The sequence below is a fragment of the Meles meles genome, chromosome 17 (genome assembly GCF_922984935.1).
Source record: "Meles meles chromosome 17, mMelMel3.1 paternal haplotype, whole genome shotgun sequence".
Lineage (NCBI taxonomy): Eukaryota > Metazoa > Chordata > Mammalia > Carnivora > Mustelidae > Meles > Meles meles.
Window position 1 is genome coordinate 5,705,259 of NC_060082.1, and position 262,261 is coordinate 5,967,519.

General features: G+C 62.0%; 7 protein-coding genes and 120 non-coding genes across 136 annotated transcripts in view; 67 read left to right on the top strand and 60 right to left on the bottom strand.

The window, feature by feature from the left end:
• Positions 1-4,950: 4,950 nt before the first annotated feature.
• On the bottom strand, positions 4,951-5,022 carry TRNAE-UUC. The gene has a single exon. It is a non-coding gene; the product is annotated as a tRNA-Glu (tRNA).
• Positions 5,023-7,858: 2,836 nt separating this feature from the next.
• Positions 7,859-24,444, top strand: LOC123928259 (nascent polypeptide-associated complex subunit alpha, muscle-specific form-like). The gene is made up of 9 exons (XM_045983339.1): positions 7,859-7,893; positions 18,714-18,885; positions 19,074-19,360; positions 19,685-21,041; positions 21,179-21,315; positions 21,364-21,922; positions 22,089-22,498; positions 23,186-23,357; positions 23,503-24,444. Exons 1-9 carry the CDS (start codon positions 7,859-7,861, stop codon positions 24,442-24,444), a joined length of 4,071 nt encoding a protein of 1,356 aa, XP_045839295.1.
• TRNAN-GUU lies at positions 16,578-16,651 on the bottom strand. The gene has a single exon. It is a non-coding gene; the product is annotated as a tRNA-Asn (tRNA).
• On the bottom strand, positions 19,471-19,542 carry TRNAE-CUC. The gene has a single exon. It is a non-coding gene; the product is annotated as a tRNA-Glu (tRNA).
• Positions 19,853-19,924, bottom strand: TRNAG-UCC. The gene has a single exon. It is a non-coding gene; the product is annotated as a tRNA-Gly (tRNA).
• Positions 20,669-20,740, bottom strand: TRNAD-GUC. The gene has a single exon. It is a non-coding gene; the product is annotated as a tRNA-Asp (tRNA).
• On the top strand, positions 21,254-21,336 carry TRNAL-CAG. The gene has a single exon. It is a non-coding gene; the product is annotated as a tRNA-Leu (tRNA).
• On the top strand, positions 22,886-22,956 carry TRNAG-GCC. Its single transcript has one exon. It is a non-coding gene; the product is annotated as a tRNA-Gly (tRNA).
• Positions 24,445-25,052: 608 nt separating the features above from the next.
• LOC123928260 (nascent polypeptide-associated complex subunit alpha, muscle-specific form-like) lies at positions 25,053-31,550 on the top strand. Its single transcript, XM_045983340.1, has 8 exons — positions 25,053-25,121; positions 25,331-25,491; positions 25,822-25,993; positions 26,182-26,468; positions 26,793-28,136; positions 28,472-29,030; positions 29,197-29,352; positions 30,609-31,550. The coding sequence occupies exons 1-8, from the start codon at positions 25,053-25,055 to the stop codon at positions 31,548-31,550; spliced, it is 3,690 nt and encodes a 1,229-aa protein (XP_045839296.1).
• Positions 26,579-26,650, bottom strand: TRNAE-CUC. The gene has a single exon. It is a non-coding gene; the product is annotated as a tRNA-Glu (tRNA).
• TRNAG-UCC lies at positions 26,961-27,032 on the bottom strand. The gene has a single exon. It is a non-coding gene; the product is annotated as a tRNA-Gly (tRNA).
• On the bottom strand, positions 27,777-27,848 carry TRNAD-GUC. The gene has a single exon. It is a non-coding gene; the product is annotated as a tRNA-Asp (tRNA).
• TRNAL-CAG lies at positions 28,362-28,444 on the top strand. The gene has a single exon. It is a non-coding gene; the product is annotated as a tRNA-Leu (tRNA).
• Positions 29,994-30,064, top strand: TRNAG-GCC. The gene has a single exon. It is a non-coding gene; the product is annotated as a tRNA-Gly (tRNA).
• Positions 31,551-33,687: 2,137 nt separating the features above from the next.
• On the bottom strand, positions 33,688-33,759 carry TRNAE-CUC. Its single transcript has one exon. It is a non-coding gene; the product is annotated as a tRNA-Glu (tRNA).
• A 310-nt stretch (positions 33,760-34,069) lies between these two features.
• TRNAG-UCC lies at positions 34,070-34,141 on the bottom strand. The gene has a single exon. It is a non-coding gene; the product is annotated as a tRNA-Gly (tRNA).
• Positions 34,142-34,885: 744 nt separating this feature from the next.
• Positions 34,886-34,957, bottom strand: TRNAD-GUC. Its single transcript has one exon. It is a non-coding gene; the product is annotated as a tRNA-Asp (tRNA).
• Positions 34,958-35,470: 513 nt separating this feature from the next.
• Positions 35,471-35,553, top strand: TRNAL-CAG. Its single transcript has one exon. It is a non-coding gene; the product is annotated as a tRNA-Leu (tRNA).
• Positions 35,554-37,102: 1,549 nt separating this feature from the next.
• TRNAG-GCC lies at positions 37,103-37,173 on the top strand. The gene has a single exon. It is a non-coding gene; the product is annotated as a tRNA-Gly (tRNA).
• A 3,618-nt stretch (positions 37,174-40,791) lies between these two features.
• Positions 40,792-40,863, bottom strand: TRNAE-CUC. The gene has a single exon. It is a non-coding gene; the product is annotated as a tRNA-Glu (tRNA).
• A 310-nt stretch (positions 40,864-41,173) lies between these two features.
• On the bottom strand, positions 41,174-41,245 carry TRNAG-UCC. The gene has a single exon. It is a non-coding gene; the product is annotated as a tRNA-Gly (tRNA).
• Positions 41,246-41,989: 744 nt separating this feature from the next.
• TRNAD-GUC lies at positions 41,990-42,061 on the bottom strand. The gene has a single exon. It is a non-coding gene; the product is annotated as a tRNA-Asp (tRNA).
• A 513-nt stretch (positions 42,062-42,574) lies between these two features.
• Positions 42,575-42,657, top strand: TRNAL-CAG. The gene has a single exon. It is a non-coding gene; the product is annotated as a tRNA-Leu (tRNA).
• A 1,543-nt stretch (positions 42,658-44,200) lies between these two features.
• Positions 44,201-44,271, top strand: TRNAG-GCC. The gene has a single exon. It is a non-coding gene; the product is annotated as a tRNA-Gly (tRNA).
• A 3,620-nt stretch (positions 44,272-47,891) lies between these two features.
• TRNAE-CUC lies at positions 47,892-47,963 on the bottom strand. Its single transcript has one exon. It is a non-coding gene; the product is annotated as a tRNA-Glu (tRNA).
• A 310-nt stretch (positions 47,964-48,273) lies between these two features.
• On the bottom strand, positions 48,274-48,345 carry TRNAG-UCC. Its single transcript has one exon. It is a non-coding gene; the product is annotated as a tRNA-Gly (tRNA).
• Positions 48,346-49,089: 744 nt separating this feature from the next.
• On the bottom strand, positions 49,090-49,161 carry TRNAD-GUC. Its single transcript has one exon. It is a non-coding gene; the product is annotated as a tRNA-Asp (tRNA).
• A 513-nt stretch (positions 49,162-49,674) lies between these two features.
• On the top strand, positions 49,675-49,757 carry TRNAL-CAG. The gene has a single exon. It is a non-coding gene; the product is annotated as a tRNA-Leu (tRNA).
• Positions 49,758-51,319: 1,562 nt separating this feature from the next.
• Positions 51,320-51,390, top strand: TRNAG-GCC. The gene has a single exon. It is a non-coding gene; the product is annotated as a tRNA-Gly (tRNA).
• A 3,611-nt stretch (positions 51,391-55,001) lies between these two features.
• On the bottom strand, positions 55,002-55,073 carry TRNAE-CUC. Its single transcript has one exon. It is a non-coding gene; the product is annotated as a tRNA-Glu (tRNA).
• Positions 55,074-55,383: 310 nt separating this feature from the next.
• Positions 55,384-55,455, bottom strand: TRNAG-UCC. Its single transcript has one exon. It is a non-coding gene; the product is annotated as a tRNA-Gly (tRNA).
• Positions 55,456-56,199: 744 nt separating this feature from the next.
• Positions 56,200-56,271, bottom strand: TRNAD-GUC. The gene has a single exon. It is a non-coding gene; the product is annotated as a tRNA-Asp (tRNA).
• A 513-nt stretch (positions 56,272-56,784) lies between these two features.
• Positions 56,785-56,867, top strand: TRNAL-CAG. The gene has a single exon. It is a non-coding gene; the product is annotated as a tRNA-Leu (tRNA).
• Positions 56,868-58,404: 1,537 nt separating this feature from the next.
• Positions 58,405-58,475, top strand: TRNAG-GCC. The gene has a single exon. It is a non-coding gene; the product is annotated as a tRNA-Gly (tRNA).
• Positions 58,476-59,930: 1,455 nt separating this feature from the next.
• TRNAG-GCC lies at positions 59,931-60,001 on the bottom strand. Its single transcript has one exon. It is a non-coding gene; the product is annotated as a tRNA-Gly (tRNA).
• A 1,561-nt stretch (positions 60,002-61,562) lies between these two features.
• On the bottom strand, positions 61,563-61,645 carry TRNAL-CAG. Its single transcript has one exon. It is a non-coding gene; the product is annotated as a tRNA-Leu (tRNA).
• A 513-nt stretch (positions 61,646-62,158) lies between these two features.
• Positions 62,159-62,230, top strand: TRNAD-GUC. Its single transcript has one exon. It is a non-coding gene; the product is annotated as a tRNA-Asp (tRNA).
• Positions 62,231-62,974: 744 nt separating this feature from the next.
• TRNAG-UCC lies at positions 62,975-63,046 on the top strand. Its single transcript has one exon. It is a non-coding gene; the product is annotated as a tRNA-Gly (tRNA).
• A 310-nt stretch (positions 63,047-63,356) lies between these two features.
• On the top strand, positions 63,357-63,428 carry TRNAE-CUC. The gene has a single exon. It is a non-coding gene; the product is annotated as a tRNA-Glu (tRNA).
• A 3,611-nt stretch (positions 63,429-67,039) lies between these two features.
• TRNAG-GCC lies at positions 67,040-67,110 on the bottom strand. The gene has a single exon. It is a non-coding gene; the product is annotated as a tRNA-Gly (tRNA).
• Positions 67,111-68,671: 1,561 nt separating this feature from the next.
• TRNAL-CAG lies at positions 68,672-68,754 on the bottom strand. The gene has a single exon. It is a non-coding gene; the product is annotated as a tRNA-Leu (tRNA).
• A 513-nt stretch (positions 68,755-69,267) lies between these two features.
• TRNAD-GUC lies at positions 69,268-69,339 on the top strand. Its single transcript has one exon. It is a non-coding gene; the product is annotated as a tRNA-Asp (tRNA).
• Positions 69,340-70,083: 744 nt separating this feature from the next.
• Positions 70,084-70,155, top strand: TRNAG-UCC. Its single transcript has one exon. It is a non-coding gene; the product is annotated as a tRNA-Gly (tRNA).
• A 310-nt stretch (positions 70,156-70,465) lies between these two features.
• TRNAE-CUC lies at positions 70,466-70,537 on the top strand. The gene has a single exon. It is a non-coding gene; the product is annotated as a tRNA-Glu (tRNA).
• A 3,608-nt stretch (positions 70,538-74,145) lies between these two features.
• On the bottom strand, positions 74,146-74,216 carry TRNAG-GCC. Its single transcript has one exon. It is a non-coding gene; the product is annotated as a tRNA-Gly (tRNA).
• Positions 74,217-75,771: 1,555 nt separating this feature from the next.
• TRNAL-CAG lies at positions 75,772-75,854 on the bottom strand. The gene has a single exon. It is a non-coding gene; the product is annotated as a tRNA-Leu (tRNA).
• Positions 75,855-76,367: 513 nt separating this feature from the next.
• Positions 76,368-76,439, top strand: TRNAD-GUC. The gene has a single exon. It is a non-coding gene; the product is annotated as a tRNA-Asp (tRNA).
• A 744-nt stretch (positions 76,440-77,183) lies between these two features.
• On the top strand, positions 77,184-77,255 carry TRNAG-UCC. The gene has a single exon. It is a non-coding gene; the product is annotated as a tRNA-Gly (tRNA).
• A 310-nt stretch (positions 77,256-77,565) lies between these two features.
• TRNAE-CUC lies at positions 77,566-77,637 on the top strand. Its single transcript has one exon. It is a non-coding gene; the product is annotated as a tRNA-Glu (tRNA).
• A 3,609-nt stretch (positions 77,638-81,246) lies between these two features.
• Positions 81,247-81,317, bottom strand: TRNAG-GCC. The gene has a single exon. It is a non-coding gene; the product is annotated as a tRNA-Gly (tRNA).
• A 1,555-nt stretch (positions 81,318-82,872) lies between these two features.
• Positions 82,873-82,955, bottom strand: TRNAL-CAG. The gene has a single exon. It is a non-coding gene; the product is annotated as a tRNA-Leu (tRNA).
• Positions 82,956-83,468: 513 nt separating this feature from the next.
• On the top strand, positions 83,469-83,540 carry TRNAD-GUC. The gene has a single exon. It is a non-coding gene; the product is annotated as a tRNA-Asp (tRNA).
• Positions 83,541-84,284: 744 nt separating this feature from the next.
• Positions 84,285-84,356, top strand: TRNAG-UCC. Its single transcript has one exon. It is a non-coding gene; the product is annotated as a tRNA-Gly (tRNA).
• Positions 84,357-84,666: 310 nt separating this feature from the next.
• Positions 84,667-84,738, top strand: TRNAE-CUC. The gene has a single exon. It is a non-coding gene; the product is annotated as a tRNA-Glu (tRNA).
• Positions 84,739-86,871: 2,133 nt separating this feature from the next.
• LOC123928262 (collagen alpha-1(I) chain-like) lies at positions 86,872-93,968 on the bottom strand. Its single transcript, XM_045983342.1, has 8 exons — positions 93,877-93,968; positions 92,430-92,601; positions 91,955-92,241; positions 90,287-91,630; positions 89,393-89,951; positions 88,811-89,220; positions 87,958-88,129; positions 86,872-87,813 (listed from the first exon to the last, which is right to left on the bottom strand). Exons 1-8 carry the CDS (start codon positions 93,966-93,968, stop codon positions 86,872-86,874), a joined length of 3,978 nt encoding a protein of 1,325 aa, XP_045839298.1.
• TRNAG-GCC lies at positions 88,359-88,429 on the bottom strand. The gene has a single exon. It is a non-coding gene; the product is annotated as a tRNA-Gly (tRNA).
• Positions 89,979-90,061, bottom strand: TRNAL-CAG. The gene has a single exon. It is a non-coding gene; the product is annotated as a tRNA-Leu (tRNA).
• On the top strand, positions 90,575-90,646 carry TRNAD-GUC. The gene has a single exon. It is a non-coding gene; the product is annotated as a tRNA-Asp (tRNA).
• Positions 91,391-91,462, top strand: TRNAG-UCC. The gene has a single exon. It is a non-coding gene; the product is annotated as a tRNA-Gly (tRNA).
• Positions 91,773-91,844, top strand: TRNAE-CUC. The gene has a single exon. It is a non-coding gene; the product is annotated as a tRNA-Glu (tRNA).
• A 1,484-nt stretch (positions 93,969-95,452) lies between the features above and the next one.
• Positions 95,453-95,523, bottom strand: TRNAG-GCC. Its single transcript has one exon. It is a non-coding gene; the product is annotated as a tRNA-Gly (tRNA).
• A 1,555-nt stretch (positions 95,524-97,078) lies between these two features.
• TRNAL-CAG lies at positions 97,079-97,161 on the bottom strand. Its single transcript has one exon. It is a non-coding gene; the product is annotated as a tRNA-Leu (tRNA).
• A 513-nt stretch (positions 97,162-97,674) lies between these two features.
• TRNAD-GUC lies at positions 97,675-97,746 on the top strand. Its single transcript has one exon. It is a non-coding gene; the product is annotated as a tRNA-Asp (tRNA).
• A 744-nt stretch (positions 97,747-98,490) lies between these two features.
• TRNAG-UCC lies at positions 98,491-98,562 on the top strand. Its single transcript has one exon. It is a non-coding gene; the product is annotated as a tRNA-Gly (tRNA).
• A 310-nt stretch (positions 98,563-98,872) lies between these two features.
• Positions 98,873-98,944, top strand: TRNAE-CUC. Its single transcript has one exon. It is a non-coding gene; the product is annotated as a tRNA-Glu (tRNA).
• Positions 98,945-102,553: 3,609 nt separating this feature from the next.
• TRNAG-GCC lies at positions 102,554-102,624 on the bottom strand. Its single transcript has one exon. It is a non-coding gene; the product is annotated as a tRNA-Gly (tRNA).
• A 1,555-nt stretch (positions 102,625-104,179) lies between these two features.
• On the bottom strand, positions 104,180-104,262 carry TRNAL-CAG. Its single transcript has one exon. It is a non-coding gene; the product is annotated as a tRNA-Leu (tRNA).
• Positions 104,263-104,775: 513 nt separating this feature from the next.
• On the top strand, positions 104,776-104,847 carry TRNAD-GUC. Its single transcript has one exon. It is a non-coding gene; the product is annotated as a tRNA-Asp (tRNA).
• Positions 104,848-105,591: 744 nt separating this feature from the next.
• On the top strand, positions 105,592-105,663 carry TRNAG-UCC. The gene has a single exon. It is a non-coding gene; the product is annotated as a tRNA-Gly (tRNA).
• A 310-nt stretch (positions 105,664-105,973) lies between these two features.
• Positions 105,974-106,045, top strand: TRNAE-CUC. Its single transcript has one exon. It is a non-coding gene; the product is annotated as a tRNA-Glu (tRNA).
• Positions 106,046-108,178: 2,133 nt separating this feature from the next.
• On the bottom strand, positions 108,179-115,269 carry LOC123928263 (trithorax group protein osa-like). The gene is made up of 9 exons (XM_045983343.1): positions 115,178-115,269; positions 113,731-113,902; positions 113,256-113,542; positions 111,575-112,931; positions 111,301-111,437; positions 110,694-111,252; positions 110,118-110,527; positions 109,265-109,436; positions 108,179-109,120 (listed from the first exon to the last, which is right to left on the bottom strand). Exons 1-9 carry the CDS (start codon positions 115,267-115,269, stop codon positions 108,179-108,181), a joined length of 4,128 nt encoding a protein of 1,375 aa, XP_045839299.1.
• TRNAG-GCC lies at positions 109,666-109,736 on the bottom strand. Its single transcript has one exon. It is a non-coding gene; the product is annotated as a tRNA-Gly (tRNA).
• Positions 111,280-111,362, bottom strand: TRNAL-CAG. Its single transcript has one exon. It is a non-coding gene; the product is annotated as a tRNA-Leu (tRNA).
• Positions 111,876-111,947, top strand: TRNAD-GUC. Its single transcript has one exon. It is a non-coding gene; the product is annotated as a tRNA-Asp (tRNA).
• TRNAG-UCC lies at positions 112,692-112,763 on the top strand. The gene has a single exon. It is a non-coding gene; the product is annotated as a tRNA-Gly (tRNA).
• Positions 113,074-113,145, top strand: TRNAE-CUC. Its single transcript has one exon. It is a non-coding gene; the product is annotated as a tRNA-Glu (tRNA).
• A 1,488-nt stretch (positions 115,270-116,757) lies between the features above and the next one.
• On the bottom strand, positions 116,758-116,828 carry TRNAG-GCC. The gene has a single exon. It is a non-coding gene; the product is annotated as a tRNA-Gly (tRNA).
• A 1,537-nt stretch (positions 116,829-118,365) lies between these two features.
• Positions 118,366-118,448, bottom strand: TRNAL-CAG. Its single transcript has one exon. It is a non-coding gene; the product is annotated as a tRNA-Leu (tRNA).
• A 513-nt stretch (positions 118,449-118,961) lies between these two features.
• TRNAD-GUC lies at positions 118,962-119,033 on the top strand. The gene has a single exon. It is a non-coding gene; the product is annotated as a tRNA-Asp (tRNA).
• Positions 119,034-119,777: 744 nt separating this feature from the next.
• On the top strand, positions 119,778-119,849 carry TRNAG-UCC. The gene has a single exon. It is a non-coding gene; the product is annotated as a tRNA-Gly (tRNA).
• Positions 119,850-120,161: 312 nt separating this feature from the next.
• On the top strand, positions 120,162-120,233 carry TRNAE-CUC. The gene has a single exon. It is a non-coding gene; the product is annotated as a tRNA-Glu (tRNA).
• A 3,609-nt stretch (positions 120,234-123,842) lies between these two features.
• Positions 123,843-123,913, bottom strand: TRNAG-GCC. The gene has a single exon. It is a non-coding gene; the product is annotated as a tRNA-Gly (tRNA).
• Positions 123,914-125,453: 1,540 nt separating this feature from the next.
• On the bottom strand, positions 125,454-125,536 carry TRNAL-CAG. The gene has a single exon. It is a non-coding gene; the product is annotated as a tRNA-Leu (tRNA).
• A 513-nt stretch (positions 125,537-126,049) lies between these two features.
• On the top strand, positions 126,050-126,121 carry TRNAD-GUC. The gene has a single exon. It is a non-coding gene; the product is annotated as a tRNA-Asp (tRNA).
• Positions 126,122-126,865: 744 nt separating this feature from the next.
• Positions 126,866-126,937, top strand: TRNAG-UCC. The gene has a single exon. It is a non-coding gene; the product is annotated as a tRNA-Gly (tRNA).
• A 312-nt stretch (positions 126,938-127,249) lies between these two features.
• On the top strand, positions 127,250-127,321 carry TRNAE-CUC. Its single transcript has one exon. It is a non-coding gene; the product is annotated as a tRNA-Glu (tRNA).
• A 3,609-nt stretch (positions 127,322-130,930) lies between these two features.
• Positions 130,931-131,001, bottom strand: TRNAG-GCC. The gene has a single exon. It is a non-coding gene; the product is annotated as a tRNA-Gly (tRNA).
• A 1,536-nt stretch (positions 131,002-132,537) lies between these two features.
• On the bottom strand, positions 132,538-132,620 carry TRNAL-CAG. Its single transcript has one exon. It is a non-coding gene; the product is annotated as a tRNA-Leu (tRNA).
• Positions 132,621-133,133: 513 nt separating this feature from the next.
• TRNAD-GUC lies at positions 133,134-133,205 on the top strand. The gene has a single exon. It is a non-coding gene; the product is annotated as a tRNA-Asp (tRNA).
• A 743-nt stretch (positions 133,206-133,948) lies between these two features.
• TRNAG-UCC lies at positions 133,949-134,020 on the top strand. The gene has a single exon. It is a non-coding gene; the product is annotated as a tRNA-Gly (tRNA).
• Positions 134,021-134,330: 310 nt separating this feature from the next.
• TRNAE-CUC lies at positions 134,331-134,402 on the top strand. The gene has a single exon. It is a non-coding gene; the product is annotated as a tRNA-Glu (tRNA).
• Positions 134,403-138,011: 3,609 nt separating this feature from the next.
• TRNAG-GCC lies at positions 138,012-138,082 on the bottom strand. The gene has a single exon. It is a non-coding gene; the product is annotated as a tRNA-Gly (tRNA).
• A 1,538-nt stretch (positions 138,083-139,620) lies between these two features.
• On the bottom strand, positions 139,621-139,703 carry TRNAL-CAG. Its single transcript has one exon. It is a non-coding gene; the product is annotated as a tRNA-Leu (tRNA).
• Positions 139,704-140,216: 513 nt separating this feature from the next.
• On the top strand, positions 140,217-140,288 carry TRNAD-GUC. Its single transcript has one exon. It is a non-coding gene; the product is annotated as a tRNA-Asp (tRNA).
• A 743-nt stretch (positions 140,289-141,031) lies between these two features.
• Positions 141,032-141,103, top strand: TRNAG-UCC. Its single transcript has one exon. It is a non-coding gene; the product is annotated as a tRNA-Gly (tRNA).
• A 310-nt stretch (positions 141,104-141,413) lies between these two features.
• TRNAE-CUC lies at positions 141,414-141,485 on the top strand. Its single transcript has one exon. It is a non-coding gene; the product is annotated as a tRNA-Glu (tRNA).
• Positions 141,486-145,097: 3,612 nt separating this feature from the next.
• Positions 145,098-145,168, bottom strand: TRNAG-GCC. The gene has a single exon. It is a non-coding gene; the product is annotated as a tRNA-Gly (tRNA).
• A 1,537-nt stretch (positions 145,169-146,705) lies between these two features.
• On the bottom strand, positions 146,706-146,788 carry TRNAL-CAG. The gene has a single exon. It is a non-coding gene; the product is annotated as a tRNA-Leu (tRNA).
• Positions 146,789-147,301: 513 nt separating this feature from the next.
• On the top strand, positions 147,302-147,373 carry TRNAD-GUC. The gene has a single exon. It is a non-coding gene; the product is annotated as a tRNA-Asp (tRNA).
• A 744-nt stretch (positions 147,374-148,117) lies between these two features.
• TRNAG-UCC lies at positions 148,118-148,189 on the top strand. Its single transcript has one exon. It is a non-coding gene; the product is annotated as a tRNA-Gly (tRNA).
• Positions 148,190-148,501: 312 nt separating this feature from the next.
• On the top strand, positions 148,502-148,573 carry TRNAE-CUC. The gene has a single exon. It is a non-coding gene; the product is annotated as a tRNA-Glu (tRNA).
• A 3,610-nt stretch (positions 148,574-152,183) lies between these two features.
• Positions 152,184-152,254, bottom strand: TRNAG-GCC. Its single transcript has one exon. It is a non-coding gene; the product is annotated as a tRNA-Gly (tRNA).
• A 1,536-nt stretch (positions 152,255-153,790) lies between these two features.
• TRNAL-CAG lies at positions 153,791-153,873 on the bottom strand. The gene has a single exon. It is a non-coding gene; the product is annotated as a tRNA-Leu (tRNA).
• A 513-nt stretch (positions 153,874-154,386) lies between these two features.
• Positions 154,387-154,458, top strand: TRNAD-GUC. Its single transcript has one exon. It is a non-coding gene; the product is annotated as a tRNA-Asp (tRNA).
• Positions 154,459-155,201: 743 nt separating this feature from the next.
• Positions 155,202-155,273, top strand: TRNAG-UCC. The gene has a single exon. It is a non-coding gene; the product is annotated as a tRNA-Gly (tRNA).
• Positions 155,274-155,583: 310 nt separating this feature from the next.
• TRNAE-CUC lies at positions 155,584-155,655 on the top strand. The gene has a single exon. It is a non-coding gene; the product is annotated as a tRNA-Glu (tRNA).
• Positions 155,656-159,275: 3,620 nt separating this feature from the next.
• Positions 159,276-159,346, bottom strand: TRNAG-GCC. The gene has a single exon. It is a non-coding gene; the product is annotated as a tRNA-Gly (tRNA).
• Positions 159,347-160,883: 1,537 nt separating this feature from the next.
• On the bottom strand, positions 160,884-160,966 carry TRNAL-CAG. The gene has a single exon. It is a non-coding gene; the product is annotated as a tRNA-Leu (tRNA).
• A 513-nt stretch (positions 160,967-161,479) lies between these two features.
• TRNAD-GUC lies at positions 161,480-161,551 on the top strand. Its single transcript has one exon. It is a non-coding gene; the product is annotated as a tRNA-Asp (tRNA).
• Positions 161,552-165,579: 4,028 nt separating this feature from the next.
• TRNAG-GCC lies at positions 165,580-165,650 on the bottom strand. Its single transcript has one exon. It is a non-coding gene; the product is annotated as a tRNA-Gly (tRNA).
• A 1,560-nt stretch (positions 165,651-167,210) lies between these two features.
• Positions 167,211-167,293, bottom strand: TRNAL-CAG. The gene has a single exon. It is a non-coding gene; the product is annotated as a tRNA-Leu (tRNA).
• A 513-nt stretch (positions 167,294-167,806) lies between these two features.
• Positions 167,807-167,878, top strand: TRNAD-GUC. The gene has a single exon. It is a non-coding gene; the product is annotated as a tRNA-Asp (tRNA).
• Positions 167,879-168,622: 744 nt separating this feature from the next.
• TRNAG-UCC lies at positions 168,623-168,694 on the top strand. The gene has a single exon. It is a non-coding gene; the product is annotated as a tRNA-Gly (tRNA).
• Positions 168,695-169,004: 310 nt separating this feature from the next.
• On the top strand, positions 169,005-169,076 carry TRNAE-CUC. The gene has a single exon. It is a non-coding gene; the product is annotated as a tRNA-Glu (tRNA).
• A 3,622-nt stretch (positions 169,077-172,698) lies between these two features.
• TRNAG-GCC lies at positions 172,699-172,769 on the bottom strand. The gene has a single exon. It is a non-coding gene; the product is annotated as a tRNA-Gly (tRNA).
• A 931-nt stretch (positions 172,770-173,700) lies between these two features.
• Positions 173,701-190,778, bottom strand: LOC123928266 (basic proline-rich protein-like). Its single transcript, XM_045983345.1, has 3 exons — positions 190,585-190,778; positions 174,628-175,971; positions 173,701-174,292 (listed from the first exon to the last, which is right to left on the bottom strand). Exons 1-3 carry the CDS (start codon positions 190,776-190,778, stop codon positions 173,701-173,703), a joined length of 2,130 nt encoding a protein of 709 aa, XP_045839301.1.
• Positions 174,320-174,402, bottom strand: TRNAL-CAG. Its single transcript has one exon. It is a non-coding gene; the product is annotated as a tRNA-Leu (tRNA).
• Positions 174,916-174,987, top strand: TRNAD-GUC. Its single transcript has one exon. It is a non-coding gene; the product is annotated as a tRNA-Asp (tRNA).
• On the top strand, positions 175,732-175,803 carry TRNAG-UCC. The gene has a single exon. It is a non-coding gene; the product is annotated as a tRNA-Gly (tRNA).
• On the top strand, positions 176,114-176,185 carry TRNAE-CUC. Its single transcript has one exon. It is a non-coding gene; the product is annotated as a tRNA-Glu (tRNA).
• On the bottom strand, positions 183,831-183,901 carry TRNAG-GCC. The gene has a single exon. It is a non-coding gene; the product is annotated as a tRNA-Gly (tRNA).
• TRNAL-CAG lies at positions 189,778-189,860 on the bottom strand. Its single transcript has one exon. It is a non-coding gene; the product is annotated as a tRNA-Leu (tRNA).
• TRNAG-UCC lies at positions 190,422-190,493 on the top strand. The gene has a single exon. It is a non-coding gene; the product is annotated as a tRNA-Gly (tRNA).
• A 564-nt stretch (positions 190,779-191,342) lies between the features above and the next one.
• TRNAD-GUC lies at positions 191,343-191,414 on the top strand. The gene has a single exon. It is a non-coding gene; the product is annotated as a tRNA-Asp (tRNA).
• A 7,456-nt stretch (positions 191,415-198,870) lies between these two features.
• TRNAN-GUU lies at positions 198,871-198,944 on the top strand. Its single transcript has one exon. It is a non-coding gene; the product is annotated as a tRNA-Asn (tRNA).
• Positions 198,945-200,376: 1,432 nt separating this feature from the next.
• Positions 200,377-206,865, bottom strand: LOC123928419 (low affinity immunoglobulin gamma Fc region receptor III-like). Of its 4 annotated transcripts, none has more exons than XM_045983572.1 (5): positions 206,739-206,865; positions 206,046-206,066; positions 205,445-205,696; positions 202,524-202,778; positions 200,377-201,767 (listed from the first exon to the last, which is right to left on the bottom strand). In XM_045983572.1, the coding sequence occupies exons 1-5, from the start codon at positions 206,776-206,778 to the stop codon at positions 201,589-201,591; spliced, it is 747 nt and encodes a 248-aa protein (XP_045839528.1). In that variant the 5' UTR covers positions 206,779-206,865; the 3' UTR covers positions 200,377-201,588. The 4 variants fall into 4 exon arrangements, with proteins under 4 accessions (XP_045839528.1, XP_045839530.1, XP_045839529.1 ...); XM_045983574.1 differs by having other exon boundaries at positions 202,524-202,613; positions 205,445-205,699; XM_045983573.1 differs by having other exon boundaries at positions 202,524-202,616; positions 205,445-205,699.
• Positions 206,866-238,714: 31,849 nt separating this feature from the next.
• FCGR2B (Fc gamma receptor IIb) overlaps positions 238,715-262,261 on the top strand; it is a 28,286-nt gene continuing 4,739 nt past the window's right edge. For 2 of the 7 annotated variants that reach the window (XM_045983367.1, XM_045983372.1), the window contains exons 1-5: positions 238,717-239,085; positions 254,481-254,687; positions 258,179-258,199; positions 259,554-259,811; positions 261,642-261,896. In XM_045983367.1, the coding sequence (XP_045839323.1) occupies positions 238,941-239,085; positions 254,481-254,687; positions 258,179-258,199; positions 259,554-259,811; positions 261,642-261,896 (886 nt within the window). In that variant the 5' untranslated portion in view covers positions 238,717-238,940. Of the gene's footprint in view, positions 239,086-254,461; positions 254,688-258,178; positions 258,200-259,553; positions 259,812-261,641; positions 261,897-262,261 lie in introns of those variants that run through there. The other 5 variants (XM_045983371.1, XM_045983368.1, XM_045983370.1 and 2 more) reach the window with 5 other exon arrangements.

Below are 262,261 nucleotides of genomic sequence, written 5' to 3' on the forward strand. Positions count from 1 at the left end.
GACCCCCTACCTCAGGGATATTTTATTTTATTTTATTAATTCATTTATTTTTGTGGGGGCCTCATCAAGGAGGCACGATGCATTATGAACTCAATCTCCAGCCTCTCTCCAGAGGAGGTGGGGGGTGTCAACGGAAATTTCTAATCATAATAGTTTTTCTGGTGACCAGACTCCATCCTGAAGCTGTCCAGGAGCCACCAGGAGTCACCTCATTAGAGGTCACACACACCTGTCCGGGGAGTTCCAAGGGACTTAGGAGCCCTGGGACAGGAACCAGGGCAAAGAAGAAAGGGGAGAACGAAACATCCTCCTAGCCTCTTTTTTTTCTTAGGAAATTACAAAGGTTTTAGGAGCTCTAGGGGGGTCCTGGGATGAAGACCAAAGCCTACATTTCTTGCCATATCTCAGCGTCACATGACCGAGGCAGGATCTCTCAGTCACTTGGCCTGTTTGGGCTGGGCCATTATTTTCCAAGTCCTAACACTGTTTGGCCAGACAGACACTAGCATGTTCTCTCTTTGTCGGGGAAGAGGAGTTGGGGCCCTCAGCAGAGACCAAAACTAAGACTTAGAAAGTTGGAGAACGAGGGAAGGCACACTGAAACGCAAAGGGCAGCAGGACAGTTGTATCGGGAAAGGCTGTCCAAGGAGGAGATCGCACCCCCCCCAACATGAGTTAAAAACGGAAGGTGGCAGTCCTCAGCGCCCCACATGCTCCAGAGTGCGGCTCCCCAGGTAAGTCTGTCCAGGTGCTCGTGAAGAAGTAAGTCTGCTCTTCGTGCTCAGCCCTGCTGGGTCCAGCGCTGAGCTCACCAAGGCCCCGCACCCAGCGCGGTGATCCTGAGTCTGGTGGCAGGACAGATGGGCTGATTCCACAAGCCAGACGTGGAAGTCCGCACAACTTCTGGACTTCGCTTCACCCACCTCAACGCCCTGCTCCGGAGGAAGGCCACTGCTTCCTTCCCTCAGAGCTGAGGCCTGAGTTAAGTATTACAATGGACCCTGCGCTGGGTGAAGGGATTCTTGGCTGGGACCGAGAGAGGGGCGGCCAGAGTGGGCGTCTCAGCATCCCAGCAACCTCTTCTGTAAGCCAGTTTCACTACTTCTCGCTGAAATATATTTTAAAGGTCAGAACGCTGATCATTGACTCGAAGGTGGAAATCAGGCGTGGTGGTGAGCTCCTGGGATTCTCAAGAGAGACAAAGGGCAGAGTCCAACACCCGGTTGCTAGGTTGATGGGCTCCGGAGGGACAGGGAAGCTATGAAGATTGCGGCTGTCCTTTCAGTAATTCCAAAATGCTTTCCCCCTCCCGCCGAGGAATCAATGATCTGTTATTAAACTTCACTCGGAAACATGCACAATATTTCAGATACCTGCTAAATCTAGAAAGGGTCTGTCAATAGAAACACAGTATTAGTCATTACAGAACTTTCTCTCACTTTGTAACCCTAAAGCTAGTTAAAATTAGAGTTCTAGCCGGCCCAGTAATTTTACCATTTTGGCCTTTCCGCCGGTGTTTCAAGTGCCCCGTGGGGCAGTCCAGAGCCATGCAAATACACGTGCTGGGCTTGTGAGATCAGGAATGCCACACTTAATCCCTTTGGACTTCTTGCAAAACAGCAGTGTCTTTCTATGTGGTAACAAACTGCTTGATTTTACTTGTAAGCTGGGAAGTGAGAGGAGTAAGCGAAAGTGATGTAACACACGAGTTAAATGCCGGTGAATTAAATCCTAATCTCGCGTGACAGACGGGAATAAATCAGCACTGTGCTAGTGAGGAAGGGGATGGGGGTTTTGGTCAAAGTCAGTTATCTAGTCATTCTAGTTTGGGTCCAGTGAGGTACAAGGCTTTTTTTAAAAATTTTATTTATTTATTTGAGAGAGAGAGAGGGAACACAAACAGGGGAAGTGGGAGAGGGAGAAGCAGGCTTCCCACTGAGCAAGGAGCCTGATGCTGGATGCTGGGCTTGATCCTAGGACCCTGGGATCATGACCTGAGTTGAAGGCAAACCCTTAATGACTGAGCCACTCAGGCGCCCCAAGCTGCAAGGCTTTGATGGCTCTCGTGCCCTAGCTCCTAGGAGACCACCAGCATCCTTGTCCCCGCTGCCGCAGCGAGAGACCTGTATAGGGGTGGCTCAAGGTGGAATTGCCAGAAACATTGCCGGGTTTCCACCCCTCCCCCGCCCAAGTCCACCTGGCCCCACAGGTGGTCAGAGACAGCCCCTCTTCCCACCCGGGACACAGAGTTTGCTGGGAGGTGTGAGGCTGGGGGGCCCCACGCGGGAATGGGCCAGCAGAGGTGCAGCTGGGCCTTGCAAAAGCAATGGGTCAGCAAAATCCAACCAAGGGCTCTGGAGAGATGTCTGCCCTGCTCAGGGAGGAAAGGGCAGTCGGTGATTGCCACGAACGGCTGTTGACCTCTATACCCCAGGCAAAGCAAAAGAGCAGTCGGCTGGGTCCAGGGCCCCTATGTGGACGCCTGTGTGGGAGGTGTAGCCTGGGTGTTCCCAAGGTCTTAGGCTGCTTGTTCAAACCCCAGAACAGTGAAGATGGGTAACAAAACTGGAACTCCAGTTGGGAAGTTTGAGAAAGAAGCCGGAAGTCACGATAATACAAATGTAGACCCAGAAAGGCAACTTACCACCTGGTACTAGGAGCAGCTCATGGAGTCGTGGAGCCCAGTGGAAGACGAAAACGTGAGCCTCTTGCTCAGAAAGGAGCAAGAAGAGGGTTGCTGGAGGTTGTGAAATATAAAGCTTTTCCCCTTCTCCTGTGGCCTCCCTCCCAACTTGTTGTGATTTTTAAAAATCTGCTATTTAATGTCATTCTATGTAAAGAAAAATTCAAATAATTAGGATGAATTTTGCCGGTTATCATTAGATTGTACGAGGCCCCGTTCTCGTCCTCTGCTTTAGCGTGTGCCGACTTGTAGTCAAGCTTCTCTCCTCCCCAGAGGCCCTTAGACTTCGGCTTGTGTCCAAGATCGAGCCAGCACCAACATGCAGAGCGTGTCCCGCTGACCAGCTTATGCTGCCTATCCCCTGGCCAAAGGCAGACGCGTTTCCTGAGAAACGGCTTTCTCATCGTGTTCCCTGTTCACTCGGCCCCGCTGCCTCAATTTCCCCTTGGAAGTTTTTGCTAAGCTCTGCTTACCCCTCCCTGTGAAGGGAACACCTTTTGCCGTTTAATGTTGAGATATTTGCAGATTTCTGAGACTCGACCTTTCTCTCTATTGCAATGGTCTTTTTGAGAATCTCTCCTTATCTAACGCCAGACTTGTTTTTAGCCCACCGTGCGAATATAAAAGCATTTAACCCAGGCAGAACCACTGAAGTCACATAATCCATATTTCCTAGCTCCTATGGGCACACGAATTTTTGTCCTTACCAGACCAGTGGAAATGTTGCCCAGAATTCACGCAACTGTTCTTAAAACTAAAATAAATACATACATTCTACCTTCGGCTTACCGGTAAGTAGGGGAGCCCTGAAAGGAAAAGGAATTCTGGGTTGTGCTGTCTTTGCCTTTCCTTCTGTGTCATTGTTTCCACCATAAGTGGTGGCTAATACCGGCAATAACGTAAGACAGGATATGACAGGATTTCTGGGTCCTTGGTTTTTCTTAGGGCACCATTGTCTTCTTTCTCTGTTTGAAGGAAATTCTGCTTGGAATGGAAAGCGCGGCCTCTGGGCTGGAGGGTCAGTTTGTTCCGTCGCAGAGCCAAGGGGCTTACTGTAGACCTAGACTCACCTTAAGTCTCTGAACGCCCACTGCGTGGTGGGTCCGTCCGGGATTCTGTGTTCGTCCAAGATAGCAAATGCTACGCACAAACGGGCCACGAGGAGGGTGAACAAGGATATTGCCGACATCTTCTCTGTCCCTACGCAGCCTCCGTTGTTCCTCTGGACTCCAGTTACAGAACACACCATCAAAAATTATTTAAAAATTTTGAGGACATTTTTTAAACATTCCCTCCCCCCCATTACTAATGTATGTTTGAATCAGTCCCAAGATGTGGCGTCAGAAGGTCCTGCCCGCCGGTGCCCACTGCTCTCTCCCTGGTGGTCTAGTGGTTAGGATCTGGTGCTTTTACCCCGACTTGGGTTCGATTCTCAGTCAGGGAAGCATCTTTTCTTTCTGATCATCACCCGCGTCCTACTGTTACTCCGAGCGACTCCATTTTCACCCAGGCTCGGTTCCGCGCATTCTACTCATCATCTGGTTCTGAGGTATATCAGTGTTGAGGGAACAAAGTACCTGTGAAGAATGAGAAATTCCTCTACGCGGACTCAAACTTGCCTCTGCCTCCCTCTATTGGAAATTACGGGGTTTTTTTTTTCCCCCAATGCGAAAATTTCTACATGAAACAAGTGTGAGTTATATCACATGATTCTTGCGTCTATTCAGTAAGGCTGGATTGGCATAGGAAACGGATGGAATGTTTCCCCCATTCACTGAAAGCCTAAGTTACATTCCAGTGATACAGACCGCCCAGGTAATTTGACCAGATCCCCTGCCGTTTGGTCATTTGTAAAAACAAGAATGTAATTTTAGATGGTAATTAGTTCACTTTACCTGTAAGACCAGAATTATCATAAACAGATGAGGACTGACCCTATTAAAATAGCCAATTATATGACCCCAGTCTTTGGCTCTGCAGTGACTTCCTTCTGAGGTTCTCAAAACTGATTTCCGGATCACCTGGGGAAAGCTTGAGAGGCACGCGGACTGCGCCACCACCGTCTTCATGTGGGGATCCTGGGACTTGGCCTTGGTGGGCAAGCCTCAGGAGCCACGCAGGCACTGACTGACCTGGGAGACCGAGTGCGACCCGCCTGGATTGCAGCCAGGCTCCAGCAACAATAGAATGTTGGTGGTGGTGAGAAGGGAAAAGAAAACAAAGAAAAAGGAAAAGAAAAAAAAAAAGGAAAAAAAAGGAAAGCTTGCTTCCCTGACCGGGAATCGAACCCGGGCCGCGGCGGTGAAAGCGCCGAATCCTAACCACTAGACCACCAGGGACAGGTGTGGAACTGGGTTAGGCAGCATCTCCTGGAATACGATCCTCAGAATGATGCTGCACCTGTCAGAGCCTCTGGAAACGGCTGGGGAAGGTCGTGAAGCGGGTGTGTGCTGCTGGAGGCAGTGACTGCCACATGGGTCAGGGGGTGGAAGGGGACTTTGGTGGCAGAAAGGTCGCAACAAAGATGGTCACAAGTCAAGCCAGGGAAGAGAACAATTTTCCTACATTTTCGTCACTGACTCCCTCAGACCACAAGCGTTTCTCGTGTTTCTTTCTTTTTTGCCCCCTTCATTCCTAAAATGTTTGGGCCTCTCCCACTTCTGTAGTTTCCTCGTGGTTGGGGGAGGAAGACATGTCTCTCTTTGGGTCCCTCGCCTCCCACGAAAGGATCTTATTCCTCATCTCCTCCCACTATGGGCCTCCCCGATGCAGAAGGAGGGATATCCCTGGCCAACGGGACAGGCCCGCCTGGAGCTGCCCCCTCTTCCAGGCCCGACTCTGTTATTTGGGGCCTGGTAGGGCCTGCACGGGTGCCTGAAGTTCGGTTAGGGCTCTCTGCCCATCAGTGTTCCCAGCTGAACTAGGCCTCCAAGGTGTGCCGGTGGGGATCAACAGGTGGCCGAAGGAAGGCTGTTTGCAGGGGTCTGACCAGCTCCTGGTAGTGGGAGGTGAGGTGCCCACACATCCGCACTAGCCCCCCCGCCCTGCAGGAAGGAGTTAGAATTGAGAGCAGAGGGTCCGCCCTGAGCCTCCGTGTGCTCAGACACAGAGCTCTGAGGCGTCCCACAATTCTGCGTGCAAACCTGACCTCATGGGTCCTTAAGAAGGTCTTTGTGTCAAGGTAGGTGGGAAGATCTTATTATATTTTACAGTTTATTAGCTTACTTGATAAATTTAAAATATTTAGACATAGGGTGTGTGACCCTCCCTTTGTTCTATTCCCCACGACTGCAAATATTCGGCCCAGCCACTCTCTGAGTTTCCAGGCCGTCGGCTCCTCACCCCACCTGGATCTAAGGTCACACTCTCCCAAACCGAGTTGTCTCTCCATTCCCCCAACCCAGGAGCCCTTCCCCAGGCTGATGAATCCCAGAACCCTTGGAAATAAACTCAGAACCTTTACTACCCATCATACCCATTACGCATCCAGTCCTGTCTGCACTTCTGTCGCTCTCCGTCTAGGAAGGACACCGCCAGGTTCCCTGGGGAGTGTTTTCCCCTCAGCAGCTCAAGCAGCTTCCGTGGGCTTTGAAGGCACTGAGCCGGCGGATGTGCGTTTTTCTCCTCCAAATTGCATTCAGTAGCATGTTTCCAATTAAAAGAAGAAATTAGAAAGCTATTTCCGTGTCCTGTCATTTGAGGAACCCTCAGATTTTCTGCCAGGAGTTCATGAGAGGAGGGAGAAGAAGGGCCCTGCGGGAAAGGGGTATCAGCCTTCTCCAGAGGAGATCCACATCTGCAGCTGCCTCAGAGGGTCTCCTGATTATGGAGTCCCAAGACCCGCTGAGTGAGCTGGCAGGCTGGAGACCCAGGAGAGAGGACGGTTTAGTTCCAGCTGGTGTCGGAAGGCCTGAGAACCAGGGGAACTGCTGGTGCAGCTCACGTCCAAAGGCCAGCAGGTTTGAGACCCTGGAAAAGCGGATGTTTCAGTCCAAGCCTGAAAGCAGGAAAAACCCGATGCCCCAGTTCAAGGGCAGTCAAGCAGGAGGAGGTCTCTCTTACTAGAGGGAGGACAGGCAGCGTTTTTATTCTGTTCAGGTCTCTGTCTGATTGGCTGGGGCTCCCCCCCCCATTAGGGAGGGCAATATGCTTTGTTCAGTCTACTAATTTAAATCTGTGTGTTTTTTAAAGATTTTATTTATCTGACAGAGAGAGACACAGCGAGAGAGGGAACACAAGCAGGAGGAGAGGGAGAGGGAGAAGCAGGCCTCCTGCTGAGCAGGGAGCCCAATGTGGGGCTCAATCCCAGGACCCCAAGGTCATGACCTGAGCTGAGGGCAGATGCTTAAGGACTGAGCCACCCAGGCACTCTACTGACGGAAATGTTAACCCCATCCAAAAACATCCTTGCAGAAGCACCTCCAAATAATGTTTGAGCATATATCTGAGCATCCCTTGGCCCAGTCAAGTTGACCCATAAAATTAACCATCAAAAGGGGACTCCGTGTCTAACCACACAGAAGGGAAAACTGCCTTGGTTAGGCTTCAGTTTAGGATCACCGCTTCTTCAGAGATCTTCCCCGTCTGGGTATGGTGCAAAGTGCTTTCTTGTGGCCACATAACAGGGATGAGTTAGGAAAGAGAAAGTCCCTTCTGGCAGAGAAGCAACAGGGCCAGGGGAGAGGTGAGCAACACACCTCCCCTGGAGGGCTTGAACCACCAATATATTGATTTATGAACAAATCTGCTGACCAGCAGACTTCAGGGACCTTGCTGGGTTGTTTTTTAATCATAATGCATAGAACATAAGTTTACCCGTTTTAATGTGAAAAATTCAGCGTTATTTAGTACATTCTTACGGTTGTGTGACTACCTTCACTATCCAGTTCCAAAATACATTCATCCGTCATCCCGGAGTAAAGCCCACATTCATCCCCCGTGAGCAATTATTTCTCAATACGTGCCCCTCCTGGCTTCGGGGGGCCACCAGCTTGCTTTCTGTTCCCAGGGACATAGCTCTCCTAGATGTTTTGCATGCATGGAATCACACAGTATGTGATTTGCCCCTAGCTGCTTTCACTCAGGCTGTGGCGTGGATGAGTACTCTATTCCTTTTTATGGCTGAATAATATTTCACCGTCTGTATACACCACATGCTCACACGTCCCTCCAGGGATGGACATTCGGGTTGTCTCCACCTTCTGGCTGCTGTGAGTAGTGCAGCTATGAACGTTCTGTGCAAGGACTACTTTTGAGAATCGGGAGTTAATTATTTTGTAGTGAAATCACTGGGTCATTTACGTTTTCACCAGGAATGTTTGGTGGTTCTAATCTCTCCTTCCTGCCAACAATTTTTCTTTTCTTTTTTAAAGATGTTATTTATTTGAGAGAGAGAGTGAGAGAGCACAAGAGGGGGGAGGGTCAGAGGGAGAAGCAGACTCTCGGCTGAGCAGGAAGCTGTCCTGGGACTCCTGGATCATGATCTGACCCGAAGACGGTCGCTTAACCAACTGAGCCTCCCAGGTGCCCAACACTTTTTATTTTCTATTGTTGTTGTTGTTGTTAAAATGATAGCAATCCTAGTGGATATGGATATAACACACACATGTACTAGAATGACTAAAATAATAAGACTCATGATAGCAAACAAAAGAGAGGATTTCCTATATGACTCCATTTACGTAAAACTCTAGGAAATGCCAACTAATCTACAGTGACGATAAACAGATCAGTATTTGCTTGAGAGGCACAGGTCAGTGGGGGCATGACTTAGTGAGGGGCAGAAAGGAGATGTTATCATCGAGGGCTAAAAGGAAACTTCCAGGGGCAATAGATATATTCATTATTTTGATTATAATGATAGCTTCACTAGTGCGTACATATGTCAAAATATCATATTGTATATTTTAAAAATGGGCAGGTTGTTTTATGTTATATAATAAATTGCTGAAAAAGAGACAAGGCGAAAAATTTCGTATATCCCTTTTGGAGGTCACCGAAGTCTCTTCATTTTAAGCTGTGCCATAAATTGAAAATGTAGGGGATTGATTACACCATTCTCTTTTAATTTAGACTTTCTGAGTCTAAATTTCTCACATCTGTGACCAAGTCCTAAGTCATGAGGCATGCAGATTCCCAGATGACAACAGATGACAATTAACTGCTATACAGCAGACACTGAGTTAGTCTCTTCCTAGAATATTCACAATATCTTGCCTGCCTTCTACCCCAGCAGAGCCCTTTCACCATTTCAGAAACCCATGTATTTCTGTTACTGATGTTTTAATTTTAGTAGTCTTGGGTACAAATAGCATAAATAAACTTAGCAAATTAAGCAGAAAAAGAATTAACTGAGAAGTTATTGGTGGGTCATACATTCATGAGAATTAACAACCAGACTCAGATAAAGGGAATAACCAAAGGGGAGCTGGGAGGCCAGAAATAGAGCCAAACTCGTGCCAGAGAAAGAGTGTGGTAAGGAAACCATAGGAACGGTCATTGGCTTTGACTTTCTGGATAAACGAATTCTAAACTGTTCATGATTCTACATATCATTGGCTCTTGAATCAGAATCTAGGGAAGTAACTTAGAGCACACTGAACTAAGGTCACATATTAAATAAAATATTCCTCTACTTCATCTTCTGTAGAGCAAAGAGGGTTCCTGACCTCATTCAGACTCACATTTGTGGCCCAAGAATTGAGGGCCACATGATCAGAAAGCTCGACTGCCACCGGTTTTGACCTGGGGACCAGATTCCCTTGATTTGTTTTCCTTAGTAGGTGATATAATCCCATTATATATTTATTGGTGTTACAGACATTTAAATTTGTTCATTTCAGTGTAAGATAACTTTTATATTATTTAAATATATTTTACTCTGTGATCTATGTTTTCTTTATTGTGTTTTCTAAGTTCAAACATTCAGCATCTCTTTATCTCATCTGTTGTTTATGTATGCAGTTATGATACCATATGGATCTTTAATTCTATTTTTTTTTGACGGTCTGTGTTGACTTCAGACAAAGACTCTTCGCTTGATTGAACCAGAGTCAGGTTCCTCTAAGTCCTCTTCTCAACTCAGCTTTGACCTTGGACTTCAGCCTTTATCTTTGTCAAGGCTGCATGGCCCAGTTTTTAGCAATAACCCTGCAAAGTCCATTTAGAGAAAACCTCCCACTCTTGATATCTGATCACACTGGCCAACCTTGAGCAAGAATTCATTGAGGTCAGTTTAGCCAGAATGCCCCCTTAGCTGATATTTTCTCTTAGTAATTCCATGTGTACTGACACCCACTCTCATCTTTGGCTCTAAGTCCCCACTTGTTGGAATCGAGCCTAGCTCTATCCTGAGGTTCTCTTTCCCTTTGCTGCACTAGCTCCTGAACACAATCTGCTGTTGCTGCTTTGACCATGGTTCAGCTCTGGTTCTTCTTTGACACTTCTCAAGCTGAAGTATGAAGAAATTAACACACTGCCACTTCCCCCCAGAGCTCCTCTCTTCCCCTCCTCACACTTCAAACGAGCTTTAATATGATCGTAATTGTGAGGTGGGAAAGAGGCAGAAGAAAAGTTTTAAAATTTCCTTATGTCTAGAGCCCACTGACAAGTCCTTGAAACAGGCAGCGTGACCTTCCTCTGGGGACTCAACTGTCTCCACCTTAACACTTTGCTAAGGGCAAAAGGCAATCCTAGCCTGACCCCACCCCTACCCCCAACCAGGATCCTGTAAATCTACTTGAACATGTAAAAATTCCTTTGGAAACTTCCTTTATCTCTAAATCCTCCAAGATACTGTGCTGGTAATCATCCCCAAGCATATGGCCCACCGATACACATCTGAAAGGTCTCATGACTAAGGTTTTATTAGACAATAACAAATGACCTTTTCCCAACAACAGCTAGCCCCTCAAGGTCCTGGAAACCTTGTTTCCAATATTCCTTAGAGGCTTATGCCATCCCTGACTCCCTCCCAACCTGCAAGCGTATAATGGACCATTCCTCACAGCCGCGGGGCAGCGGCTCTTTCTGCCTATGGGCCCTGTCCCCGTGCTTTAATAAACCACCATTTTGCACTAAAGACATCTCAATTCTTTCTTGGTCATTGGCTCCAGACCTCACCTCACTGAACCTCACTTATATTCTAAAACATCATCAATTGTATGAGTTTGCTAGGGCTGCCGTAACTGAGTACCACAGGCTTAACTCAACAGAAATGTATCCGTTCACAGACCTAGAGGCCAGAAGTTCAAAACCAAGGTGCTGCAGGGTGACATTCTCCTTGAAACCCATAGGGGAGGATCCTTCTTTGCCTCTTCCTGACTTCCCTGCAACCTCTGGCCTTCCTTGGCTCATAGCAGTAACATTCCAATCCCTGCCTCTGCCTTCACAAGGCCTTCCTCCCTGTGTCTCTATATCCTCTCCTTTTCTTATAAAGACAGTAGTCATTGGATTAGGGTTCACTCTAATAAAATATGACATCATTTTAACTTAATTGCATCTATAAAGATCCTATTTCCAAATAAGATCCCATTCATAGGTACTGGCTATTTGGAATTGAACATAACTTTTTGGGGAATACAATTCAATTCACTATAGTCATAATTGTACATTTTAGATTTTTAATTTTCATTTTCTCTTCTACAGTATTTAAATATACACATTAGCAGTCAGCAATGAAAAGTGAGGAAATCACTGTACTTATCCCCATCAACTCTCTTGATCCACTAAACTTAAATGAAATGAAATCTAGTACCTATAGGTAACACAAGTAAAAATGAGTGTTTAAAAAAGAGCCCAAGGGACGCCTGGGTGGCTTAGTCAGTTGAGCCCCTGCCCTTGGCTCAGGTCATGATCCCAGGGTCCTGTGATCGAGCCCCACATTGGGCTCCCTGCTCAGTAGGGAGACTGCTTCTCTCTCTCTCTCTGCCTCTGCTACTTGTGCTCTCTCTCTCTCTCTTACAAATAAATAAAATCTTAAAATAAAACAAAAAATTAAAAAGAGCCCAAATGTTTATAGACCCTAATGCAGAACATAATACAGAACACTATTATATAATAAGGGCAGTGCCTTTGCAATGCTCTCTATTCTCATCAAATGATTCCCCTCGTTCCCCCAAGGTAACAACCATACCCGTATTTTTCTCTTTCTCAGGTGTTTGAGTGGCTTTTCACCAGGCTCTACTGGTTGCCTAGAATGAGATGGGACATACTCCCCTTTTTCTAGTCTCTCAGAGATTTTGTGTAACATGACGTTCTGTTTGTGTAACATGAATGGCTGGTGGGAACTACACCTGAAGCCTGACTGATAGAGTCCCCAGCGTAACACCGTTGACACTGTTTTCTGCCTCCGCATTTAGTGTTGTTTTTATACGCAGCACTGGGTCATCAGAATGGAATTTGGTGCCTGGAAAAGGAACGCTACCCTAACAATAGCTAAAACAGGTGGCACTGGTTGGAGCACTGGCCACGTAGGGAACCTGACGGGCCTCAAGAAGACTGACCGTGATGGCTTGAGGTGAAATGAGGAGTATATAATTGGAAACCAATGGGAAGAGGCACCCTTGTTTTGTAGTATCAGAAAGTACCTCAGCACTGTTTCCTGCAGTAGCGTGAAGAATAGAAAATGCACCTAGTGAATCCAGGGATTAGCTAGGTGATTTTCCACAGACAGGACTGAAGAGCTGTTTGGATTTCTTTAGCTGCTGTAGGGGACCAGAATATGCTACCCGAAAATATGCCACGTTGGCATAATGATTTTTTTAAAGGATTATTTTAAACTGAGACAAATGAACATCAACGGATGCAGAAAGATAACTTTCCCAGAGTTCCCTTATCTGACTAAAAGAAGAAACTTCTGAAAATTGAAGATTACCATAAATCCCCCCTCCTGGGAAGGTTTTATATTCATGAAGAAGATGTAAAGTGGGGCAACTGGCTGGCTCAGTTGGCAGATCACATGACTTGATGCTGGGGTTGTGAGTTCGAATCTCATGTTGAACGTAGAGATTGCTTAAATAAACTTAAGAAAATCTTAAAGAAAAAGGAGGAAGAGGAGGAGAAGGAGGAGGAGAAAGGGGAGGAGGAGGAGGAAGGGAAGGAAAAGGAGGGGGAGGAGGAGGAGACATAAAGTTAGTTCCAAGAGGAACCTGCACGAGCAAACCTTGCTCTATTAGTTCCCTCATATATTAACCATCCCATAGTTTGCTGCCCTCGAAAAGGAAAACCCCTTTCCTTTTTCTTGCCATTTCTGTACACATTTATTTTTCTTTTGTTAAGATGCTACATAAGCCGAAGTTCTAACCACCCCTTTGAGTTACTCATCATGAGGTTTCTCCTGTGTGATGTAAGCTACATGCTTTGATAAACTGTTTTTCTCTTGTGACCTATCCTTTGTCAGTCTTGAGCTTATATGTCCCCAGCCAAAGAACCAAGAGGGTTTAAGGGAAAAGAATTTCCCTCCCCTGCACTGCCTATAACAAAACACGAGAAAATAGAGTTGAGCTAAAGGACTAATTACTCAGTTTTCAGTTGGAATTTGGAGGAGATGTAAAGGCTGGGGACAGTTTCCCTCCAGGATATGCTTCAGAAAGAAAGGGTAGGCCGAACAGGTCAAACCCAGGCACTGTCAAGAAAACATGGTTCCAGGTGAGAGCTGTATCTATAGAACTCTCTGTTAAGACCTCAAGAAGACTGAAGTAGTGCCTCCTAGACTCTTTCAGACAGAAAGGAGGCATTCATTTCATTTCATTTTCTTTAAAATCAATTAATTTACCATATAGTGTATTATTGATTTCAGAGGTAGAGTTTAGTGATTCATCAGCTGCATAGAACACCCAGTGCTCATTCCATCCCATGCCCTCCTTAATGCCCATCACCCAATTATCCCATCCTCCCAACCTCCTCCCTTCCAGCAACCCTCAGTTTGTTTCCTAGAGTTAAAAGTCTTTTGCGGTTTGTCTCCCTCTCTGCTTTTGTCTTATTTTCCCCTCCTTTCCCCTATTTCCCCTATGTTCATCTGTTTTGTTTCTTAAATTCCACATATGAATGAAATCATATATCTGTCTTTCTCTGATTTATTTCACTTAGCATAATACCCTCTAGCTCCATCCATGTCATTGCAAATGGTAAGGTTTCTTTTTTTGATGGCTGAGTAATATTCTTCTGTGAGAGAGTGTGTGTGTGTGTGTGTGTGTGTGTGTGTGTGTGTGTGTGAGTGTGTGTGTGTTTATCTTCTTTATCCATTCATCTGTCAATGGACATCTGGGTCCACAAAGGAGGCATTCTATCAATCTTAAGGGCATGTCTCAGAGACCTTCCTGTTAAGGAGGCTTTTTAACGATCTTAAGGACATTCACACACAGCAACCTTACCAGGGGCCCAATATAGAAAAGGGCTGATTTCTAAGAGATTTGTGAGTGTGGCTTTTGCTAATAAGTGGAATATACATTGATATATTTATAAAAAACTCTTTAAGCTTTTAAAGGAAGTACCTTAGCTTGGACTGAAAGGGACAGAGACAGTACAAAATTGAAAGAAGGCCTTGGAGTTCCAAACTCCTATGGTCAGGAAGCAGGCTGAGAAAATGATCAGCTGCAAACACTGACTATTCTTATGAAAAAGTAAGGCCAATCCAGAAGGTAGAAGTGAGAGCCACAGAGAATCATTCCCAGTAAGTAGTAATGGGGCTTCATCAAGGAACTGGCAACACGCGCCTCACTGGATGTCACTGACATGACCAGTGACTGCCATGTGCCTTCAACTTCCCCCTTCTGAACGGAAGTGTCAACAGCATGTGACCCATACCTGTCCCAACGTTGCATATTAGAGATGTGGGGGCCAGATAACTTATTCCTTTACTCAAAGCCTTTTGACCAGTTTTAGTATGTGTGCTTGCTGCCAAAGCAAGCACAGAAGTCTTTTGACCAAGAAGAAACTGCACAAGCTCAGTTGGTTGAAGTGTCTGAATCGTGATTTTGGCTCAGGTCATGATCTCAGGGTCGCGAGCTCATGCTCTGAGTCATTGGGCTCCACGCTGGACCTAGAACCTACTTAAGATTAAAAAAAGAGAGAGAGAGAAAAAAGGAACTGCCCAAGGAGCCTCATGTATACCAGGAACAATTCAGAAAGGAGATAAGTAGCTTATGAGGAGATGGAGAACATGGAGTTCTGGGAGCAAAGGAAGGATTTTTGTGGCTCAGAGGGTAGCAGTCTCTGGGAGCACTGTAAAACACCACGTGTTCGCCTAACAGCAGAAAGTCTAACTCATTACACTAAAAAGATTAGGCAGAGTCCATGGGCTGGCAGTTCCTATCGAGTAATTTGTAGCCAAACACCAGGGTATACCCTAAGCTAAGTACCAGGACCCAGGTCCAGCACTTCAGGCAGCTCAACTCTATGCAGCCAAAGACCCTGCACTGTGATCCTGAGCCTGAAAACCTGGTAACACAACAGATCTGGATGATTACAGATGCCAGTTTCCTTCAGCCAATATGGGGCAAGTGCACAGCATAGCCTTGTAGCCTCCATAGCCTTGTAGCTTTGGCAGACAGAAGATTTAAGGACCATGGGGTGCCATTTGTACTGGGAAGTCCCCCGGAGAGAACAGCTGGGCTACCCTGTTCACGTTTTCAGGAATTACAGGAAGTTGCTTGCGGTCTGAGTAGGTATGATAACTGGACCTGTTTTCTTGCTCATCACCGTATCTGCAGCTCCTTGCACAGACCTGGCACATAACTATTGTCAATATCTGTTTGATGAATGAATGCATGTGTGCATAAATAAGATGGATAACAGGTACATGTTCAGAGACTAGGGACAAGCCAGGATTTTGTTTTTCTAAAAGCCTTCAGGAAGAAAGTTTGATTTAGCAAACAGAGTTTTCTATCTGTGGTCTTCCTGTCCAGACTCCTGAGCTAAGAAGGACATCCCAGAGGATGAAAAGTCCAGCTTACTGGAGTTCCTGGCCGGGGAACAGAGACCAGAGCTCTGGCAACATGTTCTTCATGCTATACCAGGAGTTTTCAAGCTGACCTGGGCCCACTCCCCACAGAAACTGGCAGTAGGATAACGGGAATGGGAAGAACTTGATGACTGTTGGATTTGCTGGGTGAGGGAAAGAAATTTCAAGGAAGTTGCCTTGCTGGCTGGCTTGTTGCCCTAAAAGTGATGGTCCTGCCATTCACTAAGAGAGGGAACACTGGAGAAGACTCCTGCTTAGGGGACTGGGGAGAAGTTGAATTCCGTTTGGGAGGATGACTGGGAAGGCAAGAGGTCATGTGAAGCAGGCTGGTGGATGCATGGAAAGATTAAGAACTCAGAGAAATACTGGAGACACAAATTTAAAAGTTGACAAGATCACACACACACACACAAAATGAGTGTAATATGAAACGACCAGAGTTGGAGCCACAGGTAAAGCCCTTAAAAGATTATTTCTAGGCCCTTCACTGCAGTCCTATGTATAAGAGCAGTGTTCAACTGTAAGTGAGTAGCAGAAGAAATTAGAGCACATGAATGCACGAAATCCTTTAAACTTTAATCCCCTTTAAACTTGGTCAGAGATCATTGAGTTTCTCCAGGTGTTTAGCATCTGCTGCAAGAATTAACTAAATGGGAACGACCCTTAACTGATTTCTGTGTTAGCAGCGCCCATTTGCAAAGGTCCACTGGCTGTGGAATTCTGCAGAAAAGCAGTTCTGAAAGGTTTCACTTCTAGAGGGAAAAGAATGTCAGCATCTCTAGTTTGGCCATCGTAAGCTCCTGATCTTGTAGGATGCGAGACCTGGGAAATGATTCTTACTAGATGGGTCATTTGTAGAATTTTGGATTAGAAGTAGAAGTTTGATGTTTAAGAAGAAGGACTGAAAAAAAAGAGAAAGACTACAGTTCCAGGCGTCCCTGGGTGGGATCGAACCACCAACCTTTCGGTTAACAGCCGAACGCGCTAACCGATTGCGCCACAGAGACCTTCCCTGCATTTCTCTTCTTGCAGGAGGTATTTAGATCATTAGATCATTGGTCAAATCCTAGCATTCTTTTGTAGGATTCATTTCCTCACTTTGAGATTGCAAGTAGGTTTCAGTTGTGTCATTCTAAAAGCCAGAACACTAAACCACCCCTGTTGTGTGACCCTAGGATCCTTGCTTCCTTTCTTCCCAATTTCTTAGCACCAACAAGAAGCGCTGCTTTTTTCTCCCAAAGTTGAGACATGCGCACAAGTAAGACCAAATTCCCCACCGGAGGAACTTGATAATGGCTTGAGGCAGCAGGGAATGGAGCAGGGGTGGGTGAGTGTGGGGAAAACGACTTGCTGCTGATCTGAACCGCCTGGGAAATCAGTCTGACGTTCTTCTTTCACGATCGATGAAAACCACTTACAAGACCTCTTAACGATTTTTAAACCCAGAGTTCTGAGTTTTAAACGCAGATGTTGAGTGTTTATTTAAAAACATAACTTAAAAAAATGGTAGTGATCTCCAAAGTGCAACCTGAGTGTGGTTCTCAAGCAGTACTAGACAACCCGTAGGGAGCCAAACAGCCTTTGGAGACCTGAGATACAGAGAAACTTGAACACTCCCCCCTCCCCCACCACACTCCTCCCTTCACTCACATAGTGATTCAAAACGTCTCCAAAGGGCCGTGGCGCTCCAGAGATTTACTAATTTATAATGAGTACAACTATAATTTCTTACCCTGAAATGAGAAATGTGAAGCCAATCTACTTTAAAGCAAATTACTTTAAATCAGGAAAAAAAGTTTTAGTAATGAATGTCATTTTCCCAGCTCTATGAAATTCTAAGAACATAAATTTTCAGGATTTTGTACAGCCTGGGCATTTGTAACAAACCCTCTGACATTGCCACAGATAGATATTGCCATCCAGAAATTCCTGGATAGAGAAAACCAAATAATCCATTATACCTGCTTAGGCTCAGAAAAACACCAATAGTGGTACTCTTCATATGTTTAGCCTTCTAGAATTGAACAATTCAGCAGTGCTGCTTGTAAAATGTGATCAAAGTCATCTTCATAAAATAGAAAATAAGGGGCACCTGGGTGGCTCAGTGGTTTAAGCCTCTGCTTTCAGCTCAGGACATGATCTCAGGGTCCTGGGATCGAGGCCTGCCTCTCTGCCTCTCTGCCTACTTGTGACCTCTCTCTCTGTCAAATAAATAAAAGATTAAAAAAATAAAGTAGAAAATAATAGCATGCCATGTCTATGCTAGACAATAAAGCACATATATGTGGAAGACAAAAATTGCTCCTGGGAATCTTGGGTTGATTCAAAACCTTTTTATAAAATTCCACTGGCCAAGTTAGCTAGACGTTCGGGGACTACGGCAGACAGCTAGGTCAACAAGGCCAACAAGCTTTCTTAAATCCGTCATATATCTTCTGACTATCTTATAATAAAGAAGCCCATAGTTTCAGAGTATACAAGGTCAGTGACATACAAGACGACATTTGCACATGGTGAGAGGCTAAATGATAAAACAAATGAAAAAGTTGAAGATCATCCACCAGGATCACAAAGCCGACCGGGAACAACCTGATTTATTGCCAGCAAGGCGACAAAAATAATGAATGATGCAAAAATACAAAAAAAAAGAGAGAAACGGCCAAAAACGTGAAGTGTTGCAAAAGGGAGATATTGAAAAGAGGAAAGAAAGAAAGCTAGGAAAGCTTAGTATAAGGAAGATATATTAAACACTTTTAATACAATACACAACACACTCGGGTGCACATATTGACAAAGAGAGGGGTGTGCACTTTACCAAGAAGAGCATCCGGACAAGAGAACACCCCGAGCACGGGTTGGAGAGAGAGGCGGAGGAGATGGGGCTAGGTGTGCCCCAAGGCACCAGTGGGAAAGCCTGAAACGGTGGGGGCCAGAGGGGAAGACAGGTGTTGCAGGGAACACCCTGGCCACTTCGCCTTGGATTCAGGCGACTGGTGACGCGACTGGAAGGGCGGGTTGGCCCCAAGCCCACCCTGTGTGTGCGTCCGGTGTGCCTCTACCGCCTCGCAGCGGCAGGGCTGTTGGCTTCTCCCCGGCGGCCTTCTGCATCTCCCCGCTCGCCAACCTCCGCTGCCCGGGGGCCGGGCTACCCGGACGCGCCCAGATTCGCTTTGCCCACTCCACGTGCCGGGCGCCGCGGTGTGCCTCTCTGCTCCCATCCCGGCTGGAGCCCGCCACCCAGGTGACCCACACCCGCCGGCGCCGGGGAGACGCCGCCAGCCCCGGGGGTGGCCGGTGCTGTGGAAGCTGGCCCCAGCGGTGGCTGGCCCGAGGGTGGGGGGCGAGGGAGGGGACCAGGGGCTCCAGCAGGTGACCCGACTCCCACTCCCACCGCCCCCTCCTCTTCAAGGCACCCACGCCGCCAACTAGCACCTCAGGAAGCAGCAAGGGGTCGCTGGTCACGGGCGGCCCCGGTGTGCCGCGGGAGAGTCCAAGTCCCTGCGGTGGCCGTCCGTCCCGGCGTCTGTTGGGGGCCCCTCCGCGGGGACAGAGGCGGCCGCGGCCTCTGGGGTGGTGTCCGAGGGGCGAAGGGGGGGCGCGGGGGCAGGTGAGCGTCCAGGGGAGGCGCGGAAGTCCCACCCCACCTGCGAGGCCAAAAGGCTTGGCCTGGCCGACGCGACAGGGCAAGGCTCGGGCTGGACGGGGCGGCTGGCCTGGTGCGGGCGCCCTGGCCACGGGGCCAGGGAGAAGCCATGGAGCTTGGGCTAAAAGGGGGTGCGTGCCGATGCGCTGCGGAGGTGGGTAGGCCGAGAGGAAGAAGAAAGGCTTCCCTGACCGGGAATCGAACCCGGGCCGCGGCGGTGAGAGCGCCGAATCCTAACCACTAGACCACCAGGGAGCGTCGGGTGCCGCGCCTGGCCCGCACCCCCTGGACCCGGCGCCTCCATCCCACCCGCTCGCCTCTGCTTGGGCTCCGGGGCCCCTGCCTGGCCACCGCCAGCCACCCCCCCGCCCTGCCAATCCGCCTGCCCCGCTGGCAGCGCCCTCAAAACGCCGTGCGCCTCCTCCCCTGCCACCGGCGCTCAACCTGCGGACCCGCTCCGGCCGCCTCAGCACCGCAGCGCGCCGGCCTCGGGGGCGCTCCGGGCTCCCGGCTGCCATGGGGCCTGGCCACCGGGGCCCTGGAGACGCGCAAAAGGTTGGCCAGCTGCGTTGGCCGGGAATCGAACCCGGGTCAACTGCTTGGAAGGCAGCTATGCTCACCACTATACCACCAACGCTGCACAGCCCGGGCCGCCCCCAGACGCCGGCCCAGGGTTCGCCCCGGCGTCTGCACGCGGCTCTGGTCACCGCCTCGGCGGCCCAGCGCGCCGCGGCCCTGCCCCGACGACCCGCCGGTCCACAGCGCCGCGCAGCTGCTCGCGCCAGCAGAGGCCGCCCGGCGTCCCACCCGCGCCAGCCCCACGCGGCTGGGCGGCTCCCCGGGCCCGCCCGCCACCCGCCCTTGGGGGGCGCTCCGGGGACCACCCCCGCCCCCACCACGCCCCCTCTGCCGGCCGGGAAACCCCGTCCCCCGAGATCCGCCTCCCTCCCGGCACGCGCTCGCCCCGGCCCTTCTCCACAGGCTGCTGGGTGGGGCCACATCCCGCGCCCACGGAGGACCCCACCCAGCCGCGGCCCACCCGTCCCCCGCGTCCCGCCCCGTCCCGTCCGGTCCCCTCCATCCGTCCTCCGCCCCCGCCCCGCCCAGACCGGGCGGCGTCCAATAACCGGGGAGCCCGGGGTGGCCCGGGCACGACGGAAGGCCCTGGCTGGGCTGTGGCGAGCCCGCCGGCGCGCCGCCCCGACGCCGAGGAAGGCAAAAGGGTGGCGGTGGTCGACGGTGAGCAGGCCGGGCGGCCGTCGTGGCCCTGGCGGCCTCTGGCCGCACGCCGGAGGGAGGAGGACAAGGGCCCTGGCGGGGCAAGCGTTTGCGCGGAGCGGGGGCGGCGCCGGCGGCGCCCAGAAAGGGCGTCTCGCCTCGCCTCCCCGTCGGGGAATCGAACCCCGGTCTCCCGCGTGACAGGCGGGGATACTCACCACTATACTAACGAGGACGGCGGCGGCCGTCCGGCCGCCCGACCCCTCTCCGCCTGCCTGCCCACGCCTACCCCTGCCCTCGACGCCCTGCTTTCCACAGGCGCCCGCCGCGGGCCGCACCGGACCCGACCCCAAACCAACGTCGTCCGCCGTCCCAGCAGCCCCCCTGCCCGGCTCGGGACGGACCCCGGACCCGGACGCCGGCCCAACACTCCCAGCGCGCCACGGCCTCTGCCCTGCCGGGCGCGGATCGCGCGGGGAGAAGCCGCCCCACAGGACAAGCGAGGCTGCGACCAGGAGGACGGGCGCCCAGGAAGGGCAGAGGCCGAGGAGGGAGAGGGGGAGGAGCTGGGGGCGGCGGCGAGAGAGGCGGGCCCGACGCCGCCCTCTGGGCGCGCGCCGGGGGATGTGCGAGGGCGGCGGCGGCGGCGGTGCGCGTCCCGTCCCTGGCGCAGCCACACCGCCGCCAGCCAGCGGCAGCCTTCGCGCCGGGTCCCAGCCAGGCGAGCGGCGACGCGCCCAGCCCCGCCGTCAGGATGGCCGAGCGGTCTAAGGCGCTGCGTTCAGGTCGCAGTCTCCCCTGGAGGCGTGGGTTCGAATCCCACTCCTGACAGGCCCACCTTTTGGCCTGCCCTACCAGGGCACGGGACCCCGCGGGCCTGGGCCACGCCCTCCGGCAAGCCCTGTCCTTGCCTGGCGGGCCGCTGCGGCCCTACACCCCGGCGCAAGGGGCCCAGGACGGAGCTCGGACGCCTGGACCCTCCGGACCACAGGCTTGGCGCGCACACGCCCTCGTCCACCCTCTCGCGCGCCTCTCTCACCTGATCCCACAGCCGCAGGCCTGGGCAACTCCCTCCTCGCCCGCTTGCCGAGGGCTGCGTTCTTGCCCCTCCCACCGGCCCCTGCAGACCAGCGGCGTGCGCCAGTGCCGAAAGCCCTCCGCCCTCGCTTCTCCCGCCCACGGGTGCCCGCTGAACAGTGCTTCGCTCTCAGAGCCCTGCGCTTCCGCCACCAGGAGCACGGTGGGGGACGAGCACCCTGCCCTTCCCGCCCGGCCCCCGTTCCATTCTCGCCACACCCCACTCAGGTGGCCCGCGCTGCCCTGGACGCCTTACCCTGGCCACACCCGCCTGCCTCCGGCCGGGGACCCAGGCCGCCCAGCCATCTGCTCGCGGGCCCACCACACGGCCCTGCCTTCGGTGGGCCTGGCCCAGGAGTCCAACCCGGCATGAGTGCTCCGCCGAGCGCTGGGCGGAAGGAAGCCCTGCATCCCCAGGCCTCCCACCTGGGCGCCCCAAGCCCGGCCCCCCGGCCTGGACCCGAGGACCCCAGCGGCGCTCCCTCACCGCGCTCCCTGTCCGCCAGATAGCCAGCAGCCCCAGGCGGCCGAGGGCTCCTGCCTCTCCACCACCGGCCGGAGTTGGACCCCCAGGGAGAGCTGCGGGCCAGAGCTCAGACCCTCAGCGCTCCTCGGCCACGCTCGCGGCGCTCCGGGGCCTCCATCTCCTACACACGACACGCGTGCGGCGCGCACGAGCCCCCGCGGACACCCACCCAACCACCCCCACACACCCACCCACACTCACGCCACCCCATGGCACCCCACGTGTGCGCACACTCAACCGCAGCTCCGTTCCCCAGCCCCGCGGGATCGCGCCCACGCGGCACGGGCGGGAAAGCCATCCGCCAAAGGGCCTGTGGGTCCGGCGGAGAGTAGCCGCCCAAGGGAACGGCGGTGCTCAGCTGCACCTGCCCCAGATGATCGCCCGCGCTGGGTGGGGTTGGGGTTCTGGCCGGGCTTGGCCCTGGCGGCGGCCCTGGACCAGGGAGAAAAGGCAGGAGGAGCCTAGTCCGCCTCCGGGCGACTGTGCCTCGCTCGGCCCATCTCTGCCGCGGCCGCCGCTCCCAAGCGCTCTAGACGTGCGTGCAGCCTCCTCTCTGGACCACGCGGCCGCCTCCTGCTCCAGCGGAACAGGAGGCTCACACGACTGGCTCTGGCCCTGGTCCTGACCCCCGCCCTGGCCCTGGCCCTGGTCCTGACCGCCGCCCTGGCCCTGGCCCTGGCCCTGGCCCTGGCCCTGGCCCTGGCCCTGGCTCCGGTTCTGGCCCTGGCTCCGGCCCGGACCGCTGTTTGGAGCCGTCGGTTGACCACCGCCATCGGTGCATGGGTGGTTCAGTGGTAGAATTCTCGCCTGCCACGCGGGAGGCCCGGGTTCGATTCCCGGCCCATGCAGCACGCCGTCCCCTTTTGGCCCTGCAGCCCCAGCGCACAGAAGGGCTTCCTCTCTCCCCGGCTGGAGCCCGCTGGCCTCAGCCAGCTCGGCTCCTTCCCGGGAGCCCTGCCCCTGCCCCGACGCCCCTTCCCTTCCTCTCCGCTTCGCTGGCCCAGGGGACCAAACTCAACCCACACCCCAAGGCCCCGGGCCCGCCTACACGCTCTCCTTGCCCCTTTGCTCTTCAAGACCTCAGCACCCGGGGCCCTTCCGGCACTGCCGCCACGGCCCCCCCACCACCACACACCCACCCGCCCCGCAGCGCGCCCACGCGGGCGCCTCGCCCCACCTCCACGCCTTTCGCCACACTTGCTCGCTCCCTGCCTCACTCCACCCACGGCCCCAAGGTTCTCCTCTCTTGGCAAAACCAGGAGCCATGAACTTGCCACCCCTAGCGCTGATACATCCCATTCCCCCACAGGGACCCTCACAAACTCTCTTGGACGCACCCCCGGCAGCCGCCCCGCCCCCCCCCCGCACCTCCCCCCCCCCACCCCCGTCCCCAGCCCCCTGCGCTCTATATCCTGTCGCTGCCCCAGCGAGGCCCACTCCGCCGGGCTCCCAACCCGAAGACCACCGCCGGCACCAAGCTCCCCCTCCAGCACCGCCAACCTTCCCTTCTCGGCAACAGCAGCAGCCGTGGCAGTGGCGGCGGAGCCACCAAGCCCACCAGCGTGGCAGCGCCTGGACCGCTGCCAGCACCAGGGCCAGCACCCCTGCGGCCGCCGCCAACGCCACCACCGCCACCTACAGGACCAAGCCCACCGCCACCACACCGCCACGGGCTCCGTGGCCAACAGCACTCAATCCTTCACCATCACCGACGCCGTCACCGACGCCGTCACCAACTGGACCCCGTCCAGCTCCAGCGTATCGCCGCGGGCATCCGTGCCAACGGCGCCCAGTCCTCCATCGTCCGTTCGGCCACCCCGCGCCCCACCCTGTCCACCACCCATCCCCAGTACCAGCGGCGGCAGGACCTAGTCCACCATCGCCACGCCGGCTCCCGCACCGCCGCCCACAGCACTGCCTCCTTCACCGTCCCGCCGCCATCAGCAACACGACCGGGTCCACCGTGTGACCCGTGCAGCAGCATAGGCTTCGTCACCAACAGCACCGAAGTCCTCCTCCTCCTCCCACTCCACCGCCACCACCCCGGCACGGACAGCACGGCCCACGGTTCCGACGCTGGCCCCGTCCCCGCCACCGCCGAGGTCGCCGCCGCCGCCAGGACCATCGACACCACCACCACGGCAGCCCGCAGACCGTCACCGATGGACGGCAAAGGTCCACCACCACCGTCCTCACCCGGTCGCTCACACCCAGCAACACGAGGACCAGCGCGGCCTGCGCCGCCGCCCCTGCCAGCCCCTCCTGCCCCAACATCCCCACACCTGTCCCCGGCCTCCACGGCCCCTCCTAGCCACGTCCTGATCCGGGGGAAATGATCCAGCGTCGCCTTGGTGCCTTTGGCCTCTCGGAATCCCAACCCCAGGACGACCCCCGAGACGTGACCGGTCGTCCCGATGACAGGCGGTTGAGATCTCCAGGGGGCGGTGGATCTCCCCTCAGACGCGCCCCCCCCCCCGACCACCGCTAGGCCTGGTCCCAGATGCGGTCCGCTCACTCTGTCTGTTGCCCTTGCCTGCCTGCCCGCCCGCCCGCCCGCTTCCCACCCACGCCCCTTGGACCCCAACCATGGGCCCCACGCCACCACCCAGCACGGTCCCAGCAAAGCACAGCAGAGCAGAGCAGAGCACAGCAGAGCAGTCTTTGCCGCCCCCCACACCTCCTCCTCCTGGGTCCTTCCCACCACGGGGGAGCCTCCAGCCCTCTCGCAGGGCACCGGGGCACGCTCCCCACCACTCGCCGCCCGCCTGCTGCTCCCGCCAGCCTCCGGTCTCCACCCGCCCCTTGTAGCCCCCACCCACCTCTCACCCTCAAGGCCGGCACTCGGTCTCCGCCTCCCACGGGATCCTCAGGCACACTCCGCCCCTCTGTGCCCTCCCCTCCCTCGCATCTCATTCTCCCGCACAGGTGCACACACGTGCCGGGCATGGAGCTGGGCAAGGGGCCCCTGCCGCCCCAAGCCTCTGCAGAGACCCTGCCCGAGTGGCCAGCCACGGTCTCCCCCGGGTCCCACCAGACCCACGGTTCCTCGCCCCGCTCCTCCCCCGTCAACACACACACCCGTGCTGCTCCCAGACCTCCCCTCTTTCTGGGATCCTTTTCACCCTGTGCCCTCACCCCCGTGGGAGGCCACCCAGGGCAGCCAACACCTTGATCCTGCCCTATCCCCCTCCGCCGCTGACTCGACCCCCCACCCCCACACAGCCACCCCCACGCGAGGGTGCAGAGGGGCCTTCCTGGGACGACGGGAAGGATCTGGGCGCTCACAGGGGCTCCTTCCCACCGCTGCCCCGACCTCATCCCGGTCCTGCGGGTGGGCTGCTGTGGCAGGTTGGGGCGGCGCACGGGCTGTCCGCTGGGGCTCTGTAGGAGACCGTCTCTGAGTGGACCGCAAACCCCCTGCGGACGAGGGGTGCGAGCGCTGGCGGGAAGGAGACTGTGCCCTGTGACTGAGCCGGAGGAGCATCCGCACAAGAGGACACCCCGGGGAACGGGGTGGAGAGAGGGGCGGAGGAGATCGGGGCTAGGTGTGCCCGAAGGCGCCCGTGGGAAAGACCGGAGGGGAAGACAGGTGTTGCAGGGAACACCCTGGCCACTTTGCCTTGGATTCAGGCGACTGGTGACGCGACTGGAAGGGCGGGTTGGCCCCAAGCCCACCCTGTGTGTGCGTCCGGTGTGCCTCCACCGCCTCGCAGCGGCAGGGCTGTTGGCTTCTCCCCGGCGGCCTTCTGCATCTCCCCGCTCGCCAACCTCCGCTGCCCGGGGGCCGGGCTACCCGGACGCGCCCAGATTCGCTTTGCCCACTCCACGTGCCGGGCGCCGCGGTGTGCCTCTCTGCTCCCATCCCGGCTGGAGCCCGCCACCCAGGTGACCCACACCCGCCGGCGCCGGGGAGACGCCGCCAGCCCCGGGGGTGGCCGGTGCTGTGGAAGCTGGCCCCAGCGGTGGCTGGCCCGAGGGTGGGGGGCGAGGGAGGGGACCAGGGGCTCCAGCAGGTGACCCGACTCCCACTCCCACCGCCCCCTCCTCTTCAAGGCACCCACGCCGCCAACTAGCACCTCAGGAAGCAGCAAGGGGTCGCTGGTCACGGGCGGCCCCGGTGTGCCGCGGGAGAGTCCAAGTCCCTGCGGTGGCCGTCCGTCCCGGCGTCTGTTGGGGGCCCCTCCGCGGGGACAGAGGCGGCCGCGGCCTCTGGGGTGGTGTCCGAGGGGCGAAGGGGGGGCGCGGGGGCAGGTGAGCGTCCAGGGGAGGCGCGGAAGTCCCACCCCACCTGCGAGGCCAAAAGGCTTGGCCTGGCCGACGCGACAGGGCAAGGCTCGGGCTGGACGGGGCGGCTGGCCTGGTGCGGGCGCCCTGGCCACGGGGCCAGGGAGAAGCCATGGAGCTTGGGCTAAAAGGGGGTGCGTGCCGATGCGCTGCGGAGGTGGGTAGGCCGAGAGGAAGAAGAAAGGCTTCCCTGACCGGGAATCGAACCCGGGCCGCGGCGGTGAGAGCGCCGAATCCTAACCACTAGACCACCAGGGAGCGTCGGGTGCCGCGCCTGGCCCGCACCCCCTGGACCCGGCGCCTCCATCCCACCCGCTCGCCTCTGCTTGGGCTCCGGGGCCCCTGCCTGGCCACCGCCAGCCACCCCCCCGCCCTGCCAATCCGCCTGCCCCGCTGGCAGCGCCCTCAAAACGCCGTGCGCCTCCTCCCCTGCCACCGGCGCTCAACCTGCGGACCCGCTCCGGCCGCCTCAGCACCGCAGCGCGCCGGCCTCGGGGGCGCTCCGGGCTCCCGGCTGCCATGGGGCCTGGCCACCGGGGCCCTGGAGACGCGCAAAAGGTTGGCCAGCTGCGTTGGCCGGGAATCGAACCCGGGTCAACTGCTTGGAAGGCAGCTATGCTCACCACTATACCACCAACGCTGCACAGCCCGGGCCGCCCCCAGACGCCGGCCCAGGGTTCGCCCCGGCGTCTGCACGCGGCTCTGGTCACCGCCTCGGCGGCCCAGCGCGCCGCGGCCCTGCCCCGACGACCCGCCGGTCCACAGCGCCGCGCAGCTGCTCGCGCCAGCAGAGGCCGCCCGGCGTCCCACCCGCGCCAGCCCCACGCGGCTGGGCGGCTCCCCGGGCCCGCCCGCCACCCGCCCTTGGGGGGCGCTCCGGGGACCACCCCCGCCCCCACCACGCCCCCTCTGCCGGCCGGGAATCCCCGTCCCCCGAGATCCGCCTCCCTCCCGCCACGCGCTCGCCCCGGCCCTTCTCCACAGGCTGCTGGGTGAGGCCACATCCCGCGCCCACGGAGGACCCCACCCAGCCGCGGCCCACCCGTCCCCCGCGTCCCGCCCCGTCCCGTCCTGTCCCCTCCATCCGTCCTCCGCCCCCGCCCCGCCCAGACCGGGCGGCGTCCAATAACCGGGGAGCCCGGGGTGGCCCGGGCACGACGGAAGGCCCTGGCTGGGCTGTGGCGAGCCCGCCGGCGCGCCGCCCCGACGCCGAGGAAGGCAAAAGGGTGGCGGTGGTCGACGGTGAGCAGGCCGGGCGGCCGTCGTGGCCCTGGCGGCCTCTGGCCGCACGCCGGAGGGAGGAGGACAAGGGCCCTGGCGGGGCAAGCGTTTGCGCGGAGCGGGGGCGGCGCCGGCGGCGCCCAAAAAGGGCGTCTCGCCTCGCCTCCCCGTCGGGGAATCGAATCCCGGTCTCCCGCGTGACAGGCGGGGATACTCACCACTATACTAACGAGGACGGCGGCGGCCGTCCGGCCGCCCGACCCCTCTCCGCCTGCCTGCCCACGCCTACCCCTGCCCTCGACGCCCTGCTTTCCACAGGCGCCCGCCGCGGGCCGCACCGGACCCGACCCCAAACCAACGTCGTCCGCCGTCCCAGCAGCCCCCCTGCCCGGCTCGGGACGGACCCCGGACCCGGACGCCGGCCCAACACTCCCAGCGCGCCACGGCCTCTGCCCTGCCGGGCGCGGATCGCGCGGGGAGAAGCCGCCCCACAGGACAAGCGAGGCTGCGACCAGGAGGACGGGCGCCCAGGAAGGGCAGAGGCCGAGGAGGGAGAGGGGGAGGAGCTGGGGGCGGCGGCGAGAGAGGCGGGCCCGACGCCGCCCTCTGGGCGCGCGCCGGGGGATGTGCGAGGGCGGCGGCGGCGGCGGCGCGCGTCCCGTCCCTGGCGCAGCCACACCGCCGCCAGCCAGCGGCAGCCTTCGCGCCGGGTCCCAGCCAGGCGAGCGGCGACGCGCCCAGCCCCGCCGTCAGGATGGCCGAGCGGTCTAAGGCGCTGCGTTCAGGTCGCAGTCTCCCCTGGAGGCGTGGGTTCGAATCCCACTCCTGACAGGCCCACCTTTTGGCCTGCCCTACCAGGGCACGGGACCCCGCGGGCCTGGGCCACGCCCTCCGGCAAGCCCTGTCCTTGCCTGGCGGGCCGCTGCGGCCCTACACCCCGGCGCAAGGGGCCCAGGACGGAGCTCGGACGCCTGGACCCTCCGGACCACAGGCTTGGCGCGCACACGCCCTCGTCCACCCTCTCGCGCGCCTCTCTCACCTGATCCCACAGCCGCAGGCCTGGGCAACTCCCTCCTCGCCCGCTTGCCGAGGGCTGCGTTCTTGCCCCTCCCACCGGCCCCTGCAGACCAGCGGCGTGCGCCAGTGCCGAAAGCCCTCCGCCCTCGCTTCTCCCGCCCACGGGTGCCCGCTGAACAGTGCTTCGCTCTCAGAGCCCTGCGCTTCCGCCACCAGGAGCACGGTGGGGGACGAGCACCCTGCCCTTCCCGCCCGGCCCCCGTTCCATTCTCGCCACACCCCACTCAGGTGGCCCGCGCTGCCCTGGACGCCTTACCCTGGCCACACCCGCCTGCCTCCGGCCGGGGACCCAGGCCGCCCAGCCATCTGCTCGCGGGCCCACCACACGGCCCTGCCTTGGGTGGGCCTGGCCCAGGAGTCCAACCCGGCATGAGTGCTCCGCCGAGCGCTGGGCGGAAGGAAGCCCTGCATCCCCAGGCCTCCCACCTGGGCGCCCCAAGCCCGGCCCCCCGGCCTGGACCCGAGGACCCCAGCGGCGCTCCCTCACCGCGCTCCCTGTCCGCCAGATAGCCAGCAGCCCCGAGCGGCCGAGGGCTCCTGCCTCTCCACCACCGGCCCGAGTTGGACCCCCAGGGAGAGCTGCGGGCCAGAGCTCAGACCCTCAGCGCTCCTCGGCCACGCTCGCGGCGCTCCGGGGCCTCCATCTCCTACACACGACACGCGTGCGGCGCGCACGAGCCCCCGCGGACACCCACCCAACCACCCCCACACACCCACCCACACTCACGCCACCCCATGGCACCCCACGTGTGCGCACACTCAACCGCAGCTCCGTTCCCCAGCCCCGCGGGATCGCGCCCACGCGGCACGGGCGGGAAAGCCATCCGCCAAAGGGCCTGTAGGTCCGGCGGAGAGTAGCCGCCCAAGGGAACGGCGGTGCTCAGCTGCACCTGCCCCAGATGATCGCCCGCGCTGGGTGGGGTTGGGGTTCTGGCCGGGCTTGGCCCTGGCGGCGGCCCTGGACCAGGGAGAAAAGGCAGGAGGAGCCTAGTCCGCCTCCGGGCGACTGTGCCTCGCTCGGCCCATCTCTGCCGCGGCCGCCGCTCCCAAGCGCTCTAGACGTGCGTGCAGCCTCCTCTCTGGACCACGCGGCCGCCTCCTGCTCCAGCGGAACAGGAGGCTCACACGACTGGCTCTGGCCCTGGTCCTGACCCCCGCCCTGGCCCTGGCCCTGGTCCTGACCGCCGCCCTGGCCCTGGCCCTGGCCCTGGCCCTGGCCCTGGCCCTGGCCCTGGCTCCGGTTCTGGCCCTGGCTCCGGCCCGGACCGCTGTTTGGAGCCGTCGGTTGACCACCGCCATCGGTGCATGGGTGGTTCAGTGGTAGAATTCTCGCCTGCCACGCGGGAGGCCCGGGTTCGATTCCCGGCCCATGCAGCACGCCGTCCCCTTTTGGCCCTGCAGCCCCAGCGCACAGAAGGGCTTCCTCTCTCCCCGGCTGGAGCCCGCTGGCCTCAGCCAGCTCGGCTCCTTCCCGGGAGCCCTGCCCCTGCCCCGACGCCCCTTCCCTTCCTCTCCGCTTCGCTGGCCCAGGGGACCAAACTCAACCCACACCCCAAGGCCCCGGGCCCGCCTACACGCTCTCCTTGCCCCTTTGCTCTTCAAGACCTCAGCACCCGGGGCCCTTCCGGCACTGCCGCCACGGCCCCCCCACCACCACACACCCACCCGCCCCGCAGCGCGCCCACGCGGGCGCCTCGCCCCACCTCCACGCCTTTCGCCACACTTGCTCGCTCCCTGCCTCACTCCACCCACGGCCCCAAGGTTCTCCTCTCTTGGCAAAACCAGGAGCCATGAACTTGCCACCCCTAGCGCTGATACATCCCATTCCCCCACAGGGACCCTCACAAACTCTCTTGGACGCACCCCCGGCAGCCGCCCCGCCCCCCCCCGCACCTCCCCCCCCCACCCCCGTCCCCAGCCCCCTGCGCTCTATATCCTGTCGCTGCCCCAGCGAGGCCCACTCCGCCGGGCTCCCAACCCGAAGACCACCGCCGGCACCAAGCTCCCCCTCCAGCACCGCCAACCTTCCCTTCTCGGCAACAGCAGCAGCCGTGGCAGTGGCGGCGGAGCCACCAAGCCCACCAGCGTGGCAGCGCCTGGACCGCTGCCAGCACCAGGGCCAGCACCCCTGCGGCCGCCGCCAACGCCACCACCGCCACCTACAGGACCAAGCCCACCGCCACCACACCGCCACGGGCTCCGTGGCCAACAGCACTCAATCCTTCACCATCACCGACGCCGTCACCGACGCCGTCACCAACTGGACCCCGTCCAGCTCCAGCGTATCGCCGCGGGCATCCGTGCCAACGGCGCCCAGTCCTCCATCGTCCGTTCGGCCACCCCGCGCCCCACCCTGTCCACCACCCATCCCCAGTACCAGCGGCGGCAGGACCTAGTCCACCATCGCCACGCCGGCTCCCGCACCGCCGCCCACAGCACTGCCTCCTTCACCGTCCCGCCGCCATCAGCAACACGACCGGGTCCACCGTGTGACCCGTGCAGCAGCATAGGCTTCGTCACCAACAGCACCGAAGTCCTCCTCCTCCTCCCACTCCACCGCCACCACCCCGGCACGGACAGCACGGCCCACGGTTCCGACGCTGGCCCCGTCCCCGCCACCGCCGAGGTCGCCGCCGCCGCCAGGACCATCGACACCACCACCACGGCAGCCCGCAGACCGTCACCGATGGACGGCAAAGGTCCACCACCACCGTCCTCACCCGGTCGCTCACACCCAGCAACACGAGGACCAGCGCGGCCTGCGCCGCCGCCCCTGCCAGCCCCTCCTGCCCCAACATCCCCACACCTGTCCCCGGCCTCCACGGCCCCTCCTAGCCACGTCCTGATCCGGGGGAAATGATCCAGCGTCGCCTTGGTGCCTTTGGCCTCTCGGAATCCCAACCCCAGGACGACCCCCGAGACGTGACCGGTCGTCCCGATGACAGGCGGTTGAGATCTCCAGGGGGCGGTGGATCTCCCCTCAGACGCGCCCCCCCCCCCCCCGACCACCGCTAGGCCTGGTCCCAGATGCGGTCCGCTCACTCTGTCTGTTGCCCTTGCCTGCCTGCCCGCCCGCCCGCCCGCTTCCCACCCACGCCCCTTGGACCCCAACCATGGGCCCCACGCCACCACCCAGCACGGTCCCAGCAAAGCACAGCAGAGCAGAGCAGAGCACAGCAGAGCAGTCTTTGCCGCCCCCCACACCTCCTCCTCCTGGGTCCTTCCCACCACGGGGGAGCCTCCAGCCCTCTCGCAGGGCACCGGGGCACGCTCCCCACCACTCGCCGCCCGCCTGCTGCTCCCGCCAGCCTCCGGTCTCCACCCGCCCCTTGTAGCCCCCACCCACCTCTCACCCTCAAGGCCGGCACTCGGTCTCCGCCTCCCACGGGATCCTCAGGCACACTCCGCCCCTCTGTGCCCTCCCCTCCCTCGCATCTCATTCTCCCGCACAGGTGCACACACGTGCCGGGCATGGAGCTGGGCAAGGGGCCCCTGCCGCCCCAAGCCTCTGCAGAGACCCTGCCCGAGTGGCCAGCCACGGTCTCCCCCGGGTCCCACCAGACCCACGGTTCCTCGCCCCGCTCCTCCCCCGTCAACACACACACCCGTGCTGCTCCCAGACCTCCCCTCTTTCTGGGATCCTTTTCACCCTGTGCCCTCACCCCCGTGGGAGGCCACCCAGGGCAGCCAACACCTTGATCCTGCCCTATCCCCCTCCGCCGCTGACTCGACCCCCCACCCCCACACAGCCACCCCCACGCGAGGGTGCAGAGGGGCCTTCCTGGGACGACGGGAAGGATCTGGGCGCTCACAGGGGCTCCTTCCCACCGCTGCCCCGACCTCATCCCGGTCCTGCGGGTGGGCTGCTGTGGCAGGTTGGGGCGGCGCACGGGCTGTCCGCTGGGGCTCTGTAGGAGACCGTCTCTGAGTGGACCGCAAACCCCCTGCGGACGAGGGGTGCGAGCGCTGGCGGGAAGGAGACTGTGCCCTGTGACTGAGCCGGAGGAGCATCCGCACAAGAGGACACCCCGGGGAACGGGGTGGAGAGAGGGGCGGAGGAGATCGGGGCTAGGTGTGCCCGAAGGCGCCCGTGGGAAAGACCGGAGGGGAAGACAGGTGTTGCAGGGAACACCCTGGCCACTTTGCCTTGGATTCAGGCGACTGGTGACGCGACTGGAAGGGCGGGTTGGCCCCAAGCCCACCCTGTGTGTGCGTCCGGTGTGCCTCCACCGCCTCGCAGCGGCAGGGCTGTTGGCTTCTCCCCGGCGGCCTTCTGCATCTCCCCGCTCGCCAACCTCCGCTGCCCGGGGGCCGGGCTACCCGGACGCACCCAGATTCGCTTTGCCCACTCCACGTGCCGGGCGCCGCGGTGTGCCTCTCTGCTCCCATCCCGGCTGGAGCCCGCCACCCAGGTGACCCACACCCGCCGGCGCCGGGGAGACGCCGCCAGCCCCGGGGGTGGCCGGTGCTGTGGAAGCTGGCCCCAGCGGTGGCTGGCCCGAGGGTGGGGGGCGAGGGAGGGGACCAGGGGCTCCAGCAGGTGACCCGACTCCCACTCCCACCGCCCCCTCCTCTTCAAGGCACCCACGCCGCCAACTAGCACCTCAGGAAGCAGCAAGGGGTCGCTGGTCACGGGCGGCCCCGGTGTGCCGCGGGAGAGTCCAAGTCCCTGCGGTGGCCGTCCGTCCCGGCGTCTGTTGGGGGCCCCTCCGCGGGGACAGAGGCGGCCGCGGCCTCTGGGGTGGTGTCCGAGGGGCGAAGGGGGGGCGCGGGGGCAGGTGAGCGTCCAGGGGAGGCGCGGAAGTCCCACCCCACCTGCGAGGCCAAAAGGCTTGGCCTGGCCGACGCGACAGGGCAAGGCTCGGGCTGGACGGGGCGGCTGGCCTGGTGCGGGCGCCCTGGCCACGGGGCCAGGGAGAAGCCATGGAGCTTGGGCTAAAAGGGGGTGCGTGCCGATGCGCTGCGGAGGTGGGTAGGCCGAGAGGAAGAAGAAAGGCTTCCCTGACCGGGAATCGAACCCGGGCCGCGGCGGTGAGAGCGCCGAATCCTAACCACTAGACCACCAGGGAGCGTCGGGTGCCGCGCCTGGCCCGCACCCCCTGGACCCGGCGCCTCCATCCCACCCGCTCGCCTCTGCTTGGGCTCCGGGGCCCCTGCCTGGCCACCGCCAGCCACCCCCCCGCCCTGCCAATCCGCCTGCCCCGCTGGCAGCGCCCTCAAAACGCCGTGCGCCTCCTCCCCTGCCACCGGCGCTCAACCTGCGGACCCGCTCCGGCCGCCTCAGCACCGCAGCGCGCCGGCCTCGGGGGCGCTCCGGGCTCCCGGCTGCCATGGGGCCTGGCCACCGGGGCCCTGGAGACGCGCAAAAGGTTGGCCAGCTGCGTTGGCCGGGAATCGAACCCGGGTCAACTGCTTGGAAGGCAGCTATGCTCACCACTATACCACCAACGCTGCACAGCCCGGGCCGCCCCCAGACGCCGGCCCAGGGTTCGCCCCGGCGTCTGCACGCGGCTCTGGTCACCGCCTCGGCGGCCCAGCGCGCCGCGGCCCTGCCCCGACGACCCGCCGGTCCACAGCGCCGCGCAGCTGCTCGCGCCAGCAGAGGCCGCCCGGCGTCCCACCCGCGCCAGCCCCACGCGGCTGGGCGGCTCCCCGGGCCCGCCCGCCACCCGCCCTTGGGGGGCGCTCCGGGGACCACCCCCGCCCCCACCACGCCCCCTCTGCCGGCCGGGAATCCCCGTCCCCCGAGATCCGCCTCCCTCCCGCCACGCGCTCGCCCCGGCCCTTCTCCACAGGCTGCTGGGTGAGGCCACATCCCGCGCCCACGGAGGACCCCACCCAGCCGCGGCCCACCCGTCCCCCGCGTCCCGCCCCGTCCCGTCCTGTCCCCTCCATCCGTCCTCCGCCCCCGCCCCGCCCAGACCGGGCGGCGTCCAATAACCGGGGAGCCCGGGGTGGCCCGGGCACGACGGAAGGCCCTGGCTGGGCTGTGGCGAGCCCGCCGGCGCGCCGCCCCGACGCCGAGGAAGGCAAAAGGGTGGCGGTGGTCGACGGTGAGCAGGCCGGGCGGCCGTCGTGGCCCTGGCGGCCTCTGGCCGCACGCCGGAGGGAGGAGGACAAGGGCCCTGGCGGGGCAAGCGTTTGCGCGGAGCGGGGGCGGCGCCGGCGGCGCCCAAAAAGGGCGTCTCGCCTCGCCTCCCCGTCGGGGAATCGAACCCCGGTCTCCCGCATGACAGGCGGGGATACTCACCACTATACTAACGAGGACGGCGGCGGCCGTCCGGCCGCCCGACCCCTCTCCGCCTGCCTGCCCACGCCTACCCCTGCCCTCGACGCCCTGCTTTCCACAGGCGCCCGCCGCGGGCCGCACCGGACCCGACCCCAAACCAACGTCGTCCGCCGTCGCAGCAGCCCCCCTGCCCGGCTCGGGACGGACCCCGGACCCGGACGCCGGCCCAACACTCCCAGCGCGCCACGGCCTCTGCCCTGCCGGGCGCGGATCGCGCGGGGAGAAGCCGCCCCACAGGACAAGCGAGGCTGCGACCAGGAGGACGGGCGCCCAGGAAGGGCAGAGGCCGAGGAGGGAGAGGGGGAGGAGCTGGGGGCGGCGGCGAGAGAGGCGGGCCCGACGCCGCCCTCTGGGCGCGCGCCGGGGGATGTGCGAGGGCGGCGGCGGCGGCGGCGCGCGTCCCGTCCCTGGCGCAGCCACACCGCCGCCAGCCAGCGGCAGCCTTCGCGCCGGGTCCCAGCCAGGCGAGCGGCGACGCGCCCAGCCCCGCCGTCAGGATGGCCGAGCGGTCTAAGGCGCTGCGTTCAGGTCGCAGTCTCCCCTGGAGGCGTGGGTTCGAATCCCACTCCTGACAGGCCCACCTTTTGGCCTGCCCTACCAGGGCACGGGACCCCGCGGGCCTGGGCCACGCCCTCCGGCAAGCCCTGTCCTTGCCTGGCGGGCCGCTGCGGCCCTACACCCCGGCGCAAGGGGCCCAGGACGGAGCTCGGACGCCTGGACCCTCCGGACCACAGGCTTGGCGCGCACACGCCCTCGTCCACCCTCTCGCGCGCCTCTCTCACCTGATCCCACAGCCGCAGGCCTGGGCAACTCCCTCCTCGCCCGCTTGCCGAGGGCTGCGTTCTTGCCCCTCCCACCGGCCCCTGCAGACCAGCGGCGTGCGCCAGTGCCGAAAGCCCTCCGCCCTCGCTTCTCCCGCCCACGGGTGCCCGCTGAACAGTGCTTCGCTCTCAGAGCCCTGCGCTTCCGCCACCAGGAGCACGGTGGGGGACGAGCACCCTGCCCTTCCCGCCCGGCCCCCGTTCCATTCTCGCCACACCCCACTCAGGTGGCCCGCGCTGCCCTGGACGCCTTACCCTGGCCACACCCGCCTGCCTCCGGCCGGGGACCCAGGCCGCCCAGCCATCTGCTCGCGGGCCCACCACACGGCCCTGCCTTGGGTGGGCCTGGCCCAGGAGTCCAACCCGGCATGAGTGCTCCGCCGAGCGCTGGGCGGAAGGAAGCCCTGCATCCCCAGGCCTCCCACCTGGGCGCCCCAAGCCCGGCCCCCCGGCCTGGACCCGAGGACCCCAGCGGCGCTCCCTCACCGCGCTCCCTGTCCGCCAGATAGCCAGCAGCCCCGAGCGGCCGAGGGCTCCTGCCTCTCCACCACCGGCCCGAGTTGGACCCCCAGGGAGAGCTGCGGGCCAGAGCTCAGACCCTCAGCGCTCCTCGGCCACGCTCGCGGCGCTCCGGGGCCTCCATCTCCTACACACGACACGCGTGCGGCGCGCACGAGCCCCCGCGGACACCCACCCAACCACCCCCACACACCCACCCACACTCACGCCACCCCATGGCACCCCACGTGTGCGCACACTCAACCGCAGCTCCGTTCCCCAGCCCCGCGGGATCGCGCCCACGCGGCACGGGCGGGAAAGCCATCCGCCAAAGGGCCTGTGGGTCCGGCGGAGAGTAGCCGCCCAAGGGAACGGCGGTGCTCAGCTGCACCTGCCCCAGATGATCGCCCGCGCTGGGTGGGGTTGGGGTTCTGGCCGGGCTTGGCCCTGGCGGCGGCCCTGGACCAGGGAGAAAAGGCAGGAGGAGCCTAGTCCGCCTCCGGGCGACTGTGCCTCGCTCGGCCCATCTCTGCCGCGGCCGCCGCTCCCAAGCGCTCTAGACGTGCGTGCAGCCTCCTCTCTGGACCACGCGGCCGCCTCCTGCTCCAGCGGAACAGGAGGCTCACACGACTGGCTCTGGCCCTGGTCCTGACCCCCGCCCTGGCCCTGGCCCTGGTCCTGACCGCCGCCCTGGCCCTGGCCCTGGCCCTGGCCCTGGCCCTGGCCCTGGCCCTGGCTCCGGTTCTGGCCCTGGCTCCGGCCCGGACCGCTGTTTGGAGCCGTCGGTTGACCACCGCCATCGGTGCATGGGTGGTTCAGTGGTAGAATTCTCGCCTGCCACGCGGGAGGCCCGGGTTCGATTCCCGGCCCATGCAGCACGCCGTCCCCTTTTGGCCCTGCAGCCCCAGCGCACAGAAGGGCTTCCTCTCTCCCGGGCTGGAGCCCGCTGGCCTCAGCCAGCTCGGCTCCTTCCCGGGAGCCCTGCCCCTGCCCCGACGCCCCTTCCCTTCCTCTCCGCTTCGCAGGCCCAGGGGACCAAACTCAACCCACACCCCAAGGCCCCGGGCCCGCCTACACGCTCTCCTTGCCCCTTTGCTCTTCAAGACCTCAGCACCCGGGGCCCTTCCGGCACTGCCGCCACGGCCCCCCCACCACCACACACCCACCCGCCCCGCAGCGCGCCCACGCGGGCGCCTCGCCCCACCTCCACGCCTTTCGCCACACTTGCTCGCTCCCTGCCTCACTCCACCCACGGCCCCAAGGTTCTCCTCTCTTGGCACAACCAGGAGCCATGAACTTGCCACTCCTAGCGCTGATACATCCCATTCCCCCACAGGGACCCTCACAAACTCTCTTGGACGCACCCCCGGCAGCCGCCCCGCCCCCCCCGCACCTCCCCCCCCACCCCCGTCCCCAGCCCCCTGCGCTCTATATCCTGTCGCTGCCCCAGCGAGGCCCACTCCGCCGGGCTCCCAACCCGAAGACCACCGCCGGCACCAAGCTCCCCCTCCAGCACCGCCAACCTTCCCTTCTCGGCAACAGCAGCAGCCGTGGCAGTGGCGGCGGAGCCACCAAGCCCACCAGCGTGGCAGCGCCTGGACCGCTGCCAGCACCAGGGCCAGCACCCCTGCGGCCGCCGCCAACGCCACCACCGCCACCTGCAGGACCAAGCCCACCGCCACCACACCGCCACGGGCTCCGTGGCCAACAGCACTCAAGTCCTTCACCATCACCGATGCCGTCACCGACGCCGTCACCAACTGGACCCCGTCGAGCTCCAGCGTATCGCCGCAGGCATCCGTGCCAACGGCGCCCAGTCCTCCACCGTCCGTTCGGCCACCCCGCGCCCCACCCAGTCCACCACCCATCCCCAGTACCAGCGGCGGCAGGACCTAGACCACCATCGCCACGCCGGCTCCCGCACCGCCGCCCACAGCACTGCCTCCTTCACCGTCCCGCCGCCATCAGCAGCACGACCGGGTCCACCGTGTGACCCGTGCAGCAGCATGGGCTTCGTCACCAACAGCACCGAAGTCCTTCTCCTCCTCCCACTCCACCGCCACCACCCCGGCACGGACAGCACGGCCCACGGTTCCGACGCCGGCCCCGTCCCCGCCACCGCCGAGGTCGCCGCCGCCGCCAGGACCATCGACACCACCACCACGGCAGCTCGCGGACCGTCACCGATGGACGGCAAAGGTCCACCACTACCGTCCTCACCCGGTCGCTCACACCCAGCAACACGAGGACCAGCGCGGCCTGCGCCACCGCCCCTGCCAGCCCCTCCTGCCCCAACATCCCCACACCTGTCCCCGGCCTCCACGGCCCCTCCTAGCCACGTCCTGATCCGGGGGAAATGATCCAGCGTCGCCTTGGTGCCTTTGGCCTCTCGGAATCCCAACCCCAGGACGACCCCCGAGACGTGACCTGTCGTCCCGATGACAGGCGGTTGAGATCTCCAGGGGGCGGTGGATCTCCCCTCAGACGCGCCCCCCCACCCACCACCGCTAGGCCTGGTCCCAGATGCGGTCTGCTCACTCTGTCTGTTGCCCTTGCCTGCCTGCCCGCCCGCCCGCCCGCTTCCCACCCACGCCCCTTGGACCCCACCCATGGGCCCCACGCCACCACCCAGCACGGTCCCAGCAAAGCACAGCAGAGCAGAGCAGAGCACAGCAGAGCAGTCTTTGCCGCCCCCCACACCTCCTCCTCCTGGGTCCTTCCCACCACGGGGGAGCTTCCAGCCCTCTCGCAGGGCACCGGGGCACGCTCCCCACCACTCGCCGCCGGCCTGCTGCTCCCGCCAGCCTCCGGTCTCCACCCGCCCCTTGTAGCCCCCACCCACCTCTCACCCTCAAGGCCGGCACTCGGTCTCCGCCTCCCACGGGATCCTCAGGCACACTCCGCCCCTCTGTGCCCTCCCCTCCCTCGCATCTCATTCTCCTGCACAGGTGCACACACGTGCCGGGCAAGGAGGTGGGCAAGGGGACCCTGCCGCCCCAAGCCTCTGCAGAGACCCTGCCCGAGTGGCCAGCCACGGTCTCCCCCGGGTCCCACCAGACCCACGGTTCCTTGCCCCGCTCCTCCCCCGTCAACACACACACCCGTGCTGCTCCCAGACCTCCCCTCTTTCTGGGATCCTTTTCACCCTGTGCCCTCACCCCCGTGGGAGGCCACCCAGGGCAGCCAACACCTTGATCCTGCCCTATCCCCCTCCGCCGCTGACTCGACCCCCCACCCCCACACAGCCACCCCCACGCGAGGGTGCAGAGGGGCCTTCCTGGGACGACGGGAAGGATCTGGGCGCTCACAGGGGCTCCTTCCCACCGCTGCCCCGACCTCATCCCGGTCCTGCGGGTGGGCTGCTGTGGCAGGTTGGGGCGGCGCACGGGCTGTCCGCTGGGGCTCTGTAGGAGACCGTCTCTGAGTGGACCGCAAACCCCCTGCGGACGAGGGGTGCGAGCGCTGGCGGGAAGGAGACTGTGCCCTGTGACTGAGCCGGAGGAGCATCCGCACAAGAGGACACCCCGGGGAACGGGGTGGAGAGAGGGGCGGAGGAGATCGGGGCTAGGTGTGCCCGAAGGCGCCCGTGGGAAAGACCGGAGGGGAAGACAGGTGTTGCAGGGAACACCCTGGCCACTTTGCCTTGGATTCAGGCGACTGGTGACGCGACTGGAAGGGCGGGTTGGCCCCAAGCCCACCCTGTGTGTGCGTCCGGTGTGCCTGCACCGCCTCGCAGCGGCAGGGCTGTTGGCTTCTCCCCGGCGGCCTTCTGCATCTCCCCGCTCGCCAACCTCCGCTGCCCGGGGGCCGGGCTACCCGGACGCGCCCAGATTCGCTTTGCCCACTCCACGTGCCGGGCGCCGCGGTGTGCCTCTCTGCTCCCATCCCGGCTGGAGCCCGCCACCCAGGTGACCCACACCCGCCGGCGCCGGGGAGACGCCGCCAGCCCCGGGGGTGGCCGGTGCTGTGGAAGCTGGCCCCAGCGGTGGCTGGCCCGAGGGTGGGGGGCGAGGGAGGGGACCAGGGGCTCCAGCAGGTGACCCGACTCCCACTCCCACCGCCCCCTCCTCTTCAAGGCACCCACGCCGCCAACTAGCACCTCAGGAAGCAGCAAGGGGTCGCTGGTCACGGGCGGCCCCGGTGTGCCGCGGGAGAGTCCAAGTCCCTGCGGTGGCCGTCCGTCCCGGCGTCTGTTGGGGGCCCCTCCGCGGGGACAGAGGCGGCCGCGGCCTCTGGGGTGGTGTCCGAGGGGCGAAGGGGGGGCGCGGGGGCAGGTGAGCGTCCAGGGGAGGCGCGGAAGTCCCACCCCACCTGCGAGGCCAAAAGGCTTGGCCTGGCCGACGCGACAGGGCAAGGCTCGGGCTGGACGGGGCGGCTGGCCTGGTGCGGGCGCCCTGGCCACGGGGCCAGGGAGAAGCCATGGAGCTTGGGCTAAAAGGGGGTGCGTGCCGATGCGCTGCGGAGGTGGGTAGGCCGAGAGGAAGAAGAAAGGCTTCCCTGACCGGGAATCGAACCCGGGCCGCGGCGGTGAGAGCGCCGAATCCTAACCACTAGACCACCAGGGAGCGTCGGGTGCCGCGCCTGGCCCGCACCCCCTGGACCCGGCGCCTCCATCCCACCCGCTCGCCTCTGCTTGGGCTCCGGGGCCCCTGCCTGGCCACCGCCAGCCACCCCCCCGCCCTGCCAATCCGCCTGCCCCGCTGGCAGCGCCCTCAAAACGCCGTGCGCCTCCTCCCCTGCCACCGGCGCTCAACCTGCGGACCCGCTCCGGCCGCCTCAGCACCGCAGCGCGCCGGCCTCGGGGGCGCTCCGGGCTCCCGGCTGCCATGGGGCCTGGCCACCGGGGCCCTGGAGACGCGCAAAAGGTTGGCCAGCTGCGTTGGCCGGGAATCGAACCCGGGTCAACTGCTTGGAAGGCAGCTATGCTCACCACTATACCACCAACGCTGCACAGCCCGGGCCGCCCCCAGACGCCGGCCCAGGGTTCGCCCCGGCGTCTGCACGCGGCTCTGGTCACCGCCTCGGCGGCCCAGCGCGCCGCGGCCCTGCCCCGACGACCCGCCGGTCCACAGCGCCGCGCAGCTGCTCGCGCCAGCAGAGGCCGCCCGGCGTCCCACCCGCGCCAGCCCCACGCGGCTGGGCGGCTCCCCGGGCCCGCCCGCCACCCGCCCTTGGGGGGCGCTCCGGGGACCACCCCCGCCCCCACCACGCCCCCTCTGCCGGCCGGGAATCCCCGTCCCCCGAGATCCGCCTCCCTCCCGCCACGCGCTCGCCCCGGCCCTTCTCCACAGGCTGCTGGGTGAGGCCACATCCCGCGCCCACGGAGGACCCCACCCAGCCGCGGCCCACCCGTCCCCCGCGTCCCGCCCCGTCCCGTCCTGTCCCCTCCATCCGTCCTCCGCCCCCGCCCCGCCCAGACCGGGCGGCGTCCAATAACCGGGGAGCCCGGGGTGGCCCGGGCACGACGGAAGGCCCTGGCTGGGCTGTGGCGAGCCCGCCGGCGCGCCGCCCCGACGCCGAGGAAGGCAAAAGGGTGGCGGTGGTCGACGGTAAGCAGGCCGGGCGGCCGTCGTGGCCCTGGCGGCCTCTGGCCGCACGCCGGAGGGAGGAGGACAAGGGCCCTGGCGGGGCAAGCGTTTGCGCGGAGCGGGGGCGGCGCCGGCGGCGCCCAAAAAGGGCGTCTCGCCTCGCCTCCCCGTCGGGGAATCGAACCCCGGTCTCCCGCGTGACAGGCGGGGATACTCACCACTATACTAACGAGGACGGCGGCGGCCGTCCGGCCGCCCGACCCCTCTCCGCCTGCCTGCCCACGCCTACCCCTGCCCTCGACGCCCTGCTTTCCACAGGCGCCCGCCGCGGGCCGCACCGGACCCGACCCCAAACCAACGTCGTCCGCCGTCGCAGCAGCCCCCCTGCCCGGCTCGGGACGGACCCCGGACCCGGACGCCGGCCCAACACTCCCAGCGCGCCACGGCCTCTGCCCTGCCGGGCGCGGATCGCGCGGGGAGAAGCCGCCCCACAGGACAAGCGAGGCTGCGACCAGGAGGACGGGCGCCCAGGAAGGGCAGAGGCCGAGGAGGGAGAGGGGGAGGAGCTGGGGGCGGCGGCGAGAGAGGCGGGCCCGACGCCGCCCTCTGGGCGCGCGCCGGGGGATGTGCGAGGGCGGCGGCGGCGGCGGCGCGCGTCCCGTCCCTGGCGCAGCCACACCGCCGCCAGCCAGCGGCAGCCTTCGCGCCGGGTCCCAGCCAGGCGAGCGGCGACGCGCCCAGCCCCGCCGTCAGGATGGCCGAGCGGTCTAAGGCGCTGCGTTCAGGTCGCAGTCTCCCCTGGAGGCGTGGGTTCGAATCCCACTCCTGACAGGCCCACCTTTTGGCCTGCCCTACCAGGGCACGGGACCCCGCGGGCCTGGGCCACGCCCTCCGGCAAGCCCTGTCCTTGCCTGGCGGGCCGCTGCGGCCCTACACCCCGGCGCAAGGGGCCCAGGACGGAGCTCGGACGCCTGGACCCTCCGGACCACAGGCTTGGCGCGCACACGCCCTCGTCCACCCTCTCGCGCGCCTCTCTCACCTGATCCCACAGCCGCAGGCCTGGGCAACTCCCTCCTCGCCCGCTTGCCGAGGGCTGCGTTCTTGCCCCTCCCACCGGCCCCTGCAGACCAGCGGCGTGCGCCAGTGCCGAAAGCCCTCCGCCCTCGCTTCTCCCGCCCACGGGTGCCCGCTGAACAGTGCTTCGCTCTCAGAGCCCTGCGCTTCCGCCACCAGGAGCACGGTGGGGGACGAGCACCCTGCCCTTCCCGCCCGGCCCCCGTTCCATTCTCGCCACACCCCACTCAGGTGGCCCGCGCTGCCCTGGACGCCTTACCCTGGCCACACCCGCCTGCCTCCGGCCGGGGACCCAGGCCGCCCAGCCATCTGCTCGCGGGCCCACCACACGGCCCTGCCTTGGGTGGGCCTGGCCCAGGAGTCCAACCCGGCATGAGTGCTCCGCCGAGCGCTGGGCGGAAGGAAGCCCTGCATCCCCAGGCCTCCCACCTGGGCGCCCCAAGCCCGGCCCCCCGGCCTGGACCCGAGGACCCCAGCGGCGCTCCCTCACCGCGCTCCCTGTCCGCCAGATAGCCAGCAGCCCCGAGCGGCCGAGGGCTCCTGCCTCTCCACCACCGGCCCGAGTTGGACCCCCAGGGAGAGCTGCGGGCCAGAGCTCAGACCCTCAGCGCTCCTCGGCCACGCTCGCGGCGCTCCGGGGCCTCCATCTCCTACACACGACACGCGTGCGGCGCGCACGAGCCCCCGCGGACACCCACCCAACCACCCCCACACACCCACCCACACTCACGCCACCCCATGGCACCCCACGTGTGCGCACACTCAACCGCAGCTCCGTTCCCCAGCCCCGCGGGATCGCGCCCACGCGGCACGGGCGGGAAAGCCATCCGCCAAAGGGCCTGTGGGTCCGGCGGAGAGTAGCCGCCCAAGGGAACGGCGGTGCTCAGCTGCACCTGCCCCAGATGATCGCCCGCGCTGGGTGGGGTTGGGGTTCTGGCCGGGCTTGGCCCTGGCGGCGGCCCTGGACCAGGGAGAAAAGGCAGGAGGAGCCTAGTCCGCCTCCGGGCGACTGTGCCTCGCTCGGCCCATCTCTGCCGCGGCCGCCGCTCCCAAGCGCTCTAGACGTGCGTGCAGCCTCCTCTCTGGACCACGCGGCCGCCTCCTGCTCCAGCGGAACAGGAGGCTCACACGACTGGCTCTGGCCCTGGTCCTGACCCCCGCCCTGGCCCTGGCCCTGGTCCTGACCGCCGCCCTGGCCCTGGCCCTGGCCCTGGCCCTGGCCCTGGCCCTGGCTCCGGTTCTGGCCCTGGCTCCGGCCCGGACCGCTGTTTGGAGCCGTCGGTTGACCACCGCCATCGGTGCATGGGTGGTTCAGTGGTAGAATTCTCGCCTGCCACGCGGGAGGCCCAGGTTCGATTCCCGGCCCATGCAGCACGCCGTCCCCTTTTGGCCCTGCAGCCCCAGCGCACAGAAGGGCTTCCTCTCTCCCGGGCTGGAGCCCGCTGGCCTCAGCCAGCTCGGCTCCTTCCCGGGAGCCCTGCCCCTGCCCCGACGCCCCTTCCCTTCCTCTCCGCTTCGCAGGCCCAGGGGACCAAACTCAACCCACACCCCAAGGCCCCGGGCCCGCCTACACGCTCTCCTTGCCCCTTTGCTCTTCAAGACCTCAGCACCCGGGGCCCTTCCGGCACTGCCGCCACGGCCCCCCCACCACCACACACCCACCCGCCCCGCAGCGCGCCCACGCGGGCGCCTCGCCCCACCTCCACGCCTTTCGCCACACTTGCTCGCTCCCTGCCTCACTCCACCCACGGCCCCAAGGTTCTCCTCTCTTGGCAAAACCAGGAGCCATGAACTTGCCACCCCTAGCGCTGATACATCCCATTCCCCCACAGGGACCCTCACAAACTCTCTTGGACGCACCCCCGGCAGCCGCCCCGCCCCCCCCCGCACCTCCCCCCCCCCACCCCCGTCCCCAGCCCCCTGCGCTCTATATCCTGTCGCTGCCCCAGCGAGGCCCACTCCGCCGGGCTCCCAACCCGAAGACCACCGCCGGCACCAAGCTCCCCCTCCAGCACCGCCAACCTTCCCTTCTCGGCAACAGCAGCAGCCGTGGCAGTGGCGGCGGAGCCACCAAGCCCACCAGCGTGGCAGCGCCTGGACCGCTGCCAGCACCAGGGCCAGCACCCCTGCGGCCGCCGCCAACGCCACCACCGCCACCTACAGGACCAAGCCCACCGCCACCACACCGCCACGGGCTCCGTGGCCAACAGCACTCAATCCTTCACCATCACCGACGCCGTCACCGACGCCGTCACCAACTGGACCCCGTCCAGCTCCAGCGTATCGCCGCGGGCATCCGTGCCAACGGCGCCCAGTCCTCCATCGTCCGTTCGGCCACCCCGCGCCCCACCCTGTCCACCACCCATCCCCAGTACCAGCGGCGGCAGGACCTAGTCCACCATCGCCACGCCGGCTCCCGCACCGCCGCCCACAGCACTGCCTCCTTCACCGTCCCGCCGCCATCAGCAACACGACCGGGTCCACCGTGTGACCCGTGCAGCAGCATAGGCTTCGTCACCAACAGCACCGAAGTCCTCCTCCTCCTCCCACTCCACCGCCACCACCCCGGCACGGACAGCACGGCCCACGGTTCCGACGCTGGCCCCGTCCCCGCCACCGCCGAGGTCGCCGCCGCCGCCAGGACCATCGACACCACCACCACGGCAGCCCGCAGACCGTCACCGATGGACGGCAAAGGTCCACCACCACCGTCCTCACCCGGTCGCTCACACCCAGCAACACGAGGACCAGCGCGGCCTGCGCCGCCGCCCCTGCCAGCCCCTCCTGCCCCAACATCCCCACACCTGTCCCCGGCCTCCACGGCCCCTCCTAGCCACGTCCTGATCCGGGGGAAATGATCCAGCGTCGCCTTGGTGCCTTTGGCCTCTCGGAATCCCAACCCCAGGACGACCCCCGAGACGTGACCGGTCGTCCCGATGACAGGCGGTTGAGATCTCCAGGGGGCGGTGGATCTCCCCTCAGACGCGCCCCCCCCCCGACCACCGCTAGGCCTGGTCCCAGATGCGGTCCGCTCACTCTGTCTGTTGCCCTTGCCTGCCTGCCCGCCCGCCCGCCCGCTTCCCACCCACGCCCCTTGGACCCCAACCATGGGCCCCACGCCACCACCCAGCACGGTCCCAGCAAAGCACAGCAGAGCAGAGCAGAGCACAGCAGAGCAGTCTTTGCCGCCCCCCACACCTCCTCCTCCTGGGTCCTTCCCACCACGGGGGAGCCTCCAGCCCTCTCGCAGGGCACCGGGGCACGCTCCCCACCACTCGCCGCCCGCCTGCTGCTCCCGCCAGCCTCCGGTCTCCACCCGCCCCTTGTAGCCCCCACCCACCTCTCACCCTCAAGGCCGGCACTCGGTCTCCGCCTCCCACGGGATCCTCAGGCACACTCCGCCCCTCTGTGCCCTCCCCTCCCTCGCATCTCATTCTCCCGCACAGGTGCACACACGTGCCGGGCATGGAGCTGGGCAAGGGGCCCCTCCCGCCCCAAGCCTCTGCAGAGACCCTGCCCGAGTGGCCAGCCACGGTCTCCCCCGGGTCCCACCAGACCCACGGTTCCTCGCCCCGCTCCTCCCCCGTCAACACACACACCCGTGCTGCTCCCAGACCTCCCCTCTTTCTGGGATCCTTTTCACCCTGTGCCCTCACCCCCGTGGGAGGCCACCCAGGGCAGCCAACACCTTGATCCTGCCCTATCCCCCTCCGCCGCTGACTCGACCCCCCACCCCCACACAGCCACCCCCACGCGAGGGTGCAGAGGGGCCTTCCTGGGACGACGGGAAGGATCTGGGCGCTCACAGGGGCTCCTTCCCACCGCTGCCCCGACCTCATCCCGGTCCTGCGGGTGGGCTGCTGTGGCAGGTTGGGGCGGCGCACGGGCTGTCCGCTGGGGCTCTGTAGGAGACCGTCTCTGAGTGGACCGCAAACCCCCTGCGGACGAGGGGTGCGAGCGCTGGCGGGAAGGAGACTGTGCCCTGTGACTGAGCCGGAGGAGCATCCGCACAAGAGGACACCCCGGGGAACGGGGTGGAGAGAGGGGCGGAGGAGATCGGGGCTAGGTGTGCCCGAAGGCGCCCGTGGGAAAGACCGGAGGGGAAGACAGGTGTTGCAGGGAACACCCTGGCCACTTTGCCTTGGATTCAGGCGACTGGTGACGCGACTGGAAGGGCGGGTTGGCCCCAAGCCCACCCTGTGTGTGCGTCCGGTGTGCCTCCACCGCCTCGCAGCGGCAGGGCTGTTGGCTTCTCCCCGGCGGCCTTCTGCATCTCCCCGCTCGCCAACCTCCGCTGCCCGGGGGCCGGGCTACCCGGACGCGCCCAGATTCGCTTTGCCCACTCCACGTGCCGGGCGCCGCGGTGTGCCTCTCTGCTCCCATCCCGGCTGGAGCCCGCCACCCAGGTGACCCACACCCGCCGGCGCCGGGGAGACGCCGCCAGCCCCGGGGGTGGCCGGTGCTGTGGAAGCTGGCCCCAGCGGTGGCTGGCCCGAGGGTGGGGGGCGAGGGAGGGGACCAGGGGCTCCAGCAGGTGACCCGACTCCCACTCCCACCGCCCCCTCCTCTTCAAGGCACCCACGCCGCCAACTAGCACCTCAGGAAGCAGCAAGGGGTCGCTGGTCACGGGCGGCCCCGGTGTGCCGCGGGAGAGTCCAAGTCCCTGCGGTGGCCGTCCGTCCCGGCGTCTGTTGGGGGCCCCTCCGCGGGGACAGAGGCGGCCGCGGCCTCTGGGGTGGTGTCCGAGGGGCGAAGGGGGGGCGCGGGGGCAGGTGAGCGTCCAGGGGAGGCGCGGAAGTCCCACCCCACCTGCGAGGCCAAAAGGCTTGGCCTGGCCGACGCGACAGGGCAAGGCTCGGGCTGGACGGGGCGGCTGGCCTGGTGCGGGCGCCCTGGCCACGGGGCCAGGGAGAAGCCATGGAGCTTGGGCTAAAAGGGGGTGCGTGCCGATGCGCTGCGGAGGTGGGTAGGCCGAGAGGAAGAAGAAAGGCTTCCCTGACCGGGAATCGAACCCGGGCCGCGGCGGTGAGAGCGCCGAATCCTAACCACTAGACCACCAGGGAGCGTCGGGTGCCGCGCCTGGCCCGCACCCCCTGGACCCGGCGCCTCCATCCCACCCGCTCGCCTCTGCTTGGGCTCCGGGGCCCCTGCCTGGCCACCGCCAGCCACCCCCCCGCCCTGCCAATCCGCCTGCCCCGCTGGCAGCGCCCTCAAAACGCCGTGCGCCTCCTCCCCTGCCACCGGCGCTCAACCTGCGGACCCGCTCCGGCCGCCTCAGCACCGCAGCGCGCCGGCCTCGGGGGCGCTCCGGGCTCCCGGCTGCCATGGGGCCTGGCCACCGGGGCCCTGGAGACGCGCAAAAGGTTGGCCAGCTGCGTTGGCCGGGAATCGAACCCGGGTCAACTGCTTGGAAGGCAGCTATGCTCACCACTATACCACCAACGCTGCACAGCCCGGGCCGCCCCCAGACGCCGGCCCAGGGTTCGCCCCGGCGTCTGCACGCGGCTCTGGTCACCGCCTCGGCGGCCCAGCGCGCCGCGGCCCTGCCCCGACGACCCGCCGGTCCACAGCGCCGCGCAGCTGCTCGCGCCAGCAGAGGCCGCCCGGCGTCCCACCCGCGCCAGCCCCACGCGGCTGGGCGGCTCCCCGGGCCCGCCCGCCACCCGCCCTTGGGGGGCGCTCCGGGGACCACCCCCGCCCCCACCACGCCCCCTCTGCCGGCCGGGAAACCCCGTCCCCCGAGATCCGCCTCCCTCCCGCCACGCGCTCGCCCCGGCCCTTCTCCACAGGCTGCTGGGTGAGGCCACATCCCGCGCCCACGGAGGACCCCACCCAGCCGCGGCCCACCCGTCCCCCGCGTCCCGCCCCGTCCCGTCCGGTCCCCTCCATCCGTCCTCCGCCCCCGCCCCGCCCAGACCGGGCGGCGTCCAATAACCGGGGAGCCCGGGGTGGCCCGGGCACGACGGAAGGCCCTGGCTGGGCTGTGGCGAGCCCGCCGGCGCGCCGCCCCGACGCCGAGGAAGGCAAAAGGGTGGCGGTGGTCGACGGTGAGCAGGCCGGGCGGCCGTCGTGGCCCTGGCGGCCTCTGGCCGCACGCCGGAGGGAGGAGGACAAGGGCCCTGGCGGGGCAAGCGTTTGCGCGGAGCGGGGGCGGCGCCGGCGGCGCCCAAAAAGGGCGTCTCGCCTCGCCTCCCCGTCGGGGAATCGAACCCCGGTCTCCCGCGTGACAGGCGGGGATACTCACCACTATACTAACGAGGACGGCGGCGGCCGTCCGGCCGCCCGACCCCTCTCCGCCTGCCTGCCCACGCCTACCCCTGCCCTCGACGCCCTGCTTTCCACAGGCGCCCGCCGCGGGCCGCACCGGACCCGACCCCAAACCAACGTCGTCCGCCGTCCCAGCAGCCCCCCTGCCCGGCTCGGGACGGACCCCGGACCCGGACGCCGGCCCAACACTCCCAGCGCGCCACGGCCTCTGCCCTGCCGGGCGCGGATCGCGCGGGGAGAAGCCGCCCCACAGGACAAGCGAGGCTGCGACCAGGAGGACGGGCGCCCAGGAAGGGCAGAGGCCGAGGAGGGAGAGGGGGAGGAGCTGGGGGCGGCGGCGAGAGAGGCGGGCCCGACGCCGCCCTCTGGGCGCGCGCCGGGGGATGTGCGAGGGCGGCGGCGGCGGCGGCGCGCGTCCCGTCCCTGGCGCAGCCACACCGCCGCCAGCCAGCGGCAGCCTTCGCGCCGGGTCCCAGCCAGGCGAGCGGCGACGCGCCCAGCCCCGCCGTCAGGATGGCCGAGCGGTCTAAGGCGCTGCGTTCAGGTCGCAGTCTCCCCTGGAGGCGTGGGTTCGAATCCCACTCCTGACAGGCCCACCTTTTGGCCTGCCCTACCAGGGCACGGGACCCCGCGGGCCTGGGCCACGCCCTCCGGCAAGCCCTGTCCTTGCCTGGCGGGCCGCTGCGGCCCTACACCCCGGCGCAAGGGGCCCAGGACGGAGCTCGGACGCCTGGACCCTCCGGACCACAGGCTTGGCGCGCACACGCCCTCGTCCACCCTCTCGCGCGCCTCTCTCACCTGATCCCACAGCCGCAGGCCTGGGCAACTCCCTCCTCGCCCGCTTGCCGAGGGCTGCGTTCTTGCCCCTCCCACCGGCCCCTGCAGACCAGCGGCGTGCGCCAGTGCCGAAAGCCCTCCGCCCTCGCTTCTCCCGCCCACGGGTGCCCGCTGAACAGTGCTTCGCTCTCAGAGCCCTGCGCTTCCGCCACCAGGAGCACGGTGGGGGACGAGCACCCTGCCCTTCCCGCCCGGCCCCCGTTCCATTCTCGCCACACCCCACTCAGGTGGCCCGCGCTGCCCTGGACGCCTTACCCTGGCCACACCCGCCTGCCTCCGGCCGGGGACCCAGGCCGCCCAGCCATCTGCTCGCGGGCCCACCACACGGCCCTGCCTTCGGTGGGCCTGGCCCAGGAGTCCAACCCGGCATGAGTGCTCCGCCGAGCGCTGGGCGGAAGGAAGCCCTGCATCCCCAGGCCTCCCACCTGGGCGCCCCAAGCCCGGCCCCCCCCCCCCCGGCCTGGACCCGAGGACCCCAGCGGCGCTCCCTCACCGCGCTCCCTGTCCGCCAGATAGCCAGCAGCCCCGAGCGGCCGAGGGCTCCTGCCTCTCCACCACCGGCCCGAGTTGGACCCCCAGGGAGAGCTGCGGGCCAGAGCTCAGACCCTCAGCGCTCCTCGGCCACGCTCGCGGCGCTCCGGGGCCTCCATCTCCTACACACGACACGCGTGCGGCGCGCACGAGCCCCCGCGGACACCCACCCAACCACCCCCACACACCCACCCACACTCACGCCACCCCATGGCACCCCACGTGTGCGCACACTCAACCGCAGCTCCGTTCCCCAGCCCCGCGGGATCGCGCCCACGCGGCACGGGCGGGAAAGCCATCCGCCAAAGGGCCTGTGGGTCCGGCGGAGAGTAGCCGCCCAAGGGAACGGCGGTGCTCAGCTGCACCTGCCCCAGATGATCGCCCGCGCTGGGTGGGGTTGGGGTTCTGGCCGGGCTTGGCCCTGGCGGCGGCCCTGGACCAGGGAGAAAAGGCAGGAGGAGCCTAGTCCGCCTCCGGGCGACTGTGCCTCGCTCGGCCCATCTCTGCCGCGGCCGCCGCTCCCAAGCGCTCTAGACGTGCGTGCAGCCTCCTCTCTGGACCACGCGGCCGCCTCCTGCTCCAGCGGAACAGGAGGCTCACACGACTGGCTCTGGCCCTGGTCCTGACCCCCGCCCTGGCCCTGGCCCTGGTCCTGACCGCCGCCCTGGCCCTGGCCCTGGCCCTGGCCCTGGCCCTGGCCCTGGCCCTGGCCCTGGCTCCGGTTCTGGCCCTGGCTCCGGCCCGGACCGCTGTTTGGAGCCGTCGGTTGACCACCGCCATCGGTGCATGGGTGGTTCAGTGGTAGAATTCTCGCCTGCCACGCGGGAGGCCCAGGTTCGATTCCCGGCCCATGCAGCACGCCGTCCCCTTTTGGCCCTGCAGCCCCAGCGCACAGAAGGGCTTCCTCTCTCCCCGGCTGGAGCCCGCTGGCCTCAGCCAGCTCGGCTCCTTCCCGGGAGCCCTGCCCCTGCCCCGACGCCCCTTCCCTTCCTCTCCGCTTCGCTGGCCCAGGGGACCAAACTCAACCCACACCCCAAGGCCCCGGGCCCGCCTACACGCTCTCCTTGCCCCTTTGCTCTTCAAGACCTCAGCACCCGGGGCCCTTCCGGCACTGCCGCCACGGCCCCCCCACCACCACACACCCACCCGCCCCGCAGCGCGCCCACGCGGGCGCCTCGCCCCACCTCCACGCCTTTCGCCACACTTGCTCGCTCCCTGCCTCACTCCACCCACGGCCCCAAGGTTCTCCTCTCTTGGCAAAACCAGGAGCCATGAACTTGCCACCCCTAGCGCTGATACATCCCATTCCCCCACAGGGACCCTCACAAACTCTCTTGGACGCACCCCCGGCAGCCGCCCCGCCCCCCCCCCCCCGCACCTCCCCCCCCCACCCCCGTCCCCAGCCCCCTGCGCTCTATATCCTGTCGCTGCCCCAGCGAGGCCCACTCCGCCGGGCTCCCAACCCGAAGACCACCGCCGGCACCAAGCTCCCCCTCCAGCACCGCCAACCTTCCCTTCTCGGCAACAGCAGCAGCCGTGGCAGTGGCGGCGGAGCCACCAAGCCCACCAGCGTGGCAGCGCCTGGACCGCTGCCAGCACCAGGGCCAGCACCCCTGCGGCCGCCGCCAACGCCACCACCGCCACCTGCAGGACCAAGCCCACCGCCACCACACCGCCACGGGCTCCGTGGCCAACAGCACTCAAGTCCTTCACCATCACCGACGCCGTCACCGACGCCGTCACCAACTGGACCCCGTCCAGCTCCAGCGTATCGCCGCGGGCATCCGTGCCAACGGCGCCCAGTCCTCCACCGTCCGTTCGGCCACCCCGCGCCCCACCCAGTCCACCACCCATCCCCAGTACCAGCGGCGGCAGGACCTAGACCACCATCGCCACGCCGGCTCCCGCACCGCCGCCCACAGCACTGCCTCCTTCACCGTCCCGCCGCCATCAGCAGCACGACCGGGTCCACCGTGTGACCCGTGCAGCAGCATAGGCTTCGTCACCAACAGCACCGAAGTCCTCCTCCTCCTCCCACTCCACCGCCACCACCCCGGCACGGACAGCACGGCCCACGGTTCCGACGCCGGCCCCGTCCCCGCCACCGCCGAGGTCGCCGCCGCCGCCAGGACCATCGACACCACCACCACGGCAGCTCGCGGACCGTCACCGATGGACGGCAAAGGTCCACCACTACCGTCCTCACCCGGTCGCTCACACCCAGCAACACGAGGACCAGCGCAGCCTGCGCCGCCGCCCCTGCCAGCCCCTCCTGCCCCAACATCCCCACACCTGTCCCCGGCCTCCACGGCCCCTCCTAGCCACGTCCTGATCCGGGGGAAATGATCCAGCGTCGCCTTGGTGCCTTTGGCCTCTCGGAATCCCAACCCCAGGACGACCCCCGAGACGTGACCTGTCGTCCCGATGACAGGCGGTTGAGATCTCCAGGGGGCGGTGGATCTCCCCTCAGACGCGCCCCCCCACCCACCACCGCTAGGCCTGGTCCCAGATGCGGTCTGCTCACTCTGTCTGTTGCCCTTGCCTGCCTGCCCGCCCGCCCGCCCGCTTCCCACCCACGCCCCTTGGACCCCACCCATGGGCCCCACGCCACCACCCAGCACGGTCCCAGCAAAGCACAGCAGAGCAGAGCAGAGCACAGCAGAGCAGTCTTTGCCGCCCCCCACACCTCCTCCTCCTGGGTCCTTCCCACCACGGGGGAGCCTCCAGCCCTCTCGCAGGGCACCGGGGCACGCTCCCCACCACTCGCCGCCCGCCTGCTGCTCCCGCCAGCCTCCGGTCTCCACCCGCCCCTTGTAGCCCCCACCCACCTCTCACCCTCAAGGCCGGCACTCGGTCTCCGCCTCCCACGGGATCCTCAGGCACACTCCGCCCCTCTGTGCCCTCCCCTCCCTCGCATCTCATTCTCCTGCACAGGTGCACACACGTGCCGGGCAAGGAGCTGGGCAAGGGGCCCCTGCCGCCCCAAGCCTCTGCAGAGACCCTGCCCGAGTGGCCAGCCACGGTCTCCCCCGGGTCCCACCAGACCCACGGTTCCTCGCCCCGCTCCTCCCCCGTCAACACACACACCCGTGCTGCTCCCAGACCTCCCCTCTTTCTGGGATCCTTTTCACCCTGTGCCCTCACCCCCGTGGGAGGCCACCCAGGGCAGCCAACACCTTGATCCTGCCCTATCCCCCTCCGCCGCTGACTCGACCCCCCACCCCCACACAGCCACCCCCACGCGAGGGTGCAGAGGGGCCTTCCTGGGACGACGGGAAGGATCTGGGCGCTCACAGGGGCTCCTTCCCACCGCTGCCCCGACCTCATCCCGGTCCTGCGGGTGGGCTGCTGTGGCAGGTTGGGGCGGCGCACGGGCTGTCCGCTGGGGCTCTGTAGGAGACCGTCTCTGAGTGGACCGCAAACCCCCTGCGGACGAGGGGTGCGAGCGCTGGCGGGAAGGAGACTGTGCCCTGTGACTGAGCCGGAGGAGCATCCGCACAAGAGGACACCCCGGGGAACGGGGTGGAGAGAGGGGCGGAGGAGATCGGGGCTAGGTGGGCCCGAAGGCGCCCGTGGGAAAGACCGGAGGGGAAGACAGGTGTTGCAGGGAACACCCTGGCCACTTTGCCTTGGATTCAGGCGACTGGTGACGCGGTTGGCCCCAAGCCCACCCTGTGTGTGCGTCCGGTGTGCCTCCACCGCCTCGCAGCGGCAGGGCTGTTGGCTTCTCCCCGGCGGCCTTCTGCATCTCCCCGCTCGCCAACCTCCGCTGCCCGGGGGCGGGGCTACCCGGACGCGCCCAGATTCGCTTTGCCCACTCCACGTGCCGGGCGCCGCGGTGTGCCTCTCTGCTCCCATCCCGGCTGGAGCCCGCCACCCAGGTGACCCACACCCGCCGGCGCCGGGGAGACGCCGCCAGCCCCGGGGGTGGCCGGTGCTGTGGAAGCTGGCCCCAGCGGTGGCTGGCCCGAGGGTGGGGGGCGAGGGAGGGGACCAGGGGCTCCAGCAGGTGACCTGACTCCCACTCCCACCGCCCCCTCCTCTTCAAGGCACCCACGCCGCCAACTAGCACCTCAGGAAGCAGCAAGGGGTCGCTGGTCACGGGCGGCCCCGGTGTGCCGCGGGAGAGTCCAAGTCCCTGCGGTGGCCGTCCGTCCCGGCGTCTGTTGGGGGCCCCTCCGCGGGGACAGAGGCGGCCGTGGCCTCTGGGGTGGTGTCCGAGGGGCGAAGGGGGGGCGCGGGGGCAGGTGAGCGTCCAGGGGAGGCGCGGAAGTCCCACCCCACCTGCGAGGCCAAAAGGCTTGGCCTGGCCGACGCGACAGGGCAAGGCTCGGGCTGGACGGGGCGGCTGGCCTGGTGCGGGCGCCCTGGCCACGGGGCCAGGGAGAAGCCATGGAGCTTGGGCTAAAAGGGGGTGCGTGCCGATGCGCTGCGGAGGTGGGTAGGCCGAGAGGAAGAAGAAAGGCTTCCCTGACCGGGAATCGAACCCGGGCCGCGGCGGTGAGAGCGCCGAATCCTAACCACTAGACCACCAGGGAGCGTCGGGTGCCGCGCCTGGCCCGCACCCCCTGGACCCGGCGCCTCCATCCCACCCGCTCGCCTCTGCTTGGGCTCCGGGGCCCCTGCCTGGCCACCGCCAGCCACCCCCCCGCCCTGCCAATCCGCCTGCCCCGCTGGCAGCGCCCTCAAAACGCCGTGCGCCTCCTCCCCTGCCACCGGCGCTCAACCTGCGGACCCGCTCCGGCCGCCTCAGCACCGCAGCGCGCCGGCCTCGGGGCCGCTCCGGGCTCCCGGCTGCCATGGGGCCTGGCCACCGGGGCCCTGGAGACGCGCAAAAGGTTGGCCAGCTGCGTTGGCCGGGAATCGAACCCGGGTCAACTGCTTGGAAGGCAGCTATGCTCACCACTATACCACCAACGCTGCACAGCCCGGGCCGCCCCCAGACGCCGGCCCAGGGTTCGCCCCGGCGTCTGCACGCGGCTCTGGTCACCGCCTCGGCGGCCCAGCGCGCCGCGGCCCTGCCCCGACGACCCGCCGGTCCACAGCGCCGCGCAGCTGCTCGCGCCAGCAGAGGCCGCCCGGCGTCCCACCCGCGCCAGCCCCACGCGGCTGGGCGGCTCCCCGGGCCCGCCCGCCACCCGCCCTTGGGGGGCGCTCCGGGGACCACCCCCGCCCCCACCACGCCCCCTCTGCCGGCCGGGAATCCCCGTCCCCCGAGATCCGCCTCCCTCCCGCCACGCGCTCACCCCGGCCCTTCTCCACAGGCTGCTGGGTGAGGCCACATCCCGCGCCCACGGAGGACCCCACCCAGCCGCGGCCCACCCGTCCCCCGCGTCCCGCCCCGTCCCGTCCGGTCCCCTCCATCCGTCCTCCGCCCCCGCCCCGCCCAGACCGGGCGGCGTCCAATAACCGGGGAGCCCGGGGTGGCCCGGGCACGACGGAAGGCCCTGACTGGGCTGTGGCGAGCCCGCCGGCGCGCCGCCCCGACGCCGAGGAAGGCAAAAGGGTGGCGGTGGTCGACGGTGAGCAGGCCGGGCGGCCGTCGTGGCCCTGGCGGCCTCTGGCCGCACGCCGGAGGGAGGAGGACAAGGGCCCTGGCGGGGCAAGCGTTTGCGCGGAGCGGGGGCGGCGCCGGCGGCGCCCAAAAAGGGCGTCTCGCCTCGCCTCCCCGTCGGGGAATCGAACCCCGGTCTCCCGCGTGACAGGCGGGGATACTCACCACTATACTAACGAGGACGGCGGCGGCCGTCCGGCCGCCCGACCCCTCTCCGCCTGCCTGCCCACGCCTACCCCTGCCCTCGACGCCCTGCTTTCCACAGGCGCCCGCCGCGGGCCGCACCGGACCCGACCCCAAACCAACGTCGTCCGCCGTCGCAGCAGCCCCCCTGCCCGGCTCGGGACGGACCCCGGACCCGGACGCCGGCCCAACACTCCCAGCGCGCCACGGCCTCTGCCCTGCCGGGCGCGGATCGCGCGGGGAGAAGCCGCCCCACAGGACAAGCGAGGCTGCGACCAGGAGGACAGGCGCCCAGGAAGGGCAGAGGCCGAGGAGGGAGAGGGGGAGGAGCTGGGGGCGGCGGCGAGAGAGGCGGGCCCGACGCCGCCCTCTGGGCGCGCGCCGGGGGATGTGCGAGGGCGGCGGCGGCGGCGGCGCGCGTCCCGTCCCTGGCGCAGCCACACCGCCGCCAGCCAGCGGCAGCCTTCGCGCCGGGTCCCAGCCAGGCGAGCGGCGACGCGCCCAGCCCCGCCGTCAGGATGGCCGAGCGGTCTAAGGCGCTGCGTTCAGGTCGCAGTCTCCCCTGGAGGCGTGGGTTCGAATCCCACTCCTGACAGGCCCACCTTTTGGCCTGCCCTACCAGGGCACGGGACCCCGCGGGCCTGGGCCACGCCCTCCGGCAAGCCCTGTCCTTGCCTGGCGGGCCGCTGCGGCCCTACACCCCGGCGCAAGGGGCCCAGGACGGAGCTCGGACGCCTGGACCCTCCGGACCACAGGCTTGGCGCGCACACGCCCTCGTCCACCCTCTCGCGCGCCTCTCTCACCTGATCCCACAGCCGCAGGCCTGGGCAACTCCCTCCTCGCCCGCTTGCCGAGGGCTGCGTTCTTGCCCCTCCCACCGGCCCCTGCAGACCAGCGGCGTGCGCCAGTGCCGAAAGCCCTCCGCCCTCGCTTCTCCCGCCCACGGGTGCCCGCTGAACAGTGCTTCGCTCTCAGAGCCCTGCGCTTCCGCCACCAGGAGCACGGTGGGGGACGAGCACCCTGCCCTTCCCGCCCGGCCCCCGTTCCATTCTCGCCACACCCCACTCAGGTGGCCCGCGCTGCCCTGGACGCCTTACCCTGGCCACACCCGCCTGCCTCCGGCCGGGGACCCAGGCCGCCCAGCCATCTGCTCGCGGGCCCACCACACGGCCCTGCCTTCGGTGGGCCTGGCCCAGGAGTCCAACCCGGCATGAGTGCTCCGCCGAGCGCTGGGCGGAAGGAAGCCCTGCATCCCCAGGCCTCCCACCTGGGCGCCCCAAGCCCGGCCCCCCGGCCTGGACCCGAGGACCCCAGCGGCGCTCCCTCACCGCGCTCCCTGTCCGCCAGATAGCCAGCAGCCCCGAGCGGCCGAGGGCTCCTGCCTCTCCACCACCGGCCCAAGTTGGACCCCCAGGGAGAGCTGCGGGCCAGAGCTCAGACCCTCAGCGCTCCTCGGCCACGCTCGCGGCGCTCCGGGGCCTCCATCTCCTACACACGACACGCGTGCGGCGCGCACGAGCCCCCGCGGACACCCACCCAACCACCCCCACACACCCACCCACACTCACGCCACCCCATGGCACCCCACGTGTGCGCACACTCAACCGCAGCTCCGTTCCCCAGCCCCGCGGGATCGCGCCCACGCGGCACGGGCGGGAAAGCCATCCGCCAAAGGGCCTGTGGGTCCGGCGGAGAGTAGCCGCCCAAGGGAACGGCGGTGCTCAGCTGCACCTGCCCCAGATGATCGCCCGCGCTGGGTGGGGTTGGGGTTCTGGCCGGGCTTGGCCCTGGCGGCAGCCCTGGACCAGGGAGAAAAGGCAGGAGGAGCCTAGTCCGCCTCCGGGCGACTGTGCCTCGCTCGGCCCTTCTCTGCCGCGGCCGCCGCTCCCAAGCGCTCTAGACGTGCGTGCAGCCTCCTCTCTGGACCACGCGGCCGCCTCCTGCTCCAGCGGAACAGGAGGCTCACACGACTGGCTCTGGCCCTGGTCCTGACCCCCGCCCTGGCCCTGGCCCTGGTCCTGACCGCCGCCCTGGCCCTGGCCCTGGCCCTGGCCCTGGCCCTGGCTCCGGTTCTGGCCCTGGCTCCGGCCCGGACCGCTGTTTGGAGCCGTCTGTTGACCACCGCCATCGGTGCATGGGTGGTTCAGTGGTAGAATTCTCGCCTGCCACGCGGGAGGCCCGGGTTCGATTCCCGGCCCATGCAGCACGCCGTCCCCTTTTGGCCCTGCAGCCCCAGCGCACAGAAGGGCTTCCTCTCTCCCGGGCTGGAGCCCGCTGGCCTCAGCCAGCTCGGCTCCTTCCCGGGAGCGCTGCCCCTGCCCTGACGCCCCTTCCCTTCCTCTCCGCTTCGCTGGCCCAGGGGACCAAACTCCACCCACACCCCAAGGCCCCAGGCCCGCCTACACGCTCTCCTTGCCCCTTTGCTCTTCAAGACCTCAGCACCCGGGGCCCTTCCGGCACTGCCGCCACGGTCCCCCCACCACCACACACCCACCCGCCCCGCAGCGCGCCCACGCGGGCGCCTCGCCCCACCTCCACGCCTTTCGCCACACTTGCTCGCTCCCTGCCTCACTCCACCCACGGCCCCAAGGTTCTCCTTTCTTGGAACAACCAGGAGCCATGAACTTGCCACCCATAGCGCTGATACATCCCATTCCCCCACAGGGACCCTCACAAAGTCTCTTGGACGCACCCCCGGCAGCCGCCCCGCCCCCCCCGCCCGTCCCCCCCCACTCCGCCGGGCTCCCAGCCCGAAGACCACCGCCGGCACCAAGCCTTTTGGCCTCGCAGGTGGGGTGGGACTTCCGCGCCTCCCCCGAACGCTCACCTGCCCCCGCGCCCCCCCTTCACCCTCGGACACCACCCCAGATGCCGTGGCCGCCTCTGTCCCCGCGGACTGGCCCCCAACAGACGCCGGGTCGGACGGCCACCGCAGGGACTTGGACTCTCCCGCGGCACACCGGGGCCGCCCGTGACCAGCGACCCCTTGCTGCTTCCTGAGGTGCTAGTTGGCAGCGTGGGTGCCTTGAAGAGGAGGGGGCGGTGGTCTTCGGGTTGGGAGCCCGGCGGAGTGGGCCTCGCTGGGGCAGCGACAGGATATAGAGCGCAGGGGGCTGGGGACGGGGGTGGGGGGGGGGAGGTGCGGGGGGGGGCGGGGCGGCTGCCGGGGGTGCGTCCAAGAGAGTTTGTGAGGGTCCCTGTGGGGGAATGGGATGTATCAGCGCTAGGGGTGGCAAGTTCATGGCTCCTGGTTTTGCCAAGAGAGGAGAACCTTGGGGCCGTGGGTGGAGTGAGGCAGGGAGCGAGCAAGTGTGGCGAAAGGCGTGGAGGTGGGGCGAGGCGCCCGCGTGGGCGCGCTGCGGGGCGGGTGGGTGTGTGGTGGTGGGGGGGCCGTGGCGGCAGTGCCGGAAGGGCCCCGGGTGCTGAGGTCTTGAAGAGCAAAGGGGCAAGGAGAGCGTGTAGGCGGGCCCGGGGCCTTGGGGTGTGGGTTGAGTTTGGTCCCCTGGGCCAGCGAAGCGGAGAGGAAGGGAAGGGGCGTCGGGGCAGGGGCAGGGCTCCCGGGAAGGAGCCGAGCTGGCTGAGGCCAGCGGGCTCCAGCCGGGGAGAGAGGAAGCCCTTCTGTGCGCTGGGGCTGCAGGGCCAAAAGGGGACGGCGTGCTGCATGGGCCGGGAATCGAACCCGGGCCTCCCGCGTGGCAGGCGAGAATTCTACCACTGAACCACCCATGCACCGATGGCGGTGGTCAACCGACGGCTCCAAACAGCGGTCCGGGCCGGAGCCAGGGCCAGAACCGGAGCCAGGGCCAGGGCCAGGGCCAGGGCCAGGGCCAGGGCCAGGGCCAGGGCCAGGGCGGCGGTCAGGACCAGGGCCAGGGCCAGGGCGGGGGTCAGGACCAGGGCCAGAGCCAGTCGTGTGAGCCTCCTGTTCCGCTGGAGCAGGAGGCGGCCGCGTGGTCCAGAGAGGAGGCTGCACGCACGTCTAGAGCGCTTGGGAGCGGCGGCCGCGGCAGAGATGGGCCGAGCGAGGCACAGTCGCCCGGAGGCGGACTAGGCTCCTCCTGCCTTTTCTCCCTGGTCCAGGGCCGCCGCCAGGGCCAAGCCCGGCCAGAACCCCAACCCCACCCAGCGCGGGCGATCATCTGGGGCAGGTGCAGCTGAGCACCGCCGTTCCCTTGGGCGGCTACTCTCCGCCGGACCCACAGGCCCTTTGGCGGATGGCTTTCCCGCCCGTGCCGCGTGGGCGCGATCCCGCGGGGCTGGGGAACGGAGCTGCGGTTGAGTGTGCGCACACGTGGGGTGCCATGGGGTGGCGTGAGTGTGGGTGGGTGTGTGGGGGTGGTTGGGTGGGTGTCCGCGGGGGCTCGTGCGCGCCGCACGCGTGTCGTGTGTAGGAGATGGAGGCCCCGGAGCGCCGCGAGCGTGGCCGAGGAGCGCTGAGGGTCTGAGCTCTGGCCCGCAGCTCTCCCTGGGGGTCCAACTCGGGCCGGTGGTGGAGAGGCAGGAGCCCTCGGCCGCTCGGGGCTGCTGGCTATCTGGCGGACAGGGAGCGCGGTGAGGGAGCGCCGCTGGGGTCCTCGGGTCCAGGCCGGGGGGGGGGGGCCGGGCTTGGGGCGCCCAGGTGGGAGGCCTGGGGATGCAGGGCTTCCTTCCGCCCAGCGCTCGGCGGAGCACTCATGCCGGGTTGGACTCCTGGGCCAGGCCCACCGAAGGCAGGGCCGTGTGGTGGGCCCGCGAGCAGATGGCTGGGCGGCCTGGGTCCCCGGCCGGAGGCAGGCGGGTGTGGCCAGGGTAAGGCGTCCAGGGCAGCGCGGGCCACCTGAGTGGGGTGTGGCGAGAATGGAACGGGGGCCGGGCGGGAAGGGCAGGGTGCTCGTCCCCCACCGTGCTCCTGGTGGCGGAAGCGCAGGGCTCTGAGAGCGAAGCACTGTTCAGCGGGCACCCGTGGGCGGGAGAAGCGAGGGCGGAGGGCTTTCGGCACTGGCGCACGCCGCTGGTCTGCAGGGGCCGGTGGGAGGGGCAAGAACGCAGCCCTCGGCAAGCGGGCGAGGAGGGAGTTGCCCAGGCCTGCGGCTGTGGGATCAGGTGAGAGAGGCGCGCGAGAGGGTGGACGAGGGCGTGTGCGCGCCAAGCCTGTGGTCCGGAGGGTCCAGGCGTCCGAGCTCCGTCCTGGGCCCCTTGCGCCGGGGTGTAGGGCCGCAGCGGCCCGCCAGGCAAGGACAGGGCTTGCCGGAGGGCGTGGCCCAGGCCCGCGGGGTCCCGTGCCCTGGTAGGGCAGGCCAAAAGGTGGGCCTGTCAGGAGTGGGATTCGAACCCACGCCTCCAGGGGAGACTGCGACCTGAACGCAGCGCCTTAGACCGCTCGGCCATCCTGACGGCGGGGCTGGGCGCGTCGCCGCTCGCCTGGCTGGGACCCGGCGCGAAGGCTGCCGCTGGCTGGCGGCGGTGTGGCTGCGCCAGGGACGGGACGCGCGCCGCCGCCGCCGCCGCCCTCGCACATCCCCCGGCGCGCGCCCAGAGGGCGGCGTCGGGCCCGCCTCTCTCGCCGCCGCCCCCAGCTCCTCCCCCTCTCCCTCCTCGGCCTCTGCCCTTCCTGGGCGCCCGTCCTCCTGGTCGCAGCCTCGCTTGTCCTGTGGGGCGGCTTCTCCCCGCGCGATCCGCGCCCGGCAGGGCAGAGGCCGTGGCGCGCTGGGAGTGTTGGGCCGGCGTCCGGGTCCGGGGTCCGTCCCGAGCCGGGCAGGGGGGCTGCTGGGACGGCGGACGACGTTGGTTTGGGGTCGGGTCCGGTGCGGCCCGCGGCGGGCGCCTGTGGAAAGCAGGGCGTCGAGGGCAGGGGTAGGCGTGGGCAGGCAGGCGGAGAGGGGTCGGGCGGCCGGACGGCCGCCGCCGTCCTCGTTAGTATAGTGGTGAGTATCCCCGCCTGTCACGCGGGAGACCGGGGTTCGATTCCCCGACGGGGAGGCGAGGCGAGACGCCCTTTTTGGGCGCCGCCGGCGCCGCCCCCGCTCCGCGCAAACGCTTGCCCCGCCAGGGCCCTTGTCCTCCTCCCTCCGGCGTGCGGCCAGAGGCCGCCAGGGCCACGACGGCCGCCCGGCCTGCTCACCGTCGACCACCGCCACCCTTTTGCCTTCCTCGGCGTCGGGGCGGCGCGCCGGCGGGCTCGCCACAGCCCAGCCAGGGCCTTCCGTCGTGCCCGGGCCACCCCGGGCTCCCCGGTTATTGGACGCCGCCCGGTCTGGGCGGGGCGGGGGCGGAGGACGGATGGAGGGGACCGGACGGGACGGGGCGGGACGCGGGGGACGGGTGGGCCGCGGCTGGGTGGGGTCCTCCGTGGGCGCGGGATGTGGCCTCACCCAGCAGCCTGTGGAGAAGGGCCGGGGCGAGCGCGTGGCGGGAGGGAGGCGGATCTCGGGGGACGGGGTTTCCCGGCCGGCAGAGGGGGCGTGGTGGGGGCGGGGGTGGTCCCCGGAGCGCCCCCCAAGGGCGGGTGGCGGGCGGGCCCGGGGAGCCGCCCAGCCGCGTGGGGCTGGCGCGGGTGGGACGCCGGGCGGCCTCTGCTGGCGCGAGCAGCTGCGCGGCGCTGTGGACCGGCGGGTCGTCGGGGCAGGGCCGCGGCGCGCTGGGCCGCCGAGGCGGTGACCAGAGCCGCGTGCAGACGCCGGGGCGAACCCTGGGCCGGCGTCTGGGGGCGGCCCGGGCTGTGCAGCGTTGGTGGTATAGTGGTGAGCATAGCTGCCTTCCAAGCAGTTGACCCGGGTTCGATTCCCGGCCAACGCAGCTGGCCAACCTTTTGCGCGTCTCCAGGGCCCCGGTGGCCAGGCCCCATGGCAGCCGGGAGCCCGGAGCGCCCCCGAGGCCGGCGCGCTGCGGTGCTGAGGCGGCCGGAGCGGGTCCGCAGGTTGAGCGCCGGTGGCAGGGGAGGAGGCGCACGGCGTTTTGAGGGCGCTGCCAGCGGGGCAGGCGGATTGGCAGGGCGGGGGGGTGGCTGGCGGTGGCCAGGCAGGGGCCCCGGAGCCCAAGCAGAGGCGAGCGGGTGGGATGGAGGCGCCGGGTCCAGGGGGTGCGGGCCAGGCGCGGCACCCGACGCTCCCTGGTGGTCTAGTGGTTAGGATTCGGCGCTCTCACCGCCGCGGCCCGGGTTCGATTCCCGGTCAGGGAAGCCTTTCTTCTTCCTCTCGGCCTACCCACCTCCGCAGCGCATCGGCACGCACCCCCTTTTAGCCCAAGCTCCATGGCTTCTCCCTGGCCCCGTGGCCAGGGCGCCCGCACCAGGCCAGCCGCCCCGTCCAGCCCGAGCCTTGCCCTGTCGCGTCGGCCAGGCCAAGCCTTTTGGCCTCGCAGGTGGGGTGGGACTTCCGCGCCTCCCCTGGACGCTCACCTGCCCCCGCGCCCCCCCTTCGCCCCTCGGACACCACCCCAGAGGCCGCGGCCGCCTCTGTCCCCGCGGAGGGGCCCCCAACAGACGCCGGGACGGACGGCCACCGCAGGGACTTGGACTCTCCCGCGGCACACCGGGGCCGCCCGTGACCAGCGACCCCTTGCTGCTTCCTGAGGTGCTAGTTGGCGGCGTGGGTGCCTTGAAGAGGAGGGGGCGGTGGGAGTGGGAGTCGGGTCACCTGCTGGAGCCCCTGGTCCCCTCCCTCGCCCCCCACCCTCGGGCCAGCCACCGCTGGGGCCAGCTTCCACAGCACCGGCCACCCCCGGGGCTGGCGGCGTCTCCCCGGCGCCGGCGGGTGTGGGTCACCTGGGTGGCGGGCTCCAGCCGGGATGGGAGCAGAGAGGCACACCGCGGCGCCCGGCACGTGGAGTGGGCAAAGCGAATCTGGGCGCGTCCGGGTAGCCCGGCCCCCGGGCAGCGGAGGTTGGCGAGCGGGGAGATGCAGAAGGCCGCCGGGGAGAAGCCAACAGCCCTGCCGCTGCGAGGCGGTGGAGGCACACCGGACGCACACACAGGGTGGGCTTGGGGCCAACCGCGTCACCAGTCGCCTGAATCCAAGGCAAAGTGGCCAGGGTGTTCCCTGCAACACCTGTCTTCCCCTCCGGTCTTTCCCACGGGCGCCTTCGGGCCCACCTAGCCCCGATCTCCTCCGCCCCTCTCTCCACCCCGTTCCCCGGGGTGTCCTCTTGTGCGGATGCTCCTCCGGCTCAGTCACAGGGCACAGTCTCCTTCCCGCCAGCGCTCGCACCCCTCGTCCGCAGGGGGTTTGCGGTCCACTCAGAGACGGTCTCCTACAGAGCCCCAGCGGACAGCCCGTGCGCCGCCCCAACCTGCCACAGCAGCCCACCCGCAGGACCGGGATGAGGTCGGGGCAGCGGTGGGAAGGAGCCCCTGTGAGCGCCCAGATCCTTCCCGTCGTCCCAGGAAGGCCCCTCTGCACCCTCGCGTGGGGGTGGCTGTGTGGGGGTGGGGGGTCGAGTCAGCGGCGGAGGGGGATAGGGCAGGATCAAGGTGTTGGCTGCCCTGGGTGGCCTCCCACGGGGGTGAGGGCACAGGGTGAAAAGGATCCCAGAAAGAGGGGAGGTCTGGGAGCAGCACGGGTGTGTGTGTTGACGGGGGAGGAGCGGGGCGAGGAACCGTGGGTCTGGTGGGACCCGGGGGAGACCGTGGCTGGCCACTCGGGCAGGGTCTCTGCAGAGGCTTGGGGCGGCAGGGGCCCCTTGCCCAGCTCCTTGCCCGGCACGTGTGTGCACCTGTGCAGGAGAATGAGATGCGAGGGAGGGGAGGGCACAGAGGGGCGGAGTGTGCCTGAGGATCCCGTGGGAGGCGGAGACCGAGTGCCGGCCTTGAGGGTGAGAGGTGGGTGGGGGCTACAAGGGGCGGGTGGAGACCGGAGGCTGGCGGGAGCAGCAGGCGGGTGGCGAGTGGTGGGGAGCGTGCCCCGGTGCCCTGCGAGAGGGCTGGAGGCTCCCCCGTGGTGGGAAGGACCCAGGAGGAGGAGGTGTGGGGGGCGGCAAAGACTGCTCTGCTGTGCTCTGCTCTGCTCTGCTGTGCTTTGCTGGGACCGTGCTGGGTGGTGGCGTGGGGCCCATGGGTGGGGTCCAAGGGGCGTGGGTGGGAAGCGGGCGGGCGGGCGGGCAGGCAGGCAAGGGCAACAGACAGAGTGAGCAGACCGCATCTGGGACCAGGCCTAGCGGTGGTGGGTGGGGGGGGCGCGTCTGAGGGGAGATCCACCGCCCCCTGGAGATCTCAACCGCCTGTCATCGGGACGACAGGTCACGTCTCGGGGGTCGTCCTGGGGTTGGGATTCCGAGAGGCCAAAGGCACCAAGGCGACGCTGGATCATTTCCCCCGGATCAGGACGTGGCTAGGAGGGGCCGTGGAGGCCGGGGACAGGTGTGGGGATGTTGGGGCAGGAGGGGCTGGCAGGGGCGGCGGCGCAGGCTGCGCTGGTCCTCGTGTTGCTGGGTGTGAGCGACCGGGTGAGGACGGTAGTGGTGGACCTTTGCCGTCCATCGGTGACGGTCCGCGAGCTGCCGTGGTGGTGGTGTCGATGGTCCTGGCGGCGGCGGCGACCTCGGCGGTGGCGGGGACGGGGCCGGCGTCGGAACCGTGGGCCGTGCTGTCCGTGCCGGGGTGGTGGCGGTGGAGTGGGAGGAGGAGGAGGACTTCGGTGCTGTTGGTGACGAAGCCTATGCTGCTGCACGGGTCACACGGTGGACCCGGTCGTGCTGCTGATGGCGGCGGGACGGTGAAGGAGGCAGTGCTGTGGGCGGCGGTGCGGGAGCCGGCGTGGCGATGGTGGTCTAGGTCCTGCCGCCGCTGGTACTGGGGATGGGTGGTGGACTGGGTGGGGCGCGGGGTGGCCGAACGGACGGTGGAGGACTGGGCGCCGTTGGCACGGATGCCCGCGGCGATACGCTGGAGCTGGACGGGGTCCAGTTGGTGACGGCGTCGGTGACGGCGTCGGTGATGGTGAAGGACTTGAGTGCTGTTGGCCACGGAGCCCGTGGCGGTGTGGTGGCGGTGGGCTTGGTCCTGCAGGTGGCGGTGGTGGCGTTGGCGGCGGCCGCAGGGGTGCTGGCCCTGGTGCTGGCAGCGGTCCAGGCGCTGCCACGCTGGTGGGCTTGGTGGCTCCGCCGCCACTGCCACGGCTGCTGCTGTTGCCGAGAAGGGAAGGTTGGCGGTGCTGGAGGGGGAGCTTGGTGCCGGCGGTGGTCTTCGGGTTGGGAGCCCGGCGGAGTGGGCCTCGCTGGGGCAGCGACAGGATATAGAGCGCAGGGGGCTGGGGACGGGGGTGGGGGGGGGAGGTGCGGGGGGGGGGGGCGGGGCGGCTGCCGGGGGTGCGTCCAAGAGAGTTTGTGAGGGTCCCTGTGGGGGAATGGGATGTATCAGCGCTAGGGGTGGCAAGTTCATGGCTCCTGGTTTTGCCAAGAGAGGAGAACCTTGGGGCCGTGGGTGGAGTGAGGCAGGGAGCGAGCAAGTGTGGCGAAAGGCGTGGAGGTGGGGCGAGGCGCCCGCGTGGGCGCGCTGCGGGGCGGGTGGGTGTGTGGTGGTGGGGGGGCCGTGGCGGCAGTGCCGGAAGGGCCCCGGGTGCTGAGGTCTTGAAGAGCAAAGGGGCAAGGAGAGCGTGTAGGCGGGCCCGGGGCCTTGGGGTGTGGGTTGAGTTTGGTCCCCTGGGCCAGCGAAGCGGAGAGGAAGGGAAGGGGCGTCGGGGCAGGGGCAGGGCTCCCGGGAAGGAGCCGAGCTGGCTGAGGCCAGCGGGCTCCAGCCGGGGAGAGAGGAAGCCCTTCTGTGCGCTGGGGCTGCAGGGCCAAAAGGGGACGGCGTGCTGCATGGGCCGGGAATCGAACCTGGGCCTCCCGCGTGGCAGGCGAGAATTCTACCACTGAACCACCCATGCACCGATGGCGGTGGTCAACCGACGGCTCCAAACAGCGGTCCGGGCCGGAGCCAGGGCCAGAACCGGAGCCAGGGCCAGGGCCAGGGCCAGGGCCAGGGCCAGGGCCAGGGCCAGGGCCAGGGCGGCGGTCAGGACCAGGGCCAGGGCCAGGGCGGGGGTCAGGACCAGGGCCAGAGCCAGTCGTGTGAGCCTCCTGTTCCGCTGGAGCAGGAGGCGGCCGCGTGGTCCAGAGAGGAGGCTGCACGCACGTCTAGAGCGCTTGGGAGCGGCGGCCGCGGCAGAGATGGGCCGAGCGAGGCACAGTCGCCCGGAGGCGGACTAGGCTCCTCCTGCCTTTTCTCCCTGGTCCAGGGCCGCCGCCAGGGCCAAGCCCGGCCAGAACCCCAACCCCACCCAGCGCGGGCGATCATCTGGGGCAGGTGCAGCTGAGCACCGCCGTTCCCTTGGGCGGCTACTCTCCGCCGGACCCACAGGCCCTTTGGCGGATGGCTTTCCCGCCCGTGCCGCGTGGGCGCGATCCCGCGGGGCTGGGGAACGGAGCTGCGGTTGAGTGTGCGCACACGTGGGGTGCCATGGGGTGGCGTGAGTGTGGGTGGGTGTGTGGGGGTGGTTGGGTGGGTGTCCGCGGGGGCTCGTGCGCGCCGCACGCGTGTCGTGTGTAGGAGATGGAGGCCCCGGAGCGCCGCGAGCGTGGCCGAGGAGCGCTGAGGGTCTGAGCTCTGGCCCGCAGCTCTCCCTGGGGGTCCAACTCGGGCCGGTGGTGGAGAGGCAGGAGCCCTCGGCCGCTCGGGGCTGCTGGCTATCTGGCGGACAGGGAGCGCGGTGAGGGAGCGCCGCTGGGGTCCTCGGGTCCAGGCCGGGGGGGGGGGGCCGGGCTTGGGGCGCCCAGGTGGGAGGCCTGGGGATGCAGGGCTTCCTTCCGCCCAGCGCTCGGCGGAGCACTCATGCCGGGTTGGACTCCTGGGCCAGGCCCACCGAAGGCAGGGCCGTGTGGTGGGCCCGCGAGCAGATGGCTGGGCGGCCTGGGTCCCCGGCCGGAGGCAGGCGGGTGTGGCCAGGGTAAGGCGTCCAGGGCAGCGCGGGCCACCTGAGTGGGGTGTGGCGAGAATGGAACGGGGGCCGGGCGGGAAGGGCAGGGTGCTCGTCCCCCACCGTGCTCCTGGTGGCGGAAGCGCAGGGCTCTGAGAGCGAAGCACTGTTCAGCGGGCACCCGTGGGCGGGAGAAGCGAGGGCGGAGGGCTTTCGGCACTGGCGCACGCCGCTGGTCTGCAGGGGCCGGTGGGAGGGGCAAGAACGCAGCCCTCGGCAAGCGGGCGAGGAGGGAGTTGCCCAGGCCTGCGGCTGTGGGATCAGGTGAGAGAGGCGCGCGAGAGGGTGGACGAGGGCGTGTGCGCGCCAAGCCTGTGGTCCGGAGGGTCCAGGCGTCCGAGCTCCGTCCTGGGCCCCTTGCGCCGGGGTGTAGGGCCGCAGCGGCCCGCCAGGCAAGGACAGGGCTTGCCGGAGGGCGTGGCCCAGGCCCGCGGGGTCCCGTGCCCTGGTAGGGCAGGCCAAAAGGTGGGCCTGTCAGGAGTGGGATTCGAACCCACGCCTCCAGGGGAGACTGCGACCTGAACGCAGCGCCTTAGACCGCTCGGCCATCCTGACGGCGGGGCTGGGCGCGTCGCCGCTCGCCTGGCTGGGACCCGGCGCGAAGGCTGCCGCTGGCTGGCGGCGGTGTGGCTGCGCCAGGGACGGGACGCGCGCCGCCGCCGCCGCCGCCCTCGCACATCCCCCGGCGCGCGCCCAGAGGGCGGCGTCGGGCCCGCCTCTCTCGCCGCCGCCCCCAGCTCCTCCCCCTCTCCCTCCTCGGCCTCTGCCCTTCCTGGGCGCCCGTCCTCCTGGTCGCAGCCTCGCTTGTCCTGTGGGGCGGCTTCTCCCCGCGCGATCCGCGCCCGGCAGGGCAGAGGCCGTGGCGCGCTGGGAGTGTTGGGCCGGCGTCCGGGTCCGGGGTCCGTCCCGAGCCGGGCAGGGGGGCTGCTGGGACGGCGGACGACGTTGGTTTGGGGTCGGGTCCGGTGCGGCCCGCGGCGGGCGCCTGTGGAAAGCAGGGCGTCGAGGGCAGGGGTAGGCGTGGGCAGGCAGGCGGAGAGGGGTCGGGCGGCCGGACGGCCGCCGCCGTCCTCGTTAGTATAGTGGTGAGTATCCCCGCCTGTCACGCGGGAGACCGGGGTTCGATTCCCCGACGGGGAGGCGAGGCGAGACGCCCTTTTTGGGCGCCGCCGGCGCCGCCCCCGCTCCGCGCAAACGCTTGCCCCGCCAGGGCCCTTGTCCTCCTCCCTCCGGCGTGCGGCCAGAGGCCGCCAGGGCCACGACGGCCGCCCGGCCTGCTCACCGTCGACCACCGCCACCCTTTTGCCTTCCTCGGCGTCGGGGCGGCGCGCCGGCGGGCTCGCCACAGCCCAGCCAGGGCCTTCCGTCGTGCCCGGGCCACCCCGGGCTCCCCGGTTATTGGACGCCGCCCGGTCTGGGCGGGGCGGGGGCGGAGGACGGATGGAGGGGACCGGACGGGACGGGGCGGGACGCGGGGGACGGGTGGGCCGCGGCTGGGTGGGGTCCTCCGTGGGCGCGGGATGTGGCCTCACCCAGCAGCCTGTGGAGAAGGGCCGGGGCGAGCGCGTGGCGGGAGGGAGGCGGATCTCGGGGGACGGGGTTTCCCGGCCGGCAGAGGGGGCGTGGTGGGGGCGGGGGTGGTCCCCGGAGCGCCCCCCAAGGGCGGGTGGCGGGCGGGCCCGGGGAGCCGCCCAGCCGCGTGGGGCTGGCGCGGGTGGGACGCCGGGCGGCCTCTGCTGGCGCGAGCAGCTGCGCGGCGCTGTGGACCGGCGGGTCGTCGGGGCAGGGCCGCGGCGCGCTGGGCCGCCGAGGCGGTGACCAGAGCCGCGTGCAGACGCCGGGGCGAACCCTGGGCCGGCGTCTGGGGGCGGCCCGGGCTGTGCAGCGTTGGTGGTATAGTGGTGAGCATAGCTGCCTTCCAAGCAGTTGACCCGGGTTCGATTCCCGGCCAACGCAGCTGGCCAACCTTTTGCGCGTCTCCAGGGCCCCGGTGGCCAGGCCCCATGGCAGCCGGGAGCCCGGAGCGCCCCCGAGGCCGGCGCGCTGCGGTGCTGAGGCGGCCGGAGCGGGTCCGCAGGTTGAGCGCCTGTGGCAGGGGAGGAGGCGCACGGCGTTTTGAGGGCGCTGCCAGCGGGGCAGGCGGATTGGCAGGGCGGGGGGGTGGCTGGCGGTGGCCAGGCAGGGGCCCCGGAGCCCAAGCAGAGGCGAGCGGGTGGGATGGAGGCGCCGGGTCCAGGGGGTGCGGGCCAGGCGCGGCACCCGACGCTCCCTGGTGGTCTAGTGGTTAGGATTCGGCGCTCTCACCGCCGCGGCCCGGGTTCGATTCCCGGTCAGGGAAGCCTTTCTTCTTCCTCTCGGCCTACCCACCTCCGCAGCGCATCGGCACGCACCCCCTTTTAGCCCAAGCTCCATGGCTTCTCCCTGGCCCCGTGGCCAGGGCGCCCGCACCAGGCCAGCCGCCCCGTCCAGCCCGAGCCTTGCCCTGTCGCGTCGGCCAGGCCAAGCCTTTTGGCCTCGCAGGTGGGGTGGGACTTCCGCGCCTCCCCTGGACGCTCACCTGCCCCCGCGCCCCCCCTTCGCCCCTCGGACACCACCCCAGAGGCCGCGGCCGCCTCTGTCCCCGCGGAGGGGCCCCCAACAGACGCCGGGACGGACGGCCACCGCAGGGACTTGGACTCTCCCGCGGCACACCGGGGCCGCCCGTGACCAGCGACCCCTTGCTGCTTCCTGAGGTGCTAGTTGGCGGCGTGGGTGCCTTGAAGAGGAGGGGGCGGTGGGAGTGGGAGTCGGGTCACCTGCTGGAGCCCCTGGTCCCCTCCCTCGCCCCCCACCCTCGGGCCAGCCACCGCTGGGGCCAGCTTCCACAGCACCGGCCACCCCCGGGGCTGGCGGCGTCTCCCCGGCGCCGGCGGGTGTGGGTCACCTGGGTGGCGGGCTCCAGCCGGGATGGGAGCAGAGAGGCACACCGCGGCGCCCGGCACGTGGAGTGGGCAAAGCGAATCTGGGCGCGTCCGGGTAGCCCGGCCCCCGGGCAGCGGAGGTTGGCGAGCGGGGAGATGCAGAAGGCCGCCGGGGAGAAGCCAACAGCCCTGCCGCTGCGAGGCGGTGGAGGCACACCGGACGCACACACAGGGTGGGCTTGGGGCCAACCGCGTCACCAGTCGCCTGAATCCAAGGCAAAGTGGCCAGGGTGTTCCCTGCAACACCTGTCTTCCCCTCCGGTCTTTCCCACGGGCGCCTTCGGGCCCACCTAGCCCCGATCTCCTCCGCCCCTCTCTCCACCCCGTTCCCCGGGGTGTCCTCTTGTGCGGATGCTCCTCCGGCTCAGTCACAGGGCACAGTCTCCTTCCCGCCAGCGCTCGCACCCCTCGTCCGCAGGGGGTTTGCGGTCCACTCAGAGACGGTCTCCTACAGAGCCCCAGCGGACAGCCCGTGCGCCGCCCCAACCTGCCACAGCAGCCCACCCGCAGGACCGGGATGAGGTCGGGGCAGCGGTGGGAAGGAGCCCCTGTGAGCGCCCAGATCCTTCCCGTCGTCCCAGGAAGGCCCCTCTGCACCCTCGCGTGGGGGTGGCTGTGTGGGGGTGGGGGGTCGAGTCAGCGGCGGAGGGGGATAGGGCAGGATCAAGGTGTTGGCTGCCCTGGGTGGCCTCCCACGGGGGTGAGGGCACAGGGTGAAAAGGATCCCAGAAAGAGGGGAGGTCTGGGAGCAGCACGGGTGTGTGTGTTGACGGGGGAGGAGCGGGGCGAGGAACCGTGGGTCTGGTGGGACCCGGGGGAGACCGTGGCTGGCCACTCGGGCAGGGTCTCTGCAGAGGCTTGGGGCGGCAGGGGCCCCTTGCCCAGCTCCTTGCCCGGCACGTGTGTGCACCTGTGCAGGAGAATGAGATGCGAGGGAGGGGAGGGCACAGAGGGGCGGAGTGTGCCTGAGGATCCCGTGGGAGGCGGAGACCGAGTGCCGGCCTTGAGGGTGAGAGGTGGGTGGGGGCTACAAGGGGCGGGTGGAGACCGGAGGCTGGCGGGAGCAGCAGGCGGGCGGCGAGTGGTGGGGAGCGTGCCCCGGTGCCCTGCGAGAGGGCTGGAGGCTCCCCCGTGGTGGGAAGGACCCAGGAGGAGGAGGTGTGGGGGGCGGCAAAGACTGCTCTGCTGTGCTCTGCTCTGCTCTGCTGTGCTTTGCTGGGACCGTGCTGGGTGGTGGCGTGGGGCCCATGGGTGGGGTCCAAGGGGCGTGGGTGGGAAGCGGGCGGGTGGGCGGGCAGGCAGGCAAGGGCAACAGACAGAGTGAGCAGACCGCATCTGGGACCAGGCCTAGCGGTGGTGGGTGGGGGGGCGCGTCTGAGGGGAGATCCACCGCCCCCTGGAGATCTCAACCGCCTGTCATCGGGACGACAGGTCACGTCTCGGGGGTCGTCCTGGGGTTGGGATTCCGAGAGGCCAAAGGCACCAAGGCGACGCTGGATCATTTCCCCCGGATCAGGACGTGGCTAGGAGGGGCCGTGGAGGCCGGGGACAGGTGTGGGGATGTTGGGGCAGGAGGGGCTGGCAGGGGCGGCGGCGCAGGCTGCGCTGGTCCTCGTGTTGCTGGGTGTGAGCGACCGGGTGAGGACGGTAGTGGTGGACCTTTGCCGTCCATCGGTGACGGTCCGCGAGCTGCCGTGGTGGTGGTGTCGATGGTCCTGGCGGCGGCGGCGACCTCGGCGGTGGCGGGGACGGGGCCGGCGTCGGAACCGTGGGCCGTGCTGTCCGTGCCGGGGTGGTGGCGGTGGAGTGGGAGGAGGAGGAGGACTTCGGTGCTGTTGGTGACGAAGCCTATGCTGCTGCACGGGTCACACGGTGGACCCGGTCGTGCTGCTGATGGCGGCGGGACGGTGAAGGAGGCAGTGCTGTGGGCGGCGGTGCGGGAGCCGGCGTGGCGATGGTGGTCTAGGTCCTGCCGCCGCTGGTACTGGGGATGGGTGGTGGACTGGGTGGGGCGCGGGGTGGCCGAACGGACGGTGGAGGACTGGGCGCCGTTGGCACGGATGCCCGCGGCGATACGCTGGAGCTGGACGGGGTCCAGTTGGTGACGGCGTCGGTGACGGCGTCGGTGATGGTGAAGGACTTGAGTGCTGTTGGCCACGGAGCCCGTGGCGGTGTGGTGGCGGTGGGCTTGGTCCTGCAGGTGGCGGTGGTGGCGTTGGCGGCGGCCGCAGGGGTGCTGGCCCTGGTGCTGGCAGCGGTCCAGGCGCTGCCACGCTGGTGGGCTTGGTGGCTCCGCCGCCACTGCCACGGCTGCTGCTGTTGCCGAGAAGGGAAGGTTGGCGGTGCTGGAGGGGGAGCTTGGTGCCGGCGGTGGTCTTCGGGTTGGGAGCCCGGCGGAGTGGGCCTCGCTGGGGCAGCGACAGGATATAGAGCGCAGGGGGCTGGGGACGGGGGTGGGGGGGGGAGGTGCGGGGGGGGGGCGGGGCGGCTGCCGGGGGTGCGTCCAAGAGAGTTTGTGAGGGTCCCTGTGGGGGAATGGGATGTATCAGCGCTAGGGGTGGCAAGTTCATGGCTCCTGGTTTTGCCAAGAGAGGAGAACCTTGGGGCCGTGGGTGGAGTGAGGCAGGGAGCGAGCAAGTGTGGCGAAAGGCGTGGAGGTGGGGCGAGGCGCCCGCGTGGGCGCGCTGCGGGGCGGGTGGGTGTGTGGTGGTGGGGGGGCCGTGGCGGCAGTGCCGGAAGGGCCCCGGGTGCTGAGGTCTTGAAGAGCAAAGGGGCAAGGAGAGCGTGTAGGCGGGCCCGGGGCCTTGGGGTGTGGGTTGAGTTTGGTCCCCTGGGCCAGCGAAGCGGAGAGGAAGGGAAGGGGCGTCGGGGCAGGGGCAGGGCTCCCGGGAAGGAGCCGAGCTGGCTGAGGCCAGCGGGCTCCAGCCGGGGAGAGAGGAAGCCCTTCTGTGCGCTGGGGCTGCAGGGCCAAAAGGGGACGGCGTGCTGCATGGGCCGGGAATCGAACCCGGGCCTCCCGCGTGGCAGGCGAGAATTCTACCACTGAACCACCCATGCACCGATGGCGGTGGTCAACCGACGGCTCCAAACAGCGGTCCGGGCCGGAGCCAGGGCCAGAACCGGAGCCAGGGCCAGGGCCAGGGCCAGGGCCAGGGCCAGGGCCAGGGCCAGGGCGGCGGTCAGGACCAGGGCCAGGGCCAGGGCGGGGGTCAGGACCAGGGCCAGAGCCAGTCGTGTGAGCCTCCTGTTCCGCTGGAGCAGGAGGCGGCCGCGTGGTCCAGAGAGGAGGCTGCACGCACGTCTAGAGCGCTTGGGAGCGGCGGCCGCGGCAGAGATGGGCCGAGCGAGGCACAGTCGCCCGGAGGCGGACTAGGCTCCTCCTGCCTTTTCTCCCTGGTCCAGGGCCGCCGCCAGGGCCAAGCCCGGCCAGAACCCCAACCCCACCCAGCGCGGGCGATCATCTGGGGCAGGTGCAGCTGAGCACCGCCGTTCCCTTGGGCGGCTACTCTCCGCCGGACCCACAGGCCCTTTGGCGGATGGCTTTCCCGCCCGTGCCGCGTGGGCGCGATCCCGCGGGGCTGGGGAACGGAGCTGCGGTTGAGTGTGCGCACACGTGGGGTGCCATGGGGTGGCGTGAGTGTGGGTGGGTGTGTGGGGGTGGTTGGGTGGGTGTCCGCGGGGGCTCGTGCGCGCCGCACGCGTGTCGTGTGTAGGAGATGGAGGCCCCGGAGCGCCGCGAGCGTGGCCGAGGAGCGCTGAGGGTCTGAGCTCTGGCCCGCAGCTCTCCCTGGGGGTCCAACTCGGGCCGGTGGTGGAGAGGCAGGAGCCCTCGGCCGCTCGGGGCTGCTGGCTATCTGGCGGACAGGGAGCGCGGTGAGGGAGCGCCGCTGGGGTCCTCGGGTCCAGGCCGGGGGGGGGGGGCCGGGCTTGGGGCGCCCAGGTGGGAGGCCTGGGGATGCAGGGCTTCCTTCCGCCCAGCGCTCGGCGGAGCACTCATGCCGGGTTGGACTCCTGGGCCAGGCCCACCGAAGGCAGGGCCGTGTGGTGGGCCCGCGAGCAGATGGCTGGGCGGCCTGGGTCCCCGGCCGGAGGCAGGCGGGTGTGGCCAGGGTAAGGCGTCCAGGGCAGCGCGGGCCACCTGAGTGGGGTGTGGCGAGAATGGAACGGGGGCCGGGCGGGAAGGGCAGGGTGCTCGTCCCCCACCGTGCTCCTGGTGGCGGAAGCGCAGGGCTCTGAGAGCGAAGCACTGTTCAGCGGGCACCCGTGGGCGGGAGAAGCGAGGGCGGAGGGCTTTCGGCACTGGCGCACGCCGCTGGTCTGCAGGGGCCGGTGGGAGGGGCAAGAACGCAGCCCTCGGCAAGCGGGCGAGGAGGGAGTTGCCCAGGCCTGCGGCTGTGGGATCAGGTGAGAGAGGCGCGCGAGAGGGTGGACGAGGGCGTGTGCGCGCCAAGCCTGTGGTCCGGAGGGTCCAGGCGTCCGAGCTCCGTCCTGGGCCCCTTGCGCCGGGGTGTAGGGCCGCAGCGGCCCGCCAGGCAAGGACAGGGCTTGCCGGAGGGCGTGGCCCAGGCCCGCGGGGTCCCGTGCCCTGGTAGGGCAGGCCAAAAGGTGGGCCTGTCAGGAGTGGGATTCGAACCCACGCCTCCAGGGGAGACTGCGACCTGAACGCAGCGCCTTAGACCGCTCGGCCATCCTGACGGCGGGGCTGGGCGCGTCGCCGCTCGCCTGGCTGGGACCCGGCGCGAAGGCTGCCGCTGGCTGGCGGCGGTGTGGCTGCGCCAGGGACGGGACGCGCGCCGCCGCCGCCGCCGCCCTCGCACATCCCCCGGCGCGCGCCCAGAGGGCGGCGTCGGGCCCGCCTCTCTCGCCGCCGCCCCCAGCTCCTCCCCCTCTCCCTCCTCGGCCTCTGCCCTTCCTGGGCGCCCGTCCTCCTGGTCGCAGCCTCGCTTGTCCTGTGGGGCGGCTTCTCCCCGCGCGATCCGCGCCCGGCAGGGCAGAGGCCGTGGCGCGCTGGGAGTGTTGGGCCGGCGTCCGGGTCCGGGGTCCGTCCCGAGCCGGGCAGGGGGGCTGCTGGGACGGCGGACGACGTTGGTTTGGGGTCGGGTCCGGTGCGGCCCGCGGCGGGCGCCTGTGGAAAGCAGGGCGTCGAGGGCAGGGGTAGGCGTGGGCAGGCAGGCGGAGAGGGGTCGGGCGGCCGGACGGCCGCCGCCGTCCTCGTTAGTATAGTGGTGAGTATCCCCGCCTGTCACGCGGGAGACCGGGGTTCGATTCCCCGACGGGGAGGCGAGGCGAGACGCCCTTTTTGGGCGCCGCCGGCGCCGCCCCCGCTCCGCGCAAACGCTTGCCCCGCCAGGGCCCTTGTCCTCCTCCCTCCGGCGTGCGGCCAGAGGCCGCCAGGGCCACGACGGCCGCCCGGCCTGCTTACCGTCGACCACCGCCACCCTTTTGCCTTCCTCGGCGTCGGGGCGGCGCGCCGGCGGGCTCGCCACAGCCCAGCCAGGGCCTTCCGTCGTGCCCGGGCCACCCCGGGCTCCCCGGTTATTGGACGCCGCCCGGTCTGGGCGGGGCGGGGGCGGAGGACGGATGGAGGGGACAGGACGGGACGGGGCGGGACGCGGGGGACGGGTGGGCCGCGGCTGGGTGGGGTCCTCCGTGGGCGCGGGATGTGGCCTCACCCAGCAGCCTGTGGAGAAGGGCCGGGGCGAGCGCGTGGCGGGAGGGAGGCGGATCTCGGGGGACGGGGATTCCCGGCCGGCAGAGGGGGCGTGGTGGGGGCGGGGGTGGTCCCCGGAGCGCCCCCCAAGGGCGGGTGGCGGGCGGGCCCGGGGAGCCGCCCAGCCGCGTGGGGCTGGCGCGGGTGGGACGCCGGGCGGCCTCTGCTGGCGCGAGCAGCTGCGCGGCGCTGTGGACCGGCGGGTCGTCGGGGCAGGGCCGCGGCGCGCTGGGCCGCCGAGGCGGTGACCAGAGCCGCGTGCAGACGCCGGGGCGAACCCTGGGCCGGCGTCTGGGGGCGGCCCGGGCTGTGCAGCGTTGGTGGTATAGTGGTGAGCATAGCTGCCTTCCAAGCAGTTGACCCGGGTTCGATTCCCGGCCAACGCAGCTGGCCAACCTTTTGCGCGTCTCCAGGGCCCCGGTGGCCAGGCCCCATGGCAGCCGGGAGCCCGGAGCGCCCCCGAGGCCGGCGCGCTGCGGTGCTGAGGCGGCCGGAGCGGGTCCGCAGGTTGAGCGCCGGTGGCAGGGGAGGAGGCGCACGGCGTTTTGAGGGCGCTGCCAGCGGGGCAGGCGGATTGGCAGGGCGGGGGGGTGGCTGGCGGTGGCCAGGCAGGGGCCCCGGAGCCCAAGCAGAGGCGAGCGGGTGGGATGGAGGCGCCGGGTCCAGGGGGTGCGGGCCAGGCGCGGCACCCGACGCTCCCTGGTGGTCTAGTGGTTAGGATTCGGCGCTCTCACCGCCGCGGCCCGGGTTCGATTCCCGGTCAGGGAAGCCTTTCTTCTTCCTCTCGGCCTACCCACCTCCGCAGCGCATCGGCACGCACCCCCTTTTAGCCCAAGCTCCATGGCTTCTCCCTGGCCCCGTGGCCAGGGCGCCCGCACCAGGCCAGCCGCCCCGTCCAGCCCGAGCCTTGCCCTGTCGCGTCGGCCAGGCCAAGCCTTTTGGCCTCGCAGGTGGGGTGGGACTTCCGCGCCTCCCCTGGACGCTCACCTGCCCCCGCGCCCCCCCTTCGCCCCTCGGACACCACCCCAGAGGCCGCGGCCGCCTCTGTCCCCGCGGAGGGGCCCCCAACAGACGCCGGGACGGACGGCCACCGCAGGGACTTGGACTCTCCCGCGGCACACCGGGGCCGCCCGTGACCAGCGACCCCTTGCTGCTTCCTGAGGTGCTAGTTGGCGGCGTGGGTGCCTTGAAGAGGAGGGGGCGGTGGGAGTGGGAGTCGGGTCACCTGCTGGAGCCCCTGGTCCCCTCCCTCGCCCCCCACCCTCGGGCCAGCCACCGCTGGGGCCAGCTTCCACAGCACCGGCCACCCCCGGGGCTGGCGGCGTCTCCCCGGCGCCGGCGGGTGTGGGTCACCTGGGTGGCGGGCTCCAGCCGGGATGGGAGCAGAGAGGCACACCGCGGCGCCCGGCACGTGGAGTGGGCAAAGCGAATCTGGGCGCGTCCGGGTAGCCCGGCCCCCGGGCAGCGGAGGTTGGCGAGCGGGGAGATGCAGAAGGCCGCCGGGGAGAAGCCAACAGCCCTGCCGCTGCGAGGCGGTGGAGGCACACCGGACGCACACACAGGGTGGGCTTGGGGCCAACCGCGTCACCAGTCGCCTGAATCCAAGGCAAAGTGGCCAGGGTGTTCCCTGCAACACCTGTCTTCCCCTCCGGTCTTTCCCACGGGCGCCTTCGGGCCCACCTAGCCCCGATCTCCTCCGCCCCTCTCTCCACCCCGTTCCCCGGGGTGTCCTCTTGTGCGGATGCTCCTCCGGCTCAGTCACAGGGCACAGTCTCCTTCCCGCCAGCGCTCGCACCCCTCGTCCGCAGGGGGTTTGCGGTCCACTCAGAGACGGTCTCCTACAGAGCCCCAGCGGACAGCCCGTGCGCCGCCCCAACCTGCCACAGCAGCCCACCCGCAGGACCGGGATGAGGTCGGGGCAGCGGTGGGAAGGAGCCCCTGTGAGCGCCCAGATCCTTCCCGTCGTCCCAGGAAGGCCCCTCTGCACCCTCGCGTGGGGGTGGCTGTGTGGGGGTGGGGGGTCGAGTCAGCGGCGGAGGGGGATAGGGCAGGATCAAGGTGTTGGCTGCCCTGGGTGGCCTCCCACGGGGGTGAGGGCACAGGGTGAAAAGGATCCCAGAAAGAGGGGAGGTCTGGGAGCAGCACGGGTGTGTGTGTTGACGGGGGAGGAGCGGGGCGAGGAACCGTGGGTCTGGTGGGACCCGGGGGAGACCGTGGCTGGCCACTCGGGCAGGGTCTCTGCAGAGGCTTGGGGCGGCAGGGGCCCCTTGCCCAGCTCCTTGCCCGGCACGTGTGTGCACCTGTGCAGGAGAATGAGATGCGAGGGAGGGGAGGGCACAGAGGGGCGGAGTGTGCCTGAGGATCCCGTGGGAGGCGGAGACCGAGTGCCGGCCTTGAGGGTGAGAGGTGGGTGGGGGCTACAAGGGGCGGGTGGAGACCGGAGGCTGGCGGGAGCAGCAGGCGGGCGGCGAGTGGTGGGGAGCGTGCCCCGGTGCCCTGCGAGAGGGCTGGAGGCTCCCCCGTGGTGGGAAGGACCCAGGAGGAGGAGGTGTGGGGGGCGGCAAAGACTGCTCTGCTGTGCTCTGCTCTGCTCTGCTGTGCTTTGCTGGGACCGTGCTGGGTGGTGGCGTGGGGCCCATGGGTGGGGTCCAAGGGGCGTGGGTGGGAAGCGGGCGGGCGGGCGGGCAGGCAGGCAAGGGCAACAGACAGAGTGAGCAGACCGCATCTGGGACCAGGCCTAGCGGTGGTGGGTGGGGGGGCGCGTCTGAGGGGAGATCCACCGCCCCCTGGAGATCTCAACCGCCTGTCATCGGGACGACAGGTCACGTCTCGGGGGTCGTCCTGGGGTTGGGATTCCGAGAGGCCAAAGGCACCAAGGCGACGCTGGATCATTTCCCCCGGATCAGGACGTGGCTAGGAGGGGCCGTGGAGGCCGGGGACAGGTGTGGGGATGTTGGGGCAGGAGGGGCTGGCAGGGGCGGCGGCGCAGGCTGCGCTGGTCCTCGTGTTGCTGGGTGTGAGCGACCGGGTGAGGACGGTAGTGGTGGACCTTTGCCGTCCATCGGTGACGGTCCGCGAGCTGCCGTGGTGGTGGTGTCGATGGTCCTGGCGGCGGCGGCGACCTCGGCGGTGGCGGGGACGGGGCCGGCGTCGGAACCGTGGGCCGTGCTGTCCGTGCCGGGGTGGTGGCGGTGGAGTGGGAGGAGGAGGAGGACTTCGGTGCTGTTGGTGACGAAGCCTATGCTGCTGCACGGGTCACACGGTGGACCCGGTCGTGCTGCTGATGGCGGCGGGACGGTGAAGGAGGCAGTGCTGTGGGCGGCGGTGCGGGAGCCGGCGTGGCGATGGTGGTCTAGGTCCTGCCGCCGCTGGTACTGGGGATGGGTGGTGGACTGGGTGGGGCGCGGGGTGGCCGAACGGACGGTGGAGGACTGGGCGCCGTTGGCACGGATGCCCGCGGCGATACGCTGGAGCTGGACGGGGTCCAGTTGGTGACGGCGTCGGTGACGGCGTCGGTGATGGTGAAGGACTTGAGTGCTGTTGGCCACGGAGCCCGTGGCGGTGTGGTGGCGGTGGGCTTGGTCCTGCAGGTGGCGGTGGTGGCGTTGGCGGCGGCCGCAGGGGTGCTGGCCCTGGTGCTGGCAGCGGTCCAGGCGCTGCCACGCTGGTGGGCTTGGTGGCTCCGCCGCCAGTGCCACGGCTGCTGCTGTTGCCGAGAAGGGAAGGTTGGCGGTGCTGGAGGGGGAGCTTGGTGCCGGCGGTGGTCTTCGGGTTGGGAGCCCGGCGGAGTGGGCCTCGCTGGGGCAGCGACAGGATATAGAGCGCAGGGGGCTGGGGACGGGGGTGGGGGGGGGAGGTGCGGGGGGGGGGGCGGGGCGGCTGCCGGGGGTGCGTCCAAGAGAGTTTGTGAGGGTCCCTGTGGGGGAATGGGATGTATCAGCGCTAGGGGTGGCAAGTTCATGGCTCCTGGTTTTGCCAAGAGAGGAGAACCTTGGGGCCGTGGGTGGAGTGAGGCAGGGAGCGAGCAAGTGTGGCGAAAGGCGTGGAGGTGGGGCGAGGCGCCCGCGTGGGCGCGCTGCGGGGCGGGTGGGTGTGTGGTGGTGGGGGGGCCGTGGCGGCAGTGCCGGAAGGGCCCCGGGTGCTGAGGTCTTGAAGAGCAAAGGGGCAAGGAGAGCGTGTAGGCGGGCCCGGGGCCTTGGGGTGTGGGTTGAGTTTGGTCCCCTGGGCCAGCGAAGCGGAGAGGAAGGGAAGGGGCGTCGGGGCAGGGGCAGGGCTCCCGGGAAGGAGCCGAGCTGGCTGAGGCCAGCGGGCTCCAGCCGGGGAGAGAGGAAGCCCTTCTGTGCGCTGGGGCTGCAGGGCCAAAAGGGGACGGCGTGCTGCATGGGCCGGGAATCGAACCTGGGCCTCCCGCGTGGCAGGCGAGAATTCTACCACTGAACCACCCATGCACCGATGGCGGTGGTCAACCGACGGCTCCAAACAGCGGTCCGGGCCGGAGCCAGGGCCAGAACCGGAGCCAGGGCCAGGGCCAGGGCCAGGGCCAGGGCCAGGGCCAGGGCCAGGGCCAGGGCGGCGGTCAGGACCAGGGCCAGGGCCAGGGCGGGGGTCAGGACCAGGGCCAGAGCCAGTCGTGTGAGCCTCCTGTTCCGCTGGAGCAGGAGGCGGCCGCGTGGTCCAGAGAGGAGGCTGCACGCACGTCTAGAGCGCTTGGGAGCGGCGGCCGCGGCAGAGATGGGCCGAGCGAGGCACAGTCGCCCGGAGGCGGACTAGGCTCCTCCTGCCTTTTCTCCCTGGTCCAGGGCCGCCGCCAGGGCCAAGCCCGGCCAGAACCCCAACCCCACCCAGCGCGGGCGATCATCTGGGGCAGGTGCAGCTGAGCACCGCCGTTCCCTTGGGCGGCTACTCTCCGCCGGACCCACAGGCCCTTTGGCGGATGGCTTTCCCGCCCGTGCCGCGTGGGCGCGATCCCGCGGGGCTGGGGAACGGAGCTGCGGTTGAGTGTGCGCACACGTGGGGTGCCATGGGGTGGCGTGAGTGTGGGTGGGTGTGTGGGGGTGGTTGGGTGGGTGTCCGCGGGGGCTCGTGCGCGCCGCACGCGTGTCGTGTGTAGGAGATGGAGGCCCCGGAGCGCCGCGAGCGTGGCCGAGGAGCGCTGAGGGTCTGAGCTCTGGCCCGCAGCTCTCCCTGGGGGTCCAACTCGGGCCGGTGGTGGAGAGGCAGGAGCCCTCGGCCGCTCGGGGCTGCTGGCTATCTGGCGGACAGGGAGCGCGGTGAGGGAGCGCCGCTGGGGTCCTCGGGTCCAGGCCGGGGGGCCGGGCTTGGGGCGCCCAGGTGGGAGGCCTGGGGATGCAGGGCTTCCTTCCGCCCAGCGCTCGGCGGAGCACTCATGCCGGGTTGGACTCCTGGGCCAGGCCCACCCAAGGCAGGGCCGTGTGGTGGGCCCGCGAGCAGATGGCTGGGCGGCCTGGGTCCCCGGCCGGAGGCAGGCGGGTGTGGCCAGGGTAAGGCGTCCAGGGCAGCGCGGGCCACCTGAGTGGGGTGTGGCGAGAATGGAACGGGGGCCGGGCGGGAAGGGCAGGGTGCTCGTCCCCCACCGTGCTCCTGGTGGCGGAAGCGCAGGGCTCTGAGAGCGAAGCACTGTTCAGCGGGCACCCGTGGGCGGGAGAAGCGAGGGCGGAGGGCTTTCGGCACTGGCGCACGCCGCTGGTCTGCAGGGGCCGGTGGGAGGGGCAAGAACGCAGCCCTCGGCAAGCGGGCGAGGAGGGAGTTGCCCAGGCCTGCGGCTGTGGGATCAGGTGAGAGAGGCGCGCGAGAGGGTGGACGAGGGCGTGTGCGCGCCAAGCCTGTGGTCCGGAGGGTCCAGGCGTCCGAGCTCCGTCCTGGGCCCCTTGCGCCGGGGTGTAGGGCCGCAGCGGCCCGCCAGGCAAGGACAGGGCTTGCCGGAGGGCGTGGCCCAGGCCCGCGGGGTCCCGTGCCCTGGTAGGGCAGGCCAAAAGGTGGGCCTGTCAGGAGTGGGATTCGAACCCACGCCTCCAGGGGAGACTGCGACCTGAACGCAGCGCCTTAGACCGCTCGGCCATCCTGACGGCGGGGCTGGGCGCGTCGCCGCTCGCCTGGCTGGGACCCGGCGCGAAGGCTGCCGCTGGCTGGCGGCGGTGTGGCTGCGCCAGGGACGGGACGCGCGCCGCCGCCGCCGCCGCCCTCGCACATCCCCCGGCGCGCGCCCAGAGGGCGGCGTCGGGCCCGCCTCTCTCGCCGCCGCCCCCAGCTCCTCCCCCTCTCCCTCCTCGGCCTCTGCCCTTCCTGGGCGCCCGTCCTCCTGGTCGCAGCCTCGCTTGTCCTGTGGGGCGGCTTCTCCCCGCGCGATCCGCGCCCGGCAGGGCAGAGGCCGTGGCGCGCTGGGAGTGTTGGGCCGGCGTCCGGGTCCGGGGTCCGTCCCGAGCCGGGCAGGGGGGCTGCTGGGACGGCGGACGACGTTGGTTTGGGGTCGGGTCCGGTGCGGCCCGCGGCGGGCGCCTGTGGAAAGCAGGGCGTCGAGGGCAGGGGTAGGCGTGGGCAGGCAGGCGGAGAGGGGTCGGGCGGCCGGACGGCCGCCGCCGTCCTCGTTAGTATAGTGGTGAGTATCCCCGCCTGTCACGCGGGAGACCGGGGTTCGATTCCCCGACGGGGAGGCGAGGCGAGACGCCCTTTTTGGGCGCCGCCGGCGCCGCCCCCGCTCCGCGCAAACGCTTGCCCCGCCAGGGCCCTTGTCCTCCTCCCTCCGGCGTGCGGCCAGAGGCCGCCAGGGCCACGACGGCCGCCCGGCCTGCTCACCGTCGACCACCGCCACCCTTTTGCCTTCCTCGGCGTCGGGGCGGCGCGCCGGCGGGCTCGCCACAGCCCAGCCAGGGCCTTCCGTCGTGCCCGGGCCACCCCGGGCTCCCCGGTTATTGGACGCCGCCCGGTCTGGGCGGGGCGGGGGCGGAGGACGGATGGAGGGGACAGGACGGGACGGGGCGGGACGCGGGGGACGGGTGGGCCGCGGCTGGGTGGGGTCCTCCGTGGGCGCGGGATGTGGCCTCACCCAGCAGCCTGTGGAGAAGGGCCGGGGCGAGCGCGTGGCGGGAGGGAGGCGGATCTCGGGGGACGGGGATTCCCGGCCGGCAGAGGGGGCGTGGTGGGGGCGGGGGTGGTCCCCGGAGCGCCCCCCAAGGGCGGGTGGCGGGCGGGCCCGGGGAGCCGCCCAGCCGCGTGGGGCTGGCGCGGGTGGGACGCCGGGCGGCCTCTGCTGGCGCGAGCAGCTGCGCGGCGCTGTGGACCGGCGGGTCGTCGGGGCAGGGCCGCGGCGCGCTGGGCCGCCGAGGCGGTGACCAGAGCCGCGTGCAGACGCCGGGGCGAACCCTGGGCCGGCGTCTGGGGGCGGCCCGGGCTGTGCAGCGTTGGTGGTATAGTGGTGAGCATAGCTGCCTTCCAAGCAGTTGACCCGGGTTCGATTCCCGGCCAACGCAGCTGGCCAACCTTTTGCGCGTCTCCAGGGCCCCGGTGGCCAGGCCCCATGGCAGCCGGGAGCCCGGAGCGCCCCCGAGGCCGGCGCGCTGCGGTGCTGAGGCGGCCGGAGCGGGTCCGCAGGTTGAGCGCCGGTGGCAGGGGAGGAGGCGCACGGCGTTTTGAGGGCGCTGCCAGCGGGGCAGGCGGATTGGCAGGGCGGGGGGGTGGCTGGCGGTGGCCAGGCAGGGGCCCCGGAGCCCAAGCAGAGGCGAGCGGGTGGGATGGAGGCGCCGGGTCCAGGGGGTGCGGGCCAGGCGCGGCACCCGACGCTCCCTGGTGGTCTAGTGGTTAGGATTCGGCGCTCTCACCGCCGCGGCCCGGGTTCGATTCCCGGTCAGGGAAGCCTTTCTTCTTCCTCTCGGCCTACCCACCTCCGCAGCGCATCGGCACGCACCCCCTTTTAGCCCAAGCTCCATGGCTTCTCCCTGGCCCCGTGGCCAGGGCGCCCGCACCAGGCCAGCCGCCCCGTCCAGCCCGAGCCTTGCCCTGTCGCGTCGGCCAGGCCAAGCCTTTTGGCCTCGCAGGTGGGGTGGGACTTCCGCGCCTCCCCTGGACGCTCACCTGCCCCCGCGCCCCCCCTTCGCCCCTCGGACACCACCCCAGAGGCCGCGGCCGCCTCTGTCCCCGCGGAGGGGCCCCCAACAGACGCCGGGACGGACGGCCACCGCAGGGACTTGGACTCTCCCGCGGCACACCGGGGCCGCCCGTGACCAGCGACCCCTTGCTGCTTCCTGAGGTGCTAGTTGGCGGCGTGGGTGCCTTGAAGAGGAGGGGGCGGTGGGAGTGGGAGTCGGGTCACCTGCTGGAGCCCCTGGTCCCCTCCCTCGCCCCCCACCCTCGGGCCAGCCACCGCTGGGGCCAGCTTCCACAGCACCGGCCACCCCCGGGGCTGGCGGCGTCTCCCCGGCGCCGGCGGGTGTGGGTCACCTGGGTGGCGGGCTCCAGCCGGGATGGGAGCAGAGAGGCACACCGCGGCGCCCGGCACGTGGAGTGGGCAAAGCGAATCTGGGCGCGTCCGGGTAGCCCGGCCCCCGGGCAGCGGAGGTTGGCGAGCGGGGAGATGCAGAAGGCCGCCGGGGAGAAGCCAACAGCCCTGCCGCTGCGAGGCGGTGGAGGCACACCGGACGCACACACAGGGTGGGCTTGGGGCCAACCCGCCCTTCCAGTCGCGTCACCAGTCGCCTGAATCCAAGGCAAAGTGGCCAGGGTGTTCCCTGCAACACCTGTCTTCCCCTCCGGTCTTTCCCACGGGCGCCTTCGGGCACACCTAGCCCCGATCTCCTCCGCCCCTCTCTCCACCCCGTTCCCCGGGGTGTCCTCTTGTGCGGATGCTCCTCCGGCTCAGTCACAGGGCACAGTCTCCTTCCCGCCAGCGCTCGCACCCCTCGTCCGCAGGGGGTTTGCGGTCCACTCAGAGACGGTCTCCTACAGAGCCCCAGCGGACAGCCCGTGCGCCGCCCCAACCTGCCACAGCAGCCCACCCGCAGGACCGGGATGAGGTCGGGGCAGCGGTGGGAAGGAGCCCCTGTGAGCGCCCAGATCCTTCCCGTCGTCCCAGGAAGGCCCCTCTGCACCCTCGCGTGGGGGTGGCTGTGTGGGGGTGGGGGGTCGAGTCAGCGGCGGAGGGGGATAGGGCAGGATCAAGGTGTTGGCTGCCCTGGGTGGCCTCCCACGGGGGTGAGGGCACAGGGTGAAAAGGATCCCAGAAAGAGGGGAGGTCTGGGAGCAGCACGGGTGTGTGTGTTGACGGGGGAGGAGCGGGGCGAGGAACCGTGGGTCTGGTGGGACCCGGGGGAGACCGTGGCTGGCCACTCGGGCAGGGTCTCTGCAGAGGCTTGGGGCGGCAGGGGCCCCTTGCCCAGCTCCATGCCCGGCACGTGTGTGCACCTGTGCGGGAGAATGAGATGCGAGGGAGGGGAGGGCACAGAGGGGCGGAGTGTGCCTGAGGATCCCGTGGGAGGCGGAGACCGAGTGCCGGCCTTGAGGGTGAGAGGTGGGTGGGGGCTACAAGGGGCGGGTGGAGACCGGAGGCTGGCGGGAGCAGCAGGCGGGCGGCGAGTGGTGGGGAGCGTGCCCCGGTGCCCTGCGAGAGGGCTGGAGGCTCCCCCGTGGTGGGAAGGACCCAGGAGGAGGAGGTGTGGGGGGCGGCAAAGACTGCTCTGCTGTGCTCTGCTCTGCTCTGCTGTGCTTTGCTGGGACCGTGCTGGGTGGTGGCGTGGGGCCCATGGTTGGGGTCCAAGGGGCGTGGGTGGGAAGCGGGCGGGCGGGCGGGCAGGCAGGCAAGGGCAACAGACAGAGTGAGCGGACCGCATCTGGGACCAGGCCTAGCGGTGGTCGGGGGGGGGGCGCGTCTGAGGGGAGATCCACCGCCCCCTGGAGATCTCAACCGCCTGTCATCGGGACGACCGGTCACGTCTCGGGGGTCGTCCTGGGGTTGGGATTCCGAGAGGCCAAAGGCACCAAGGCGACGCTGGATCATTTCCCCCGGATCAGGACGTGGCTAGGAGGGGCCGTGGAGGCCGGGGACAGGTGTGGGGATGTTGGGGCAGGAGGGGCTGGCAGGGGCGGCGGCGCAGGCCGCGCTGGTCCTCGTGTTGCTGGGTGTGAGCGACCGGGTGAGGACGGTGGTGGTGGACCTTTGCCGTCCATCGGTGACGGTCTGCGGGCTGCCGTGGTGGTGGTGTCGATGGTCCTGGCGGCGGCGGCGACCTCGGCGGTGGCGGGGACGGGGCCAGCGTCGGAACCGTGGGCCGTGCTGTCCGTGCCGGGGTGGTGGCGGTGGAGTGGGAGGAGGAGGAGGACTTCGGTGCTGTTGGTGACGAAGCCTATGCTGCTGCACGGGTCACACGGTGGACCCGGTCGTGTTGCTGATGGCGGCGGGACGGTGAAGGAGGCAGTGCTGTGGGCGGCGGTGCGGGAGCCGGCGTGGCGATGGTGGACTAGGTCCTGCCGCCGCTGGTACTGGGGATGGGTGGTGGACAGGGTGGGGCGCGGGGTGGCCGAACGGACGATGGAGGACTGGGCGCCGTTGGCACGGATGCCCGCGGCGATACGCTGGAGCTGGACGGGGTCCAGTTGGTGACGGCGTCGGTGACGGCGTCGGTGATGGTGAAGGATTGAGTGCTGTTGGCCACGGAGCCCGTGGCGGTGTGGTGGCGGTGGGCTTGGTCCTGTAGGTGGCGGTGGTGGCGTTGGCGGCGGCCGCAGGGGTGCTGGCCCTGGTGCTGGCAGCGGTCCAGGCGCTGCCACGCTGGTGGGCTTGGTGGCTCCGCCGCCAGTGCCACGGCTGCTGCTGTTGCCGAGAAGGGAAGGTTGGCGGTGCTGGAGGGGGAGCTTGGTGCCGGCGGTGGTCTTCGGGTTGGGAGCCCGGCGGAGTGGGCCTCGCTGGGGCAGCGACAGGATATAGAGCGCAGGGGGCTGGGGACGGGGGTGGGGGGGGGGAGGTGCGGGGGGGGGCGGGGCGGCTGCCGGGGGTGCGTCCAAGAGAGTTTGTGAGGGTCCCTGTGGGGGAATGGGATGTATCAGCGCTAGGGGTGGCAAGTTCATGGCTCCTGGTTTTGCCAAGAGAGGAGAACCTTGGGGCCGTGGGTGGAGTGAGGCAGGGAGCGAGCAAGTGTGGCGAAAGGCGTGGAGGTGGGGCGAGGCGCCCGCGTGGGCGCGCTGCGGGGCGGGTGGGTGTGTGGTGGTGGGGGGGCCGTGGCGGCAGTGCCGGAAGGGCCCCGGGTGCTGAGGTCTTGAAGAGCAAAGGGGCAAGGAGAGCGTGTAGGCGGGCCCGGGGCCTTGGGGTGTGGGTTGAGTTTGGTCCCCTGGGCCAGCGAAGCGGAGAGGAAGGGAAGGGGCGTCGGGGCAGGGGCAGGGCTCCCGGGAAGGAGCCGAGCTGGCTGAGGCCAGCGGGCTCCAGCCGGGGAGAGAGGAAGCCCTTCTGTGCGCTGGGGCTGCAGGGCCAAAAGGGGACGGCGTGCTGCATGGGCCGGGAATCGAACCCGGGCCTCCCGCGTGGCAGGCGAGAATTCTACCACTGAACCACCCATGCACCGATGGCGGTGGTCAACCGACGGCTCCAAACAGCGGTCCGGGCCGGAGCCAGGGCCAGAACCGGAGCCAGGGCCAGGGCCAGGGCCAGGGCCAGGGCCAGGGCCAGGGCGGCGGTCAGGACCAGGGCCAGGGCCAGGGCGGGGGTCAGGACCAGGGCCAGAGCCAGTCGTGTGAGCCTCCTGTTCCGCTGGAGCAGGAGGCGGCCGCGTGGTCCAGAGAGGAGGCTGCACGCACGTCTAGAGCGCTTGGGAGCGGCGGCCGCGGCAGAGATGGGCCGAGCGAGGCACAGTCGCCCGGAGGCGGACTAGGCTCCTCCTGCCTTTTCTCCCTGGTCCAGGGCCGCCGCCAGGGCCAAGCCCGGCCAGAACCCCAACCCCACCCAGCGCGGGCGATCATCTGGGGCAGGTGCAGCTGAGCACCGCCGTTCCCTTGGGCGGCTACTCTCCGCCGGACCCACAGGCCCTTTGGCGGATGGCTTTCCCGCCCGTGCCGCGTGGGCGCGATCCCGCGGGGCTGGGGAACGGAGCTGCGGTTGAGTGTGCGCACACGTGGGGTGCCATGGGGTGGCGTGAGTGTGGGTGGGTGTGTGGGGGTGGTTGGGTGGGTGTCCGCGGGGGCTCGTGCGCGCCGCACGCGTGTCGTGTGTAGGAGATGGAGGCCCCGGAGCGCCGCGAGCGTGGCCGAGGAGCGCTGAGGGTCTGAGCTCTGGCCCGCAGCTCTCCCTGGGGGTCCAACTCGGGCCGGTGGTGGAGAGGCAGGAGCCCTCGGCCGCTCGGGGCTGCTGGCTATCTGGCGGACAGGGAGCGCGGTGAGGGAGCGCCGCTGGGGTCCTCGGGTCCAGGCCGGGGGGGGGGGGCCGGGCTTGGGGCGCCCAGGTGGGAGGCCTGGGGATGCAGGGCTTCCTTCCGCCCAGCGCTCGGCGGAGCACTCATGCCGGGTTGGACTCCTGGGCCAGGCCCACCGAAGGCAGGGCCGTGTGGTGGGCCCGCGAGCAGATGGCTGGGCGGCCTGGGTCCCCGGCCGGAGGCAGGCGGGTGTGGCCAGGGTAAGGCGTCCAGGGCAGCGCGGGCCACCTGAGTGGGGTGTGGCGAGAATGGAACGGGGGCCGGGCGGGAAGGGCAGGGTGCTCGTCCCCCACCGTGCTCCTGGTGGCGGAAGCGCAGGGCTCTGAGAGCGAAGCACTGTTCAGCGGGCACCCGTGGGCGGGAGAAGCGAGGGCGGAGGGCTTTCGGCACTGGCGCACGCCGCTGGTCTGCAGGGGCCGGTGGGAGGGGCAAGAACGCAGCCCTCGGCAAGCGGGCGAGGAGGGAGTTGCCCAGGCCTGCGGCTGTGGGATCAGGTGAGAGAGGCGCGCGAGAGGGTGGACGAGGGCGTGTGCGCGCCAAGCCTGTGGTCCGGAGGGTCCAGGCGTCCGAGCTCCGTCCTGGGCCCCTTGCGCCGGGGTGTAGGGCCGCAGCGGCCCGCCAGGCAAGGACAGGGCTTGCCGGAGGGCGTGGCCCAGGCCCGCGGGGTCCCGTGCCCTGGTAGGGCAGGCCAAAAGGTGGGCCTGTCAGGAGTGGGATTCGAACCCACGCCTCCAGGGGAGACTGCGACCTGAACGCAGCGCCTTAGACCGCTCGGCCATCCTGACGGCGGGGCTGGGCGCGTCGCCGCTCGCCTGGCTGGGACCCGGCGCGAAGGCTGCCGCTGGCTGGCGGCGGTGTGGCTGCGCCAGGGACGGGACGCGCGCCGCCGCCGCCGCCGCCCTCGCACATCCCCCGGCGCGCGCCCAGAGGGCGGCGTCGGGCCCGCCTCTCTCGCCGCCGCCCCCAGCTCCTCCCCCTCTCCCTCCTCGGCCTCTGCCCTTCCTGGGCGCCCGTCCTCCTGGTCGCAGCCTCGCTTGTCCTGTGGGGCGGCTTCTCCCCGCGCGATCCGCGCCCGGCAGGGCAGAGGCCGTGGCGCGCTGGGAGTGTTGGGCCGGCGTCCGGGTCCGGGGTCCGTCCCGAGCCGGGCAGGGGGGCTGCTGGGACGGCGGACGACGTTGGTTTGGGGTCGGGTCCGGTGCGGCCCGCGGCGGGCGCCTGTGGAAAGCAGGGCGTCGAGGGCAGGGGTAGGCGTGGGCAGGCAGGCGGAGAGGGGTCGGGCGGCCGGACGGCCGCCGCCGTCCTCGTTAGTATAGTGGTGAGTATCCCCGCCTGTCACGCGGGAGACCGGGGTTCGATTCCCCGACGGGGAGGCGAGGCGAGACGCCCTTTTTGGGCGCCGCCGGCGCCGCCCCCGCTCCGCGCAAACGCTTGCCCCGCCAGGGCCCTTGTCCTCCTCCCTCCGGCGTGCGGCCAGAGGCCGCCAGGGCCACGACGGCCGCCCGGCCTGCTCACCGTCGACCACCGCCACCCTTTTGCCTTCCTCGGCGTCGGGGCGGCGCGCCGGCGGGCTCGCCACAGCCCAGCCAGGGCCTTCCGTCGTGCCCGGGCCACCCCGGGCTCCCCGGTTATTGGACGCCGCCCGGTCTGGGCGGGGCGGGGGCGGAGGACGGATGGAGGGGACCGGACGGGACGGGGCGGGACGCGGGGGACGGGTGGGCCGCGGCTGGGTGGGGTCCTCCGTGGGCGCGGGATGTGGCCTCACCCAGCAGCCTGTGGAGAAGGGCCGGGGCGAGCGCGTGGCGGGAGGGAGGCGGATCTCGGGGGACGGGGTTTCCCGGCCGGCAGAGGGGGCGTGGTGGGGGCGGGGGTGGTCCCCGGAGCGCCCCCCAAGGGCGGGTGGCGGGCGGGCCCGGGGAGCCGCCCAGCCGCGTGGGGCTGGCGCGGGTGGGACGCCGGGCGGCCTCTGCTGGCGCGAGCAGCTGCGCGGCGCTGTGGACCGGCGGGTCGTCGGGGCAGGGCCGCGGCGCGCTGGGCCGCCGAGGCGGTGACCAGAGCCGCGTGCAGACGCCGGGGCGAACCCTGGGCCGGCGTCTGGGGGCGGCCCGGGCTGTGCAGCGTTGGTGGTATAGTGGTGAGCATAGCTGCCTTCCAAGCAGTTGACCCGGGTTCGATTCCCGGCCAACGCAGCTGGCCAACCTTTTGCGCGTCTCCAGGGCCCCGGTGGCCAGGCCCCATGGCAGCCGGGAGCCCGGAGCGCCCCCGAGGCCGGCGCGCTGCGGTGCTGAGGCGGCCGGAGCGGGTCCGCAGGTTGAGCGCCTGTGGCAGGGGAGGAGGCGCACGGCGTTTTGAGGGCGCTGCCAGCGGGGCAGGCGGATTGGCAGGGCGGGGGGGTGGCTGGCGGTGGCCAGGCAGGGGCCCCGGAGCCCAAGCAGAGGCGAGCGGGTGGGATGGAGGCGCCGGGTCCAGGGGGTGCGGGCCAGGCGCGGCACCCGACGCTCCCTGGTGGTCTAGTGGTTAGGATTCGGCGCTCTCACCGCCGCGGCCCGGGTTCGATTCCCGGTCAGGGAAGCCTTTCTTCTTCCTCTCGGCCTACCCACCTCCGCAGCGCATCGGCACGCACCCCCTTTTAGCCCAAGCTCCATGGCTTCTCCCTGGCCCCGTGGCCAGGGCGCCCGCACCAGGCCAGCCGCCCCGTCCAGCCCGAGCCTTGCCCTGTCGCGTCGGCCAGGCCAAGCCTTTTGGCCTCGCAGGTGGGGTGGGACTTCCGCGCCTCCCCTGGACGCTCACCTGCCCCCGCGCCCCCCCTTCGCCCCTCGGACACCACCCCAGAGGCCGCGGCCGCCTCTGTCCCCGCGGAGGGGCCCCCAACAGACGCCGGGACGGACGGCCACCGCAGGGACTTGGACTCTCCCGCGGCACACCGGGGCCGCCCGTGACCAGCGACCCCTTGCTGCTTCCTGAGGTGCTAGTTGGCGGCGTGGGTGCCTTGAAGAGGAGGGGGCGGTGGGAGTGGGAGTCGGGTCACCTGCTGGAGCCCCTGGTCCCCTCCCTCGCCCCCCACCCTCGGGCCAGCCACCGCTGGGGCCAGCTTCCACAGCACCGGCCACCCCCGGGGCTGGCGGCGTCTCCCCGGCGCCGGCGGGTGTGGGTCACCTGGGTGGCGGGCTCCAGCCGGGATGGGAGCAGAGAGGCACACCGCGGCGCCCGGCACGTGGAGTGGGCAAAGCGAATCTGGGCGCGTCCGGGTAGCCCGGCCCCCGGGCAGCGGAGGTTGGCGAGCGGGGAGATGCAGAAGGCCGCCGGGGAGAAGCCAACAGCCCTGCCGCTGCGAGGCGGTGGAGGCACACCGGACGCACACACAGGGTGGGCTTGGGGCCAACCGCGTCACCAGTCGCCTGAATCCAAGGCAAAGTGGCCAGGGTGTTCCCTGCAACACCTGTCTTCCCCTCCGGTCTTTCCCACGGGCGCCTTCGGGCCCACCTAGCCCCGATCTCCTCCGCCCCTCTCTCCACCCCGTTCCCCGGGGTGTCCTCTTGTGCGGATGCTCCTCCGGCTCAGTCACAGGGCACAGTCTCCTTCCCGCCAGCGCTCGCACCCCTCGTCCGCAGGGGGTTTGCGGTCCACTCAGAGACGGTCTCCTACAGAGCCCCAGCGGACAGCCCGTGCGCCGCCCCAACCTGCCACAGCAGCCCACCCGCAGGACCGGGATGAGGTCGGGGCAGCGGTGGGAAGGAGCCCCTGTGAGCGCCCAGATCCTTCCCGTCGTCCCAGGAAGGCCCCTCTGCACCCTCGCGTGGGGGTGGCTGTGTGGGGGTGGGGGGTCGAGTCAGCGGCGGAGGGGGATAGGGCAGGATCAAGGTGTTGGCTGCCCTGGGTGGCCTCCCACGGGGGTGAGGGCACAGGGTGAAAAGGATCCCAGAAAGAGGGGAGGTCTGGGAGCAGCACGGGTGTGTGTGTTGACGGGGGAGGAGCGGGGCGAGGAACCGTGGGTCTGGTGGGACCCGGGGGAGACCGTGGCTGGCCACTCGGGCAGGGTCTCTGCAGAGGCTTGGGGCGGCAGGGGCCCCTTGCCCAGCTCCTTGCCCGGCACGTGTGTGCACCTGTGCAGGAGAATGAGATGCGAGGGAGGGGAGGGCACAGAGGGGCGGAGTGTGCCTGAGGATCCCGTGGGAGGCGGAGACCGAGTGCCGGCCTTGAGGGTGAGAGGTGGGTGGGGGCTACAAGGGGCGGGTGGAGACCGGAGGCTGGCGGGAGCAGCAGGCGGGCGGCGAGTGGTGGGGAGCGTGCCCCGGTGCCCTGCGAGAGGGCTGGAGGCTCCCCCGTGGTGGGAAGGACCCAGGAGGAGGAGGTGTGGGGGGCGGCAAAGACTGCTCTGCTGTGCTCTGCTCTGCTCTGCTGTGCTTTGCTGGGACCGTGCTGGGTGGTGGCGTGGGGCCCATGGGTGGGGTCCAAGGGGCGTGGGTGGGAAGCGGGCGGGTGGGCGGGCAGGCAGGCAAGGGCAACAGACAGAGTGAGCAGACCGCATCTGGGACCAGGCCTAGCGGTGGTGGGTGGGGGGGCGCGTCTGAGGGGAGATCCACCGCCCCCTGGAGATCTCAACCGCCTGTCATCGGGACGACAGGTCACGTCTCGGGGGTCGTCCTGGGGTTGGGATTCCGAGAGGCCAAAGGCACCAAGGCGACGCTGGATCATTTCCCCCGGATCAGGACGTGGCTAGGAGGGGCCGTGGAGGCCGGGGACAGGTGTGGGGATGTTGGGGCAGGAGGGGCTGGCAGGGGCGGCGGCGCAGGCTGCGCTGGTCCTCGTGTTGCTGGGTGTGAGCGACCGGGTGAGGACGGTAGTGGTGGACCTTTGCCGTCCATCGGTGACGGTCCGCGAGCTGCCGTGGTGGTGGTGTCGATGGTCCTGGCGGCGGCGGCGACCTCGGCGGTGGCGGGGACGGGGCCGGCGTCGGAACCGTGGGCCGTGCTGTCCGTGCCGGGGTGGTGGCGGTGGAGTGGGAGGAGGAGGAGGACTTCGGTGCTGTTGGTGACGAAGCCTATGCTGCTGCACGGGTCACACGGTGGACCCGGTCGTGCTGCTGATGGCGGCGGGACGGTGAAGGAGGCAGTGCTGTGGGCGGCGGTGCGGGAGCCGGCGTGGCGATGGTGGTCTAGGTCCTGCCGCCGCTGGTACTGGGGATGGGTGGTGGACTGGGTGGGGCGCGGGGTGGCCGAACGGACGGTGGAGGACTGGGCGCCGTTGGCACGGATGCCCGCGGCGATACGCTGGAGCTGGACGGGGTCCAGTTGGTGACGGCGTCGGTGACGGCGTCGGTGATGGTGAAGGACTTGAGTGCTGTTGGCCACGGAGCCCGTGGCGGTGTGGTGGCGGTGGGCTTGGTCCTGCAGGTGGCGGTGGTGGCGTTGGCGGCGGCCGCAGGGGTGCTGGCCCTGGTGCTGGCAGCGGTCCAGGCGCTGCCACGCTGGTGGGCTTGGTGGCTCCGCCGCCACTGCCACGGCTGCTGCTGTTGCCGAGAAGGGAAGGTTGGCGGTGCTGGAGGGGGAGCTTGGTGCCGGCGGTGGTCTTCGGGTTGGGAGCCCGGCGGAGTGGGCCTCGCTGGGGCAGCGACAGGATATAGAGCGCAGGGGGCTGGGGACGGGGGTGGGGGGGGGAGGTGCGGGGGGGGGGCGGGGCGGCTGCCGGGGGTGCGTCCAAGAGAGTTTGTGAGGGTCCCTGTGGGGGAATGGGATGTATCAGCGCTAGGGGTGGCAAGTTCATGGCTCCTGGTTTTGCCAAGAGAGGAGAACCTTGGGGCCGTGGGTGGAGTGAGGCAGGGAGCGAGCAAGTGTGGCGAAAGGCGTGGAGGTGGGGCGAGGCGCCCGCGTGGGCGCGCTGCGGGGCGGGTGGGTGTGTGGTGGTGGGGGGGCCGTGGCGGCAGTGCCGGAAGGGCCCCGGGTGCTGAGGTCTTGAAGAGCAAAGGGGCAAGGAGAGCGTGTAGGCGGGCCCGGGGCCTTGGGGTGTGGGTTGAGTTTGGTCCCCTGGGCCAGCGAAGCGGAGAGGAAGGGAAGGGGCGTCGGGGCAGGGGCAGGGCTCCCGGGAAGGAGCCGAGCTGGCTGAGGCCAGCGGGCTCCAGCCGGGGAGAGAGGAAGCCCTTCTGTGCGCTGGGGCTGCAGGGCCAAAAGGGGACGGCGTGCTGCATGGGCCGGGAATCGAACCCGGGCCTCCCGCGTGGCAGGCGAGAATTCTACCACTGAACCACCCATGCACCGATGGCGGTGGTCAACCGACGGCTCCAAACAGCGGTCCGGGCCGGAGCCAGGGCCAGAACCGGAGCCAGGGCCAGGGCCAGGGCCAGGGCCAGGGCCAGGGCCAGGGCCAGGGCGGCGGTCAGGACCAGGGCCAGGGCCAGGGCGGGGGTCAGGACCAGGGCCAGAGCCAGTCGTGTGAGCCTCCTGTTCCGCTGGAGCAGGAGGCGGCCGCGTGGTCCAGAGAGGAGGCTGCACGCACGTCTAGAGCGCTTGGGAGCGGCGGCCGCGGCAGAGATGGGCCGAGCGAGGCACAGTCGCCCGGAGGCGGACTAGGCTCCTCCTGCCTTTTCTCCCTGGTCCAGGGCCGCCGCCAGGGCCAAGCCCGGCCAGAACCCCAACCCCACCCAGCGCGGGCGATCATCTGGGGCAGGTGCAGCTGAGCACCGCCGTTCCCTTGGGCGGCTACTCTCCGCCGGACCCACAGGCCCTTTGGCGGATGGCTTTCCCGCCCGTGCCGCGTGGGCGCGATCCCGCGGGGCTGGGGAACGGAGCTGCGGTTGAGTGTGCGCACACGTGGGGTGCCATGGGGTGGCGTGAGTGTGGGTGGGTGTGTGGGGGTGGTTGGGTGGGTGTCCGCGGGGGCTCGTGCGCGCCGCACGCGTGTCGTGTGTAGGAGATGGAGGCCCCGGAGCGCCGCGAGCGTGGCCGAGGAGCGCTGAGGGTCTGAGCTCTGGCCCGCAGCTCTCCCTGGGGGTCCAACTCGGGCCGGTGGTGGAGAGGCAGGAGCCCTCGGCCGCTCGGGGCTGCTGGCTATCTGGCGGACAGGGAGCGCGGTGAGGGAGCGCCGCTGGGGTCCTCGGGTCCAGGCCGGGGGGGGGGGGCCGGGCTTGGGGCGCCCAGGTGGGAGGCCTGGGGATGCAGGGCTTCCTTCCGCCCAGCGCTCGGCGGAGCACTCATGCCGGGTTGGACTCCTGGGCCAGGCCCACCGAAGGCAGGGCCGTGTGGTGGGCCCGCGAGCAGATGGCTGGGCGGCCTGGGTCCCCGGCCGGAGGCAGGCGGGTGTGGCCAGGGTAAGGCGTCCAGGGCAGCGCGGGCCACCTGAGTGGGGTGTGGCGAGAATGGAACGGGGGCCGGGCGGGAAGGGCAGGGTGCTCGTCCCCCACCGTGCTCCTGGTGGCGGAAGCGCAGGGCTCTGAGAGCGAAGCACTGTTCAGCGGGCACCCGTGGGCGGGAGAAGCGAGGGCGGAGGGCTTTCGGCACTGGCGCACGCCGCTGGTCTGCAGGGGCCGGTGGGAGGGGCAAGAACGCAGCCCTCGGCAAGCGGGCGAGGAGGGAGTTGCCCAGGCCTGCGGCTGTGGGATCAGGTGAGAGAGGCGCGCGAGAGGGTGGACGAGGGCGTGTGCGCGCCAAGCCTGTGGTCCGGAGGGTCCAGGCGTCCGAGCTCCGTCCTGGGCCCCTTGCGCCGGGGTGTAGGGCCGCAGCGGCCCGCCAGGCAAGGACAGGGCTTGCCGGAGGGCGTGGCCCAGGCCCGCGGGGTCCCGTGCCCTGGTAGGGCAGGCCAAAAGGTGGGCCTGTCAGGAGTGGGATTCGAACCCACGCCTCCAGGGGAGACTGCGACCTGAACGCAGCGCCTTAGACCGCTCGGCCATCCTGACGGCGGGGCTGGGCGCGTCGCCGCTCGCCTGGCTGGGACCCGGCGCGAAGGCTGCCGCTGGCTGGCGGCGGTGTGGCTGCGCCAGGGACGGGACGCGCGCCGCCGCCGCCGCCGCCCTCGCACATCCCCCGGCGCGCGCCCAGAGGGCGGCGTCGGGCCCGCCTCTCTCGCCGCCGCCCCCAGCTCCTCCCCCTCTCCCTCCTCGGCCTCTGCCCTTCCTGGGCGCCCGTCCTCCTGGTCGCAGCCTCGCTTGTCCTGTGGGGCGGCTTCTCCCCGCGCGATCCGCGCCCGGCAGGGCAGAGGCCGTGGCGCGCTGGGAGTGTTGGGCCGGCGTCCGGGTCCGGGGTCCGTCCCGAGCCGGGCAGGGGGGCTGCTGGGACGGCGGACGACGTTGGTTTGGGGTCGGGTCCGGTGCGGCCCGCGGCGGGCGCCTGTGGAAAGCAGGGCGTCGAGGGCAGGGGTAGGCGTGGGCAGGCAGGCGGAGAGGGGTCGGGCGGCCGGACGGCCGCCGCCGTCCTCGTTAGTATAGTGGTGAGTATCCCCGCCTGTCACGCGGGAGACCGGGGTTCGATTCCCCGACGGGGAGGCGAGGCGAGACGCCCTTTTTGGGCGCCGCCGGCGCCGCCCCCGCTCCGCGCAAACGCTTGCCCCGCCAGGGCCCTTGTCCTCCTCCCTCCGGCGTGCGGCCAGAGGCCGCCAGGGCCACGACGGCCGCCCGGCCTGCTTACCGTCGACCACCGCCACCCTTTTGCCTTCCTCGGCGTCGGGGCGGCGCGCCGGCGGGCTCGCCACAGCCCAGCCAGGGCCTTCCGTCGTGCCCGGGCCACCCCGGGCTCCCCGGTTATTGGACGCCGCCCGGTCTGGGCGGGGCGGGGGCGGAGGACGGATGGAGGGGACAGGACGGGACGGGGCGGGACGCGGGGGACGGGTGGGCCGCGGCTGGGTGGGGTCCTCCGTGGGCGCGGGATGTGGCCTCACCCAGCAGCCTGTGGAGAAGGGCCGGGGCGAGCGCGTGGCGGGAGGGAGGCGGATCTCGGGGGACGGGGATTCCCGGCCGGCAGAGGGGGCGTGGTGGGGGCGGGGGTGGTCCCCGGAGCGCCCCCCAAGGGCGGGTGGCGGGCGGGCCCGGGGAGCCGCCCAGCCGCGTGGGGCTGGCGCGGGTGGGACGCCGGGCGGCCTCTGCTGGCGCGAGCAGCTGCGCGGCGCTGTGGACCGGCGGGTCGTCGGGGCAGGGCCGCGGCGCGCTGGGCCGCCGAGGCGGTGACCAGAGCCGCGTGCAGACGCCGGGGCGAACCCTGGGCCGGCGTCTGGGGGCGGCCCGGGCTGTGCAGCGTTGGTGGTATAGTGGTGAGCATAGCTGCCTTCCAAGCAGTTGACCCGGGTTCGATTCCCGGCCAACGCAGCTGGCCAACCTTTTGCGCGTCTCCAGGGCCCCGGTGGCCAGGCCCCATGGCAGCCGGGAGCCCGGAGCGCCCCCGAGGCCGGCGCGCTGCGGTGCTGAGGCGGCCGGAGCGGGTCCGCAGGTTGAGCGCCGGTGGCAGGGGAGGAGGCGCACGGCGTTTTGAGGGCGCTGCCAGCGGGGCAGGCGGATTGGCAGGGCGGGGGGGTGGCTGGCGGTGGCCAGGCAGGGGCCCCGGAGCCCAAGCAGAGGCGAGCGGGTGGGATGGAGGCGCCGGGTCCAGGGGGTGCGGGCCAGGCGCGGCACCCGACGCTCCCTGGTGGTCTAGTGGTTAGGATTCGGCGCTCTCACCGCCGCGGCCCGGGTTCGATTCCCGGTCAGGGAAGCCTTTCTTCTTCCTCTCGGCCTACCCACCTCCGCAGCGCATCGGCACGCACCCCCTTTTAGCCCAAGCTCCATGGCTTCTCCCTGGCCCCGTGGCCAGGGCGCCCGCACCAGGCCAGCCGCCCCGTCCAGCCCGAGCCTTGCCCTGTCGCGTCGGCCAGGCCAAGCCTTTTGGCCTCGCAGGTGGGGTGGGACTTCCGCGCCTCCCCTGGACGCTCACCTGCCCCCGCGCCCCCCCTTCGCCCCTCGGACACCACCCCAGAGGCCGCGGCCGCCTCTGTCCCCGCGGAGGGGCCCCCAACAGACGCCGGGACGGACGGCCACCGCAGGGACTTGGACTCTCCCGCGGCACACCGGGGCCGCCCGTGACCAGCGACCCCTTGCTGCTTCCTGAGGTGCTAGTTGGCGGCGTGGGTGCCTTGAAGAGGAGGGGGCGGTGGGAGTGGGAGTCGGGTCACCTGCTGGAGCCCCTGGTCCCCTCCCTCGCCCCCCACCCTCGGGCCAGCCACCGCTGGGGCCAGCTTCCACAGCACCGGCCACCCCCGGGGCTGGCGGCGTCTCCCCGGCGCCGGCGGGTGTGGGTCACCTGGGTGGCGGGCTCCAGCCGGGATGGGAGCAGAGAGGCACACCGCGGCGCCCGGCACGTGGAGTGGGCAAAGCGAATCTGGGCGCGTCCGGGTAGCCCGGCCCCCGGGCAGCGGAGGTTGGCGAGCGGGGAGATGCAGAAGGCCGCCGGGGAGAAGCCAACAGCCCTGCCGCTGCGAGGCGGTGGAGGCACACCGGACGCACACACAGGGTGGGCTTGGGGCCAACCGCGTCACCAGTCGCCTGAATCCAAGGCAAAGTGGCCAGGGTGTTCCCTGCAACACCTGTCTTCCCCTCCGGTCTTTCCCACGGGCGCCTTCGGGCCCACCTAGCCCCGATCTCCTCCGCCCCTCTCTCCACCCCGTTCCCCGGGGTGTCCTCTTGTGCGGATGCTCCTCCGGCTCAGTCACAGGGCACAGTCTCCTTCCCGCCAGCGCTCGCACCCCTCGTCCGCAGGGGGTTTGCGGTCCACTCAGAGACGGTCTCCTACAGAGCCCCAGCGGACAGCCCGTGCGCCGCCCCAACCTGCCACAGCAGCCCACCCGCAGGACCGGGATGAGGTCGGGGCAGCGGTGGGAAGGAGCCCCTGTGAGCGCCCAGATCCTTCCCGTCGTCCCAGGAAGGCCCCTCTGCACCCTCGCGTGGGGGTGGCTGTGTGGGGGTGGGGGGTCGAGTCAGCGGCGGAGGGGGATAGGGCAGGATCAAGGTGTTGGCTGCCCTGGGTGGCCTCCCACGGGGGTGAGGGCACAGGGTGAAAAGGATCCCAGAAAGAGGGGAGGTCTGGGAGCAGCACGGGTGTGTGTGTTGACGGGGGAGGAGCGGGGCGAGGAACCGTGGGTCTGGTGGGACCCGGGGGAGACCGTGGCTGGCCACTCGGGCAGGGTCTCTGCAGAGGCTTGGGGCGGCAGGGGCCCCTTGCCCAGCTCCTTGCCCGGCACGTGTGTGCACCTGTGCAGGAGAATGAGATGCGAGGGAGGGGAGGGCACAGAGGGGCGGAGTGTGCCTGAGGATCCCGTGGGAGGCGGAGACCGAGTGCCGGCCTTGAGGGTGAGAGGTGGGTGGGGGCTACAAGGGGCGGGTGGAGACCGGAGGCTGGCGGGAGCAGCAGGCGGGCGGCGAGTGGTGGGGAGCGTGCCCCGGTGCCCTGCGAGAGGGCTGGAGGCTCCCCCGTGGTGGGAAGGACCCAGGAGGAGGAGGTGTGGGGGGCGGCAAAGACTGCTCTGCTGTGCTCTGCTCTGCTCTGCTGTGCTTTGCTGGGACCGTGCTGGGTGGTGGCGTGGGGCCCATGGGTGGGGTCCAAGGGGCGTGGGTGGGAAGCGGGCGGGCGGGCGGGCAGGCAGGCAAGGGCAACAGACAGAGTGAGCAGACCGCATCTGGGACCAGGCCTAGCGGTGGTGGGTGGGGGGGCGCGTCTGAGGGGAGATCCACCGCCCCCTGGAGATCTCAACCGCCTGTCATCGGGACGACAGGTCACGTCTCGGGGGTCGTCCTGGGGTTGGGATTCCGAGAGGCCAAAGGCACCAAGGCGACGCTGGATCATTTCCCCCGGATCAGGACGTGGCTAGGAGGGGCCGTGGAGGCCGGGGACAGGTGTGGGGATGTTGGGGCAGGAGGGGCTGGCAGGGGCGGCGGCGCAGGCTGCGCTGGTCCTCGTGTTGCTGGGTGTGAGCGACCGGGTGAGGACGGTAGTGGTGGACCTTTGCCGTCCATCGGTGACGGTCCGCGAGCTGCCGTGGTGGTGGTGTCGATGGTCCTGGCGGCGGCGGCGACCTCGGCGGTGGCGGGGACGGGGCCGGCGTCGGAACCGTGGGCCGTGCTGTCCGTGCCGGGGTGGTGGCGGTGGAGTGGGAGGAGGAGGAGGACTTCGGTGCTGTTGGTGACGAAGCCTATGCTGCTGCACGGGTCACACGGTGGACCCGGTCGTGCTGCTGATGGCGGCGGGACGGTGAAGGAGGCAGTGCTGTGGGCGGCGGTGCGGGAGCCGGCGTGGCGATGGTGGTCTAGGTCCTGCCGCCGCTGGTACTGGGGATGGGTGGTGGACTGGGTGGGGCGCGGGGTGGCCGAACGGACGGTGGAGGACTGGGCGCCGTTGGCACGGATGCCCGCGGCGATACGCTGGAGCTGGACGGGGTCCAGTTGGTGACGGCGTCGGTGACGGCGTCGGTGATGGTGAAGGACTTGAGTGCTGTTGGCCACGGAGCCCGTGGCGGTGTGGTGGCGGTGGGCTTGGTCCTGCAGGTGGCGGTGGTGGCGTTGGCGGCGGCCGCAGGGGTGCTGGCCCTGGTGCTGGCAGCGGTCCAGGCGCTGCCACGCTGGTGGGCTTGGTGGCTCCGCCGCCACTGCCACGGCTGCTGCTGTTGCCGAGAAGGGAAGGTTGGCGGTGCTGGAGGGGGAGCTTGGTGCCGGCGGTGGTCTTCGGGTTGGGAGCCCGGCGGAGTGGGCCTCGCTGGGGCAGCGACAGGATATAGAGCGCAGGGGGCTGGGGACGGGGGTGGGGGGGGGAGGTGCGGGGGGGGGGGCGGGGCGGCTGCCGGGGGTGCGTCCAAGAGAGTTTGTGAGGGTCCCTGTGGGGGAATGGGATGTATCAGCGCTAGGGGTGGCAAGTTCATGGCTCCTGGTTTTGCCAAGAGAGGAGAACCTTGGGGCCGTGGGTGGAGTGAGGCAGGGAGCGAGCAAGTGTGGCGAAAGGCGTGGAGGTGGGGCGAGGCGCCCGCGTGGGCGCGCTGCGGGGCGGGTGGGTGTGTGGTGGTGGGGGGGCCGTGGCGGCAGTGCCGGAAGGGCCCCGGGTGCTGAGGTCTTGAAGAGCAAAGGGGCAAGGAGAGCGTGTAGGCGGGCCCGGGGCCTTGGGGTGTGGGTTGAGTTTGGTCCCCTGGGCCAGCGAAGCGGAGAGGAAGGGAAGGGGCGTCGGGGCAGGGGCAGGGCTCCCGGGAAGGAGCCGAGCTGGCTGAGGCCAGCGGGCTCCAGCCGGGGAGAGAGGAAGCCCTTCTGTGCGCTGGGGCTGCAGGGCCAAAAGGGGACGGCGTGCTGCATGGGCCGGGAATCGAACCTGGGCCTCCCGCGTGGCAGGCGAGAATTCTACCACTGAACCACCCATGCACCGATGGCGGTGGTCAACCGACGGCTCCAAACAGCGGTCCGGGCCGGAGCCAGGGCCAGAACCGGAGCCAGGGCCAGGGCCAGGGCCAGGGCCAGGGCCAGGGCCAGGGCCAGGGCCAGGGCGGCGGTCAGGACCAGGGCCAGGGCCAGGGCGGGGGTCAGGACCAGGGCCAGAGCCAGTCGTGTGAGCCTCCTGTTCCGCTGGAGCAGGAGGCGGCCGCGTGGTCCAGAGAGGAGGCTGCACGCACGTCTAGAGCGCTTGGGAGCGGCGGCCGCGGCAGAGATGGGCCGAGCGAGGCACAGTCGCCCGGAGGCGGACTAGGCTCCTCCTGCCTTTTCTCCCTGGTCCAGGGCCGCCGCCAGGGCCAAGCCCGGCCAGAACCCCAACCCCACCCAGCGCGGGCGATCATCTGGGGCAGGTGCAGCTGAGCACCGCCGTTCCCTTGGGCGGCTACTCTCCGCCGGACCCACAGGCCCTTTGGCGGATGGCTTTCCCGCCCGTGCCGCGTGGGCGCGATCCCGCGGGGCTGGGGAACGGAGCTGCGGTTGAGTGTGCGCACACGTGGGGTGCCATGGGGTGGCGTGAGTGTGGGTGGGTGTGTGGGGGTGGTTGGGTGGGTGTCCGCGGGGGCTCGTGCGCGCCGCACGCGTGTCGTGTGTAGGAGATGGAGGCCCCGGAGCGCCGCGAGCGTGGCCGAGGAGCGCTGAGGGTCTGAGCTCTGGCCCGCAGCTCTCCCTGGGGGTCCAACTCGGGCCGGTGGTGGAGAGGCAGGAGCCCTCGGCCGCTCGGGGCTGCTGGCTATCTGGCGGACAGGGAGCGCGGTGAGGGAGCGCCGCTGGGGTCCTCGGGTCCAGGCCGGGGGGCCGGGCTTGGGGCGCCCAGGTGGGAGGCCTGGGGATGCAGGGCTTCCTTCCGCCCAGCGCTCGGCGGAGCACTCATGCCGGGTTGGACTCCTGGGCCAGGCCCACCCAAGGCAGGGCCGTGTGGTGGGCCCGCGAGCAGATGGCTGGGCGGCCTGGGTCCCCGGCCGGAGGCAGGCGGGTGTGGCCAGGGTAAGGCGTCCAGGGCAGCGCGGGCCACCTGAGTGGGGTGTGGCGAGAATGGAACGGGGGCCGGGCGGGAAGGGCAGGGTGCTCGTCCCCCACCGTGCTCCTGGTGGCGGAAGCGCAGGGCTCTGAGAGCGAAGCACTGTTCAGCGGGCACCCGTGGGCGGGAGAAGCGAGGGCGGAGGGCTTTCGGCACTGGCGCACGCCGCTGGTCTGCAGGGGCCGGTGGGAGGGGCAAGAACGCAGCCCTCGGCAAGCGGGCGAGGAGGGAGTTGCCCAGGCCTGCGGCTGTGGGATCAGGTGAGAGAGGCGCGCGAGAGGGTGGACGAGGGCGTGTGCGCGCCAAGCCTGTGGTCCGGAGGGTCCAGGCGTCCGAGCTCCGTCCTGGGCCCCTTGCGCCGGGGTGTAGGGCCGCAGCGGCCCGCCAGGCAAGGACAGGGCTTGCCGGAGGGCGTGGCCCAGGCCCGCGGGGTCCCGTGCCCTGGTAGGGCAGGCCAAAAGGTGGGCCTGTCAGGAGTGGGATTCGAACCCACGCCTCCAGGGGAGACTGCGACCTGAACGCAGCGCCTTAGACCGCTCGGCCATCCTGACGGCGGGGCTGGGCGCGTCGCCGCTCGCCTGGCTGGGACCCGGCGCGAAGGCTGCCGCTGGCTGGCGGCGGTGTGGCTGCGCCAGGGACGGGACGCGCGCCGCCGCCGCCGCCGCCCTCGCACATCCCCCGGCGCGCGCCCAGAGGGCGGCGTCGGGCCCGCCTCTCTCGCCGCCGCCCCCAGCTCCTCCCCCTCTCCCTCCTCGGCCTCTGCCCTTCCTGGGCGCCCGTCCTCCTGGTCGCAGCCTCGCTTGTCCTGTGGGGCGGCTTCTCCCCGCGCGATCCGCGCCCGGCAGGGCAGAGGCCGTGGCGCGCTGGGAGTGTTGGGCCGGCGTCCGGGTCCGGGGTCCGTCCCGAGCCGGGCAGGGGGGCTGCTGGGACGGCGGACGACGTTGGTTTGGGGTCGGGTCCGGTGCGGCCCGCGGCGGGCGCCTGTGGAAAGCAGGGCGTCGAGGGCAGGGGTAGGCGTGGGCAGGCAGGCGGAGAGGGGTCGGGCGGCCGGACGGCCGCCGCCGTCCTCGTTAGTATAGTGGTGAGTATCCCCGCCTGTCACGCGGGAGACCGGGATTCGATTCCCCGACGGGGAGGCGAGGCGAGACGCCCTTTTTGGGCGCCGCCGGCGCCGCCCCCGCTCCGCGCAAACGCTTGCCCCGCCAGGGCCCTTGTCCTCCTCCCTCCGGCGTGCGGCCAGAGGCCGCCAGGGCCACGACGGCCGCCCGGCCTGCTCACCGTCGACCACCGCCACCCTTTTGCCTTCCTCGGCGTCGGGGCGGCGCGCCGGCGGGCTCGCCACAGCCCAGCCAGGGCCTTCCGTCGTGCCCGGGCCACCCCGGGCTCCCCGGTTATTGGACGCCGCCCGGTCTGGGCGGGGCGGGGGCGGAGGACGGATGGAGGGGACAGGACGGGACGGGGCGGGACGCGGGGGACGGGTGGGCCGCGGCTGGGTGGGGTCCTCCGTGGGCGCGGGATGTGGCCTCACCCAGCAGCCTGTGGAGAAGGGCCGGGGCGAGCGCGTGGCGGGAGGGAGGCGGATCTCGGGGGACGGGGATTCCCGGCCGGCAGAGGGGGCGTGGTGGGGGCGGGGGTGGTCCCCGGAGCGCCCCCCAAGGGCGGGTGGCGGGCGGGCCCGGGGAGCCGCCCAGCCGCGTGGGGCTGGCGCGGGTGGGACGCCGGGCGGCCTCTGCTGGCGCGAGCAGCTGCGCGGCGCTGTGGACCGGCGGGTCGTCGGGGCAGGGCCGCGGCGCGCTGGGCCGCCGAGGCGGTGACCAGAGCCGCGTGCAGACGCCGGGGCGAACCCTGGGCCGGCGTCTGGGGGCGGCCCGGGCTGTGCAGCGTTGGTGGTATAGTGGTGAGCATAGCTGCCTTCCAAGCAGTTGACCCGGGTTCGATTCCCGGCCAACGCAGCTGGCCAACCTTTTGCGCGTCTCCAGGGCCCCGGTGGCCAGGCCCCATGGCAGCCGGGAGCCCGGAGCGCCCCCGAGGCCGGCGCGCTGCGGTGCTGAGGCGGCCGGAGCGGGTCCGCAGGTTGAGCGCCGGTGGCAGGGGAGGAGGCGCACGGCGTTTTGAGGGCGCTGCCAGCGGGGCAGGCGGATTGGCAGGGCGGGGGGGTGGCTGGCGGTGGCCAGGCAGGGGCCCCGGAGCCCAAGCAGAGGCGAGCGGGTGGGATGGAGGCGCCGGGTCCAGGGGGTGCGGGCCAGGCGCGGCACCCGACGCTCCCTGGTGGTCTAGTGGTTAGGATTCGGCGCTCTCACCGCCGCGGCCCGGGTTCGATTCCCGGTCAGGGAAGCCTTTCTTCTTCCTCTCGGCCTACCCACCTCCGCAGCGCATCGGCACGCACCCCCTTTTAGCCCAAGCTCCATGGCTTCTCCCTGGCCCCGTGGCCAGGGCGCCCGCACCAGGCCAGCCGCCCCGTCCAGCCCGAGCCTTGCCCTGTCGCGTCGGCCAGGCCAAGCCTTTTGGCCTCGCAGGTGGGGTGGGACTTCCGCGCCTCCCCTGGACGCTCACCTGCCCCCGCGCCCCCCCTTCGCCCCTCGGACACCACCCCAGAGGCCGCGGCCGCCTCTGTCCCCGCGGAGGGGCCCCCAACAGACGCCGGGACGGACGGCCACCGCAGGGACTTGGACTCTCCCGCGGCACACCGGGGCCGCCCGTGACCAGCGACCCCTTGCTGCTTCCTGAGGTGCTAGTTGGCGGCGTGGGTGCCTTGAAGAGGAGGGGGCGGTGGGAGTGGGAGTCGGGTCACCTGCTGGAGCCCCTGGTCCCCTCCCTCGCCCCCCACCCTCGGGCCAGCCACCGCTGGGGCCAGCTTCCACAGCACCGGCCACCCCCGGGGCTGGCGGCGTCTCCCCGGCGCCGGCGGGTGTGGGTCACCTGGGTGGCGGGCTCCAGCCGGGATGGGAGCAGAGAGGCACACCGCGGCGCCCGGCACGTGGAGTGGGCAAAGCGAATCTGGGCGCGTCCGGGTAGCCCGGCCCCCGGGCAGCGGAGGTTGGCGAGCGGGGAGATGCAGAAGGCCGCCGGGGAGAAGCCAACAGCCCTGCCGCTGCGAGGCGGTGGAGGCACACCGGACGCACACACAGGGTGGGCTTGGGGCCAACCCGCCCTTCCAGTCGCGTCACCAGTCGCCTGAATCCAAGGCAAAGTGGCCAGGGTGTTCCCTGCAACACCTGTCTTCCCCTCCGGTCTTTCCCACGGGCGCCTTCGGGCACACCTAGCCCCGATCTCCTCCGCCCCTCTCTCCACCCCGTTCCCCGGGGTGTCCTCTTGTGCGGATGCTCCTCCGGCTCAGTCACAGGGCACAGTCTCCTTCCCGCCAGCGCTCGCACCCCTCGTCCGCAGGGGGTTTGCGGTCCACTCAGAGACGGTCTCCTACAGAGCCCCAGCGGACAGCCCGTGCGCCGCCCCAACCTGCCACAGCAGCCCACCCGCAGGACCGGGATGAGGTCGGGGCAGCGGTGGGAAGGAGCCCCTGTGAGCGCCCAGATCCTTCCCGTCGTCCCAGGAAGGCCCCTCTGCACCCTCGCGTGGGGGTGGCTGTGTGGGGGTGGGGGGTCGAGTCAGCGGCGGAGGGGGATAGGGCAGGATCAAGGTGTTGGCTGCCCTGGGTGGCCTCCCACGGGGGTGAGGGCACAGGGTGAAAAGGATCCCAGAAAGAGGGGAGGTCTGGGAGCAGCACGGGTGTGTGTGTTGACGGGGGAGGAGCGGGGCGAGGAACCGTGGGTCTGGTGGGACCCGGGGGAGACCGTGGCTGGCCACTCGGGCAGGGTCTCTGCAGAGGCTTGGGGCGGCAGGGGCCCCTTGCCCAGCTCCATGCCCGGCACGTGTGTGCACCTGTGCGGGAGAATGAGATGCGAGGGAGGGGAGGGCACAGAGGGGCGGAGTGTGCCTGAGGATCCCGTGGGAGGCGGAGACCGAGTGCCGGCCTTGAGGGTGAGAGGTGGGTGGGGGCTACAAGGGGCGGGTGGAGACCGGAGGCTGGCGGGAGCAGCAGGCGGGCGGCGAGTGGTGGGGAGCGTGCCCCGGTGCCCTGCGAGAGGGCTGGAGGCTCCCCCGTGGTGGGAAGGACCCAGGAGGAGGAGGTGTGGGGGGCGGCAAAGACTGCTCTGCTGTGCTCTGCTCTGCTCTGCTGTGCTTTGCTGGGACCGTGCTGGGTGGTGGCGTGGGGCCCATGGTTGGGGTCCAAGGGGCGTGGGTGGGAAGCGGGCGGGCGGGCGGGCAGGCAGGCAAGGGCAACAGACAGAGTGAGCGGACCGCATCTGGGACCAGGCCTAGCGGTGGTCGGGGGGGGGGCGCGTCTGAGGGGAGATCCACCGCCCCCTGGAGATCTCAACCGCCTGTCATCGGGACGACCGGTCACGTCTCGGGGGTCGTCCTGGGGTTGGGATTCCGAGAGGCCAAAGGCACCAAGGCGACGCTGGATCATTTCCCCCGGATCAGGACGTGGCTAGGAGGGGCCGTGGAGGCCGGGGACAGGTGTGGGGATGTTGGGGCAGGAGGGGCTGGCAGGGGCGGCGGCGCAGGCCGCGCTGGTCCTCGTGTTGCTGGGTGTGAGCGACCGGGTGAGGACGGTGGTGGTGGACCTTTGCCGTCCATCGGTGACGGTCTGCGGGCTGCCGTGGTGGTGGTGTCGATGGTCCTGGCGGCGGCGGCGACCTCGGCGGTGGCGGGGACGGGGCCAGCGTCGGAACCGTGGGCCGTGCTGTCCGTGCCGGGGTGGTGGCGGTGGAGTGGGAGGAGGAGGAGGACTTCGGTGCTGTTGGTGACGAAGCCTATGCTGCTGCACGGGTCACACGGTGGACCCGGTCGTGTTGCTGATGGCGGCGGGACGGTGAAGGAGGCAGTGCTGTGGGCGGCGGTGCGGGAGCCGGCGTGGCGATGGTGGACTAGGTCCTGCCGCCGCTGGTACTGGGGATGGGTGGTGGACAGGGTGGGGCGCGGGGTGGCCGAACGGACGATGGAGGACTGGGCGCCGTTGGCACGGATGCCCGCGGCGATACGCTGGAGCTGGACGGGGTCCAGTTGGTGACGGCGTCGGTGACGGCGTCGGTGATGGTGAAGGATTGAGTGCTGTTGGCCACGGAGCCCGTGGCGGTGTGGTGGCGGTGGGCTTGGTCCTGTAGGTGGCGGTGGTGGCGTTGGCGGCGGCCGCAGGGGTGCTGGCCCTGGTGCTGGCAGCGGTCCAGGCGCTGCCACGCTGGTGGGCTTGGTGGCTCCGCCGCCAGTGCCACGGCTGCTGCTGTTGCCGAGAAGGGAAGGTTGGCGGTGCTGGAGGGGGAGCTTGGTGCCGGCGGTGGTCTTCGGGTTGGGAGCCCGGCGGAGTGGGCCTCGCTGGGGCAGCGACAGGATATAGAGCGCAGGGGGCTGGGGACGGGGGTGGGGGGGGGGAGGTGCGGGGGGGGGCGGGGCGGCTGCCGGGGGTGCGTCCAAGAGAGTTTGTGAGGGTCCCTGTGGGGGAATGGGATGTATCAGCGCTAGGGGTGGCAAGTTCATGGCTCCTGGTTTTGCCAAGAGAGGAGAACCTTGGGGCCGTGGGTGGAGTGAGGCAGGGAGCGAGCAAGTGTGGCGAAAGGCGTGGAGGTGGGGCGAGGCGCCCGCGTGGGCGCGCTGCGGGGCGGGTGGGTGTGTGGTGGTGGGGGGGCCGTGGCGGCAGTGCCGGAAGGGCCCCGGGTGCTGAGGTCTTGAAGAGCAAAGGGGCAAGGAGAGCGTGTAGGCGGGCCCGGGGCCTTGGGGTGTGGGTTGAGTTTGGTCCCCTGGGCCAGCGAAGCGGAGAGGAAGGGAAGGGGCGTCGGGGCAGGGGCAGGGCTCCCGGGAAGGAGCCGAGCTGGCTGAGGCCAGCGGGCTCCAGCCGGGGAGAGAGGAAGCCCTTCTGTGCGCTGGGGCTGCAGGGCCAAAAGGGGACGGCGTGCTGCATGGGCCGGGAATCGAACCCGGGCCTCCCGCGTGGCAGGCGAGAATTCTACCACTGAACCACCCATGCACCGATGGCGGTGGTCAACCGACGGCTCCAAACAGCGGTCCGGGCCGGAGCCAGGGCCAGAACCGGAGCCAGGGCCAGGGCCAGGGCCAGGGCCAGGGCCAGGGCCAGGGCGGCGGTCAGGACCAGGGCCAGGGCCAGGGCGGGGGTCAGGACCAGGGCCAGAGCCAGTCGTGTGAGCCTCCTGTTCCGCTGGAGCAGGAGGCGGCCGCGTGGTCCAGAGAGGAGGCTGCACGCACGTCTAGAGCGCTTGGGAGCGGCGGCCGCGGCAGAGATGGGCCGAGCGAGGCACAGTCGCCCGGAGGCGGACTAGGCTCCTCCTGCCTTTTCTCCCTGGTCCAGGGCCGCCGCCAGGGCCAAGCCCGGCCAGAACCCCAACCCCACCCAGCGCGGGCGATCATCTGGGGCAGGTGCAGCTGAGCACCGCCGTTCCCTTGGGCGGCTACTCTCCGCCGGACCCACAGGCCCTTTGGCGGATGGCTTTCCCGCCCGTGCCGCGTGGGCGCGATCCCGCGGGGCTGGGGAACGGAGCTGCGGTTGAGTGTGCGCACACGTGGGGTGCCATGGGGTGGCGTGAGTGTGGGTGGGTGTGTGGGGGTGGTTGGGTGGGTGTCCGCGGGGGCTCGTGCGCGCCGCACGCGTGTCGTGTGTAGGAGATGGAGGCCCCGGAGCGCCGCGAGCGTGGCCGAGGAGCGCTGAGGGTCTGAGCTCTGGCCCGCAGCTCTCCCTGGGGGTCCAACTCCGGCCGGTGGTGGAGAGGCAGGAGCCCTCGGCCGCCTGGGGCTGCTGGCTATCTGGCGGACAGGGAGCGCGGTGAGGGAGCGCCGCTGGGGTCCTCGGGTCCAGGCCGGGGGGCCGGGCTTGGGGCGCCCAGGTGGGAGGCCTGGGGATGCAGGGCTTCCTTCCGCCCAGCGCTCGGCGGAGCACTCATGCCGGGTTGGACTCCTGGGCCAGGCCCACCGAAGGCAGGGCCGTGTGGTGGGCCCGCGAGCAGATGGCTGGGCGGCCTGGGTCCCCGGCCGGAGGCAGGCGGGTGTGGCCAGGGTAAGGCGTCCAGGGCAGCGCGGGCCACCTGAGTGGGGTGTGGCGAGAATGGAACGGGGGCCGGGCGGGAAGGGCAGGGTGCTCGTCCCCCACCGTGCTCCTGGTGGCGGAAGCGCAGGGCTCTGAGAGCGAAGCACTGTTCAGCGGGCACCCGTGGGCGGGAGAAGCGAGGGCGGAGGGCTTTCGGCACTGGCGCACGCCGCTGGTCTGCAGGGGCCGGTGGGAGGGGCAAGAACGCAGCCCTCGGCAAGCGGGCGAGGAGGGAGTTGCCCAGGCCTGCGGCTGTGGGATCAGGTGAGAGAGGCGCGCGAGAGGGTGGACGAGGGCGTGTGCGCGCCAAGCCTGTGGTCCGGAGGGTCCAGGCGTCCGAGCTCCGTCCTGGGCCCCTTGCGCCGGGGTGTAGGGCCGCAGCGGCCCGCCAGGCAAGGACAGGGCTTGCCGGAGGGCGTGGCCCAGGCCCGCGGGGTCCCGTGCCCTGGTAGGGCAGGCCAAAAGGTGGGCCTGTCAGGAGTGGGATTCGAACCCACGCCTCCAGGGGAGACTGCGACCTGAACGCAGCGCCTTAGACCGCTCGGCCATCCTGACGGCGGGGCTGGGCGCGTCGCCGCTCGCCTGGCTGGGACCCGGCGCGAAGGCTGCCGCTGGCTGGCGGCGGTGTGGCTGCGCCAGGGACGGGACGCGCACCGCCGCCGCCGCCGCCCTCGCACATCCCCCGGCGCGCGCCCAGAGGGCGGCGTCGGGCCCGCCTCTCTCGCCGCCGCCCCCAGCTCCTCCCCCTCTCCCTCCTCGGCCTCTGCCCTTCCTGGGCGCCCGTCCTCCTGGTCGCAGCCTCGCTTGTCCTGTGGGGCGGCTTCTCCCCGCGCGATCCGCGCCCGGCAGGGCAGAGGCCGTGGCGCGCTGGGAGTGTTGGGCCGGCGTCCGGGTCCGGGGTCCGTCCCGAGCCGGGCAGGGGGGCTGCTGGGACGGCGGACGACGTTGGTTTGGGGTCGGGTCCGGTGCGGCCCGCGGCGGGCGCCTGTGGAAAGCAGGGCGTCGAGGGCAGGGGTAGGCGTGGGCAGGCAGGCGGAGAGGGGTCGGGCGGCCGGACGGCCGCCGCCGTCCTCGTTAGTATAGTGGTGAGTATCCCCGCCTGTCACGCGGGAGACCGGGGTTCGATTCCCCGACGGGGAGGCGAGGCGAGACGCCCTTTCTGGGCGCCGCCGGCGCCGCCCCCGCTCCGCGCAAACGCTTGCCCCGCCAGGGCCCTTGTCCTCCTCCCTCCGGCGTGCGGCCAGAGGCCGCCAGGGCCACGACGGCCGCCCGGCCTGCTCACCGTCGACCACCGCCACCCTTTTGCCTTCCTCGGCGTCGGGGCGGCGCGCCGGCGGGCTCGCCACAGCCCAGCCAGGGCCTTCCGTCGTGCCCGGGCCACCCCGGGCTCCCCGGTTATTGGACGCCGCCCGGTCTGGGCGGGGCGGGGGCGGAGGACGGATGGAGGGGACCGGACGGGACGGGGCGGGACGCGGGGGACGGGTGGGCCGCGGCTGGGTGGGGTCCTCCGTGGGCGCGGGATGTGGCCTCACCCAGCAGCCTGTGGAGAAGGGCCGGGGCGAGCGCGTGGCGGGAGGGAGGCGGATCTCGGGGGACGGGGTTTCCCGGCCGGCAGAGGGGGCGTGGTGGGGGCGGGGGTGGTCCCCGGAGCGCCCCCCAAGGGCGGGTGGCGGGCGGGCCCGGGGAGCCGCCCAGCCGCGTGGGGCTGGCGCGGGTGGGACGCCGGGCGGCCTCTGCTGGCGCGAGCAGCTGCGCGGCGCTGTGGACCGGCGGGTCGTCGGGGCAGGGCCGCGGCGCGCTGGGCCGCCGAGGCGGTGACCAGAGCCGCGTGCAGACGCCGGGGCGAACCCTGGGCCGGCGTCTGGGGGCGGCCCGGGCTGTGCAGCGTTGGTGGTATAGTGGTGAGCATAGCTGCCTTCCAAGCAGTTGACCCGGGTTCGATTCCCGGCCAACGCAGCTGGCCAACCTTTTGCGCGTCTCCAGGGCCCCGGTGGCCAGGCCCCATGGCAGCCGGGAGCCCGGAGCGGCCCCGAGGCCGGCGCGCTGCGGTGCTGAGGCGGCCGGAGCGGGTCCGCAGGTTGAGCGCCGGTGGCAGGGGAGGAGGCGCACGGCGTTTTGAGGGCGCTGCCAGCGGGGCAGGCGGATTGGCAGGGCGGGGGGGTGGCTGGCGGTGGCCAGGCAGGGGCCCCGGAGCCCAAGCAGAGGCGAGCGGGTGGGATGGAGGCGCCGGGTCCAGGGGGTGCGGGCCAGGCGCGGCACCCGACGCTCCCTGGTGGTCTAGTGGTTAGGATTCGGCGCTCTCACCGCCGCGGCCCGGGTTCGATTCCCGGTCAGGGAAGCCTTTCTTCTTCCTCTCGGCCTACCCACCTCCGCAGCGCATCGGCACGCACCCCCTTTTAGCCCAAGCTCCATGGCTTCTCCCTGGCCCCGTGGCCAGGGCGCCCGCACCAGGCCAGCCGCCCCGTCCAGCCCGAGCCTTGCCCTGTCGCGTCGGCCAGGCCAAGCCTTTTGGCCTCGCAGGTGGGGTGGGACTTCCGCGCCTCCCCTGGACGCTCACCTGCCCCCGCGCCCCCCCTTCGCCCCTCGGACACCACCCCAGAGGCCACGGCCGCCTCTGTCCCCGCGGAGGGGCCCCCAACAGACGCCGGGACGGACGGCCACCGCAGGGACTTGGACTCTCCCGCGGCACACCGGGGCCGCCCGTGACCAGCGACCCCTTGCTGCTTCCTGAGGTGCTAGTTGGCGGCGTGGGTGCCTTGAAGAGGAGGGGGCGGTGGGAGTGGGAGTCGGGTCACCTGCTGGAGCCCCTGGTCCCCTCCCTCGCCCCCCACCCTCGGGCCAGCCACCGCTGGGGCCAGCTTCCACAGCACCGGCCACCCCCGGGGCTGGCGGCGTCTCCCCGGCGCCGGCGGGTGTGGGTCACCTGGGTGGCGGGCTCCAGCCGGGATGGGAGCAGAGAGGCACACCGCGGCGCCCGGCACGTGGAGTGGGCAAAGCGAATCTGGGCGCGTCCGGGTAGCCCGGCCCCCGGGCAGCGGAGGTTGGCGAGCGGGGAGATGCAGAAGGCCGCCGGGGAGAAGCCAACAGCCCTGCCGCTGCGAGGCGGTGGAGGCACACCGGACGCACACACAGGGTGGGCTTGGGGCCAACCGCGTCACCAGTCGCCTGAATCCAAGGCAAAGTGGCCAGGGTGTTCCCTGCAACACCTGTCTTCCCCTCCGGTCTTTCCCACGGGCGCCTTCGGGCCCACCTAGCCCCGATCTCCTCCGCCCCTCTCTCCACCCCGTTCCCCGGGGTGTCCTCTTGTGCGGATGCTCCTCCGGCTCAGTCACAGGGCACAGTCTCCTTCCCGCCAGCGCTCGCACCCCTCGTCCGCAGGGGGTTTGCGGTCCACTCAGAGACGGTCTCCTACAGAGCCCCAGCGGACAGCCCGTGCGCCGCCCCAACCTGCCACAGCAGCCCACCCGCAGGACCGGGATGAGGTCGGGGCAGCGGTGGGAAGGAGCCCCTGTGAGCGCCCAGATCCTTCCCGTCGTCCCAGGAAGGCCCCTCTGCACCCTCGCGTGGGGGTGGCTGTGTGGGGGTGGGGGGTCGAGTCAGCGGCGGAGGGGGATAGGGCAGGATCAAGGTGTTGGCTGCCCTGGGTGGCCTCCCACGGGGGTGAGGGCACAGGGTGAAAAGGATCCCAGAAAGAGGGGAGGTCTGGGAGCAGCACGGGTGTGTGTGTTGACGGGGGAGGAGCGGGGCGAGGAACCGTGGGTCTGGTGGGACCCGGGGGAGACCGTGGCTGGCCACTCGGGCAGGGTCTCTGCAGAGGCTTGGGGCGGCAGGGGCCCCTTGCCCAGCTCCTTGCCCGGCACGTGTGTGCACCTGTGCAGGAGAATGAGATGCGAGGGAGGGGAGGGCACAGAGGGGCGGAGTGTGCCTGAGGATCCCGTGGGAGGCGGAGACCGAGTGCCGGCCTTGAGGGTGAGAGGTGGGTGGGGGCTACAAGGGGCGGGTGGAGACCGGAGGCTGGCGGGAGCAGCAGGCGGGCGGCGAGTGGTGGGGAGCGTGCCCCGGTGCCCTGCGAGAGGGCTGGAGGCTCCCCCGTGGTGGGAAGGACCCAGGAGGAGGAGGTGTGGGGGGCGGCAAAGACTGCTCTGCTGTGCTCTGCTCTGCTCTGCTGTGCTTTGCTGGGACCGTGCTGGGTGGTGGCGTGGGGCCCATGGGTGGGGTCGAAGGGGCGTGGGTGGGAAGCGGGCGGGCGGGCGGGCAGGCAGGCAAGGGCAACAGACAGAGTGAGCAGACCGCATCTGGGACCAGGCCTAGCGGTGGTGGGTGGGGGGGCGCGTCTGAGGGGAGATCCACCGCCCCCTGGAGATCTCAACCGCCTGTCATCGGGACGACAGGTCACGTCTCGGGGGTCGTCCTGGGGTTGGGATTCCGAGAGGCCAAAGGCACCAAGGCGACGCTGGATCATTTCCCCCGGATCAGGACGTGGCTAGGAGGGGCCGTGGAGGCCGGGGACAGGTGTGGGGATGTTGGGGCAGGAGGGGCTGGCAGGGGCGGCGGCGCAGGCTGCGCTGGACCTCGTGTTGCTGGGTGTGAGCGACCGGGTGAGGACGGTAGTGGTGGACCTTTGCCGTCCATCGGTGACGGTCCGCGAGCTGCCGTGGTGGTGGTGTCGATGGTCCTGGCGGCGGCGGCGACCTCGGCGGTGGCGGGGACGGGGCCGGCGTCGGAACCGTGGGCCGTGCTGTCCGTGCCGGGGTGGTGGCGGTGGAGTGGGAGGAGGAGGAGGACTTCGGTGCTGTTGGTGACGAAGCCTATGCTGCTGCACGGGTCACACGGTGGACCCGGTCGTGCTGCTGATGGCGGCGGGACGGTGAAGGAGGCAGTGCTGTGGGCGGCGGTGCGGGAGCCGGCGTGGCGATGGTGGTCTAGGTCCTGCCGCCGCTGGTACTGGGGATGGGTGGTGGACTGGGTGGGGCGCGGGGTGGCCGAACGGACGGTGGAGGACTGGGCGCCGTTGGCACGGATGCCCGCGGCGATACGCTGGAGCTGGACGGGGTCCAGTTGGTGACGGCGTCGGTGACGGCGTCGGTGATGGTGAAGGACTTGAGTGCTGTTGGCCACGGAGCCCGTGGCGGTGTGGTGGCGGTGGGCTTGGTCCTGCAGGTGGCGGTGGTGGCGTTGGCGGCGGCCGCAGGGGTGCTGGCCCTGGTGCTGGCAGCGGTCCAGGCGCTGCCACGCTGGTGGGCTTGGTGGCTCCGCCGCCAGTGCCACGGCTGCTGCTGTTGCCGAGAAGGGAAGGTTGGCGGTGCTGGAGGGGGAGCTTGGTGCCGGCGGTGGTCTTCGGGTTGGGAGCCCGGCGGAGTGGGCCTCGCTGGGGCAGCGACAGGATATAGAGCGCAGGGGGCTGGGGACGGGGGTGGGGGGGGGGGAGGTGCGGGGGGGGGGGGCGGGGCGGCTGCCGGGGGTGCGTCCAAGAGAGTTTGTGAGGGTCCCTGTGGGGGAATGGGATGTATCAGCGCTAGGGGTGGCAAGTTCATGGCTCCTGGTTTTGCCAAGAGAGGAGAACCTTGGGGCCGTGGGTGGAGTGAGGCAGGGAGCGAGCAAGTGTGGCGAAAGGCGTGGAGGTGGGGCGAGGCGCCCGCGTGGGCGCGCTGCGGGGCGGGTGGGTGTGTGGTGGTGGGGGGGCCGTGGCGGCAGTGCCGGAAGGGCCCCGGGTGCTGAGGTCTTGAAGAGCAAAGGGGCAAGGAGAGCGTGTAGGCGGGCCCGGGGCCTTGGGGTGTGGGTTGAGTTTGGTCCCCTGGGCCAGCGAAGCGGAGAGGAAGGGAAGGGGCGTCGGGGCAGGGGCAGGGCTCCCGGGAAGGAGCCGAGCTGGCTGAGGCCAGCGGGCTCCAGCCGGGGAGAGAGGAAGCCCTTCTGTGCGCTGGGGCTGCAGGGCCAAAAGGGGACGGCGTGCTGCATGGGCCGGGAATCGAACCCGGGCCTCCCGCGTGGCAGGCGAGAATTCTACCACTGAACCACCCATGCACCGATGGCGGTGGTCAACCGACGGCTCCAAACAGCGGTCCGGGCCGGAGCCAGGGCCAGAACCGGAGCCAGGGCCAGGGCCAGGGCCAGGGCCAGGGCGGCGGTCAGGACCAGGGCCAGGGCCAGGGCGGGGGTCAGGACCAGGGCCAGAGCCAGTCGTGTGAGCCTCCTGTTCCGCTGGAGCAGGAGGCGGCCGCGTGGTCCAGAGAGGAGGCTGCACGCACGTCTAGAGCGCTTGGGAGCGGCGGCCGCGGCAGAGATGGGCCGAGCGAGGCACAGTCGCCCGGAGGCGGACTAGGCTCCTCCTGCCTTTTCTCCCTGGTCCAGGGCCGCCGCCAGGGCCAAGCCCGGCCAGAACCCCAACCCCACCCAGCGCGGGCGATCATCTGGGGCAGGTGCAGCTGAGCACCGCCGTTCCCTTGGGCGGCTACTCTCCGCCGGACCCACAGGCCCTTTGGCGGATGGCTTTCCCGCCCGTGCCGCGTGGGCGCGATCCCGCGGGGCTGGGGAACGGAGCTGCGGTTGAGTGTGCGCACACGTGGGGTGCCATGGGGTGGCGTGAGTGTGGGTGGGTGTGTGGGGGTGGTTGGGTGGGTGTCCGCGGGGGCTCGTGCGCGCCGCACGCGTGTCGTGTGTAGGAGATGGAGGCCCCGGAGCGCCGCGAGCGTGGCCGAGGAGCGCTGAGGGTCTGAGCTCTGGCCCGCAGCTCTCCCTGGGGGTCCAACTCGGGCCGGTGGTGGAGAGGCAGGAGCCCTCGGCCGCTCGGGGCTGCTGGCTATCTGGCGGACAGGGAGCGCGGTGAGGGAGCGCCGCTGGGGTCCTCGGGTCCAGGCCGGGGGGGGGGGGCCGGGCTTGGGGCGCCCAGGTGGGAGGCCTGGGGATGCAGGGCTTCCTTCCGCCCAGCGCTCGGCGGAGCACTCATGCCGGGTTGGACTCCTGGGCCAGGCCCACCGAAGGCAGGGCCGTGTGGTGGGCCCGCGAGCAGATGGCTGGGCGGCCTGGGTCCCCGGCCGGAGGCAGGCGGGTGTGGCCAGGGTAAGGCGTCCAGGGCAGCGCGGGCCACCTGAGTGGGGTGTGGCGAGAATGGAACGGGGGCCGGGCGGGAAGGGCAGGGTGCTCGTCCCCCACCGTGCTCCTGGTGGCGGAAGCGCAGGGCTCTGAGAGCGAAGCACTGTTCAGCGGGCACCCGTGGGCGGGAGAAGCGAGGGCGGAGGGCTTTCGGCACTGGCGCACGCCGCTGGTCTGCAGGGGCCGGTGGGAGGGGCAAGAACGCAGCCCTCGGCAAGCGGGCGAGGAGGGAGTTGCCCAGGCCTGCGGCTGTGGGATCAGGTGAGAGAGGCGCGCGAGAGGGTGGACGAGGGCGTGTGCGCGCCAAGCCTGTGGTCCGGAGGGTCCAGGCGTCCGAGCTCCGTCCTGGGCCCCTTGCGCCGGGGTGTAGGGCCGCAGCGGCCCGCCAGGCAAGGACAGGGCTTGCCGGAGGGCGTGGCCCAGGCCCGCGGGGTCCCGTGCCCTGGTAGGGCAGGCCAAAAGGTGGGCCTGTCAGGAGTGGGATTCGAACCCACGCCTCCAGGGGAGACTGCGACCTGAACGCAGCGCCTTAGACCGCTCGGCCATCCTGACGGCGGGGCTGGGCGCGTCGCCGCTCGCCTGGCTGGGACCCGGCGCGAAGGCTGCCGCTGGCTGGCGGCGGTGTGGCTGCGCCAGGGACGGGACGCGCGCCGCCGCCGCCGCCGCCCTCGCACATCCCCCGGCGCGCGCCCAGAGGGCGGCGTCGGGCCCGCCTCTCTCGCCGCCGCCCCCAGCTCCTCCCCCTCTCCCTCCTCGGCCTCTGCCCTTCCTGGGCGCCCGTCCTCCTGGTCGCAGCCTCGCTTGTCCTGTGGGGCGGCTTCTCCCCGCGCGATCCGCGCCCGGCAGGGCAGAGGCCGTGGCGCGCTGGGAGTGTTGGGCCGGCGTCCGGGTCCGGGGTCCGTCCCGAGCCGGGCAGGGGGGCTGCTGGGACGGCGGACGACGTTGGTTTGGGGTCGGGTCCGGTGCGGCCCGCGGCGGGCGCCTGTGGAAAGCAGGGCGTCGAGGGCAGGGGTAGGCGTGGGCAGGCAGGCGGAGAGGGGTCGGGCGGCCGAACGGCCGCCGCCGTCCTCGTTAGTATAGTGGTGAGTATCCCCGCCTGTCACGCGGGAGACCGGGGTTCGATTCCCCGACGGGGAGGCGAGGCGAGACGCCCTTTTTGGGCGCCGCCGGCGCCGCCCCCGCTCCGCGCAAACGCTTGCCCCGCCAGGGCCCTTGTCCTCCTCCCTCCGGCGTGCGGCCAGAGGCCGCCAGGGCCACGACGGCCGCCCGGCCTGCTCACCGTCGACCACCGCCACCCTTTTGCCTTCCTCGGCGTCGGGGCGGCGCGCCGGCGGGCTCGCCACAGCCCAGCCAGGGCCTTCCGTCGTGCCCGGGCCACCCCGGGCTCCCCGGTTATTGGACGCCGCCCGGTCTGGGCGGGGCGGGGGCGGAGGACGGATGGAGGGGACCGGACGGGACGGGGCGGGACGCGGGGGACGGGTGGGCCGCGGCTGGGTGGGGTCCTCCGTGGGCGCGGGATGTGGCCTCACCCAGCAGCCTGTGGAGAAGGGCCGGGGCGAGCGCGTGGCGGGAGGGAGGCGGATCTCGGGGGACGGGGTTTCCCGGCCGGCAGAGGGGGCGTGGTGGGGGCGGGGGTGGTCCCCGGAGCGCCCCCCAAGGGCGGGTGGCGGGCGGGCCCGGGGAGCCGCCCAGCCGCGTGGGGCTGGCGCGGGTGGGACGCCGGGCGGCCTCTGCTGGCGCGAGCAGCTGCGCGGCGCTGTGGACCGGCGGGTCGTCGGGGCAGGGCCGCGGCGCGCTGGGCCGCCGAGGCGGTGACCAGAGCCGCGTGCAGACGCCGGGGCGAACCCTGGGCCGGCGTCTGGGGGCGGCCCGGGCTGTGCAGCGTTGGTGGTATAGTGGTGAGCATAGCTGCCTTCCAAGCAGTTGACCCGGGTTCGATTCCCGGCCAACGCAGCTGGCCAACCTTTTGCGCGTCTCCAGGGCCCCGGTGGCCAGGCCCCATGGCAGCCGGGAGCCCGGAGCGCCCCCGAGGCCGGCGCGCTGCGGTGCTGAGGCGGCCGGAGCGGGTCCGCAGGTTGAGCGCCGGTGGCAGGGGAGGAGGCGCACGGCGTTTTGAGGGCGCTGCCAGCGGGGCAGGCGGATTGGCAGGGCGGGGGGGGGTGGCTGGCGGTGGCCAGGCAGGGGCCCCGGAGCCCAAGCAGAGGCGAGCGGGTGGGATGGAGGCGCCGGGTCCAGGGGGTGCGGGCCAGGCGCGGCACCCGACGCTCCCTGGTGGTCTAGTGGTTAGGATTCGGCGCTCTCACCGCCGCGGCCCGGGTTCGATTCCCGGTCAGGGAAGCCTTTCTTCTTCCTCTCGGCCTACCCACCTCCGCAGCGCATCGGCACGCACCCCCTTTTAGCCCAAGCTCCATGGCTTCTCCCTGGCCCCGTGGCCAGGGCGCCCGCACCAGGCCAGCCGCCCCGTCCAGCCCGAGCCTTGCCCTGTCGCGTCGGCCAGGCCAAGCCTTTTGGCCTCGCAGGTGGGGTGGGACTTCCGCGCCTCCCCTGGACGCTCACCTGCCCCCGCGCCCCCCCTTCGCCCCTCGGACACCACCCCAGAGGCCGCGGCCGCCTCTGTCCCCGCGGAGGGGCCCCCAACAGACGCCGGGACGGACGGCCACCGCAGGGACTTGGACTCTCCCGCGGCACACCGGGGCCGCCCGTGACCAGCGACCCCTTGCTGCTTCCTGAGGTGCTAGTTGGCGGCGTGGGTGCCTTGAAGAGGAGGGGGCGGTGGGAGTGGGAGTCGGGTCACCTGCTGGAGCCCCTGGTCCCCTCCCTCGCCCCCCACCCTCGGGCCAGCCACCGCTGGGGCCAGCTTCCACAGCACCGGCCACCCCCGGGGCTGGCGGCGTCTCCCCGGCGCCGGCGGGTGTGGGTCACCTGGGTGGCGGGCTCCAGCCGGGATGGGAGCAGAGAGGCACACCGCGGCGCCCGGCACGTGGAGTGGGCAAAGCGAATCTGGGCGCGTCCGGGTAGCCCGGCCCCCGGGCAGCGGAGGTTGGCGAGCGGGGAGATGCAGAAGGCCGCCGGGGAGAAGCCAACAGCCCTGCCGCTGCGAGGCGGTGGAGGCACACCGGACGCACACACAGGGTGGGCTTGGGGCCAACCGCGTCACCAGTCGCCTGAATCCAAGGCAAAGTGGCCAGGGTGTTCCCTGCAACACCTGTCTTCCCCTCCGGTCTTTCCCACGGGCGCCTTCGGGCCCACCTAGCCCCGATCTCCTCCGCCCCTCTCTCCACCCCGTTCCCCGGGGTGTCCTCTTGTGCGGATGCTCCTCCGGCTCAGTCACAGGGCACAGTCTCCTTCCCGCCAGCGCTCGCACCCCTCGTCCGCAGGGGGTTTGCGGTCCACTCAGAGACGGTCTCCTACAGAGCCCCAGCGGACAGCCCGTGCGCCGCCCCAACCTGCCACAGCAGCCCACCCGCAGGACCGGGATGAGGTCGGGGCAGCGGTGGGAAGGAGCCCCTGTGAGCGCCCAGATCCTTCCCGTCGTCCCAGGAAGGCCCCTCTGCACCCTCGCGTGGGGGTGGCTGTGTGGGGGTGGGGGGTCGAGTCAGCGGCGGAGGGGGATAGGGCAGGATCAAGGTGTTGGCTGCCCTGGGTGGCCTCCCACGGGGGTGAGGGCACAGGGTGAAAAGGATCCCAGAAAGAGGGGAGGTCTGGGAGCAGCACGGGTGTGTGTGTTGACGGGGGAGGAGCGGGGCGAGGAACCGTGGGTCTGGTGGGACCCGGGGGAGACCGTGGCTGGCCACTCGGGCAGGGTCTCTGCAGAGGCTTGGGGCGGCAGGGGCCCCTTGCCCAGCTCCTTGCCCGGCACGTGTGTGCACCTGTGCAGGAGAATGAGATGCGAGGGAGGGGAGGGCACAGAGGGGCGGAGTGTGCCTGAGGATCCCGTGGGAGGCGGAGACCGAGTGCCGGCCTTGAGGGTGAGAGGTGGGTGGGGGCTACAAGGGGCGGGTGGAGACCGGAGGCTGGCGGGAGCAGCAGGCGGGCGGCGAGTGGTGGGGAGCGTGCCCCGGTGCCCTGCGAGAGGGCTGGAGGCTCCCCCGTGGTGGGAAGGACCCAGGAGGAGGAGGTGTGGGGGGCGGCAAAGACTGCTCTGCTGTGCTCTGCTCTGCTCTGCTGTGCTTTGCTGGGACCGTGCTGGGTGGTGGCGTGGGGCCCATGGGTGGGGTCCAAGGGGCGTGGGTGGGAAGCGGGCGGGCGGGCGGGCAGGCAGGCAAGGGCAACAGACAGAGTGAGCAGACCGCATCTGGGACCAGGCCTAGCGGTGGTGGGTGGGGGGGCGCGTCTGAGGGGAGATCCACCGCCCCCTGGAGATCTCAACCGCCTGTCATCGGGACGACAGGTCACGTCTCGGGGGTCGTCCTGGGGTTGGGATTCCGAGAGGCCAAAGGCACCAAGGCGACGCTGGATCATTTCCCCCGGATCAGGACGTGGCTAGGAGGGGCCGTGGAGGCCGGGGACAGGTGTGGGGATGTTGGGGCAGGAGGGGCTGGCAGGGGCGGCGGCGCAGGCTGCGCTGGTCCTCGTGTTGCTGGGTGTGAGCGACCGGGTGAGGACGGTAGTGGTGGACCTTTGCCGTCCATCGGTGACGGTCCGCGAGCTGCCGTGGTGGTGGTGTCGATGGTCCTGGCGGCGGCGGCGACCTCGGCGGTGGCGGGGACGGGGCCGGCGTCGGAACCGTGGGCCGTGCTGTCCGTGCCGGGGTGGTGGCGGTGGAGTGGGAGGAGGAGGAGGACTTCGGTGCTGTTGGTGACGAAGCCTATGCTGCTGCACGGGTCACACGGTGGACCCGGTCGTGCTGCTGATGGCGGCGGGACGGTGAAGGAGGCAGTGCTGTGGGCGGCGGTGCGGGAGCCGGCGTGGCGATGGTGGTCTAGGTCCTGCCGCCGCTGGTACTGGGGATGGGTGGTGGACTGGGTGGGGCGCGGGGTGGCCGAACGGACGGTGGAGGACTGGGCGCCGTTGGCACGGATGCCCGCGGCGATACGCTGGAGCTGGACGGGGTCCAGTTGGTGACGGCGTCGGTGACGGCGTCGGTGATGGTGAAGGACTTGAGTGCTGTTGGCCACGGAGCCCGTGGCGGTGTGGTGGCGGTGGGCTTGGTCCTGCAGGTGGCGGTGGTGGCGTTGGCGGCGGCCGCAGGGGTGCTGGCCCTGGTGCTGGCAGCGGTCCAGGCGCTGCCACGCTGGTGGGCTTGGTGGCTCCGCCGCCACTGCCACGGCTGCTGCTGTTGCCGAGAAGGGAAGGTTGGCGGTGCTGGAGGGGGAGCTTGGTGCCGGCGGTGGTCTTCGGGTTGGGAGCCCGGCGGAGTGGGCCTCGCTGGGGCAGCGACAGGATATAGAGCGCAGGGGGCTGGGGACGGGGGTGGGGGGGGGGAGGTGCGGGGGGGGGGCGGGGCGGCTGCCAGGGGTGCGTCCAAGAGAGTTTGTGAGGGTCCCTGTGGGGGAATGGGATGTATCAGCGCTAGGGGTGGCAAGTTCATGGCTCCTGGTTTTGCCAAGAGAGGAGAACCTTGGGGCCGTGGGTGGAGTGAGGCAGGGAGCGAGCAAGTGTGGCGAAAGGCGTGGAGGTGGGGCGAGGCGCCCGCGTGGGCGCGCTGCGGGGCGGGTGGGTGTGTGGTGGTGGGGGGGCCGTGGCGGCAGTGCCGGAAGGGCCCCGGGTGCTGAGGTCTTGAAGAGCAAAGGGGCAAGGAGAGCGTGTAGGCGGGCCCGGGGCCTTGGGGTGTGGGTTGAGTTTGGTCCCCTGGGCCAGCGAAGCGGAGAGGAAGGGAAGGGGCGTCGGGGCAGGGGCAGGGCTCCCGGGAAGGAGCCGAGCTGGCTGAGGCCAGCGGGCTCCAGCCGGGGAGAGAGGAAGCCCTTCTGTGCGCTGGGGCTGCAGGGCCAAAAGGGGACGGCGTGCTGCATGGGCCGGGAATCGAACCCGGGCCTCCCGCGTGGCAGGCGAGAATTCTACCACTGAACCACCCATGCACCGATGGCGGTGGTCAACCGACGGCTCCAAACAGCGGTCCGGGCCGGAGCCAGGGCCAGAAACGGAGCCAGGGCCAGGGCCAGGGCCAGGGCCAGGGCGGCGGTCAGGACCAGGGCCAGGGCCAGGGCGGGGGTCAGGACCAGGGCCAGAGCCAGTCGTGTGAGCCTCCTGTTCCGCTGGAGCAGGAGGCGGCCGCGTGGTCCAGAGAGGAGGCTGCACGCACGTCTAGAGCGCTTGGGAGCGGCGGCCGCGGCAGAGATGGGCCGAGCGAGGCACAGTCGCCCGGAGGCGGACTAGGCTCCTCCTGCCTTTTCTCCCTGGTCCAGGGCCGCCGCCAGGGCCAAGCCCGGCCAGAACCCCAACCCCACCCAGCGCGGGCGATCATCTGGGGCAGGTGCAGCTGAGCACCGCCGTTCCCTTGGGCGGCTACTCTCCGCCGGACCCACAGGCCCTTTGGCGGATGGCTTTCCCGCCCGTGCCGCGTGGGCGCGATCCCGCGGGGCTGGGGAACGGAGCTGCGGTTGAGTGTGCGCACACGTGGGGTGCCATGGGGTGGCGTGAGTGTGGGTGGGTGTGTGGGGGTGGTTGGGTGGGTGTCCGCGGGGGCTCGTGCGCGCCGCACGCGTGTCGTGTGTAGGAGATGGAGGCCCCGGAGCGCCGCGAGCGTGGCCGAGGAGCGCTGAGGGTCTGAGCTCTGGCCCGCAGCTCTCCCTGGGGGTCCAACTCGGGCCGGTGGTGGAGAGGCAGGAGCCCTCGGCCGCTCGGGGCTGCTGGCTATCTGGCGGACAGGGAGCGCGGTGAGGGAGCGCCGCTGGGGTCCTCGGGTCCAGGCCGGGGGGGGGGGGGGGCCGGGCTTGGGGCGCCCAGGTGGGAGGCCTGGGGATGCAGGGCTTCCTTCCGCCCAGCGCTCGGCGGAGCACTCATGCCGGGTTGGACTCCTGGGCCAGGCCCACCGAAGGCAGGGCCGTGTGGTGGGCCCGCGAGCAGATGGCTGGGCGGCCTGGGTCCCCGGCCGGAGGCAGGCGGGTGTGGCCAGGGTAAGGCGTCCAGGGCAGCGCGGGCCACCTGAGTGGGGTGTGGCGAGAATGGAACGGGGGCCGGGCGGGAAGGGCAGGGTGCTCGTCCCCCACCGTGCTCCTGGTGGCGGAAGCGCAGGGCTCTGAGAGCGAAGCACTGTTCAGCGGGCACCCGTGGGCGGGAGAAGCGAGGGCGGAGGGCTTTCGGCACTGGCGCACGCCGCTGGTCTGCAGGGGCCGGTGGGAGGGGCAAGAACGCAGCCCTCGGCAAGCGGGCGAGGAGGGAGTTGCCCAGGCCTGCGGCTGTGGGATCAGGTGAGAGAGGCGCGCGAGAGGGTGGACGAGGGCGTGTGCGCGCCAAGCCTGTGGTCCGGAGGGTCCAGGCGTCCGAGCTCCGTCCTGGGCCCCTTGCGCCGGGGTGTAGGGCCGCAGCGGCCCGCCAGGCAAGGACAGGGCTTGCCGGAGGGCGTGGCCCAGGCCCGCGGGGTCCCGTGCCCTGGTAGGGCAGGCCAAAAGGTGGGCCTGTCAGGAGTGGGATTCGAACCCACGCCTCCAGGGGAGACTGCGACCTGAACGCAGCGCCTTAGACCGCTCGGCCATCCTGACGGCGGGGCTGGGCGCGTCGCCGCTCGCCTGGCTGGGACCCGGCGCGAAGGCTGCCGCTGGCTGGCGGCGGTGTGGCTGCGCCAGGGACGGGACGCGCGCCGCCGCCGCCGCCGCCCTCGCACATCCCCCGGCGCGCGCCCAGAGGGCGGCGTCGGGCCCGCCTCTCTCGCCGCCGCCCCCAGCTCCTCCCCCTCTCCCTCCTCGGCCTCTGCCCTTCCTGGGCGCCCGTCCTCCTGGTCGCAGCCTCGCTTGTCCTGTGGGGCGGCTTCTCCCCGCGCGATCCGCGCCCGGCAGGGCAGAGGCCGTGGCGCGCTGGGAGTGTTGGGCCGGCGTCCGGGTCCGGGGTCCGTCCCGAGCCGGGCAGGGGGGCTGCTGGGACGGCGGACGACGTTGGTTTGGGGTCGGGTCCGGTGCGGCCCGCGGCGGGCGCCTGTGGAAAGCAGGGCGTCGAGGGCAGGGGTAGGCGTGGGCAGGCAGGCGGAGAGGGGTCGGGCGGCCGAACGGCCGCCGCCGTCCTCGTTAGTATAGTGGTGAGTATCCCCGCCTGTCACGCGGGAGACCGGGGTTCGATTCCCCGACGGGGAGGCGAGGCGAGACGCCCTTTTTGGGCGCCGCCGGCGCCGCCCCCGCTCCGCGCAAACGCTTGCCCCGCCAGGGCCCTTGTCCTCCTCCCTCCGGCGTGCGGCCAGAGGCCGCCAGGGCCACGACGGCCGCCCGGCCTGCTCACCGTCGACCACCGCCACCCTTTTGCCTTCCTCGGCGTCGGGGCGGCGCGCCGGCGGGCTCGCCACAGCCCAGCCAGGGCCTTCCGTCGTGCCCGGGCCACCCCGGGCTCCCCGGTTATTGGACGCCGCCCGGTCTGGGCGGGGCGGGGGCGGAGGACGGATGGAGGGGACCGGACGGGACGGGGCGGGACGCGGGGGACGGGTGGGCCGCGGCTGGGTGGGGTCCTCCGTGGGCGCGGGATGTGGCCTCACCCAGCAGCCTGTGGAGAAGGGCCGGGGCGAGCGCGTGGCGGGAGGGAGGCGGATCTCGGGGGACGGGGTTTCCCGGCCGGCAGAGGGGGCGTGGTGGGGGCGGGGGTGGTCCCCGGAGCGCCCCCCAAGGGCGGGTGGCGGGCGGGCCCGGGGAGCCGCCCAGCCGCGTGGGGCTGGCGCGGGTGGGACGCCGGGCGGCCTCTGCTGGCGCGAGCAGCTGCGCGGCGCTGTGGACCGGCGGGTCGTCGGGGCAGGGCCGCGGCGCGCTGGGCCGCCGAGGCGGTGACCAGAGCCGCGTGCAGACGCCGGGGCGAACCCTGGGCCGGCGTCTGGGGGCGGCCCGGGCTGTGCAGCGTTGGTGGTATAGTGGTGAGCATAGCTGCCTTCCAAGCAGTTGACCCGGGTTCGATTCCCGGCCAACGCAGCTGGCCAACCTTTTGCGCGTCTCCAGGGCCCCGGTGGCCAGGCCCCATGGCAGCCGGGAGCCCGGAGCGCCCCCGAGGCCGGCGCGCTGCGGTGCTGAGGCGGCCGGAGCGGGTCCGCAGGTTGAGCGCCGGTGGCAGGGGAGGAGGCGCACGGCGTTTTGAGGGCGCTGCCAGCGGGGCAGGCGGATTGGCAGGGCGGGGGGGGGTGGCTGGCGGTGGCCAGGCAGGGGCCCCGGAGCCCAAGCAGAGGCGAGCGGGTGGGATGGAGGCGCCGGGTCCAGGGGGTGCGGGCCAGGCGCGGCACCCGACGCTCCCTGGTGGTCTAGTGGTTAGGATTCGGCGCTCTCACCGCCGCGGCCCGGGTTCGATTCCCGGTCAGGGAAGCCTTTCTTCTTCCTCTCGGCCTACCCACCTCCGCAGCGCATCGGCACGCACCCCCTTTTAGCCCAAGCTCCATGGCTTCTCCCTGGCCCCGTGGCCAGGGCGCCCGCACCAGGCCAGCCGCCCCGTCCAGCCCGAGCCTTGCCCTGTCGCGTCGGCCAGGCCAAGCCTTTTGGCCTCGCAGGTGGGGTGGGACTTCCGCGCCTCCCCTGGACGCTCACCTGCCCCCGCGCCCCCCCTTCGCCCCTCGGACACCACCCCAGAGGCCGCGGCCGCCTCTGTCCCCGCGGAGGGGCCCCCAACAGACGCCGGGACGGACGGCCACCGCAGGGACTTGGACTCTCCCGCGGCACACCGGGGCCGCCCGTGACCAGCGACCCCTTGCTGCTTCCTGAGGTGCTAGTTGGCGGCGTGGGTGCCTTGAAGAGGAGGGGGCGGTGGGAGTGGGAGTCGGGTCACCTGCTGGAGCCCCTGGTCCCCTCCCTCGCCCCCCACCCTCGGGCCAGCCACCGCTGGGGCCAGCTTCCACAGCACCGGCCACCCCCGGGGCTGGCGGCGTCTCCCCGGCGCCGGCGGGTGTGGGTCACCTGGGTGGCGGGCTCCAGCCGGGATGGGAGCAGAGAGGCACACCGCGGCGCCCGGCACGTGGAGTGGGCAAAGCGAATCTGGGCGCGTCCGGGTAGCCCGGCCCCCGGGCAGCGGAGGTTGGCGAGCGGGGAGATGCAGAAGGCCGCCGGGGAGAAGCCAACAGCCCTGCCGCTGCGAGGCGGTGGAGGCACACCGGACGCACACACAGGGTGGGCTTGGGGCCAACCGCGTCACCAGTCGCCTGAATCCAAGGCAAAGTGGCCAGGGTGTTCCCTGCAACACCTGTCTTCCCCTCCGGTCTTTCCCACGGGCGCCTTCGGGCCCACCTAGCCCCGATCTCCTCCGCCCCTCTCTCCACCCCGTTCCCCGGGGTGTCCTCTTGTGCGGATGCTCCTCCGGCTCAGTCACAGGGCACAGTCTCCTTCCCGCCAGCGCTCGCACCCCTCGTCCGCAGGGGGTTTGCGGTCCACTCAGAGACGGTCTCCTACAGAGCCCCAGCGGACAGCCCGTGCGCCGCCCCAACCTGCCACAGCAGCCCACCCGCAGGACCGGGATGAGGTCGGGGCAGCGGTGGGAAGGAGCCCCTGTGAGCGCCCAGATCCTTCCCGTCGTCCCAGGAAGGCCCCTCTGCACCCTCGCGTGGGGGTGGCTGTGTGGGGGTGGGGGGTCGAGTCAGCGGCGGAGGGGGATAGGGCAGGATCAAGGTGTTGGCTGCCCTGGGTGGCCTCCCACGGGGGTGAGGGCACAGGGTGAAAAGGATCCCAGAAAGAGGGGAGGTCTGGGAGCAGCACGGGTGTGTGTGTTGACGGGGGAGGAGCGGGGCGAGGAACCGTGGGTCTGGTGGGACCCGGGGGAGACCGTGGCTGGCCACTCGGGCAGGGTCTCTGCAGAGGCTTGGGGCGGCAGGGGCCCCTTGCCCAGCTCCTTGCCCGGCACGTGTGTGCACCTGTGCAGGAGAATGAGATGCGAGGGAGGGGAGGGCACAGAGGGGCGGAGTGTGCCTGAGGATCCCGTGGGAGGCGGAGACCGAGTGCCGGCCTTGAGGGTGAGAGGTGGGTGGGGGCTACAAGGGGCGGGTGGAGACCGGAGGCTGGCGGGAGCAGCAGGCGGGCGGCGAGTGGTGGGGAGCGTGCCCCGGTGCCCTGCGAGAGGGCTGGAGGCTCCCCCGTGGTGGGAAGGACCCAGGAGGAGGAGGTGTGGGGGGCGGCAAAGACTGCTCTGCTGTGCTCTGCTCTGCTCTGCTGTGCTTTGCTGGGACCGTGCTGGGTGGTGGCGTGGGGCCCATGGGTGGGGTCCAAGGGGCGTGGGTGGGAAGCGGGCGGGCGGGCGGGCAGGCAGGCAAGGGCAACAGACAGAGTGAGCAGACCGCATCTGGGACCAGGCCTAGCGGTGGTGGGTGGGGGGGCGCGTCTGAGGGGAGATCCACCGCCCCCTGGAGATCTCAACCGCCTGTCATCGGGACGACAGGTCACGTCTCGGGGGTCGTCCTGGGGTTGGGATTCCGAGAGGCCAAAGGCACCAAGGCGACGCTGGATCATTTCCCCCGGATCAGGACGTGGCTAGGAGGGGCCGTGGAGGCCGGGGACAGGTGTGGGGATGTTGGGGCAGGAGGGGCTGGCAGGGGCGGCGGCGCAGGCTGCGCTGGTCCTCGTGTTGCTGGGTGTGAGCGACCGGGTGAGGACGGTAGTGGTGGACCTTTGCCGTCCATCGGTGACGGTCCGCGAGCTGCCGTGGTGGTGGTGTCGATGGTCCTGGCGGCGGCGGCGACCTCGGCGGTGGCGGGGACGGGGCCGGCGTCGGAACCGTGGGCCGTGCTGTCCGTGCCGGGGTGGTGGCGGTGGAGTGGGAGGAGGAGGAGGACTTCGGTGCTGTTGGTGACGAAGCCTATGCTGCTGCACGGGTCACACGGTGGACCCGGTCGTGCTGCTGATGGCGGCGGGACGGTGAAGGAGGCAGTGCTGTGGGCGGCGGTGCGGGAGCCGGCGTGGCGATGGTGGTCTAGGTCCTGCCGCCGCTGGTACTGGGGATGGGTGGTGGACTGGGTGGGGCGCGGGGTGGCCGAACGGACGGTGGAGGACTGGGCGCCGTTGGCACGGATGCCCGCGGCGATACGCTGGAGCTGGACGGGGTCCAGTTGGTGACGGCGTCGGTGACGGCGTCGGTGATGGTGAAGGACTTGAGTGCTGTTGGCCACGGAGCCCGTGGCGGTGTGGTGGCGGTGGGCTTGGTCCTGCAGGTGGCGGTGGTGGCGTTGGCGGCGGCCGCAGGGGTGCTGGCCCTGGTGCTGGCAGCGGTCCAGGCGCTGCCACGCTGGTGGGCTTGGTGGCTCCGCCGCCACTGCCACGGCTGCTGCTGTTGCCGAGAAGGGAAGGTTGGCGGTGCTGGAGGGGGAGCTTGGTGCCGGCGGTGGTCTTCGGGTTGGGAGCCCGGCGGAGTGGGCCTCGCTGGGGCAGCGACAGGATATAGAGCGCAGGGGGCTGGGGACGGGGGTGGGGGGGGGGAGGTGCGGGGGGGGGGCGGGGCGGCTGCCGGGGGTGCGTCCAAGAGAGTTTGTGAGGGTCCCTGTGGGGGAATGGGATGTATCAGCGCTAGGGGTGGCAAGTTCATGGCTCCTGGTTTTGCCAAGAGAGGAGAACCTTGGGGCCGTGGGTGGAGTGAGGCAGGGAGCGAGCAAGTGTGGCGAAAGGCGTGGAGGTGGGGCGAGGCGCCCGCGTGGGCGCGCTGCGGGGCGGGTGGGTGTGTGGTGGTGGGGGGGCCGTGGCGGCAGTGCCGGAAGGGCCCCGGGTGCTGAGGTCTTGAAGAGCAAAGGGGCAAGGAGAGCGTGTAGGCGGGCCCGGGGCCTTGGGGTGTGGGTTGAGTTTGGTCCCCTGGGCCAGCGAAGCGGAGAGGAAGGGAAGGGGCGTCGGGGCAGGGGCAGGGCTCCCGGGAAGGAGCCGAGCTGGCTGAGGCCAGCGGGCTCCAGCCGGGGAGAGAGGAAGCCCTTCTGTGCGCTGGGGCTGCAGGGCCAAAAGGGGACGGCGTGCTGCATGGGCCGGGAATCGAACCCGGGCCTCCCGCGTGGCAGGCGAGAATTCTACCACTGAACCACCCATGCACCGATGGCGGTGGTCAACCGACGGCTCCAAACAGCGGTCCGGGCCGGAGCCAGGGCCAGAAACGGAGCCAGGGCCAGGGCCAGGGCCAGGGCCAGGGCGGCGGTCAGGACCAGGGCCAGGGCCAGGGCGGGGGTCAGGACCAGGGCCAGAGCCAGTCGTGTGAGCCTCCTGTTCCGCTGGAGCAGGAGGCGGCCGCGTGGTCCAGAGAGGAGGCTGCACGCACGTCTAGAGCGCTTGGGAGCGGCGGCCGCGGCAGAGATGGGCCGAGCGAGGCACAGTCGCCCGGAGGCGGACTAGGCTCCTCCTGCCTTTTCTCCCTGGTCCAGGGCCGCCGCCAGGGCCAAGCCCGGCCAGAACCCCAACCCCACCCAGCGCGGGCGATCATCTGGGGCAGGTGCAGCTGAGCACCGCCGTTCCCTTGGGCGGCTACTCTCCGCCGGACCCACAGGCCCTTTGGCGGATGGCTTTCCCGCCCGTGCCGCGTGGGCGCGATCCCGCGGGGCTGGGGAACGGAGCTGCGGTTGAGTGTGCGCACACGTGGGGTGCCATGGGGTGGCGTGAGTGTGGGTGGGTGTGTGGGGGTGGTTGGGTGGGTGTCCGCGGGGGCTCGTGCGCGCCGCACGCGTGTCGTGTGTAGGAGATGGAGGCCCCGGAGCGCCGCGAGCGTGGCCGAGGAGCGCTGAGGGTCTGAGCTCTGGCCCGCAGCTCTCCCTGGGGGTCCAACTCGGGCCGGTGGTGGAGAGGCAGGAGCCCTCGGCCGCTCGGGGCTGCTGGCTATCTGGCGGACAGGGAGCGCGGTGAGGGAGCGCCGCTGGGGTCCTCGGGTCCAGGCCGGGGGGGGGGGCCGGGCTTGGGGCGCCCAGGTGGGAGGCCTGGGGATGCAGGGCTTCCTTCCGCCCAGCGCTCGGCGGAGCACTCATGCCGGGTTGGACTCCTGGGCCAGGCCCACCGAAGGCAGGGCCGTGTGGTGGGCCCGCGAGCAGATGGCTGGGCGGCCTGGGTCCCCGGCCGGAGGCAGGCGGGTGTGGCCAGGGTAAGGCGTCCAGGGCAGCGCGGGCCACCTGAGTGGGGTGTGGCGAGAATGGAACGGGGGCCGGGCGGGAAGGGCAGGGTGCTCGTCCCCCACCGTGCTCCTGGTGGCGGAAGCGCAGGGCTCTGAGAGCGAAGCACTGTTCAGCGGGCACCCGTGGGCGGGAGAAGCGAGGGCGGAGGGCTTTCGGCACTGGCGCACGCCGCTGGTCTGCAGGGGCCGGTGGGAGGGGCAAGAACGCAGCCCTCGGCAAGCGGGCGAGGAGGGAGTTGCCCAGGCCTGCGGCTGTGGGATCAGGTGAGAGAGGCGCGCGAGAGGGTGGACGAGGGCGTGTGCGCGCCAAGCCTGTGGTCCGGAGGGTCCAGGCGTCCGAGCTCCGTCCTGGGCCCCTTGCGCCGGGGTGTAGGGCCGCAGCGGCCCGCCAGGCAAGGACAGGGCTTGCCGGAGGGCGTGGCCCAGGCCCGCGGGGTCCCGTGCCCTGGTAGGGCAGGCCAAAAGGTGGGCCTGTCAGGAGTGGGATTCGAACCCACGCCTCCAGGGGAGACTGCGACCTGAACGCAGCGCCTTAGACCGCTCGGCCATCCTGACGGCGGGGCTGGGCGCGTCGCCGCTCGCCTGGCTGGGACCCGGCGCGAAGGCTGCCGCTGGCTGGCGGCGGTGTGGCTGCGCCAGGGACGGGACGCGCGCCGCCGCCGCCGCCGCCCTCGCACATCCCCCGGCGCGCGCCCAGAGGGCGGCGTCGGGCCCGCCTCTCTCGCCGCCGCCCCCAGCTCCTCCCCCTCTCCCTCCTCGGCCTCTGCCCTTCCTGGGCGCCCGTCCTCCTGGTCGCAGCCTCGCTTGTCCTGTGGGGCGGCTTCTCCCCGCGCGATCCGCGCCCGGCAGGGCAGAGGCCGTGGCGCGCTGGGAGTGTTGGGCCGGCGTCCGGGTCCGGGGTCCGTCCCGAGCCGGGCAGGGGGGCTGCTGGGACGGCGGACGACGTTGGTTTGGGGTCGGGTCCGGTGCGGCCCGCGGCGGGCGCCTGTGGAAAGCAGGGCGTCGAGGGCAGGGGTAGGCGTGGGCAGGCAGGCGGAGAGGGGTCGGGCGGCCGGACGGCCGCCGCCGTCCTCGTTAGTATAGTGGTGAGTATCCCCGCCTGTCACGCGGGAGACCGGGGTTCGATTCCCCGACGGGGAGGCGAGGCGAGACGCCCTTTTTGGGCGCCGCCGGCGCCGCCCCCGCTCCGCGCAAACGCTTGCCCCGCCAGGGCCCTTGTCCTCCTCCCTCCGGCGTGCGGCCAGAGGCCGCCAGGGCCACGACGGCCGCCCGGCCTGCTCACCGTCGACCACCGCCACCCTTTTGCCTTCCTCGGCGTCGGGGCGGCGCGCCGGCGGGCTCGCCACAGCCCAGCCAGGGCCTTCCGTCGTGCCCGGGCCACCCCGGGCTCCCCGGTTATTGGACGCCGCCCGGTCTGGGCGGGGCGGGGGCGGAGGACGGATGGAGGGGACCGGACGGGACGGGGCGGGACGCGGGGGACGGGTGGGCCGCGGCTGGGTGGGGTCCTCCGTGGGCGCGGGATGTGGCCTCACCCAGCAGCCTGTGGAGAAGGGCCGGGGCGAGCGCGTGGCGGGAGGGAGGCGGATCTCGGGGGACGGGGATTCCCGGCCGGCAGAGGGGGCGTGGTGGGGGCGGGGGTGGTCCCCGGAGCGCCCCCCAAGGGCGGGTGGCGGGCGGGCCCGGGGAGCCGCCCAGCCGCGTGGGGCTGGCGCGGGTGGGACGCCGGGCGGCCTCTGCTGGCGCGAGCAGCTGCGCGGCGCTGTGGACCGGCGGGTCGTCGGGGCAGGGCCGCGGCGCGCTGGGCCGCCGAGGCGGTGACCAGAGCCGCGTGCAGACGCCGGGGCGAACCCTGGGCCGGCGTCTGGGGGCGGCCGGGGTGTGCAGCGTTGGTGGTATAGTGGTGAGCATAGCTGCCTTCCAAGCAGTTGACCCGGGTTCGATTCCCGGCCAACGCAGCTGGCCAACCTTTTGCGCGTCTCCAGGGCCCCGGTGGCCAGGCCCCATGGCAGCCGGGAGCCCGGAGCGCCCCCGAGGCCGGCGTGCTGCGGTGCTGAGGCGGCCGGAGCGGGTCCGCAGGTTGAGCGCCGGTGGCAGGGGAGGAGGCGCACGGCGTTTTGAGGGCGCTGCCAGCGGGGCAGGCGGATTGGCAGGGCGGGGGGGTGGCTGGCGGTGGCCAGGCAGGGGCCCCGGAGCCCAAGCAGAGGCGAGCGGGTGGGATGGAGGCGCCGGGTCCAGGGGGTGCGGGCCAGGCGCGGAACCCGACGCTCCCTGGTGGTCTAGTGGTTAGGATTCGGCGCTCTCACCGCCGCGGCCCGGGTTCGATTCCCGGTCAGGGAAGCCTTTCTTCTTCCTCTCGGCCTACCCACCTCCGCAGCGCATCGGCACGCACCCCCTTTTAGCCCAAGCTCCATGGCTTCTCCCTGGCCCCGTGGCCAGGGCGCCCGCACCAGGCCAGCCGCCCCGTCCAGCCCGAGCCTTGCCCTGTCGCGTCGGCCAGGCCAAGCCTTTTGGCCTCGCAGGTGGGGTGGGACTTCCGCGCCTCCCCTGGACGCTCACCTGCCCCCGCGCCCCCCCTTCGCCCCTCGGACACCACCCCAGAGGCCGCGGCCGCCTCTGTCCCCGCGGAGGGGCCCCCAACAGACGCCGGGACGGACGGCCACCGCAGGGACTTGGACTCTCCCGCGGCACACCGGGGCCGCCCGTGACCAGCGACCCCTTGCTGCTTCCTGAGGTGCTAGTTGGCGGCGTGGGTGCCTTGAAGAGGAGGGGGCGGTGGGAGTGGGAGTCGGGTCACCTGCTGGAGCCCCTGGTCCCCTCCCTCGCCCCCCACCCTCGGGCCAGCCACCGCTGGGGCCAGCTTCCACAGCACCGGCCACCCCCGGGGCTGGCGGCGTCTCCCCGGCGCCGGCGGGTGTGGGTCACCTGGGTGGCGGGCTCCAGCCGGGATGGGAGCAGAGAGGCACACCGCGGCGCCCGGCACGTGGAGTGGGCAAAGCGAATCTGGGCGCGTCCGGGTAGCCCGGCCCCCGGGCAGCGGAGGTTGGCGAGCGGGGAGATGCAGAAGGCCGCCGGGGAGAAGCCAACAGCCCTGCCGCTGCGAGGCGGTGGAGGCACACCGGACGCACACACAGGGTGGGCTTGGGGCCAACCGCGTCACCAGTCGCCTGAATCCAAGGCAAAGTGGCCAGGGTGTTCCCTGCAACACCTGTCTTCCCCTCCGGTCTTTCCCACGGGCGCCTTCGGGCCCACCTAGCCCCGATCTCCTCCGCCCCTCTCTCCACCCCGTTCCCCGGGGTGTCCTCTTGTGCGGATGCTCCTCCGGCTCAGTCACAGGGCACAGTCTCCTTCCCGCCAGCGCTCGCACCCCTCGTCCGCAGGGGGTTTGCGGTCCACTCAGAGACGGTCTCCTACAGAGCCCCAGCGGACAGCCCGTGCGCCGCCCCAACCTGCCACAGCAGCCCACCCGCAGGACCGGGATGAGGTCGGGGCAGCGGTGGGAAGGAGCCCCTGTGAGCGCCCAGATCCTTCCCGTCGTCCCAGGAAGGCCCCTCTGCACCCTCGCGTGGGGGTGGCTGTGTGGGGGTGGGGGGTCGAGTCAGCGGCGGAGGGGGATAGGGCAGGATCAAGGTGTTGGCTGCCCTGGGTGGCCTCCCACGGGGGTGAGGGCACAGGGTGAAAAGGATCCCAGAAAGAGGGGAGGTCTGGGAGCAGCACGGGTGTGTGTGTTGACGGGGGAGGAGCGGGGCGAGGAACCGTGGGTCTGGTGGGACCCGGGGGAGACCGTGGCTGGCCACTCGGGCAGGGTCTCTGCAGAGGCTTGGGGCGGCAGGGGCCCCTTGCCCAGCTCCTTGCCCGGCACGTGTGTGCACCTGTGCAGGAGAATGAGATGCGAGGGAGGGGAGGGCACAGAGGGGCGGAGTGTGCCTGAGGATCCCGTGGGAGGCGGAGACCGAGTGCCGGCCTTGAGGGTGAGAGGTGGGTGGGGGCTACAAGGGGCGGGTGGAGACCGGAGGCTGGCGGGAGCAGCAGGCGGGCGGCGAGTGGTGGGGAGCGTGCCCCGGTGCCCTGCGAGAGGGCTGGAGGCTCCCCCGTGGTGGGAAGGACCCAGGAGGAGGAGGTGTGGGGGGCGGCAAAGACTGCTCTGCTGTGCTCTGCTCTGCTCTGCTGTGCTTTGCTGGGACCGTGCTGGGTGGTGGCGTGGGGCCCATGGGTGGGGTCCAAGGGGCGTGGGTGGGAAGCGGGCGGGCGGGCGGGCAGGCAGGCAAGGGCAACAGACAGAGTGAGCAGACCGCATCTGGGACCAGGCCTAGCGGTGGTGGGTGGGGGGGCGCGTCTGAGGGGAGATCCACCGCCCCCTGGAGATCTCAACCGCCTGTCATCGGGACGACAGGTCACGTCTCGGGGGTCGTCCTGGGGTTGGGATTCCGAGAGGCCAAAGGCACCAAGGCGACGCTGGATCATTTCCCCCGGATCAGGACGTGGCTAGGAGGGGCCGTGGAGGCCGGGGACAGGTGTGGGGATGTTGGGGCAGGAGGGGCTGGCAGGGGCGGCGGCGCAGGCTGCGCTGGACCTCGTGTTGCTGGGTGTGAGCGACCGGGTGAGGACGGTAGTGGTGGACCTTTGCCGTCCATCGGTGACGGTCCGCGAGCTGCCGTGGTGGTGGTGTCGATGGTCCTGGCGGCGGCGGCGACCTCGGCGGTGGCGGGGACGGGGCCGGCGTCGGAACCGTGGGCCGTGCTGTCCGTGCCGGGGTGGTGGCGGTGGAGTGGGAGGAGGAGGAGGACTTCGGTGCTGTTGGTGACGAAGCCTATGCTGCTGCACGGGTCACACGGTGGACCCGGTCGTGCTGCTGATGGCGGCGGGACGGTGAAGGAGGCAGTGCTGTGGGCAGCGGTGCGGGAGCCGGCGTGGCGATGGTGGTCTAGGTCCTGCCGCCGCTGGTACTGGGGATGGGTGGTGGACTGGGTGGGGCGCGGGGTGGCCGAACGGACGGTGGAGGACTGGGCGCCGTTGGCACGGATGCCCGCGGCGATACGCTGGAGCTGGACGGGGTCCAGTTGGTGACGGCGTCGGTGACGGCGTCGGTGATGGTGAAGGACTTGAGTGCTGTTGGCCACGGAGCCCGTGGCGGTGTGGTGGCGGTGGGCTTGGTCCTGCAGGTGGCGGTGGTGGCGTTGGCGGCGGCCGCAGGGGTGCTGGCCCTGGTGCTGGCAGCGGTCCAGGCGCTGCCACGCTGGTGGGCTTGGTGGCTCCGCCGCCACTGCCACGGCTGCTGCTGTTGCCGAGAAGGGAAGGTTGGCGGTGCTGGAGGGGGAGCTTGGTGCCGGCGGTGGTCTTCGGGTTGGGAGCCCGGCGGAGTGGGCCTCGCTGGGGCAGCGACAGGATATAGAGCGCAGGGGGCTGGGGACGGGGGTGGGGGGGGGGAGGTGCGGGGGGGGGGCGGGGCGGCTGCCGGGGGTGCGTCCAAGAGAGTTTGTGAGGGTCCCTGTGGGGGAATGGGATGTATCAGCGCTAGGGGTGGCAAGTTCATGGCTCCTGGTTTTGCCAAGAGAGGAGAACCTTGGGGCCGTGGGTGGAGTGAGGCAGGGAGCGAGCAAGTGTGGCGAAAGGCGTGGAGGTGGGGCGAGGCGCCCGCGTGGGCGCGCTGCGGGGCGGGTGGGTGTGTGGTGGTGGGGGGGCCGTGGCGGCAGTGCCGGAAGGGCCCCGGGTGCTGAGGTCTTGAAGAGCAAAGGGGCAAGGAGAGCGTGTAGGCGGGCCCGGGGCCTTGGGGTGTGGGTTGAGTTTGGTCCCCTGGGCCAGCGAAGCGGAGAGGAAGGGAAGGGGCGTCGGGGCAGGGGCAGGGCTCCCGGGAAGGAGCCGAGCTGGCTGAGGCCAGCGGGCTCCAGCCGGGGAGAGAGGAAGCCCTTCTGTGCGCTGGGGCTGCAGGGCCAAAAGGGGACGGCGTGCTGCATGGGCCGGGAATCGAACCCGGGCCTCCCGCGTGGCAGGCGAGAATTCTACCACTGAACCACCCATGCACCGATGGCGGTGGTCAACCGACGGCTCCAAACAGCGGTCCGGGCCGGAGCCAGGGCCAGAACCGGAGCCAGGGCCAGGGCCAGGGCCAGGGCCAGGGCGGCGGTCAGGACCAGGGCCAGGGCCAGGGCGGGGGTCAGGACCAGGGCCAGAGCCAGTCGTGTGAGCCTCCTGTTCCGCTGGAGCAGGAGGCGGCCGCGTGGTCCAGAGAGGAGGCTGCACGCACGTCTAGAGCGCTTGGGAGCGGCGGCCGCGGCAGAGATGGGCCGAGCGAGGCACAGTCGCCCGGAGGCGGACTAGGCTCCTCCTGCCTTTTCTCCCTGGTCCAGGGCCGCCGCCAGGGCCAAGCCCGGCCAGAACCCCAACCCCACCCAGCGCGGGCGATCATCTGGGGCAGGTGCAGCTGAGCACCGCCGTTCCCTTGGGCGGCTACTCTCCGCCGGACCCACAGGCCCTTTGGCGGATGGCTTTCCCGCCCGTGCCGCGTGGGCGCGATCCCGCGGGGCTGGGGAACGGAGCTGCGGTTGAGTGTGCGCACACGTGGGGTGCCATGGGGTGGCGTGAGTGTGGGTGGGTGTGTGGGGGTGGTTGGGTGGGTGTCCGCGGGGGCTCGTGCGCGCCGCACGCGTGTCGTGTGTAGGAGATGGAGGCCCCGGAGCGCCGCGAGCGTGGCCGAGGAGCGCTGAGGGTCTGAGCTCTGGCCCGCAGCTCTCCCTGGGGGTCCAACTCGGGCCGGTGGTGGAGAGGCAGGAGCCCTCGGCCGCTCGGGGCTGCTGGCTATCTGGCGGACAGGGAGCGCGGTGAGGGAGCGCCGCTGGGGTCCTCGGGTCCAGGCCGGGGGGGGGGGGGCCGGGCTTGGGGCGCCCAGGTGGGAGGCCTGGGGATGCAGGGCTTCCTTCCGCCCAGCGCTCGGCGGAGCACTCATGCCGGGTTGGACTCCTGGGCCAGGCCCACCGAAGGCAGGGCCGTGTGGTGGGCCCGCGAGCAGATGGCTGGGCGGCCTGGGTCCCCGGCCGGAGGCAGGCGGGTGTGGCCAGGGTAAGGCGTCCAGGGCAGCGCGGGCCACCTGAGTGGGGTGTGGCGAGAATGGAACGGGGGCCGGGCGGGAAGGGCAGGGTGCTCGTCCCCCACCGTGCTCCTGGTGGCGGAAGCGCAGGGCTCTGAGAGCGAAGCACTGTTCAGCGGGCACCCGTGGGCGGGAGAAGCGAGGGCGGAGGGCTTTCGGCACTGGCGCACGCCGCTGGTCTGCAGGGGCCGGTGGGAGGGGCAAGAACGCAGCCCTCGGCAAGCGGGCGAGGAGGGAGTTGCCCAGGCCTGCGGCTGTGGGATCAGGTGAGAGAGGCGCGCGAGAGGGTGGACGAGGGCGTGTGCGCGCCAAGCCTGTGGTCCGGAGGGTCCAGGCGTCCGAGCTCCGTCCTGGGCCCCTTGCGCCGGGGTGTAGGGCCGCAGCGGCCCGCCAGGCAAGGACAGGGCTTGCCGGAGGGCGTGGCCCAGGCCCGCGGGGTCCCGTGCCCTGGTAGGGCAGGCCAAAAGGTGGGCCTGTCAGGAGTGGGATTCGAACCCACGCCTCCAGGGGAGACTGCGACCTGAACGCAGCGCCTTAGACCGCTCGGCCATCCTGACGGCGGGGCTGGGCGCGTCGCCGCTCGCCTGGCTGGGACCCGGCGCGAAGGCTGCCGCTGGCTGGCGGCGGTGTGGCTGCGCCAGGGACGGGACGCGCGCCGCCGCCGCCGCCGCCCTCGCACATCCCCCGGCGCGCGCCCAGAGGGCGGCGTCGGGCCCGCCTCTCTCGCCGCCGCCCCCAGCTCCTCCCCCTCTCCCTCCTCGGCCTCTGCCCTTCCTGGGCGCCCGTCCTCCTGGTCGCAGCCTCGCTTGTCCTGTGGGGCGGCTTCTCCCCGCGCGATCCGCGCCCGGCAGGGCAGAGGCCGTGGCGCGCTGGGAGTGTTGGGCCGGCGTCCGGGTCCGGGGTCCGTCCCGAGCCGGGCAGGGGGGCTGCTGGGACGGCGGACGACGTTGGTTTGGGGTCGGGTCCGGTGCGGCCCGCGGCGGGCGCCTGTGGAAAGCAGGGCGTCGAGGGCAGGGGTAGGCGTGGGCAGGCAGGCGGAGAGGGGTCGGGCGGCCGGACGGCCGCCGCCGTCCTCGTTAGTATAGTGGTGAGTATCCCCGCCTGTCACGCGGGAGACCGGGGTTCGATTCCCCGACGGGGAGGCGAGGCGAGACGCCCTTTTTGGGCGCCGCCGGCGCCGCCCCCGCTCCGCGCAAACGCTTGCCCCGCCAGGGCCCTTGTCCTCCTCCCTCCGGCGTGCGGCCAGAGGCCGCCAGGGCCACGACAGCCGCCCGGCCTGCTCACCGTCGACCACCGCCACCCTTTTGCCTTCCTCGGCGTCGGGGCGGCGCGCCGGCGGGCTCGCCACAGCCCAGCCAGGGCCTTCCGTCGTGCCCGGGCCACCCCGGGCTCCCCGGTTATTGGACGCCGCCCGGTCTGGGCGGGGCGGGGGCGGAGGACGGATGGAGGGGACCGGACGGGACGGGGCGGGACGCGGGGGACGGGTGGGCCGCGGCTGGGTGGGGTCCTCCGTGGGCGCGGGATGTGGCCTCACCCAGCAGCCTGTGGAGAAGGGCCGGGGCGAGCGCGTGGCGGGAGGGAGGCGGATCTCGGGGGACGGGGATTCCCGGCCGGCAGAGGGGGCGTGGTGGGGGCGGGGGTGGTCCCCGGAGCGCCCCCCAAGGGCGGGTGGCGGGCGGGCCCGGGGAGCCGCCCAGCCGCGTGGGGCTGGCGCGGGTGGGACGCCGGGCGGCCTCTGCTGGCGCGAGCAGCTGCGCGGCGCTGTGGACCGGCGGGTCGTCGGGGCAGGGCCGCGGCGCGCTGGGCCGCCGAGGCGGTGACCAGAGCCGCGTGCAGACGCCGGGGCGAACCCTGGGCCGGCGTCTGGGGGCGGCCGGGGTGTGCAGCGTTGGTGGTATAGTGGTGAGCATAGCTGCCTTCCAAGCAGTTGACCCGGGTTCGATTCCCGGCCAACGCAGCTGGCCAACCTTTTGCGCGTCTCCAGGGCCCCGGTGGCCAGGCCCCATGGCAGCCGGGAGCCCGGAGCGCCCCCGAGGCCGGCGTGCTGCGGTGCTGAGGCGGCCGGAGCGGGTCCGCAGGTTGAGCGCCGGTGGCAGGGGAGGAGGCGCACGGCGTTTTGAGGGCGCTGCCAGCGGGGCAGGCGGATTGGCAGGGCGGGGGGGTGGCTGGCGGTGGCCAGGCAGGGGCCCCGGAGCCCAAGCAGAGGCGAGCGGGTGGGATGGAGGCGCCGGGTCCAGGGGGTGCGGGCCAGGCGCGGAACCCGACGCTCCCTGGTGGTCTAGTGGTTAGGATTCGGCGCTCTCACCGCCGCGGCCCGGGTTCGATTCCCGGTCAGGGAAGCCTTTCTTCTTCCTCTCGGCCTACCCACCTCCGCAGCGCATCGGCACGCACCCCCTTTTAGCCCAAGCTCCATGGCTTCTCCCTGGCCCCGTGGCCAGGGCGCCCGCACCAGGCCAGCCGCCCCGTCCAGCCCGAGCCTTGCCCTGTCGCGTCGGCCAGGCCAAGCCTTTTGGCCTCGCAGGTGGGGTGGGACTTCCGCGCCTCCCCTGGACGCTCACCTGCCCCCGCGCCCCCCCTTCGCCCCTCGGACACCACCCCAGAGGCCGCGGCCGCCTCTGTCCCCGCGGAGGGGCCCCCAACAGACGCCGGGACGGACGGCCACCGCAGGGACTTGGACTCTCCCGCGGCACACCGGGGCCGCCCGTGACCAGCGACCCCTTGCTGCTTCCTGAGGTGCTAGTTGGCGGCGTGGGTGCCTTGAAGAGGAGGGGGCGGTGGGAGTGGGAGTCGGGTCACCTGCTGGAGCCCCTGGTCCCCTCCCTCGCCCCCCACCCTCGGGCCAGCCACCGCTGGGGCCAGCTTCCACAGCACCGGCCACCCCCGGGGCTGGCGGCGTCTCCCCGGCGCCGGCGGGTGTGGGTCACCTGGGTGGCGGGCTCCAGCCGGGATGGGAGCAGAGAGGCACACCGCGGCGCCCGGCACGTGGAGTGGGCAAAGCGAATCTGGGCGCGTCCGGGTAGCCCGGCCCCCGGGCAGCGGAGGTTGGCGAGCGGGGAGATGCAGAAGGCCGCCGGGGAGAAGCCAACAGCCCTGCCGCTGCGAGGCGGTGGAGGCACACCGGACGCACACACAGGGTGGGCTTGGGGCCAACCGCGTCACCAGTCGCCTGAATCCAAGGCAAAGTGGCCAGGGTGTTCCCTGCAACACCTGTCTTCCCCTCCGGTCTTTCCCACGGGCGCCTTCGGGCCCACCTAGCCCCGATCTCCTCCGCCCCTCTCTCCACCCCGTTCCCCGGGGTGTCCTCTTGTGCGGATGCTCCTCCGGCTCAGTCACAGGGCACAGTCTCCTTCCCGCCAGCGCTCGCACCCCTCGTCCGCAGGGGGTTTGCGGTCCACTCAGAGACGGTCTCCTACAGAGCCCCAGCGGACAGCCCGTGCGCCGCCCCAACCTGCCACAGCAGCCCACCCGCAGGACCGGGATGAGGTCGGGGCAGCGGTGGGAAGGAGCCCCTGTGAGCGCCCAGATCCTTCCCGTCGTCCCAGGAAGGCCCCTCTGCACCCTCGCGTGGGGGTGGCTGTGTGGGGGTGGGGGGTCGAGTCAGCGGCGGAGGGGGATAGGGCAGGATCAAGGTGTTGGCTGCCCTGGGTGGCCTCCCACGGGGGTGAGGGCACAGGGTGAAAAGGATCCCAGAAAGAGGGGAGGTCTGGGAGCAGCACGGGTGTGTGTGTTGACGGGGGAGGAGCGGGGCGAGGAACCGTGGGTCTGGTGGGACCCGGGGGAGACCGTGGCTGGCCACTCGGGCAGGGTCTCTGCAGAGGCTTGGGGCGGCAGGGGCCCCTTGCCCAGCTCCTTGCCCGGCACGTGTGTGCACCTGTGCAGGAGAATGAGATGCGAGGGAGGGGAGGGCACAGAGGGGCGGAGTGTGCCTGAGGATCCCGTGGGAGGCGGAGACCGAGTGCCGGCCTTGAGGGTGAGAGGTGGGTGGGGGCTACAAGGGGCGGGTGGAGACCGGAGGCTGGCGGGAGCAGCAGGCGGGCGGCGAGTGGTGGGGAGCGTGCCCCGGTGCCCTGCGAGAGGGCTGGAGGCTCCCCCGTGGTGGGAAGGACCCAGGAGGAGGAGGTGTGGGGGGCGGCAAAGACTGCTCTGCTGTGCTCTGCTCTGCTCTGCTGTGCTTTGCTGGGACCGTGCTGGGTGGTGGCGTGGGGCCCATGGGTGGGGTCCAAGGGGCGTGGGTGGGAAGCGGGCGGGCGGGCGGGCAGGCAGGCAAGGGCAACAGACAGAGTGAGCAGACCGCATCTGGGACCAGGCCTAGCGGTGGTGGGTGGGGGGGCGCGTCTGAGGGGAGATCCACCGCCCCCTGGAGATCTCAACCGCCTGTCATCGGGACGACAGGTCACGTCTCGGGGGTCGTCCTGGGGTTGGGATTCCGAGAGGCCAAAGGCACCAAGGCGACGCTGGATCATTTCCCCCGGATCAGGACGTGGCTAGGAGGGGCCGTGGAGGCCGGGGACAGGTGTGGGGATGTTGGGGCAGGAGGGGCTGGCAGGGGCGGCGGCGCAGGCTGCGCTGGACCTCGTGTTGCTGGGTGTGAGCGACCGGGTGAGGACGGTAGTGGTGGACCTTTGCCGTCCATCGGTGACGGTCCGCGAGCTGCCGTGGTGGTGGTGTCGATGGTCCTGGCGGCGGCGGCGACCTCGGCGGTGGCGGGGACGGGGCCGGCGTCGGAACCGTGGGCCGTGCTGTCCGTGCCGGGGTGGTGGCGGTGGAGTGGGAGGAGGAGGAGGACTTCGGTGCTGTTGGTGACGAAGCCTATGCTGCTGCACGGGTCACACGGTGGACCCGGTCGTGCTGCTGATGGCGGCGGGACGGTGAAGGAGGCAGTGCTGTGGGCGGCGGTGCGGGAGCCGGCGTGGCGATGGTGGTCTAGGTCCTGCCGCCGCTGGTACTGGGGATGGGTGGTGGACTGGGTGGGGCGCGGGGTGGCCGAACGGACGGTGGAGGACTGGGCGCCGTTGGCACGGATGCCCGCGGCGATACGCTGGAGCTGGACGGGGTCCAGTTGGTGACGGCGTCGGTGACGGCGTCGGTGATGGTGAAGGACTTGAGTGCTGTTGGCCACGGAGCCCGTGGCGGTGTGGTGGCGGTGGGCTTGGTCCTGCAGGTGGCGGTGGTGGCGTTGGCGGCGGCCGCAGGGGTGCTGGCCCTGGTGCTGGCAGCGGTCCAGGCGCTGCCACGCTGGTGGGCTTGGTGGCTCCGCCGCCAGTGCCACGGCTGCTGCTGTTGCCGAGAAGGGAAGGTTGGCGGTGCTGGAGGGGGAGCTTGGTGCCGGCGGTGGTCTTCGGGTTGGGAGCCCGGCGGAGTGGGCCTCGCTGGGGCAGCGACAGGATATAGAGCGCAGGGGGCTGGGGACGGGGGTGGGGGGGGGGGAGGTGCGGGGGGGGGGGGCGGGGCGGCTGCCGGGGGTGCGTCCAAGAGAGTTTGTGAGGGTCCCTGTGGGGGAATGGGATGTATCAGCGCTAGGGGTGGCAAGTTCATGGCTCCTGGTTTTGCCAAGAGAGGAGAACCTTGGGGCCGTGGGTGGAGTGAGGCAGGGAGCGAGCAAGTGTGGCGAAAGGCGTGGAGGTGGGGCGAGGCGCCCGCGTGGGCGCGCTGCGGGGCGGGTGGGTGTGTGGTGGTGGGGGGGCCGTGGCGGCAGTGCCGGAAGGGCCCCGGGTGCTGAGGTCTTGAAGAGCAAAGGGGCAAGGAGAGCGTGTAGGCGGGCCCGGGGCCTTGGGGTGTGGGTTGAGTTTGGTCCCCTGGGCCAGCGAAGCGGAGAGGAAGGGAAGGGGCGTCGGGGCAGGGGCAGGGCTCCCGGGAAGGAGCCGAGCTGGCTGAGGCCAGCGGGCTCCAGCCGGGGAGAGAGGAAGCCCTTCTGTGCGCTGGGGCTGCAGGGCCAAAAGGGGACGGCGTGCTGCATGGGCCGGGAATCGAACCCGGGCCTCCCGCGTGGCAGGCGAGAATTCTACCACTGAACCACCCATGCACCGATGGCGGTGGTCAACCGACGGCTCCAAACAGCGGTCCGGGCCGGAGCCAGGGCCAGAACCGGAGCCAGGGCCAGGGCCAGGGCCAGGGCCAGGGCGGCGGTCAGGACCAGGGCCAGGGCCAGGGCGGGGGTCAGGACCAGGGCCAGAGCCAGTCGTGTGAGCCTCCTGTTCCGCTGGAGCAGGAGGCGGCCGCGTGGTCCAGAGAGGAGGCTGCACGCACGTCTAGAGCGCTTGGGAGCGGCGGCCGCGGCAGAGATGGGCCGAGCGAGGCACAGTCGCCCGGAGGCGGACTAGGCTCCTCCTGCCTTTTCTCCCTGGTCCAGGGCCGCCGCCAGGGCCAAGCCCGGCCAGAACCCCAACCCCACCCAGCGCGGGCGATCATCTGGGGCAGGTGCAGCTGAGCACCGCCGTTCCCTTGGGCGGCTACTCTCCGCCGGACCCACAGGCCCTTTGGCGGATGGCTTTCCCGCCCGTGCCGCGTGGGCGCGATCCCGCGGGGCTGGGGAACGGAGCTGCGGTTGAGTGTGCGCACACGTGGGGTGCCATGGGGTGGCGTGAGTGTGGGTGGGTGTGTGGGGGTGGTTGGGTGGGTGTCCGCGGGGGCTCGTGCGCGCCGCACGCGTGTCGTGTGTAGGAGATGGAGGCCCCGGAGCGCCGCGAGCGTGGCCGAGGAGCGCTGAGGGTCTGAGCTCTGGCCCGCAGCTCTCCCTGGGGGTCCAACTCGGGCCGGTGGTGGAGAGGCAGGAGCCCTCGGCCGCTCGGGGCTGCTGGCTATCTGGCGGACAGGGAGCGCGGTGAGGGAGCGCCGCTCGGGTCCTCGGGTCCAGGCCGGGGGGGGGGGGCCGGGCTTGGGGCGCCCAGGTGGGAGGCCTGGGGATGCAGGGCTTCCTTCCGCCCAGCGCTCGGCGGAGCACTCATGCCGGGTTGGACTCCTGGGCCAGGCCCACCGAAGGCAGGGCCGTGTGGTGGGCCCGCGAGCAGATGGCTGGGCGGCCTGGGTCCCCGGCCGGAGGCAGGCGGGTGTGGCCAGGGTAAGGCGTCCAGGGCAGCGCGGGCCACCTGAGTGGGGTGTGGCGAGAATGGAACGGGGGCCGGGCGGGAAGGGCAGGGTGCTCGTCCCCCACCGTGCTCCTGGTGGCGGAAGCGCAGGGCTCTGAGAGCGAAGCACTGTTCAGCGGGCACCCGTGGGCGGGAGAAGCGAGGGCGGAGGGCTTTCGGCACTGGCGCACGCCGCTGGTCTGCAGGGGCCGGTGGGAGGGGCAAGAACGCAGCCCTCGGCAAGCGGGCGAGGAGGGAGTTGCCCAGGCCTGCGGCTGTGGGATCAGGTGAGAGAGGCGCGCGAGAGGGTGGACGAGGGCGTGTGCGCGCCAAGCCTGTGGTCCGGAGGGTCCAGGCGTCCGAGCTCCGTCCTGGGCCCCTTGCGCCGGGGTGTAGGGCCGCAGCGGCCCGCCAGGCAAGGACAGGGCTTGCCGGAGGGCGTGGCCCAGGCCCGCGGGGTCCCGTGCCCTGGTAGGGCAGGCCAAAAGGTGGGCCTGTCAGGAGTGGGATTCGAACCCACGCCTCCAGGGGAGACTGCGACCTGAACGCAGCGCCTTAGACCGCTCGGCCATCCTGACGGCGGGGCTGGGCGCGTCGCCGCTCGCCTGGCTGGGACCCGGCGCGAAGGCTGCCGCTGGCTGGCGGCGGTGTGGCTGCGCCAGGGACGGGACGCGCGCCGCCGCCGCCGCCGCCCTCGCACATCCCCCGGCGCGCGCCCAGAGGGCGGCGTCGGGCCCGCCTCTCTCGCCGCCGCCCCCAGCTCCTCCCCCTCTCCCTCCTCGGCCTCTGCCCTTCCTGGGCGCCCGTCCTCCTGGTCGCAGCCTCGCTTGTCCTGTGGGGCGGCTTCTCCCCGCGCGATCCGCGCCCGGCAGGGCAGAGGCCGTGGCGCGCTGGGAGTGTTGGGCCGGCGTCCGGGTCCGGGGTCCGTCCCGAGCCGGGCAGGGGGGCTGCTGGGACGGCGGACGACGTTGGTTTGGGGTCGGGTCCGGTGCGGCCCGCGGCGGGCGCCTGTGGAAAGCAGGGCGTCGAGGGCAGGGGTAGGCGTGGGCAGGCAGGCGGAGAGGGGTCGGGCGGCCGGACGGCCGCCGCCGTCCTCGTTAGTATAGTGGTGAGTATCCCCGCCTGTCACGCGGGAGACCGGGGTTCGATTCCCCGACGGGGAGGCGAGGCGAGACGCCCTTTTTGGGCGCCGCCGGCGCCGCCCCCGCTCCGCGCAAACGCTTGCCCCGCCAGGGCCCTTGTCCTCCTCCCTCCGGCGTGCGGCCAGAGGCCGCCAGGGCCACGACGGCCGCCCGGCCTGCTCACCGTCGACCACCGCCACCCTTTTGCCTTCCTCGGCGTCGGGGCGGCGCGCCGGCGGGCTCGCCACAGCCCAGCCAGGGCCTTCCGTCGTGCCCGGGCCACCCCGGGCTCCCCGGTTATTGGACGCCGCCCGGTCTGGGCGGGGCGGGGGCGGAGGACGGATGGAGGGGACCGGACGGGACGGGGCGGGACGCGGGGGACGGGTGGGCCGCGGCTGGGTGGGGTCCTCCGTGGGCGCGGGATGTGGCCTCACCCAGCAGCCTGTGGAGAAGGGCCGGGGCGAGCGCGTGGCGGGAGGGAGGCGGATCTCGGGGGACGGGGTTTCCCGGCCGGCAGAGGGGGCGTGGTGGGGGCGGGGGTGGTCCCCGGAGCGCCCCCCAAGGGCGGGTGGCGGGCGGGCCCGGGGAGCCGCCCAGCCGCGTGGGGCTGGCGCGGGTGGGACGCCGGGCGGCCTCTGCTGGCGCGAGCAGCTGCGCGGCGCTGTGGACCGGCGGGTCGTCGGGGCAGGGCCGCGGCGCGCTGGGCCGCCGAGGCGGTGACCAGAGCCGCGTGCAGACGCCGGGGCGAACCCTGGGCCGGCGTCTGGGGGCGGCCCGGGCTGTGCAGCGTTGGTGGTATAGTGGTGAGCATAGCTGCCTTCCAAGCAGTTGACCCGGGTTCGATTCCCGGCCAACGCAGCTGGCCAACCTTTTGCGCGTCTCCAGGGCCCCGGTGGCCAGGCCCCATGGCAGCCGGGAGCCCGGAGCGCCCCCGAGGCCGGCGCGCTGCGGTGCTGAGGCGGCCGGAGCGGGTCCGCAGGTTGAGCGCCGGTGGCAGGGGAGGAGGCGCACGGCGTTTTGAGGGCGCTGCCAGCGGGGCAGGCGGATTGGCAGGGCGGGGGGGGGTGGCTGGCGGTGGCCAGGCAGGGGCCCCGGAGCCCAAGCAGAGGCGAGCGGGTGGGATGGAGGCGCCGGGTCCAGGGGGTGCGGGCCAGGCGCGGCACCCGACGCTCCCTGGTGGTCTAGTGGTTAGGATTCGGCGCTCTCACCGCCGCGGCCCGGGTTCGATTCCCGGTCAGGGAAGCCTTTCTTCTTCCTCTCGGCCTACCCACCTCCGCAGCGCATCGGCACGCACCCCCTTTTAGCCCAAGCTCCATGGCTTCTCCCTGGCCCCGTGGCCAGGGCGCCCGCACCAGGCCAGCCGCCCCGTCCAGCCCGAGCCTTGCCCTGTCGCGTCGGCCAGGCCAAGCCTTTTGGCCTCGCAGGTGGGGTGGGACTTCCGCGCCTCCCCTGGACGCTCACCTGCCCCCGCGCCCCCCCTTCGCCCCTCGGACACCACCCCAGAGGCCGCGGCCGCCTCTGTCCCCGCGGAGGGGCCCCCAACAGACGCCGGGACGGACGGCCACCGCAGGGACTTGGACTCTCCCGCGGCACACCGGGGCCGCCCGTGACCAGCGACCCCTTGCTGCTTCCTGAGGTGCTAGTTGGCGGCGTGGGTGCCTTGAAGAGGAGGGGGCGGTGGGAGTGGGAGTCGGGTCACCTGCTGGAGCCCCTGGTCCCCTCCCTCGCCCCCCACCCTCGGGCCAGCCACCGCTGGGGCCAGCTTCCACAGCACCGGCCACCCCCGGGGCTGGCGGCGTCTCCCCGGCGCCGGCGGGTGTGGGTCACCTGGGTGGCGGGCTCCAGCCGGGATGGGAGCAGAGAGGCACACCGCGGCGCCCGGCACGTGGAGTGGGCAAAGCGAATCTGGGCGCGTCCGGGTAGCCCGGCCCCCGGGCAGCGGAGGTTGGCGAGCGGGGAGATGCAGAAGGCCGCCGGGGAGAAGCCAACAGCCCTGCCGCTGCGAGGCGGTGGAGGCACACCGGACGCACACACAGGGTGGGCTTGGGGCCAACCGCGTCACCAGTCGCCTGAATCCAAGGCAAAGTGGCCAGGGTGTTCCCTGCAACACCTGTCTTCCCCTCCGGTCTTTCCCACGGGCGCCTTCGGGCCCACCTAGCCCCGATCTCCTCCGCCCCTCTCTCCACCCCGTTCCCCGGGGTGTCCTCTTGTGCGGATGCTCCTCCGGCTCAGTCACAGGGCACAGTCTCCTTCCCGCCAGCGCTCGCACCCCTCGTCCGCAGGGGGTTTGCGGTCCACTCAGAGACGGTCTCCTACAGAGCCCCAGCGGACAGCCCGTGCGCCGCCCCAACCTGCCACAGCAGCCCACCCGCAGGACCGGGATGAGGTCGGGGCAGCGGTGGGAAGGAGCCCCTGTGAGCGCCCAGATCCTTCCCGTCGTCCCAGGAAGGCCCCTCTGCACCCTCGCGTGGGGGTGGCTGTGTGGGGGTGGGGGGTCGAGTCAGCGGCGGAGGGGGATAGGGCAGGATCAAGGTGTTGGCTGCCCTGGGTGGCCTCCCACGGGGGTGAGGGCACAGGGTGAAAAGGATCCCAGAAAGAGGGGAGGTCTGGGAGCAGCACGGGTGTGTGTGTTGACGGGGGAGGAGCGGGGCGAGGAACCGTGGGTCTGGTGGGACCCGGGGGAGACCGTGGCTGGCCACTCGGGCAGGGTCTCTGCAGAGGCTTGGGGCGGCAGGGGCCCCTTGCCCAGCTCCTTGCCCGGCACGTGTGTGCACCTGTGCAGGAGAATGAGATGCGAGGGAGGGGAGGGCACAGAGGGGCGGAGTGTGCCTGAGGATCCCGTGGGAGGCGGAGACCGAGTGCCGGCCTTGAGGGTGAGAGGTGGGTGGGGGCTACAAGGGGCGGGTGGAGACCGGAGGCTGGCGGGAGCAGCAGGCGGGCGGCGAGTGGTGGGGAGCGTGCCCCGGTGCCCTGCGAGAGGGCTGGAGGCTCCCCCGTGGTGGGAAGGACCCAGGAGGAGGAGGTGTGGGGGGCGGCAAAGACTGCTCTGCTGTGCTCTGCTCTGCTCTGCTGTGCTTTGCTGGGACCGTGCTGGGTGGTGGCGTGGGGCCCATGGGTGGGGTCCAAGGGGCGTGGGTGGGAAGCGGGCGGGCGGGCGGGCAGGCAGGCAAGGGCAACAGACAGAGTGAGCAGACCGCATCTGGGACCAGGCCTAGCGGTGGTGGGTGGGGGGGCGCGTCTGAGGGGAGATCCACCGCCCCCTGGAGATCTCAACCGCCTGTCATCGGGACGACAGGTCACGTCTCGGGGGTCGTCCTGGGGTTGGGATTCCGAGAGGCCAAAGGCACCAAGGCGACGCTGGATCATTTCCCCCGGATCAGGACGTGGCTAGGAGGGGCCGTGGAGGCCGGGGACAGGTGTGGGGATGTTGGGGCAGGAGGGGCTGGCAGGGGCGGCGGCGCAGGCTGCGCTGGACCTCGTGTTGCTGGGTGTGAGCGACCGGGTGAGGACGGTAGTGGTGGACCTTTGCCGTCCATCGGTGACGGTCCGCGAGCTGCCGTGGTGGTGGTGTCGATGGTCCTGGCGGCGGCGGCGACCTCGGCGGTGGCGGGGACGGGGCCGGCGTCGGAACCGTGGGCCGTGCTGTCCGTGCCGGGGTGGTGGCGGTGGAGTGGGAGGAGGAGGAGGACTTCGGTGCTGTTGGTGACGAAGCCTATGCTGCTGCACGGGTCACACGGTGGACCCGGTCGTGCTGCTGATGGCGGCGGGACGGTGAAGGAGGCAGTGCTGTGGGCGGCGGTGCGGGAGCCGGCGTGGCGATGGTGGTCTAGGTCCTGCCGCCGCTGGTACTGGGGATGGGTGGTGGACTGGGTGGGGCGCGGGGTGGCCGAACGGACGGTGGAGGACTGGGCGCCGTTGGCACGGATGCCCGCGGCGATACGCTGGAGCTGGACGGGGTCCAGTTGGTGACGGCGTCGGTGACGGCGTCGGTGATGGTGAAGGACTTGAGTGCTGTTGGCCACGGAGCCCGTGGCGGTGTGGTGGCGGTGGGCTTGGTCCTGCAGGTGGCGGTGGTGGCGTTGGCGGCGGCCGCAGGGGTGCTGGCCCTGGTGCTGGCAGCGGTCCAGGCGCTGCCACGCTGGTGGGCTTGGTGGCTCCGCCGCCAGTGCCACGGCTGCTGCTGTTGCCGAGAAGGGAAGGTTGGCGGTGCTGGAGGGGGAGCTTGGTGCCGGCGGTGGTCTTCGGGTTGGGAGCCCGGCGGAGTGGGCCTCGCTGGGGCAGCGACAGGATATAGAGCGCAGGGGGCTGGGGACGGGGGTGGGGGGGGGGGAGGTGCGGGGGGGGGGCGGGGCGGCTGCCGGGGGTGCGTCCAAGAGAGTTTGTGAGGGTCCCTGTGGGGGAATGGGATGTATCAGCGCTAGGGGTGGCAAGTTCATGGCTCCTGGTTTTGCCAAGAGAGGAGAACCTTGGGGCCGTGGGTGGAGTGAGGCAGGGAGCGAGCAAGTGTGGCGAAAGGCGTGGAGGTGGGGCGAGGCGCCCGCGTGGGCGCGCTGCGGGGCGGGTGGGTGTGTGGTGGTGGGGGGGCCGTGGCGGCAGTGCCGGAAGGGCCCCGGGTGCTGAGGTCTTGAAGAGCAAAGGGGCAAGGAGAGCGTGTAGGCGGGCCCGGGGCCTTGGGGTGTGGGTTGAGTTTGGTCCCCTGGGCCAGCGAAGCGGAGAGGAAGGGAAGGGGCGTCGGGGCAGGGGCAGGGCTCCCGGGAAGGAGCCGAGCTGGCTGAGGCCAGCGGGCTCCAGCCGGGGAGAGAGGAAGCCCTTCTGTGCGCTGGGGCTGCAGGGCCAAAAGGGGACGGCGTGCTGCATGGGCCGGGAATCGAACCCGGGCCTCCCGCGTGGCAGGCGAGAATTCTACCACTGAACCACCCATGCACCGATGGCGGTGGTCAACCGACGGCTCCAAACAGCGGTCCGGGCCGGAGCCAGGGCCAGAACCGGAGCCAGGGCCAGGGCCAGGGCCAGGGCCAGGGCGGCGGTCAGGACCAGGGCCAGGGCCAGGGCGGGGGTCAGGACCAGGGCCAGAGCCAGTCGTGTGAGCCTCCTGTTCCGCTGGAGCAGGAGGCGGCCGCGTGGTCCAGAGAGGAGGCTGCACGCACGTCTAGAGCGCTTGGGAGCGGCGGCCGCGGCAGAGATGGGCCGAGCGAGGCACAGTCGCCCGGAGGCGGACTAGGCTCCTCCTGCCTTTTCTCCCTGGTCCAGGGCCGCCGCCAGGGCCAAGCCCGGCCAGAACCCCAACCCCACCCAGCGCGGGCGATCATCTGGGGCAGGTGCAGCTGAGCACCGCCGTTCCCTTGGGCGGCTACTCTCCGCCGGACCCACAGGCCCTTTGGCGGATGGCTTTCCCGCCCGTGCCGCGTGGGCGCGATCCCGCGGGGCTGGGGAACGGAGCTGCGGTTGAGTGTGCGCACACGTGGGGTGCCATGGGGTGGCGTGAGTGTGGGTGGGTGTGTGGGGGTGGTTGGGTGGGTGTCCGCGGGGGCTCGTGCGCGCCGCACGCGTGTCGTGTGTAGGAGATGGAGGCCCCGGAGCGCCGCGAGCGTGGCCGAGGAGCGCTGAGGGTCTGAGCTCTGGCCCGCAGCTCTCCCTGGGGGTCCAACTCGGGCCGGTGGTGGAGAGGCAGGAGCCCTCGGCCGCTCGGGGCTGCTGGCTATCTGGCGGACAGGGAGCGCGGTGAGGGAGCGCCGCTGGGGTCCTCGGGTCCAGGCCGGGGGGGGGGGCCGGGCTTGGGGCGCCCAGGTGGGAGGCCTGGGGATGCAGGGCTTCCTTCCGCCCAGCGCTCGGCGGAGCACTCATGCCGGGTTGGACTCCTGGGCCAGGCCCACCGAAGGCAGGGCCGTGTGGTGGGCCCGCGAGCAGATGGCTGGGCGGCCTGGGTCCCCGGCCGGAGGCAGGCGGGTGTGGCCAGGGTAAGGCGTCCAGGGCAGCGCGGGCCACCTGAGTGGGGTGTGGCGAGAATGGAACGGGGGCCGGGCGGGAAGGGCAGGGTGCTCGTCCCCCACCGTGCTCCTGGTGGCGGAAGCGCAGGGCTCTGAGAGCGAAGCACTGTTCAGCGGGCACCCGTGGGCGGGAGAAGCGAGGGCGGAGGGCTTTCGGCACTGGCGCACGCCGCTGGTCTGCAGGGGCCGGTGGGAGGGGCAAGAACGCAGCCCTCGGCAAGCGGGCGAGGAGGGAGTTGCCCAGGCCTGCGGCTGTGGGATCAGGTGAGAGAGGCGCGCGAGAGGGTGGACGAGGGCGTGTGCGCGCCAAGCCTGTGGTCCGGAGGGTCCAGGCGTCCGAGCTCCGTCCTGGGCCCCTTGCGCCGGGGTGTAGGGCCGCAGCGGCCCGCCAGGCAAGGACAGGGCTTGCCGGAGGGCGTGGCCCAGGCCCGCGGGGTCCCGTGCCCTGGTAGGGCAGGCCAAAAGGTGGGCCTGTCAGGAGTGGGATTCGAACCCACGCCTCCAGGGGAGACTGCGACCTGAACGCAGCGCCTTAGACCGCTCGGCCATCCTGACGGCGGGGCTGGGCGCGTCGCCGCTCGCCTGGCTGGGACCCGGCGCGAAGGCTGCCGCTGGCTGGCGGCGGTGTGGCTGCGCCAGGGACGGGACGCGCGCCGCCGCCGCCGCCGCCCTCGCACATCCCCCGGCGCGCGCCCAGAGGGCGGCGTCGGGCCCGCCTCTCTCGCCGCCGCCCCCAGCTCCTCCCCCTCTCCCTCCTCGGCCTCTGCCCTTCCTGGGCGCCCGTCCTCCTGGTCGCAGCCTCGCTTGTCCTGTGGGGCGGCTTCTCCCCGCGCGATCCGCGCCCGGCAGGGCAGAGGCCGTGGCGCGCTGGGAGTGTTGGGCCGGCGTCCGGGTCCGGGGTCCGTCCCGAGCCGGGCAGGGGGGCTGCTGGGACGGCGGACGACGTTGGTTTGGGGTCGGGTCCGGTGCGGCCCGCGGCGGGCGCCTGTGGAAAGCAGGGCGTCGAGGGCAGGGGTAGGCGTGGGCAGGCAGGCGGAGAGGGGTCGGGCGGCCGGACGGCCGCCGCCGTCCTCGTTAGTATAGTGGTGAGTATCCCCGCCTGTCACGCGGGAGACCGGGGTTCGATTCCCCGACGGGGAGGCGAGGCGAGACGCCGTTTTTGGGCGCCACCGGCGCCGCCCCCGCTCCGCGCAAACGCTTGCCCCGCCAGGGCCCTTGTCCTCCTCCCTCCGGCGTGCGGCCAGAGGCCGCCAGGGCCACGACGGCCGCCCGGCCTGCTCACCGTCGACCACCGCCACCCTTTTGCCTTCCTCGGCGTCGGGGCGGCGCGCCGGCGGGCTCGCCACAGCCCAGCCAGGGCCTTCCGTCGTGCCCGGGCCACCCCGGGCTCCCCGGTTATTGGACGCCGCCCGGTCTGGGCGGGGCGGGGGCGGAGGACGGATGGAGGGGACCGGACGGGACGGGGCGGGACGCGGGGGACGGGTGGGCCGCGGCTGGGTGGGGTCCTCCGTGGGCGCGGGATGTGGCCTCACCCAGCAGCCTGTGGAGAAGGGCCGGGGCGAGCGCGTGGCGGGAGGGAGGCGGATCTCGGGGGACGGGGATTCCCGGCCGGCAGAGGGGGCGTGGTGGGGGCGGGGGTGGTCCCCGGAGCGCCCCCCAAGGGCGGGTGGCGGGCGGGCCCGGGGAGCCGCCCAGCCGCGTGGGGCTGGCGCGGGTGGGACGCCGGGCGGCCTCTGCTGGCGCGAGCAGCTGCGCGGCGCTGTGGACCGGCGGGTCGTCGGGGCAGGGCCGCGGCGCGCTGGGCCGCCGAGGCGGTGACCAGAGCCGCGTGCAGACGCCGGGGCGAACCCTGGGCCGGCGTCTGGGGGCGGCCGGGCTGTGCAGCGTTGGTGGTATAGTGGTGAGCATAGCTGCCTTCCAAGCAGTTGACCCGGGTTCGATTCCCGGCCAATGCAGCTGGCCAACCTTTTGCGCGTCTCCAGGGCCCCGGTGGCCAGGCCCCATGGCAGCCGGGAGCCCGGAGCGCCCCCGAGGCCGGCGTGCTGCGGTGCTGAGGCGGCCGGAGCGGGTCCGCAGGTTGAGCGCCGGTGGCAGGGGAGGAGGCGCACGGCGTTTTGAGGGCGCTGCCAGCGGGGCAGGCGGATTGGCAGGGCGGGGGGGTGGCTGGCGGTGGCCAGGCAGGGGCCCCGGAGCCCAAGCAGAGGCGAGCGGGTGGGATGGAGGCGCCGGGTCCAGGGGGTGCGGGCCAGGCGCGGAACCCGACGCTCCCTGGTGGTCTAGTGGTTAGGATTCGGCGCTCTCACCGCCGCGGCCCGGGTTCGATTCCCGGTCAGGGAAGCCTTTCTTCTTCCTCTCGGCCTACCCACCTCCGCAGCGCATCGGCACGCACCCCCTTTTAGCCCAAGCTCCATGGCTTCTCCCTGGCCCCGTGGCCAGGGCGCCCGCACCAGGCCAGCCGCCCCGTCCAGCCCGAGCCTTGCCCTGTCGCGTCGGCCAGGCCAAGCCTTTTGGCCTCGCAGGTGGGGTGGGACTTCCGCGCCTCCCCTGGACGCTCACCTGCCCCCGCGCCCCCCCTTCGCCCCTCGGACACCACCCCAGAGGCCGCGGCCGCCTCTGTCCCCGCGGAGGGGCCCCCAACAGACGCCGGGACGGACGGCCACCGCAGGGACTTGGACTCTCCCGCGGCACACCGGGGCCGCCCGTGACCAGCGACCCCTTGCTGCTTCCTGAGGTGCTAGTTGGCGGCGTGGGTGCCTTGAAGAGGAGGGGGCGGTGGGAGTGGGAGTCGGGTCACCTGCTGGAGCCCCTGGTCCCCTCCCTCGCCCCCCACCCTCGGGCCAGCCACCGCTGGGGCCAGCTTCCACAGCACCGGCCACCCCCGGGGCTGGCGGCGTCTCCCCGGCGCCGGCGGGTGTGGGTCACCTGGGTGGCGGGCTCCAGCCGGGATGGGAGCAGAGAGGCACACCGCGGCGCCCGGCACGTGGAGTGGGCAAAGCGAATCTGGGCGCGTCCGGGTAGCCCGGCCCCCGGGCAGCGGAGGTTGGCGAGCGGGGAGATGCAGAAGGCCGCCGGGGAGAAGCCAACAGCCCTGCCGCTGCGAGGCGGTGGAGGCACACCGGACGCACACACAGGGTGGGCTTGGGGCCAACCCGCCCTTCCAGTCGCGTCACCAGTCGCCTGAATCCAAGGCAAAGTGGCCAGGGTGTTCCCTGCAACACCTGTCTTCCCCTCCGGTCTTTCCCACGGGCGCCTTCGGGCCCACCTAGCCCCGATCTCCTCCGCCCCTCTCTCCACCCCGTTCCCCGGGGTGTCCTCTTGTGCGGATGCTCCTCCGGCTCAGTCACAGGGCACAGTCTCCTTCCCGCCAGCGCTCGCACCCCTCGTCCGCAGGGGGTTTGCGGTCCACTCAGAGACGGTCTCCTACAGAGCCCCAGCGGACAGCCCGTGCGCCGCCCCAACCTGCCACAGCAGCCCACCCGCAGGACCGGGATGAGGTCGGGGCAGCGGTGGGAAGGAGCCCCTGTGAGCGCCCAGATCCTTCCCGTCGTCCCAGGAAGGCCCCTCTGCACCCTCGCGTGGGGGTGGCTGTGTGGGGGTGGGGGGTCGAGTCAGCGGCGGAGGGGGATAGGGCAGGATCAAGGTGTTGGCTGCCCTGGGTGGCCTCCCACGGGGGTGAGGGCACAGGGTGAAAAGGATCCCAGAAAGAGAGGAGGTCTGGGAGCAGCACGGGTGTGTGTGTTGACGGGGGAGGAGCGGGGCGAGGAACCGTGGGTCTGGTGGGACCCGGGGGAGACCGTGGCTGGCCACTCGGGCAGGGTCTCTGCAGAGGCTTGGGGCAGCAGGGGCCCCTTGCCCAGCTCCTTGCCCGGCACGTGTGTGCACCTGTGCAGGAGAATGAGATGCGAGGGAGGGGAGGGCACAGAGGGGCGGAGTGTGCCTGAGGATCCCGTGGGAGGCGGAGACCGAGTGCCGGCCTTGAGGGTGAGAGGTGGGTGGGGGCTACAAGGGGCGGGTGGAGACCGGAGGCTGGCGGGAGCAGCAGGCGGGCGGCGAGTGGTGGGGAGCGCGCCCCGGTGCCCTGCGAGAGGGCTGGAGGCTCCCCCGTGGTGGGAAGGACCCAGGAGGAGGAGGTGTGGGGGGCGGCAAAGACTGCTCTGCTGTGCTCTGCTCTGCTCTGCTGTGCTTTGCTGGGACCGTGCTGGGTGGTGGCGTGGGGCCCATGGGTGGGGTCCAAGGGGCGTGGGTGGGAAGCGGGCGGGCGGGCGGGCAGGCAGGCAAGGGCAACAGACAGAGTGAGCAGACCGCATCTGGGACCAGGCCTAGCGGTGGTGGGTGGGGGGGCGCGTCTGAGGGGAGATCACCGCCCCCTGGAGATCTCAACCGCCTGTCATCGGGACAACAGGTCACGTCTCGGGGGTCGTCCTGGGGTTGGGATTCCGAGAGGCCAAAGGCACCAAGGCGACGCTGGATCATTTCCCCCGGATCAGGACGTGGCTAGGAGGGGCCGTGGAGGCCGGGGACAGGTGTGGGGTTGTTGGGGCAGGAGGGGCTGGCAGGGGCGGCGGCGCAGGCTGCGCTGGTCCTCGTGTTGCTGGGTGTGAGCGACCGGGTGAGGACGGTAGTGGTGGACCTTTGCCGTCCATCGGTGACGGTCCGCGGGCTGCCGTGGTGGTGGTGTCGATGGTCCTGGCGGCGGCGGCGACCTCGGCGGTGGCGGGGACGGGGCCGGCGTCGGAACCGTGGGCCGTGCTGTCCGTGCCGGGGTGGTGGCGGTGGAGTGGGAGGAGGAGGAGGACTTCGGTGCTGTTGGTGACGAAGCCCATGCTGCTGCACGGGTCACACGGTGGACCCGGTCGTGCTGCTGATGGCGGCGGGACGGTGAAGGAGGCAGTGCTGTGGGCGGCGGTGCGGGAGCCGGCGTGGCGATGGTGGTCTAGGTCCTGCCGCCGCTGGTACTGGGGATGGGTGGTGGACTGGGTGGGGCGCGGGGTGGCCGAACGGACGGTGGAGGACTGGGCGCCGTTGGCACGGATGCCCGCGGCGATACGCTGGAGCTGGACGGGGTCCAGTTGGTGACGGCGTCGGTGACGGCGTCGGTGATGGTGAAGGACTTGAGTGCTGTTGGCCACGGAGCCCGTGGCGGTGTGGTGGCGGTGGGCTTGGTCCTGCAGGTGGCGGTGGTGGCGTTGGCGGCGGCCGCAGGGGTGCTGGCCCTGGTGCTGGCAGCGGTCCAGGCGCTGCCACGCTGGTGGGCTTGGTGGCTCCGCCGCCACTGCCACGGCTGCTGCTGTTGCCGAGAAGGGAAGGTTGGCGGTGCTGGAGGGGGAGCTTGGTGCCGGCGGTGGTCTTAGGGTTGGGAGCCCGGCGGAGTGGGCCTCGCTGGGGCAGCGACAGGATATAGAGCGCAGGGGGCTGGGGACGGGGGTGGGGGGGGGAGGTGCGGGGGGGGCGGGGCGGCTGCCGGGGGTGCGTCCAAGAGAGTTTGTGAGGGTCCCTGTGGGGGAATGGGATGTATCAGCGCTAGGGGTGGCAAGTTCATGGCTCCTGGTTTTGCCAAGAGAGGAGAACCTTGGGGCCGTGGGTGGAGTGAGGCAGGGAGCGAGCAAGTGTGGCGAAAGGCGTGGAGGTGGGGCGAGGCGCCCGCGTGGGCGCGCTGCAGGGCGGGTGGGTGTGTGGTGGGGGGGGGGGGCCGTGGCGGCAGTGCCGGAAGGGCCCCGGGTGCTGAGGTCTTGAAGAGCAAAGGGGCAAGGAGAGCGTGTAGGCGGGCCCGGGGCCTTGGGGTGTGGGTTGAGTTTGGTCCCCTGGGCCAGCGAAGCGGAGAGGAAGGGAAGGGGCGTCGGGGCAGGGGCAGGGCTCCCGGGAAGGAGCCGAGCTGGCTGAGGCCAGCGGGCTCCAGCCGGGGAGAGAGGAAGCCCTTCTGTGCGCTGGGGCTGCAGGGCCAAAAGGGGACGGCGTGCTGCATGGGCCGGGAATCGAACCCGGGCCTCCCGCGTGGCAGGCGAGAATTCTACCACTGAACCACCCATGCACCGATGGCGGTGGTCAACCGACGGCTCCAAACAGCGGTCCGGGCCGGAGCCAGGGCCAGAACCGGAGCCAGGGCCAGGGCCAGGGCCAGGGCCAGGGCCAGGGCGGCGGTCAGGACCAGGGCCAGGGCCAGGGCGGGGGTCAGGACCAGGGCCAGAGCCAGTCGTGTGAGCCTCCTGTTCCGCTGGAGCAGGAGGCGGCCGCGTGGTCCAGAGAGGAGGCTGCACGCACGTCTAGAGCGCTTGGGAGCGGCGGCCGCGGCAGAGATGGGCCGAGCGAGGCACAGTCGCCCGGAGGCGGACTAGGCTCCTCCTGCCTTTTCTCCCTGGTCCAGGGCCGCCGCCAGGGCCAAGCCCGGCCAGAACCCCAACCCCACCCAGCGCGGGCGATCATCTGGGGCAGGTGCAGCTGAGCACCGCCGTTCCCTTGGGCGGCTACTCTCCGCCGGACCCACAGGCCCTTTGGCGGATGGCTTTCCCGCCCGTGCCGCGTGGGCGCGATCCCGCGGGGCTGGGGAACGGAGCTGCGGTTGAGTGTGCGCACACGTGGGGTGCCATGGGGTGGCGTGAGTGTGGGTGGGTGTGTGGGGGTGGTTGGGTGGGTGTCCGCGGGGGCTCGTGCGCGCCGCACGCGTGTCGTGTGTAGGAGATGGAGGCCCCGGAGCGCCGCGAGCGTGGCCGAGGAGCGCTGAGGGTCTGAGCTCTGGCCCGCAGCTCTCCCTGGGGGTCCAACTCGGGCCGGTGGTGGAGAGGCAGGAGCCCTCGGCCGCTCGGGGCTGCTGGCTATCTGGCGGACAGGGAGCGCGGTGAGGGAGCGCCGCTGGGGTCCTCGGGTCCAGGCCGGGGGGCCGGGCTTGGGGCGCCCAGGTGGGAGGCCTGGGGATGCAGGGCTTCCTTCCGCCCAGCGCTCGGCGGAGCACTCATGCCGGGTTGGACTCCTGGGCCAGGCCCACCCAAGGCAGGGCCGTGTGGTGGGCCCGCGAGCAGATGGCTGGGCGGCCTGGGTCCCCGGCCGGAGGCAGGCGGGTGTGGCCAGGGTAAGGCGTCCAGGGCAGCGCGGGCCACCTGAGTGGGGTGTGGCGAGAATGGAACGGGGGCCGGGCGGGAAGGGCAGGGTGCTCGTCCCCCACCGTGCTCCTGGTGGCGGAAGCGCAGGGCTCTGAGAGCGAAGCACTGTTCAGCGGGCACCCGTGGGCGGGAGAAGCGAGGGCGGAGGGCTTTCGGCACTGGCGCACGCCGCTGGTCTGCAGGGGCCGGTGGGAGGGGCAAGAACGCAGCCCTCGGCAAGCGGGCGAGGAGGGAGTTGCCCAGGCCTGCGGCTGTGGGATCAGGTGAGAGAGGCGCGCGAGAGGGTGGACGAGGGCGTGTGCGCGCCAAGCCTGTGGTCCGGAGGGTCCAGGCGTCCGAGCTCCGTCCTGGGCCCCTTGCGCCGGGGTGTAGGGCCGCAGCGGCCCGCCAGGCAAGGACAGGGCTTGCCGGAGGGCGTGGCCCAGGCCCGCGGGGTCCCGTGCCCTGGTAGGGCAGGCCAAAAGGTGGGCCTGTCAGGAGTGGGATTCGAACCCACGCCTCCAGGGGAGACTGCGACCTGAACGCAGCGCCTTAGACCGCTCGGCCATCCTGACGGCGGGGCTGGGCGCGTCGCCGCTCGCCTGGCTGGGACCCGGCGCGAAGGCTGCCGCTGGCTGGCGGCGGTGTGGCTGCGCCAGGGACGGGACGCGCGCCGCCGCCGCCGCCGCCCTCGCACATCCCCCGGCGCGCGCCCAGAGGGCGGCGTCGGGCCCGCCTCTCTCGCCGCCGCCCCCAGCTCCTCCCCCTCTCCCTCCTCGGCCTCTGCCCTTCCTGGGCGCCCGTCCTCCTGGTCGCAGCCTCGCTTGTCCTGTGGGGCGGCTTCTCCCCGCGCGATCCGCGCCCGGCAGGGCAGAGGCCGTGGCGCGCTGGGAGTGTTGGGCCGGCGTCCGGGTCCGGGGTCCGTCCCGAGCCGGGCAGGGGGGCTGCTGGGACGGCGGACGACGTTGGTTTGGGGTCGGGTCCGGTGCGGCCCGCGGCGGGCGCCTGTGGAAAGCAGGGCGTCGAGGGCAGGGGTAGGCGTGGGCAGGCAGGCGGAGAGGGGTCGGGCGGCCGGACGGCCGCCGCCGTCCTCGTTAGTATAGTGGTGAGTATCCCCGCCTGTCACGCGGGAGACCGGGGTTCGATTCCCCGACGGGGAGGCGAGGCGAGACGCCCTTTTTGGGCGCCGCCGGCGCCGCCCCCGCTCCGCGCAAACGCTTGCCCCGCCAGGGCCCTTGTCCTCCTCCCTCCGGCGTGCGGCCAGAGGCCGCCAGGGCCACGACGGCCGCCCGGCCTGCTCACCGTCGACCACCGCCACCCTTTTGCCTTCCTCGGCGTCGGGGCGGCGCGCCGGCGGGCTCGCCACAGCCCAGCCAGGGCCTTCCGTCGTGCCCGGGCCACCCCGGGCTCCCCGGTTATTGGACGCCGCCCGGTCTGGGCGGGGCGGGGGCGGAGGACGGATGGAGGGGACCGGACGGGACGGGGCGGGACGCGGGGGACGGGTGGGCCGCGGCTGGGTGGGGTCCTCCGTGGGCGCGGGATGTGGCCTCACCCAGCAGCCTGTGGAGAAGGGCCGGGGCGAGCGCGTGGCGGGAGGGAGGCGGATCTCGGGGGACGGGGTTTCCCGGCCGGCAGAGGGGGCGTGGTGGGGGCGGGGGTGGTCCCCGGAGCGCCCCCCAAGGGCGGGTGGCGGGCGGGCCCGGGGAGCCGCCCAGCCGCGTGGGGCTGGCGCGGGTGGGACGCCGGGCGGCCTCTGCTGGCGCGAGCAGCTGCGCGGCGCTGTGGACCGGCGGGTCGTCGGGGCAGGGCCGCGGCGCGCTGGGCCGCCGAGGCGGTGACCAGAGCCGCGTGCAGACGCCGGGGCGAACCCTGGGCCGGCGTCTGGGTGAACGTGACGGCCACCGCAGGGACTTGGACTCTCCCGCGGCACACCGGGGCCGCCCGTGACCAGCGACCCCTTGCTGCTTCCTGAGGTGCTAGTTGGCGGCGTGGGTGCCTTGAAGAGGAGGGGGCGGTGGGAGTGGGAGTCAGGTCACCTGCTGGAGCCCCTGGTCCCCTCCCTCGCCCCCCACCCTCGGGCCAGCCACCGCTGGGGCCAGCTTCCACAGCACCGGCCACCCCCGGGGCTGGCGGCGTCTCCCCGGCGCCGGCGGGTGTGGGTCACCTGGGTGGCGGGCTCCAGCCGGGATGGGAGCAGAGAGGCACACCGCGGCGCCCGGCACGTGGAGTGGGCAAAGCGAATCTGGGCGCGTCCGGGTAGCCCCGCCCCCGGGCAGCGGAGGTTGGCGAGCGGGGAGATGCAGAAGGCCGCCGGGGAGAAGCCAACAGCCCTGCCGCTGCGAGGCGGTGGAGGCACACCGGACGCACACACAGGGTGGGCTTGGGGCCAACCGCGTCACCAGTCGCCTGAATCCAAGGCAAAGTGGCCAGGGTGTTCCCTGCAACACCTGTCTTCCCCTCCGGTCTTTCCCACGGGCGCCTTCGGGCCCACCTAGCCCCGATCTCCTCCGCCCCTCTCTCCACCCCGTTCCCCGGGGTGTCCTCTTGTGCGGATGCTCCTCCGGCTCAGTCACAGGGCACAGTCTCCTTCCCGCCAGCGCTCGCACCCCTCGTCCGCAGGGGGTTTGCGGTCCACTCAGAGACGGTCTCCTACAGAGCCCCAGCGGACAGCCCGTGCGCCGCCCCAACCTGCCACAGCAGCCCACCCGCAGGACCGGGATGAGGTCGGGGCAGCGGTGGGAAGGAGCCCCTGTGAGCGCCCAGATCCTTCCCGTCGTCCCAGGAAGGCCCCTCTGCACCCTCGCGTGGGGGTGGCTGTGTGGGGGTGGGGGGTCGAGTCAGCGGCGGAGGGGGATAGGGCAGGATCAAGGTGTTGGCTGCCCTGGGTGGCCTCCCACGGGGGTGAGGGCACAGGGTGAAAAGGATCCCAGAAAGAGGGGAGGTCTGGGAGCAGCACGGGTGTGTGTGTTGACGGGGGAGGAGCGGGGCGAGGAACCGTGGGTCTGGTGGGACCCGGGGGAGACCGTGGCTGGCCACTCGGGCAGGGTCTCTGCAGAGGCTTGGGGCGGCAGGGGCCCCTTGCCCAGCTCCTTGCCCGGCACGTGTGTGCACCTGTGCAGGAGAATGAGATGCGAGGGAGGGGAGGGCACAGAGGGGCGGAGTGTGCCTGAGGATCCCGTGGGAGGCGGAGACCGAGTGCCGGCCTTGAGGGTGAGAGGTGGGTGGGGGCTACAAGGGGCGGGTGGAGACCGGAGGCTGGCGGGAGCAGCAGGCGGGCGGCGAGTGGTGGGGAGCGTGCCCCGGTGCCCTGCGAGAGGGCTGGAGGCTCCCCCGTGGTGGGAAGGACCCAGGAGGAGGAGGTGTGGGGGGCGGCAAAGACTGCTCTGCTGTGCTCTGCTCTGCTCTGCTGTGCTTTGCTGGGACCGTGCTGGGTGGTGGCGTGGGGCCCATGGGTGGGGTCCAAGGGGCGTGGGTGGGAAGCGGGCGGGCGGGCGGGCAGGCAGGCAAGGGCAACAGACAGAGTGAGCAGACCGCATCTGGGACCAGGCCTAGCGGTGGTGGGTGGGGGGGCGCGTCTGAGGGGAGATCCACCGCCCCCTGGAGATCTCAACCGCCTGTCATCGGGACGACAGGTCACGTCTCGGGGGTCGTCCTGGGGTTGGGATTCCGAGAGGCCAAAGGCACCAAGGCGACGCTGGATCATTTCCCCCGGATCAGGACGTGGCTAGGAGGGGCCGTGGAGGCCGGGGACAGGTGTGGGGATGTTGGGGCAGGAGGGGCTGGCAGGGGCGGCGGCGCAGGCTGCGCTGGTCCTCGTGTTGCTGGGTGTGAGCGACCGGGTGAGGACGGTAGTGGTGGACCTTTGCCGTCCATCGGTGACGGTCCGCGAGCTGCCGTGGTGGTGGTGTCGATGGTCCTGGCGGCGGCGGCGACCTCGGCGGTGGCGGGGACGGGGCCGGCGTCGGAACCGTGGGCCGTGCTGTCCGTGCCGGGGTGGTGGCGGTGGAGTGGGAGGAGGAGGAGGACTTCGGTGCTGTTGGTGACGAAGCCTATGCTGCTGCACGGGTCACACGGTGGACCCGGTCGTGCTGCTGATGGCGGCGGGACGGTGAAGGAGGCAGTGCTGTGGGCGGCGGTGCGGGAGCCGGCGTGGCGATGGTGGTCTAGGTCCTGCCGCCGCTGGTACTGGGGATGGGTGGTGGACTGGGTGGGGCGCGGGGTGGCCGAACGGACGGTGGAGGACTGGGCGCCGTTGGCACGGATGCCCGCGGCGATACGCTGGAGCTGGACGGGGTCCAGTTGGTGACGGCGTCGGTGACGGCGTCGGTGATGGTGAAGGACTTGAGTGCTGTTGGCCACGGAGCCCGTGGCGGTGTGGTGGCGGTGGGCTTGGTCCTGCAGGTGGCGGTGGTGGCGTTGGCGGCGGCCGCAGGGGTGCTGGCCCTGGTGCTGGCAGCGGTCCAGGCGCTGCCACGCTGGTGGGCTTGGTGGCTCCGCCGCCACTGCCACGGCTGCTGCTGTTGCCGAGAAGGGAAGGTTGGCGGTGCTGGAGGGGGAGCTTGGTGCCGGCGGTGGTCTTCGGGTTGGGAGCCCGGCGGAGTGGGCCTCGCTGGGGCAGCGACAGGATATAGAGCGCAGGGGGCTGGGGACGGGGGTGGGGGGGGGAGGTGCGGGGGGGGGGGCGGGGCGGCTGCCGGGGGTGCGTCCAAGAGAGTTTGTGAGGGTCCCTGTGGGGGAATGGGATGTATCAGCGCTAGGGGTGGCAAGTTCATGGCTCCTGGTTTTGCCAAGAGAGGAGAACCTTGGGGCCGTGGGTGGAGTGAGGCAGGGAGCGAGCAAGTGTGGCGAAAGGCGTGGAGGTGGGGCGAGGCGCCCGCGTGGGCGCGCTGCGGGGCGGGTGGGTGTGTGGTGGTGGGGGGGCCGTGGCGGCAGTGCCGGAAGGGCCCCGGGTGCTGAGGTCTTGAAGAGCAAAGGGGCAAGGAGAGCGTGTAGGCGGGCCCGGGGCCTTGGGGTGTGGGTTGAGTTTGGTCCCCTGGGCCAGCGAAGCGGAGAGGAAGGGAAGGGGCGTCGGGGCAGGGGCAGGGCTCCCGGGAAGGAGCCGAGCTGGCTGAGGCCAGCGGGCTCCAGCCGGGGAGAGAGGAAGCCCTTCTGTGCGCTGGGGCTGCAGGGCCAAAAGGGGACGGCGTGCTGCATGGGCCGGGAATCGAACCTGGGCCTCCCGCGTGGCAGGCGAGAATTCTACCACTGAACCACCCATGCACCGATGGCGGTGGTCAACCGACGGCTCCAAACAGCGGTCCGGGCCGGAGCCAGGGCCAGAACCGGAGCCAGGGCCAGGGCCAGGGCCAGGGCCAGGGCCAGGGCCAGGGCCAGGGCCAGGGCGGCGGTCAGGACCAGGGCCAGGGCCAGGGCGGGGGTCAGGACCAGGGCCAGAGCCAGTCGTGTGAGCCTCCTGTTCCGCTGGAGCAGGAGGCGGCCGCGTGGTCCAGAGAGGAGGCTGCACGCACGTCTAGAGCGCTTGGGAGCGGCGGCCGCGGCAGAGATGGGCCGAGCGAGGCACAGTCGCCCGGAGGCGGACTAGGCTCCTCCTGCCTTTTCTCCCTGGTCCAGGGCCGCCGCCAGGGCCAAGCCCGGCCAGAACCCCAACCCCACCCAGCGCGGGCGATCATCTGGGGCAGGTGCAGCTGAGCACCGCCGTTCCCTTGGGCGGCTACTCTCCGCCGGACCCACAGGCCCTTTGGCGGATGGCTTTCCCGCCCGTGCCGCGTGGGCGCGATCCCGCGGGGCTGGGGAACGGAGCTGCGGTTGAGTGTGCGCACACGTGGGGTGCCATGGGGTGGCGTGAGTGTGGGTGGGTGTGTGGGGGTGGTTGGGTGGGTGTCCGCGGGGGCTCGTGCGCGCCGCACGCGTGTCGTGTGTAGGAGATGGAGGCCCCGGAGCGCCGCGAGCGTGGCCGAGGAGCGCTGAGGGTCTGAGCTCTGGCCCGCAGCTCTCCCTGGGGGTCCAACTCGGGCCGGTGGTGGAGAGGCAGGAGCCCTCGGCCGCTCGGGGCTGCTGGCTATCTGGCGGACAGGGAGCGCGGTGAGGGAGCGCCGCTGGGGTCCTCGGGTCCAGGCCGGGGGGGGGGGCCGGGCTTGGGGCGCCCAGGTGGGAGGCCTGGGGATGCAGGGCTTCCTTCCGCCCAGCGCTCGGCGGAGCACTCATGCCGGGTTGGACTCCTGGGCCAGGCCCACCCAAGGCAGGGCCGTGTGGTGGGCCCGCGAGCAGATGGCTGGGCGGCCTGGGTCCCCGGCCGGAGGCAGGCGGGTGTGGCCAGGGTAAGGCGTCCAGGGCAGCGCGGGCCACCTGAGTGGGGTGTGGCGAGAATGGAACGGGGGCCGGGCGGGAAGGGCAGGGTGCTCGTCCCCCACCGTGCTCCTGGTGGCGGAAGCGCAGGGCTCTGAGAGCGAAGCACTGTTCAGCGGGCACCCGTGGGCGGGAGAAGCGAGGGCGGAGGGCTTTCGGCACTGGCGCACGCCGCTGGTCTGCAGGGGCCGGTGGGAGGGGCAAGAACGCAGCCCTCGGCAAGCGGGCGAGGAGGGAGTTGCCCAGGCCTGCGGCTGTGGGATCAGGTGAGAGAGGCGCGCGAGAGGGTGGACGAGGGCGTGTGCGCGCCAAGCCTGTGGTCCGGAGGGTCCAGGCGTCCGAGCTCCGTCCTGGGCCCCTTGCGCCGGGGTGTAGGGCCGCAGCGGCCCGCCAGGCAAGGACAGGGCTTGCCGGAGGGCGTGGCCCAGGCCCGCGGGGTCCCGTGCCCTGGTAGGGCAGGCCAAAAGGTGGGCCTGTCAGGAGTGGGATTCGAACCCACGCCTCCAGGGGAGACTGCGACCTGAACGCAGCGCCTTAGACCGCTCGGCCATCCTGACGGCGGGGCTGGGCGCGTCGCCGCTCGCCTGGCTGGGACCCGGCGCGAAGGCTGCCGCTGGCTGGCGGCGGTGTGGCTGCGCCAGGGACGGGACGCGCGCCGCCGCCGCCGCCGCCCTCGCACATCCCCCGGCGCGCGCCCAGAGGGCGGCGTCGGGCCCGCCTCTCTCGCCGCCGCCCCCAGCTCCTCCCCCTCTCCCTCCTCGGCCTCTGCCCTTCCTGGGCGCCCGTCCTCCTGGTCGCAGCCTCGCTTGTCCTGTGGGGCGGCTTCTCCCCGCGCGATCCGCGCCCGGCAGGGCAGAGGCCGTGGCGCGCTGGGAGTGTTGGGCCGGCGTCCGGGTCCGGGGTCCGTCCCGAGCCGGGCAGGGGGGCTGCTGGGACGGCGGACGACGTTGGTTTGGGGTCGGGTCCGGTGCGGCCCGCGGCGGGCGCCTGTGGAAAGCAGGGCGTCGAGGGCAGGGGTAGGCGTGGGCAGGCAGGCGGAGAGGGGTCGGGCGGCCGGACGGCCGCCGCCGTCCTCGTTAGTATAGTGGTGAGTATCCCCGCCTGTCACGCGGGAGACCGGGGTTCGATTCCCCGACGGGGAGGCGAGGCGAGACGCCCTTTTTGGGCGCCGCCGGCGCCGCCCCCGCTCCGCGCAAACGCTTGCCCCGCCAGGGCCCTTGTCCTCCTCCCTCCGGCGTGCGGCCAGAGGCCGCCAGGGCCACGACGGCCGCCCGGCCTGCTCACCGTCGACCACCGCCACCCTTTTGCCTTCCTCGGCGTCGGGGCGGCGCGCCGGCGGGCTCGCCACAGCCCAGCCAGGGCCTTCCGTCGTGCCCGGGCCACCCCGGGCTCCCCGGTTATTGGACGCCGCCCGGTCTGGGCGGGGCGGGGGCGGAGGACGGATGGAGGGGACCGGACGGGACGGGGCGGGACGCGGGGGACGGGTGGGCCGCGGCTGGGTGGGGTCCTCCGTGGGCGCGGGATGTGGCCTCACCCAGCAGCCTGTGGAGAAGGGCCGGGGCGAGCGCGTGGCGGGAGGGAGGCGGATCTCGGGGGACGGGGTTTCCCGGCCGGCAGAGGGGGCGTGGTGGGGGCGGGGGTGGTCCCCGGAGCGCCCCCCAAGGGCGGGTGGCGGGCGGGCCCGGGGAGCCGCCCAGCCGCGTGGGGCTGGCGCGGGTGGGACGCCGGGCGGCCTCTGCTGGCGCGAGCAGCTGCGCGGCGCTGTGGACCGGCGGGTCGTCGGGGCAGGGCCGCGGCGCGCTGGGCCGCCGAGGCGGTGACCAGAGCCGCGTGCAGACGCCGGGGCGAACCCTGGGCCGGCGTCTGGGGGCGGCCCGGGCTGTGCAGCGTTGGTGGTATAGTGGTGAGCATAGCTGCCTTCCAAGCAGTTGACCCGGGTTCGATTCCCGGCCAACGCAGCTGGCCAACCTTTTGCGCGTCTCCAGGGCCCCGGTGGCCAGGCCCCATGGCAGCCGGGAGCCCGGAGCGCCCCCGAGGCCGGCGCGCTGCGGTGCTGAGGCGGCCGGAGCGGGTCCGCAGGTTGAGCGCCGGTGGCAGGGGAGGAGGCGCACGGCGTTTTGAGGGCGCTGCCAGCGGGGCAGGCGGATTGGCAGGGCGGGGGGGTGGCTGGCGGTGGCCAGGCAGGGGCCCCGGAGCCCAAGCAGAGGCGAGCGGGTGGGATGGAGGCGCCGGGTCCAGGGGGTGCGGGCCAGGCGCGGCACCCGACGCTCCCTGGTGGTCTAGTGGTTAGGATTCGGCGCTCTCACCGCCGCGGCCCGGGTTCGATTCCCGGTCAGGGAAGCCTTTCTTCTTCCTCTCGGCCTACCCACCTCCGCAGCGCATCGGCACGCACCCCCTTTTAGCCCAAGCTCCATGGCTTCTCCCTGGCCCCGTGGCCAGGGCGCCCGCACCAGGCCAGCCGCCCCGTCCAGCCCGAGCCTTGCCCTGTCGCGTCGGCCAGGCCAAGCCTTTTGGCCTCGCAGGTGGGGTGGGACTTCCGCGCCTCCCCTGGACGCTCACCTGCCCCCGCGCCCCCCCTTCGCCCCTCGGACACCACCCCAGAGGCCGCGGCCGCCTCTGTCCCCGCGGAGGGGCCCCCAACAGACGCCGGGACGGACGGCCACCGCAGGGACTTGGACTCTCCCGCGGCACACCGGGGCCGCCCGTGACCAGCGACCCCTTGCTGCTTCCTGAGGTGCTAGTTGGCGGCGTGGGTGCCTTGAAGAGGAGGGGGCGGTGGGAGTGGGAGTCGGGTCACCTGCTGGAGCCCCTGGTCCCCTCCCTCGCCCCCCACCCTCGGGCCAGCCACCGCTGGGGCCAGCTTCCACAGCACCGGCCACCCCCGGGGCTGGCGGCGTCTCCCCGGCGCCGGCGGGTGTGGGTCACCTGGGTGGCGGGCTCCAGCCGGGATGGGAGCAGAGAGGCACACCGCGGCGCCCGGCACGTGGAGTGGGCAAAGCGAATCTGGGCGCGTCCGGGTAGCCCGGCCCCCGGGCAGCGGAGGTTGGCGAGCGGGGAGATGCAGAAGGCCGCCGGGGAGAAGCCAACAGCCCTGCCGCTGCGAGGCGGTGGAGGCACACCGGACGCACACACAGGGTGGGCTTGGGGCCAACCCGCCCTTCCAGTCGCGTCACCAGTCGCCTGAATCCAAGGCAAAGTGGCCAGGGTGTTCCCTGCAACACCTGTCTTCCCCTCCGGTCTTTCCCACGGGCGCCTTCGGGCCCACCTAGCCCCGATCTCCTCCGCCCCTCTCTCCACCCCGTTCCCCGGGGTGTCCTCTTGTGCGGATGCTCCTCCGGCTCAGTCACAGGGCACAGTCTCCTTCCCGCCAGCGCTCGCACCCCTCGTCCGCAGGGGGTTTGCGGTCCACTCAGAGACGGTCTCCTACAGAGCCCCAGCGGACAGCCCGTGCGCCGCCCCAACCTGCCACAGCAGCCCACCCGCAGGACCGGGATGAGGTCGGGGCAGCGGTGGGAAGGAGCCCCTGTGAGCGCCCAGATCCTTCCCGTCGTCCCAGGAAGGCCCCTCTGCACCCTCGCGTGGGGGTGGCTGTGTGGGGGTGGGGGGTCGAGTCAGCGGCGGAGGGGGATAGGGCAGGATCAAGGTGTTGGCTGCCCTGGGTGGCCTCCCACGGGGGTGAGGGCACAGGGTGAAAAGGATCCCAGAAAGAGGGGAGGTCTGGGAGCAGCACGGGTGTGTGTGTTGACGGGGGAGGAGCGGGGCGAGGAACCGTGGGTCTGGTGGGACCCGGGGGAGACCGTGGCTGGCCACTCGGGCAGGGTCTCTGCAGAGGCTTGGGGCGGCAGGGGCCCCTTGCCCAGCTCCTTGCCCGGCACGTGTGTGCACCTGTGCAGGAGAATGAGATGCGAGGGAGGGGAGGGCACAGAGGGGCGGAGTGTGCCTGAGGATCCCGTGGGAGGCGGAGACCGAGTGCCGGCCTTGAGGGTGAGAGGTGGGTGGGGGCTACAAGGGGCGGGTGGAGACCGGAGGCTGGCGGGAGCAGCAGGCGGGCGGCGAGTGGTGGGGAGCGTGCCCCGGTGCCCTGCGAGAGGGCTGGAGGCTCCCCCGTGGTGGGAAGGACCCAGGAGGAGGAGGTGTGGGGGGCGGCAAAGACTGCTCTGCTGTGCTCTGCTCTGCTCTGCTGTGCTTTGCTGGGACCGTGCTGGGTGGTGGCGTGGGGCCCATGGGTGGGGTCCAAGGGGCGTGGGTGGGAAGCGGGCGGGCGGGCGGGCAGGCAGGCAAGGGCAACAGACAGAGTGAGCAGACCGCATCTGGGACCAGGCCTAGCGGTGGTGGGTGGGGGGGCGCGTCTGAGGGGAGATCCACCGCCCCCTGGAGATCTCAACCGCCTGTCATCGGGACGACAGGTCACGTCTCGGGGGTCGTCCTGGGGTTGGGATTCCGAGAGGCCAAAGGCACCAAGGCGACGCTGGATCATTTCCCCCGGATCAGGACGTGGCTAGGAGGGGCCGTGGAGGCCGGGGACAGGTGTGGGGATGTTGGGGCAGGAGGGGCTGGCAGGGGCGGCGGCGCAGGCTGCGCTGGTCCTCGTGTTGCTGGGTGTGAGCGACCGGGTGAGGACGGTAGTGGTGGACCTTTGCCGTCCATCGGTGACGGTCCGCGAGCTGCCGTGGTGGTGGTGTCGATGGTCCTGGCGGCGGCGGCGACCTCGGCGGTGGCGGGGACGGGGCCGGCGTCGGAACCGTGGGCCGTGCTGTCCGTGCCGGGGTGGTGGCGGTGGAGTGGGAGGAGGAGGAGGACTTCGGTGCTGTTGGTGACGAAGCCTATGCTGCTGCACGGGTCACACGGTGGACCCGGTCGTGCTGCTGATGGCGGCGGGACGGTGAAGGAGGCAGTGCTGTGGGCGGCGGTGCGGGAGCCGGCGTGGCGATGGTGGTCTAGGTCCTGCCGCCGCTGGTACTGGGGATGGGTGGTGGACTGGGTGGGGCGCGGGGTGGCCGAACGGACGGTGGAGGACTGGGCGCCGTTGGCACGGATGCCCGCGGCGATACGCTGGAGCTGGACGGGGTCCAGTTGGTGACGGCGTCGGTGACGGCGTCGGTGATGGTGAAGGACTTGAGTGCTGTTGGCCACGGAGCCCGTGGCGGTGTGGTGGCGGTGGGCTTGGTCCTGCAGGTGGCGGTGGTGGCGTTGGCGGCGGCCGCAGGGGTGCTGGCCCTGGTGCTGGCAGCGGTCCAGGCGCTGCCACGCTGGTGGGCTTGGTGGCTCCGCCGCCACTGCCACGGCTGCTGCTGTTGCCGAGAAGGGAAGGTTGGCGGTGCTGGAGGGGGAGCTTGGTGCCGGCGGTGGTCTTCGGGTTGGGAGCCCGGCGGAGTGGGCCTCGCTGGGGCAGCGACAGGATATAGAGCGCAGGGGGCTGGGGACGGGGGTGGGGGGGGGAGGTGCGGGGGGGGGGGCGGGGCGGCTGCCGGGGGTGCGTCCAAGAGAGTTTGTGAGGGTCCCTGTGGGGGAATGGGATGTATCAGCGCTAGGGGTGGCAAGTTCATGGCTCCTGGTTTTGCCAAGAGAGGAGAACCTTGGGGCCGTGGGTGGAGTGAGGCAGGGAGCGAGCAAGTGTGGCGAAAGGCGTGGAGGTGGGGCGAGGCGCCCGCGTGGGCGCGCTGCGGGGCGGGTGGGTGTGTGGTGGTGGGGGGGCCGTGGCGGCAGTGCCGGAAGGGCCCCGGGTGCTGAGGTCTTGAAGAGCAAAGGGGCAAGGAGAGCGTGTAGGCGGGCCCGGGGCCTTGGGGTGTGGGTTGAGTTTGGTCCCCTGGGCCAGCGAAGCGGAGAGGAAGGGAAGGGGCGTCGGGGCAGGGGCAGGGCTCCCGGGAAGGAGCCGAGCTGGCTGAGGCCAGCGGGCTCCAGCCGGGGAGAGAGGAAGCCCTTCTGTGCGCTGGGGCTGCAGGGCCAAAAGGGGACGGCGTGCTGCATGGGCCGGGAATCGAACCCGGGCCTCCCGCGTGGCAGGCGAGAATTCTACCACTGAACCACCCATGCACCGATGGCGGTGGTCAACCGACGGCTCCAAACAGCGGTCCGGGCCGGAGCCAGGGCCAGAACCGGAGCCAGGGCCAGGGCCAGGGCCAGGGCCAGGGCCAGGGCCAGGGCCAGGGCGGCGGTCAGGACCAGGGCCAGGGCCAGGGCGGGGGTCAGGACCAGGGCCAGAGCCAGTCGTGTGAGCCTCCTGTTCCGCTGGAGCAGGAGGCGGCCGCGTGGTCCAGAGAGGAGGCTGCACGCACGTCTAGAGCGCTTGGGAGCGGCGGCCGCGGCAGAGATGGGCCGAGCGAGGCACAGTCGCCCGGAGGCGGACTAGGCTCCTCCTGCCTTTTCTCCCTGGTCCAGGGCCGCCGCCAGGGCCAAGCCCGGCCAGAACCCCAACCCCACCCAGCGCGGGCGATCATCTGGGGCAGGTGCAGCTGAGCACCGCCGTTCCCTTGGGCGGCTACTCTCCGCCGGACCCACAGGCCCTTTGGCGGATGGCTTTCCCGCCCGTGCCGCGTGGGCGCGATCCCGCGGGGCTGGGGAACGGAGCTGCGGTTGAGTGTGCGCACACGTGGGGTGCCATGGGGTGGCGTGAGTGTGGGTGGGTGTGTGGGGGTGGTTGGGTGGGTGTCCGCGGGGGCTCGTGCGCGCCGCACGCGTGTCGTGTGTAGGAGATGGAGGCCCCGGAGCGCCGCGAGCGTGGCCGAGGAGCGCTGAGGGTCTGAGCTCTGGCCCGCAGCTCTCCCTGGGGGTCCAACTCGGGCCGGTGGTGGAGAGGCAGGAGCCCTCGGCCCCTCGGGGCTGCTGGCTATCTGGCGGACAGGGAGCGCGGTGAGGGAGCGCCGCTGGGGTCCTCGGGTCCAGGCCGGGGGGGCCGGGCTTGGGGCGCCCAGGTGGGAGGCCTGGGGATGCAGGGCTTCCTTCCGCCCAGCGCTCGGCGGAGCACTCATGCCGGGTTGGACTCCTGGGCCAGGCCCACCGAAGGCAGGGCCGTGTGGTGGGCCCGCGAGCAGATGGCTGGGCGGCCTGGGTCCCCGGCCGGAGGCAGGCGGGTGTGGCCAGGGTAAGGCGTCCAGGGCAGCGCGGGCCACCTGAGTGGGGTGTGGCGAGAATGGAACGGGGGCCGGGCGGGAAGGGCAGGGTGCTCGTCCCCCACCGTGCTCCTGGTGGCGGAAGCGCAGGGCTCTGAGAGCGAAGCACTGTTCAGCGGGCACCCGTGGGCGGGAGAAGCGAGGGCGGAGGGCTTTCGGCACTGGCGCACGCCGCTGGTCTGCAGGGGCCGGTGGGAGGGGCAAGAACGCAGCCCTCGGCAAGCGGGCGAGGAGGGAGTTGCCCAGGCCTGCGGCTGTGGGATCAGGTGAGAGAGGCGCGCGAGAGGGTGGACGAGGGCGTGTGCGCGCCAAGCCTGTGGTCCGGAGGGTCCAGGCGTCCGAGCTCCGTCCTGGGCCCCTTGCGCCGGGGTGTAGGGCCGCAGCGGCCCGCCAGGCAAGGACAGGGCTTGCCGGAGGGCGTGGCCCAGGCCCGCGGGGTCCCGTGCCCTGGTAGGGCAGGCCAAAAGGTGGGCCTGTCAGGAGTGGGATTCGAACCCACGCCTCCAGGGGAGACTGCGACCTGAACGCAGCGCCTTAGACCGCTCGGCCATCCTGACGGCGGGGCTGGGCGCGTCGCCGCTCGCCTGGCTGGGACCCGGCGCGAAGGCTGCCGCTGGCTGGCGGCGGTGTGGCTGCGCCAGGGACGGGACGCGCGCCGCCGCCGCCGCCGCCCTCGCACATCCCCCGGCGCGCGCCCAGAGGGCGGCGTCGGGCCCGCCTCTCTCGCCGCCGCCCCCAGCTCCTCCCCCTCTCCCTCCTCGGCCTCTGCCCTTCCTGGGCGCCCGTCCTCCTGGTCGCAGCCTCGCTTGTCCTGTGGGGCGGCTTCTCCCCGCGCGATCCGCGCCCGGCAGGGCAGAGGCCGTGGCGCGCTGGGAGTGTTGGGCCGGCGTCCGGGTCCGGGGTCCGTCCCGAGCCGGGCAGGGGGGCTGCTGGGACGGCGGACGACGTTGGTTTGGGGTCGGGTCCGGTGCGGCCCGCGGCGGGCGCCTGTGGAAAGCAGGGCGTCGAGGGCAGGGGTAGGCGTGGGCAGGCAGGCGGAGAGGGGTCGGGCGGCCGGACGGCCGCCGCCGTCCTCGTTAGTATAGTGGTGAGTATCCCCGCCTGTCACGCGGGAGACCGGGGTTCGATTCCCCGACGGGGAGGCGAGGCGAGACGCCCTTTTTGGGCGCCGCCGGCGCCGCCCCCGCTCCGCGCAAACGCTTGCCCCGCCAGGGCCCTTGTCCTCCTCCCTCCGGCGTGCGGCCAGAGGCCGCCAGGGCCACGACGGCCGCCCGGCCTGCTCACCGTCGACCACCGCCACCCTTTTGCCTTCCTCGGCGTCGGGGCGGCGCGCCGGCGGGCTCGCCACAGCCCAGCCAGGGCCTTCCGTCGTGCCCGGGCCACCCCGGGCTCCCCGGTTATTGGACGCCGCCCGGTCTGGGCGGGGCGGGGGCGGAGGACGGATGGAGGGGACCGGACGGGACGGGGCGGGACGCGGGGGACGGGTGGGCCGCGGCTGGGTGGGGTCCTCCGTGGGCGCGGGATGTGGCCCCACCCAGCAGCCTGTGGAGAAGGGCCGGGGCGAGCGCGTGGCGGGAGGGAGGCGGATCTCGGGGGACGGGGTTTCCCGGCCGGCAGAGGGGGCGTGGTGGGGGCGGGGGTGGTCCCCGGAGCGCCCCCCAAGGGCGGGTGGCGGGCGGGCCCGGGGAGCCGCCCAGCCGCGTGGGGCTGGCGCGGGTGGGACGCCGGGCGGCCTCTGCTGGCGCGAGCAGCTGCGCGGCGCTGTGGACCGGCGGGTCGTCGGGGCAGGGCCGCGGCGCGCTGGGCCGCCGAGGCGGTGACCAGAGCCGCGTGCAGACGCCGGGGCGAACCCTGGGCCGGCGTCTGGGGGCGGCCCGGGCTGTGCAGCGTTGGTGGTATAGTGGTGAGCATAGCTGCCTTCCAAGCAGTTGACCCGGGTTCGATTCCCGGCCAACGCAGCTGGCCAACCTTTTGCGCGTCTCCAGGGCCCCGGTGGCCAGGCCCCATGGCAGCCGGGAGCCCGGAGCGCCCCCGAGGCCGGCGCGCTGCGGTGCTGAGGCGGCCGGAGCGGGTCCGCAGGTTGAGCGCCGGTGGCAGGGGAGGAGGCGCACGGCGTTTTGAGGGCGCTGCCAGCGGGGCAGGCGGATTGGCAGGGCGGGGGGGTGGCTGGCGGTGGCCAGGCAGGGGCCCCGGAGCCCAAGCAGAGGCGAGCGGGTGGGATGGAGGCGCCGGGTCCAGGGGGTGCGGGCCAGGCGCGGCACCCGACGCTCCCTGGTGGTCTAGTGGTTAGGATTCGGCGCTCTCACCGCCGCGGCCCGGGTTCGATTCCCGGTCAGGGAAGCCTTTCTTCTTCCTCTCGGCCTACCCACCTCCGCAGCGCATCGGCACGCACCCCCTTTTAGCCCAAGCTCCATGGCTTCTCCCTGGCCCCGTGGCCAGGGCGCCAGCACAAGGGCAGCCTCCTCCTCCCGCCCAAGTTTTTCCTTGTCTCTTGGGCATCAAAAGCATTTTGCTTCGCCAGCGGCGCGGAGGGCCTAGTCCTTTGCAGTCTTTCTCTCTCAAATAAATAAAATGCTTCAAGAAAAATGAATTGTAGTATAGTGAGATCGGATTACACTATGTATTATGCAAATGTTTATAAATTATTAAAAATTATAAATCATATACTTTTCATGTAAACGTGAATTTCAAAACATAAGAATATCGTAAATGAGGGCTTTCCTCTTTTGTCTATATTTGTATTTGATGGATTTTTAGAAATTAACATTTAAATATGATGTATGATTGAGGTTTATTGGTGTATTATGACATACAATAACATGTTTACCGTCCAAGTGCAGTATTAGGTGTGTTTTGACATACAGAACTGTTACTACCGTCATGATAATGTGTAGGTCACCCCCAAACATTTTCTCATCCCCCTCTGTAATCTTCTCCTTCTTGTTGCCATCCGGAGGCAGTTGATTTGCTTTCTGTTATCACTGCCTAATTTTGTTTTCCAGAGCATGCTTCCAATAGAATCTCTGTGAGGGGTGCCTGGGTGACTCAGTGGGTAAGCATCTGCCTTTGCCTCAGGTCCTGATCCCTGGGTGCTGGGATCCAACTCCTCATGGGCTCGCTGTTCAGTCTGAAGCCTGTTTCTTTCTCTCCCTCTATCTGCTACTGCCCGGCTTATTCGCTCTCTCTGTCAAATGAATAAATAAAGTATTTTTTAAAAATAGAATTTTTGTGATTCTAGTAAGTTTATATTTGTATTTTCCAATATGGTAGCCAATAGTCAGGAGTTGTATTGAGCACTTGAAAAGATGTTTTCCCAAAGTGAAGAGACCTGTAAATGTAAAATATATACTGAATTTCAAAGATGTAATTTGAAAACAGGAGTGTAAAAACTCTCTATTTTTATATTGATTACATATAGACATAGTACTATATTGGATATATTGGGTTGTATGGCTTGAATTGTGTCCCCTCAAAATTCATGTATTGCAGTCCTAACTTCCAGTACCTCAGAATGTGAGCTTGTTTGGCAATAGGATGTCTGTTTCCTATTTAATTAGTTAGGATGAGGTCATCCTGGGGTAGAGAAGCCTACTAATATGGATGAGTGTGCATGTAAAAACGGGAAATTCAAAGACACAGACACACTCACTTGGGAAGAACTCCATGTGAAGTTTGGAGCTAAGCTGCCAGAAGCCAAGGAAATATCAGAATCTGGGAAAGAGGCCTGGAACAGATCTTTCCCTAGTGCGTTCAGGGGGAGCACAGCTCTGCAGCCGCGTTGAATTGACTTCCGGCCTCAGAAACTGTGAAACAATAAATTTATGTTGGTTAAGCCAATATTATGGAATCTTTATTGCCATATTTATGGCAAATACATGGTAAAGCCACCTTTATTATGGCAGCCGTCAAAAGCTAATACATTGGGTTAAATAAAATATATTATTAAATTAATTTTATCTGTCTCGAAGAAGGCCCTGACTCTTCCCTCTTCAAATACCTTGCGGAACAGAGGTATGTATCTCTGGAAAATCATGCAATCCCATTTTAAACCAAAGCGATAAGCATATTTCTTATTTTGTGGCATGACAGCTAAAGTGGACGGATATCCACAGGGGAAATCTTCCATGGTTAAGACAATGAGAACGGAATCAAGCCGCCCATGTCACTGATGGAAAGAATACCTGTTCCTCTCCCCACAGCTCTGGAGAGTGTGTATTGTGGCCTCATGAAGAATTGTGATGAGAACATGTGATCAGAATTATTGTGGAGGCGGACTGTAGCACAAAAATCTGGAAGAATAAATCACTTATTTGACTTTTTCTCTGATTTGGGGTGGGTGGTCTGAAGAAGAAAATAGTTTATTCAATCATCAAAAGGAATGGGATGAGCCTTCAGTGAAACTGTAAGTTAACTGCTTTTTGTTCCCATCCTTCCACCCCTTCCCTGAGCTCCCTTGTCCGCTCACTGGACGGCTCCCTCACTGCTGTGCATTCCCAGAGCTGGATCTTTGCCTCCTCTGAGCAAAGTACCAGGCCGAGTTCCTGAGTCTCCTTATGGTATTACTGACTGTCCTCAACAAGAGAAGAAAGTTGATTGTAAGAAAACAAAACCCAGTCAGACGAGATAAAATACAGATGCACTGTAAACCGATGAAAGGAAGCCTCAGAGATCTTCAAAAACAGGGGACGCAGCATGACGTGAGCCGACTGAAAGTGAAACCGGAAGTGTGTTCCGGAAGCCGGAAATGGAACACAGGACAGCTCTTGTCTGCTCTTGTCTCTACTACTCTCCACAATTTCAGCCAACTCTCGCTTTCTCTTGCTGTCTCCCCCTATCTGTTTTTTGTCCTCCCTTCCTTCCCCTCACCTTCTCTCAGGTGGCTTGCTTTATTTTTACATGACCTAATGTGGTCTCCCTTGACGTGCTCTTTCAAGTAAGTACCTGCCATCATCTACCTGAAGTCTTTGCCTCTCCGTTAATTTCAAAGTCTCATTAGTCATCGGTGATTCTGTGAGCTCTGTCCTCCTTGGGTAAGGATAGGTCCCCGCCTGACCTGGGACGGGAGGAGAGAGAAGGAGTTAGGTGTCAGAGGGCTTTTCCCACCTGAAAGACCTAGGGCTGCCTCTTCTGGGTGTGAGCAGGGCGCAGGAAGTGGGGGCACGTATGTCACGTATCTGCAAACAGTTTTCTATTGAAAATAGACACTGACATTACCTATTTTTTCCTTGGGTTGTGGCTATTGTATCTAGATGTATCATGAGAAATAATGTAAAAATTATAGACTTGCAATTTCATAAAAGCTAGAGGGATCATCGCCATTAGAGATGAGAAGATTTTTTTACTTTCACTTTTTTTACTTCTTACTTTTACAAATGAAGCTATTACATATGTGAATTCAAATATGTGGTTCACATTGCGTTTCTATCGGACCGCACTGCGCTGAGGTATGCTTAGCAACAAACTTACCCGTTAGGTTTACCAGGATTCTGTTTCTTCTCCTAGCCCTTTATCTGGTGGTGTGTGTCTACTCCATATCCATAGTAAAACCGGAAAATCCATCTCTATTTAGCAAACAGTAACTGGTATTGCCTTTCCTATTCACCCAGAACACTCTCCCATTTACCTATAATGTCTTTCTAACCTGCAGTCCAGTGACAATTCTTAAGACACGCAGATTGTAACATTCCCCAAGATCCTGAATCTTCTTTAACGTTTGAAAGTCCCTTCCCTTATCTTTACTTCCCCTGACCCCAAGGTACATAATCACGTGCTCCTCACAATCCCAGGGCAGCAGGGAGCAGCAGACAGCAGCTCTTTCTGCCCATGCGTCCTGTTCTTGTGCTTTAATAAAACCACCATTTTGTCCTAAAGACGTCTCAAGAATTCTTTCTTGGATGTCAGCTCAGACCCCACCAATAACACCAACATTCAAAAGAACTACATCGTTGTCATGAGGAGGAATTCCAGGACAGACACAGAGCAGCTAACAAGTGACACAAGTGGGAAAGTTTATGGCGAGACAGGGGAGGGGAGGGAGAAAGGAAGAGAGAGTATGGGATGTGTGCCCTGGGGAGGGGGATTCTATCTTTTATTCACAGTTGTTAACTAGGGGGCAGAAAAGTCATTACTTGGGGCAGGACGTTTCTACCTTATTTGGTCAAGGGTTTCCTGTCATGGCATCCGCCATCTTGGGCCTGTCTGGTTTGATCCTGCTTCTGGTGGAGGGCTGCCGGGACAGGCCTCTGACCTTCCCAATAGCTGACCATGGCTTCCTCACTGCTCTTCCGTGTCTCCTGTTAGAACCCAACTGCCTGCCTACACGAATACACTGACTGCCTTTGTTTCCCGCAGTCATTTGGCCCGATTAAAACTTTAGTTTCTTTCCCTTCATCTGAGGGAACCCATCTTGTTTGTTAGCTGCTGCTGTCTAATTATTGGGGTCTTTTGGGGTCTCACTAGTGTTGGTCAGTGAGTACTACCCAGTTCTGTGCTCAGAGGAAGTAGTGAGTGAAAATGCTGATATGGTCTGGATTTCCCAGCTCCGTGTTTTCCAAAAGCTGCTCCCCAATCCCATAATTCCTTGAGATTCAGCTTTTCGGAATGAAGGGTTCTGTGGCCAAAATAATGCAGAATATTCTGCTACGCTGTTCCTCTCCTTGTATATTCATAATGCCTATTAAAGACACCGAGAAGCCCTATTGCAAAGAAAACTTTTAAACTAAGTTATGTAAGGCATTTGCCAAAGTTAGGTAACCACAGAATCGTTCTTCCTCTGTAACTTCTATCAGTGTTGCGTGGAACAGATGCACCCAAGGTCACCCTTCAGGAGATGCTGATCCAGTGCTTTATTTGGGAAGAGAGAGAGATGAAGAGACTCTCTGGAGACTTCCTGGGTTACCTGATGGGTCTTGGCCTTGGCCTTAGCCCCTGGCTTGGGTGACTTCACAAAGGCTCCCCACAGGGCACCTGACTGTTTATTCCAAATTTCTGCCTGAACAACCGTCATTTCCCCCCATCCCTCTGCATCTCCTGTACATCTGGCAATTCTATTCATCTTTCCACCTTGGTATCACATCACCTTCAGACGAGTGATGGGACTCCTGTTTGTCTGGACACAGGGCCATCTTTGTCCATGTAGAGAGACTTTCAAAGCTCAAAGGGAGACTGGAGAAATTGCAAAGTCAGTCAGAGCCAGGGCCCTCCAATGGCCTTTCTTGCCAAACTGTTAACAGCAGTGGCGGCGGCAGCCTGGGTTCAGGCCAGGCCTTAGCTTTCCTCCTGCCCCAGCCCCTCTCCACAGCAACCTGGCTGAGGAGCCTCCCACCACCCTTTAGCCTCCAGGAAAAAAAGGGGCCTGTGATCTCCAGAGCTACACTCTAAGAGGCCCCACTCTCACTGGATTTCTGAAGGTCAAGGCCCAGAGCCAGCCCAGGCAGCTCTGCAGGAACTCACAGCAAATGTGTTTTCACAAATCCCAGACAGAGGCTCCTCAAATGCATGGAAACTCAGTAAATTCTGCTTCTCCTTTCGAAATAAGTCCAGCAAGCTGACCGCTAGCACCTTGTCCAAGGCACTATCATCTCTCACTTGGACCGGATTATTGCAGTGGGCCCCTGACTCGTCTCTCTACACTCACGCTTGCCGCCTGAAAGTCTATTCTCACCACAACAGCCAGATTGTCCTCTAAAACGTGTGTTGTACTTGACACTTCTTTACCCGAGGCTAAGCAATAGCTTCTCCTTGCACTTGAAAGTAAAAGCCAAGGCTTTGCAGTGTTCCACCAGGTGTTGCATGAGCTTGCCCCCTCTGTCTCTCTACCTCATCTACTGCTCTGTTATCCTTCTGTTCAGGGTTCGTGTGACTTCTGTTTCTGGAATATTCTTCCTAACAGTTATCCAGATCATGCTTCATCGTGGTCTTGACATAAATGTCACCTGATCATGAGATCTCCTTTATCATGCACCATAATCCCACTCCCTCACCATCCCTGTCTCCCATTTTATTTTCCCTCACTGTGCTTGTTAACCAATGGATGTACCATGTTTTCATTTGTTTAATTGTTTTTTGCCTGACTACCCCACCTCCTATCAGAATGTGAGGTTCAGGAAAGCTGGGTCTTTGTTTTGTTCACGGCCACACTTAGAGTGTAGGTCAGTGACTGGCACATGATAAAGCACTCAAAAATTCGTGGAATGAGTACATTCTTTAGCATTTGAAATCAGAATTTTATTTTATTTTTTAAAAAATTTTAAAGATTTAACTTATTTGACAGAGAGAGACACAGCGAGAGAGGGAACACAAATAGGGGGAGTGGGAGAGGGAGAAGCAGGCTTCCCCCTGAGCAGGGATCCTGAGTGGGGCTCGATCCCAGAACCCTGGGATCACGACCCGAGCCAAAGGTAGACAATTAACAACTGAGCCACCCAGGCGCCCCGAAATCAGATTTAAAGCCTAGAAAGTCCTTAAAAATGACGTAGTTTAATCTCCTCATTTTAAAATTGAGGAAGGTATTGCCCAGATGGTCAAACTGACTTGTTCAAAGATAAGCAGGTAGTTGGTGTTATAAACCTTTATATACACAGTTTTGGGTTGTACTATGCATTTTTCTTTACAGCTTGCTTTTTGCACTCACTACTGGATCGTGAGCAACCCTCCACTTCATAATGCCTGTTTATGTTATCACTTTAAAATCTGTTCTACTTCTGAAGGTACTCAAGCTAAGTTACTAAACATAAGTGGATGTATTTAAGTGTGTGTATGAAGTCAGCACAGCAACATAAACTCTGCTATATTGGAAACTTTGTGAATTAAAAACTAAAGAAATGAATGACTCTGGTAGAGTGCTTGTGTGGTTAATGTCGGGGGACTTGCTTTAGCTCTCCCTGGAATTCTTGGGGGTGGGTGGATAGGTGGGGCTTTGAGCTGCTGAGGGCTGGAGAGAACGTTGGAGGAACTGAGACGAGACAATCTCTGAACAGGCCAGAGCACGTTTCCTCCTGAGGTGAGGACCCTTCTCTTGCAGGGCCTTGGCTAAAATGTCCCAAATGTGATACCCAGGCCTGGCTGGCCTAGACTCCAAGAGTGAATGGATTTAAAGCTGACAGTTCTTCTTTCTTCTGGGGCTATAAAATAGGTTCCTTCTTTTTGAGGACTGTTCGATTTTCCACTGTGGAAGTCATTCATTCCATACTTCTTCAAACATTCCCTTTTTTCCTGGACCCATCACCAGGACTGATTCCAGTATAGCTGATCTCTCCAGCAGCAAACTTTGCCGGCTCCTTCTCACCAGCACACAGGGAGAGAGTGTTGATCAAGAAACCCAGTCCAGAAGCCACACTGACCTCTGCACCCTGACTTCTACCTACCTCCCTCTTCAAAGACCCCCTGAGCTTCCAGAAGGGTTCTCAAGCCCTCTGAGGAGAAAACAGCCACTTCTGGAGAACAGGTTTTTGTTTCTCTTTTTAAAAATTAGTTCCTTTTGAATTAGGCCAAAAACAATATCTTACACAAAAGTCAACTTTAAGTTCCTTTAATAAACTACTGAAGTTTACTGTTGCAATGTATCACATACTCTTAGGGACTAGCCTGGTGAGTGTAGGCGGGAGTGTCTCTGCCTGCCTGGGAGACTCAGGCCCCACTCCCCAGCGGACAAATGACAAAGGCATTTTGTTTTCTTTCTTCCACTTCCACAGACACGTCTCCGTAAAGTCTCCTCCTTTTGGCATCCTGTGTTTTCCAGCCGGCCTCTGGGACAATGTCCCTCGGAAACCCGAGGGAGCATCAGGGACGGATCTCAAGACCAGTGTATTCACCGCAGCTCACGTACCTCCTCCTTCCAGGCCCCCCGTTCCTCAGAGCGAAGTGACTTGGTAAAGGAGGAGACCCAAAACGAAAGAATACTGGCTCCAGCTAGCTGGTTTCGTTTAGTTCATAGTCGTAAATCCAAGAATGGAAAAGCATTTCGTTAAAAGGGAAATCTCCGGTTTGCATTGGCCGGGAATCGAACCCGGGCCTCCCGCGTGGCAGGCGAGAATTCTACCACTGAACCACCAATGCCCATGCTGCACTAGCTCCGGCATCGTCTTTTAACTTCTTCTTCCCCAGCTCCCTTCCACCACGGGAATCCGTCCTTGCTGAGTCATCCTTTCGCAAGTAGTGCCTTTATGTTCCAAGACAGGAAAATGTTACGACTCAGAAAAGAACAACAAAAAAGGCTCTCGGACGTCCTGGCCCTGAAGCCTCGGCTGTATCCGCACGGTGCCACGCTTTCGACTTTGGCGGCTGCGGGGCTCGGGCAGCACCCGCCGGGGGAGCGTTTGCTCTCTCGGGGATTTGGAGCCTAAGGAGATAGATTTGGAAAAGTGGAGAATGGAGAGAAACTTTATGTCCTGGCAAGGTTCCCATGTGTGACCTTAAGATAAAAATTCATATATTGGGATTCTAGTTTGTCTAGTGTCCTAATACCCTGAGATCATTCATATGCTAATTAGCAATCTCTAATCAAGTGACCTTATCCCTTGTTCTTTCAGGGAACAAGCCCCACTCCCGGACACTGGAGAAGGAGTTTCTCCGGACTCTGGAGAGAGTACCTCGAGTGGTGTGATTAAAGTCACTGTTGCTCTTATGTGTGTGAGAGGAATAGCGTGGGCCCATCTGGTTCCTGCTGCTGGGCCCTGGAGTGACGGTGATGATGATGATTGTAGTAATAATAAAACTGACCATCGTGGGTCATAATGACAATGTTGGAACCACTCTGCTTGGGTTTGCAGCTCTGTTCCTTTGTATGTGGTACAAGTTAAACGCTCTGAGGTTCAGTCTCACTGTCCATATGGGGGAGGGGGGTGATGAAATAGGACCTATCTCAGGAGGGCCAAGAGGGTTCAATGAATTAATCTAGGTAAGAAGTGAGGAAGAATGTTAGGCATACACCATATGAGCAACAAATACTAGCTATTACTAATTAACTTATTTGAGTGTCAACTATGTAGTAAGTACCTGTCACGCATCATGCATAATCTAATTTAATCCCCATGGCAACATCATAGGGGAGTAGCTCTTCTGGAAGATGAGGATTCTGAGGTTCAGAGAGGTTAAGCACTTTACTCAAGGTCACACAGCGATTAGGTGTGCGTGGGGTGGGGGAGCAGGTTGGAATTGAGAATCCTGTCCTTCCTGATTCTAGAGCCTGTGCGTCGTCACCGCACAAACAGGTGGCGACTCTACTTATTATCAAAATTTCCTCCAGATGTTGTGAAATTGGATATGTTATTCTTGTAGAATACAGTTGGATGCTGAGCCCTGGGAGAAAAGTGTGTATTGTATTGCACGGTTTACATGATTCACTAAGCGAATATGTGCTTTTTATAGCAAATGACTGAAGCTGGGAAGTCTCCTCAGGCTCGGTGTTACTGCCAGTTAAGTAAATGACACTATGAGAGCGAGGACAGACTGGCACGAGTTGGTTCCCAGTTAACCCAGTTCACACTATATCTTTCCTGTGAGCAACGGGAGATGCATTTGTATCTCAGAAATGCAGCTGGGTTTGGCTGGGGCAAGGCTACAGCTAAGGGTTGTCTCTAGTGGGTGGAAAGAGGGTTGCAGAAACAACCAACTTCTCCTGGACCTGTCATTTCGTATTTTTAACTACTCTCTTTTCCTTGCATCTGGCCTACATCCTGTTTCTTGTATAATACGCATCCTGGCTTTGAATTGAAGGAAACTGCTCTCCAAAAGAGGATATCGCATACACACTCTGTATTAATACTTTCCCCTTCCTGAATTTCCTCCCAACTTCCAACATGGACCACCCAACCTGTTCGTAGTTCCCAAGAGGAATGATGGTACTTGTGTTGCCTGGTGAACCGGGGATACCCCGGGCCCTGGGGCCTCAACCCAGCTAGACCCCAAGGAGTCACTGAAGGTTCTTGATCTTGTCAAGAGAATGAATTCAGGGCAGACAACACAGCACTGTGGACAAATGACACCAGCAGGAAAGTTTATTAAAGTGAAAAGTACACTGTAGCCATATGAGAGCAGATATGAGAGAGGCCAAGTGAGAGGGAAGGAGGGAGGGAGGAGGAGGGAGAGAGAGTTTGGGCTTGGGTTTGGGACTGGGTGGGGTTTGGGTTTCTATCTCTTATTCACAGCTGTTAAGTAGGGGGCAGAGAATATGTATTACTTGGGGTAGAAAGCAGGGTTTCAAGGTTTTTTCTTCCTCATTTGGTCAGGGGTTTCCTGTTACAGCATTGCCATCTTGGGCCTGCCCAGTTGATCTGGCTCCTTGTTGGGGGGGCTTCTGACCTTCCCATAGCTAGCTGGTCATGGCTTCCTCGCTGCTGGCTTCCAGGTCTCCTTTTGGAACTTAGCTGCCTACTCACAACACTCACAAGGTTCCTTAGCATTTCAACAACATATATCTCATTCTCTCTTTAAAAACACATACAGGGTATAAGAAGGAAAGTTCTCTTGTGCTTTGTCAGGAAAACATTTCAGATCCTCTCATTTGTGTTGTATCTATTAAACACACTACTTCATCTACTTTTTTTTTTTTTAAGATTTTATTTATTTGACAGATCACAACTAGGCAGAGAGGCAGGCAGAGAGAGAGGGAAGCAGGCTATCCACTGAGCAGAGAGCCCGATGTGGGACTTGATCCCAGGACCCCGAGATCATGACCTGAGCCAAAGGCAGCAGCTTAACCCACTGAGCCACCCAGGTGCCCTACTTCATCTACTTTTAAATGACTATTGTTACCAGTTTTCTTTCTTTGGGGACTGTTTATTGTATAATAGGCATCTTTATTTATTTATTTAAAGATTTTATTTATTTGACAGACAGAGACCACAAGTAGGCAGAGAGAGAGAGAGAGAGAGGAAGAAGCAGGCTCCCCGCCCAGCAGACAGAGACCACAAGTGGGCAGAGAGAGAGAGAGGAAGAAGCAGGCTCCCCACCCAGCAGAGAGCCCACGAGGGGAGCCCACAAGGGGAGCCCACAAGGGGAGCCCATGAGGGGAGCCCACACGGGGCTTGATCCCAGGACCCTGGGACTACAACCCGAAGGCAGAGGCTTCAACCCGCTGAGCCACCCAGGTGCCCCTGTAATAGGCATCTTTAAAGAACAAAATCTCAAATGAGTAAATCTGACGATCTCATGGACTTGAGATCTCTTGGACTTAAGTGAGAATTGGGAACTATCCCATCTAGAAAGCAAAGAGGAACTCCAATGCTTAATTCAAAATAGAAGGTTTTTATAGGAAGAAGGGTAGGGCAAGGAAGTTATTGGCAAAAGAAAAGAAAGGATTGTTCCAGACAAGGTCACCTTCCTTTAGGGCTAAGAACAGGGGGAGTCTTACCTCTTCCTCCTTTGGGGGATGCAGAGGGCCCGGGTGAGGGATTCCCTTATTGGGGACTAGAACATCCCTGTCTGACTGGTTAAGACTCTATTTCCGGGGGAGGTTGAAACCGCAATTAGGTTAGGTATTAAGCCCCAGTTTGGTGACTTGGCCCAGCATAAGTGACTCCATCTTGGGCCTGTGGTTCTCTTTTTAACATAGTTTGGTTAGTGTAATAACACCTGTGTCACTCAGTTCCTCCTCAAAAATATTACAGCAAATTAAATAAAAATACACGCCCAATATTTAAAAATCAAATGTTGCCACAAGGCTTCTAATGAAAAAGGAAGATTTTCTTGTCCCACTTTCAATTCCTCACAGGCAGCCATTTTTAAGTTTTTTTTTTTAAGGGCATTTTTATTGTGCAATGATTTTTGATTGACCAAGGAGTTGTGAAGATATTACAGAAAGTCACCGTATATCCTTCACCCAGCTTCTCCTAAGGTTAAGAGCTGACTTGTCAAACCTAAGACGCTAACATTGGTATAATACAGCTCACTGAACTGTAGACTGTATTCAGATTTCAAGTTTTCCCACTAATTTATTTTTATTTTTATTTTTTTACTATTTCATAAGCTGACCTAGGAGACTACGGTGCATTTAGTCATCATGTCTAACCCACAATCTGTGACGGTTTCCCAACCTTCCCTTGTGTTTCATGACCTTGTGTTTCATGACCTTGATATTTTCAAGGGTACGGGCCAGGTATTTGGCAGATTGTCCCTCAGTTTGGGTTTATGTGATGTTTTTCATGATTAGACCGAGGTTTTTGAGGAGAAGGCCGCTGGGTGAAGTGCCCATCTCCCATGAATCTGATCAGGGGTATGTGATGGCAACAGGATGAATCACTGGTGATGTTCACCTTGATCACATGGTTAAGGTCATCTTGGTCTTTTTTCATGTCTCTCTAATGTGTCACTGTCTTTCATTTAGACACAGTTTTAATTTAACTTTTGATCTTGTGTTCTAGGCCCAGTGTCTGATATATGTGAGCACTCAGCTGATACTGAGTAAAAGGTGTCTTGGTGAGAAGCAAGGGAAAGGATATTCCAAGTTGAAGATCAACCTGTGCAAAGGCACTTAAATTGGACCAGTGCTTCTCAAGCTTTCATATGTACATGCCTCACCTGGAGATCTTACAGACTTTGGATTTGGTGGGTCTGAGATGCAGGCTGCAGTCCACATTTCTAATAAGCTCCTAGGTTCTCATCTAAGCCCCCCAACAACTCTGTATAGCTTATGCTGCAGGCAGACTTCCCAAGACGGAGGCCTAGTAAATAACAAGGAATGCAGTTTGTTTGGCAAACTCTTCTTAGTAGACCTGAAGAATCCTTCCGTCCTCACCCCCCCACACACTCGTGAGCCTCACACATTCAGCCTCTTCATCTTGACAGTTCGGTCCTCTTCTCAGAAGGGCGACGGCATTTTTTTCATAACCAGTTCCTCCTACATCTGAAAGCATCTTTTTTGTGATCGCCAGGAAAAAGTAGCTCTTGCAAAAACAAACTCCGCCAAGTTTACCTTCCCTCTGTGTTACGTCTCCTGGTTTGTTCTGTTGACTTCATTTCCTAGGTTTTGGTGACAAAGCAAGCAGACTGAATTAGAATTGGTGGTGGTGTTAGAGTCAGCAGCTGGTTAGGTTTTAACTGGGGGTCTGGATGGCAGCAAAGGAGTCAGGGTCAGCTATGAGGAAAGTCAGACACCTGGCCTGGCAGCATTCCAAAACTAAAGCCACAGGAAAGCCAGATCAAGCCAGACAGGTCCAAAACAAAGAAGGCCTGAAACTGACCAAGTAAGGGAGCAAAGGACGGAAACCCTGCTCCCAAAGAAATCTCCCCAACTGATAAAGACTCGACTCCCTGGTTAACAACTGTCAATAGAAGAGACCCGAACTCTGAGCGCAACTTTCCTCTGAGCACTCCCGCTCTCACATCTCTAGAGTGCACTCTTTCTCTTTAATAAACTCCACTTTCACCGCTCAACCACCAAGGTCTCTCCCTGAATTTTTCTCTTGTCATAAAACTAAGAGCCTCCGTCCACATCTGAGGGACCGGGGACTGCCTTGGCAGCGGCCTCTGGGCCCAGGGGTCTCCCCAGTCCACCCTGCAACAGTAGGAGTGGGCGGGGCACGATGGTGGGAACTGTGAGGTCCACCACAGTTTGACACTACTGTTTGAGCATTAGAAGACTCCGGCCAAGCTAGCAAATGAAGGGATCTGAGTTAAGAGCTTTTCCTTGTTCAGTCCGAGGACAGTTTGATATCTGCCTACCTTAGTGTGCTTGGCACATAGAAAGTGTTCAAATTTTTTTCATAGTTAGGTATAGGTCTGAGTCTCAACTGCTTTTTGATTTCATAGACCTCTCCTGCCTACAACACAGAAAAAAAATTGATTCAGTTCCAAAGTCACAATGAAGCATATGTTCATATACAGATACGCAGGGCAAAAAGGTGTCGATTAAGCAATGCTCCTTTCTCCATGAATTCCATTGTATTTGTTGTTTGGAACAAAGTGAGAAGGGGAAAGAAAAAAAAAAAAAGCTTTGTCAGAAGTGGGATTCGAACCCACGCCTCCAGGGGAGACTGCGACCTGAACGCAGCGCCTTAGACCGCTCGGCCATCCTGACATGGAAGCTTTTCTCTTTCATATTTCACTTTCAGATTATCCCACAGGGCGGTAGCCTGACGTCAGGTCATGTCGATGCCGCCTTCATTATTTTAACTAAAACTAGACTTCTCCCCGGGGTCCTTGGCAAAGTACGGAAAGTAAAACAGTCTCTGACTCCTCCCTTCTCCTTCTCCACCATCCTAAACTGTAAAGAGCCGTTTTTCCTTGCGCCCTTCCCGGCCGGTCTCCCTCCGACCGTCGGCCGCAGATCGCCGGTACCGAATCCCACAGCGGGCGGATCCAGAGCTCGGGAGCACCGAGTGCGGAGCTGGGAGCGCGGGTCAGAGCAGGCGGCGGGGGAAATCCCCCGCCAAGCGAGGCTTCCGCTTTCCCGCGGGGCTCCTAGAACCCTCAACCCCAGCCCGTCTCGGTGGCTGGTGGACCTACTAGGAGTAATTTCAGGGTCTGTCCTCGCCAAGGGAAGGCTCAACACACTTCGCGATCATAGAACACTGGGGTCGGAAAAATTCGCCGCCTTCACTTTCCTTATATATGGAATGTCGGGAACTAGGAAGCGTCGGCGTTGGTGGTATAGTGGTGAGCATAGCTGCCTTCCAAGCAGTTGACCCGGGTTCGATTCCCGGCCAACGCAAATCTCGCTTTTTCCTCCAGGAAGAGACCGCGGGGTGTTTTTTTTAAAACTCGAACCCAAACTAGGAAGGGCGGAGGCCGCTCTTCCTCGCCAGGGCTCCGCCTGTCGCCGCAGAGCCCGCTTCCCCGCCCAGCTGCGTTTGGGCGGTGCTGGACTCTGAGCGCTTTCCTCTCGGTCGCGCCGTTCCCGCCTGCCTTTGAGCGCTTCCACCTGCGGAGGAACCTCCCGGTCCGGGTACCGAGTGTCTCCGCGCCCTGCGTGCAGGGGCATGAGCGGGAGGGACATGAGCGGGTGCGTCCGAGGAACGGCACTCGCGAGTCTCCGTCAGCGAGCAGATCATTGGAAGTCAATAAATGGAACGTTTTAAAGAGATGCCCCATTTCGCGGCTGGAGAAAGTTCAAGCACGCTCGGAGCAACTTAGGTATAGGAATCCACTTTTTCAACTGCAAACGTTATGAAACCGAAGTCCCGATCCAGTTCTGAAATCGGAATTTAACGCCCGGGATTTGAAAAGGGCTGGTCTGCGAGTGTGCAATACGTACTGGCTTGAAAACCAAGGACGAAAAAAAAATCTGTATATATTTTTATATTAGTTACATGTCGAAACAATATTTTGGAAATCTTGGGTCACATAAGATGTGGTATTAAAATTAGTACATGTTTCTTTTTAACGTGGCTGCAAGAAGATTTAAATACTCGGAGGGCTCTCTCCTTGTCGGTTGTGACGTGCCAGCCGAGGCAGGAAAGGCACGGCGTTGCCGGCGGTCAGCGTCTTCCACGGAGCCCAGTGTCCCGGCAACTTAGAAGTAACTTCCTAAACTATAAATTTCAAAAGTGCGCTGCGGTTTTCCTCGTTAGTATAGTGGTGAGTATCCCCGCCTGTCACGCGGGAGACCGGGGTTCGATTCCCCGACGGGGAGACAGAAGAGGTGTTTTTTTTTTCTTTTTTTTTCCCCCTTCCTTGGTCTACATTCTTGCTTACTGCAGAAACAAAAGTTATTCCTAAATAATTTTAGGTTCTCTCTAGGAGCGTGGTTGTCACGTGAGTTTCTTGGATGATGGCCAGGAGTACTGGAGGGCACGGTTATTTTGACCCTGGTTCTTAACCCTGCAAGCAAGCTTTCACCCAAGAGGCCTGCTCCTGGGCGTTAACTTCTCCCAATCCCATGATTTCTTGCTGCCCACTGGAAGAGAATTCCAGGATCCGGGCCCTACCTTGAGCCGTGTACTCCAAATTGTCACGTTCTTTCTTGCCCTCTCCCACACCAACGACTTACCTCCTGCTTTCTTTCTCCCGGGTACATTGCTATCCAGCAGAGGCCAGCTCACGTTCTCAAAAGTTTGCGCTCTTTCCGCTGCCTCTCTACAATGAAGGTGAGTAAACAGAAATGAGCACTAGTCTGACAATCAGAATACGGGTCCTTTCACCCCTTAAGCAGCTCTTTGCTTTTGTTCAAGCCATCCCCTCCCCCCCCCCGCCCCGCTTTGATTTCTTCATCTGTAATGTGGAGGAGACAAGAATTTTCAAAACTCTTTGGGGCTAAAGTCCTTGGAAGTAGTGCCCTGCACTGGCAGCTGGCACACGGTATATGCTCATGCTTTAAAAATATACCGATTTTCCTGAATATAAGAGTAAGATATAGTCCATGTAGAAAATAGGGGAGATAAGCAAACCACAAAGAAAGAAGAGGCATCCATATTTCCATCACACAGGAAATCCCTACTAATATTTTGCTGTGTGTTTAGCTTTCCCGCATTTTTTAAATGCAAAGCTGGAATCACATTGTGCAAATCGTTTTTTAATCTACTTGGGTGTTTCCTTTAAAATGTGACTATTTCTAAATTCATTAAATGCTAGTCTAAAACACTATTTTAATGGCTTCGTTGGGCTGTATTAAGGGCCACCTCACCATTTCTTTAAGGAATCTCCTGGTTTTGAGCAGTTTTGTTGTCACAGTGTCTTTCTGGCTTTTGAACCAGCTCTTGAAATCTCTGCTGGATATCTTTCACTCCCCCAGCGATTACTTCCACGATGGCCTCCGTGAAATCTGTGGTCAGTACATACTCAGTTCAAGGGTGAGCCAAAGATAGTAGGGCTTGATTTGCAGATTTGGTTTTCCCGGATGAGTCTATCTCTTTTTTGAGTTTGACTTCTTCAATTTCCATCCAGTCTGGCAGCCCTAAGCCCTACCTCACTGAAGGCGTGGGGAGTAAGACTAGTTTTCATTTACACCCCTGAGTCTGAGTGCCGCCACGATGAGGATCTCACCCATTTTGATTCCTTCTTCTGGGGCTTGAATGCTCTTTATTTTCAATCTGATTTGATTGCTATCCAGTGCCTTACAGATGAAAAAAAAATTTTCTGTTCAAAGTTTATAATTGTTATCATCTATGGAGTGGTTAGCATCCTGCAAGCTTCTCCACCATGATGGAAATTGGGATTGCTTTTTAATTTTATTCATAGCGTTTTTGAACTTCAGAAGTTTCTAATTTTCATGTAGTCAAATACTTCCCCTGGTAGTTTTTAAACTTTTTTTCATATATAGAAAATTCCTCCCCACCCCAATATCAGATCAGTTTTTGCCCTTTTTTCCTTATAGTAATTTTATTTCCTTTTGCTTTTTGATATTATCCCTTTAATTCTTTCTGACATTATTTTGAGATATAACATGGGGTAAGTTTATATAACTCTATTCCCAACCCTCTACCTGATGGTTCTCCATTCAATTCATTGACTAGCCCATCCCTCAACCACTGATTTGAAATTGCATCATTGACGGCTACTAATCCAACCATCCCTCTCAAACAAAGCAAAACACATAATTGACTCTAGTCCTAGCTTGGGTCCATGAGACAATAGTGAAACCAGAAGATATCAAGCTTCCTCTTGGATATTGTGAATGACTAGGAGCCAATGGCTTGTGTTCGTTTATGCTGCTGTCCCTTCTTGTCTTTCCTTGCTCATGATTTTGATATTCAATTCCGGGAATGATGTCCCACTCTGATTTCCAAGACAGTTTTGACTCCACTTGGATTGTGAGCTGTTTATCATGAACCCAGTAGATGGCAAACTTTCTCTTAGATACTGTGGGTCAATGGGATGGTATAAACTTTCCTCTGTTACACCATTGGGATCTTTTCCACAGGAATTTGGGAGGAGTCCAACACATGGACCTGGAGCCCTTCCTTCTCCCCACTCCCAGGTTGTCTTTTAAGAACAAAAACAGGCACAGACCCTTGCCACAGTTTATCAGAATATACCCACCCTAGCCCATGACAACGTATTTCTTTAGAACTTTTCATCCCCTCATTCTCTATGTTAGAGGCAGAGGTGGGAACATGCTCTGCTTATATTTTAATTTGGTGTTGGTTTTATTTTATTTTTACTTTCCAGTTTACTCACTGTAGTAGAGATGTGGGTTGGTTTGCTCAACACCTGTTCCAGTATTATTCTGGTTTACTTTCCTGTGCTGTTGAGGCTGGGGAGCTAAAAATGACATTTTCTAGATTTTTCTGCAGCTGGGGTTCTGGTTATGACTTCGGTTTCACCAACCGGATGTACTTCAGTGAGATTTTGATATGTAACTGAGTTACATGGAGAGACACAGAGATCCAATTTTAGACGGTAAATAGGGGTAAATAGGGGCCAATGCAACTTTGTTGTAGAGCCGAGACTGGAAGCAGCAGAAACTTTGTAATTTATTTTGTAGCAGTTTTGCCAGATAGCTGGTAACCTTGTATACAGAATAGTTCCTGGAGTTATTCCTGGAAGTCAGCCTTGAGTCTCTTTCTTCAGGCTTCCCAATGCCTGGTGAGTTATCTGTAGCCCTCCATAAAGGGCTAACCTTGTTAGCCCTTTAGCCCCTTACAGAGGCTAACCCCTCCATGAAGGGCAAAGCCCTCCAGATAAGGGTTAACCCTAACCCTAACCCTAAATCCTTTTGTATTTAAATAAGCTAGAGTAGATTCTGTTGCTTGTGATTAAGAACCCTACTGTGTGCCCATCCTTGAATGGGAAGCAATCTAAGTGATCTCTCTAGAGCTGGTGTCTCTCTCCCACTAAGGAGCAACCCTTATTCTGGATTTTGTGTATATTCTTTCTTTGGCTTTTGTAATAGTTTCAATACATGTGTATGCATTATCAAATATATATATATTTATATTTTTACACTTTAAAAATTTATGTAACTGGTATCAGATGGTACATATTCTTTCACAACTCGTTTTTTAAATTATTATTATTTTTTAGATTTTATTTATTTATTAGCGAGATAAAGAGAGCACAGATAGGCAGAGCAGCAGGCAGAGGGAGAGGGAGAAGCAGGCTCTCTGCTGAACAGGGAGCCTGATGCGGGGCTTGATCCCGGCACCCTGGATCATGGTCTGCAGCCGCTTAACCCACTGAGCCACTCAGTGGCCTTTTTTTTTTTTTAACTAAATATTATTTTTATAGGATTCATTCATATTGACACATGTGGCCATGAATGGTATTCAGAAGATTTTACATAGTTGCAGGATTATGTGTTTCATCTACTCCATATTAGTCCTTAGATAGATAGATAGATAGATAAATGTGTGTTTATGTATCTCATAAAACTGGTTCCCAAGTAATGTAAGTTGTAATGGAAATACTATGTCAACCTTCCAAATCATCTCCTAAATATTTGATTTTTAATAATTGTTGGTTTTGTTTGATACAGCTGTCACTAGCTAAATGATGCCTCTATCTGAACCCTGGTTTAACACGGGGAACTCTAACAACTACCTGCAATTTCTTTCCAATAGGGTGATAGCCATTAGGTGACTTTTTCCCTGAAATTAGGGAAGGATAGGTATTAGCGATACTGAATCCTTCATCATCTTCTGTTGAATCAGCAGCTGTAATACATTTTTTTTTCTAGCCTTTAAAATATTAACTGTGGAGCACCTGGGTGGCTGAGTCAGTTGGGTATCTGACTCTTGATTTTGGCTCGGGTGGTGATCTTGAGATGGTGGGATCAAGCTCCCCATGGGGCTCTGAGCTCAGCAGGGAGTCTGCTTGGGGTTCTCTCTCTCTCTCATTCTCCTTCAGTACCCCCCCCCCCCGACCATGGTACTCTAAATACATATATACATACATAAAATCTTAAAAAAATATTGTCTGAGGGTTTTATACGTCTGTTTTCTCTATTACACAATGATTGTTTATTGGAATAGTATGTGTAATTAGCTTGGCCATAGCCATCAGGCTGGCACCATAGTACAGCTGTGAGGCAGGGACTCTGTGGAGTTGCCTATTTTTGAATCCTGGTTCTCTGTCTCAGTTTCCTCATATGGGAAAAGGAATAATGACGATAATTATAATTCTCAAATGAGTTAATAAATGTTTAGAATGGTAGCTGGCAATGTGTAAGCATTAATTATCCTTTTCTTCCTAAGACAATTATTAATGGTTGGGAGGATGTTTGAGGTTAAAAAAAAAGACAACCTTGTCCCATGAATTGAAGGTAAAATATGATATAGTTGAGGAAAAGGGGTGCCTGCCCCTCACTCATCTTTGAACCCATGGCCCGGTTGGCCTTACAGCCTCCCTCCTACCACAGGCCAGCCACCAGTACCAGCAAAGGCCACAACACTTGGCTGATGCGCCTGCTCTCTGTTATTTCCTGATTCTTGGTACCAAGTTTGGGTGGAGGCTTCAGTTCCCACAAGAGGCCCCAAGCAAGGGTGACCACAGAGTAGTACTGAGTGGTAGTAGGCAGCCACAGTCTTGGGGGAGGGCAAATTGACACTGGGCTCTTGTTCAATGGACCAGGGTTCAGGTAGCCCTGTCCTGGGAGACAAACAGGGACAGGGACCTATAACCAGGACTCGCAGTAGGTTGGCTTAAATTGAACCTGCAGGTTGGGAGGCAATGAGTGGCCTCTGGGAAGTGCCCACATAGAGTTTCCTAGAGTTGGCCCACAGTGGTATGGGGACTGGCTTTCTGGGGTGTCCAGGGAGAGCCAAAGCAGACCCTAGAAGATGATTCTTTCTGAGGGAGAGTTAGCTGGTATGGCCCTGACCAATCAGAATGTTATTGCCTGTATATTTCCCTTCTTGTAACAGGATTAATTGCATTCCAAAAGTTGACTGTTATTTTTTTTCTAACAGATATATTTAATAGAAAATACTGTTTAATACATGTGCTAAACACTAAAGGTTGGTATAATGTTCCTTTTCCCTAGAACACATGTAAAACCTTGAGCAATCCACAATATGGGTGTGTTATATTTTTATTATTATTCAATCTAAATATTTTTCAATTTCCATTCAATTTCTCTTTGATCCATGGGGTGCTTAAAAAACACAGGTTTTTAATTTTCCATATATGTGAGAGTTTTAAAAGGTATTTTGTCATTGATTTCTGAGTTAAACTGCATTATGTTCAAAAATTATGTTCTATATAGTGCCAATTTCATGACACACGTTAAGACTTGTTTTACGGCCTCATATAAAGTCAAATTTTGCAAATGTTCCATAAGCATTTGAGAAGAATGTGTAACCAAAAATTATTGGTTGCAGAGTTGTAAATATTTATTAAACCAAGCTTACTGTGTTTATATGCTTAATTTTTTTTTCTCTGCTTGACCTATTGAAGGCTGAAAGTAATATGTTGAAATCTCTCACTGTAGAACTCAAAGAGTCACTGTAAATGAATTTGTCAATCTTCCCTTGCAGGTCAAATAGTTCCTGCTTTTATATTTTAATGCTGTTTTATTAGATACATATGTTTTTAGAATTATTATGTGGTCGTCACAAGTTTAATCTTTTATTATCATCTGATGGCTGTCTCAATCCCATAATGCATTATTTCTTAAACTTTATTTTGTTTGAGATGATATAGCCATAAGCCAACTTCTTTTTTGTTAGCTACTCCTGGCATATCTCTTTCCATTCTTTTTCATTCAAGCTTTCTGGTTCTTTTTAATGTCTTAATGTTATTTTTCTAAAACAGGATAAAATATGTTTTTAAAAAATCCACTTTAACTGGCAAATTTTCTCCATTTCTTTATATTGTGATTTCACTGCTATATTTGGATTGATTTCACCTTCCCATTTTGTACTTTCTTTTCCATGCCTCAATTTTTCTTGTTTTTATTTTTTGGGGGGTTTTTGGCTTTCTTTTGGGTTGCTGTTATGTGTACAGGCAAAGTGAAGCACAGGAAATGTATGTGTGTTTAGAATGAACTGCAAAGACTGCAAAGGAATTCTTAATTCCTGCTGCCAGTCCAACAAAAGAGGGGAAGGTAAGAGTAGAGGTTCCTAAAGTTGGACTCCTTAGATGAGTAAAATTTCCCGTAACATGTTGGTGATCAGTGCAGAGTTGCCAACTTTTTATTTTGCCAAATTAGGAAATTTGTAAAACAACCACAGCCCCAACTATCACCTATCCTCACCATAATTTTATAAAGTAAAGAACATTTTAAAACAAACTTCTGTAAAGTTGCAAGAAAAAAGGTAGTCTCAATGCGGAGATCATTTGGCGAACTTATCGGAGACACACACACACGGTGGACATCCCCCTCCGTCTACACTCGTGCACACACACACACACACGGTGGACATCCCCCTCCGTCTACACTCGTGCACACACACACACACACACACACACACACACCGAGGAGAGGGTGGCGGCGCGGAAGGAAGAGGAGGTTCTGGGCGGAGGCTGGAGGGGCCCCCGGACCCTCCTCACACTGTGTGCGCCGGGGCGCGGCCCGGAACGGCGGCGGGGGTGGGTGCGCCCGAGGCTGCCGCGCGCGCCAAGAGCCGGAAGAGGAGCTTCCCCCGGGCAGGAGCGAAGGGGAGGCCCCGCCCCGACCAGGATCCCGGGGCTGGTGGTGTTGGGTGCGGGGTCCCTGCCCTCGGATGTTTGGATCCGGATCCTTCGGTGGGAAAGTCCCCAAGTCACGGCCTGGAGAAGCTTCGCGTCCGTCCGCGGCCCCAGGCGCTCGCGGAGACCTTCGGACCGGCCGGGGTCGGCGGTGGCCTCGCTCTGCGGCTGCGTCAGCGTTTCACGCTGCGGGGCGCGCGGTGCCGTGTCCAAATATTCACAGTAACAGGCTGACGCGGACGCACTAACTGGCCGGATCGGGGGGAGTTGGCGGCGCTTCCCGGGGCAAATCCGAGCGAACGCGCGAGCCCGCGGGGAGCCTCGGTGTCGGCTGCTCCGGCTGCGCGGCCGGTCGGGGAGCCCGCGGCGGCCCAGGGGTAGGCCGGAGCCAGCGCGGAGAGCGCCCGGCTTCCCTGGGGCCGCCCCGCCCCCGCCCCCGCCCCCGCCCGGGTTTGGGGCGCGGGAGGAAGCGGCACGAACCTCTCTGCGGTGAACTGACTTGGCAGAGGCGCCTATTCCCGCCTGTCTCTGTGGCGCAATCGGTTAGCGCGTTCGGCTGTTAACCGAAAGGTTGGTGGTTCGAGCCCACCCAGGGACGGGGCCCGAGCGTTTTGACCCCTGACCCCCGGGGTGTGCCTCTCGGGCGGGGGCGCGGAGGCGGGGGGTTCTCACGCTGCCGCCCGCGGTCGGTAGCGAGACTTTTAGCGGCTTGAGTCAGGTTCTACGAAAAGGGCCCGTGAAACTGGTGTTTTCAGAATGTTTGCGAGCAAAAGAGACGCGTCCAGATGAGCCGGAGGCGAATTCGGTAGCGCGTCTGAGCCTGCGGGCCTTCGTGCGCGGGTTTCCTGACTCCGGAGACAGGCGCGGCCGGAGCCTGGGCCCTCAGTCCCGCCGGTCCCTGCGGACCCGCGCCCGGGGAGGCCGCCTTGCGAGCACCTCACCACTCCCGCGTCGGGTTCTGCAGCCACTGCCTGGCTTTGGCGGGGGTCCCCAGTCTTCACGCCCTCTGCCCTCCTTTCTCCAGCTGCCAGAGCGCCTTCAGACCTGTTCTAAAACGCAGACCTGTGCTGCTTGAAGTCCCCCAGGGCCTGCTCGGCCGGCGGGGCTCCCCTCAGCGTGGAAGGCAGGGCCTCTGGTGATCCGGCCCTGACCTCGCTCCTCTCCCTCCCGGGCTCGTTACCCTCGAAAACAGCGAACCTACTTTCTTGAGTCCTCTTCTGGCTTTTGAACCTCTGCCCATAGACCCTCGGCGTCTGTCCCCTTTGCCTGCTAAACCCTTACTCGTCCTTTCGCACCGGGAAACCGAGCCTGTTCCTCCTTCTCTCCTCCCCACCTTTCTCCCTGGAACCAAAGCTCCCCCAGGAATGACCTCGTGTTGTTCAGCTCTCCATCTTTGGCACCTAAACCCAAGCTCGGGGCATTACGGGAACTAAATAAATGTGAGTTGAAAATTTTATTTATTTGAGACAGCGTGAGAGAGAGCAAGCTAGCAGGGTGAGGGGCACAGGGAGAAGCAGACTCCCGGCTGAGCGGAAAGCCTCAGCCCAAGGCAGACACCAACCTGCTGAACCACCCAGGCACCCTAGATGTGAGTTGGACGTCTGGGGTTTCCTGATGCACTTGCCTCATGTCTGGATCTCATGTAATATTCAGAGATTAAGTTTCAATCGTGTTGGGGTATAGCTCATAGCCCACACAATGAGACTGACCCTATGCCTCTGTCCAGGCCCCTATCTCCTTCCTGGGGGTGCCTTCTCCTGCCCACCATCTGCCGGGAGCTGACTCTAGGCCACCCACCTGGCCACCCACCTTCCCATCCCGCACCACCCACCACCCATAAAAGTCCCTTCGCCCGTTGTCTCAGCAACATTGGTGAGTCCGCAACTGGTTGGTTCATGTGAGCTGTGCGGATATGATCTCGTTATCCAACCTTTCCCTGGTAGATTTTCAGACAACAGGAGGAAAAATGGATTCTACCATTTGGGTCTTATTATCACGGTTTCTCCTTCTTCAGAGAGCAGCCTGCAAGATCTTGTTCAATGCTTTATTGGAATCTGGAAATGCTCTGTTGAAAGCTTCTAATACAGAAAGACAGTTAAACTTTCTCCCACAAGTAACGCTCGTGACCCCACTCCCCAAATCCAGTCACTGACCGGCAGAGGGATTTCCAAGTTGCAGAGTTCAGCACAGCAGAGTCAAGGACATTTCGTACAGCGCATCCAGCATTTATCGGATGAATAGTGTGAAGCTGGAGCTATATATTAAATACTGAAGCAGAAAGCGGGCGACAGTCCCCTCATCTCCTCTCCCTAATTCCTATTATCCTGGCCCACACATGTTCTCATCCCCCCCCCCCCCCCCGCCCATTGTCTCCCGAGCAGCTCTCATTGGCTCTTTGCCTTCATGCTTTCTCAGTTCAGACCCAGAGAAATCTCTGTTCGCTGCTCTTCTTCTGGGGCAGCAATGTGTCTCTCCTTCCTGTGGACGCAGTTTGTTCTGTGCTCTTTTCCAGGACCCTCCCATCCCTAACCCCCTTCTGGGAGCATTTTCTACTCATGCCATCGAGAGTGGTTCATCATTAAGTACCCACACGCCGTCCCAGTTTTGACAGGGGCTCCCCCAAAAACCAATTCTGCATCACCCCCGTGATTTTTCTGTACCAACACCCACCGCTCTCGTTCTAGGAAGACAGTGCAGGCTGGGGGCTCCCCGGTCCGTCCTGGGCTGCCTTGCTCTTTCTCAACCACTCCCTTCGCTGGTTGTGCTGTCTCCGCTAGACTCTCAACAGCCCCCACAATCTGTCTGGAAGGGGTTTTAGGGTGCCTAGAAGGCAACCCGTCCTGGAGCAACAGATGTAGACCACTACCCAGCTGGTCCTCGGCCATAATTCTCTTATCTCCTTATCCTGTTATTTAAGAACTAGTTCAGACATCGGGTCACCATCCAGAGTCGGCATGTGGCTTTGCTGTGACAGAGAGTCGGGCAGAAAAAGTATCTGGGTAGCTTTGAGACTTCAAGGCTGAGCACTCTGTCTGCTTGCTGAGGCTTCATGGTTGGCCTCTGAGATCACAGACCTTTCCTTTCTAGCAGAGACCAAGAGAAAATGGAGTTGAGAGGAGGACCCTCAGCCTAGACCCTGAGGTGTGGTTTTCCTGCTGCTCCCAGAGCTGCCTAGTGGGGAGGATGGGATTGTGAGTCCAGAAAGAGGCTCAGAGGTGCTGCTTTACTGCCCCCATTTGTCCTTACGGGCCCTGTTTCCAGAAGACTTTGCTGTTTTTCCAGGCCTGCTTTGAGTTATGAAGGTCTCTCTGCAAGGCAAAATATAGTCCCGTGTCCACGGCAAACAGGAGTGCTATCACCACGGCTAAAGGGATATGGGGCCAAAATGGGAGGAGTGTTGAGGTGGACGGAACCGGTGGACCTAATGGGAGAAGAAGAGGGAGGAGAAAAATGACAGTTGTTAAGGCAGGAAATTTGGCATCTGTCCAGTTCTTTCCTTTTATCTAGTGGTTAAATAAATATAAAGGTCTTTGAATCTTTGGTGTGATCTTAGAGACCCATTAACGCCCCTCCGCTTTCCCCCACTCCATTACAGTTACTTCATCTGTAAAGTAGACTCACACCAATAACCTCATACCATTGTGGTAAGGGGTCACCGGGACGGTCAAACTGGGTGCGTGGAAAGAGGCACTTAGCGCAGTGTCCAGCACACTGAAACTTGCCCGATAAATGTCGTCTCAACTTTGTTACATTACAGAAAGGGAACTTGAGACTCAGAGAGACTACTGGTTTACCCGCTATCACGTGGTTAATGAACAGCAGAGCCAGGACCCGGTTTCTATGGCCTCTCTGTGAGCATGTGAGGGGCGCTCACCAGGTTGGCTCTTGGCTAGGACTTGAGGCTTGGAGAGGAAGGAGGGCAGGCAAAGATGGGTCAGCACTGTAGGGACACAGAATCTTGTGGACATGGTTTGATCGGGGTAAGGTGGGACAGGTGTACTTATGGGGCAGGAAATGGGGCTTCTGTTCGTGCCAAGTCAACGACAGCCCTCAGAACCCCTTGTCAAAAAAGCCTATGGAACAGTCCAGAATCTCCTCTCCACTGATCTTCACAAAGTCTGCAAATGCAGACTTCCTGCCCGGGGGTCCCAGACCCTCGAGGCTGCACAGCTCTTACCTTGAATGATGATGTCCACAGCCTCCGAAGACACATTTCTCCTTCTCATAAGCCCCCTGCAGAAGTAGGAGCCACTGTGTTCGCTTCTTGCTGCTGGGATGTAGAACTCAGAATTATTATAAGAAAACTTTCTGCCTCTTCCATTCTGGAAGTATTGGACGTTCCAGACGGACATGTTCCTCCAGCTGTGGCACCTCAGCTGGATGGGGTCCCCTGCCTGGAACACCCGCTGAGGGGTCTGGAGCAGCAGCCAGTCTGAAAGACACAGAGACCACAGGCCCAGGAGGCTTCAGCGGGAAGGGGACACTCAACACCCAGATCCTAGGGCGTCACAGAGAGCTGGCCTGGGAACCATCCCTGCAGAGCTTGCTTTGGGAGAATGCCCACGGGACCCTGCAGGAGAACTTGCATCACAGGGTCCTTAGGGTTGCCCTGGGGTTTGCTATGTAAGGAGCAGCCACCATAAGTTCTAGGTCAAAGAGTAAACATTGCATTTGAAAATGATGATTTGTGGAGCCCCGAAGGGTGGGGTGTCTCTCTTGGTTGAATGTCCAGCTCTTGGATCTGGCTCAGGTCATGACCTCAGGGTCGTGGGATGGAGCCCCGCATCGGGCTCCACGCTCAGCATGGCGTCTGCTGGAGATTCTCCTCTCTCCCTCTGCCTCCTCAACCCATGCATGCACATGCTCTCTTTCTCTCAATAAATAAATAAATCTTAAAAAAGAGAGAGAGAGAGAGAGGAAATGATGATTTGCTCCATTAAAGGAAAGGTAGAGGGGCACCTGGGTGGCTCAGGGGGTTAAGCGTCTGCCTTCAGCTCAGGTCATGATCACAGGATCCTGGAATCGAGCCCCACTTTAGGCTCTCTGCTCGGCGGGGAGTCTGCTTCTCCCTCTCCCCCTGCCTGCTTGTGTGTGCGCGCGCTCTCTCTCTCTGTCAAATAAATAAATGAAATCCTTTAAAAAAATAAAGGAAGGGTAGACTTCAGAAGGAATAGATAGTTGTGGGAATAAGGTCATTGGGTGTCCCCTGAAGTGGCTACAGAAACTTCGAGGCACAACTCAGAATGAAAGTCAAGGAGAGGAAAGCAGGGCATGACCGGTAGTGCTCATGGTAGCTGGTCCGTTCTGAAGGGCTCCAGGGCCTCCACGAGGCCAGATTCATCACTGAGCAGAAACTTCAAGACAGAAAATCCTATATCACCAGGACTGTCTTGCCATGTAACCGGAGTTCACCCCGAGAAAACACAAAGTCACGGTCAGGAAGCTGACCGAAATAATTAAAGATGGCATTGCAGATACATTTTAAAATGACACAAGAAAAACATTCATGAGACAAAGCTGAGTTAGAAAGACAGAATACAAGAAACAGATAAGTAGAGAAAAAAGAAAAAGAAAATGTGCTTACACATTAGCAGGGCTTTACTCCGAGGGACAGGACTACAGTCATCTTAGTTTTCTCCCTTTTATTTTTCTATATTTTAGAAATTGAGCCCAATTTAGAACCCAAATATATTTTAGAAATTGAACCCAAATGACTTTTGTAATAAGAACAGAACAGTAGGGACACCGAGGTGGCTCAGTTAGTAAAGCAGCTGCCTTTGGCTTGGTTCATGATCCTAGGGTCATGATCCCAAGGTCGTGGGATTGAGTCCTGCATCTGGTTCCTGGCTCAGAGGGGAGCCTGCTTCTTCCTCTCCATCTGCTTATGCTCTCTCTATCTCAAATAAGTAAATAAAGTCTTTAAAAAAAAAAGACAGTCAAGAATTTCTCCTGGTGAAGTTAATGCTTACGGTCATAGCTTAGTACAGTCTTCATTGACGGGACTTCCAAAGCCAGCTTCTACACCAAACTCCAAGGCAAACTAAGAGCTCTCAGGCTTGATTTTTCTATTGCTTCTTATTGGTAATTCTCCCTCTTATTTGGTCAAAGGTAGCCATGTTTCACCTAGTCAGAGAACACACATTCCTCCCCGGAACTCCGTAGCAGGAGGACCGTGTCAGCTACATGGTGGTCAGAGGCAAAGGAGCCATAAGAATCAGCGCCAGAGGCCCAGTTCTGTGAAATCCCTTGCAAGCCCCCCACCATCAGGGGCTCCTTCCCCTCCAGGCTCCTTCCACCCATACACATCATGCAACTGAGGCAGCCGTTGAAGTACCGTTAGGCTTTCGAGGGGACACTGCGGGTACAGGGCCGGGTGGTGTGACTCCAGGGACAGCAGGCACAGCCTGTGTCTGATACCCTTCCCTCATCTGCTTCTGAGTGGGGAGATTTACACTTTTGTTTTTGTTTTAAATAAGAGAGAGACAGAGCAAGGGAGCAAACACAAGCAGGTAGGAGGGCAGAGAGGGGGAGAAGCAGGTGCCCCAACTGAGCAGAGAGCCCGATGTGGGGCTTGATCCTGCGGCCCTGGGATCATGACCTGAGCTGAAGGCAGACACTTAGCCAACTGAGCCACCCAGGTGCCCTGCACTGAAGTTTAAGTTTGAGGGTGGTACTGATGGGGACAGAGAGGTAGAAAGGACCTTGGGCCACCAAGCAGGGTTTGGAGGGTCACTTAGAACATATGCATCTGGGAGTCAGAAGGAGACGAAGGTCATAAGAACAGATTCATTAATTACTCAATAAATATGAGAGAGCATTAAGGGCACAGCCTGACCTTCAGGTGACGCCATTCCCTGGGGTTCATTCTATGGGGACGGTGATTGCGGGGACTGTGCCCTGCAGAGTTCTGAGTCCATTAGGTGCCAACTTTTGACATTTGGCCTCAGGCCTGCCTGGGGCTAAGACTACGAGGGTGATGTAATTCAGGGGGGCCGCAGGTCATCTCATCTCAGTTTTAACCCCCAGGACTCAGCTCTTCTCAAGTCTTCCGCTTTCACCATTTATTGGTGAGTCCCCCCTTCCCCATCACCCACTCACCCGTGTGGACTTCTAGCTGCACGGGGTCACTGAGCTCGGAGAGGCCCTTCTGGCACCTGTACTCGCCGCTGTTTTCAATGCTGGCGGCTTCGATGACGTAGCTGGTCTGACTTGAGATGAGGGTCCCATTGTGCAGCCACTGGGTGGAATGGTCCCCAGAGGGATTGGCTCCCTGGCACTTGAAAGTCACACGGTCCCACGTGAGGACCCTATTGCCTGGAGGGTCCGAGACTACCACAGACTTTGAGAGGTCTGCTGAGGAGCCAAGAGAAGGTGGGTTAGGGCGGGGGGGGGGGGGTCCTACACTGGCATTTCTGGGGAGGCTCAGAGCCAGAGCGAGCCCACATTGGCAACTCTGCCGTGGTCGGTGACTCAGACTTAGAGCATCTTGGCTTCAAGGGACTTAGCCCTATTTCTGGCCTCTCACTAACCTGAGGAAAATGAACCAGAGAAGCCTAGGGCCAAGCCCGACTGTACTGGGCAAGTGCCCCCTGACACCCCGAAGCCAGCAGTTTCCCACGCGGTACAGATTGCCCGAGGTTCCATGGCTGTTACACTGCACACCTCCCTCCATCCATCCCAGACCACAGAGCGGACTCACCAACTTGCGTGCTGGCAGAAACTGCAAGACAAAACGGTGAAACAAATATTGAGCAGAAGCGTAGATCAGGCAGCTGGAGTGTACATTGCCCTGCCAGCCCTGCCCTGAGAGCCTGTGTCGCCAAGAATCAAGATATGTACAGCGGCTAGCTTTCCCGCTGCCTGCCTTCTGGTCACCGGGGTCTGTGCCTCCTGTCCTGCTTTCCACCCACACCCCTGCTTTCAGCACCCTCCATTCCTCCTCAGTCCCTGTTCAAACGCTCAAAACAAAGGTAAGACTGAATCTCCCTGAATCAAGCCAGAGACACTGCCTCAATCCAAGTCCTCCGCAAAGGGTGGAAATGAGAAGTCCTAGAGGGGAACCCAGGGATGTCAGAACGGAAGAGACAGAACTTCGGGACCCTCTATCTGGTCCATAGTCTTCAGTGTACAGATAGGGAAACTGAGCCCCAGCAGCGTGAAGTAAGAGAGACTTCCCAGGCCCCTTTCACTTTCTGGTTATGCCCAAATCTGAGCGGGAGTTCTCATCTCTAACCCCCAGTGGTTTGTCCTGGGACCTCCAAGGAGACCTCTCCATGCTGTGCTGTAAGGGGTCCTATTCCTTGGGAGGGATACCCTCCCTGGCCTGAAAAGTGGGCCCGCGGAACCCAGGGCCGCTCGAGCTTCTCTCTCAGCCCCAGTGACTCTGACTCACCTACAAGCAGCAGAGCTGTTGAGGGCAGCAGCTGCCACATGCTGCCACACCAGAGCGAACAAGTCACCGCAGATACACTGAGCCCTTGAGGGACACATGCACCTCCCTTGAAGAGAGGAAGTAAATAGGCTTTCTCCCCACCCCCCAGCTCATTACTCTCTAGGTTCCTTTTCCCAGAATGTCATCTGATTTCTGAGCCATAATTCTGGCAAGTGAGCCCCACGATAGGGCAGGAAGGGTAAGAAAAAAGTCTGGATGAGAAGCCAAAGTGGAGTGTTCCCCACTTCCCCCCACCCCGCAGGGATTCAGTGACACAGAGTCTGTGAGAATGCTTCCTAGTACATCTCAAGGTATTTCCCCCCACCTATGGATTTGCATCCACTCAGCAACAAAAACAAGATATCAGGACCCTGGAGACCAGACTCAAGAGGGGAGAACCTTCACTGAGCGATCTCTGGTTGTACCTCAGAACTTGTCACTACCTGGGCCTGGCTCCATCCAGCCGGCACCCACCTGCATCCTTGTAAATCTGCAGATGCCAGAGAGCGTCCCGCCCTCGAGCGTTATCTGCACCAGCATACTTTTCAAAATTCAAAATGCACGTGCCTTGGGATCTGCAGTGCACTTCTTAGCATGAATTTGACCATGAGGTTCACATCCTCTGTTAAAGGAAACCCAGGCAGTGGGGAAGGAATAGGGCCCTGGGAGGGGGCAACGTCACCGGTTGCAGGGAAGGCAGGGAAGGAGGAGAGGAGGGAAGGGCAGCGGGGAGGAGAGAACAGGAGCCTTTTACCTTCAACCCACGGTTACCAGGGCTGAGCTGAGTCACAGCAGCTCAGGCGAGCTCAGCCCCTCAGGGACCCACTGGGCCTGGGCTGGCCCGAGCTCTTTGCTGGAAAAGGCAGAGGTGCTGTGACCGGGAACCAGTTCTGTGCCCCCCAGACCCACCCTCCTCCCAACACGCGCACCTCTGTACCCTCCTCCTCCCCACTTTGTGTAAATCTAGGTGGCAGGCAGAAAATCAAAGGGCTCTGCTTGACCTTGCCACTGCTCCAGTGGGCTCCTGGATAGCAGGGACAGGTCTCACTTGTAACAGCCTTGGAAATGGCCAGGAGGTAAACAGCAGACCGATGTGACATTTGGCAGCGGTAGAGGGGAGAAGGGGCAGGCACGGGTGTCTGCTGACCCCTTATTGGGACCAATGCCCCTGTCCACTCCAAAATCATATGAAAACCATTTCTCAGGATTTCATGTTGCTCTGTTTTGCTCCTAGTAGAGATCATTGGTGCACCCCTTAATCTACCCACTTCTTGCGGCAGCCCCTCCCCCATAGTTAGCTGTCTGGTTAGGATCCACTTGGACTGGGAACCAGGCATCCCTTCTAGGGCTCCCTCTTTTTTTTCTTTTTTAAAGATTTTATTTATTTATTTGACAGACAGAGATCACGAGTAGGCAGAGAGGCAGGCAGAGAGAGATGGAGAAGCAGGCTCCCTGCTGAGCAGAGAGCCCAATGCGGGACTCGATCCCAGTCTGGGATCATGATGTGAGCCGAAGGCAGAGGCCCCAACCCACTGAGCCACCCAGGCGCCCTCTTTTTTTTTTTTTTAATGTTTTATTTATTTATTTGACAGAGAGAGGGAGAGATCACAAGTAGGCAGAGAAGCAGGCAGAGAGAGGTGGGAAGCATGCTCCCTGCTGAGCAGAGAGAGCCTGATGTGGGGCTCGATCCCAGGATCCCTGAGATCATGACCTGAGCCAAAGGCAGAGGCTTTAACCCACTGAGCCATCCAGGCGCCCTTCTAGTGCTCCCTCTTAAGAGACGCATTTACATCCAGCAAAATGCAGGCCAGCATCCGACAACGTGAAGCCCCACGCTACAGCACAGGATGCTTCTCTGGGTAACCTAGGCCCGGAGAGTGCCCCCACCCCGGGGCTGAAGGAGGACTCCCCCCGCCCTCTGTTCTTCGCAGTTCTGCATGGTTTTCTCGCACGTGGCTTGCGGTCCGTGGCATTCCCTTTAGTTTGCCTTCTCTGCAGTTTTATGGTCTACTCTGACTCATCTTCTCTCTGTGGTCTTCATGTGCACGGAGGAACTGTCAGCTACAGAGGAATGAGGGAGCCCCAGGAGGACTGTGAGAGTGGGGAGCACTCTGAAGGTTTTCATAAGGCTTACTGAGCCAGCCTCAGCTTGGCGTGGGGTGGCAAGGGCTAATTTTATGGGGTAGCTAAAATGCACGGCTTTTAAAGGACAGATGTTCTTGGTCTAGCTCCTCTCTCCTTTCTTTTTTTGAAAGATTTTATTTATTTATTTGTCAGGGAGAGAGCACAAATGGGGAATGGCAGGCAGAGGGAGAATCAGGCAGAGGGAAAAGCAGTCTCCCCACTGAGCAAGGAGCCCCAGGTGAGACTGGATCCCAGGATCCTGGGATCATGACCTGAGCCAAAGGCAGATGCTTAACTGACTGAGCCACCCAGGCGCCCTTCCCCTCCCCCTTCTTTTCTCCCCTTACTTTCCCTTCAACACTGAAATGCCAGCCACCGCACCAGGTTCTGAGATTACCAGGCCAGTTTTCATCCGCCTGGGGCTCACAGCTGTGCAGGGAGACCAGCAGATAAGCACTTGCAGTGCCATAAGGACTATGAGGATATTTACAAAATTCTGTTTGTGCATAAAGAAGGCATCTGTGGGACGGGTCCACTTGGGAGAGAGAACACTTTAATTGGATCGCAAAAGATAATTGTATGAGGGCTCCTGGGTGGCTCAGTGGGTTAAGCCTCTGCCTTCGGCTCAGGCCATGATCTCAGGGTCCTGGGATCGAGTCCTGCATCGGGCTCTCTGCTCAGCAGGGGGCCTGCTTCCCCCTCTCTCTCTGCCTGCCTCTCTGCCTACTTGTGATCTCTTTCTGTCAAGTAAATAAATAAAATCTTTAAAAAAAAAGATAATTGTATGTTTGGCAGGAAAGCTTTGAGAGAAAGGCATTTCAGGCAAACAGAGAGGCATGCGCAAAGATGGGGTGAAGCAGGCTGGCGTGTTTGCGGAGCTGGGGATAGCTCCACCAGAGTAGTGAGAACCACAAAGGAGGAGCACTAGCTAAAGGGTTAAGGATGGGGCATCTGGGTGGCTCAGTCAGTTGGGCCTCTGCCTTCCGCTCAGGCTCAGGTCATGATCTCAGAGTCCTGGGATTAAGCCCGGCTTTGCTTGGCTCCCTGCTCAGCAGCGAGCCTGCTTCTCCCTCTCCCTGGGCCTGCTGCTCCCTCTGCTTGTGCTCTCTCTCTCTCTCCCCCTCAGATAAATAAAATCTTAAAAAAAAAAAAAAAGAAGTGCAGGCTAGGAGCTGACGGCCTTCCCTGGTGACCCAAATGAAGTTGTGACACCCCCTATCTCCGTACTCCCGAGCTTTGCTTTTCCTTTGTGGTATCATCAAATTTCAGGAAGGTCTTTGAGGGCAGGGAATCTGTTCCTCTTGTTCATATTGTACCTCCAGCATTTGGCACAGTGCCTACAACGTACTTGGTCCTTAGTATCTATGGAGTGATCATGAAGGACTTTGTATGTCTTGGTGAACAGTTGGTGCCGTCTTAGATTCTCTCAGAATAATTTTTATAGAATGTAAAAGCAGTCATCAACATTTTAAGCTGGGGAATGACATGATCAGTTTTAAGTTTTATACTAATTACTCTGCTACCAGTCCAGTAAATAAATTGGAGAGGAGAGAGATCAAAGGTGGAGGGAAATGTTGGGAAGTTATTTTAACAGCGTAGCCAAGAGGGGGCTCCCTGTTAAAGAAGTGGAAATGCCATGGAAGCCTCTAAGAGACTTGTGAAGAACGGAGAAAGGACAGGATCTGGATGAGTGATTGGCTCTGAGTGTCATAGAGAAGGAGGGGTCTGGGCTAGCGGGATGGATGGTGTTACATTTCATGGACATAAGAAATAAAGGAAGAGGAGGAGGCTTTAGGGGGCAGATAATGATCTTAGCTCTTGACATTATTAAGCTGGAGGTAATTATGATCTTAGGTGCAGATTCTGAGTAGGCAGTTGGGTATATGACCTGGGAACTCAGAAGGCAGGTCTGGACAAAAGACAAGATTTAGAAGGCATCAACATGCTGTTTTAAACTTTTGATAACAGGTTTTGTCCTTTTACTAAGAAAAAATGCAAATAACTATACACATAAGTTTCCCTATAACTTTTTTTTTAGAGACTTTATTTATTTATTTGACAGACAGAGATCACAAGTAGGCAGAGAGGCAGGCAGAGAGAGAGGAGGAAGCAGGCTCCCTGCAGAGCAGAGAGCCGGATGTGGGGCTCAATCCCAGGACCCTGGGATCATGACCTGAGCCGAAGGCAGAGGCTTTAACCCACTGAGCCACCCAGGCACCCCAAGTTTCCCTATAACTTAGGACATTTCATATGAAGCCCGTCCAGAGAGCCTAGGTTCAGATATAGTATGGGTAAGATCTCTCTGATGATCAGACTATTGAGTCAGAAAAAAAGGGGGAGGTCCAGTGAGGGAGGGAAGTAGAGGGGATGGGAGGGAGGGGCAGGAGAAGAAAGGGAGCAATGGCAGAAACTTGGCACACAGCAACTTTTGCAGGGTGTGAAAAGGAAGAACAGCTGACGAAGGAGATTGTGTAGGAGGGGTTAGAGAAGAGAGGAGAACAGGGAAGCCCAGGCAGCAGAGACCTTTAAGGAGGCAGAAGTCAACAGTGTTTAAGTGCTATAGAAAGTTCAAGAAGTCCTTTCAACATGGGCTTCTGGGAGCTCTTCCTGACCTTGGCCTGAACAATTTCAGGGGTTGGGGTTGGGGGAGAGAAACTCATAACTTTTGTTTGAAGATTGAAGAGAAGTGAGAAAGTGTTTTCATCAATTACTACTATTTCTGAGAATCTCCATTATGAAGGCATCATGGACCTTTGTTGAGGCTGTCCAGGATCCTTACCCACTGCCCTTCGTATCAGCATCTCATTCTCCCTTGAGGAAGCCCCTACTGGGAGTAGTCTTAATAGAAAGTGGTGACTGGTTTCTACTACATAAGCCAAGTGGCCAGAGCCCCCTTCCCCCCTGACTTGGGCCAGTGTTATGTGCTAAACTGAGTCTCTCACAAATCTATATGTTGAGGTTCTAACCCCAAGTACCTCAGAGTGTGACCGTATTTGGAGACAGAACCTTGGAAAGGCCGTTAAGTTAAAATAAAGTCATCAGGGTGTGTGCTAATCCAATATGACTGGTGTTGCTACCAGAAGAGAAGATAAGGACACAGACAGGCATGGATGGGGAAGGCCGTGTGGTGGCACAAGGAGAAGATGGCCATCTACAAGCCAAGGAGAGAGGACTCAGAAAAACCACCCCTGACAATACCTTGGTCTCAGACCATGAGCCTCAAGAACTGTGAGAAAATAAATTTTTGTTCTTTTTTTAAAAGATTTTATTTATTTATTTGAGAGAGAGAATGAGAGCAAGAGAAAGCGCATGAGAAGAGGGAGGGTCGGAGGGAGAAGCAGACTTCTCGAAAAACAGGGAATCTGATGTGGGACTTGATGCCGGGACTCCAGGATCATGAACTGAGCCAAAGGCAGTTGCTTAACCAACTGAGCCACCTAAGTGCCCCCAAATTTCTGTTCTTTAAACCACCTGGTATTTTGTTATTAGCAGCCCGAGCTGACTCAGACAGGAAGCCAAGGACCAGGCATGTGATCTAGGCTTGGCCGACTTCTGGAATGTTGAATCCTGAATAAGCAACACTTGTTACTTGTAAGGGAGGTCCATTCATAAGGGAAGGAGACGGTTGGCTGCTGGTCGTCACAGCAGTGGAGAGACCGACCTGCCTCCAATTTCCACCCGGGGAATTCCTTTCCTTTCCTTAAGATACCTAGATTCTGATACAGTTGCTTACAGAAACCGGAGTGAGATAGTAAGGAAGGAGAATGAAAAGATGGTAGCTAGAGGGGATCAAGGAAAGAAAAGGAGATTTTGTTTTGTGTTAAGGGAAAGACTTGAACTTCCCCACAGGCCATTTAGCTTTCTTAACGGCCACTACGGTGAACCGCTTCACTCTCCACGGCTGCCCGCTAGCCAGAATGTTAGCGTCGGTGGTTAGGTAGGTTCTAACAGGAGACCTGGATGTCTGCAAGCAACACCAGGAGAGTCAGAGGCCTTCCCGGCAGCCAGCCACCAGAGCCGGATCAAACCAGACAGCACTCCCCCCCATGCCATGAAGGAAACCCCTGACCAAATAAGGAAGAAAAAGTGCAAAACCCTGCTTCCTGCCCTAAAGTAATGAATATTCCACCCCCTAGTTAACAACTCTCAGAAAGCACTAGAAACTCAACCCCAGGGGCTACCAGCGATCTTTTGAGCTCACAGGCCCTCACATCTCTAGAGGGTACGTTTCACTTTTTTTTTTTATTGATGAATCAATTTATTCAATAATTCAGAATGTTGACAAAAGCCTTGCATAAAATGCAAAATAATAATTTAGATGTGTGATGTAATTTGACATATTAAATTTTGTAACAAGTAATAGCAATCAGATAAAAACTATAAATAGATAGTATTTCTTTTTATTTTTAATTTATTTATTTTTATTTGTTTATTTACAGCATAACAGTGTTCATTGTTTTGGCATCCCACCCAGTGCTCCATGCAGTACGTGCCCTCCCTATTACCCACCACCTGGTTCCTCAACCTCCCACCCCAACCCCCCCCCCCGCCACCCTTTCATAACCCTCTGGTTGTTTTTCAGAGTCCATAGTCTCTCATGGTCACTTATTTGTGGAGCATAACAAAGAACATGGAGGACATGGGGAGATGGAGAGGAGACGGAGTTGAGGGAAACTAGAGGGTACGTTTCACTTTAACCACCTTTCCCCCTTAGGTTGCTTGCTTGTGTCTGTCCTTGAATTCTTTCTCTTGGAGACGGAGCTGAGGGAAACTAGAGGGTACGTTTCACTTTAACCACCTTTCCCCCTTAGGTTGCTTGCTTGTGTCTGTCCTTGAATTCTTTCTCTTGAGGCAACCAAGAACTTTGGTGACGTCTTTGGGACAAGCTGGGTCGAGGGCCCAGGGCCTGGGGTCTCCCCAGTTCACCTGGCAACAAGAACAGTTATAAGCCCCTCCCCTCCCCCAGTCAAGGGTAGGAGGTACAGATCCATCTCTTGATGGAGAGAATGTCAAAGAATTTGCAGCCTTATGTCAGTACTGCCACAGCTAGCGACTTCGGTAACTTTCGGAGGATTTCCTGATCCTTCGAGGGTACGGTGATTAAAACGAAATCTTTATTATTATTATTTTAAGATTTTACTTATTTATTTGACAGAGACAGGGGGAGAGCACAAGCAGGGGGAGCAGCAGAGGGAGAGGGAGAAGCAGACTCCCGGCTGAGCAGGGGGCCCAGGGCAGGACTAGATGCCGGGACCCTGGGATCATGACCTGAGTCAAAGGCCGACGCTTAACCTGCTGAGCCACCCAGGAGCCCCTAAAACAAAATCTTCAAAATAGAGAGTCTCCGTGTATACATATGGGAGAGTGTAGAATGGAGGGAAGGAAAGAATTTTCATTTTATTCAAGAACAATCACAGGAAGAAGGGAGATGGTTGGTATTAACTGGAAAGAAGAAAGCCAGACAGACATTACAGAACCCTTCCTCCCTCTCTCCCAAGAGTCTGGGTACGATTATGGCCACGAGAAAGCAGGGTACCTCATGGCATTTTCCCAGCTCAGCCTTGTAGTGCAATTGCTGAAATATCCAGGAAACAAGGACTTCTTCAACTCAGATCCATAGTAATCTCTGAGTTCTCTGCAACTCAAAAATTGCTAGGGCTCCGTTGACTTAACAAGCAGAATACGGCGTACAATGAGGGAATAACACTACCCGATATCCATCCTTCTTCCTTCCTAATACAGTGCTGATTTGGTTCAGGTGCTCAGGTCATCCCACATACAGAGGTGAATCCTGACTGGTCTAAGACACAAGGGTAGAGCTTTCTCCTGGCTCTTACTGGCTAAGGGAGGGAAGAGGGGACTTTGTCCAAAAGATCCAATTGGGCAGAAAGGACTGGCTTTTATATGTCAGATTTGGGCAGGAGGTCATCTCTCTTCCACTGGACATGAACAATGACTCATTATGTCTCAAGGTTTGTGGGCAGCTCTTGGTAAGACTTTGAGGGCAGCCGGCATGAAGCCAAAGCCAAACCACCTAAGAGGGCAGAGAGGAAAGGAAGGGAGGGGTAGAATGTGGCCTTGGTGGTATCACCAAACTTTTGAGGCAACCAGACCAGATTTTTATAATCTGAGGTACATTTCCCTATTGTTTAAGCCTGTTTAAGTCAAGGCTTGCTACTTGGAGACAAAGGCATCCTAATGGATACATAGGTTATAAAGAGAATCAACTAAAAGGATACAAAACTCTCTTTCTGGAAAGAGCTACTAGTGAATAGGAGAGAAAATTTAGTATTTAATGAGAAAGAATATTGATGGGGAGGCCAGGAGTTCTAGACCGAACTTATGTGACCCAGAACAAGTCACCGAATCCCACCAGGTCTCAATCTCTACAACCAGCAGAGGAGAAGGTGGCCTCTGTGTTTGTTAAGATCCTCTCTGATTAGGAGCACTGGGTCGCTCAGTGGGTTAAAGCCTCTGCCTTTGGCTCAGGTCATGATCTCAGGGTCCTGGGATCGAGCCCCACATCGAGCCCCACATCGGGCTCTCTGCTCAGTGGGGTCTGCCTGCCTCTCCGCATACTTGTGATATCTCTTTCTGTTAAATAAATGAATAAAATCTTAAAAAAAAAAGATCCTCTCTGATATGACAGTTCTGTCTTAATGAATGTTAACTACAGGAAAGATGGCTCCTTACTTTTCAGTAGGCATCGCTGATCCACAAAGAAATGAACAATGAAGTCCCAGAGAGAGGAAAAAGAAATGTAATTCCCTTTTAAAGGAAATAGTCTCCTTGGTCATTTTAAAAGCAAAATATAGTAATCTCTGAGCTTGAAATACAATCGATATCAGAGTCATTTAATAAAAAAAGATTCACTGTTAAACGTCCAGTAAAGTGAGGAAAAGAAACAGAAAAGGAAACTGGCAGAATCGAAGAGAAGGAGGTGGGGGGGGGGGGCCAGGCAGAGAGTGAGACACAAGGGAGCAGAAGGTAGAGAAAACCCTGGAAAAGTAAAAGGTAACAGGAGAGGTACCTGGGTTCACAGACCCCCGAGTCTCGAATGTAGTTGGAAAACACGTAAAGCTCAAGACACGCACACAGAGGTCTGGGAACAGACACTCCTGCAGTGGCACATACAGGGCTGGTTGTGGGGAAAGAGAAAAGCCAACTCCAAACAACAGGAAGTCATAGATGCAGGGGCTGGGGGAGAAAACAACACAGAAATAAAACTGGTTTTGTGGTGTGACTTTAAGTGACAGCCTGTTTACTTTGGCTGTGCTCATTAACATGATACAGCTTATTGACATTAAAGAAGGTTCTAGAATTTTGAAATTCTCTGCTAGAGCAACTTATAAATGCCCTGCCTTGGTATCCCCGTGAGAGCGCACTTAGAGTCTCCCCCGCCCCGGCTTGCAAACATTTAAAGTTTCAAAAGAAGTGTTGATGGTGTGGTTTTGGGGGCCAAGGAGGAAGGAAATCCAGGTTTCAGTTTCGGTAGGACTATGGCTAGCTGTCAAGCCATTTCTCTTCCCTAAACCCCTGTTTCTTTATTCCCCAAGTGAGGTAATGATTATGTCTAGCTCCTTCTATCTTAAATAGGCTGGCTTCCAATGGTAATTTCTAGACATGGCAGAATGCAGTAGACTTTGTCTTTCCAAAAATCCTAAGGAAGGCCATTGGGCAACTTTGGGGAACTAAAGGAATTTTCTAGCAGAGCTAGCAAATGAGTACCTCTAAGATATAAAAATTAATCACAGAACCTGAACTCATGCTTTCACTCACATGCAAACTAGTCAGTATTCAGGAAAATAAAAGGTAACACCAAGAGAAGGTTTGGGAAGGAGATGGAAAAACAGTTTGGTTTCGTTACTTGATACCATCTCTCTGGAGATGAGGGGTTTGGAGGCCTCAGCAGGAGAATGAGGAGAGCACAGAACCAGCCCTAAAGATTCAGTCCTTGTCCCTCTCGCCAGTGTTTGGTCGTTGTCTGCTTTAAACATTTTCTGTTTGAAAATGTGCACATGAATCGATAATATACTCTTGTTACTAAACAACTGAAGCGCTTCAGAAGTTAATCAAGCGAAAGTGAAAGTGACTCTTAATGACTTTTCTCCCTTCCCCAGAGGAACCACGGAAAACATTGTGTCCTTCCCGAACTTGCCCTATGCATTCATATTCGCGTAAACACATAACCATCGACACATCGCTATCTTCTGTTCATTTGTTGCCGATACTGTTTACATATTGCATTACGAGATTTTTCTGCGACTGGACTTTTTGCGGTAATTCCACATACACATAGGCCTACACTCCACAACATCTGCCACATTTTTCTCGTTGGAGAAAAAAACGTTAAATATTTTCAAGCGATGTGTGGAAAGGAAGAGACAGTGTTACTCCTTTGACTTGGATTCTTAGAAGGCTCAGGTCATTATCGGCACCAGCACAGGGACTCTCACCTGGAAGGAGGCTCCCTGCTCCACAGCCGTTTCTCCCTTGCTAACAGAACATGAGTTTGTTCAGACAGATGGAGGTCAGACCTCTTCCCAGCCTCAGGGAGTGACCTCTAGTTCCTGTAAGTCAGTACTTCTTGTATCTGAGCTGCATCAGGGTCATCCGAAGGCTTGTTTTTGTTTTTTAAAGGCCCCCTCTCCCTTTTTTTAGTTTTTAAATTTTATTTATTTGACACCGAGAGGGAACACAAACAGGGGTAGTGGGAAAGGGAGACGCAGGCTTCCTGCTGAGTGGGGAGCCTGATGCTGGGATCGGGGCCCGGGGTCCGAGGCAGACGCTTAAAAACTGAGTCACCCAGGCCTCCCTACAAGTCTTGTTTAAGTACAAACCAGTGGGCTTCACTCTCAGATTTTCTGATTATGGTGGGCCTGGGAATTTGCATTATTCTTTCTCTTTTTTTTCCTTTCTCTCTCCCTTTCTTTCTTCCTCCTTCCTTCCTTTCCTTCCTCTTTCTCTCAGTTTATTTATGTATTTTTTAGTGATCGCTACACCCAGCCTAGGGCTTGAACTCATAACCCTGTGATCAAGAGTCACATACTCTACAACTGAGCTAGTCAGGTGCCCTGAGTTTGCATTTCTAGTAAGTTTCCAGGTGGTGGTGGTCCTGCTGGTCCCAGAACCCACTTCGAGACCCACTTCCCTTGCCCAGAGGAAAGCAGACTCCCTGTTTAGCCCGGAGCGTGAGGCAGAGCTTGACCTCACAACCCCGAGATCATGACCTGAGCCGAAATTGAGAGCTGTAAGTTTAACCAGTTGAGCTGTCCTGGCGCCCCTTGCAATCTTTTTATTAAATTAATTCCAGTATCATTAGCGCACAGTGTTATATTTGTTTCAGATGTGCAATAGAGTGATTTAACGATTCTGTACGTTACTCAGTACTCATCACCTGTCCTCCCCCAACTTCCTCTCTGGCGACCAACAGTGTGCTCTCTCTCTTGCTTGGGTTAGGGTTAGGGTTAAGGTTAGGGTTAGGGTTAGGGCAGCAAGCGTTAAGGAAGGCACGTATTGCGTGGAGCACTGGGTGTGATGCATAAACACTGAATCTTGGAACACTGAAAAAAATAAAATTAAATTAAAAAAAACAGTTTTGCTTGGTTAAAATACTGAATCTTGGAACACTGAAAAAAATAAATTTAAAAAAAGAGTTTTGCTTGGTTAAAATACTGAATCTTGGAACACTGAAAAAAATAAATTTAAAAAAAGAGTTTTGCTTGGTTTTCCTCATCTCACATCACTCTTCCTCCTTTGTTTCTTTGCTTTCACATTCTTTTTCAACTCTCTGGAAACTTAATAATGAGAAATGGGGTTTCATCATTTTAACTTGAATTTCTTTGATTACTACCATGGCTGAGCACTTCCCATGGATTGTACTGGCTGCATTTCCTCTTGTATATTTCTTTCTTTCTTTCTTTCTTTTTAAGATTTTACTTATTTATTTGACAGACAGAGATCTCAAGTAGGCAGAGAGACAGGCAGAGAGAGAGAGAGAGGAGGAAGCAGGCTTCCTGCGGAGCAGAGAACCGATGCGGGACTTGATCCCAGGACTCTGGAACCATGACCTGAGCTGAAGGCAGAGGCTTTAACCCACTGAGTCACCCAGGCACCCACCTCTTGTATATTTCTATTAAATGGGAAGTACTTAAGACACACTCTGGCACACTCAGACATTTAAGGTCTGTTTATCCAAATGTCTTTGCATGTCTGTTGGTACACCCATCCCTGCCTATTGCTCAGGACTCTATGTTTTTCTCTTTACACTTGATCTTAGCCAAGAGGCAGAGAAGCAATCTCTATTTTTCTCCTTGATGGCTTATATAATAAAAATACCTCTTTGGTGGGGGGCATAAGTAAAAAAAAAATTTTTTTTTTTTGCAAAATTTGCAGTTGGTGGTTTATTTTGAGCTGATTTTAGTTTTGTATTACTCAGAAATTTTAAAATGTAGAAGTTTTTCCCTCCTTCTGTCTTACCCCCCAGGCTTAGAAATCTTTTTCTTCCTTGAGAGAATCTGATCACCGTTCAGCTCTATTATAGTCTGGGTTTCCTATGGCTTGGTTCTTCTGGCTCACCCTGTCGTCCTTCTGAAATATATTTGTGAGTTTTGATGTTTGTCTAACAACTTGCTTTATTAAGTTCCCTCCTTCGGAAGAAACTGTGGTTAGAAACACGCAGCATGGATTTACCGCCTTAACCATTTTGCAGTGCACAGCAGTGTTTAATCTATTCACATTGCTATATGAAAGGTTTCTAGAACTTTCCCATTTTGTAAAACTAAAACTCTTTACCCGTGGAACACTAATTCTCCCTCTCCCTTCCCCCAAGCCCTTGGCAACCACCTTTGTACTTTCTGATTCTATGGTTCTGACGACCTTCGATACTTCTTTTCAGTGGAATGGTACAGTATTTGTCCTTCTGTGACTGGCATTTTTTGCTTAGTTTAGTGTCCTTGAAGTTCATCCATGAGGTAGCATGTGAGAGGATTTCCCTCTTCTTAAGGCTGCCTAATACACCACCGGATGCGTATGTCACATTTTCTTTAGAATTTGTCTCTTTCTCTCTCTCTCTCTCTCTTTTTTGTATTCGTCTCGTAATCTGTATTTATCTGGCCATTTGTGTTGTTTCCATGTCTTGGCTCTTGTGAATAATGCTACAGGAACACAGGAGTGCAGGTAAAACTTTACAATCCTTTTTTAGATTCTTTTGCTAAGATGATGGTGGTGGGGTTGAGATATTTAACGAGGAGAACGAGCAAAGTTAGATGAGGATTACGAAAAAGAGAACGGAAGCCACAATGATACCCTGATTTCTGGTTTAGGAGATACCTTTTCCTAAGGTGGGAAATATGGCGGGAAGGAATTTAGGTGGGATGGAGCTGGGGGAACATGGTAAGTCCAGGTTTGGAGACTCTGGGCTTGCGGTACTCATGGGACATAATGGTGAGTGATCAGAGTCAGTTTAACATCAGGAAGGAGAGGGTTGAGCTAGAACCAGAGACACAGACTCGAGCTGAATTGTGCTTTAGGAAATTAACGGGAAGCCATAAAAGTGATTCCTTTATTTGCTGAGGCCTTGAGGTAGATGTATTTCTAGTGACACGAAGATAATGTTGACTCACTTAGATCTCATTTACGGTTCTTCAAATGTTCCGGTGGAATATTACTTGCTTCCGAGCAAGCCAGCTTCGCTCTCCCCAGAAGCAACCCTTGATGCGCTTGGCTTAGGACAGTGTTCCTACCCCTCCAGCCCCCGATTCTGCACCCTCGCTGAAGACCCACACTCTTGGTACAGCGGACAAAGGACAAAGCAGGACTGAGTAGGAGGTTCTTAGCTAGATGAACTGCAGACCTTAAATGTTGGGATCTAACTCTTAGTTTTCTGCTACAACTTCAAATCCTACCCTCGCCCCTAAGGACCCAAAGCCAGGGTGCAGATGAATGAAAGCAAGACCGTTTCTGAATGTCATTGTCTGACGTCACTCAAGCAGAAGAATAGAGCAAGTGGCTTAAAGTAAGTATTCTCAGGTTCTTCTTGCTCCCGAACCTGACTCATTCCTACTTTCCTCGTCTCTTAGACTGGCTGTGTTTTTTTTTTTTAATTTATTTTTCTTATTTGTTTATTTTCAGCATGACAGTATTCATTGTTTTTGCACCACACCCAGTGCTCCATGCAATACGTGCCCTTTCTATTACCCACCACCTGCTTCCCCAACCTCCCATCCCCCAGACTGGCTGTTTTTTTGTGTTAAGCCACTCACTCAGATCTTTTTTTAGGTTTTTTTTTTTTTAATATTCTATTTATTTACTTGAGAGAGAGAGAGAAAGAGCGAGTGAGCGAATGTGCATGAGCAGTGGGAGAGACAGAGGGAGAAGCAGGCTTCCCGCTGGGCAGGGAAGCCTGATGCGGGGCGGGGGGCTCTATCCCAGGACCCCAGGATCATGACCTGAGCCACCCAGGCGCCCCTTCGTTTAGTTTTCTTGAAAACTGAGTATCTTTGTCCTGCAGCCTAGACTCACAGTGCCCATTTAGTTTCAACAGAGGGCAGTAGAGAGCCGCTAACAGCTTCCATTGCTAAGCTCAGAGAAAAAGTCCGTTTACATTATCCCAATGTCCAGGTCCCAATATAGGGCACATGGGGGCTTCATGTGTTCATGATCGAGAGATCTCCATGGTGGGAGGGAAATCCCTGGAGAGTCAGCAACTCTTATCTGACTCCTCCTCTTGCAAACAACAGTTTAGCTCTGTGTAACTCATGGAGGGCTTCATGAAGAAGTTTGGCCTTGAAGAATGAGTACGGGTTGGCAAAATAGCTTTGTTCACAGAAAACAGCGTGAGCAAAAGCATGGCAACACATGGTGAATTTAGGGAATAGCACAAATCCTGGAGCACAGGATTGGGGTGCGGACGGCTGATAGATGTGCCCTCAGATGCTACGTGCTACCCTGATGGGTACAGAAGCCGTCTTGAAGCGTTGAATGTCATCCTGGAAATCACTGAAGGATTGGGGGCAGGGTGGTAACGTGATCTGTTGGCCAATTTTGGTTTTGTTTTTTACTGAGGGATATACTGGTAGTGCCATTTTCAATTTTAGCCTTCCAGGGGGTATATAGCGATATCTCATTGTATTTTTTTAAAGTCTTTTTTGTTTTTTAAGATTTTATTTATATATTTGACAGACAGAGATCACAAGTAGGCAGAGAGGCAGGCAGAGAGATAGGAGGAAGCAAGCTCCCTGCTGAGGAGGGAGCCCGATTCAGGGCTCGATCCCAGGACCCTGGGATCATGACCTGAGCTAAAGGCAGAGGCTTTAACCCACTGAATTACCCAGGCGCCCCTCTCATTGCGTTTTTAATTTGCATTTCCCTGATAAGTAATGATGTTGGGTGTTTTCTCATGTGATTTGGCCGTTTTGATATCCTCTTCTGTGAGGTGTCTGTTTGAATCTTTCGCTCACTTTTTAATTGTGTTGTCTGTCTTCTTACCGATTTGTAGGAGTTCCTTATGGCTTCTAGATATAAGACTCCTTTGTCAGAAACACCCGTTGTAGGTATCTTCTCGTTCATGGCTACTCATTTGTTAAATGACGTCTTTTGATGAAAAAGCTTGATAAGTCTTTTTGAAAACAGTAGAGAAGATGGACTGGAAGGAAGGAAGCTTGGTTAAGATTCTGTTTCAGGAATTTAGGCAAGGACTAATGAGGACATGAAATACTACACTACTACTAATAGTAATAATAGCAGCAAGTTCGTATATGGCACTTTCTATGCCTTGTATTAAGCACTTAAATTTATTTAATCTTCCGTCAACCCCATGAGGCTAGTTGTACTATGATTGTCCCTATTTCACAGATGAGAAAACCAAGGCATGGAGAGAGTAAGTGACTTGCTCAAAATTTTATGGTGCTAACAACTGGCAGGAGGGCAAGAAGTTGAGAGCACTTAATCACTGGTTGGATAGGAATGAAGGAGAATAAGGGACCTAGGACAACTGGAAGAACTTGGACTTAGGTAACAGAGTAGATCATAGAGAAAGAAGTGCAAGTTTGGAGGAACAAGAGAATTATTTTAGAAAAAAAAATGTTGAAGAGGAAATAGCAAATAGGTAGCTGGATACACTTCTCTAGAATTTAGGAAAAAAGTGTTGAGTGAAAATAAAGACTTGAGAGTCATCTGCCTTTAAGGAGCAAGGCACGGGTTCTCAACCTCAGCACTGTTGACATTTGGGGCCAGAGGTGGGGGTCGCTGTGTCCATGAGAGGATATTCAACAACATCCTTGGTTTCTACCCACTACCCACTGCCTTTGGTTTGTAATAACCAAAGCTATCTCCAGACATTGCCAAATGTCCCCAGGGAGGCAGAATCGCTTCAGTTGAGAACTACCGGTGTAGAAGGAGTCATGGTGTGGATAAAATTAGAAGAAATAAGAAATGCACAGGATTTCTGGCTGTATTAAAATCCTGGCTGGCTCAGTTGGTTAAGTGTATTTGGTTAAGTGTATGACTCTTGATCTCGGCTTGGGTCTTGACCTCAGGGTCCGAGTTTAAGATTCTCATTGCGGGGGCACCTGGGTGGCTCAGTGGGTTAAGCCTCTGCCTTCGGCTCAGGTCATGATCTCAGGGTCCTGGGATCAAGTCCCGCATCGGGCTCTCTGCTCAGCAGTCAGCCTGCTTCCTCCTCTCTCTCTGCCTGCCTCTCTGCCTACTTGTGATCTCTTTCTCTGTCAAATAAATAAATAAATTCTTTAAAAAAAAAAAAAGATTCTCATTGGGTTCCACCCTGGAGCCAATTTAGAAAAAAAAAAAAGAGGGGTGCCTGGGTGGCTCAGTGAGTTAGGTGTCTGCCTTCAGCTGGGGTCATGATCTGGGGGTCCTGGGATTGAGCCCGGTGTTGGGTTCTTCGGCCAGCAGAGAACCTGCTTCTACCTCTCCCTCTGTCCCTCCCCCGACTCATGTTCTGTTGCTCCCTTGTGCTCTTTCTCTCAAATAAATAAATAAAATCTTTATTTAAAAAAAGTTCAGGGGTGCCTGGGTGGCTCAGTGGGTTAAAGCCTCTGCCTTTGGCTCAGGTCATGATCCCAGGGTCCTAGGACTGAGCCCCCACATTGGGCTCTTGCTCGGCAGGGGGGCCTGCTTCCTTCAGGGGCCTGCTTCCTTCTCTCTGTCTGCCTGCCTCTCTGCCTACTTGTGATCTCTGTCTGTCAAATAAATAAAATCTTTTTAAAAAATAAATAATTAATTTAAAAAGTACAGAATCATGTTTCTCAAAAAAATTATTTTAAAGATATTTTTTAAAGTAATCTCTACACCCCATGTAGGGCTTGAACTCCCAACCCCAAGATCCGGAGTCACAGATTCCACTGACCAAGACAGCCTGTGCCCCTCTCAATTCTTTGAAATCCATTCGCAACCCTTTTAAACATAAACATAAAAATTTTTCATCTTTCTTTAATTATATCTTAAATCTCAAAATTGGTTTGGCAAATGTACAAGTATAAAAGTATAATAATGCTGAAGAAGCTTTCCAAACTATACCTCTACCACTCTTTTCCTTTCCTATTCCAATACATGCCCTGGGGGGTCTCTCCCCACTTAAGAAATCATTGGAAGAGGGGCGCCTGGGTGGCTCAGTCCTTAAGTGACTGCCTTGGGCTCAGGTCATGATCCCAGAGTCCTGGGATGGAGCCCCGCATGGGGCTTTCTGCTCAGCAGGAAGCCTGCTTTTCCTTCTCCCACTCCTCCTGCTTGTGTTCCCTATCTCGCTATGTCTCTCTCTGCTATATAATACATAAAATCTTTTAAAAAATGAAAAAAAGAGATCATCGGAAGAGAGAGAAGTATGTTGAGGACAGAAAGCTGAACAGACACGAATATTTAATGGGTGGATAAAGATAAATGAGCATTCGGGGGAGTAACAAGAATCATCAGAGAGGCAGCAAGGAGGAGAACCCCTAAGTCATGAGGAAAGAGGTAATGAAAAACATCAAAGTATTTGGGGCCTGAAAAATGCAATGATACATCTCAAAGGACTATATCCTGTCCCTGGGGTTCCAAAGCCCCTTCTTAGATAAGGGGGACAATTCTGAATAGTCCCTGTGCTTCTAGTGGAAGGAGTTTTTTCTATGAGGACCCAAGGCAACATCTTGACAACTCAGTGGGGGGAAACTTTGAATTTTAGAAAGAAAAGGGACTTCCCCTCTAAGGGAAGAGGGAAGGCAGGCAGCCTTCTGCTGCCACCTGGAGCCAGAGGAGGTGACCTGAAGTCTCCATCTTGAAGGGAAGGCTGGAAAACAAGGTCTGGCTAAACGGAGGTTTCTATCTATTCTGGAAGGAGACTACTGTTGTGTGGCATCCTTTAGAAACTGGACTCAGCCATTCTCCTTTTGCTCATTTCGATTTCTTAAATTTTTTTTTTTTTCATTTTAGGGGTGTCTGGGTGGCTCCTTCGGTTAAGCGGCTGCCTTCAGCTCAGGTCATGATCTCAGTGTCCTGGGATTGAGCCCCACATTGGGCTCCCTGCTCAGCCAGGAGTCTGCTTCTCCCTCTCACTCTCCCTCCGTGCTCTGTCTCTCAAATAAATAAATACAATCTTCAAAAATTTTTTTCAATTTAGCTGTGTTGATCTCTGTGATAGCCTCTGGAACAGTTACGTTATTGGTGGCTGGCTAAGGTGGTGGAACGGATATCCCAGCTCTCTGGGATTTTTAAAAAGAAAGGTCCATTGGTATTTTGATGAATTTCTCTTTCTCTTGGTTTTCAGGACTTTGGATAGCATGTGTTTAGGTGGTGTGTGTGTGCTTAGCCTGCTTAGGGTTCTCTCAGCTTCTTGGATCTCTGGTTTGATCCATTATCTCCTCAAATGTTTCCTCTGCCCATCCTTTCTTCTTTGGAATTCCAATTACACTTCTGTTAGACCATTTTACATTGTTCCACATGTCTTGGATGCTCTGTTCTATTTTCCTTTTTTCACTTTCTTTTCCCTTTGAATTTCAGCTTGGCTAATATCCATGAACCCCCCTACAAGACACTGATTTTTTCTCCTATATATTCTCTGATATATTTCTCTTGAAATATATACGACATATGATGGCATATAAATTGAAGGTGCACATGTTAATTTCATACGTTTATATATTATAATATGGTTGCCATTGTAGTGAGGATTATCACCTTTGTCACATTACATAATTGTCCTTTTTAGGGTAATTTTTAGGGTACCCCCCATTTAGGGCGCCTAGGTGGCTCAGAGAGTTAAGCATCTGCCTTCAGCTCAGGTCATGATCCCATGGTCATGGGATCGAGCCCCGTGTCAGTGTCAGGCTCCCTCCTCAGGGGGAGTCTACTTCTCCCTCTGCCTCTGCCCCTCCCAACTCATGCCAGCTCTTTCTCCCTATCAAATAAATAAATAAGATGTTTTTAAAAATTTATCCTTTCTTTAGTAACTGAAATAATTCAGTTCTAGACTTATCAAGTTTCATGATTATGATACAATATTTCTACCTATATTCACTGTACAGTGCATTAGCTCTCTAGGGCTTTTTTACTATTGATAGTAAATTTGTATCCTTAAATAACATCTGTCCCATCTGATAACCATCATTTTACTGTCTGTTTTTATAAGTTTGGCTTTTTGAAATTCCACACATAAGAGATATCGTACAGTACTTGTCTTTCTCTGTCTCACTCAGAATAATGTGCTCATGGTCCATCCATGTTGTCACAAATGGCTGGATGTCCTCCTTTCTCATGGTTAAATATCATTCCATTGTGTATGTGTGTGTGCGTGCACATGTGTGTGCGTAGCACGTCTTCCATTCATCCACTGATGGGCACTTCAGTTGTTCCATGTCCTGCCTGTTGTTAATAATGCTGCAGTAACATGGAAGCACATATATCTCTTCAAAATTCTTCTTTCCTTTCTTTTGGGTATTTGGCCAGAGTGGAATTGCTCAATATAGGGTAGATCTATTTTTAATATTTTGAGGAAACTTCATATTTTTTTCCATAGTGGTTGAACCAATTCCCATCCCCACCAATAGTGTATAAGTGTTCCCTTTTCTTCCCATCCTCAGCAGTACTTGTTACCTCTTGTCTCCTTGGTGAAAGCCATTCTGACAGGTATATGTGATATCTCTCTATGGTTTTGGTTTGCATCTCCCTGATGATGAGTGATGGTAAGCATCTTTTCATGTCCCTATTGGCCATTTGAATATCTTCTTTGGAAAAACGTCTGTATAGTTCTTCTGCCCATTTTTACATCAAGTTTTTCGGGGTTTTGTTTTTGCTATTGAGTTGTATGTGTTATTTATATATTTTGGGTATTTAACCCTATATCTGATAGAACGTGTGCAAATTTTTGTCCCATTCTGTGGGCTGCCTTTTATTTTGTCCATTGTTTCTTTTGCTGTACAAAAGTTTTTATGTTTGATTCAGTCCCCCATTTGTTGATTTTTTGCTTTTGTTGTTTGGACTTTTGGTGTCATATCCAAAAAATCATTGCCAAGGCCAATGTTAAGGAGCTTCTAAGTTTTCTTCTAGGAGTTTTATAGCATCAGGTCTTATGTTTAAGCCGTTGATCCATTTCAAGTAAATTTTGGGGGTTGGTACAAGATAGGGGTTCAATTTCATCACTTTGCCTCTGTTTGTCCAGTTTTCCCAGCACCATTTATTGAAGACACTACCCTTTCTCCATTGGGTATTCTTAACTGTGTTGTCAAATATTAGTCGACCATATGAACAAGGGTTTAATTCTGGACTCTCTTGGTCTATGTGTCTATTTTTTAGAACAGTACTATTCTGTTTTTATTACTGTAGCTTTGTGGTATAGTTTGAAGTGAGGAACTGTGATACTTCCAGTTTTGTTTTGTTTTTTCCTCAGGATTACTTTGGCTGTTCGGGGACTTTTGTGGTTCTATACAAATTTTAGATTTCTTTTTTCTTTTGTAATTCCTGTGAAGAATACCATTGATATTTTGATGGGCATTGCATTGAATCTGTACATGGCCTTGGGTAGTGTGGACATTTAAAAAATATTAGTTCTGATCCATGAACATGGGATGTCTTTTCATATTTATGTCTTCTTTGATTTCTTTCAGGAAGATCTTGTCGTTTTAGTTGAACAATCTTTCACTTCCTTTGTTAAATTTATTCCTAAGTATTTTGTTGTTTTTGATGCTAACATTAATAGGATATTTTTCTTTATTTCTTTTTCAGATGTTTCATCATTGGTATATAGAATTGCAACTAATTTCTGTATGTTGATTTTGTATCCTGCAATTTTACTGAAATCATTGATTAGTTCAAATAGTTTTATGGTTGAGGCTTTAGCATTTTCAATTTGCAAAATATCAGCTGCAAATAGTAACAGTTTTAATTCTTCCTTCCTGATGTGGATGCCTTTTATTTCTTCGTCTTTTTTTTTTATTTTTTTTTTTAATTTTTTAATTTATTTATTTTTTTTAATTTCTTTGTCTTGATTAGTTGCTGTGGCTAGGACCTCCAGTACTACATCAAATGGGAGTAGGAAGAGTGGATATCATATTTTGCTCTTCATTTCAGCAGAAACCTTTCATTTTTTTTTCCAGTGAGTAGAATGTTAGCTATGGGATTGTCATATATGGCCTTTATTATGTTGAGGTATGTCTCTTCTATACTCAATCTACCAAGGGTTTTTATCATGAAAGAATGTTATCTTTCATGAGATGCTTTTTCTACATCTATTGAGATGATCATGTGATTTTTATCTTGCATTTTATTAATGCAATATATTACATTTATTGATTTGTATGTGTTGAACCATCCTTGCATCCTGGAGATAAATCCCACTTGGTCATGATGTATAATCTTTTCTATGTGTTCTTGAATCCTTTTTATGTGTTTTATGCTAATGTTTTGTTGAGAATTTTTGCAACTATATTTACCAGGGATATTGGTCTATAGTTTTCTCATGGTGTTCTTAACTGGCTGGGTGATGTTGGCCTTGAAGAATGAGTTTAGAAGTTTCTTCTCCTCAACTTCTTTTTTTTTTAAGATTTTTGTTTATTTATTTGACAGAGAGACACAGCGAGAGAGGGAGCAGGCAGGAGGAGTGGGAGAGGGAGAAGTAGGCTCCCTGCCAAGCAGGGAGCCTGATGCAGGGCTCGATTCTAGGACCCTGGGATCATGACCTGAGCCAAAGGCAGATGCTCAACGACTGAACCACCCAGGCGCCCCTCCTCCTCAACTTCTTGAAAGAATTTGAGGATTGGTGTTAAGTTCTTTGACTGCTTTGTAGAATTCTCCGGTGAAGTTGTGTGGTCTTTGGGTTTTCTGTGTTGGGAAATTTTTGATTTACTGATTCCATTTCTTTACATGTTATTGATTTATTCAGAATTACTATTTCTTCCTAATTTAGTCTTGGTAGGTTGTGTGTTTCTAGAAATGTATCCATTTCTTCTAGTTTGTCTAATTTGTTGCCATCATATAATTGTTCATAACACTCTTTTATGGTCTTATGCATGTCCACAGTATCAGTTATAATGTCCCTTTTTATTTAAAACTTTATTTATTTGAGTATTCTCTCTCTTTTGGTTAGTCTAGATAAAGATTTGTTAATTTTGTTTATCTTTTTGAATAACCAGCTTTTAGTTTCATTGATTCTTTCTACTGTTTTTCTGGTCTATATTTCATTTATTTCCACTTTGATCTTTATTATTTCCTTCTTTCTGCTAACTTTAGGCTTAATTTGTTCTTTTTATAGTTCCTTAAGGTGTAAAGTGAGTTATTTATTTGAGAGCTTTCTCATTTTTAAAATATATGCATTTATTGCTATAAACTTTCCTCTCAAAACTGATTTTGCCACATCCCATAAGTTTTGATATGGTGTATTTACATTTTCATTTGTTTCAAGATAAGTTTTTATTTCCTTTTTGATTTCTTCTTTGACCCATTGTTGTTTAGAAGTGTGTTGTTTAATGTTTTGTAATTGATACATCTCAAGGCTCTCCACGTAAGATTATTTGAAAAGTTTCACTGAAGAGGGATGTATTTCTTGCTTATATTTTGTTAATAAAATGATCAAATGTGAGTGCCTAGGTGCCTCAGTTGGTTAAGTGATTGCCTTTGGCTCAGGTCATGATCCTGGAGTCCCGGGATCAAGTCCCGCATAGGGTTCCCAGCTCCGTGGGGGAGTCTGCTTCTCTCCCTGACTTTCTCCCCTCTCACATTCTGTCTCAAATAAATAAATTAAATCTTTAAAAAAAATCAAATGTTCATTGAAAAAAAAGAAGTGTGTTGTTTAGTTTCTATATATTTGTAACTTCACAATTTTTTTCAGTTGTTGATTTCTAGTTTCATCCCATTGTGGTCAGAAAAGATAGTTGGTATGATTTCTGTCTTCTTAAATTTGCCAAGATTGTTTTGTGTCCTATCATCTGACCTATCTTGGAGAATGTTCCATGTGCACTGGAGAAGAATGTGTATTCTACTATTGGATGGAAAGTTCTGTATATACTTGTTAAATTTATTTGCTCTAGAGTGTGGTTCAATTCCAAGGTTTCATTGTTGATTGTCTGTCTGGATGACCTATCCATTGCTGACAGGAGGATATTGAGGTCCCCTTCTATTATTTTATTGTTGTTTATTTCTCTCTTTAGATCTGTTAGTATTTAATTTAGTATTTAATTAGTATCTGTTAGTATTTAATTATTTTGGTGCTTCGATGTTGAATGCATGTATATGATTTTCATGTATTCTTGTATTGACCTTTTTATCCTTGTAGAATGGCTTTCTTTGTCTCTTGTTACTGTTTTTGGCTTGAAGTCTATTTCCTCTGAAGTTAGAGTGGCTATGCCTTTTTTTTTTTTTTTTTTTTGGTTTCCACTGGCATGCAATATCCTTTTCCATTTTCTCATTTGGGCTACTATGTGTCTTTAGAACTGAAATGAGCCTCCTGTAGGCAGCATTTAGTTGAATCTTTTTTTTTTAAGATTTTATTTTTTTCAAGTAACCTCTACACCCAGCATGGGGCTCAAGCTCACAACCCTGAGATCAAAAGTAACATGCTCCACTGACTGAGCCAGCCAAGTACTTCAGGTCTTGTTTCTTAAAATCTGTCTAGCCACTCTGTACCTTTTGGTTGGTGAATTCAATCCTTTTGTATTTAGAGTGATTATTGACTTGTCAAGACACTACTGCCATCTACTGTTTGCCTCCTGGTTGTTTTGTATCCCCATTCAGTCCATTCTTCTGTTTCTGTGTAGAAATGGTGTGCTTTAAACGTCCTCATCCAGGGGCACCTGGGTGGCTCAGTCAGTTGGGCATCTGACTTGATTTCAGCATAGGTCATGATCTCAGAGTCATGAGATTGAGCCCTGTGTTGGGCTCCACACTTGACATAGAGTCTCTTTTAAGATTTTCTCTTTTCCCTCTCCCTCTGCCCCTCCTCTGCCACTCATTCTTGTTCTTTCTTTCTCTCTAAAATAAACATAAATAAATAAATAAATAAATAAGAAATAAAAGTCCTCATCTGAAGTGATTGAGAGTCATCCCTTGATTATGAGTAGGAAGTTATGCAAGCAGGAGCCAAGCTATGGTGGTAGGCTTTTCTATATGTTCTTCTCATCACTATATGTACACTTTACAGTCTCTCCTGTGCTAAGTTCTCACCACTGCATGATATTGGTATTTGTTTTCTCTGAGGCTATGTTGTTTGTAATATAAACATGTCAATTTTATGACCACCCTGAACATAAATGTTCCAAGCCTCTCTCAGCTACCGTGTTCTTCAGTGTTTTCTCACATGTATGTTATTACTGCTTGATACTCAGACCTACTTTGCAGCTAACCTGTAGATGTGTCCAAAGTCAAACCCTCTTGATGAAATACTTTGACACTACAATCAATAATCATTTTTACTAACATTAATACTTTCCCTCAATTTTTGATTCAGTCATAAATTCAAATTTCCTTTGTATTCTGCGAATACAGGTGAAGCATAGGATATATTTGTGCTGTTTTTCTGTCTGTCTTCTGCATGCATCATCTCTTCCCCATTATACTGATATTTTCCTCAGGGCAGAGACTCTTCTTATTTCTTTATCTTCTCCTCCCACCTCCACTCCACCTCTTTTATGAGTATAATGCCAACACAGGGCTAGAATACTGGGTATTGGCTGAGTCACTCAGTTTCTAGTAAACACCCTTGGGCAAATTCTCCCTTGCTCAGCACTTGGTGTTATTGCTAGCCTCAGTATCATTTCCTTCCAATGGTTGCAGAAGACTAGCTTCACTTCCACAATTCTGCCAGGGCTCAAGTTTGCCCTAGCCTGCCCACCTGCTCTGCACCTTTGCTAGAGTAAACTCTTTTTCTGGGACTTCTACTGAGATGGGGGCCCACAGGAAAGAACAGGTGATGAGCAGGTGACTACCACTATCTTATTCAAAATGACTTTTCCCAGTTTCTAGACTAACAAACTGAGGCCCACTGGATGTACTTTTCCTTAAGTCTCCTCAGTGAGCAACATATACCTTTTATATTTGCAACTTCACTCAACTGCTATGGTCAGAAGAGATCTCCACTTGCCTTCCTGTGCTTCTAGGATTTGTCTTTTCCTAGCAATCCTCCAATCGATGCATAGAAAGGACAAATTTTAGGACCTTTGTGTTGATGAGATTTGTCCCAAACTGAGTCTAGGCCTACCACACTTCATCTATTTCTGATTCTTCATCTTCCAGTACTTCTGCTCTAGAGACCTCACTAACTGGCTTCTCTGGCTACAAACTTTTCTGCTTTCTGTCCAGGTAATGACCTTCCTCTTCCCTTCTGGCTCAGTGCCTGTTTAGTTAGCTCTTATAGTAAGCTGTATCTTAGTTCCCACCCTTCTGTTTGTTGCCTCAGAAGACACTCTGCCTGGGTGTGATCTAGGATCCCAACTCTCTTGTTCCCAACAGGTTATGAGAAATTGTTCACTGTCAGGCTGGAAATCAGCATTAGAGAAAGCTGAGTCTGCAGCCTATACTGGGTAAAACTGGAAATAAGGTCGGGGAGCAAAATATGCATCCTAAAATGTGCCTCTTTGGTGTGTGGCTACTTGAAGCAAATTACTTTTAACAAATGGAAGGTTCAAGAGGAAACTTTGACCTTACACTAACTGCCTAAAGGAATTTAGACAGAGGAGCTTTTCCAGGAAGGGAGCTATTACCATAGTTACCTACAGTATAATATGAGCTGGATGTGGTAGACAGGGAGGAACTTAGCAAAGTCTGTTTCTTAAAATTCCTCTCTATGTCCCATCGTTTCTGTATGGTCCAACAGACATTTCTTTACCCAACATTTACTCTTTTTCATCTTTCTGATTGGGTTCCTTCCCTTTGAAGTCCCAGGCCCCTACCCCCTTTTCCTTAGCTCTGGATGGTATACCAGCCTCAATTGCCTGACTGCCCGGGGGCTTCCTATTCTGATGGAGCCCCTGTATGAATGTAATTGCACTGATTTTCTGCCTCATGTCAATTTAACTCTTAGCCCCATCAAAGGAATATTAGAGGGTAAAGGACTGTTCTTCCTTCCCCAGCAGTCAGTGATCTTGGCAGGATAAACTTTGACTGGACATTGTTCACCCAGGACTGCCACAACTGAGAGACCCTGAGACTTCTGGTAAAACCTGAGCAGGTGAGACTTCTTATCAAGTCAGTCTTCTGGAAATCTGCCTGCATGGTCTAATGGAGGTGATGGTGGTAAGAGTACATTTTTAAAATCTAAATTCAGATAAACAGAAGGAAATATTTGTGAAACTAATTCCTTGGGGATAGCAACTTGGTAAATGTTTGTTGTGGGTAATTTTGTTTTCTATGGATCCTTTTTTCTCCGAGAGATAGTCATTATTTTCTTTTGTCTCCTTGATGATCAGTGAGAATATTCTCTGGTCTCCATCAGTTGGAGGGGGTGCATATGAATCCGGCAAGCAGCTGAACAGGCTGAGGACCCAAGGTTAGGGAATTAAAAAGGGGCAGGGAGGTGGTGAACTTTTGGCTTGGTAAGTTACCCTATTCTGTTCAAAAGGAGGGAAAACACAGGATTTCCTGTGTTTTGAAACAGCTGTTTAAAATAGGGCCCTTATTAGTACCGCCCCTGTTTTCTTAGGCTATCTTTGGGAAGGAACTTTCTGGATCTTGTGAAGGCTGCATTTTTTTCATTCTCTTATAGTATACCTCTCGCATTTTTGGTTAAGCAATAAAGAGGCTTATTGGCTTAAGTCTCTTCTGAGATTAATATAAAATCCTACAATCACCAATGACAAGATGATGGATCCTTTAAATTGGCTATATTTGAAAGAAAAAAAAATGTTGGACAGCTCTCATTCTAAACACTGGTCTTATTGGTGTAACAGCTAGCCATAGGGACTCCCTCAATAAGATGGAAGAACCAAAATTAGGCACAAAACAAAAATCAAAGTCAAATAAGTTTGTCATCACCTAGACCCCAAGACTTGCCATTTCCTGCCCACTTGCTTCTACTCACTAACTTTTGTCTTACATTCTTCCTTAAGCCCTTCTTTCTTGCCTTCTTCTTAACTCAGGGAAACAAAACCCAGAATAACACCCAGACCCCTCCAGGTGATAGTGAACTGCCCTGATAAAATCTCCACCAGACACCCCTCCCCCGCTCCCCTAAACACCACTTCCTCCTCTCTCCCCCAACTCATGCCTGCTCAGATGGACCCTATAGTAACCTCTGGAATGACCTACCATTACCTTTATCTCATTATCACACTAAAATCTCCACCCAAGGAGGAACACAAGCCTCATTTACATAACATACAACGTACAGATGGGCATGGTTCCTTAAGGCACATGCATGACCATTTGCTCCTTCTATATACATGACAAGTCTTCCTTATCTAAATTTTCATCCCAACTCCAAGCAAAAGGAACCCATTCACTCTCTCTTGGGGAGTCAAGGCTTTGGTTCTTTTTTTTTAAAATTATTTATTTGACAGAGACCCAGTGAGAGAGGGAACACAGGCAGAAGGAGCAGGAGAGGGAGAAGCAGACTTCCTGCTGAGCAGGAAGCCCAATCTGGGGCTCAGTCCTAGGACCCTGGAATCACAACTGAGCCACCCAGGCGCCCCAGGGAGTTAAGGCTTTGGAAGCCATTCCCCCGATCTCCTTATTTGCTGCATACAAAAGTGTTCTTTGTGGGACGAATCATCCTGGTCCAGTTTCTAACCCACCAAGGAAGGAAATCAGTTTGGTTTGCTTATAAGTTTACATCATCTCTGTTGCAAAATTTGTCAGCAAAAAATAGAGCAAAAAATAATGGCTGATTTTGTCTAATGTTTCATGAAGTTTTCATGGGTAATTTAAGCATAATTATTAATAACCAGTAAATTAAATAGATGTAAGTAGAATAGCAGGGTTTTAGGTGAACGTTTTTTAAGGAACAATTAAGTGTTTTAAAATAGTTTCCCAAATATCCTTGGTACTTAAAACCTTAAACTTTTGCCAAGTTAAGTTAAATAATGGAAATTTATCAAATATCTAGATCATTTCTACATAAGATAAAAAAAGAAACATTAGTTACTGAGCATAGGTTTCTCTACTTTGGACTCCTTATTACAGAGAAAGTAAAGATAAATTTGGGTCTGTTAATAAACACAAGTTTATTGAATAAACATGTGCTTTCTTGAAAGACTGTACTATAGAGAATTGCATGTTTCTAGAAATTACGACATGTATTCATATGTTTGCCAATCGAAGAATGCTGGCATAACAGGTCACAATTGCTGGCTTCTTAGTTTTCATTAGAAATTAAAGTGTCTAAGAGTTAGTTTTAAATAATATATGTGGTTAAAACTACTAGAAGTAATAAGGAAACAGCTCTGTATTAAGTAAAAATAGGACATGTTTTGGATAAGAAAAGGTATGAGATACTGAGATGTTTTGGGTAAGAGAAGAGAAAGAAAATTTGTACGAAAGTAAAACTGGTTATGGGAAAGAGGAAAGGACAAAATCTGAACATAAAAAAATGGAAGTCATAGAAGGTTTGTGGAAAAGAAATCTTTGAAAGTGAATTTTATGTATGCTCAAGACTAGCTAAGATTGGAATGAATTTAATTAAGAAAATGGGTTTTAATATCCAAAAGAAGCAAAATTAAAATTTGTTTTTTAAAGATTTTATCGTTTTTAAGGCATATTTTAAAAGATTTGTTTATTTATTTGAGAGAAAGAGAGAGCATGTGGGGGGCTTGTGAGCAGGGGGAGGGGCCGAGGGAGAGCTAGAAGCTCAAGCAGATTCCAAGCTGAGTTGGAGCCTGACCTGTGTCTTGATCTCATGACCCTGAGATCATGACCTGAGCCACAATCAAGAGTTGGACGTTCAACTGACAGCCATCCAGGCACCCCTGAGATTTTATTTTTTAAGTCATCTCCTATACCCAATGTGGGGCTTGAACTAACAACCCATAACGTTGAGATCAAGAGTTCCATACTCAGCAGACTGAGCCAGCCAGGCACCCCAAAATTTGGTCTGTTAGGAGGACAAAATTTTCTTGGACTGTTGTTCTGCTCTTAATAACAAGAGCTTATGAGGGGCTTTTCTTTGCATTTGAAGTGACATGCCTAGAAAACAAAAATGTTGTGTTTATCAAAATAATGTTTGGTGCTTCACGTTGTCTTAATCAGGCCTTTGACTGCTTAAGAAAACCGAATCTTCTCAGTATTCTAAGAATGAAGTTTTCCCTTTTTACAGCCATTTAACTTTGTGTGTCTGCAAAATCTTTTTTTTTTTTAAAGATTTTATTTATTTATTTGACAGAGAGAGATCACAAGTAGGCAGAGAGGCAGGCAGAGAGAGAGAGGGAAGCAGGCTCCCTGCTGAGCAGAGAGCCCGATGTGGGGCTCGATCCCAGGACCCTGAGATCATGACCTGAGCCGAAGGCAGAGGCTTAACCCACTGAGCCACCCAGGCGCCCCTCTTTTTTTTTTTTTAACATTTTATTCATTTTTTTGACAGAGAGAGACACAGTGAGAGAGGGAATGCAAGCAGGGGGAGTGGGAAGGGAGAAGCAGGTTTCCCGCCAAGCAAGAAGCCCGATGTGGGGCTCCATCCCAGAACTCTGGGATCATGACCTGAGCTGAAGACAGATGCCCAATAACCGAGTCACCCAGTACCCACGTCTGCAAAATCTTTAATTGTCACCATGGTTAAATGCGTAGCTAAGTATCATTAGTTATGATGTAGTGACCTATGATCCTATTTGACTAAGTGTTTTAAAATCTTTTTGACACATTTTTCCCCCAAAGTTTATTTATTTATTTTTAAGTAATCTCTGCATCCAACATAGGGTTTGAAATCATGACCCCAAAATCAGGCATCACATGCTCTTCCAGTTAGGCCAGGCGGGTGCCCCACCTTTTTGATTTTTTTAATTATTATTTTAAGATTTTATTTATTTATTTGACAGACATCACAAGTAGGCAGAGAGGCAGGCAGAGAGAGAGGAGGAAGCAGGCTCCCTGCTGAGTGGAGAGCCCAATGCGGAGCTTGATCCCAGGACCCTGGGATCACGACCCAAGCCGAAGGCAGAGGCTTTAACCCACTGAGCCACCCAGGCGCCCCCTTTTTTATTTTTTATTTTTTTTGATAGAGAACACATTTCACTTGTGAGGATTTGGTGAAAGAGAGAGAACCCCCCCTTTTTTTTTAAAGATTTTATTTATTTACTTGATAGACAGAGATCATAAGTAGGCAGAGAGGCAGGCAGAGAGAGAGAAAGGAGGAAGCAGGCTCCCTGCAGAGCAGAGAGCCTGATGCAGGACTCGATCCCAGGACCCCAGGATCCTGACCTGTGCTGAAGGCAGAGACTTTAACCCACTGAGCCACCGAGGTGCTCCAAGAGAGAGAGAATCCTAAACAGGCTCCATATCCAGTGTGGAGCCCAACACAGGGGTTCATCTCATAGCTCCAAGATCATGACCTGAACCAAAATCAAGAGCTGGACACCTAACCAACTGAGCCACTCAGGTACCCCAAACAAGAAGAACTCTTTTTTATTTAATTGCACAAATACTTTTTTTTTTTAAGATTTTTTATTTTATTTATTTGACAGAGAGAGAGATCACAAGTAGGCAGAGAGGCAGGCAGAGAGAGGGGAGGAAGGAGGCTCCCTGCAGAGCAGAGAGCCCGATGCGGGGCTCAATCCCAGGACCCTGAGATCATGACCTGAGCCGAAGGCAGCGGCTGATCCACTGAGCCACCCAGGCACCCCTAATTGCACAAATACTTTTAATTGTATTATTTCCTCACAGCAAATTCATTATGAAATGTTAAGTTGTACCCAATGATGGAGAACACATGGGTTTAAATTAATTAGCCTTTTCTCTTCCTTCCTCTTGTATCTCTCAGTTTCCCTTTTCTCCTCCCAAACACAGATCTGGCAGTCCGCAGCCCTGGAGTGGGCCCCCCTCCATCATCACTACGAGAGTCGCTCCTGGTGACACCTTGGTCCCTAGCAGGAGCAGGGTTTGCTGCGCTCTGCAAACCTGGGCGTCTGACGGGTGACTCTGGGGCTGCTCTCCCTCGTTGCACGTTCGCTGAAGATACACTCAGCAGTCTTCCTTAATAAAGGAACAAAACCAAGAAGAATCTTAAAGAACACCTGGTTATTGGCAAAAGAATGAACACATAGATCAGTGGAACAGAATAGAGAGCCCAGAAATAAACCCACATAAATACACTCAATGGATTTTTGACAAAGAAGCAAAGCCATATAATGGAGAAAAGACAGTCTTTTTAACAAATGGTGCCGGGACAACTGGACATCCACAAAATGTGAATCTAGCCACCAACCTTAAACCTTCACAAAAGTAACTCAAAATGAATCACAACCTAAAAGGAAAATGCAAAACTATAAAACTCCCTGAAGATAACAGAGGAGAAAAATCTAGATGACCTTGGATGTGGTAATGGCTTTTTACATACAACATGAGAAGTATAATCCATTAAAGAAATAATTGATAATCTGGGTTTTGTTAAAATTAGTAGCTTCTGCTCCGTAGAGGATGTCAAGAGAATCAGAAGTCAAGTCACAGACCGGGAGAAAATATTTGCAAGTCATATCTGGTAAAGAGCATCCTGTCTGTTGCCCTCATCTTGCTGAGGTCCAGAGAAACAAAATGCCTTGTCCAAGACCACAGAGTGGCAAAGGTAGGTCTAAAATCAGATCTCACCCCTCCCTTCCTAACTTAGATGCTTAGAGATAAAGAGCCTTCTGTTGTCTAAGCCCCTTACTTTGTCATAGGTCTTGGCCTCTTGGGAAAGAGCCCTTCTGTCATGTTATTTCTCCCTCCTCTGCATCAGAATTCTTGGGTACTCTGCTGTTCTGAGAAAGGGTGGTGACTGGTACAAACAAATGCATTCTCTGAAGTTAATGACCCAACAGCTTAGGACATTTGTGTTTCTAAAATGCTGTTAAAGATGAAAACACTTTAATATAAAGACAACAACACTTCAATATAAAGACATGGACTCCTAGAGGAAGTTTCCAGGCTGGTCTGGTGATGCTACTGTAGGACCTGGATGTGATGCCCCAAACCAGAGCCTCCATATCTCAATCGTTCTTTCTCCTTTCTTCCCTTCTGTGGTTGCCTTTCCTCCCTGACTTCCTCTTCTTTTGGGATCAGCAGCTGATTGTAGTGCTGTGTGGGTGGCTGGGCTCTGGAGGAAGTGGGTGTAAAGAGGAAACCCTAGAGAGAACTGATGAAACAATCACGGGAATCCACTCAAAGGGTGGTCAGGGTGTTAAGGGGAAGAGAAACAGAACCCAGCCAAGCAGAGAAGAGAAAAAAGAGCACCTCCTGAATCAGGTGACTAGAATCTGGGAGTGTCTGGACCTGGAGTCACTGGAGTTTACAGCACTGATTGGCCCTCTCCACCTTGGGTCCATAAACAATGTTCCTCATTGGAGTAGAAGAGACTTTCCTGGTCCTTTGATGACAGCAATGATGAAGACTAAATTTGTATGTCAGGTGGGGTTTGTTTTTTTTAAACCCATTTATTTGTCAGAGAGAGAGCGCGAGTGAGCACACACACAAGCAGGGGGAGGGCGGAGGGAGAGGGAGAGACAGGCTCCCTGCTAAGCAAGGAGCCTGATGTGGGCTTGATCCCAGGACCCTGGGCTCATGACCTGAGCCCGAGACAGACACTTAACTGACTGAGCCACCCAGGTGCCTCCCCGGTTCTATGTTAAGCATTGTTGAGAACAAGAGGAAAAACCCAACATGCTACGCTCCATGTCATCAAACTGAGACCAAATTACAGTTTTGGCTCTAACAGAAATAGAATCTTATCCCAATCACTAATTGCCTGATCTGCGTAAGTTAGGTCATCTACCTGATGATCTTAACACCACCCCCTGCCCCGGCAAAGGAAAACAGTCTTGCCATACCAATCTTTTTGGCCTTGTACAACTTCCTTCTCTCTGCTCCCTTCTGCCTACAAAATCTTTCGTTCTGTGCAGCTCCTCGGACCTCTTTCCTATCTGCTAGATTGGATGCTGCCCAATTAATGAATCATTGAATAGAATCGATAAGATCTTCAAAATCTACTCAGTTGACTTTTATTTTTTTAAACAACATCATTCATGGATTTTCTCATTTAATCTTTGCAACATTATAAAGTAATGCTAATGCAATCTCCATTTTAAAGATGAAACAACAGAGCTTTAAAAAGATGGGTAATATATCTAGGATTACACATCTGGTAAGGGTGGTAAGGCTTTGATCTGGGTTTGCTATCTCCAAAGTCCATGCACGTAATCACTGGGCTTTCCTGATTTTTAAACCATTCATACCTTTCCTATTTCCAGATGAATACATCAATATCAAACTGTTTCTTTCTAACAAGTCTTTTTCATTGCCATATTTCAGTTTCAATAAATAGGGGTACCATGGCTCAGTTGGTGAGCTGCCTTCAGCTCAGGTCATGATCCCATCGTCCTGGGATGAGCCCAGCATGGGGCTCCCTGCTCAGCAAGGAGTGTGCTTCTCCCTCCCCTCTGCACCTCCCCGTTTGTGTTCTCTGCCTCTCTCTCAATGAAGAAATTAAATCTTAAAAAAAAATTATGTGTGTATTCTTGTATCCATTTTGTTTTAGAAATACCTCTTTGTATTTTGTTCTTTAGCCTTTTCCCAGCTGTGATGGGAAAGAGAGACTCCCACTTCTATAGAGAGACTGGTATTTGGTTTTGTAGGGGATGAGAAATAATTTTCCCCCTACCCTTCTAGGATCTGGGTTGAGACAACTTCCCCCTCCTCAGTAACAAAAGACAGAGTAACAGCAGAAAAACAGACAGAATTTGAATAATACGAATACATCCTGTATCCTGGGAAATATCCAGGAACACTGAGTGACTCCCCAAAATGGCCCAAGCCATCACTTAAATATGACCTCAGCTAAACACAAAAGAAAAAAAAATTTACAAGGGGGAAGGGAGGAGCCATTTATAGGAGGTTATCAGGAAAAGCACAGTAAAAGGTAACTTTCTTATACAGATTTAAGTCTGTGCCTTCTCCACTGATAAGAGTTTCCTGTGATTCAGAGTCATCCTTCTCACCCTGGCACCTGAAGGGAGGAGACCCCCTTACAAATGGAGATTTCCTTATAAAGGTAAATGTCTCTTACGGAAGGGTCACTGCTGCTTGGTTTTCAGAACTTCTTATGTCTCTGCTGTTACTTAAAAACAACCACCTCAACATAATCCTTATGCCAAAGAGGCATATTTTGGGATGACATATTCTGTTCCCCTTCACAACAAATCACAGACAGCCAACTAGGCTTTTGCAAATAATGCAAATGCTTAAAGTATACCTGACAAAATGATTACCTTGCTTTGCTTCCACTTTTTCCCTGTACAAGTCCTTCCCTAAGGTTCTGTTGTTGGGCCGCTCATAACCACTTCCGGATTCCCAATGGAAATTGATTTTTGCTGAAATAAACTCCTAAAAAATTTTTAGTATGCCCCAGTTTATCTTTTAACTGTTTCTTCATGGGCAAATGAGGATGGGTATAGTTTACCTTCTGAAATTGTTGTGTTAGAGATAATATATATAAAATGTCTCCTCTATAGTAAGCATTCATATGCTTACATAGTAACATATTGGTTTTGGTCTCTTAATGTGTTAACTGTATATTGCTTTGTGTTTTTGTTTTGAATGACAATGAAGGAACACGTTTGATGTCCTTTATTTTAGGGAGTCTGACATGTAGAGAGGGGGCTTCATTTGCTCCATTAAGCTGAAGCATTGGAAATCAGGGAGAAGTTTGTAACAGGCAGAACTACAGGATCGCAAGCATCATGGACCAAGTGTAGTCTTTGGAGGCAAACCCAATGATCAAACAGGTTTCCCACTTTGCAAGAGCTTCAGAAATACATGTGACAGCATTATGCTTCTAAGTGGCAAAAAGAGGAAGAAGAATAGTAAAACAGGTACAAAGTGGTTAATGGAGGTCATGACAAGAGGGGAAGGGACCAATGTCAGCATCTTCTTATTCTAATGGGCTTGATTTTGAAGTCTCTGGCATTCATGCAGGACCAGATACCAGGTGGAGCTTTTCTCAGTTGCGATATATACACTCACAGTTCAACACTATGTAATTTGGCAGAGTGTCAGTGGTCAAAAATTCTTAGTAGGATTCTTTCTATGAATCTCACCTTTGCTAAAGTGTTAGGGAGCCAAATAAAGAAACCATTTAACTCATGCTCTAACTAAAACCCATTGTACTTATTCCGCATTTCACTTTCTTGAGGCAATGATGAAGATTTAAGATGTTTTGCAGTGACTGAGAATATCCCAACTGCCAGGCCAGAAAGAACCACATCCCTTGCCCCCACACATCACCTTGCTGAAAGGTCCCTCAATAATGGGTCCGTGATTAAAGGAGCGAGACTGATACAAAGCGAAGGTCAAGCAAAACTTTGTTTCCCACCAAGCATCAAGAATCAAACCGACCAGCCAGAGCCATGCCTCTTACAGAAAGGGCGACCTCTCTCTGCCTTACAGACTAGCTTTTAAGGGCAAAGGCCATGTGGTTGGGCCTGGCCACGCACAGGTGGCCAATGAGATTGTAACACCCAGAGAAAGCTGCACAGTCATGCTAGGTCACACATAAGTGACCAATTGAATTACAATTTACCCTATAGTAGATATTTGAAGTAGCCTATCACCTTGGTCAGAACTGGTGCCCAAAAGGCGGGACCCACACTCCTTGGTAGCTAGGGAGACAGTATGCGCCCCCACTGATTGGATACTTCCACCTGGCCTGACCCACCCTTGTATTTGGGTTTTGTTACCTGGGACTGGTTTCCCGGGCTTGCTTTTAAGTAAGTCCCCTGGGTGGGGAGCAGGGTCAGTTTAAGTTTTACTGCATAAACAACAAAATGACTGTTTAATCCAAGATGGAATCGCTCTGGCTAAATAGGCCCTTACACTTCCCTCCCCATGATCATGGGCTGAACACATACCAACCCCCCCATGATCATGTGCCCTCAGCCTGCTCTCTTGCACATACCACCCCCATTCCAACCTCTCCTTAGAAAACTCTAGGCGTCCATCTTGTGGGCTAAGTGGTCAGTTGTGAAGGCTTGAGCTGGCCACCTCTCCTGGCTGCCAGCCCCCAAAACAAATGTCTCCCCTTCTTTTTTTCCAAAATCTCATCTTTTGAGTTATTGACTTCACTTGTGTTGTGTTTATTCGACTTTGTTTGTCAATAGTTTTGGCCAACCCAGCCAGGAGCTATAATTTTGATCTGTCTAGTGGTGTCAGAATTTCCCATTCAATAAGGAAATGTAGCTATTTCTGTTGCAAAAAATTATTTAGGGTAATAGACAATGAGAGTACTGACAAATTTCTAGAACCTTTAAACAATTTCTGGAATCCTAAATCAGTAACATATATCCACACACATAAAACCTACGAAGGCTTATCACTTTTTTTTTTTTAAGATTTTATTTATTTGTTTGACACAGAAAGAGAGAGCAAGAGAGGGAATACAAGCAGGGGGGGTGGGAGAGGGAGAAGCAGGCTTCCTACTGAGCAGGGAGCCCCATGTGGGGCTCAATCCTAGGCCCCTGGGATCATGACCTGAGCCAAGGCAGCCGCTTAACGATTGAGCCACCCAGGTGCCCCTCATCACATTTTATTTTACAGTGTTTCCCATATAATTTAACATACCAAATATACCTAATCAGTTTAACCTCTTTCCTTCCCAAGGTGATAAATCCTTTGAGGTTTCCAGAGACCCTTTAGGAAATAAAGAGGATTTGATTTAAGAAAGTTGTCCAAATGGCAAAGATTGGAACAGCTGACTAAATAAAACCACAGATCATCATGAAATAATACATAATTATTTAAAGTGACAATAGAAGATCTTAAATCAAATATGGAAAGTTACATAGTTATGAGCAAAACTTAAGCTCTTTTAAATTTGAGAAGACTGGGTTTTCTTAAGTAATCAAAGACCTGATAAAGACAACATAAAGCACAGGAAATTATTTGGTAAGACATCAAATCTTTGTTTTCCAGGTACATTACCCAGAAGGTTAAAAAAAGAGAAACTTTCACAATCCCTTATCAAGAACAGATCAATATGGATGGACCTAGAGGATATGCTAAATGAAGTTAGTCAAACAAAAATATTATATGATTTCAATTATAAGCATCTAAAAATCTAAACAACAAAATGAACAAACACAAATGAACAAAATGAACAAAAACAAATGAACAAACAAACAACAAAAACAGATCCATAAATACAAAGAACAAACTGGTGGTTGCCATAGTGGTGGGGGTGGTAGGGTTGGGCAAAATGGGGGAAAGGAAGTGAGAGATACAGGCTTTCAGCTGTGGAATGAATAAATTATGCAGATGAAAGGTACAGCATAGTGAATATAGTCAATGGTGTTGTGATAGTGTTGTATAGCGACTGATGGTATTTAGTTGTGGTGAGCATAGCCATAGTATAGAATTGCACAGATCACTCTGTTGTATACCTGAAACTAATACAACATTGTGTCAACTATATTTCAATTAAAAAAGAAGACCAATAGTCCAACAAAACTTTGTCCTTCTGAAAGAGGCCTTCAACCACCGCCAAACTTCTCTTTTTTAAAATTTAAATCAATTAATTAACATATAGTGTATGTTTAGTTTCAGAAATAGAGTTCAGTGATTCGTCAGTCTTATATAATACTCAGTACTCACTGAATCATGTGCCTTCCTCCATCACCCGGTTACCTTATTCCCTCCTCCCCTCCAGCAACTTTCAGTTTGTTTCCCATGATTAGGAGTCTTATGGTTTGTCTCCCTCTCTGATTTTATCTTGTTTTATTTTTCCCTCCTTTCCCCTGTGATCCTCTGTTTTGTTTCTTAAATTCCACATATTTTAAGTGAAATCGTATGATAATTGTCTTTGACTGACTTATTTCACTCAACATAATATCCTCCCAGTTCCATGCATGTCAGTATAAATGGTAAGTATTCATCCTTTCTGATGGCAGAGTAATTTTCTGTTGTACATATATATACCACATCTTCTTTATCCATTCATCTGTCTATGGACATATGGGCCCTTTCCATAGTTCGGATATTGTTGACATTGTTGCTGTAAGCATTGGGGTGCAAGTGCCACTTCAGATCACTACATTTGTATCTTTGGGGTAGATACCTGGTAGTGCAATTGCTGGGTAATAGGGTAACTCTACTATCAACTTTGTGAGGAACCTCCATACTGTTTTCCAGAGTGGCTGCACCAGTTTGCATTCCCACAAACAATATAAGAGGGTGCCCCTTTCTCTGCATCCTGGCCAACATGTCATTTCCTGACTTGCTAATTTTAGCCATCTTACTGGTGTGAGGTGGTATCTCACTGTGGTTTTGATTTGAATTTCCCTGATGCTGAGTTATGTTGAACATTTTCTTATGGGTCTGTTGGCCATTTGTATGTCTTCTCGGGAGAAATGTCTGTTCATGTCTTCTGCCCATTTCTTCACTGGATTATTTGCTCTTTGGATGTTGAGTTTGAGATGTTCTTTTTTTTTTTTTTTTTAATACTTTACTTACTTATTTGACAGAGAGAGAGATCACAAGTAGGCAGAGAGGCAGGCAGAGAGAGAGAGAGAGAGAGAGAGGAGGAGGAAGCAGGCTCCCCGCTGAACAGAGAGCCCAATGCGGGGCCCGATCCCAGGACCCTGGGATCATGACCCAAGCCGAAGGCAGAGGCCCCAACCCACCAAGCCACCCAGGCGCCCCTGAGATGTTCTTTTATAGATTTTGGATACTAGCCCTTTATCTGATAAGACATTTGCAAATATCTTCTCCCATTCTGTCAGTTGTCTTTTGGTTTTATCCACTGTTTCTTCTGCTGTGCCAAAGTGTTTTATCTTGATGAAATCTCAGTAGTTCATTTTTGCCTTTGTTTCTCTTGCCTTTGGAAATATGTCTAGCAAGAAGTTGCTGTGGCTGAGGTTGAAGAGGTTGCTGCCTGTGTTCTCCTTAAGGATTTTGATGGATTCCTGTCTCACATTGAGGTCTCATCCATTTTGAGTCTTTTTTTGTGTGTGGTGTAAGGAAATGCTCCAGTTTCTATCTTCTGTATTTGGCTGCCCAATTTTCCCAACACCATTGGTTGAAGAGACTGTCTTTTTTCCATTGTACATTCTTTTCTGCTTTATCAAAGATTAGTTGACCATGGGGTTGAGGGTCTATTTCTGGGCTCTATTCTGTTCCATTGATCTATGTATCTGTTTTTGTGCTGGTACCATACTGTCTTGATGATTACAGTTTTGTAATACAGCTTGACGTCCGGAATTGTGATGTTACCAGCTTTGGTTTTCTTTTTCAACATTCCTTTGGCTATTTGGGGTCTTTCTGCTTCCATACAAATTTTAGGATTATTTATTCCAGCTCTGTGAAAAAGATCGGTGGTATTTTGATAAGGATTGCACTGAATGTGTAGATTGCAATAGGTAGCACAGACATTTTAACAATGTGTATTTGTCCAATCCATGAGCATGGAATGTTTTTCCATTTCTTTGTGTCTTCCTTTATTTCTTCATGAGTGTTCTATAGTTTTCAGAGTACAGATTCTTTGCTTCTTTGGTTAGGTTTATCCCTAAGTATCTTATGATTTGGGGTGCAATTGTAAATGGAATTGACTCCTTAATTTCTTTTTCTTCTGTCTTGCTGTTGGTGTATAGAAATGCAACTGATTTCTGTGCATTGATTTTACATCCTGCCACTTTGCTGAATTCCTGTAGAGTTCTAGCAATTTTGGGGTAGACCCTTCTGGGTTTTTCATGTAGAAAGTTTTTCATGTCATCTGCATAGTGTGAGAGTTTGACTACTTTTCTTTCCCCCACCCCCCAATTCAAATGCCTTTTATTTCTTTTTGTTGTCTGACTGCTGAGGTTAGGACTTCTAATACTATGTTGAACAACAGTGGTGATAGTGGACATCCCTGCTATGTTCCTGGCCTCAGGGGAAAATCTCTCAGTTTTTCTCCATTGAGAATGATATTCGCTGTGGGGTTTTTGTATATGGCTTTTATGATATTGAGGTATGTTCCCTCTATCCCTGCACTGTGAAGAATTTTAATCAAGAAAGTATGCCGTAGTTTGTAAAATTCTTTTTCAGCATCTATTGAGAGTATCCTATGGTTCTTTTTTTTTTTTTTTGATCATATGGTTGTCATCCTTTCTTTTATTAATGTATGTATCATGTTGATTGATTTGTGAATGTTGAGCCACCCTTACATCCCAGGAATAAATCCCACTTGGTAATGGTGAATAATCCTTTTTTTTAAAAGATTTTATTTATTTACTTGACAGACAGAGATCACAAGTACGCAGAGAGGCAGGTGGAGAGAGAGAAGCAGGCTCCCTGCTGAGCAGAGAGCCCAATGTGGGGCTCAATCCTAGGACCCTGAGACAAAGACCTGAGCCAAAGGCAGAGGCTTAACCCCCTGAGCCACCCAGGCACCCCTGAATAATCCTTTTAATGTACTGTTGGATCCTATTGGCAAGTATCCTGGTAAGAATTTTTGTATCCATGTTCATCAGGGATATTGGACCTCAAGCTTTCTAATTGATTAAATTCTTCTTTCAGCATAGCTCAACTCAGGCAAAAGATCCTGGGGGCAAAGTGTCCCTTAATGGGAACCTTAACTACCCTTCAAGCAATAAGGACTGCTTTGAGCCAGCAAGACCCTAGCCATGACTGACCCCAAAATAATGATTTTTTAAAAGGATTTTATTTATCTATTTGACAGACAGAGATCACAAGTAGGCAGAGAGAGAGAGAGAGAGAGGTGGAAGCAGGTTCCCCGCTGAGCAGAGAGTCTTATGTGGGGCTCAATCCCAAGACCTTGGGATCATGACCTGAGCCAAAGGCAGAGGCTTTAACCCACTGAGCCACCCAGGTTCCCCCCTCCCAATAATGATTGACATGACCTTTACTGCCCACTTACATGTACCCACTGACCTTTGTCTCACGTTTTTCTTATACAAACCTGGAAGTATTTTCAGCACTTTGGAGACAGTCTTTGAGACATTCCCCTACTGTCTTCCCAGTGGCAGCCTCTGTGAAATACATTCCTTTCTTGTTTAACCACCACTTATCTCTCTGTCTGGATTTTTTCAGTGGTGAGTGACCAGACCCGGTCTGTTTGGAACCTCCAGAGCCAGCTACAAAGAGAAAACCAAATTCTAATTTTGCATCAGTATATTTTTTCAATTAAAATTCTTTAAAATTAAAAAAAAAAACTTAAATAGGTCCATTCCAGTATTAGCCAGCTTGACATCTAAAATTACTTTCCCAAGATTCCTTTTCCACAAGCATTCTATAACTTTTTGTACCCATTTAAATTTTGTCTGATTTTTTTCTTCTTTCTCATTCTGAAACAATTATTTTACTTTGGGACAAAATTACTCTCTTTTTCCCTTAACAAAAACACATCTCCCTATCTAATACTTCTTACCAAAAACATGTCCTATGTTCCTTGCATAGAGATGTTTCCTTTATTATTTCTAGTAGTATTATCACATATATTAGAATGCATAACCCTCAAAATCATTAATTTTTAGTGAACTAAGAAGCAAATAATTGGGGACTGTTAGATTAGCATTCTGTGAATTAGCAAATTTATAAATACATTTCATAGTTTCTAGCAGTGTATTCTTCCTCATAGTAAATGTTTTCAATGTGGCACCCAGACACCTTTACTTATTCTGTAAAAGGAAGCCAAAAGTGGATAAACCTATGTTCCATAATTAATATTTCAGTATTTTGTTTTATTTGGAAATGACCTAGATAGTCAACAAATGCCCATTATTTACCATATCTTAGCATAACATTAAAATTGCAAGTTACCAAAAAGATTTTGGAAGCTATTTTTTTTTTAAGATTTTATTTATTTATTTGAGAGAGAGAGAGAGAGAGTGCAAGTGAGGGGAGGGAGAGGGACAAGCAGACTCTACACTGAGAACAGAGCCTGATCAGGGGCTTGATGGTGGCCTCAATCTCACAGCCCTAAGATCATGACCCTGAGATCATGACCTGAGCTAAAATCAAAGGTCAAAATTTAACTGACTGAGCCACCCAGGCACCCTGGCAACTATTTTTAAGTAGATGTACCATAAAATGTCATTATTGTTGAAAAGAAATTTATAAACTTTTATCTTACTTACATCTATTTAATATGCTTGTTCTTAATACTTATGTTCAGATTACTCATGAAAAATTCAAGGGACAGTAAACAGCTAACTATCTTTTGAACTTAGCTTTCCCGCTGACAAATTCTGTAAGATGATAGATGAGATAAAATGAGCTTATATGACTTTTAGTAAACCTCAGTAGAATAAAAGTATTATACTTAATGATGCTAACTCTAAAGACACACTCATTTTATTAAAGCAATAAATCTAAACTAGCATTTGTTTACTGAAGATTATCCTAAATCATGTGAATTTGTAAAACATTTTTGAAATGTTTTTGAAATGTTTTGAAAAACATTATTTTCTAAATTTCTAAAAGTGTACTTGACTTATACAAATGCTTAATTTTCTTTAAACCAGTCAGATAGAGCTCTCTTTATAGATTAATTTTGGCAATACCATCTGGAGATAGGAAAAAAATCACACATTTATAACATGCATACAAATATAGATCTACAGATAGGTGCAACCAGAGGTTTCATAACCTTTGTTTTAAAATTTTAGTTATGAGACTGCTATGATAAAGCTTTGGTAAAACCATGTGACAGCTATGATAAAGCAAAAATTATCATATGATTTCACTCATATGTGGAATTTAAGAAACACTTGGATCCACGTTCTTTTTCTGGTAAATTGAATAAGTTAAAATTAACTGCTCAGATAGTTTAAACTTTTCATTAATATTTGTGAAAACTTTAAAGGTTTTTCATTTGCCTAATTTCCAAATAACCTTTCCTTTTTTTTTTTTTTTTTTCTGATAAGAATTACGTCCTAAATGCAAACCGGTGCAACCACTCTGGAAAAAAGTATGGAGGTTGCTCAAAAACTTAAAAATAGAGCTACCCTATGACTCAGCAAAAGCACTACTAGGTATTTATTCAAAGGATACAAACATAGTGATCAGAAGGGGCACCTGCACACCAGTGTTTATTTACAGCAGCAATGTCCATAATAGCCAAACTATAGAAAGAACCCAGATGTCCATCGACAGATGAATAGATAAAGAAGATGTGGGCTATACACAATGAAATACAACTCAGCCATCAACAAGAATGAAATCACACCAGTTGCAATGACGTGGATGGAACCAGAAGGTATTATGCTAAGAGTTATAAGTCAATCAGAGAAAGACAATTATCATGTGATTTCACTCATATGTGGAATTTAAGAAATAAAACAGATGAACATAGGAAAAGGGAAGGAAAGATAAAATAAGATGAACATTGAGGGGAAGGGAAACCAGAAGAGATGATGAACTCTAGGAAAAAAACTGAGGGTTGCTGGATGGGAGGTGGGGGTAGGAAAGGGATAATTGGGTGATGGGCATTAAGGAGGGCACTTGATATAATGTAATGGTCACTGGGTGTTACATGCAACTGATGAATCACTAAATTTTACCTATGAAACTAAAAACAAAACAAAACAAAACCAAACAAAAAAGAATTACCCATCCAAAGTTTGCATTTCAAAGAGGTAGACTGGATAGGAGTTCCTAGAGAAGAGTGGGTAGTATGTTTTCATTTCAAAAGTACAGGGGAAGAGTGCAAGTTCCTCCAAGAAGGACTTCCACTTCCTAAATCCAGAATTTGACAATACCACAAGCCTTCTGAAAAGAATACAGGTGGTTTTGGAAGTGATAAAAAGGATAGGTGGGCTTTGAATTGCTTATAGAGTTGCATTTCTGTTCTTGTAAAGAGTCAACTCATAAGACAAAAACAGCTGTTTTTAATTCCTCAAAGAACTGGGTTGCAGCCTGAATGACATTGAAGGGTTGACCCACTCAGCCAACTACATTTTTTTCAGTTGGTTTCTTTATATCAGAGAAAATACCTTCCACTAATTTAGAAAGCAAAAGAATCCATGTTCTAAATTTATGCCTATTTGTCTTTGGAATGTTTTCCTTCTCTTCTGAGTATATAGTTTCACTTAGCTCAGGAGAGGAGGCCTAAAAAAAAGTTTCTATTGGGTTCTGAATATCAGCTTCCAATTTGGTCAACTTCTGACCATAGAGCTATTAAAAAAAAAAAACAACCTTTCAAGGGTGCCCAGGTGGCTCAGTTGGTTAAACAACTGCCTTCAGCTCAGGTCATGATCCTGGAGTTCCAGGATCCAGTCCACATTAGGCTCCCTGCTGTGCAGGGCGTCTGCTTCTCCCTCTGATCCCCGTTTCTCATGTTCTCTCTCTCAAATAAATGAATAAATTTTAGAAACTTGAAGACTTTTGGAAGCTTCTGCATACCAATTAAATATTAAAACCATTATGTTTGTTTGAGTTGGAAATCTTACTTTCAAGTGCATTTCTTAAATGAATGATCTTGTCAAACTAGAATGTTTCCCATAAAAGCCATTGTAATTCTAGCTTGTCTTAGTAAGATTTTGCCACTTTTATAGACGTCTACAGCTTCCAGGACTGTGGTTCTTAGACATCAACTAAGCACGTATGCTGGAGAGTGACACGCTTGATTCTTTGAAAACAGAGGATCCCATTTCCTTAGTTAAGCCTTAAGTCTCACAGAACCAAATTAGTAACTACAAGGGATGTACCACGGGTTGAGGACTGTGCAGTGCTTTACAGTGTACATCACTGTAGCGGCTGAGCTACCCAGTATCCCAGGAAAAGTGAGTTTTATAGAGCAATAGAAGAGGCAACTAGAAAATTGCTTGATTGGCTAGAAGTTTGGGGATTTTCCTATGAGGTCAGCAGGTCCTATTTTCTAGGATAAGGTAAGCTATCTAAAGCTGAGTTGGAAGATTGTGATTGGTGTCTGTAAGGTTTCCTTGACAGGTGTTTCCTGTAAGCACAAGCTGACTTAGGTTTAGATTTTGTGTCATGGGCCAGGCCATGGCAGTGGGGCTTCCATTTTATGGTCTTAATATACAAGTTAACTTTAGCAGTTTCTAATGATATTTTTGAAGTATTGATGTCAGATCATTGGAGTCTTGTCACTGGTCAAGAAATTCACCTAAAAATCAGGTAAGAGAACATCTGGGTGGCTCAGTTGGTTGGGCAACTACCTTCAGCTCAGGTCACGATCCTGGAGTCCTGGGATCTAGTCCCACATAGGGCTCCCTGCTCGGCAGGGAGTCTGCTTCTCCCTCTGACCCTCCCCCCTCTCATGCTCTCTCTCTCTCTATCAAATAAATAAATTAATTTTAAAAAATCAGATAAGAGCTAGAAGTAGATTGGGGTAGGAACACTGAATGGGGCCAGTAGTAAAAGCCTGTAGCTGAGGATTTCTGAAGATTATGGATCTGAGAAGAGATTTTACAGTGTTAGTTCCTTGAGTCTTGCAGCTTGCTTCCTATGAGGGCATTTGGGAAAGAGACCCCAGGAAGGGGCCCGAAGAAGAGCAATTTATGTTCTAGAGATGTTGAGGGTGAACAAACAGTGATGAAGATGATGACAGAAAGCAAGAAAAGGAAACCAGCCTTCATTGGATACGCATGATGCACCAGGCATTTTGCTAGTACTTGAATTTTCTTTTCTTTTCCAAAGACCTTGAGTGCATTGATTCTCAACCTGGGGCAATTTTGCCTTTGAGAGGACATTTGTCCATGTCTAGAGACATTTTTATTTTCACAACTAGGGGTGCAACTTGCATCTAGTGGGTGGGGCCACTGATGTTCCTAATCATTCTACAGTGTACAGGATAGTTCCTCACAATGAGAACTATTTGACCCAAAATGTCAAGAGTACTGAGGCTGAGAAATCCTGCTTGAAGGGTAGGCGTGATTACCTTCCTAGACAAGCAATCTGAGTTGGCATTCAAAACTAGACTTATATAGCCCCGAGGCCCATGCTCCTTCACCATGCCATAGTGATAGAAACAGTGATGGGATTGAAGATGGTAAAGATAAAGAATCAGGGCACAAGTTGGTATTCAGAAGATTGTCTGTTGAAGGAACAAGCAAAAGAATGAATGTGAGAGGTGCTTGGATGGCTCAGTCTGTTGGATGTCCATCTCTTGATTTTGGTTCATGTCATGATCTCAGGGTCTTGACATGAAGCCTCATGTCTGGCTTTGTGCTCAGTGGGGAGTCTTCTTCATCCCCCTCCCTCTGCCCTTCCCCCTCCCCTTGTACACTCACATGCATGAGTGTGCTCTCTCTAATAAATAAAAAAATCTAAAAAAAAAAAAAAAAGGAATGGGGGCGCCTGGGTGGCTCAGTGGGTTAAAGCCTCTGCCTTCGTCTCAGGTCATGATCCCAGCGTCCTGGGATCGAGCCCCGCATCGGGCTCTCTGCTCGGCAGGGAGCCTGCTTCCTCCTCTCTCTGCCTGCCTCTCTGCCTACTTGTGATTTCTGTCTGTCAAATAAATAAAATCTTAAAAAAAAAAGGAATGAATGCTGGAATAAGAGGATGAGCATAACCATCCCAGTGCCACCCAGACACACATCCTTGTTCTTGTTCCACCATCCCGGAGTAAGTCAGAGATTATGATAACAAGGAAAATCAAATGATGGTGGGTGGCCTCAAACCCACCATCCCCAGTTTCAGGAGCATCTGGGCCTCCAAATGGAGCTAGAAGTCAGAGAACACTGGCTGCACCTTCTGCTCTGTTGCCTTTTCTAAAGAGACAGGAACAGATTGGAAGTTTTGAGCTGATGACTATTTCCCTCCGACTCCCAGAGGTTGAGCCTAGCTGTGTCCCAAAAGAAGAGGAAGTTGTTTCCCAGTTTCTAGAATTTCCGTGAATTTGGAATTGGGTTGAGCCAGACCTGTTCTGGGAAGCTCTGAATCTTCTGGGAGGGAACAGTGAAGAGGAAAAGGGGTAGAAGGGGAGGAGCCTATGATAAAACAACATTTCTTTTCACTTCCTCTTTTGGACTTCAGAATTTGTCCGTCCTCTCGGGTACAATCTGTCAAGTCTCAAGAGAAACCTCTGCCTGCCACCCTGGTGCTGCTGGAGCCAACGTGAGCCACAGTCGATGCGGATTCCCTCGTACCTCCCCACCCCTGCTGCTGCTAGTGACTGGGCCAATTGTGTGCCCTGCCAGCCTTTGGGTGACATGCTGCTGTGGACAGCTCTGCTATTTCTGGGTGAGTCCGTGTCCTCATGAGGGACAGAGGCAGGTGCACTTGCCTACCTCAGCGGCTGCTTCCCTAGGTTGGGCTGAGCTTTGGCCAGGATGAGGGGTAGCATGGGAACTGTCCAGGAAAATGAGGAGGGTGAAGCAGGCTGAGGAAGACCCAACTCTGACAGACCCACTGGCCTTGCAAACGATAAAACTGGCAGAGTGTTTGTTGTTGTTTTTAGTGTCTTTTACCCACGATCACTGGGCAGCCAGGTCCCCGAGGTTCTGACACCACCTACACCTGAACCTGCTCTGGGGAAAGTCTCGTGACGCAGACTTGAGTCGCTAATGAGTGGCCAGGGTGTTTTCCTTCCTTAGAAATTCGTGTTTCACAGAGACCAAATCTTAGGTGGAAGGACAAGCGCTGTCTCAGATAAAGGGTGGGGAGGAAGCAATAGGACACTTGGGGTGTTAAGCAGCAGAAGCTTATTCTGTGTGTGTGTTGGATTTCCCTGGGAAGAAGCAAAGAGGGTCTGGGTTATCCAGGGAGCAGGGGTTGAGAGAACACACAACCTGGGAAGTTCTGGAATTGTCAGTTGTAGGACTGGAGAAATCATGCATACTTCCTTGTACACACACACGTGGGGATAGGTCCTGGCTGTGATCAGGGAGAAAGTCAGGGTCCTAGGTCAAGAGGGAGGCCAGGGACTGTTGGTGCCGGGTGGGAGGAAGTCTAGGAGGCCCACTAGGGGCGCTTTTGCTAGGATTATCTCTCCAAGCTCAATTCCTAGAGTTTCTACCCTCAAATACACCTTACGATGGCCCCAGAGGAAGACATGCAGCTACTCTCGAGTGACTGATAGTAAAATCTGGTCATGTCTGGGAGCCTTCGACCTCACTGCTCAATGATACTGAGATAAGAAGTGGAGGTGAAGAGGAGAGAGTATTCCTTCATGAGCAGGATGAAATGGACTGAATTTGAATAACATGTGAAAGGAGCATTAGACCATGTCATTTTTCATGTGAAGGAAAGGAAGCTCAGGCCTTGAGAGGTGATAGATATGCTTGTCCATCTCAGCCACCAATATGCCAGTCACCTGGGCAAGACTCCTGGGCAAAACTTGATCTTTTCTTCCACTTGCCCCTTCATTAAGTCACCCAGGATTGGCTCCATTTTTCCCATCCTAATTTGGAGCACTATCTTTAGGTCTTCATCCCTCAGTAACCAGGGGGTATAGCTCAGGGGTAGAGCATTTGACTGCATCCCTCAATAACCCAGCTCTGACAACACCTCTGACCCCATCCCGACTGCTCCTGTCTCCTCCCTTCTGAATCTGTGCTGCGCACTGAGGCCATGACATCTTCAAGTACAGTTGAGTCACCGCACTTAAATGCCTCCAGGGCTGCTCCCTTGCGTACTAACTAAGCCCCCCACTGCCCCCTCTTCACTACATTCCCATTGCCCTAAGTGGCTCTTCCTCTACAGCCAGGCAATGTGGACACTGCATTTCCTGCTTTCTACAGATTCCACAAACTGCCTTGTTTAAACTTTAAATAAATGCATGAACACGCCCTGTTCTAGGACTTGGAGATTTACCAATGAACAAGACAGACAGCCTTCCTGATCTTAAAGCACAAGGTCTTTGTCTGCCTTACAATGACTCTATTGAGTGTGTTTTCATGACTGTTGGTTGAGTGTGGAATGAATAAATGGCTGACAACTTCTCTCCACTCTTCTCATCTCTTTCTTGTTGCTCCTCTTCCCCTCCTCTTAAGGTTCTACTTCTTTCTACACCACCCGTCTTGCCAATCTGACACACTGTGGTTTTCAGCTATCGCTGCTGTGTCAACAACTTCCAAACCTGTCTTTCTTGCTTGTGTCAACTACAGTTTTGTGTTTCCACCTGCTGGTTGGACACCCTCACACTGATATACCGGCTCAGAAACAAACTATATTCAAACTCAACTTATCTTCCCCGTACAGACGTACTCCTCTTCCTAACAATATTTGTGTGAGCATGAGTAACCTTTTCCCTAGCCATCCATTCACATTTACCCGCACTCTCTTCAAGGGCCAGCTTCCCCCAACATTGCCTCTTAAATTTCTCATGTGCCCCCACATGAGAAGTGGCTTATGGCTCCGTTGGTGAAGCATCTGCCTTTGGCTCAGGTCATGATCCTGGAGTTCCAGGATCAAGTCAGACTCTCTTCTCAGCAGAGAGTCTGCTTCTGCCTCTCCCTCTGCCCCCTATCCTGCTCAAGTTCTCTCACTCTTTCTCTCTCAAACAAATAAATAAAATCTTAAGAAAAATTTTCCTTCATGTGCATATATTCTTCACATCCTATTGTCAATACAACTGTGGCCCCTTTTATCTCCCACCTAGACTCATTCAATAAGTGATTTCCCAGAGTACTGGCAAATAAAATTGATATGGCCGCTGCCCCCTTTGACCTTCCATCCTCCTGGAAGATATAAACAACAAATACATGGATAAATAGGCATAAATATAAATTGGAAAGGGCCACGAAGATGTAAACAGGATACTGTGATAAGAACCGTCTTTGTGGGGAAGAAGAGAGGGTAATAAACAGGATGATAAGGAAAGCTTTTTCTGAAAGGTGACAGTTGGGCTGGGACTTTGAGCCCGCAAGGATCTAGCCATTTGAAAAGATAAAGAAAGCCGGGCCAGAGGAGGGATCTGCATACCAAAAGCCGCAAGTGTGAAGAATTTAAAGGGGGCTGGTGTTATGGGAGCTCCATGAGTAGAAAGGAGCGCAGTCCTTGTAGAAAAAAAAAACCCAAACAGCCCTGAGAAATCTGGCTATGAAAGGGAGCAGAGAAATAATTTTGGAATTATATGTGCGATCAAGTGAGAAGCTTTTTTTTTTTTTTTTTAATGAAAGATCTGGACTATGCTTATGTTAATGGGACAGAACCAGCTGAGGAGAAATTGGTGGCGCAGAAGAGCATGAGGACAATAGAGAGAGGGTGACAGGGATTGCGAACCAGGTGGAGACTTTCCTAGGGAACAGCAAGAAAGGAAGTTGGGCAGAGGGGCAGAGAGGTTAGACATTTGAGTTGAGGGAAGGTGTGAGATTTCCTGCCCAACTGCTTGTTTTCTGTGAAGAATGAAGGAAGGCATCCACTTTAAGCAAGAAGGGATTGGAGGCAGAAGACAGGACAGTTCTGGGAGCGAGGAAATGATGAGTGCCGCTGCTGAGAACAGCAGAACAAATTTATTAGAAAAACGTGTCAGAATGGCAGTTCAATGTCCTTTTGAAAATGGTGACCACAGATTTATAGAGATACTGATCTGTCTGCTTTTGTGCTCATTTTAGTGACCCACAGATGAACAAGTAAAGGCACGGACAGTATAGCTAAATTTAACAAGAGACAAGGAAGGGCAGGGGAGTTAAGGGGATTTGCATGGAGCGATTTTTTTTTTTTTGAAGTGATTCTTGTAATGATGAATCATCAAATCTAAACTCTGGACTGATCTTCACTTTCTTACACAGCTCCAGTTGCTGGGACACCTGGTAAGTGCTCCACCCACATCCTCTCCCTCCCCCAGCCACACTCTTCCTCTGCTCCCAGCACCCACTTGGAGGTGCCCTGAAAGCACCAGTAACCTAGTACTTGGGTGGGACCAGGAAGCAGATGCCCTGCCCCTCCCTCTCCCTCTCCCCTTTCTCTTTCCTCTCCTCCCAGGGAGCCCAGGATAGGCAGCAGGTGCTTGAATCCTTCTGGTTCTGTTAGGGTGAGACGTCACAGGTACGGTCACAGAAAATAGCTCATCCTCTCTCTCAGAAAAATCAAGACCCCAGACATTTTTAGTCTCAGTTGCACACAAAATCCCATCATCTGCCAAGGTTATCTCCCGTATTGCTAAATCCTCCACTTTGCATGTATCTGAGGGCTTCAAGGCCTGGAAAGAAGTAGGAGGAGATACCCCAGATTGCAGCTTGGTGTTGTAAACTCTGCCGGGCACTTCTTTCTCTATGGCAATTAACTCCCTGCCTCCCAGGAATCCCAGGAGGCTGGGATGCGGTTATCCCTGGGACACTGAACCCAGGGCTTCCTAGACTGACCCTCCAGCCTTTCTCTTTCTTTATCCTTCTGAGGACACAGAGATTCCTCTGTACTTGGGTGTGAGGATAGGTCTTTTCTAAGGGACAAAGATTGACATCAGGTCCAAAGAGAAACCTGATGTCTGACTCATGCTGGATAACTCCACCAGATGCCTTCATCCGGCTCTGGAGAGAGTTTATCTAATATACAAAACGCCTCTGTTTATAGGGGAAGAAAGTGAGTTCCAGAAAGGTGTGTGTGTGTAGTATGTGTGTGTGTGTGTGTGTGTGTGTGTATGAGAGAAACAGGAAGGAAGGGAGGGAGGGAGGAAGGAAGGAAGGAAAGAAGAAATAGGAAGGCAGGAAAGAAAGAAGGAAGAAATGAAGGAACGGATAGGGAGGGAAGGAGGGGGGGAGGGAGGGGGGAGAGAGGAGGGAGGAAGGAAAGAAGGGGGGAGGGAGGAAAAAAGGAAGGGAGGGAGGGAAGGAAGGAAGAAAAAAGGAAGAAAGAACTGCCTCAGGTGATCCCTGTTGAGGTGTACATATATTTCTCGTGTTTCCTTTACCCCTTCTTCCTTTCTCTTACCTTGCCCTCTTCCTCTTCCTGAGGAAAGGTCAAGCTCCCTGAGTGGACCTGGCTTCCTGTAGGCCCCTGTGGTGGGACGCATGACTAAGAGGAATTACCTACAGTTACACAACAGTACGGGGCCGGGTTCCCTCATGATGTCCTCAGAAGGACCAGGGATGCTTCACTGAAATTTGCGGGCCGCTTCGGCTCTTGGGGCCCCCTTTCCTCCTGCTTCCTCCTCTCTCTGCCCTTCAGCAGGTCTCCCGAAGGCTGTGCTGGACCTCGAGCCCCCATGGGTCAATGTGCTCCAGGAGGATCACGTGACCCTGAAGTGTCAGGGGGCCCACACCGCTGCAGACCACGTCACCCAGTGGTTCCATAATGGGAGCTCCATCCCAACCCTGGTCAAGTCCAACTACAGCTTTAAGGCCAAAAAACAGGACAGTGGGGAGTACAGGTGCCAGACCGACCAGACCAGCCTCAGTGACCCTGTGCATCTGGACGTGACTTCCGGTCAGTGGAGGAAGGGCCCAGGGAGGGACTGGGTGAATAAGGAAAGATGAAATCTGCTAACATGGCAGAGGTTTTTAGGGAAGGGGGGTAACCTGTTTCCTGGGAAGCAGGGCTGTGAGCTATTGGAAGATGTTTTTGTCCACTCACTTCCCTTTTCATCCACCCCCTGTGCTTAGTACGTGTGGTGGTGGTGGATGGTCCCTAAGAGATTCCTCAGTCCTCAGTTTTGCCTCAGTCCTGATGCAGCAAGGTTACAAGGCTACAGACAAGCACGTAGGGTATGAGAACAGCAGAAGGAAATTCTGACTGCCGAAAAACCCATTTTTGTAGCCATCACAAAGCATAGACAGACCACAACTGGGTCTTCAGCCTGGACACCACCAGCCATGGTGATTCATCTGCCCTGGGATTTGATGCCTTGTCTACTCATGGGGGTATTAATGCCTCCCTCCCCAGGTCCTTGTGGGAATCAGCATCTCCTTGCCCCCATGCAACTTGACCTGAAAATTGTGTTGATCTTTTTTTTCCTCATTAGAGAGAGAGGGGGAGGGAGGGGGAGAGGGAGAGGGAGAGAGAGAATCCCAAGCAGGCTCCACACCCAGCACAGAGCCCGAAACAGGACTCCATCTCACAACCCTGAGCTCATGACCTGAGCCGAAACCAAGAGTTGGACACTTAGCCAGCTGAGCCACCCAGGTGCCCCCTGGAAGCTGTGTTTTAACTATGTTTGCATTTCTAGCCCCTGAGCCACCCTCCACCCCTCAAATTCCCGCTGTAGCTGTGGCTGACTTCTCTGTGTTGTCACTCACTCCCTTGGTACTGACCATCTCCTCCTGCATCCGTGGCTGTGTCTCCAGCCAGTGCCGAGACTTGGTTGGCCTTGTCGTTCTTCCTGCACCCCGCCCCCCTACCCTCACTCCCTTCTAATTCTTTTTTTTTTTTTTCCAAGATTTTATTTATTTATTTGAGAGAGAGGGAGAGCATGAGCTTGGGGGTGGGGGATGTCACAAGAGGAGAGAGAGAAGCAGGCTCCCCACTGAGCAGGAACCCAACATGGGGTCTCGATTCCAGGACCCCGGGGTCATGACCCGAGCTGAAGGCAGAAGCTTCACCCAGTGAGCCCCCCAGGTGCCCCCCTTCTGATTCTGCTGTTGTCTTCTCCTCTAACTCTCTCTCCGATTCCAGCTCTGCTCCATCCTCCAGCTTTAGGGAAAAGGAGCACGTGAGCTGAGGTCAGGAGTACAAATTTCTACCTTAGGCTTTATTCCCTACACAACAAACATACTGAATATTTCGTCTTCCTCAGTCAAAGGATGAACATCGGGAGGGAAGAAAGACAGCAGGCCAATGACCTGAAAGACTCTGCTGAAGTAAAACTCCACATTTACCAAATTACATCAAATAAACTAGTACTTCTTGGAGGTCCATGGCCTCTCACTCTTCCGAAAGACTTGTCTCTGCTGCGTCCCCTCACATGTCATCTCCTAGGTCAGACTGCATCCTGGGCTCTCTTCCTGAGAGAGCCTGTTGGGCAGGACAGGGCGGCAGCTGCCTTCTCCCAGGACAGGAAAGAGAAGACAAGCTTATCCCGAACACCTACGGTGTGCCAGGAACGGCTGTAGCGGCGTGGAATTGTTATGTCCATCTTCACAGAGGAGGAACCCAAGGCCCAGAAGAGGCCAACGAAGTCAGAGCTCCCCCCAAATGTAGCTACCCTGAGACACCAGGTGTCAAGCCCTTTCCTCCGCCCACAGCATGTCCCACCGGTAAGGATGGCCTCAGAGTTGAGTCAAGACCTCCCAGGTCCTAGGGTCCCTTTGTGTCTTTCAGACTGGCTGCTGCTCCAGACCCGGCGCCTGGTGTTCCAGATAGGGGACCCCATCGTGCTGAGGTGCCACAGCTGGCAGAACCGGTATCTGTACAAGATCACCTTCTACCAGGACGGAAAATCCAAGCAGTACTCCTCTCTGAATTCCACATTCGTCATCCCGGAAGCCAACCTCAGTCACAGCGGTGACTACCACTGCACGGGAATGATAGGCCAGATGCTGCGCCTCTCACAGCCTGTGGCCATCACCGTCCAAGGTGGGAACTCCGTCAGGACGGAGGGAGGAGGACAGCGAGGGGATGGGCAATTGTGGCTAAGGTCGTAGGGGCCTCCTGGGAGATCTGAGAAATGCCAGGGCACAGAGGCAGAGCGGGGAGGAATGGGGCGTAATGAATATTGGCCCTGGGCAGCAGGAGGGGCTAGAGCTCAGAGTCAGGTCACATGTTATGCCCGTTCACTCCCCAAGACATGGCTTGTCCCCAACAGTTCTAGCCCTCGTGGGATTGAGTCTCGGTGCCTCCAACTAGGGGAGGGTTTGGGTCCCCCTCCCTTCTCTCTCTGAGCTCGGCCCCCACACACTCAGTAGTCTGCCTTTACTGGATGAGCGGAGACACCTGTCGGT

Bases quoted from the DNA above. Each gene is read 5' to 3' on its own strand.
- LOC123928259 (XM_045983339.1), top strand. From the start codon at position 7,859: ATGGACATTCGGGTTGTCTCCACCTTCTGGCTGCT. The intron at 21,316-21,363 runs GTTCGAATCCCA...CTGCCCTACCAG, and splicing joins AGTCTCCCCTGGAGGCGTGG to GGCACGGGACCCCGCGGGCC. The intron at 22,499-23,185 runs GTGGGGTTGGGG...TTGCTCTTCAAG, and splicing joins CAGATGATCGCCCGCGCTGG to ACCTCAGCACCCGGGGCCCT.
- LOC123928419 (XM_045983571.1), bottom strand. From the start codon at position 206,778: ATGTGGCAGCTGCTGCCCTCAACAGCTCTGCTGCTTGTAG. The intron at 205,700-206,045 runs GTGAGTCCGCTC...TTGGCTCCTCAG, and splicing joins TTCTGCCAGCACGCAAGTTG to CAGACCTCTCAAAGTCTGTG. The intron at 202,779-205,444 runs GTGAGTGGGTGA...TGTGTCTTTCAG, and splicing joins GCAGCTAGAAGTCCACACGG to ACTGGCTGCTGCTCCAGACC.
- LOC123928262 (XM_045983342.1), bottom strand. From the start codon at position 93,968: ATGATCCAGCGTCGCCTTGGTGCCTTTGGCCTCTCGGAATCCCAACCC. The intron at 91,631-91,954 runs GTGCGGGCGCCC...CCCCGCTGGCAG, and splicing joins TGGACGGGGCGGCTGGCCTG to CGCCCTCAAAACGCCGTGCG. The intron at 88,130-88,810 runs GTGGGGTTGGGG...TTGCTCTTCAAG, and splicing joins CAGATGATCGCCCGCGCTGG to ACCTCAGCACCCGGGGCCCT.
- LOC123928260 (XM_045983340.1), top strand. From the start codon at position 25,053: ATGGAGCTGGGCAAGGGGCCCCTGCCGCCCCAAGCCTCTGCAGAGACC. The intron at 25,122-25,330 runs GTCTCCCCCGGG...ACCCCCACACAG, and splicing joins TGCCCGAGTGGCCAGCCACG to CCACCCCCACGCGAGGGTGC. The intron at 29,353-30,608 runs GTGCGGCGCGCA...CCCCGTCCCCAG, and splicing joins ATCTCCTACACACGACACGC to CCCCCTGCGCTCTATATCCT.
- LOC123928266 (XM_045983345.1), bottom strand. From the start codon at position 190,778: ATGTCCCTCCCGCTCATGCCCCTGCACGCAGGGCGCGGAGACACTCGG. The intron at 175,972-190,584 runs GCGAGGAAGAGC...CCCCGCTGGCAG, and splicing joins CGGCGACAGGCGGAGCCCTG to CGCCCTCAAAACGCCGTGCG. The intron at 174,293-174,627 runs GCGCCCAGGAAG...CTGCCCTACCAG, and splicing joins GGCTGCGACCAGGAGGACGG to GGCACGGGACCCCGCGGGCC.
- LOC123928263 (XM_045983343.1), bottom strand. From the start codon at position 115,269: ATGATCCAGCGTCGCCTTGGTGCCTTTGGCCTCTCGGAATCCCAACCC. The intron at 112,932-113,255 runs GTGCGGGCGCCC...CCCCGCTGGCAG, and splicing joins TGGACGGGGCGGCTGGCCTG to CGCCCTCAAAACGCCGTGCG. The intron at 111,438-111,574 runs GCAGAGGCCGAG...TCCCTGGCGCAG, and splicing joins AGGACGGGCGCCCAGGAAGG to CCACACCGCCGCCAGCCAGC.